This window comes from Sorex fumeus, unplaced genomic scaffold (assembly GCF_029834395.1).
Source record: "Sorex fumeus unplaced genomic scaffold, SorFum_2.1 ptg000043l, whole genome shotgun sequence".
In the NCBI taxonomy this organism is placed as follows: Eukaryota; Metazoa; Chordata; class Mammalia; order Eulipotyphla; family Soricidae; genus Sorex; species Sorex fumeus.
The window spans coordinates 30093929-30376433 of NW_026606100.1; the positions used below are offsets into that span (position 1 = coordinate 30093929).

Below are 282505 nucleotides of genomic sequence, written 5' to 3' on the forward strand. Positions count from 1 at the left end.
TTTACTGGCCCTTGATATAGGGCCAGGGTATAGGGGTGGGGCAGCCACCGACTGCTTCCAAAAATGGTCAGATGCAAAGTTTTATTTGCAAAGGTTAATTCTGACTGCCAGACCAAGGTGACTGAGAGCAAGGTTAATGCAAGGAGACCATTAGGAGGCTCTGCAGTTATAGAGGAGGTGGGGAAGGGTGGGAGTAAGGGGGAGAGAGACTGAGAATGTGAGAGAAGATTACCTCATGGAAGAAAGGTCTATGGTGTCTACCCAGTTGAGAGATAAGGAGTATAAAGTGAGTTGAGTGGAAAGTCGTATTGAAATGGCTTGGCTGACAATTGTGTGTGAAAGTGAGGATGAGAGAGAGAACAAAGATGTCAGCCCCCAAGATTTATGTCCCCATAGGCTGACTGGATGGCAGGGTCATCATGGGGATAAGAAGAGAGACTGACCAGTAAACATAAATTAGGTCTATGTACCTGAGTTTCCCCTGCCTAGAGTGATGTTCAGAGATAGAATCACAGGGTACTAGCATAGAGATATGGAATTGGGAGGTATGTCTTCCCATCCTCACTCTCCTACCTTCCAAATACTCATTTTACTGAGGATGGGCCAACGCAAGTCTATGTTGTCAAAGTACACTGCTTCTGTGTTACAAATACCACAATACACACTGAGACCAGGTGGCCCTACAGTAAGTAATTCACTGCTTAAGAGACATGCCCCTTGGGACTTGAGTGATAGTACAGTGGGCAGGACATTTGCCTTGCACGTGGTCGACCCAGGTTCAATCCCTGGCATCCCATATGGTCCCCCCCAAGCACCTCCAGGAGTAACTCCTGAGTGCAGAGCCAGGATTAACCCCTGAGCTTTGCTGGGTGTGACCCAAAAAGAAAAGAAAAAACTAAAGCGAGAGAGACATGTCCCTTTTCCAAGTTTTCAGTTCTGCAGAGCTGAAATGATGCAATTCAGAGAAAGGTTAACCCTATAGCACTTAATGAGTATCAACCAGGAAATGATGGCAAGTGTTCTGGTTAACAATATTGGGTTGCATTTTGCTAATGAGCTGACCAGGTAACTAGTGACTCTGCAGTGCTAAGAAGGCTGGAACAAGGCACCCTGCCCAGAAATAAACAACCAGACGTGGAAATGGTGTCCTGTAGAATGGTACCATGACTTCAGTGCTCAGAACTCCAGGGACTTATTCATCCAGGAATAGAGGTGGGGGCTCTGCTCAGATGCTAAATCATATTCAGCACCTGTAAGATTCTTGGAATTATCAATGGTCAAGAGTATTTTTAGGGACTATTGCACAGCAGGTAGGGCATTTGCCTTGCACATGGCCGACCTGGGCTCGATTCCATATGGTCCCCAGAGCACCGCCAGGAGTAATTCCTGAGTGCAGAGCCAGAAGTAACCCCTGTGCATCGCCGGGTGTGACCTAAAAAAAAAAAGGCACTTTTTAAACCTCTGTTTGAGCTAATAATGATAACTAAGTTGATAATAACAATTAAAAACAACTCTCATGTACCAAATCTATATCATGGGCCAAATTCCTTCCTTGGTGCTCTCCCTTAATTAAAAAAAGTTTTTTAGTGGCGAGAAAGGGACACTCCTTCACTGTTGGTGGGAATGTCCACTGGTTCAGCCCTTCTGGACAACAGTATGGACGATTCTCAAAAAATTAGAAATTGAGCTCCCATTTGACCCAGCAATACCACTCCTGGGAATATATCCCAGAGAAGCAAAAATGTATAGTCGAAGTGACATCTGCACTTGTTTGTTCATTGCAGCACTCTTTACAATAGCCAGAAACTGGAAGAAACCTGAATGCCCAAGAACAGATGACTGGTTAAAGAAACTTTGGTACATCTACACAATGGAGTACTATGTAGCTGTTAGAAAAGATGAAGTCATGAAATTTACATACAAGTGGTACAATATGGAAAGTATCATGCTAAGCGAAATGAGTCAGAAAGAGAGGGATAGACATAGAAAGATTGCATTCATCTGGGGGATATAAAGCAACAAAGTATGAGATTAATACCCAAGAATAGCTGAGATCAGCACCAGGAGGATTACTCCATAACTTAGAGGCCAGCCGGGTATCCTAGAGGAAAGGGCAGTTCGGATGGAGAGGGGAGCACCAAATAAAGGATGTTTGGAGGATCCTCCCAGGAGGGGAGATGCATGTCGAAAGTAGACTATGGACTGAACATGTTTGCCACTCAATGCCTCTTTTGCAGACCACAACACCCAAATGGAGAGAGAGAACACAGGGGATTGTCCTGCCACAGAGGCAGGGGGGGATGGGGGGATGGGGGTGGGAGGGATATTATCCATGGTGGTGAAAAACGGGCACTGGTGGAGGGATGGGTATCTGATCATTGTATAATTGAAACCCAAGCACAAAAAATTGTAAATCTACAACTGTAAAAAAATAAATAAATAAATAAATAAATTTTAATTTTCATCACAAATCACAAATCATCCTGTTATTCGTCGATTGCCTCGAGCAGGCCCCAGTAACGTCTCCTTCATCCTGGCCCTGAGGTTATATTCAAGGCTCTTTAGGAGAATGAGACCCATCATTGTTACTGGTATTTGGCATATTGGGTATGCCACAGGGAGTTTGCCAGACTCTGCCGTGTGGGCAGGCTACATTCGGTAGCCTGCCAGTTTGTCAAAGTAGGAATGAGATGTCATAATAAGATGTCGCGGCCACGCGGTTCCAGGAGCTGGTTTTTATAGTCTCAGAGTCTTGGCCACTGATGGGATTACACGGCGCCAGGGGGCTGGAGCGATGGCACAGCGGTAGGGCGTTTGCCTTGCATGCAGCCAACATGGCCGACCCGAGTTCGATTCCTCTGCCCCTCTCGGAGAGCCCAGCAAGCTACTGAGAGTATTTCGCCTGCACGGCAGAGCCTGGCAAGCTCCCCGTGACGTATTCGATATGCCAAACACAGTAACAACAAAGTCTCCAATGGAGACGTTACTGGGCCCGCTCGAGCAAATTGATGATCAACAGGAGGGCCTTTACTTACTTACTTTTAATTTTCATAATAACCCTTTTATTTATGTTTGTTTCTTTTGTTTGTTTGGGGGCCACATCTGGCCATAATCAGGGCTTACTCTTGACTCTGCACTCAGAGATCACTCACTTCTAGTGGGCTCAGGGAATCATATGGGGTACCAGGGATTGAACCCATGTTGCCTTATCTACGGTACTATCTCTCTGGCCCCCAAATAATCATTTTAACATGTCTCCACTATTTCTATTTTACAGATTAGATTAATGAAACCCAAACAAGTTTATGTATTTATCCAAAGACACACAGCAAATAAAGGATAGAGTTGTTATTCAAACTCACATCCACTTTCCTATAAAATATATGTATTGAGAAGAGGAAGGGAGGCTGTAGCAATAGCAGAGCAGGTAGGGCGTTTGCCTTGCGCGCAGCCAACCTGGGTTCAATTTCCAGCATCCCATGTGGTCCCCTGGGCACCGCCAGGAGTAATTCCTGAGTGCATTGTTGGGTGTGACCCTAAAAGCGGGAAAAAAACCCACAAAAAAAAAAACAAAGGAGAAGAGGAAGGGAAAGGGAATTTGGGATTCTGGTAGAGGGATCTTGGCTCAGGAGGGAGAACATGACGTAACATATTCAGCATATTTATACCACATGTCTATGCTTATTTATACATTTGGTTGTACCTTTATGTTTATTTATACATTCATATACATATTTTATATAGCACATTTATACAGAAAGTATAAGATAATATTGAGGTTATTGTAAAGTCAATACTAAATTTAAAATGAATCAAAATAAAGTATCTCAAATACCAAAACTATTAAAAACACAAAATAAAACACAAACATACCCACCCTCTTGGTCATCAGCTTCAAACACCTTAAACCTAAATCCTTAGGTAAGAAACAATCCAGGAGCAGGTTTAGACACAACATAAACATATCACATGTTCCTAAACAGAAACTTTATTGAAAGCCCAGTGTAAAAGAGGATAATATGTGTGGCTTCTGCTGTTCTGTACCTAAGAAAGAGAAAAATATATGCACTTATTTAGTTACACTTTACAAAATTAAGTAATAATTTCAGAAGTTTTTTTAAATGTTCATCTGTTAAAGAAGGAAGGAAACAAGACCAGAGAGATAGTACAGTGGCTAAGGCACTTGCTTTGCAAGCAGCCAACCTGAGTTCAATCCTGGCACCACCTATGGTCCCTCGAACACCGCCAGGAAAGATCCCTGAGCAGAGACAGGAGAATCATTTGAGCACTGTGATGTGTGGTCTCAAACACCATGACCCCAAGCCCCCCATAAAAAAAGAAAAGAATTAAAATAGAGATGGTAAGGTAGGTGGTAGGCATTAATGGAAAAAAGGCACTATCCCATTATTTTTGTAGAACTATTTTTTTTCTTTTTGGGTCATACCCAGTGATGCACAGGGGTTACTCCTGGCTTGTGCACTTAGGAATTACTCCTGGCAGTGCTCAGGGAACCATATGGGATGCTGGGAATTGAACCCGGGTTGGCCGCATTCAAAGAAAATGCCCTACCTGCTGTACTTTTACTCTATCCCCAGAAATAAATATTTTATGTAAGAATATAACTAAACGAGGTAAATAAGCAATCCCCTAACAGTCAAGAGTAAAAAGAAACAAATGAATTTATCTATTGAGTTGGTGTCATAACCGAATAGAGAGAAACTATTTCAAGTAATTTAAAAACTAGTAATTGGCTGTATACTCAATCCCTAGTGGGACATACACTAATAAAGCAAATAAGTAATGATATTGATGTTCTTGGAGAGTTTTGGTGTTGGGAAAAACAAACAAGCACAACCAGATGGAAGATCAATGAAGATGAGCACAATCCCAGTGGTCCAGGCTTTCCATTGGGCATATCAATAATAACTTTTGATACATTTTGCCTTAAAAAAAAAGAAAGCATCTCCTGACTTTGTCCTGACTGAAAAGGACAAGAACCTGGCCAACTCAATAGCAATAAACTCTGCTAATCCCCAGATTGTGTTCTTTAAAAACCACTTTGCCTTAAAAAAAGAAGAAGAAAAAATATGTGAGTGAAATGAAAGATGCTAAGCCTAAAACAGAGTACGTACAAGTATGGACATCTTGCCATAACACAAAGTGAAGGAGCTATTAACTGTGGGATCATGTCAAAAGGACTTAGGCACCACTTAGAAGCTTCCATTGACCAACAATGAGATAATTGAGCATCAATGAGAATAATAACTGTAATTGATTGAAACTCATCAAATATACTTAAATCCATGAGAATATAATTATACTTAAAAGAAAAACCTTATTGATTTTCTTTGGAAGATGCCAGGGAATCAACTCATTATTTGGGAAACTGATAAATAAGAGAAAGAATCAGCATTTCTTCTTCCTTTCTTACATGAATTATACCTCAGGAAAATCAAATAGTGGGTGAGGGGAAGTTGCTCCTTATAAAAATCTTCCAGCTAATGAATGAAAAGGAATGGATAGTATGATAATCTCACCATTTTGCAGCCCCTAATGGAATAATAGATCTCGGCAATGATCATCAATGGTGGTTAATTTCACAAAAAGAGAAACAACAGAACATTATGTGCCTCTCGATGAAAATACAAAAAGAAGTAAAAACAAATAACCCCATTAAGTAGTATTTCAAAAAACTCAAACCTGAATTTGATCAAGCCTCTAAATGTAACTACCATTTTACCAAAAATATTGTGAACAACGGAACTACAAGGACATAATCAGATTTCAGCTCTTGCCTGTCTAGTTTCCTCAGACTCTGAGAAATGAGTGCAAATAATCTAGCCTCTTCAAAAAATAAATTGCTAGGGGGTAAGGACAGAGAAATAGTACAGAGGAAAGCTTGCTTGCCTTGCATGGTCCAACCCTAGTTTGAATCCTTAGCAACTCATACGGTCCCCTGAGCACTGCCAGGAGTGACCCCTGAGTACAAAACCAGGAGTTAAAACTGAGCACTGCCAGATATGGCCCAACCCTCCCCCAGAAATAAAAATAAACAAACCAATTACATTTGAATGTAGTTATCACACCTTAACTTTCAGAAAACTGGTCTTTCTTCATTTTCTTAGCTTCTAAGTAGAAATTTTCAAGTTAAGAAATCTCTTTTGTCCTGTTCAGTTTGAAGAAACTGAACAGGACAAAATTCTGGCATCTGGGATCTCCCACAAAACATCTGGGTCACTCCCTTATCACTCTTCAGTGATGCCTACTAATCAATGAATTCCAAATATATGCACGTGCTTTGAAATCTGTACTTTACTGCCTTATTTTTCTACACAGGTCAGAACGAGAAAGCTCAAGTATTGAGACATATGCCTGGCAAGTACTATGCAGTCCTGAGTTCAATCCCTAGTACCCCCCTAGTACCCCTCCCCCCGACTCCTAGAGCACAGCCAGTGAGACCTGGAGGTCCTCCATTCACTGCACCTCCCAGTCTGAGCACAAGCCATAAGGGCTGGGCACTACCAATGGTAGCCATATAAAAGCTTCTTTTATTAAATAAGCCCTTGGGGTCAAGAGATAGTACAGGGGTTACCGCACTTAACCTGGATCCCACCTATCCTGGTTTGATCCCTGGGACCATGTTTCGTTTCCCCAAGAGCCATCAGGGGTCACTCTGATTGCATAGAGTCAGGAATAAAGCCTGAGGACTGCTGAGTATGGCCCCAAAGCAAAAATAATTAACTAAACTTTTAACAGAGAAGTAAAGACCACAATTAACTACCACAAGAGAAAGAAGTTAGAAGAACAAAAGAATTTGGGGAAGAAAAACAAAATTAAAAACAAAGTCCCAAACCCACTTTAATAACTCCAAAGAGGTCAAAGAAAGTCACAGCCAAGAAATAGAAAAAGGGTATAGCCTTTTAAGGTGCATTTAGAAACTAGTTGCTTAAACTATGAGTTTCAGCTTCATGTTGTATATTTGTTTCTTCCTGATTTTCAAAAAACTGGTAACTGTCTTCAAAACTGAATGTAGGGACTGAAGAAACACAAGAGGGTTAAGGCGCTGCTTTGTATGGGAGTTGACCCTGCTTCCATCTCCAGCACTGGATGTGGTCCCTCAAGCACTTTCCAGGTTTGATCCTAAGCAGAGCCAGGAGTAAGCCCTAAACACTGGTTTGTATTTATTTATTTGTGTGTGTGTGTGTGTGTGTGTGTGTTCCAAAAAAAACTGAACCTGGGATTTGGAGAGATAGCACAAGGGGGAGAACATTTTCCTTACACAAAGCCAACCCAGGTTCAATTCCCAGTATCCCATATGGTTCCCCCAGTCTGACTGAGCACTGCCAGGTGTGGCCCAACAACAACAACAACAACAACAACAACAACAACAAAATCTAAATGTATGGATTATGAAAATATTTTAAATAAATTTCTTGGGGCCAGAGATGTAAGGTGTTTCCCCTACCCCATATTCAATTTCTGGCATCCCATATGATTCTGAGCACCACCAGAAATGATTCATGAACGAGTGCAGAACCAGAAGTAAGACCTGAGAACCACCAGGTGTGGCTCCAAAACCAAAATAATGATAATTTTGCTATTTATTATCAGTTAATGCTTGGTATGCTTGCCTACTTGTATACCTATATACCTGGAGTCACACAAAAATTTCCCAAGAAAAAGGGAGCCATAAGTGCCAAACCTTTAAGAAGCCCTGGGCCAGAGAGTTTGCTCAAATGACTAGTGTGTAGATTTTGCATGCCTAAGGCCTGGGTTAGACCCCCAACCCTTGGCATTCCAAGCTGGGAGTAATTCTCTAAACACCAAAACAAAACAAAAGAATCTCTAATTTAGATAATAATAGTTCTAATCTGCAGGATATAAAAAAGTAGTATGAGACTAATAAATCCAAGTACAGAAGTATAGTAGAAACATGGGCCAGGAGGACTGGTCCATGATGGATGGTTGCCACAAGTTGGCCAGACAGGGAAGGAGGGTGTGGAGGGTAGTTAGGACAGAGAAGAGACCACTATGATAGTGATAGTTGGAAATCATCGCTCAGTGCTGGAAGGAAGTAAAGGGATATACATAAAAACCTTTTGGGCTTCTTCCCTCCCGTCCCCAGCAGCAAGGTGGCCGCCACCTCAGAGCTTATTGGAAAGCCAGGTATGAGCCTGCAGTGACAGGGCAACTGCAGTCTCATGGGAAGGGGGGTGGTACCGGTTCGTCCTTCACATCCTACCAAGGTCACAAGTTGCCCCCCACGAGCAGCTCTCCGGCACAGCCATGGCTCCAGAGCCACAGAAACCAATCTCATAATTATCTGGCTCTTGGAAGAAATCTCTCCAGACTTACCTAGTAAAATATCAGAAATTCAAAATTGCGCCGCCGCTATTGCGGCCGCACAACATCATATGGTTCTCATAACCAGCTATAAAAAAAAAAAACAAATTATTTCACAACACCTTTTCAGCAATTGTGATTGTTGGGTGTAAACTGTAAACAATAATGGTGCATCTTTTGTCGAAATAATGAATGTAACCAAAGTAGAGAGAGAGAGTGGAGCTGGAGGGATAGCACAGTGGGTAGGGCGTTTGCATTGCACGCGGCCGACCCGGGTTCGATTCCCAGCATCCCATATGGTCCCCTGAGCACCGCCAGGGGTAATTCCTGAGCTCAGAGCCAGGAGTGACCCCTGTGCATTGCCGGGTGTGACTCAAAAAGCAATAAATAAATAAATAAATAAAAACAACAACAACAAAGTAGAGAGTTAAGTAGAAATCATCTGCCTCACAGGCATTGGGAGGGGTGGGAGGTGAAAAATAAGTACTGGTGAAGGGAAAGGTGTTTGATCATTGTATGACCGAGACTTAATCTTGAAAGCTTTGTAACTTTTCCCACAGTGATTTAATAAATAAATATAAGAAAAGAGAAAAAAATGATTAGGAGTACCCAAATTGCTGGTAGAAAAATAAAGTTTCTCAAAAAAAAAAAAAAGGAAAGAGAGGAACAGACATAGAATGACTGCACTCATTTGTGGAGTATAAAATAACATAACATGAGGCTGACACCCAAGGACAGTAGATACAAGGGCCAGGAAGATTGCTCCATAGCTGGAAGCCTGCCTCATGAGCAGAGGGGTTAAGGCAGCTGGAATAGAGAAGGGAAAACTAAGAAAATGATGACTGGAGGAATCGGTCGGGATGGGAGATGTGTGCTGAAAGCAGATACAGGACCAAACATGATCACCTCTCAGTATCTGAATTGCAAACCATAATGCACAAAAGTAGAATGAGAATATAGGGGGATATTGTCTTCCATGGAAGGAGAGAGAAGGTGGGAAAGGGGGGGCACACCGGGGATATTAGTGGTGGCCAATGTGCACTGGTGGAGGGATGGGTGTTTGATCATTGTGTGATTGTAACCCAAACATGAAAGCTTGTAACTATCTCACGGTGATTCAATAAAATTTAAAATATATATATTCACAAGAAAAAAACCTTTTGGTACCTGTATTGCAAACCATAATGCTCAGACAGAAAAAGAGAGAAAGAGAGAAAGAGAGTCAGAAGGTGAGAGAGAGAGAGAGAGAGAGAAGAAAAGTATCAGCCATAGAGGAAGGCTGGAGATGAGTGGTGGCAGGAGGGAAACAGGAAATTGGTGGTGAGAAATGTACACTGGTGAAGGGACAGGTGTTGGAACATTGTATGACTGAAACTCAATCATGAACAACTTTGTAACTATGTATCTCACAGTGTTCCGATTTAAAAATAATAAGTTTAATCCCCTAGAAATTAATATATGTATATGTGATGCATGCATATATTAAATATATAGTATATTGAGTATTCATATAATAAAATTATATTATTATATATCAGAAGTGAAAATTCTTCATATAAACTTCTCAAGGTAAAGTTGAAAAAAGTATCTAAAAAAGTGTAATGAGTTCTTAGAGACGAAAATAAAAAAGAGAGAAAACTAGAACATAAATGCAGAAAACACATCTGACTGATAGAACTCTCTGAAGATGAAAAGAGTAAGAATAAAAGAGAGAGAAGAGAATCACATGCCATGGAGATGCCTCCTGATCACACTCCAGACTGTCTTTTTTTTTAATGTAGAAATACTGTTATTTATTCAGCCATTGAGTAAGCTGGTTTACTTGAACATGAACTCCATATTACTTTTTTAATTTTTTTAAATTGAGTATCTATGAGATAGACCATTACAAAACTGTTCACTATTGGGTTTCAGCCATACAATGATCTAGCACCCATCCCTCCACGAGTGTACATTTCCCACCACCAATGTCCCCTATTTCCCTGTCATCATCCCCCAACAACCCATCCCTTCACCCCCAGCCTCCCTCTATGGGATGCACTTTCCTTCTTGCTCTCTCTATGTCTCTTTTTCCTTTTGTGCATTATGGTTTGCAATACAGGTGCTAAGAGGTCATGGTGTTTGTTCAGGGCATTCATTATTTTTATCCTAAGGTAATACTGGAGTAGCTTTTCAATTAGGGGGCCACTTTATGGTGTGTATGTGTGACTGCTGAGGCTTCCAGAAGTACAGGGAAGTGGGGGGAGGTAGCCCATCCCAACTCTGAGAAAGCCTGGAGATTTCAGTCACTAAACCCACATACCCGAATTTTCAACAGATTATATCTTGGTGAGGTCCATCCTGAGATGGTGGAATCAGGCCAGGGATATGGTGGTGATTGTGGATTGTGGAAGAAAGTGGCTGCTAGGGGCTCTGCCAAGTTATCTTAACCAAGGCATCTCGGATGAGGGTTAAAGTAGAAGGCAACCAATCTCATGGGGAAAATAGATAGATAGATAGATAGATAGATAGATAGATAGATAGATATTGGCACACAAAGCTCAACCTTTAACAGCATGTTAGTAATCTCTAATCAAGGGCTTAGTGACTCCAGGGTGAAACACAGAAATCTTCACACACTTTCCTCTAAAGGAAACTTTTTTGGATCATTTTTAGCAGATTATTCATAACAAGCAATACAAACTAAATTATTTAGGTCCTGCTTTGGGGTCAGGCTTTGGGTGTTGGGGTGGAAACATTCAAAATATGGTAGTGGGAAGGTTTAATGGTGGTGGGATTGGTGTTAGAATACTAAATGTAATAAATTATTGTGAACAACTTTATAAAAATAAAATAAAATTTTAAAACATTTTAAGAGTGGGGCTGGAGTGTTAGCACAGCAGGTAGAGCATTTGCCTTGAATGTGGCTGACCTAGGTTCGATTCCCAGCATCCCATATTGTCCCCTAGGTGACACCTCCAGGAGTAATTCCTAAGTGCAGAGCCAGGAGTAAACCCTGTGCATCAATGGGTGTGATTCAAAAAGAAAAAAAAATTAAGAGTAGAGAAAAGACGGGCTGGAGAGAAGTACAGTAGGGCTCTTGCTTTGCAAATAGCCAACAGGAGTTTGACCTCTGGCACCCCATATGGCCTCCTGACTCCTTCCAGGAGTGATTCATGAGTGCAGAGTGATTCATGAGTACCTGAGTAACAAAAGAAGAAGGAAAAGAAGGTGGAAGAGCTGAGGGGAGGAGGAGAAGGAGGAAGAGGAGGAGGAAGAAAAGGAGGAGAAGGAGGAAACACAATTAAGATTAAGATACCACGTCCACCTTTTTCCCCCTGGGCAGCAAGATGGTGGCCGCCTCAGAGCTCTTTGGAAAGCCAGGTATGAGCTGGCGGTGATGGTGATGGGGCAATTGAAACCTCATGGGAAGGGAGGGGCGTTCCCAGCTCATCCTTCACTCCCTACCGAGGTCACGAGTTGCCCCCCCCATGAGCGGCTTTCCGGCACGGCCATGGCTTCAGAGGTACAAGAACTTAAAGCAGAGCCTGGCAGCTTGCGGCAGAAAAATGAATGGACTATGCATTAATCCACAGTACCATGCCTTCCCTGGAGGGAAGGGGTATCACTCCCTTCCATCTTTTTCCCCCTGGGCAGCAAGATGGCGGCCGCCTCGAAGCTTTTTGGAAAGCCAGGTATGAGCCCGCGGTGACAGGGCAACTGCAACCTCATAGGAAGGGGGGCAATACCGGCTCGTCCTTCACACCCTACCAAGGTCATGAGTTGCCCTCCACGAGTGGCTCTCCGGCACGGCCATGGCTCCAGAGCCATAGAAACCAATCTTGTAAATATTTGGCTCTTGGCAGAAATCCATCCAGGCTTAATAAGTAAAATATCAGAAATTCAAAATCGCGCATCTGCTATTGCAGCCACACAACATCATATGGATGGTTCTCATAATCGGGTGTAGAAAACAAATTATTTCTCAATGCCTTTTCAGTAGTTCTGATTGTTGGGTGTAAACTCTAAACAATAATGGTGCATCTTTTGTCAAAATAATGAATGTAATCAAAGTAGATAGAGAGTTAAGTAGAATTCATCTGCCTCACAGGCTTTGGAAGGGGTGGGGGGTATATTGGGGTTCTTGGTGGTGAAAAATAATTACTGGTGAAGGGAAAGGTGTTTGATCATTGCATGACCGAGACTTAAACCTGAAAGCTTTGTAACTTTTCCCACAGTGATTCAATAAATAAATTTTTTTAAAAAAGATTAAGATACCACAACCAAATATGCAAGCACTGCAGCCAAGTGTATGCAGTCCCTGCTAGTTCCAACAGGAAGAGATGGGTGAAAAAGGAAGTGGGAAAGTTATCAAAAACTTAATTTCAGGATGAGGGAGATAACTTGCCTTGCTGACACAAGGACCTGAATTTCATCTCCAGAACAACCAAACAGCCCTCTGGCGTGATCCTGGTGGCCCCTGGCACTGTAATCATTTCAGTACCTTGGGGTACCCCAGGCCTTCTGAACACTTCTTAAAAGGTTTCCCCAATTTTTAAAAATTCCATGAGCTTTCCTAAATTGAAGGACTTGAATTTCTAGTTTAAAGGACCTATCACGGGGGTATGGTGCCGCCAGCAGGTCAATCTGTACCTGTGAGGCAATTGCATCAGCAGCCTCATGGCGCCTTCAGACTTCCAGATACCCCAAAAATTGCTGCTGTGCCTTTGGCCAGACCCCAAAAACTTGGGGCAAAGTTTACCAAGAAAGTAAATGGCCAAAAGTTAGGTATGTGGGAAATACACCCACAAACCACCTCCAGCTCAGCTATATAATTGGAGGCAAGGCCTCTTTGGTTCCTGATTGAACTGCTTAATGGACATGATCCCAGAGACTCAGAAACGAATCTCAGAACCCAGTGGCTTTAGGTAGAAATGTGTCTGGTCTCTGCAGTAGGCTACCAGTGCTGGGCCAACCCAGGTGGGAATAGGTTTCGTGCCTTGGCCTACTCCCCCTGGCGGCCCAGTGGCCGCCATCCGTCTGAGGCCACTGGATAGTCACATTTGGGCCCCCAGTGACGAGACACACAAGGCCTCACGGGATGAGGGTGGAGCCGGGCTTGTCCTCCCCACCCCAACGAGACCCCAGGTCATCGCCCACGAATGGCCTCTCTGGCTCCTGATCAAGCTGCTTAACGGCCATGATCCCAGAGACTCAGAAACAAATCTCAAAACCCAGTGGCGTTTGGCAGAAATGCATCTGGACTCCACAGTATGTTACTGTCACCGGGCCACCCCAGGGAGGAAAGGGTGTTGTCCCTCCGCCTGCTCCCTCTTGGTGACTTGGTGGCTGTCATCCTCCAGAGGCCATTGGACAGTCAGGCTTGGGCCCTCAGTGACGAAACTTGTTGGGTCTCACGGGATGGGGGGGGAGGTGGAGCCGGGCCTGTCCTCCCCACCCTAACGAGATCCCAAGTCATCGCCCACAAATGGCCTCTCTGGCTCCTCATCAAGCTGCTCAACAGCCTTGATCCCAGAGACTCAGAAACAGATCTTGAAACCCAGCGGCTTTTGTCAGAAATGTGTCCGGACCCCGCAGTAGGTTACTGTCACTGGGCCACCCCAGGGGGGAATGGGTGCTGTCCCTCCGCCTGCTCCCCCTTGGCGACTTGGTGGCTGTCATCCTCCAGAGGCCATTGGACAGTCAGGCTTGGGCCCGCAGTGACGAAACTTGTTGGGTCTCACGGGATGGGTGGGGGGAGGTGGAGCCGGGCCTGTCTTCCCCACCCCAATGAGACCCCAAGTCATCGCCCACGAATGGCCTCTTTGGCTCCTCATCAAACTGCTCAACGGCCATGATCCCAGAGACTCAGGAGCAGATCTCTAAACCCAGTGACTTTTGGCAGAAATCCCTCCAGATTTAAGTGTTAAAATTTCAGAACTTCAAAACCACATGGCCCTACTGCAGCCACACGACATCATATGTTATTCATAACCAGCAATAGAACACAAATTGTCTATTGTTGCCTTTTCAGCAGATCTGAGTGTTGGGGTAAAATCTTAAATAATGGTGGGTCTGGTGTCGAAATAGTGAATGTGATCAAAGTAGAGAGAGAGAGTAATGTAGAAATCATCTGCCCCACAGGCAGGGGGAGGGTGTGGAATGGGGGTATACTGGGATTTTTGGTGGTGGAGAATGGGCACTGGTGTAGGTACGGGTGTTTCATTGTATGACTGAGACTTAGACCCAAAAGCTTTGTAACTGCTCTCACGGTGATTCAATAAATAAAATTATAAAAAATGGAAAAAGAAAAAAAAAGTAAGGTGGAGTTCATGCACAATTCAATCAGTTAATCAGTGGCTGAATAAATAGCAGTACTCCTACAAAAAAAAAATAAAGGACCTATCAAATATAACCATAATATATTTATAATTTCCCATGCCAAAGCCTATCACCCGAAAATTTTAGAATACTAAAGGAGGAATCTCCAAAATGAGTAAAAGAGAAGAAAGAAGGGATAAACAGGGACTGGAGCAATAGTACAGCGTGTAGGGCATTTGCCTTGCATGTGACCAATCCGATTTCAATTTCTGGCATCCCATATAGTCCTCCAAGCACCACCAGGACAAATTCCTGAATGCAGAGCCTGAAGTAACCCCTGAACATCACTGGGTGTGACAAAAAATGTGCCAAATTAATAAATAAAAATAAATCTTACCCAAAAAAGGGATAAACACAGCAATTTAAAAATTAAAAAGGGAGGGCTGGAGTTGATAGCACAGCCCGTAGAGCATTTGTCTTGCACGTGGCCAACCAGGTTGGATTTCCAGCATCCCATATGGTCCTCCAAGCACCACCAGGAGTGATTCCTGAGTGCAGATTCAAGAGTAAGCCCTTAGCAACACCCGGTGTGCCCCCCACCCCCAAAATTTTAAATGGCTGTAAATGTTTCCGTAGCAACAATAGGAGTTATTAGATAATGGAATAATATCTTCAATTTTATTTATTTATTTATTTATTTTTGCTTTTTGGGTCACACCCAGCGATGCATAGGGGTTACTCCTGGCTCTGTGCTCAGGAATCACCCCTGGCAATGCTCAGGGGACCATATTGGATGCTGGAAATTGAACCTGGGTCTACCGCGTGAAGGCAAACACCCCACCCGCTGTGCTATCGCTCCAGCCCCATATCTTCAAATTTTTAGGAAGAATAATTTAAAGTCTAGAATTCAATACCTAGCCGAAATATCAGTTGAGAGAATAAAATACAGCATTTCTCACAATTTAAAGTACCTAAAAATCAACAAACCACCTCCAGCACCATGTAAGCTCATCTACTGGCCTTGCTTCAGAGATTTATAAATAAATCTTAAAAGAGATCAACAAGCCGCCAAAAATCCCTTGGACACCCGTGCATGGCTGAGACATCAGGACACCCAGAGGGAGGCAGGCCAGCTCAGAGTCTGCCCAAACAGAGCCCTGGAAAGCACGAGCTCCCACATAGCAAAATCACCAGCATGCCTCTGGCCAGACTCCATTCTCTTGAACTGAGCTTCACCCAGAAGCTTCACCCAGAAATAAACCTGCTGAAAATTCAGGAATATGGATCTTTGTGACTGAAATCTCTAGGCTTTCTTAAAGTCAGAATGAGATATGTGCCCCCTACCTCCCTGCACTTCAGAAACCGAGCAGTCACATCCTCACCCCAAAGCCACTGCCAGTTAAACAATTGACTCCAACTGTACTCCACTCAGTTAAAACTTCTGGACTTCCTTAGACATCTCCAAACTCTACAACACTGATAATCCTGTAGTAGCACTCCATATTGGATGGGATGTAACCAAAGATAACCAATCTCGACTAACCAAACAATAACACAAAATTAAAAGCTTAACGTGTAACAACATCTTAGTAATTCCTCATACAAGAACTTAATGTCTCTATGGTGAGATACAACAATTTACACTAATTTTTAGAAATTTTTTATTATTCTGTTAGCAATTTATTGATGACAAGCAATATAAAATAAATTATTGTGTAACTGCTATAGGGGGCAGGCATGAAAGGTGATTGAAAAAATTGGAGACAAAGGGAAGATGGTAATGGTGGTGGGAATCATGTTGGAATATTAAATGCCTATAACAAATCATCAAGAACAATTTTGCAAACCACAGTGTTTATAGAAAGTGTAGGGGGAGAATTTACATAAGTAGGCCTTGCCTATTTTATGTAAACTCCAAAAATATATTAGCACAGGGGCTGGAGCGATAGCACAGCAGGTAGGGCATTTGCTTTGCACGTGGCCTACCCAGGTTCGATTCCCAGCATCCCATATGGTCCCCTCAGCTACCGCCAGGAGAAATTCCTGAGAGCAGAGCCAGAAGTAACTCCTGTGCATCACCAGGTGTGACCCAAAAAGCCAAAAATATATATATTAGCACAGAATTTCTTTAAAGGTTTTGTTAAAAACAGGTAAGGCATGATTACTACCATAATGAAATACAAATATAAAATAAAACTTGTAATGCAATATACTTTTTTTTAAAAAAGTTTCTAAAAATTCCCTTATGGGGCCAGAGAGTACAGCATGTAGGGCATTTAATTTGCAAATAGTCAGTTGGGTTTGGTCCCTGCACCTCCAGGGCAAGGCCAGGTGTGATCCATGCATACAAAACCAGATCCATGAATACAAACCCCCGAAAAAACAAACAAATTTCCCATGTGTCCTTTCTTTAAAATCACTTCTTAATTTTATATAAAATTTTATATGATTTATATAAATCATATAGCGATAGCACAGCGGTAGGGCGTTTGCCTTGCACGCAGCCAACATGGCCGAGCCGAGTTCAATTCCTCTGCCCCTCTCGGAGAGCCCGGCAAGCTACCGAGAGTATCTCGCCCGCACGGCAGAGCCTGGCAAGCTCCCCGTGACGTATTCGATATGCCAGACACAGTAACAACAAAGTCTCCAATGGAGACGTTACTGGGCCCGCTCGAGCAAATCGATGATCAATGGGAGGGCCTTTAATTTTTAATTAAAATATATAAAATTTAAAATTAAATTCAAATTTAATCATAAATTTTATATATAAAATATATATGAAATTTTATATTATTAAAAATATATTCTTCATCTAAAATGCATAAACAAGCATTTAGGAGATGGTTCAAAGGGGTGGAGTGCGTGTTTTGCACCGAGAAACTCTAGGTTCTATCTCCAGCATCACTGGAGATGGCTCTGTACTTGGAACAGCACCTCAAGGTGTAGCACCCCCCATCAATAAATAAACCAAAAAAAGAAGAATATTTGGAACCAAACAAGAGAGGTTATGGGAGTTACCATAAGGTAAAGGCCCTCCCGTTGATCGTCGATTTGCTTGAGCGGGCCCAGTAACGTCTCCATTGGAGACTTTGTTGTTACTGTGTTTGGCATATCGAATACTCTCGGTAGCTTGCTGGGCTCTCCGAGAGGGGCGGAGGAATCGAACTCGGGTTGGCCCTGTTGGCCGCTTGTAAGGCGAACGCCCTACCGCTGTGCTATCGCTCCAGCCCAGGGAGTTACCATAATGGGGAAGAAAAAATTCAAACTTATAGTCATGCAATATATTTATGGACTAGGAATTATTTGGTAAAGGGAAATGTGCTTGATATTTGCATGACTGAGACCTAAACCTGAAAGCTTTGTAACCTTTCCCATGGTGATTCAATAAATAGATAAAGATAAAGATAAGATAAAGGCCCTCCCGTTGATCGTCGATTTGCTCGAGCGGGCCCAGTAACGTCTCCATTGGAGACTTTGTTGTTACTGTGTCTGGCATATCGAATACTCTCGGTAGCTTGCCGGGCTCTCCGAGAGGGGCGGAGGAATCGAACTCGGGTCGGCCATGTTGGCCGCGTGCAAGGCAGACGCCCTACCCGCTGTGCTATCGCTCCAGCCCAATAAATAAATAAATTAATTAAAAAAAAAAAAACTTGAAAAAAAAAATAAAGAGTTTTATGTTTCTGTTGTGAATTTGGATATAACTTAGTAGTAACTAGATTTAAAGTTTAGCAAACAACAAAAAAATAGAAGCAATCATTTACTCCAGAAAAATTAAAAGCCATATGCATAAAATAATGAGTCACATGATCCAGTTTTAAAAATACATTAATATTTACATATTCATGTATAAATAAGTAAGGCCCTCCCGTTGTTCATCGATTTGCTCGAGCGGGCCCAGTAACGTCTCCATTGGAGACTTTGTTGTTACTGTGTCTGGCATATCGAATACGTCACGGGGAGCTTGCCAGGCTCTGCCGTGCGGGCGAGATACTCTCGGTAGCTTGCCGGGCTCTCCGAGAGGGGCGGAGGAATCGAACTCGGGTCGGCCATGTTGGCTGTGTGCAAGGCAAATGCCCTACCGCTGTGTAAACATAAAAACTTGATTTTATTTCAAATTGTGATATAAGAAGACTGAGAAAATAAAGAAAGATAAGGTGAGTTTAGATGTTTCTGTAAAGAATACAATCCTCTTAGAGAGAAAGAAGAAAAGTGCCTGTCACAGAGGCAGGCAAGGGCAGGGGAGGGACTGGGAGGGAAACTGGGGACATTGGCAGTGTCTCTACACTGGTGAAGAGACAGGTATTGGAACATTATATGACTGAAACCCAGTCATGAACAACGTTGCAACTGTGTATCTCACGATGACTCAGTTTTTAAAAATGCAAAAAAAATGTGTGGGAATCATCATATCAACCTTTATCTTCTTGGCTTCTGGCAAAAGTCAAAGGAATCATGGAGAATAAATGTGGACAAATGCCAAATAAATCATAGCAAAACCCTTCCCCAGCCCCCGCAAAAAATACAATCCTCTTTGTATTGAAAATTGATAGAAAATACTTCCCAGGACTGGGAAGAAGATGGCTCATGGGGCTAGAGCGCAAGTCTGGCATGCTTGGGGCTCCAGCATTAATCCCCAGTACTTCCTGGTCACTTAGTCATTTCTCGGTGTAGTCCTGGTATCCCCGAGATCCACTGGGCATGTAAAAAATTCTTCATTTCTTCCTTCCCCCCATCTCTTCCCTTTGCTATTGTTGTGATGAACCAAGAGATGACCATGCTCCATTGCAGTGTTCACATACTTGGTCTGGTTTCTTGCAGAGTCCACATACACTCTTGTTTTCCTTTTTAGCCATGGTGTTGGCATGCATTTGGTCGCAGCGTGCTAGAAACTGCAGATCTTCTTGTGGAATGAGGCTTCCCAAAAAAGCAGAACCATCAGGATCTTGCTCAGTATGTGGCATGCTGTTGGGGTTGCAATTCGCAGCCTCAGGCCTGCAAAGCAGGTGCTCTATCACAGAACTGCCCTGCCTCCAGTACACAACATCACAGTCACGGTCCTCCCGTTGTTCATCAATTTGCTCGAGCAGGCCCAGTAACGTCTCCATCATGAGACTTCTTGTTACTGTGTTTGGCATATCGAATCCGTCACGGGGAGCTTGCCAGTAAAATAAACAATTAAAATGACACTATAAAGAAGGAGCATGAGGGAACATGGGGACACTGTGAGGGAAATTGATACTGGTGGTGGGATTGGTGCTAGAATATTAGAGGCCTAAAACCCAACTCTCAGTAACTTTGTAAATCATAGTTCTTTAATTAGATTTTTAAAAATTTAAAAATAAAAAATGTTTTCACAAAAAACTGCTATAAATAATATTTCCATATAAATACGGCAGTAAATATTAGAAGACAGAGTTAAACAATTTTAAAAACAGTGACCTGCTTTAAAGATTTGAGAATTAGTAGGGAAATAGTTATAACTTGGTGATTTTTTAAATTTGAACTGTGTTAGTCAAGGTCATTGTCCTCTTGTCGTTCATCGATTTGCTCGAAAGGGCCCAGTAACGTTTCCATCGCAAGACCTGTCACTGTGTTTGGCATATCGAATACGTCACGGGTAGCTTGCCGTGCAGGCAAGATACTCTCGGTAGTTTGCCAGGCTCTCCGAGAGGGGCGGAAGAATTGAACCGGGTCGGTCTGGTCAGCCGCATGCAAGGCAAATGCCCTACCACTGTGCTATCACTCCAGCCCAACTGTGAAAGTAACTATTTTAAAATTTAAAAAGTCAAAGATACATCAAATATAGAATAATATAATGAATTCATACACGCTAATCATTCAGGGTTAGCCTTTATCAAAATTTTACCACATCTCGGGGTTGGAGCAATAGCACAGAAGGTAGGGCGTTTGCCTTGCACGTGGCCAACCCGGGTTCAATTCCCAGCATCCCATATGGTCCCCTGAGCACCGCCAGGAGTAATTCCTGAGTGCAGAGCAAGGAGTAACCCCTGTGCATTGACGGGTGTGACGCAAAAAAAATTTTTTTTACCACATCTGCTTTATGTATGCCCATTACATTTTAATTTTAAATGTTTAGTAATACATACAAATTAGTAATATGGCTATCCCTAAGGTACATGGCAGATAGAGGGGATGGCAGATAGTGATGAAAAAAGAATTATTTTCTCTTATTTTGATTTGGGTTTGGGTTTGGGGGCCATGCCCAGCCATGCTTAGGGGCTATTCCTCGCTCTGTGCTCAGGAATAACCATGAGCTGTGCTCAGGGGACCTTATGCAGTGCCAGGAATTGAACCTCAATTGACTACAAGCCAGATAGAGCAAGTTCCTTACCTCCCATATTGTCTCTCTGTCCCCTTAAACAGTTTTACTTTTATTTATCTCTTATAAATGGTTATGTCACATAAGTAACACTCATTAAATACTCACAGCAATTCAAGGTGGATCCTCGTGCCATCCCAGAGTTGGATCCTTTTGAAATTTTTTCAATAATCATGTGATCCTTTTTAATACTTGGGGCAGGGATAGGCCATACCCAATGATCAAAAGTATCCCTGGCTCAGTGCTCAAGGGTTTCTCCTAGAAGTGCTCAGAGCACCATGCAGTGACAGGGATTGTATCTGGGCCTCCTATATATAAAGTGTGCCTGTGCTTCGGTTCATTGACTATTTCTCTTGCCCTAAATGTTATGATAACGATGATGATAACAATGATGATGATGATGGTTTGGGGGCCACACCTGGAAGTGCTCCGAGTTTACTTCTGGGTCTTTGCTCAGGGATTGCTCCAGGTGAGGCTCATGGGATCATATGGTGTATACCAGGTATTGAATCCAGGTCAGCCATGTGCAAGACAAGTGTACTTCTATACTATCTCGCAAGCCCTTAATGCTCTTGTAACATAAAAAACATGTAGTTATTTGAATTTTTTTCTCCATATAAAACTTCCTCCAAGGTCAGAAAATGGCTTAATGGCCTAAAGTGATTGGCTGATAAGCAAGAGATTATGTCTTCAATCCAGACAAGGATGTGCTCACACCCCACTGTGTGATCCCCAGCGAGAAAAGACCCAGCTGGGGTTATGGCTTAATAGCAAAGCACACGTCTTGCATGTGTAATATCTGGATTTGATTCCACAGCACTGCAAAAATAAACAACTAAAAAGGTAAATTAAAAACCAGTTCCACACATGACTTTTGAGGGCCAGGCATATGTGGCTATGATATACCATTTGCCTTGTATGTATGAAGCCCTGGATTCAATCCTCAGCAGTGCACGTTTCCTAAACTATTGCTAAAAGCAACTCCTGAGCACTGATATGGGAGTATCTCCTGAGCACTGCCAGGTGTCATCCCCAAAACAAAAAAGATGAAGTCAGAAAAATGCTCAGTGGCTTCAAAAGCATCTCAAGCAAGTCTGAGGTCATGAGTTTATGTCCCATGCCACTGCGTGTAAAGGTGGTCCTGACCACCCCATAATCTGGGATCCCCAGTAAGGGTTGAGGGGAAGTCCTACTTCTCAATGATGCCTCAAAGGTAGAATGATTACACATTTCAGTGTTAATAATTATTATTCTAATTCACTCTCAAATTTGTCCCAGTTTAGATAAAAGTTTATGGTCATTCAATCTTGGGCCTAGTATCTCAGCCTTGTACCATGAGGGTTGCCCTCCCTAGATATCACAGGTCCTCTGCTCTGAACTTATCAAAATATGAATCTAGTTGGATCATTGACCTTCTTTATTCCTAGATTTCTGCACCTACTAAGGCAGCTTGGGAACCAGAGAGTCATCTTTCAACTGATTCCCAGTGAATTAGCTGTCAAATAAACTCAATTTTTTTCTAGTGATTTATTCTTGGACCAGTTTTCCCAGACCCATATATGTGCCTCTGATCTTTTTAACCTGCCTGCAGGACGTCACATGCTCCCTCTTCCAAATGTCATTTGTTTGCATAGGATCATTGTTCCGGCCTGTCAAGATCATTTCAAATCCCAGGTCTGTCATTCAACCTATTAAGGATCCTGTTCGCCTTTGTGTCACCCGGAAGTGTGATGAGTGGAACACTACATCTTCACCTGAGCCACTGAGAGGAATATAACATGACCAGGACTGAGTCACAAGCTCAAAAGCTACATTCCACTGGCAAGATATAAACCCTATAATCATCACACCCCTTCAGGTATGGTGAATCACCAGCTACGAATCCTCCGAGCACAGCCATCAGGAGCCCACATTGTTTTTACTATATCTGTGAGTATAATATGACTAACACTTCTTGCCTGTTGAAAACTAAATAGAGTATCTTCAGCATCCCTTAACCTTCTCATTCTGAATCCTTATCAACAAAAGAAGCAAGGTGAGAGCCAGAGAGAGATTACAGCTGATAGGATTCTTATCTTACACATGGTCAACCCAGATTCAAACCTCACATCCCATATAGTTTCCCAATACTTTCCAGGAGTTATCCCTGAGCACAGAACCCTGAGCACTGCTGGGCGTGCCCCCCCCCAAAAAAAAGGAAACAGGGCATTTTGGTATGTGTTCTTAGAGAACTCACGCTGGTTTCTGTCACAAGACAAACATTCTGCTTTCTCAGCATTGATACAGTCTGCATATAATAACCACTTCTAGAATTTTGCCAGAATTCAACAGCATTCTTGCCAATTTTTAATTTCCAAATCCACTGTCTGCTCCTTGCTGAGTATAAACAGTACTTATCAATTTCCATTTCCTAGTACTGACCCTACCTCCCTGATTCCCGAAACATGACTGAAGGCATGTTCCTGATCATTTGTGATTTTGACACCTATCTGGACCTTGACTTTTTATTATACCTTTTCCCCTACTACTTCTTATTTGAAGTCATTCTCCTCACTATCCAGAAAGAAGATAAAACAAAAAGGTAGCAGCTCTTGTCTCCTTTTGGTTAACATTGTACATGGCCTTCTTGCCCCAAAATTGTCATGGGTATTAAATATATTTTAATCATTCATTCATTCCTCTATCCATCAAAACACCCATTCATTTATATTTAATCATAATACATTACATACTCATTAAGATGCAAAGTGAGGTCAGCAAACTTCACAAATAAAGCAGGACAATATCTCACTATCATGAATGAATGACATATATGGATGAGGATGGAGTACACAAAGGGGGCAGTAGATGAGACCAGACACACCCCTTTTGTCTTCTTTGGGTATTTGTGAGTAATTAATCAAAGTAATAAGGCTGTGGTTGCAGTTCATTGGTATAGCACAAGCCTTGCATATATGAGACCCTGGATTCCAAACCTGGCACCCAAAATAAGTGAGAAGTCTCTTGTTGATTTACTCCGATTCTTTGTGCTGAGTATATAGATGTGTGCCCACATTATACCCTGAAAGGTCAGACCTCCACATGCTCCAGGGTATGGTGGCACTGTCTAGCACTTGTCCAATTCTCCTGAGTCCAATTCTTTGCTCTTTCCAAAGCTCCTGCTCCAGGAATCCCTCTTGAGTTGGGGAGGCAGTGGTGATGGCCTCCAACTGCCAGCTATAGTAGCCACAGCTCAAGGCTCTGTGCTAGCTGGTTATCCTACGTAATCCTAAGAAGCAGGAATCTAGAGAAAGCCACGTCTTACTCCACTGCACCCTCTGCCTCCACATATGATCTCCACCCTCTCACCCTCAACAGGCCCTGTCTGCAGACCCTGGCCTGCCTCAGACCCCAGACCCCCTGTTCCCTTTCTGTCCTTCTGTACCCTCCCCTTGAGGTTCTCTGTCATTATCTCTGAAACTGAAGCTTGTGCATCATCATTAATGGGCTAAACAGCAGGGTCAGCCAGGCAGGTAGCAGTAAACGCAGCAATTACGGCCGCGCCTCCATCCGAGCGCCTTCGCTCCCAATCCATCTCCCCTCATCACCAGGCAGTGCTGAGCCGGCCCTGCCTTCATTACATTAATCAGGTTAATTCCAAGTTAGAGTCCACATTCTAATCAAAAGGCAGTCAACAGGGGTAGGGTGCCAGGAGAAGAGGGAATAGCTGTCCTCCCCAGGAATGGGGCTTGACAGTAGGGCCCAGACCTGGCATCCTGACAGCCTGGTCTCTAGGTCCCCTCCACTCCTGGGGATGCTCCCATTTGTGTCTCCATCTTACTCCTGAAACCTCATTTGCCTCTGGATTCAAGCCAGGGTTGAGGCTCTGGGTAGGTTTTTGAAGCAATGGATAATTTCTTTCCTTGTCTCTAAACAGGCCAACCTCACCATCAAGTACTAGGGGCGAGGGAGTACACCAATGACTCGTGGAGAACACAGTGTTTATTGCAGCCTGCCTGAATGACAGGCGTACACAGTGGCCCTGCTGGTCACTTAAAGTGGAGGCCACAATACCAACAGGAAACTCAAATAGCTCTTTCAGAGGAAAGATAAACTAACAGACCAGTTTCCTCCACCACCAGTAATAACTCCATTGACCCCAACACACTGGCAGGTTCCTAGACTCCTGTCCTCGTTTTCTGCTAAGAACCTTCATCTGCTTTCATGGCTTCAAGTATCAGCACACTGGTAAAGTAGGTAAAGCCTTCTTCCCCCACCCCCAAACCTTTCCCTCCCTGGCTTCCTATGTTTGATGAGCAGTTCCATTTGGAAGACCCGCCAGCCACACTTAGGAAGCCAGAGCACATAGCAAAGATGCCTCTTGCCCAAATTTACTTCCTATGTCTTCCAAATTTACTTTCAGTGTCTTCCAAATTTACTTCCCATGTCTTTCTCAGTGAATTCTTCTCCATCTGGCTCAAGCCAGGAATCTTGGAAGTCACTGAAAAAATCTTCTTTTGGTGGCCTTTTATTTTCCACTGCGGCTGAAATAAATGATCACAAATGGTGTGGGGGTTTAATGCAACACAGACTCATTACCTTTTGGGGATAGAAGTTAGATGTTTAAAATGGGGCTCTCTGAGTGCAAATCGAGATGTAAGAAGATGTGGGACATTCCTTGCAGAGTCATAGGGGGTGAATGTATCCTGGCCTTTCCCAGCTCTTAGAGATCTCCTGTATTCCTTGTTTCCTGGTCCCTTTCTCCATCTTCCACACCAGCATCGAAGCATCTTCAAATCTATGTGTCTATGAGCTTTTTCATAAGAAAAACTCACAAGGAGGGTGGGGCAGAGAGATAGAAGAGCAGACAAGGCTCTTGATTTGCACAAAGTTGACCTGGGTTCATATATAGTCCCTCAAACACTGCTAGGGTGAGCCCTAAGAACAGAGTCAGGAGCAAGTCTGAGTACTGCTGGGTGTGTCTCAAAAATAAAACCAAGCAAAACCCTGCAACTACATTGGAATAATCCAGGATAATCTTTTGGAGCTGATTAATAACCTTAGTTCTACCTGCAGTTTCATCTACCCCTTATCGTATAACATAACAAATTCTTGGGATCAGGATATGGACTTTAAAGAGCCATTATTATCCCACCCACAGACCCCAATGCCCTATTGATCTTCAAGTCCTATTAATTCTAGGCTTCAAGATAATGCTTCCTTCTGTCAATTCCTCCATTCTCTGGAATGTCTAGACATCACAATCCTCTTCTGAGAGGCATCTCTATATCCAACCTCAACCTCTCTGATCCATTTCCCAAATAACTGCCAGAATATAGCAGGCAAGGCTTTATTTTTTCCTAACACATCTTTTCTCTCCACTCACTTCTGATTTCAGAGCAGCTAACCTAAAAGAGGAATGCATTAGCCTTGGGGGGCAGCCTTTGATTCCTAGGGAACTTCAGTCCATAGGTAAGTGCTTAGCTTCCTGTCTCTAGAGGACAATTCTGAGACACATTTCATGTGATTTCTGAGAAGTTCAAGGATTTAGCACCAGCTGCCTACAGCAGTCTCCAGTTTTCTTCTCTCCCACCCTCCCTACTCATTCACTGCTCACCCCAGGATCACCTTCCAAATAAACAGCCTTCACCCAAGTTCTCGCCTCAAGCTCTGATTGAGTGAAATCAAACTGGAACAAAAGAGTGATCTTTCCAAAATGAAAATCTGATGAAGGCATCATCCACATCCACAGCAGTCACTAAGCCCCGACCTCAGATTCAATCATGTGCTCTTAGTTGGTATTCAACGCTCCCTACCCCAGCTCCTGTCATCTCACTGCCTTCGTCAACATGGATCCATTCATCCACTACTCCAGCCAGCCCAGTTTCCACTATGAATTTTCACTTCTCCTGAATCTTCTCACGCTGAAAGCTCAGGGTTCTAGATCCTGCTCCCTGGGTACACTCAAATCAATGTCTCACAGCAGACTTCAAGCTCAACATGTCTAAAGCCAAACACGAACCCATGCAGGTTCTCTCTTTCCCAACCTTGCTCAACTGTCCTCTGTTATATCTTATTTTTTTATCATCTTCCCCTAATTCTTTCAATTTTCTCACGTACCAAGTCACATTCATATTCTTACCCAGAGCCATCTCCCTTTTGTGATCTCAACAATCTCAGAGTTGGCAGGGAATCTCCACCGTTTCTAAGGCATGATTTATGTCAGGTGGATTCCTTTCCTTTTGTCTCCTGGCTGTGTCTCTCTGGCTCCATACTCACAGCCAGCTGCCTTCTGGATGCTTCAATCTAATGTCCTGGCACAATTTGAACTCTTCATCATCCATATTCTCACCCCCCAACTTTCTCTTCTTAATGGAATCACTTGCCTGAGTGTTCATAAACCTTCAAGATTTTATGCCCTAGACCCTTCCGCAATGCCTAGCCATGTCGCCTCATCTATTCTCTTCCCTTTTCCCTCAGACCCTCACAAGTTAGGTCCTCTTGATTTTGTAATGGTCAGGATGAATTTTCCTTACCTTAAGACTTTCTTCTCCAGTCCATCCTCCACATACCAGAAAGGTCTTTCTAGCACACACTGCCAGCAGCTACTCTTCTCACTCCAAACCCCACAAGAAAAGATCCCATGTTAGCTTGACTGTAAAACCTTCCCATATGGGAGCTGGGAAGTGTCTACCCTCCTGGGCAGCCCTTTCCTCATGATCAACCCCTCTACCGCTCCCTCTAGTTGTTAGACCTCAACCACAGTCCATTGATTCCTTCTCAAGTTGAAAGCTTTCTTCTTACTTTGAATTTAGCCACCTCTTCCTGGAGGCTTTCCAGAACAGTGCCACCTCTGAAATCCAACCCACCTAGGGATGGATTATTCACCAGTTTTCCTCCTCTCTTAGACTATAACTCCTGGAGGTATGTGAGCCCCATTCATCATCTCGACCTACAACACTGTGTCTGGCTTTTACTAGGAGTTTGCTCAGTTTTTGCAGAACAAATGAACTCGGAGCTGTACAGAGGGTCACACACACAGCGCTATTCTAAGCGACAGAATGGCACACGTCACTGTGTTCGGGGCTGCCCAGACAGACACGATCATTGTCATTGACACTGTTGATTCCGTGGGCAAGGATCTCTACCAGTCAATCACACTCCTCTGTTTACACCACCAGCCAAATGCCAACCTTCACCCGCCCTTATACCTGTGTGTGCCCACGTATATGCACAGTCCCCAACACTACCACACGCTGCACACACACACTCCACTCACAGCCACAAAGCCACAGCCACAAACATGGCTCCAAACACCTCGAGGGCACACTCCATCTCCAATCGCGAGCAAATGCTGTTGGTTTTCATTAATCTGCAGACTCTGTGTTTGCCAGTCTCTCTGGCTCCCCCTCTCCCTCTGCCCCACTCTCTCGCTTTCTGCTCGGAGGCAGGTGAGCGCATCAATTTTCTCCTCGTCTGTGGCAGTTAAATTAAATGGAATCGGCCTGATTGCTGAAAATCAAAGGGAAGGCTGATAAAGCAATTAAATCCCTCTAATTCCTCGTCCTGAAAGGTGCAGCGGCTCTGAAGCTAATTAACTTCATAATGAAAATCCTTCTTCACCCTTTTAGGCTCTTCTCCCCGGGTCTCTTCTCCTCTCCTTCTCCCCTTCTGGGGAGAAGCTGGTGACTGGGGAAGAGCTGGATCAGCAGCATTAAAAGTCAGAACTCTGAAAGGGCCTCAAGGGGCTCTTTCTGGTATTCCCAAATCCAGTTCCCTTCCTCACCCACTCTGTACTCACCTGCCCTCCCTCCACACCCAGCTGCCTTCTTTCTGAACCCTCTGCCTGACATCTCTCCCCAGTCTGGTAATCTCTCCCTCCTCCAGAACACTAGCGGGTGGATAGTACAGCGGGTGGAGCACTCTGTCTATCCCCCCCTCCACACCGGTCACCCCAGCCCTGGCACCCACTCACTCCACCTCAACACTCTGCACTCTAGCACAATGCCCGCACAGCAGCCCTTTCCTACAGCAACTGCATCTCCCCCAACATTCAGGCCCACTTCTGCTACAAAACCAGCTCGACCCCACATCCAGCCATACCCCCACTCCAGCACCAGCCAACACACAGTCATGCATCCCCTCCAGCTTAGTCTCAGATGTACAGACTCATTCTGAGCACCTGTATGAACCCTGAGTGACACTAGGCTACAAGGATAAACCCCGAAGAGCAAGCCCTGCCTGAATGCATGCCGTCACCTAAAAGCGAACAGGTAAAAGACAATCACCTTATCAGCCAACAAGACCTTCTTGAAAAGAAGCCCTGCCAAAAGGGCCCCCAAAATTCTGGCAGACTGAGAAGGCTCCTAGGTGAGAGAGATTTGACTGACACAGTAAAAATTAGTTGGGGCAGGACTGAAGCAATAGCGCAGCGGGTGGGGCATTTGCCTTACACACGGCTGACCCGGGTTAGATTCCCAGCATCCCATATGGTTCCCCGAGCACCGCCAGGAGTAATTCCTAAGTGCATGAGCTAGGAGTAACCCCTGTGCTTCTCTGGGTGTGACCCCCAAAAAAATTAGTTGCGGCAGGGTGAAGAGATAGTACAGCGGGTGGAGCACTGCCTTGCACAGTCAACTCAGGTTTAATCCCTGGGACCACCTATGGTCCACCAAGCCCCGCCAGGAGTAAACCCTGAACACCACCAAGTATGTCCCCTAAAATAACAATTAGTTGGGGAGTCTTTGGGATGGCTCAGTGACATGAAGCATCTGTCTGCAAATGTGATGCTGAGATTTCAGTTCCTTGTACCGCCCTTGTCTACCAAGTGCAAACACTACAGCTCTGCTCTGCAGGACCCCAGGAGTCCGCAGGAGTGTGGGGTCTCTGGCACACAGAAGCCAGGTACAGCACCCCAACTTAAAACAGATGAGCTCAGGGGTCAGAGTGATAGTACAGTGGGTAGGGCACTTGACTTGTACACAACTGACCTGGAGTTTGATCTCTGGCACCCCACATGTACGCCCATACGTGTGACCCAAAAATCAAATTTAAAAAAATTAAATTAATAGATGAGTGAGCCTTCCCCCACAGTCCCTCCCAATGACAACAACAAAGGAAGGGGGAGGTGGGTAAAAGCAAAAGGAGTGGGGTTGACCAGATGGGAGAGGGAGATGGTGTCAGAGCCACACAGGCACGTCTCAGCAGTAGCGGTGATGGCGATGGGAGAGAAGGAGGCCCAAATAGGGAGAGGGAGTCGGTTTGGGGAAAGAACTGCAGGGCACCTGTGAGACTTGGCTGGAGATGACCTACTTACCTGGGCAGGGCTCATAGCATGGCAGGTTGGTTTGTTTTTGGAGTTTGGGAGCTATGCCCAACTGTGCTCAGGGCTTACTCATGGCTTTGCACTCAAGGATCACTCCTGGCAGTGCTTAAGGGACTAGATGCAGTGAGGGGAATAGAAACAGGTTGGCTGCATGCAGGGCAAATGCCTTACCCTCTATACCATATCTCCAGTCCTCTTTTATTTTTTTTCACTTTTTTTTCTTTTTTTAAAATTTTTATTAGTGAGGTACAGTTGTAGACTTACAAATTTTTGTGCTTGAATTTCAATTATACAATTTCAATTATACAATGATCAAATACCCATCCCTCCACCAGTGCCCATTTTCCACCACCACGGGTCCCACTATCCCTCCCACCCTCCAGCCCCCACCCCACCCTGCCTCTGTGGCAGGGAATTCCCTTTTGTTCTCTCTCTCCTTTCGGGTGTTGTGGTTTGCAAAAGAGGCATTGAGTGGCAATCATGTTTGGTCTATAGTCTACTTTCAGCATGCTTCTCTCATCCTGGGAATATCCTCCCAACACCCTTTATTTGGTGCTCCCTTCTCTATCTGAGATCTCTTTTCCCCTAGCATGTGTGGCTGGCCTCCAAGCCATGGAGCAAACTTCCTGGTACTAATCTCGGCCGGCCCCTTTTTAAATTTTATTTTATCATTGGAGGGAAGGGTGGGCCACACCCCGTAGTGCTCAGGGGCTACTTCTGGTTTGGCTATGCATTGCCTTTATCAAACCAGACAGGATGCATGTAAGTCAGGTATAGGGATGCATCGTACTTTCTGCACTATCTTCCAGGCCCTATGAGAGGTTTTGAAGACCCTAAGAAAGAATCTCTATTCTTTCCAATAATGGCAGGAGCTATGGAATGATTGACAGACAGAAGCAGGTTTTTTTTTTTTTTACTTTTCTTTGAGTACCTGAAGTCGAGTAGAAGACAGATACAGAAAACCTAGCTGTCTCACTTTGCCACTGTCAGTGGGCACATGACAGAGACAGGGGAACCACAGGAGATGTCCAGGCAAGCTTTCTAGAGGAAAACAGCATGTACTGGATGGCTTTCCAGAAGTCAAACACACCCAGACACAGCTCTAGAGCCAGGTTCGACCTCTTCCAACGCTGCAAGGCTGGAATGATAACCCTTTCCATCCTCCTTCCTATTCCATCTATCACTGCTCATCTATCAGCAATGCCCCGTGCTTGGTGACTGACACATGGACATGGACAACAGCTTCCCAGTTTACATCCCTGTGCCTGGACCCGTGATGCCCCTGTCCACTGGACTTTCCCAGTGGGTTGTTTTTGTCTCATATTCAATATGCGTCAAGTTGAGCTCCACTCTTGTGCATCTCCACCCCCATTCTGCTTCTCTTAAATCTCCCATCTTAGCAAGAGGCCCCACCAGCCACTACAGTGACCAAGTTTGTGGCCTAGGCTTCATTCTTTTTTTCTTTTGCCTTTTGGGTCACACCCAGCAATGCTCAGGGGTCACTCCTGGATCTGCACTCAGGAATTGCTCCCAGCGGTGCCTGAGGGACCATATGGGATGCCGGGGATCGAACCCGGGTCAGCCACGTGCAAGGAAAATGCCCTACCCTCTGTGCTATCGCTCTGGCCCTAGCTTCCTTCTTGCCTCTTCCATCCTCTCTCCATCCCGACTGATCTAGGATTCCATCTCCACCTCTCTTCATCTGCCTCCTTGTCCCTCTCCCAGCACACCGCCCCAGCCATAACCTTGAACATGCCCTCAGAACTCTGCCCTGGCTTCCTAACTGCTTTAAATCTCAACCACCTCTGACCTATCCTCCAGAACATTGCTCTAAAACTGACAATATGCTCCTCCATGGGCTCCTGTGGATTCCCTGTCCCACTGCTTCTAGAGCAAGCGCCAACCCCCTTGACCAGTAGAACCAGATAACCAGAAAACCATAGCAGACTCCTCACAGCTGACAAGCATCCCAGATTTCAGATTTATTTGGTTAACACCCCACCCCTGCCTAGAATGGTCCTCCCCAGCATTCACAAGATGCATTCATTTCCCCGGCACCTGAAATCTTCTCTAGACATGATTTTGTGTGTTTTCCTTTGGGCTTCCCTGTACATTCTGCACTGTAGCACTGTAGCACTGTCCTCCCGTTGTTCATTGATGTGCTCGAGCAGGCACCAGTAACGTAATTGTGAGACTTGATGTTACTGTTTTTGGCATATTGAATATGTCACGGGTAACTTGCCAGGCTTTGCCATGCGGGTGAGATACTCTCTGTAGCTTGCCGGGCTCTCAGAGAGGGGCGGGAGAATCGAACCTGGGTCGGCCACATGCAAGGCAAGTGCCCTACCCGCTGTGCTATTGCTCCAGCCCATACATTCTGCATGAAGTCAATATTCTTTTCATAGAAAATATCTTGAATGTAGCTGTTGTAATGCCTTCTGCACCTTGGGCCAGATAATTTAGTCTGCACCCACCCAGCACCCCTGGGAACTCCAGCATCCTTACCTGTGCACACATCTTGGAAAACTGATCCTCCAGGGCAGGGACTGGTAGCAAAGTGCTCAAATATGCCCCTGATTGTAGAATGAATAAATGAATGACCAAGTGGCCTAAAAAGAACTAGGCTCGGGGTTAGACTGAACACATCGTTTCTGAGGAGTAAAGGTATTGGAGTTCTTCATTTGTTTTCTGTTTGTTTGGTGGGCCACACCAGTGATGCTCAGGGGTTATTCCTGGCTCTCTATTTAGGAATTACTCCTGGTAGGCAGGGACTGTATAGGTTACCGGGGATTGAGCCCTGGTCATCTGCTTGCAAGACAAATGCTGTACCTGCTATACTATCACTCTGGTCCCCACTTGGGTCTTTAATTTAGGAGATTTGAAGAATAGCCTTGGGCCCTGTCAGACCTGAGCACCCACCACAGCCACAAGCCAGCACCCCTGTATCCTAGCCATGGTCAAAGAATTTTGCAAGTGAAAAGAACCCAGGGGGGGGAACTGAACCTCCTAGCCTCACCCCAGTCCCTGATCTGCACCTTTAGAGGCCTGGGAGGTTTGCCCAGAGGCACAGGGAGAGGAGAGAAAAGCACCTGCAGGGAACAGTAGGATGCTGGGAAGGCAAGAGGGACAGGCCTTGGGATAGTGGCCTTCTTAAAGACACAGCAGGAGGGACAGAGAAAACCAGCCAAGAGACACAAGGAGGGCAGATGGACCGCCAGGCCCCAAGCACCGCCTAGGAGCCTCCTCACACACAAAGCCAATACCAAGATGGGGAACAGAGTCCCAGGGAGGCAGGAGAACAGAGTGAATCCCCTCAGGTGCCACCCCCCATCCTGGGCAGGCTCCCACCACATTCCGGAGCCAGCCGGCCCAGCAGCTCCCAGCAGGGGGCAGATGAGGCTGAGCCGTGAGTGATGGCGCTGAAATGGGCCCAGATTCTCAGTGCTTGGAGCGGGTGGAGGAGGGGAAAAGGGGGCAGACTGGGACCCGCACTGGGGAAGGGAGAAGGGACGGCCTCTGAGCTCCCTCTGATTCAGGGGGAGCTGAGAGGAGGCCAGCTCAGGGCCTTGAAGAGGTCAGCACAGTACAGCAGGGATGAGGGGGTGTGTCTGTGCATGCATGTGTGTGCCCGCATGTGTGTGTGTGTCCTCACATGTGTGTGTGTGTCCACACATGTGTTTGTATGCAGGTGGCCCTTGGACCTGCCCAAAGCCTGAGTGTGTGCATACACCCTCCCTCAGCCAGGGACCTCCTTCAACACGAGGTGGTTGAGTGGACGCCTGGTGTGAACACAACTGTGCTCATGTGAACTGTCCACACACACACTCACGCCCTGTCACTGCCGGCACTCCCACCTGCCCGGGGTCCTGGGCCGGCCTAAGAGAGAGCCTGTCCCACCCAACCATAGTCACCAACACTCAGGCACCCTCCCTGCTGTCCAGCCCCCGAGTCAGCCCCCAGGCTTCCATGTGTGTAAGCAGCAGGCTGGCAGACCCACTGAGGCACACACACACAGATAGCCCAGATTGGCCTGAGCCACAGGGGTCAGCTCCAGGAGCTGGGAGAGGGGCCTCTGATTCTGAAGAGACAATCAGCCTAATAGCTCCGGGAGGCAGGACTGGGCCACCACCTCCGGGCATCCCGGGGGCCAGTGTGAGGGGCTGGGCTTCCTGGGACGGTTCCGACACCCCCACGGACTTGAGCCCCACATGCACATCGCAGATATCCACCCCCACCCTGCCGGGTCTGGTGCCCCTCGGTCCCCACAGTCACCCCGTCCCTGGCCCCCTCCCGTCAGCTCATTCTCTTTCCATCTGCATCCTTTCTCCTCCCCTCCTCCGACCCCCCCTCCCTGCCCCCCCAGCCTCGGTGATAAAAGAGCCAGATTGGAGCGGGTGCCACGCAGCTTCATTCCCCACCATATGGGCCCAAAAGCCAAATCGTCAGCTAAGCGATTAAATCAAGTATGTCGAACAAAATGTTATGAACTGACATTATGGGTATATAATTTTATGCCATTTGTTGCCATCTGTTTATCTAAACAGCCCCCGTTCCACACAGACATACAGACTCACACCTTCCCTCCTCCACCCCCACCCTCGGACCCCCTGCCCCCCACCCAGGCCAAGGGTCAGGGACTCAGAGACAACGTGGCTGGAAGTGGGAAAATGAGAGGACCTGGGGCTTGGGCAACTTGAAGGAATCAAGCAGAGGTTGTCTTCAAGGAGGGCTGGGCAGGTGGGGCTCAGCGGGGTGCGCTGGATTGGGAAGGGGTCAGGCGGGGGGGGGGCAGGAAGTGGGGAGTGTTGGGGAGTCAGGAGTCCTGGACAGGAAGAACATGCCAGGGGTCCCTGTGTGGGAGCCATGGAGCACGTCCAGGGGAGCCCTCTTGGCAAGCCTCCAGCCTGGCACGTGGCATGTGTGTGCGGGCGGGCGGGAGTGTGGCAGCTGTGCACATGAGTGACTGGGAGAGCCAGCGTGCCCCTGCCACCCGTTTGCCCCCCACGTCCCCCCTCCCAGTCTCTCAGAGACATGTGGGGAGGGATGGCTCTGCCTGGGACCCCGGGCACAGGATAGAGGGCCACAGGCTGAGGCTGAAGTTTTTCATGACCCCGCCAGAGGTGGGGCCACAGACAAGTGCCTCTTTGGAGGCAGAGGGGGACCCCCCATGTCCCTCCAGCCCTGTAAGCTTCAGAGTCTAGCATGGCCCCTCCAGAGTAGGCCTATGCCTCACCAACTTGAGTCTGAGCCTCATTCGCAGCCTCAGCCCTCTTGCCCTGTGTCCATCCATGGTCTCTCGGCCTGTCCCAGCCTGAGTATGACCTTTGCCGCCGTGTCCCAGTGTTCCCCTCACTTCCCTGTTAGTTTTGTCTCTCATCTATCAGTCTCCATCTGCCTCTGCCTCTGCCCTCTCACTCTCCTGGGCCTCAGGAAAATTCCACCACAGGGAGTGGGACTCACAGAGGGCTACAAACAGAGCGAGTGAAGAGACACGCCAGGACAGAGGGGGCAGAGCAAAACCTTCCACACCCACAACCCTGCAGGCAGGCAGGTGCTCCTGGGGCACTAGATGCCCTGGGCAGTTCAGGGAACTAAAAGAAGAATCTCAGGGTCAAGAATCGGGAGAGAGGCCAGAGTGATCGTACAGCATGTGGGGTGCTTGTTTTGCACACAGCTGGGGTGGATTCAATCCCTGGCACCCCATGAAGCCCCCTGAGTCCTCCAGGAGTGATCCCTGAATACAGAGCCAGGAGAAAGCTCTGAGCACAGCCATGTGTGACCTCACCAAAAAAATAAAGAAGTGAGAAAAGGCAGAGCAGGCTCACCCAGAGGGAGAAGAGGCAGGAAGACTCACTGAGTAACTTCTTGCAGGGTTTTTTCTAAAACACTGCCCCAAACACACACACACACACACACACACACACACACACACACACACACACATACACACTCTCTCTCTCTCACAGTCTCTCACACACTATACTCTCTCTCACATACATACTCTCACACATAAACAGTCACGCACATACCTCGCTTACACTCTCACACACCCATACTCTCACACAAATGCACTCACACTTACACACACACTCTTTGACACACATGCACTAACATACTGTCTCACACATACACTTATTCACACATATGCAGTCACACACTCACACACTCGCACATATACGCTCACACGCTGTCTCACATACATATACTCTCACACGCACACTCTCTCAGAACACAATCTCTCACACATACACACACATACACTCTCACACTCACTCTCTCACATTATCCCATATGCACTTACACACCTTCACACACATACTCACACACATGCACTCTCTCACACATACACATTCACACACATATACTCTCTCACACATACACACCCTTTCACACATATACTCTCACACGTATACTCGCACATACCCACACACACTCTCTCCCTCACTCAGACACTTACTCTTGCACATTCATACACACTCATCTCACACTCATAGACTCACACACACCTTGTCACACGCTCACTCATGCTTATACACGATAGACTCACACACACTCTCGCACATTCATACCATCACACACATACTCTCAGACACACTTTACCTCACCCTCTCCCACACTCTCACGTAAGTTACACTTTCACACACTCACTTTCACGTGTACGCACACTTTCACACACTCTCACACACTCTCTCTCATACACAGAGGGAGGTCACAGGCCCCTTCACACAGACATATCCTTCCCTCAGGGTCACTCTCACACATGTCCCGGTCATCAGAAACAGGGCTGCCAGCTGCCTGCGCCCCACGTCGACTAGTCCAGCCCTGACCCTTTTTCAGGGCTCTCCCCCAGGTGTGTGCACACGGGGTACCCCACGCCTGGGCTCACCCTCCACAGCAAGACACAGTGGGGTGCGGCCATCTGGCAGCCCTGCAGGTGTCTGTCCCTGTGACAAGAGATTGAGCCAAGGTGAGCCACGGGGGCCTAAGCCGGGCAGAAAGAAACACCCAGAAAGACTGAAGACGAGGCGGGAGCTGAGAGAGGCTGCAAGACAGCATCAGGTGAAGAACCAGAAAGAGCGAGAGACGCCCGTCAAAGGACAGAAAGAGAAAGACAAAGAGAAAAAAGCGCCGCCGAGACCCACGGGGAGCGCGGCCGGGCGCAGAGCGAGGGGCACGCGGGCGGGGCGCTGGCGCGCGGGCGGCGCGGCTGAGGGTGGAAAAGCTCATTTTGCTGGTAATTTACTCTCCTGCTTTTGGGCCGCTCCGCCTGCCGCTGCCGCCCGCCCGGGCTGCCTGTTCCAATATTAGATATAAACAAGTAAACTGTGTAATGGATCACATTAAGCAGGCCTTGCGTCTTGAGGCAGGATTTAATTTGCATGGCAGATTAGCTTGTCTTCCCAGCAAGGCACCCCGGGGCACCCCGAGCTGTAATAGGATCCCGCCTCTTAGAGCCCATTAAGGCAATTGAGAGCGCCTCCTAATCTCCCTCCCCGCCCTGCACCAGAAGCCCTCCTGCTGGACTGGGAGGGACTCTGCCCGCCGGACCCCAGCGTCCACCCACCTCTCAGGCCCCAGCTCGCCATGTAAGCGGTGACCCTGTATCTCAGAAGTGGCCTCCTTTCGACTTTCTGTCTCAGCCCCAACCTCGCAAACTTTCCCTCGACGCAACCCAACTGTGCCCCTTATTGCCCTGAACCCACTTTTTCCATTCCCCCAAATTCGTCTGAACCCCAGCACAGAGCTTCAACCCCCTGCTCTCTCTATTCCCCCTCACTGAGCCCCCAACCCCAGCATCCAGTCCTCCTGTACCTCCTGTTAGAGTTCAGTGGTTAGAGCGTTCCCACCTCTGCCCTCCATTCCCATCTGACAGCGGCGCCTGAGCTGTTCTGTCCCTCCCCGGGGCCGGGACAGGGCAGTGGGAACATCAGCCTTGGGTTCTGATTTGGTTTCAAGTGGAGACCGAGGTGTCTCTAACAAACCTCTCTGACGAGGTGCTTTAAAGTTTACACTTGTTAAAACATCCATCCTCCTGGGCTCCTTATAGGTGCCTTTTTATTAAAAAAAAAAATCTGCCTTATTTTATTTTCAGTTTCTTTTGTGATGCTGGGAACCAAACCAGGACCTCATATGCCCAAAGTATGTATATATATATATATATATATATATATATATATATATATATATGTGCTCTGCAGCTGAGCCACACCCCCCACCCTCTACCTGACCTTAGATACGAAGAAGCTGGGTCTAGAGAGATAAGACAAGGGTTAAGACACAAGTCTTGCACCCCAGTCGGAATCCCAGGCCACATAATCCCCCATCAAGCATCGCCAGGTGTCGCCCTGCGGGCTACGTCCCCACCGAGCTCCAGCAGGTGTGATGCTGATGACCTCAAGCATCACTGATGTGGCCCTGGGGGTCCCGGGCATTGCAGGACCCAGCAACTCCACATTCCCAGGTCCCTCGCCATCAACCATTCAGACTCCTTATCCAGCATGGTCATCACTGTACCCCCCAGATGCCCTGAGCACTGTCCAGAGGAGTAAAAAGGGAGAAAAAAAGCCCAACTTTTTTTTTCTTTGGGTCACACCTGGCGATGCACAGGGGTTACTCCTGGCTCTGCACTCAGGAATTACCCCTGGCGGTGCTCAGGGGACCATATGGGATGCTGGGAATCGAACCCGGGTCGGCCACGTGCAAGGCAAACGCCCTATCCGCTGTGCTATTGCTCCAGTCTCAAGCCCAACTTTTAAAAACTAAAAATAAATGAACCTGAGGAAGCTGAGTCTTGGGGAAGCGTGACTTGTTCAGACCTCTCAGGAAGGCCAGCGTTGGGCTCCTTGTATCCCCTTTCTGCAGTGGTGGGGTCAGTTCGGGCGCCCAGAGAGTAGCCTCAGGGCCCAGAACCCCACCCAGGTCTCTATCAAGACCAGGACAGCGATGCCCCTGCCTTGCACCCACACCGGGCCTCAGTTTCCCCGCTCATTTCCTGGAAGTGCCCTGTAGTGGGGTTTCTGACATCTTAACTGGAGGACAAGACAACCCAAGGCTGGTGACCTTGGGGACTGGAGAAATCAGGAGTGCAAGGGATGGTCAGCTGGATGGGCTCCACGTCAGAGCGCCCCACCACCACCACCACCAGGACCCCGCAGAGCTGGACTAGGGGCTCCCGAGGCTGCGAGCAGGGAGCCGGGGCCAGGCCGGTGAAGAAGGGTCAGTTCAGCTCTGCTCCGCTCACAAAGGGTCCTTGTTGTGGGTAATGGGACTCCCCTGGCAGCTTTATTTGCTGTCAGTGGCTTTTATTAAAGTCTCCGGTTTCAGACCCTCCAACCTCCACTCATTGTCTGGGTTCCCCCAGGCCCTGCCCCCAGCTCCTGGCTAGGTGGACTCTGGAGGGCCCCCTGCCCTCTCTCTCGGACCCAGGCCCCCCAGCCACCCGCCTTTCACCTCAACCTCCCAGCAAGAGGGCAGAGAGGGGAGGCTCTCGGGGGGCCGGCCTGGCACTCAGTATCCGGCAGAGCCTGACTCCCCACTCCACCCCCAGATGCTGTGAGCAGTGCCTGGGGTCAGGGCTGTGAGCGGGTCAGCCTGGGCAGAATTCAGAGTGGCACACACACACAAACCCATGGGCACCCATGTGTGTCCTGCGGGGGTGTGCCCCCAGCTGTGCGCTCACCACACACACAGACAGACACGCTCAGAATGTACAGTGTGGAGACTGGGGGAGAGAGGCTAGGAGTCCATGGAGACTTAGGGTCACCCTCCCGGCCCAGTCAAGTATCCTGTGAGTTCTCACTGGGGGAAGGGGCATGATGGGACCCGTCTCCCAATCCAGACTGTGCTCTGGGCATCAACTCCTGCTCCCCTCAGCGCCCAGCAACCTTCTCTCCCATGGCAACTAGGTAGGTCCTTCACCCTCGGGCAGCAGTGGATGAAGGGGCTCCTGAGACTCCCCACCCTGAAGTGGAAGCCAGGCTTTTAAGATCCTTGTTTATTTGTTTGTTTTTATTGTTGAGACACACCCCGCAGTGCTCAGGGGTTACTCCTGGTTCTGTACTCAGGAACCAATCCTGGCAATGGCTTCCCGGGGCTTGAACCCAGGTTAGCATCATGCAAGGCAAATAAATGCCTTACCTGCTGTACTGTCGCTAGACCCCCCCCTCCCACCCCACGAGCAGAGATTCTTTAAATCACCCGACCACAGAGATTGGGAGTGAACCTTGACCCCAGGAAAGCCTTGAAGCAGCAAAAGCCCAAGTGGCCATCAAGAGAGCCCAAAGACTGGAGGTAAAGGGGAAACAGAGGGAGGTCTCAGACCCCACTCCCACACAAAGGGCTACTCCAGGCCCAGCCCACCATTTGTGGAGGCAGAGGGACAGAGGATCATTCCTCCCCGCACCTTTTTCAGTGCGGGTCTTAGGTGGCAGAGTCTCAGGCTGAGGGTGTCTGTGCCTGTGTACATGGGTGTTGGGGTCCTTCTGAGCGTGCGTATCTGGGGTCAGGAGGAAGCCCCCTTTCAGGCCCGCCTGTGTCTCTTCAGGGGGGTCTGCTCTGGCAGACGCAGCTCCACGGGCCGCTGACACACTGTCTCCAGCCCCAGCTCAGATCTGTTCTGCCATGTTTGTCCTGTGCGTGTTTGAGCGTGGAAGACAGAGGGGGGTGTGGGGAGCCTGCAGCCCTCCCCGGGGTCTCCTGAGCTCCTGGCTCGGCCTGTGCCAGGCCATTTGGGGAGCGCCCGTGCTTTATGGTGCGCGGGTGAAAAATGGAAATGCTAATAAGTAGTCGTTAAGTTGTCTTGCAAAAATGTTAAATGATAAATTGGGTAACGTTATTGTTGAGATGAAATATGTAAAATAAATGAGTTATTTATTTCTAATAAATATTTTGTTTACGATATATTTGTAGGGGTGTTAATTATTTTCCCCCTCAATCGGGGCAACGTATAAATTCTAATAAAGTGCAGGCTGTGATGAAAGCAGCAGTGAGGGTGGCAGGTCTGCCAGACCGGGCTGCTACAGGACCACTGCCCGTCATGGATGCTTGTCACACCCCTGGTTCTGCTCCCAGCTGGCCCTACTCTGGGCTCCCCAAGGTGGTCTGCTGGCTTTCTTCCCTGTAAAATGGTAGGGACCGGAGAGATAAAACTGGGTAAGGCATTTGCCTTGCATATGGCCACCCCAAGTTCAATTCCCAGCACTGCAAGGCCTAGTGTGGGGCCCCGAGCCACACCAGAAGTGATGCCTGAGCGCAGATTCAGGAATAAGTCCTGAACACCACTGGATGTGGATTCAAAACAAGCCAAAAGGAAGGGAGGGAGGAAAGAAGGGAGGGAGGGAGGGAGGGAGGGAGGGAGGGAGGGAGGGAGGGAGGGGAAAGAAAAAAGGAAAAAAGGAGGAAAGGAGAGAGTCAAGGAGGAAAACTAATGCACTGGGGTCTCTGTGATGAGTTGGTTCTACCTGTGGGCTGTGTCTTCCTCCTCACCTAGCCACATGGTCCTGGGCATTCAGGGCACCACTGGCACCAGCTTCTAGGAGGTAGAAATAAACACACTCAAACAGAGGGGTGAGGAGATCTCAAGTCCTCAGATCTGTCCGCAGCCCTGGGCACTCACACCTGCAAGACCCCCTCAGTCATTCCTATGCTCCCCACTCAGTATAGGGTGCCCCTCCCCTGCCCCCATCCCAACCTATTTAATCCAAACTCCCTCTTTCCTTGGATACCTCCCTTGACCCGGCCTCTTTTTCCTCCCTGTGACTTCCCCTTTCCTGGGCAGAGACTCCCTCCATTGTCCATGGCCTCTCTGGAACCCAACCCGAGTCTGGTCCTCACAGAAGCCATTGGACCAGAAGTTCTCCCAGGCCCGGAGCTGGCCCTGAGCTGGCCCCCAGGCTCTAGTGTGTGGAGGGGATAGGGGTGAATACATTCCTCTTCAGAACAGGCTGCCTCCCCCTGGGGCGTTATCTCCTGCTGGACAATAAAACCGCTGAGGCAGGCCGGCCTGGTGGGCAGGCTGTGGGTCACTCTGTCCCTGCCGCTGGCGCTGTCCACCCCCCTCCACTGACCCCCACCCCCAGCACCCAGGGATGAGCTGTACTATGAGTTCTCAAGGGATCTCCCCACAGAGAATGCCTTTCCTCAGTGGCGCGGGGTGGGCGACTTACTGGGGTGCCACCCCCAGGGAGCTAAACAGAACAACTCAGGGGTTTCTTGTAGGTGTTTGGAAGTTGAGGCGAGAGAGCTGTGGCCCACAGTGATGGCTCCCAGCTGGAGTTCCCCAGAGTCTGGCCCTGCCCACCACCCATTTCAGCCTCTGTCTCAGGAAGTGACCCTTATGGGTGAGCTCTGTGTGCATATGTGTGTGTGAATGTGTGTTTGTGTGTGTACGTGTGTGTATATGAATATGTGTTAGTTATTGTATGTGTGTGTGAGTGTGTGAGTGTATGTATGAGTATGAGTGTGTACGTGTGTGAATATGTGAGTGTGCCTGTATGTGAGTGTGAGTGTGTGCATGTGAGCGTGAGTGAGCACATATATGTGAGCGAGTGTGTGTATGTGCAAGAGAAGCATCTTGTTGTAGAATAGTGAACTCCTCAGCATGAGACCAGGATGAAGCCAAATCATGAGACATGCAGACACCACACCATAGAAATGCGTGCCCACACTGCCCGTACTGACATGCAACTAGCTCACACAGTCCCAGCTCCACACAAGGCTCCTGTTACACGTCCAGGTGCAAATCCCAGTACCCACCATCACTGTCCCACAGGCACAAATGCCTCACAGCTATGTCTGCAGGATCTCTTCTTCCTGCCAAGGGCCACGAAGGCAGGGCCCAGCTGCTTGGCTCATCCTCCTAAGGGAGGGGGAATCAACACTAGAGAGAGGGTGCCCCCTGCAGGATGAAACAGGGGCACCCCCCCCATCACCACCTGCCTCTGGCCAGGCTCTCCACCCCTGCCCCAGCCCCTCACTTCATCCTACCCTGCCCCTACCGAGACACCCCACAAACCTTACACTTCCCCACCTCACTCTGGATAAGCCCCAATTGGACTGCATGACTCTGGGTTCTTCTCAAACTGTGTTAAATCTTTGATCATCATTTGTTTAAACTGTATAAATAATCCACCCGGTTTTAATAGGATTTTTCTATGAATCGGCAACAAAGCATGAAATGTGATATTTTCACCATGAGTAGTTGGGAAATTAGTCACCTCTGTCCGTGGCTCTCTGCTGGCTGGAGACCCCATTCTGTCTGGCCCCTTCCTCCCCTCCCCCTCAGAAAGCTATTCTGGGCACTTCAAATGCTTTTGTTTCTAGCTGTTGGGGTGCTGGAGGGATGTGGGGAGCCCATCCGAGGAGCTCTTGCTGGTCATCTCCAGGTGGGAGAGCACAGAGCAGGCTGCTGGCCCCCGTTTCCCAGTCGTTGCATCAGAAGTAGGGGTTTCCATTCCCTAAACACAGGGGGGCTCTGGGCAGACCGGGCTGGATGGGCTTAGGGAGAGTGGTTTGGGGCAGAGAGTGGGGGTCGCCTTCCATCCCCACCAGGCCGCCCAGAGCATCTCCACATTTGCCTCCTGCAGGGTGTTGTATGGGTGAGCAGGTACCACCCGGAGACATGGCAAAGGGCTCCTGAGGCTGAAGGACAGCCAACCCCACGGGAGATGCTGGGTCAGAGACCACAGTTGGGGTGCAGGAAGGGCTGGCTCTGGGGGGAGCAGGTGGAAGGGGACTCAGAGAAGCACTTCAGGAACAGAAGCCGGGATGGAAGAGTCCGAGATGGAGGACTCGGCTGTCTGAGCAGGGGCTCCTGGGTTGGGGCAAGATGGTGATGACTACTCAGATTCACCACAGCACCTTCCAGCCCCTTTCACGCCCCTCCCCCAGCATCTGCACCTCACCCCAGCACCCCCATGCCCACTCTCGCCTGGCTCTTGCCTGGCTCAGAACAGCCCACGGGCCCTGGAGAAACTGGCCTCTCCCACCCATCCCTCGGGCAGAGGCCTGATGGGGCTCAGTCTAGGGTCTGGTGTGGGGTCCCCTCCTGCACTGCCCCCACTGTCCACGTGCTCCAAGCTGAACAGGGTCTCCTCCTTTCTGCCCCCCTGCCCTGGCCCAAGATGAATAAAACTCAGGGGGTGGGGGGAGCTATTCATGGAGCCAGAGAATGTGTGAGCAGGCCGAGGCCCCCTCTCATTAGGGGACCCCCGTCAGGTGGCGCTCATTAACTTTGAGTTGTCTCTTGTTTTAAAACTCGAGTGAGGGGGGCAGGGTGGAGGGGCACATTGTCTGCCCGCTGCCCCAGAGAGATTAGGCACCCAGGGGGAGGGGGCAGGCAAAGGCCCTTTAATTAGTTACTTTCAAAGGTTCCCTGTCCCCTTTCTCTCTCGGGTCCCCTCCTGCCCCCAGCTGGGCCCAGCTTCGAGGGGGGCGGTCTTTTCTGCTTGGCAGAGCTGCCTGGTCACTCAGCTTAAATCCGCAGCCTTTGTTCCCGCCTGGACAATGGGCCCAGCACACAACCACAGAGGCCATGGCAGGAACTGGGCCTTCTGTAAGCGTGGAGTCAGCTGAGGGGGGCGCCCCGGGGCCCCAGGGGGTCACCCGGAGCTCCAGACAGGAACCTGGGCACCTCAGGCTCTTTCTGGGTCAGGACGAAGAGGAGGAGGATGAAGAGAACAAGTATCGGGGTGGGGGGGTGTGACAGCGAGCAGTTGGAACAGAGAAGGGACCTCTATAGCAATAATAGTTGGAAATATCACGCTGGAGAAGAGCTAAGTGCTAAAAAGAGGTAAAGGGATATACATGATAACCTTTCAGTATTTGTATTGCAGATCATAGTGTCCAAAAGGAGAGAGAGAGAGAGAGAGAAAGTTCCTGCTATAGAGGCAGACTGGAGGAGAGAGACAGGAGGGAAACCAGAGACATTGGTGGTGGGAAATGTGCACTGGTGAAGGGACAGGTGTTGGAACATTGTATGACTTGAAACACAATCATGAACAATTTTAACCGTGTGTCTCATGGTGATTCAATTTTTTAAAATACTAACTTTTTTTAAAAGGAGGAAGAGATACACACCCATGAACCCACACACACTCCTCTGGGCCTACAGACCTAGAATGACCTAGAAGAGGAAAAGGGTCTCCAAAAGGGAAAAGGGAACCTGTTTAGGGGACTATGTAGCTCAAGTACAAGGGTCCGCTTCCCTGCTCTGTGGCCAAGATAAAGTGGGTTGTACCAGATCAGAGTCCCAAACTAGACTCGGTGCTCCTTTCCAAGGAAGTCGTGTCTCAAGTCGTGTCTTCATCTTACTAATGGGGGGATAAGGCCTGACCCTCAGTGGTGACTCATTGCACCCAGCTGCGTCCCACAAAGTGCCCAGCACCCTAAAAGTCCACTTCGGGCTTTTGTAGTGCGATCCTATAACCAAGCCTGACCTGACCGTCCACCCCTCACTCACAGGCACATCTTGAGGTGCTAAGTTCCTTCCACGCACAGTGTGGGCCTTTTCATGTGGGAGACACAGAAGATATCAGGAGGGATGGGAAGGAGGGTCTCAAGTTGGGGAGACCATGAAACAGAGACAGAGCATAGGGAGTACCCAGGAGGGTGAACCACTGGACCTGGGGGGTGGGTAGCTTAACAGATCCTAGGGGGTGGTCTTGGTAGGGGGGGGTGTCGAGTTGAGAGGCTGAGTTGCAGGAAGAGTTGGTGATTTGCCTGGGTCAGCAGATTAATGGCACTAACGAAGTTTCCAGGAGCATGGTGAGTTGGGGGGTTGGGAGCACCCATGTGGAAAGGCACATGACCAGGGATTGATCAGGCTGAAGATGAAACAGAGAAAGCTTCCCAGCAGCCGAGGTAGGAAACGCCAAAACCAATTACTCCCCAGCCCCTCCAGCCTCCAGCTCCCTCCTCCAGGGAGGAGGGACAGACAGGGCTGTGACCTCTCTCTGGGGGTGCCCACACACACACACACACACACACACACACACACACACACACACACACACAGAGCAAGACCCATACGGGGTAGGGTGGGGGGCAGGGGAAGACCAAGATGTGACCGTGTGTGTGTGTGTGTGTGTGTGTGTGTGTGTGTGTATGTGAGTCTTCATGACCCAGCATGGCAAGCACTTGTGTCTCCAAAGGACCCAGGCCGCGGGCAGCAGAGATGAAAGGAGGACCCTCGGCTTTGATTCCCACTAGCGCAGCCGCTCCACGAACCAGCTAGTCTTAGGGTTCATTTAGTCGCATTCAGGATGACCACTTAGGCCCACCTTCGTCCACATGCCCACGAAGCCTCAGCTTCTGGCTAATGATAGTGTACCCCTGGGAAGGAAAGCCCCCCTTCCCCCGTTTCGGAAGTCATCAATTATGCACAGTATCCTTTTAAGACCCTCTGGTGTTTGTTGAGTGAATCCGTGTGATGGATTTGGGCAGCCCTCTCCAGCTTAAAGAATTCACAGAGGATATCAAAGAACCAGATCAAAGGGCAAGCAAACATCTCTTACAGGACCTAGAAAGGCCCTTAGTTAAAAATCAACAGTTAAGAGGTGATTAGACTTAAGATAAGGGCCCTTCAAACTCCTGAGACTGACCCAGCAGTCCTTCACTCTGGTCTTGAGGGAGGAAGGGGGGAGCAAGCATGGGCTCTTGCAGAGGGACAGTCCCCCCACCCCACAGAAGTGCACCCCCAGACTCCGCTCAGAATTCGCCTTGCACCATCTGGGAGCAGTGGCATTAGAGTTAGAACTATGTTGTATCCTAAAACTCACTTTTCCTTTAGATTGGGGAGAGAAGGAAAAGTCAGCTGCTGTTTCCAGAGTAAGTTCCATCCTATGGATGCATCTCAGCAATGGTTTTCTCTTTCCTCTGCCAGGCCACTAATGGGTGGCAGCCCCTTTTGGGGTGACTATAACCATTTCACACCAGGAACAGTTCTGCCCTACTGGGCCCCCAGTCCCGCTGAGTGGGTCAGGCCACCAAGGCTATTGATGGGGACATCTCTGCCTCTGGACCTGCCCCTCCTCCCTCTCACCCAGAAATTGCCTCACTGGTCACTGGGGTTCCTGACCCAAGGATGCCTTCCCCCTTCCTTGAGTCCCCCCCCATTCCTACCCTGGGTCCCGGCTGCCGTGTCTAAGAGGGGGACCAGCTCCTCTTGGGGCCTGCAGGCTTTTGTTAGGGTTATGTGAGCTGCAAGTGACAAGGGCCCTGAAACCCAACTCGACCTAACTCATAAAAGGGGTCACTGTCTCTTTAATTAAAGTTCCCTGTTCTGAGGTTAAAGACAAACCCGTTTGAAGGTGCAGGTGTGTGGAGGGGGGGCAGTGGAGAGGGGTGGAAGGGGTTGGAGGGAAATGGAATTCTATCCTGGGAAGGCAGCAAGGAGGGGCCGCACCAGGGCCAGACCGGCTGACCTGACCAGTAGAAAAATCTGATGGGGGTGCCCCTTGCAGGGAGGGTTGAGGGTTCCCGGAGGAGAAACTGCCGGGGGGTGTGTGGACCCAGCACCAGGTCCTGCCAGGCAGGTCTGTGAACTCAAAGGCTTGCCCTGGGCTCCCCAGCCCCTGTTATGTAGGGACCTCGGCTCTGTCCCCTCCCCTAACCCTTCTTCCCCACCCCAAAAGTTCTCCATTAAAAGAGGGCCCAGGGTCCCCCATCCCATCTCTACAGAGAAGCGACTTCATCACAGTTTAACATAAAAAGATCAGCTGGTATCGACCCGTAATTTGGACCCACGCCACGCTATTGGCAGGAAGACAGAATAAGTTAGGGCGGCCATGTTTCAAAAATTCTCGGTGTGCACTCAATCACGGCCCCGGGAAGGCGGGCGGGTGCGTAATAACCCAGCCGCACTCTCCATTTCCCCTGTAGATCAATGCTAATACCAGGAGGCCCCAGAAGATGGATGGAACCGACAGGAACCTTGAAATCCCCACACAGGGGCTGTTGCCTCCACCGATAAAGGATTTTGCTGCTGCTGGGGAGGGGACACAGAAGCCCTGGGGGCGAAGAGAAACAGTCTAGTGGGGGGCAAGGAGGTGGGGAAGGGTGGGCAGCTGCTCACACGCGCAGCGCGCACGCACGCACACACACACGTCGTCATTGACACCACAGTCACTCACTCAACCAATGACCAAGGTACACCTCAGAGTAGCTGCCAGGTGTGCTGAGCACTGGCACATACCACACAGTACCTGGCACACAACACCCTCTGCATGCCAGTGGCCTTGAAGCCACTCTTACGGGGCCTAGTACAAGTACACATGCATGCAGACATATGCATGCACATATATGAGCATGCAACCTGCCACCCAGTATCAGAGTCTTTGACTGAGACACCCCTGTGTGCTGAGGGGTAGACGTGCCCACCCGCTGGCACGGTGCATAAAAATCTGCACTTCCGCACACAGACACACATGCCTGCCTGTCTGCCTGCTTCTCCGTGCCATCTCGTCTTCAGGCTGCCTTCCGGTTCTGTTCTGAGCCTCGTGGGTTTAGGATCAGCTGGGGAATTGGCCAGAAAGGAAATCACTCTGACACAAGTATCTCAGACCCACAGCCCTGGAGACACACTCAGACAGTCCTCTGCCAACACACACACACACACACACACACACACACACACACACACACCTGCCCCAAGCCCCGTCATCTGCCTAGGAAGACCCTGAGTACCAGGGACAGCTTACTATGTGGACCTGGGCTAGTGAGACACTGGCTCTGAGTCTCTATCGGCTTTGTGGTCACACTCAACAGTGCCAAGGTTAGTCTAAGCTCAGTGCTCAAGGGTTCAGTACTCATGGTAGTGCTGGGGTGACCATTGCAGTGCCAGGGATCAGATCTAGGACCTTGCCCAGGTAGGGCAAGTACTCTACACCCGGGCCACATCCCCAACCCTAACATGAGATTTCGATGTTATTCTCCCCACCACCCACCCATATCCCCCAACCCTAAGACCTGAATTTCCTTTCCTTCTGCCGCAGAGACAAGCCCTTCAAAAAGACTCACATTCGCACACCCCAGAGAGTCCTGAGCCAGCACACGGACTTTTAAACTTTCAGTGATGCAGCCACGCTCATGCTGCCACACACAGGACAGCACAGATACCAGCTCAGCCTTCCCAGGGCCGGTGGCAGGGAGCTCCACAACCCTCACTGCTCACTCGGAGCAAAGAACTGGAGGTCAAACAGAGACAGAGCAGAGCTGTGTGAGGCAGAGGGTGCTGCGGGAAGGCAGGGAGGATACGGATGGGCTCCTGCAAAGGGAACCAAGAAAGAAGCACAGGACTGACTGCCCAGACCTCCTCCCTTCCTGCTCCCCCAGGCTTTGCCAGCCTGACTTTCCTCCTGGAGCGCAAACACAGGAACCATTTTCACAGCCTCACACTGACATCTTGTGGCCATCTCTGGGCCTGCAGGCATAGCCGGGTGGTCATCCTCAGCAGTGCGGGACCCACCACCCAGAAGATCCTGACCAGCACAGGGGGTCTTGGGTGCCCAATCCCATGCATGATAAGCAGCCAGTAAAAAGCACAAAAGAATTACATGTACCTTGAACAGGGACAGGCAGAAGAACAAGAGGCTTATTCTTTCAGGACCACTAGTTGACAAAAAAAAGGGGCAGGAGAAAAAGAAATGCTTATGGGGGTTCAGGTCTGTGTGGAGATATAACTCTGTCTTCCTGAACCTCCAGTTAGAGGTGGAGAAGCATATCCTTGACAGGGCTATGTGCTGCCTTGTGAGCAAGCAGGTGCAAACCTCTCCCCAGGGGCCCTCCACCTGCAGAGCGATACTCAGCCTACACAGAGAGTTGAACACTGGGCATCATGTAGGCCCCGCCATTGAGAGCCAAATCTTGTGGGTGAAAGAGATAATGCTCTGTCCCACGGAAGAGTCCTCCTGAAGAGGGCCATCAGGCACCTTGGGGATTCTAAGTCTTTCCAAGGGACACACAGTTTGGCACTTAGAAATGCTCAGCCAGTTCAGCTTTCCATGCATAGACTAGCAATGGAAATCTGAAGGGAATAAGAATTCCATGTCCATATCTGCAGCTGGAAAGAGAGTTGTGGAAGACAATGGAGGGAGGAGGATGCTCTGGAGCCAGAGGTCAGCTGAGGGCCGGGGTGAGGGGGGATCCCAGTTCCTCCCTGAGGTGGCCAGGCTCGAAGTCGAGGCCTGTGCCGAGAATTCCCTGGCCCGGTTCCTCCTGTGGGAGTCTCCTGCTGCTTCTCAAGCCAGATCTCAGCTACCTGGGGACAACAGGTGTCATACACATGCACGCACATGCACACACACACACACACACACGCACACACATACACACACACGCACACACACACATACTACAAAGGCTATGGATTCTCAGCCTAGTGCCAGGGAACCCGAGGGTGCGAGGCTGCTGAGTTTGTTATAAATTAGAGACTCATTAAGAGAAGGTAAGAAGGACTCAGTAACAGCTTTCGGGGTCCATCTTTTCGATTTCTTGTTCATTTTGTTTATTGCAATTGTTCTTGTCTCATAAGCTTATTGCAAAACCAATAAAAATGATCTATTCAGAGAGGGGAGCTGCTCTTTTGACGAGTCTGCTGCCTCCTGGGCCTGGGCCTGGGCCTGGCCCCCCTCCCTGCGGCTGCAGCCTCAGCCTGGTTGACCAGCTGTCTCCCGCCGCGGGGTCAGCAGAGGGTGCCAGATTCCTGTTCACCAGAAACTGTGTCCACCTGCCACGCAGCCACCCTGGGTGGGCCTCAGGCCTCCAACCTGGCCCCATCACTCCGATGACGGCTGGACCCCAGTCCTCCTGCTCACCTTTGATGGATATACCAGGCCTGCACTGGGACGTGTCAGAGCTGTGATTGGGAGTCAGGAGTCCAGGATGGGATCCGGAGCTGGGAATTTTGTGTGGATCCTTTTCCCCCCTGTGCCTCACTGAAGCTGTGCCTAGCGTTGTGGGTGGGGAGGAGGGTGCTATCCTGTTCTCAGGGCTGGTGGACAGAGCAGAAGAGGCCCCAGGAGTCCCAGAGCATCAGATCTCTGGTCTTGACCTTGAAGGCATTACTGAAGCCCCAGGTCCCTATTGTGTCCAGGAGTCTAGTGATAATTGTGGTCAAAGGCCAGAAACCCTAGTCTCCAGCGGACGGGCTGTCATGCCCATCTCTGTTCCACTGAAGACAGCAGTTCCGTCAGTGACCATGATATAGACTCTCAAAGCATTGGGAGCTCTCTTATGCTCCCGGCACTGGATTTCAGGGCCTTTGAAGAGGTCTTTTTTTTGGGGGGGAGGGGAGCTTCCTAGCAATGCTAAGGGGCTCTGGGGACATTCCCAGTAACACTAAGACAACCTGGATGAGTGGTTCCAAGCATCAGGCCAGTGATTTGGTACTTCCCAGTCTTAGCAGTGCTTAGATGGGAACCAGGGACAAACCCAGCAGTGCTCAAGGTACTCCAGAGTCACACTCAGCAATGCTGGGGTGGGGGTGGAGGTGTGGGGGGGGTGCCTTGCATGTGCAACCCCGCTGAGATATCTCCCCAGCTTCCCAGACAGTTTGGGGGAGTACAGAATTTTGCAGAGTTGAGGAAAAGCACCCTACTCTTTGAATAACCACACAGAATTTCAGAGTGTCCGAGTCAGGAGGGAAGCTGAGCTCACTGCCAGAGCCCTTCCCTGCCTCAGATACAGAATGAGGATCTGGGACAGGAAGAAACTTGGCCACAGTCCCAAAGCAAGTGGTCCAGCTGGATGGGAACCCAAGACGACAGCCCTGGCACCATGGCTCAGTCTTCCTTTGTCCCTCTTGTCTCCTTCCTCCTGTGCCAGTGTCTACAACCCACACCGTGAGGACCCAACCAGTTCTCCTGCTCGCCAACAATCAGCTTGTTTTTTCCTAAAGCAAATCCATTTCTCTGCTCAAAGCCAAGGCCTTGGCACTGCTCATGGCTCCAGAGCCTTGCAGGGAGGCCTGGAGAGTTTCCCCATAATTTCAGAGAAAGAGAGAGAGAAAGAGAGAGAGAGAGAGAGAGAGAGAGAGAGAGAGAGAGAGAGAGAGAGAGCACTTCAATTCATGCATTCATGCTTCCCTTGTTTGTTTTGTCCAGGGAGGCCAAGAGGTGCAGGATAAGAATGAATAGATGTTGCAGGAAGCAAACATCTCAAGGAACTAGCCCATCTTCAGAGAGAATCACATCAGCATTTTCCTGTGGTCTCTTTGTCTATGTTCAACCATCACTCCATAGAGCGGTTACTGTGTGTCAGGCACTGTTCTAACCACTTTGCCTGCTAAGTTATGGGTTTGATCTTGTTTCAGTATATCACATATGACTTCCTAACCCAGTGAGGCTGGACTTAGTGCCACTTTACAGAAAATGAGGCTAGAGAGAAGAAACTCCCGAGCAGAAAAGTGGACGTGGGTCCATTCAAAATCAGGTACTGGAATTCGGATCCTCCCGCCTATGCCTTCTTCTGGCAGAAGCCCTGCAGGAGGAGAGATAGGAAGGCTGAACCCGGAAAGGAAGGAAGCCTGAACAGCCAAAAGGGATGAGACATCCCTGGGGAGCAGAACTGCAAGCATCTCTCTTGTTCCCCACCATCCTCACCACACTTAGCTGGTGTCCAGTTCAATACTTCACAGAAGGGGCAACCACAGGAAGCATAAGCAGCCTGGAACGTGGGTCGGTCTCTACCCCGCCAGCCTGGTTTCAGAGAACCTTCTGCTGGATTCTGGAAGCCAGGGCTTGGCAAGAGGGGGCAGTGCCAAGCTCCCACCGGCCGGATGCTCACGCGGCCTCTCTTCCCCTCACGCCAGCACCCGTACTGACATCTCTGAGCGGGCCTTTGATTAAAGAGACAAGTGACTTTGCCCATTCTATTGATCAGAATAAATTACTAGGAACTAATTTATGGGCCTCCCCACCACCGATGACATGGTGGATTGTGCGCTATTGGTCAGTAAATTGGATTGTCAGGCTAGATTATTGGTTCGTATACAGTTATCTCTCATAGCGAGATCAGGCAGCGCAGGTAGAGCGAATCCTTTCTGGCTGCCAGATGCCAGGACGAGGGTCGGTGGGGAGGGGCAGGGAGGGGCGAGAAGGAGCGGGGAGGGGTGAGAGGCAAGGCCTCTGTGCAGGACGCTTATTAATTAGTGCGGCATCACAGCATTAAAAGAACATTAGCGTGGCCTCGTCTGCGACTGATGGGAAAATGACATTACAAGCCTCCTCCTGATTCTCCAGCTATGGCTCTGCTAGGGAGAGGCTGAGAGGGGGCTGATGTGCAGACTGGGGTGTGGGGGGATGGGGAAGATAAAGGAGAAGGGGCCAAGAGGAAGGGAAGGCAGAGGAGAGGCCATTGGCTGGGAGTTGCAAGCTGAGCAGGTCTGCTAAGTGGCAGAGCCGCTGAGCCCCACGCGGGGAAATGGAGCTGCCGTTCTGCCCCGTACATCACAGCCAACGATGAAAAGTTCTAGAGCTGGGATTTCTCAGGCAATTTGGCCAGTGATGCATGGGGCAGTAGATCCTCGCGCACTCTTCCGTGCTTCTGCCAAGCCAGCAATAACAAAAACTTATTTTTTGCCAGGGAAACGGATATGAGTCAGGCAACCCGTCAGGAGGAAGGCGGGGGGGGGGCTAGACCACGCCGCTGCGATTTGTCCCGCTCTGCTGTTTCCCCGAGCTCTAAAGACCTGCCAGGAGGTGACAAAGGCGAGACAATTTCGAGTTCACAGTCCTGTGTTCTCGAAGCATAGCAGCACGCCATGGAGGGGGCCTTTCGGGGGGCCGGGGGTTGCAAAGTCAGCGGTCCTGTTCCCCAAGCCTACTAAGGAGGAAAGATGAGCGAGCAAGAGAGAGAGCAGTTGAGGCCCCTTTCCTTCCCGGTTAAATTCCTAGGGGAGACAACCCCCACCTCTGAATTTCGGGCCAGGTCTCCCCAACTCACTGCCCACCCCCAGGAAAGGGGGAGAAGTGGCAACGTTGAGGATGAGAAACGCCAGGGGCCTTTCTGCCTTACGCTTGAACGGCCATGCCCCTGCGGCAGAGCCTGGGGTGATCTCTGGGAGAAGGCAGTGGGGGGAGCCAGTTCATTTGATCTTGTTGGTGTTTTTTTTTTTCACTCTTCCAGCTGAGGGGTGAGCCTTAAGGAGATTGCATCGTCCCTGAGGCCTGATGAGGAACACAGACAGCCTGTTCCCTGGCCGCAGGCCTCAAGAATGCTCAGTGCTCCATGATGCTCCCAGCCCTGCTAGTTCCTGCCATCACTCACCTGAAGCAGCCGCCAGTAAACCTGCACGGCAATACCTGCTGGCAGGGACCCGGGGCCTCCAGCTCGCTTGAGTTACCACCAAGAACAATAGCAAGGAAGTCTCCTTGGGGACACAAAGAAACCAGCAGCACCCCCACAGAACAGGGCCAGGAAGATCAGGGGCCTCGGAGAACTGTAGCACAACCCTGAGCTGAAAATATTCTGCACATCTCACAAGCAAAAGGGCAGAAAGTTCAAAGGCAAAAGGGCCCTTCCATCAGTCTCTGGAAGCTTTGGATACCTGGCCACTGTCACCAGGCTCCCCATGAGTGGAATAGCAGCCTGGACTGTCCCCACATGTGTGTCATCTTAATCACACTCCCTGTGGGCCCTCTGCTGACGAGAAATGAAATACAAATGAAATACAAAGGGGCCAGAGTCCCAAGTTCAAGAAAATTTACCAGGCCCAGCCTCACAGCACTGATTGTGCTTCGTCCTATCCCAGCTTCCAATCCTGCCACTTTGTGGAAACAAACCCATGAGTCCCCCCAGAGCACAGGAGGCCTCCAACATGAAAAAGTTTGCAAAGGCTAGAAAAAGAAAAAGTGGACCTGCTAGTGGGTCTATAAATTAGAGACTCATTAAGGAGAGGCGGGTAGGGCTTTGGGGGCCTGCGACTTTCGATTTCTTGTTGAGCTAGTTTATTGCTATTGTTTCTATTTCATACGTTTATTGCAAAACCAATAAAAATTATCTATTAAGAGCAGGAAACTCATCTTTTGACTTGTTGGTTGAGCTTTCCACAGAATTCCCTTTAGCTGGTCCAACATGTCGGCAGAGAGAAACAGGCCCGTGGAAGATAACCTCCAGGGGTGCCCCGAGCAGCTAGTAGGACTGCTCAGGACTGGGAGGAGATCTAGGACACCCTCAAAACAAGAATACCCTCCCTAGAGCCTGCCAAGAGCAGAACCTGTGACTTATGAATGGGGAGCCCTACTGCCTTGCATTCCCCCTACATTTTTAAGATGTTTCATTTGCTGAAAGCATTTTAAATTGGGTACTTTTCACCCAGAAGGGCTGATATTTGGATTAAAAAAACAAAGTTTCCCCTCAGGATAGTTGGTGTTCTTGCATGCAACCACACACATAAGGGAAGATCAGGGGCTGGGAAGATCAGGGGCTACAGCCCAGTGGTAGCATGTATGAGGCCCTGAATCCCCAGCACCACAAAACTATTAGAGGGGCCAGAGTGATAATACAGCAAGGAGGGTACTTTCCCTGCACAAGGCTGACCTGGGTCCAATCCCTGGCACCCTGTCCCCGAGTCTGCCTAGAATGATCCCAGAGCACTGCTGGGTGTATCCCAAAAACAAACAAGCAAACAAAAACTGTTGGATCTAAGGCATAGTACAGATTTTGAATCCCAACAGCCCATGGTCCCCTGAACAATACCAATGTGACACTGGAGGACCCCCAGCACTTTGAGGGTGGTCCAAGTATCCCTGGTACCACAGGACTGGAGTAGCATCTTTGAGTCCAAATGCTGACCCGCTGGCCCAGTTGGCTGAGAATCAGGGGCCCCTGGATCTCCTGAGCACTGCCTGGGAGGACCCTTTTCCCAAAAACACTGTTTCCAGTTGACAGGGTCTTCTTCTCAGGGGCTCCTGTGCTCCTGTCCCCCACACAGTGGCAACTGCTAACTTTGGAAGGACTGGAAAGGAGAGTCCTAGTCCTTCCATTTCTGGCACATAAGAATGCCTCCCGTGGGCCTAGAGCGATAGCACAATGGAGAGGGCATTTGCCTTGTACGTGGCCAACCCAGGTTCAATTCCCAGCATCCCACATGGTCCCCCGAACACCGCCAGGAGTGATTCCTGAGTGCAGAGCCAGGAGGAACCCCTGAGCATCGCCAGGTGTGACCCAAAAAAGAAAAAAAAAAGGAAGAAGAAGAAAAATGCCTCCCAAGTAGACTGGTAAAATTTCTCTTCCCAGAAGGGAGACTGGGGTCTTGACCCAGCTAGACAAGAAAGAGCTAACATTTGTTGTGCGCCTGTGCTTTGGGTGTCAGACTTTGTCTTTTTCCTTTAATACGCATGATTCCTGCAGTATGCCCATTTTCACCAAAATGGAAATTGAAGTTGGAAGATAGCAGAGATGTGCCTCAGGGCAGAGAATAATACAGCCCTTGTTCCAAGAACACCAGGCCCAGAAGAACCATAACCCACCCTCTAGTTCTGAAGAGAGAACTGGAGGGCCTCCGTGTTATTCTCCCAGGCCTGAGAGGACGCCCTGAGGGAGATTCACAGCCAACTGAGGGAAAAATCCACCCGACTGTGACTCAAGTTCAAACCTGCCTCCTGAGTAACCAACACCCCTAAATCTCCTGAAAGAGGAACCATGGGGTCTTTAATAATCACCCTGTCAGGTCACGGGATGGTGACTAATGGGCCTCAAGAAGGAGACGGTGAAAAACACTCTAGGAAATAAATTTGGGTGATTAAATTTCAAGGCAGTTCATGGAACAGCAAGCTGGGGCCTAAACGAAGCCATCAAGTTACCAGGAGAATCAAGATTTCAATCGAACCATGGCTACCCAGGAACCCAGCCCGAGTCTGGGCAAAATGTGAGCGGATTAGGAGAAGGTGCCCCTGGAAAACTTGAACAACTTTCCAACTCTGGCCATTCTTTTTGAAGGACCAATTAGTAAAGAGTCAGGGAAATTACTGTCTTTCCCTGACTGCTACATAACTCTTCGTCTTTAAGTTTGTCATTTTTGTTTTGCTTATTCATTTTAGGCCCACACCCAGTGATGTGCATGGCTTATTCCTAGTTCTGTGTTCAGGAATCACTCCTGGCGGTGCTTTGGGTACTGTATGGGGTCAGCCATGTGCAAGGCAAGCACCCTACTTACTATCTGATCACTCCAGCCCCAATTCCTAATCTTTAAGTTGAAAAAAAAATTTTAAAAAGAACTAGTGTATTTGTGCATTGCTTACTGGAGTAAGGGAGACAGGGAGGGCTGCCAAGAGACTCAGCACCTCCCTCAAATGGCCTAGGATTGGCTTACTAAACTAACAGAAGAGGCCCCGATTCTGCCAGTTATCTGCAATTTCAATTGAGCACTATGTTCCCAAATTGGGTCTCATCCCTAAATAATTATGGTCTGGTTTCATGGGCAAAGTCCCCCTCCCACTGAATGCCAGTCAAGTGCCAAGAGGCTTTGCAGGGTAAATCACTGGACCCTTAGGTCAGAGCCATGGTCTGATTCCCTGTCCACTCCTTAGAGTCTTCCGAAAACCACATTCACTGGTGGTATTTTTTTTGGTGTGTTTCTTTTTGAGCAAAGCCGAGATGGGAGACATTGGAGCCCCCAAAGGCCCCTGAGATGGATGAGCCCAAGTGGGACTGGGTTGGTCACTGCAGCTGTTCCCATCTCTCTCCTTCTCTCCATCCTTTTCTCTCTCGAGGTTTCACCTCTCTCTGCCCCGGCGCCGCCAGCTGCTTCCTGCAAATCCAGCTGAGACAGCTGCTGGCCTACCAGGCTCCATTTCCAGGGGCCCAGGAGCCCCCAGACACTCTTGGCTCAAATATGGACAAATCTCAGGCGTTCAGACAAGGCCAAGATTGTTCAAAAACAACTGCACCAGGAAACTGGGGGAGAAGCCAAAAAAGTAAATTACAAAAGCAGAGAAACAGACAGCTTCTAGGGCAGAGTTCTCCACCAAGACTCAAATCTGCTCCCTGGGAAGAGTGTTGGAAAAAGAAGTGAATAAGAAGAGGGAAGGAGGGACGAAAAACTGCTCTTCACTCTCCTAACTCTTTAAGGCTACAACCTAGCATTAGGGCTTCCTCTTCAGCGTCACCACCAGACCAATCCAGCACTTGGTTGTATCCAGATGCTGCCCCCTGCCCCCTGCCTGCTTCCTTGATCTGACACCCCAGATCTGGGCGACGCTGCCTGTCTGCTCTGCCCTTTGGTAGATACTCCAGATCAACCCTGGTAACGGATGGTTCTCCCCACAATTGCCTTCTTCTTACATAGGCTTCAACTTGCCCCTTCCAGACAACTCAAGAAAAGCCACCCTCCCCCAAGGTCACTTCTTCCTGCAAGTCAAGGAAACTTCCAGTTAAGCTCTTATTCTCAGGGGCTAAGAGATAGTATATAGGGTAGGGCATTTTCTTTGCACGTGGTTGACTTAGCTTCAATTCCTGGCACCCCACACAAACCCCAAAGCACTGCGAGGAGTAAAACCCAAGAACAAAGCCAGGAGTGAGGGCTGAACACAGTTGGTTGTGGCCCAAACTAGTCCCTTCCTCCCCTGCAAAGTGATCTTGGTCTCGGTTGGGCCTCTTGAGTGGGTGGCTGAGATGATGGAGGCGCAGCCTCTGTCCCAGGAGCCTGTCTCCTGGAACCTGATGGCCCTTGCTGCTGGTCCTCTTCCCTCAGGAATTCTGTCCCACCGAGTTCAGATGTCTACCTTGCCCATACAAAATTCTTCCAGTCCATCCCTGGAATGGACTTAAAGAGCACAAATGCTTATCCTGTTCTTTCACGCCTCAAGAAGGACACCTCTCATTCCAGAAGGACACCTCCCATTCCAGAAGGACATCTCTCATTCTTATGTCTAGTGATGGGCTCAGCAGAGTTCCACTTCCATATGTCACACAGCATAGCGGCAACTTCCATCTGGTTCATTCATTAGCACTGCAGTAGCCAATCTCCAACATACACTCAACAATGTCTGCCATGTTACCATTATTAGATAGTTGAGGTCTCTTAGTTCAACCAGGGACTTTGGGTTCAAGTCCTGGTTTGGTCACCTATTAGCCAATGGACAACCTCAGTACTGAACCAGAACTGCCTGCTTTCTGTGAAATGGGGGTGAGCTCCCTCTCATGGCTGATACAAGGAATTAAGGAAATTAGATTAGTAAACACTGAGCCTTTACCAGACAGGAAGACAGCTCTCATCTAGAGAAAGATAAATATGATAGACTGACAAACAGACACTCCCTTTCCCATGCAAAGTGGTAATCCATAATAATTCACCAATACTTTTCAGGATAGGAGTACCCTACCTCCCTGAACAGAACTCTCAATAGAAAGAAATATATCCACATTGTGCTTTTAGGCATCCTCTTTAAGGTCTGAATAATGTGCTTTCATTACCAGGACGAGGTTCTGTTTCTCATAGTACTAATATAAATTTTGTAATCCTTAGGCTTGGAACCTTCTCCAAGTAAGAACTGCCTTGAGGAAGCCTCCCAGGAGACAGAAGGCTCACCACCCCCAGGAAAATCCTGCCTGGAAGACACCCCAGGGTTTGCTGCCTTGCCCCCCCCCACATTGGAATTGCTGTGTACCAGGCACAGGGGTTCACGGAGAGTAGGTGTTTGGGGGCGCTGTGCTTTGTTGGCGTGTGGATGGGTGGCCAGTTGAGCAGGTCCCCGGAATGTGTGCCTTTTTTTGAGGCCAGGAGGAAGCAGTGGTGGCCTAGCAACAGGGGAATCTGCCTAGCAACAGGGGAATCTGCCTAGCAACAGGGGCAGGAGGAGGGCCTGCTAGAATCCTGCAGAATGGTGGAAAAGACAGCCGGAAAAGAAACCTCTCTGCATCTTGTCAAAGCTGGGTTCTGAGGCCAGAAAAAAAAATGCAGATCCACAGGGATCAGGAGAGAAATGAGGGAGGCAGGGCGGGAGTAGTCAACATAGTTGGAAATGGTACAAACCCAAACTGGAAAAGGTCCTTGGGTCACTCCCAAAGTGTGCTGGAGCAGAGCAGCAGCAGCCGAGTGGGGCCCGGGCGGACACACTTGGAGAGCACACTGCCTCTTCGGCTCCAGTTTGCAAGGGTCTAAGAAAAGACTTGACCCTATGCTCTGCATGCCCACCTCAGAATGCCACAAGTCACCCCCTCCCCCAAAGGATAAAGACCTAGGTGGACTTAAGATCACTCCAGAGGCAGATTGAGCAACCAGTAAGATCTCAGGGCTGACCCCAAGAGCACTGAGTCATGCACACTGATAAGATATCTCTTGCCAATGACCCTTGCAGTGCCGTTAACAGTATAGGCAGGATCAGGGAGCAACCTGAACACCCAATGACAGAGGAATGGATCAAGAGATTGTGGTCTCTGTACCCAACGAATGAAATCAGACTCCATTAGGTGAAAAGATGACATCTTGCCTCTTGCTACAACGTGTGTGCATAGAGTTGGAAGGAGTGGTAGGCTAAGGGACAAAAAGGGGGAGGGACAAATACTAGAGGACCCTTCTCATCTGTGTCTGAGAAGGAAACAAAGCAAGGGAATGGATGGTATCCAGTGATAACCAACGTTAGACTTGAGAACTACTACAGAACTGAGGCCACGGGATTCGAGGGAAGGGGTTGGGGGTGAGTAAAGAGGAGGTGGACTAAAGTGACCCCCCCCCCTTTGATGGCAGTAACTTTGTATTCCATAAACATTAACATTAGCACTCTTGTAACCATGTTGCTCCAAATACCATTTTCAAAAGTAACAGAAAAGAGCTCTGGGCTGAGCTGGCTGGAACCTTTTCCTCCTTCCCTCCTTTTCTCTCATCACAGGACAAGTGCTTGGACCTCCCCTTCTGTGAACTTTCCAGACCCTTCCCTGAAGAGAAGAAAACTTGTCATCAGCCTTTGACCTGATTCATAATTAAAACTGCTGAGTCTGAGCTGCCCCTAACAGCGAGGTGCTCCAAACCCCCAGCAAACTTTAACAAATAACCAGCCCGCTCAGGAGAGAGGCCGCTTTATTCACTAGACAAACTGACAATTAGCCGCTATTCAAATCCCCCTCTAGTCTTAGCATATTGGTTCGCCTTTGAAAGTGACTCGGCATGGGGTAGAATTTTTGGCCTTGAGTTTAGAACTACTGTGCATAAAATCAAAGCAAGGAAGCCAGCAGTTGCAAGAAAAGAGGCTATTTGGGGATTAGTGATTTCAGAGTTAGATTTCTAATAACGTGGTGAGTGGTGGGTTAGGAATGTCCTCTAGGAGCATCAGGCAGTCAACACCGTGGGACACGTCCTCACATTGAACTGGAAAGCAGTGAGTCCCTGCCCTCGAGGGCGGAAATACAAAATGGCATGAAATAACTACAACTCAGCAGCGCTGCATGGGGAACTGCCTTTTGGAACTGCTGCAGGCTGTCGCCAGCGCTGAGGATCTTGGGGTGACACGTGAAACCCCAAGTTTGGCTCAAAGTTTTCTCCCCCCTTACCCCCTCCCGCCCCCACAAAGCAGCAAAGACATTCACCTCCACATTAAAGACCCATTTATGGAACAAAGGGAGGAGAATTAGTAAGATGGGAGAAGGGAGGGGGGCAGGCATTCAAACTGCTCATTTTCCCCTAGGAAGCATAAGGCCCAGCCACTACGGTGGGTGAGCAAAGCAAATTGGTAATGGGTGATCCAGATTGCATCGCAGAGTCTTGCCTGCTTTCCAGGCATTTACTGAACTTTATAACTCTTTTGGGGGTAAGGCACAGCAACTCTGGATTTCTTATTGACCAGTGGGGGAGAGAGAAAGTGGAGCTGAGGGCCCAGGTCTGCTGCTTCCCACAATACTGTGCTGGATTTCATCAAGAGATTTTCAAATATGTATTCCTAAGGGGGGAGTAGAGGGGAGATGGAAAATTTTGATGTGAGCAGCAGCTGCAGGCACGTTCAGGACTGCAATGGCCCCACCTCAAAAGCACTAGAAACTCCAGGCTAGAGAAGGCAGAAGACAGAGGCGGCCAGATGGCCGCTCATCCTAGGCACTCTGAGAGTGGTTCTATCGATTACTTTCCATTCTTCTTCTTGCTGTTGTTCTTAAGTTTGACTCAGAAACAGTAAGGTGGATGATTCATAATACCTGGTTGCTGGATGTTTATATGGATCTGTGAAATCACTGGTCAGGTCCAATGTAAAGCCCCCTCACATCAGATGTGAACTCCCTGAAGTCCTCCTAGTCAATGCATCCACTCCCCACAAGTAGCTGTTACACTATCTGATCTTAAACTTCTGCCCATTTCTGAGTTTCACATAAATGAATCATAGAATATGTACTACTATTTTATGCTCAACATACAACCTGTGAGATTCTTCTATATCGTGGGTATCAACAGTTTATTCTTTTGTTGCTGCCTAGTATTTCATTAAATACAGATTCCACTGTTGTTCATGTATCCTACTGAAAGGACACCTGCATTCCCATTTTTGTCTAAAATACATAAAGCTAGGATTAGAAATATAGAACAAAGGCTAAGGTATTTGCCTTATATAAGCCTGGTTCAATCCCCCAAACACTGCCACAAGTGATCCCTATGTACAGATTCAGGAATAAACCCAAAGAAACAAGAGGTGTGGCCCCGAAGTAAAAAATTAATTAAAAAATAAAATACATAGGCAGTTATAAGCATTATTTTACATGTCTTTGGGTGGAAGCAAACACTCCTCTCTATTGGGTATATATAGATTCAAGAGTGCATTAATGGGTCACTTATTTATTAAAAGACAATAATAGGCTTTATTCAAGAGGAGATTAGATATAATATTTATCTCCCTCACTGTCGTTTTCCCAGAGTTTGTTACAAGATAAAGTACTCAATAAATGTCTTTATGAAGAAAACTGATGAAAATGTCCATTTTTCCGAAAATTATCATGGTTCCCCCGTTGTTCATCGATTTGCTCGAGCGGACCCAGTAACGTCTCCATCGTGAGACTTGTTGTTACTGTGTTTGGCATATTGAATACATCACGGGTAGCTTGCCAGGCTCTGCCATTCGGGCGAGATACTCTCAGTAGCTTGCCGGGCTCTCCGAGAGGGGCGGAGGAATCGAACTCGGGTCAGCCATATTGGCTGCGTGCAAGGCAAAAACGCCCTACCGCTGTGCTATCGCTCCAGCCCTCCCAAAATTAAACTGTATGCATTTTGTGCAGTTCTAAGAAAATTTGAATTGGGGGAAAAATTGAATGAAACAAAGTTAGATAGAGTACTAAATTCATTTGAATGACAGAGAAAATGTAAAAAAAAATTAATGAAAAAAGTGATATTTGTCTTGCCAGGAAGTAGGATCTACTACAAAGCTATTATAATTAAATCAATTTGGTGTGAACATGAAGAATAGATCAACAAATTAGTGGGAAAAATCAGAAAATGCAGAAGTAGTACAAATGTACATATGAGAATTTACTACTTGACACTGCTGATATTTCAATTTCATGAAAAAGGATGGATTATTTAATAAATGGTGCCAAGACAACTTCCATCTCAAAGAAAATAAAACTGGACCCCTATTTAATATCAAACACAAATATAAACTCCAGATAGATTAAAGACAAATGTAAAACATAAGACAATAATAGTCTTGAAAATTTAGGAGGCTGCATGATCAATATAGTGGCAGGGAGGCAGAGCTTTATGAAACAAGACAGGAATATGAAGCTATAAAAGAAAATATAGACATATTTTACTTTGTAACAATTTTAAAAAATATTTTGTACAGCAGTAGATAAAATAAATGAAGTCAATAGACAAACAATAGATTTTGGGGAAGATATTCATAATGTATAGGGCAGATAGATCATTTATAAACAAGTATAAACAAGAAGGCTTTGTAAATGAACAGAGGAAGACAAATAACCCAAGACAAATAGAAAAATGGAGAAAAGCAATTAGAAGGCACCCACAAAAGAGTATATTTAAGTGGTCAACATGCATAGGAAAAGAAGCTCAGAGTTATTAGCACCTAAAGAGGTGCAAATTAAAGTGCCATGAGATTTTATTTTATAACTTTCAAACAGAAAAATATAAAAAGGAGGGAAATTGTCATTCCTGGTAGGTACAACTTCACTTGTATCACTTGTCATCCCGTTGTTCATCAATTTGCTCTAGCGAGCACTAGTAACGTCTCCATTCGTCCCTGTCGCGTGCTAGTGTAACCCAATGGTGTCTGCTAACTCCAGGAACATGAAGAGCCTCAAACCGTTCGTTCAGGATTTTGATGAAGAACTCTGACCATCTTGTAGGTGGGCAGCCAGGCATTCTTTTGACGTCCCGTGGAATCCAGTCGGTAACAGCTCTAGTCCAGCGGTCTCTCTAAATCACATTACGTGTCCTGCCCATCTGATTTTCAATGCCTTGGCATCAAAACGAGATAGCATTCTTGATTCTTGATCGTCAATGGAGGTCAGAACTCCGAATTCCTTCTCTCACTTGAGTGGAACATGATACTCCAAGCATAACTCTTTTGATTCCTCTTTGGGTGATCCAAATAGAGTTTTCATCCTGTTTTCGTAGGGTCCAGGTCTCTGAGGCGTATATTAGTGCAGGAAGAACAGTGGAGTCAAAAAGATGTGCCCGGAGCCAGAGGTTCTTCGTCCTCTTAACAACTTCTTTGACGCTCTTAAAGGTGTTCTATGCTGCTCTCTTTCTTCTGCGCAGCTCAGGTGCCAGGTCGTTCATCATGTTGAGCTCTCGACCTAGGTACACATAACTGCTGCATTCGGAAATGTTCATTCTGTTGAGAGCAAATGGAACATCAGAAACTAGTCCGTTTCTCATGAATTCATTCATTCATTCCTGGTAGGTATGCAAATAAAATATTTTTTACATTATTGGTAGAAATGTGAATTTATACAAGACTCTTCAAGAGTAATGGGGCAAATTCTTTGGAAGTGAAAGGCTTATATTCCCTTTGACCCATCCTATAGACATGTAGACACAATATGTATGTGTTGGTGCATGTTAGGTGTGTTGTAATACTGCTTATTCATACTTTATATTCTTCTCCCACATACTCATCCAAGACCGAAAAAATAAAACAGACTAAAACTCGTTAGTAGGGATAAGTAGTATGCTAGTTGAAATCAGGAAATCAGGAAAAAGGCAAATTTCTTTTTTTTTTAATTTTATTGAATCACCATGAGATAGTTACAAGCTTTCACGTTTGGGTTACAATCACACAATAATCAAACACCCATCCCTCCACCAGTGCACTTTCCCCACCACCAATATCCCTGGTAGATTTCTAAGGTGTAAAATACTTCCACCATGCCCAATCTTGAGCTACCTGTCTGATATAACTTAATCAAATACTGGGGAAAGACAGAAATTATTGGCTTGAGAAGTCGGGGGGGGGCTCCTCCATGATGATAGTAGCTTAAATAAAGTAAAATGGCCATACCTTGGACAATTATCAAAAGCAATACTGTGGTGGGGCTGGAGTGATAGTACAGCAGGAAGGGCACTTGCCTTGCATGCAGCTGACCCAGGTTCAATCCCCAGGACCCTCACATAGCATCCCAAACCCCACCAGAAATGATCCATGGTATGAGTAAGTCATGAGCAAATCCAGGGGTAAGTCCTGAGTCCCATTAGCCCTTCAATCTATCTCTCTAGCCCATTTATTAATTTGATGGTGTCACTGGGATTTTTTTGAAGGGGAGCTCCCAAGCAGTGCCATGTTTGGGCCTGGCAATGTCAGGGGTCGTCATGTCCACACTGAGCAGTGTGTGCCAAGGTCGTCATGTCCACACTGAGCAGTGTGTGCCAACCCTTGAGCCTTCAGGGTGTGCCCTGACCCCCACCCCTTTCATTCTCTCCCACTCTCTTCTCCAGAGCTCTCCTGGCCTGGCCAACTATTCCTTAAGCATGACCCACATGGGTCATAAACATAAGCTTGGGGGAGAGAGGCAGCTGCTCTCCCAGGCCTCTCATTTCAGTCTTAGTCCCTTTTTTCACCAGCACACAGGCCAGACAGGTTGTCTAGTTATGTCCAAGTCAAGGATTAGCTAAAAACCTGTCAATCCTGGTTGATGGCACAGCCTTTGTCATCAGGAAGCTCTAGACTCTGATGGATTCTCTATCAGAGAAGCCTCTAAGCCAGTCAAAGCCCCTTATCAACCCCAGTCACTTCCCTGGCCCACCTCTTGCACTCTGCAATCTCCTCAGAGCCTACAGGCTACCTTTTAACTGCTCTCTGTTCTATGGTAGAGTCTTCTGGCTAAGATTGTCAGGAAACCAGCGCACATTCCTTGCTGCAGAGGCTTGAGTTATGACATCAGCCGTTCCAACACAACTTTAAGAATTTATGGTGCTCTCCTGGCTCCCCCAGCTCCCCTTGCTCCCACAGAACTTCAGGACTGGACCAAAGACCAAACCATCAGACCCACAGTCAGTCTGAGCAGAGCAGAGAGTGACCCCCAAACATGGAGCAACTTTGATCATAACTGCATTTTATATTTATCCAGTCACGGTCACGGTCCTCCTGTTATCGATTTGCTCGAGCGGGCCCAGTAATGTCTCCATCATGAGACTTGTTGTTACTGTGTTTGGCATATTGAATATGTCACGGTAGCTTGCCAGGCTTTGCCGTGCTGGCGAGATACTCTCGGTAGCTTGCTGGGCTTTCTGAGAGGGGCGGAGGAATTGAACACGGCTCGGCTGGGCCGGCTGCATGAAAGGCAAACGCCCTACCGCTGTGCTATCGTATGCAGGGCATTTACCTAAAGTTCTGTATCACACAGGAAGAATGACCCCAAAAGTCTATAGACTTAGGAAAAAGAGGTTTTATTAAAAGATCTAGAGCAATGTCAGTTCCAGGAAGGCCAGGAAAGCTGGAAAAGAAAAAAAAGTTTGAAATCTTCATCCTAAATTCAGGGTGGCAGCAGAGCTCAGAGGAATTCTAGGAAACTGCAGGCAAAAGCATAGGGGTTGTGGGACTTTGTCCCCAAGGTTAGCAGCAGCATCTCAGCAGCTAAAGAGGAGAAGTCAGAACACACAGTGCACATTCCCTGACAAGTTCGAACAGTTCACTGACTGAAGTCCCCTTATTTTTCATGTGGAGTTGTTTGTGGTGTTGGGAATCAAACCCAGGGCCTCACACATGGCAAGGAAGTGCTTTGCTACTGGCGGACAACCTGAACACTTAAAAAGAAAAGTCTTCATTGTTCTCCTGACTACAAAATTAATTCATACTCATTGTAAAAAAAAAGTTAAAAGTTATAGATATATAAGGACCTGGAGAAGGCTCATGGCAAACGCCACTGCCTTGCATTTCTGAAGCTGTGAAACCCATCACCATGTGCCATGCACACATGTCAAGTACGGTCCTGGCAGTTCTGCTGTCCAAGACCTGCAGAAGTGTGTGATCTCCAGCACATCCCAGCGAGGAATGTGCAAGCATCAAAACTAAAGCATGCAAGCACCATGGCCAAGTGTGTGAGCAGCCGAGAGGACAGGTGACCGCCAAAAAGCCCCAAAATCAAACATGTATGAGACTCTCACAAGAGTAACTGAGGGAAGGAAAGAAGTTATAGGAATATAAAAAGTACTGTAGCACTGTCCTCCTATTGTTCATTGATTTGCTCAAGTGGTCCCAGTATTGTCTCCGTTGTGAGACTTGTTGTTACTGTGTTTGGCATATCGAATACATCACAGGTAGTTTGCCAGGCTTTGCCGTGCGGGCAAGATACTCTTGGTAGCTTGCCAGGCTCTCCAAGAGGGGTGGAGGAATTGAACCTGGGCCGACCGGGTCAGCCGCATGCAAGGCTAACGCCCTACCCGCTGTGCTATTGCTCCAGCCCATAGAAATAGGAATATAAAAAGCAAAAATTTAAATTTATTTTGGTTTGGGGACCACATCAAGCGTTACTCAGGTATTACTCCTGGAGGTGTGCTCAGGGATCATTCCTGACAGTGCTCAGGGATGGCACAGATGGCATTGAATCCAGGTTGGTCACATGCCAAGGAAGTGCCCTATCTTCTATACAATTGCTCTGACCCACAAATTAAAATTTTACCCTTTAGAGCTAACCACCTTTTGTTAAAGTTTTGGTTTGGAACTCAGCAGTGCTCAAGAGCTAGTCCTGATTCTGGAAAGTCATATGCAGTACCAGACATTGAACCAGGCTCAACCATATGAAAGAAAAGTGCCTTAACCTTTGTACAATCCGTCTATCATGCCTCCTCCCATACCACTTTTAACTTTAGGTGGATTGATCCAGATTGCCTTTTTTGAATATATGTATATTTAATATATGGGCATATATGTTTATATATAAAGTTTAACAAAATTGTTGTCATAACATCACAGTGAGACTTAGGACATATCAGTCTGGAAATGGTTAGGGTGGCTACTACCCTGCCCACATGTTATTCAAATTAAAAGTGCTAAAGAGACATTGGAGAGAGGATTCAAGGAACTTGAGAATATACTCTGTATGCAGGAGACCCAGGATCAGGTCCAGGTACCACACGGTCCCCTGAAGCACTGTCAGGAGTAACCCCTAAAGACTAACAGCTGCCAAGCATGACCCCAAAACGAACTAAAGAGTACAATACTAGCACTAGGAGGGAAAAACAGTAAAACAAGCATATGGAGTGAAAAATACAACCTGGATTTGATACCCAGCATCACATACTGCCACCCGTGCCATCCCTGAGCACTGCCAGGAGTGATCCCTGAACACAGAGTCAGGAGTAATCCCTGAACACTGCTGGGTATGGTCCCAAAACCAATGGTTATTCTAATACTTCTATGTATTCATGTATATGCTTGTAAATATTTTACTTTATTAAGCTATACATTTATATGTTTATTATTCATACTTTAATAAGTACTATATATTATTTCCTTGCCTTTTTCCTTCTTTCTTGGTATTCTAAGCACATGCCTAGGTTGCAAATTAGGTAACTAACAATACATACAATACACATTTCTTGCAAATTGCTTTTTTCCCCTAGAAGACATATCTTGGGCATCTGTACATGTCAGTATCTAAACATTATTGTTACTGGCAGGTGTGGGCTGTTGTCCAGAGACAAACAGAATCCTTCAAATGCCAGTGCCTGTAGCCAAGGGATAGGATGTTGGAGGAATTTCATGGCTTTAATATATTAGCTTTACACCACTGACAAGGAAGTTTCAGGATTGAGTTCACAAGCAACTGTGTGCCTGCAAACCTTTGCAGAAAGAAAAGAGATTCAAGTAAGTAAACTGATTAATTTGTTCATGGCTAGTTCAACCCAGGAGCATAAAATATCCTTGTCATAATTAAGGATTAACGTAAATGAAAGAAAACTCATTGGTCCAAGTTTTTCTTTTATATCATTACTGAGAGGGCTTTTTCAGTCTGGGTCTATTTCTCAAATTGGTCATTTAAATTAATATTTAAATACAATCCTTCTGTAACTGACTTCTAATTTAAGGTATCAAAGACAGAGCATGATCTTCATGCCACCCACTCTTTGGTATCTCAAATCCTTTATGGCTTATGATATGATTATTGTAAAAATTCTACATTTAGATGAAAAGAATTTATATGAATACGCTTTGCATGCTAGAGTCCAGGGTTCACTTCCTTGTACCACATAATTTCCTGAGCATCACCAGGAGTGAACCCTGAGCAATGAGCTAGGAGTAGCCCAAACCCAGTGAGAAGGATTCCTGTACAAAACAAAAATTACCACAGAAAACTCAAGTACATGTTATTGTTTGAAATTAGCAGTGAGAGACAGGTTTCCAAATATTCTGAATGCTGAAATTCTGAAATTTGCCTGAATAAAATCCTCAATTAATTTTTTACTAAAAAATTATTAAAAATTATTTTAAAAATTCAAAAATACCAAACAGAATAAAGGTTATAAAGTTTAATGAATCCCTGATATCTCGTCTAAATTCTAATCCCAGAATAAGTTGTTGGAGAATGCCAGAAACTTTATGCATTTCCCTCCAATCATCTCTCCTATTCAGATAAAAGTATGTACCTAATCTGAAAAAGAAACACCAGACAAAAGTGGGATTTTACTCTATTTATAATGTCCCATGCTTGGTTTTTTTCACTTTTCCTTTTTTTTCAGTTCTTTGTTAAGCTTTATTCCCAAATATTCTTTCTTATCCAAAATTTAATTTTATTAAATAAAGCACCATAAACTACAAAGTTATTCATAGTTAGATTTTTGACATACAATGTTCCATCACCAGTCCTGCCACAAGTGTCAAATTCTGTCTACCAGTGTTCCCAAATTCCCACTTCTACTCTCCACCCTAGCCCCAGCTTGCCCTCTTGACAGACATCATTTAAATCTGGCATTAAAGTTTGGGTTTTTCGATGCCAGTGTTGTTGACGCTATGGTTTGGATATTCAGCTCTATCATCGCTTAACACCACCAATGTACCTGAGTTCCCTGAACCCCGGCCCCTGTTGCTTCTCATCCATCTCTTCTCCCCTCCCCTTCACTCTATTTCATTCCTTCTCCTTCCCGAATTCTGGGGCAAAGGGTGATCTAGGTAACACCCCCCTACCTTTTAAACCACTGCATTTCCTCATCCACTTACTCTAAATGGGGGCTGGAGCGATAGCACAGCGGGTAGGGCGTTCGCCTTCCAAGCGGCCAACATGGCCGACCCGAGTTCGATTCCTCCGCCCCTCTCGGAGAGCCCGGCAAGCTACCGAGAGTATTCGATATGCCAGACACAGTAACAACAAAGTCTCCAATGGAGACGTTACTGGGCCCGCTCGAGCAAATTGACAATCAACGGGAGGGCCTTTACCTTTACTTACTCTAAATACCAAACACAAATGATATCATACTGTTTGTCCTTCTCCGAGCTTATTTCATTGAGCAGATTTTTCTAGTTCCATCCACAATGCAACAAATTGCATGATTTCATCATTCCTGCGTAGTATTCCATTGTGTGTGTATACCACACCTTGATGACTCACTAATCTGTTGTTGAACACCTAGGTTAATTCCAAATCCTAGCTATCCTGAGTGCCACAATGAACAGTGATGTGCATATGTCATTTTGAATAAATGCTTTTGTCCTCAGGCGGTCACTTTTCTTTTTAATGTCCATGTGGTGTAATAAAGCTCTTCTGTCCTTTATCTAGCAATCCTCTACTGTTGGATACTTAAGTTGTTTTGTTTTTGTTTAAAATGTATTGTACTTTCATGATAGAGACAGACAGACAGACATAGAGACAGAGGAACAGAGAGACAGAAAGTACAGGGGTTAAGGTGCTTCCTTGCCTCAGCCAACTGTTTTGATCCCCAGTGCCACATATGGTTCCCCTAGCACTGCCAGGTGTGGTCTCTGAGTACAAAGTCAGAAATGAGCTCTGAGCACTACTGGATAATGCCCCACTCTCCCCCACCCCCCACCCCACATCCCAAAAAAAGAACAATGCTTATAAAATTTTCCATAGTCCTGGCTCTGTTTTCTATTTACCTTAAGAAATATAAAATTGGAATGCCAGGGGGCTGGAGCAATAGCACAGCAGGTAGGGGTTTGCCTTGACGCGGCCAACCTGGGTTCGATTCCCAGCATCCCATATGATTCCCTGAGCACCGCCACGAGTAATTCCTGAGTGCACAAGCCAGGAGTAACCCTTGTGCATTGCCGGGTGTGACCCAAAGAGAAAAAAAATGGAATGCCAAATTTCCAAGGTTCAACAACCCCATTTCTGATCTTCAAATTAAGAAAGGTGGTATTAACACTTTTTGCCAGACCTTTCCTTCTTACTTGCCTAAAAATATTTCCATATATCAAGAAAACACTTTATGAAAATAACAAAATAGGAGACTAACACCCAAGAGTGGCCGAGATTAGTACCAGGAATTTTGCTTGATGGCTTGGAGGCATGGAGGGGAAAAGGCAGCTCAGATAGAGAAGGTAGCACCAAATAAAGGGTATTGGGAGGATCCTCCCAGGATGGGAGAAGCATGCTGAAAGTAGACTATAGACCAAACATGATTGCCACTCAACGCCTCTTTTGCAAACCACAACACCCAAAAGGAGAGAGAGAACAAAGGGAGTGCCCTGCCACAGAGACAGGGTGGGATGGGGGGGATGAGGGGGTGGGAGGGATACTGGGACCCGTGGTGGTGGAAAACGGGCACTGGTAGAGGGATGAGTACTTGATCATTGTATAACTGAAATCTAAGCACAAAAATTTGTAAGTCTACAACTGTACCTCATGGTGTTTCACTAATAAAAATTAAAAAAGAAAAAAGAAAACACTTTATGAATCTGAAGACCCCTGTTCCACAGGTCCCTGTCCTGTTTGTTGTGGTCACCTTTGAGTATTTTCTTCAGCCACAGTTTTTAATTAGAAACAAAATGATGCAATATCTGTAGGTAGGCTGCAATAGTTCATGATTAATAAAGCAGTCTAAGATCGTTGGAACTTTCATTTCTAAAGCCAGCTAGTCCTGGATGAGTCACATATCACCTTGTACCTATAACATAAGGTCGGCAAAACTCATAATTTCCCAAGCCCTGAACAAAGGGCATCATTTTCCAAGTCCCATACAGATTGCTGGAGGAGGGAGAAGGGAGGGTCCTGCAATGAGAGGGCAGACTTCATGAGAGAATTCCATCCTGAAGCAAGTTTTGGGCACAAGAGCCTCATGGCTCAGTACATCTGTGGACACCTGTTGTTTTGTCATTTGTTCTGCTAATTTGGAAATACCCAGAATCCCCCAGGGCTGATCCCTTGACTTTCACACCTGTCCACATGTGAATTTTTCATTTATGATCTAAGCCAGCTGCACTCAGGGTCTCTAGAAAATCAGACAAGGCATTCCTCTGCTGTGCTCCATAAAACAAAAACAAAGTGTAATTTTTCTGCTTCCAATTGCCAGGGAAAGATTTGTTTCTGCTTTGGTCAGAACACAAAGTGAGAATTTTATGCTTGGGAGAGTTCACAAAAAGAACATTATGGTAAAGATCATCTGAAGTTCCAACACAGGAAACTCTGGATTCTGGGGGACTCTGGGAACCAAGAGGCTGTGTTTTCCACATGCTGAAACCTCAGAGGGAAGCCGACTGCAGGGGTAAAGAGAAGACCCAAAAGGCAACTCTGGTAAGTGGTAACACAGAGGAACTAATAGTTTTTTTTTTAACATAATGAATGTTCTCAGACTTGTTTAGTGGAATGCATTTTTCAACGCATGTTTCTAGTGCCTTGAGAGAGATGTGCTGGGGAAGGAAGGAAGGATAAAAAGGGCACTACTAAGACCTAAACCAAGACCAAATATGGAGGAATTACTCCTAAAATCTCAGGAGCGACTAGACAACCACTGCTCCTCCACCAACTACAACCTTTGCCTTCAATTTAGGGAATGAACCTTGCTCTGGGAAATCGAGGGATGTCTGAACTGGGTAGGACCAACTGGGAGAACTGCCACCACTATAGGATCTAGCCTATATGGAAGCATGTATCAGCCTAAAAATCCTACACAGTTGCTTCAATACTTTTAGTTCTAATCCTGAAAATAACATTAAGAATCATTTGCAAATATATAAATGTCTACCATTAAAACAATAAGCATGAGAGCTAGAGAGATAGTTCAATGGGTAGGACACTTATATTGCATGTGGCCAACCCTGGGTTCAATACCCAGCACCCCAAATGGTTCCCTGAGCCACCAGGAGTGATCCCTGAGTGCAGAGTCTGGACTAAGCATTGAGCACTACTATGTGTTCCCACCCAAAATAATAATAATAATAATCAGAATGAATCATTACTAAGCACCTAACTTGATGACAGACACTACTATAATTTACATGTTTTAACTGATTCTATACAAACAAATAGTACCATGATAGGTACTTTTATTACTGACACTTATCAAAGAAGGAAAACGAAGCCTAAGCAGCTTCCCAAAGAATACTAGAGCTAGGATTCAAAATCTTGCAATCTGACATCGCATTCATGCTTCTACCACTCTGCTACACTGCCTCATAAAATGAGCAGATCCTATCTTCAATCTGAGAAAAGATAAGCATAGTAAGTGAGTTTCGCACAAAGCCTTGTATGTAAGGGTTGAGTAAGAAGCAACCAGGTATCTTTAAGGATGTCAAGGAAGTTTTGACAAGAAGGACAAGATAGCAGACAAAAGCCCCGAAGCATGCCTCAGGCTGGTGTGTTGGAAACAGCTAATTTCTGCTGTTCTGTGAGCCGCACAGAGATGGCCTTGCACAGGCTGAGAGGGATGGCTCCTGGAGTTGCTGGTGCAGCCTGTTGAAGGGTTTAGTAATAGGTTAGCTTGCATTGAAATGTGTGTGGAGAGGAAGGGATCTTTGCTGTTGCTGGAAATGTCTTTGTCCTGTCTTTGTTTCCTGACAGTAATGAATCTGAGAGTTGCATGCTCAGATTTGCTCATTAGAAAGGTAGTTTTGGCTGCAGTGGACTGAAGAAGGGCAAGTCAAGGCCAAGGTACCAATTAGGGAGCTGTGCAGGGAACTTTACCAGGGATGATAAGGAGCTATATGTGGGTGAAGCAGAGTGGTGGTGGGGTGCGGGGGCGGGGGAGGAGAGAGGAGGTGGAGGCTTGTAAAGGATTTCTGAATATTTAAAAATTGTTTTAAAAGGACCTTTTATTTGGGGGCCTCTCCAGTGCTGCTCAGAGGCCAGAAAGACCATACTCGTGGTGAGTTATAACTAAGCTTAGAAGTAACGGTACCTGGAGGGATGCACAGTGCCAGGATGGAACTCAGGGCCTCACAAATTCAAGACATGCAATTCAGTCCTTTGAGCTGTCTCCCCAACCACAAAATATCTCTTTTCTTTCTTTTCTTTCTTTTCTTTCTTTCTTTCTTTCTTTCTTTCCTTCTCTTTCTTTCTTTCTTTCTTTCTCTCCTTTCCCTCCTTCCTTCCTTCCTTGCTTCCTTCCTTCCTTCCTTCCTTCCTTCCTTCCTTCCTTTCTTTCATTCTTTCTTGTTCACAACCTTCAATGCTCAGGGGTTACTCCTGACTCTGTACTCAGGACTTACTCCTGGTGGTGCCCAAGGGCACCATATGGGTTGCTGGGGATTGAACCTAGGTCAGCTGCATGCACTGTACTATCACTCCAGTCACTGTTTTCTCTTTAATTTTACAAATTTTCTTTAAAATTACAAGCAAGGGGTCGGAGCAATAGTACAGCGGGCAGGATATTTGCCTTGCACGCGGCCAACCTGGGTTCAATCCCTGGCATCCTATATGGTCCCCCAAGCACCGCCAGGAGTAACTCCTGAGTGTAGAGCCAGGAGTGACCCCTGAACATTGCTGGGTGTGACCCCCCCCAAAAAAAAAAGCAAAACAAAAAAAATTACACTGTAGCACTGTCCTCCAGTTGTTCATCGATTTGCTTGAGCAGGCACCAGTAACGCCTCACAACAAATTGTGAGACTTGTTACTGTTTTTGGCACATCGAATATGTGCCGTGCGGGCAAGATAGGGCAAGATACTATCGCTAGCTTGCCGGGCTCTCCGAGAGGGGCGAGAGGGGTGGAGGAATCGAACCCAGGTCATCCACGTGCAAGGCAGATACCCTACCCGCTGTACTATCGCTCCAGCCCAAAAGAAAATTACAAGCAAATTCATTTTAAAAAATACAAAGAGTTTAGAAAAAAGAGAAATAAAACAGGCAACTAACAAAAGAAGACTCTAGGGGCTGGAACAATAGCACAGCGGGTAGGGCATTTGCCTTGCATGCAGCCAACCTGGGTTCAATTCCCAGAAGCTCATATGGTCGCTTAAGTACTGCTAGCGGTAATTCCTGAGTGCATGAGCCAAGAGTAACCCCCGTTTTGGGTGTGACCCAAAAAGAAAAAAAAAGAAGACTCTAAATGGCCCCCAATATATGAAGACATATTTAATCTGTTATTATAAGAATGAAAAAAAAAGAATGCATGCTCACCCTTCAGTTTAGGGGGAAGAGGGGGAAAGGTGATGATATAAAATATTAAGGCAGACACAAATGATGGTATAAAATATTAAAGCAGACACCAGTACTCTCATATATTGCTGGTATGATATAAAATCATTCAATCATAATGGAAAACAACTTGGAATATAAGTAAGTAAGTAAGTAAGGCCCTCCCGTTGATCATCGATTTGCTCGAGCGGGCCCAGTAACGTCTCCATTGGAGACTTTGTTGTTACTGTGTCTGGCATATCGAATACTCTCAGTAGCTTGCTGGGCTCTCCGAGAGGGGCGGAGGAATCGAACTCGGGTCGGCCATGTTGGCCACTTGTAAGACGAACGCCCTACCCGCTGTGCTATCGCTCCAGCCCAATAATAAATTTAATATACAAATACCCTGTGATCCAATAATTTTACCCTTCTGATCCAGAGAAATTCTTGCATATACCTGGAAATGGAATGATAGTATAGTAGGGAGGGCATTTACTTCATGTGGCCAACCTGAGTTCAATCTGTGACATTCCCTGGAGCACCACCAGGAGTGATCTCTGAGTGCAGAGCCAGAAGAAAAACCTGAGCACTGCTGGGTATGGCTCCCAAAACAAAAAAGAAATTCTTGGATGTGGGCACAAAAATTATGTACATAGATGTCAATGATGGCATTGTTTGTAATGAACAACCTATGTGACAAGATGACCAGTATATATAAATAAAATGCATGTGCATGCAAATCTTTTAAGATAAATATGAACTAGGACTGGAGAGAAATACAATGGGTTAAGTACTTGCCTGGCGTGCAGCCAGCCCAGATTTCATTCCTGGCACCACATATCTCCCTTGAGCCTTGCAAGGAGTGACCCTTGAACTCTAGAGCCAGGAGTAAGCCCTGAGTACAGCTGAGTGTACCCCCCCACCAACCCTACACACACCTGCACTGTAGCACTGTCCTCCTGTTGTTCATGGATTTGCTCAAGCGGGCCCAGTAACATTGTGAGACTTTTTTTCTTTCTGAATTTGGGCTACATTCAAGGTAAGCAGGGTTTATTCCTGACTTTGTGCTCAGTAATTACTCCTGGCATGCTCAGGGAACCATACAGGATGCCAGGAATTGAACCCAGGTCAGTTTTGACCAAGTGTATTAATTCCTGTAGTAGCTCTCTAGCCCCATCCTATATTTTATTTATGACTATATGTATAGCACAGCGGGTAGGGCGTTCGCCTTACACGCGGCCAACATGGCCGACCCGAGTTCGATTCCTCCGCCCCTCTCGGAGAGCCCGGCAAGCTACCGAGAGTATCTCGCCCGCTCGGCAGAGCCTGGCAAGCTACCCGAGACACGTATTCGATATGCCAGACACAGTAACAACAAAGTCTCCAATGGAGACGTTACTGGGCCCGCTCGAGCAAATCGACGATCAACGGGAGGGCCTTTACCTTACCTTTACCCTTGTATTAAAAATAAGGCAAGTGCCCTACCCACTATACTCTCTCTTCGCCCAGCTTCTGTTGTGTGGTGCCACTGATACAGAAGAATAAAATATGAATTCAGACTTTAGCAATCATTTTCAAGTGATTTGACCATGGTCCACAGTAGGGTCACAGAAACACTTTTAAATTACTACCATATAAATTACGTATAAAAATGGAAGTTTTGCAAAGCAGCACATACCCCTACACTACATGATATGCACCAATATTCTCAATTCCATTCCTTCTTTCAAATTTTTCAATGTGGTCTGTGACCCATGACATCGATTTCAAAATCCTTTAGTGAGCTGCTGAGTGTAAAAAAAAAATGTAGTTAAGAGGCTAGAGAAAAATTCCAGAGTTTCTTTGCTTTCAGATGCCTTAGTAATATTTATGCTTCATCCTACTAGTAAACAATACCATTCTAGAAGAAACTGGAATGTATATGTAGTTTTTAAACCAATTATTTTAAATTTAAGTTCTAAGTTTTCAGTTAATTTTCATTTGGAAATTTGTCAATTTCCAAGTGAAACTGATTTTCCACTTATGAAAAGTTTTCTTTTAAAATAAATGTACTCAGATCTGTTTTTTGCAAACTTCTACTAATTACTCCCAGGAAGTTTAGGTTACATGACATCACATTACACTGCCTTTGGCTTTAAACCAAGCCAGTGCTTTCTTTCTAAGCATTTGGGTGGTTTTGAGCTCAGCAACCATTTGCAAAATGATTTGCACAGATCTTAAAGAGCTGGAGCTTACCCCTCATTGGATCATCAAGTGATTTTACTTTCTCTAAGTTTTCAAGCTTCTCTGTATCTGTTCATTATCCCCTTTCCTAGGTCACTTTCTCCCCTCCCCTAGACAGAGAGAGAGAGAGAGACAGAGAGAGAGAGAGAGACAGAGACAGAGAGAGACAGAGACAGAGACAGAGAGACAGAGAGACAGAGAGAGAGACAGAGAGAGAGAAAGAGAGAGATGGTGGGTGGGAGAGGGAGAGAGAGAGAGGAGAGAGAGGGAAGAAGACAGAGAGGAAGAGAGGGAGGGCACTATTTCTGCAAACCTTCTTTGTTTCTTGGCCTATTCCCCTAAGAAAGGCCTTGGGAGTTTACTCCAGAATGTAGCAATTTCCGAGTGAGTGAATGTAGGTCATTATTGTGGAGTCAGAAGTTACATTTAGAGTTCCCTGCTACTAGAAACATTAGCATTTATATGGACCTCATGCTCTTTTAGTACATGCCTACCAAGTTACATTTTGAACTACTCTGCCCAAGTTGTTTTCTCTTTGTGATCTGGGACTCTTGTCATCAGCTAGACAGTCACTTCTCTTTGCACATCCACCTTTTGACTCTCCCAAAAAACTTAATCTTTTGTTCTTGTCATTTTGTTTCTGCTGCTGTTTCCCACAAAGTCAGAGGCAGCTCTCCTATTGTCTTTTTACCACCCAGGATACTTCCTAAACCGGGGTACTAAACTGAACTAAACCCCCACAGAATTTACTCACAGGAGTAAATGCCACCCAGTTCCCCCATTCCTGCTTCCTTATCACCCTAGTCATCTTCATGCCCAGAAAGCTTCTCTAACAAGCCTTTTTAGGGACCAGAGCAATAGTACAGTGGGTGGGGTACTTGCCTTGCACATGGGTCCACCTGGGTTCGATCACCAGCATCCAATATGTCCCCCAAGATCAACCAGGAGCAATCCCTGAGTGCAGAGCCGGGAGTAAGCCCTGAGCACTGCCAGATCTGGCCCCAAAATAAAACAAAAGCAAAAACTCAAACTAGCCTTTAGTGTCCATCTAGTCTTAATTTCTCCAAATTATTTCCTCCATCTTCCCTGAAATTGTTGCGATCTTTAATTTAGTCCTGTCTACTTCTTTCATCATTTCTCTCTCCAGACCCACTTTAGTCTCTCTCTCTCTCCTCTTGCCTCCTCACATGCTAACACCAGAGAGAGGTCTTTAACATCTTTTGCGGAACATATGCTTCTGGGTCCTCTGTACAAATTAATGTTTTTAAAAAATCCTTACATTAACTGTGTATGTGCATGTGTATGCATATAGTGTAAATATATAAACTTACTCAAAAGAAAAGGAGTATGAAGACAAAACAGACTTTTAACACTATTTCCTGGAGTGGGTGGGAGGATTCTTAAGAAACATTCCCAGTAGTTTCTGGTTAGTATGTTGAGCGTATCTCACTGGGCAACCCAAATCTGTACCGTTATCACATACAGCCTAAACAAAGAAAAGCCTTGATGCTTATTGAGGATTTAGATAACTACTGCCCTGTTAAGAAGAGATTTTTTAAATTGTGTTTTCATTATGACTCCATCTCCCTTTATTGATCAAGGGATTTCTTGCCTCACTTAACTCTATAATCTGTTGCTCAGATTAAGAAAATGTGAAAACTATTGTTCGCTAGCATGAATACAGACTTAAAGTGATACTTTTAAAGGCTGGATGATTCAAATACTATAATCCAAGAAAAGCAAGTAATTGATCATGCAGAACATGTTTTTATGCATTACTCCTTTATGGGCTGAGCATGCAATGAAACAGAGCAGATTAAATGTTTGTGGATGTGCTGTTACAGAAGCATGAGCTTACCAGTGTAGGAACAACTAACAGAAAAAAAAGTGCTACTACAAGAGATAGAATAATAAGGAAATGAGCTTCAATAAACAAGTGTATCATCATTATTCACTCAACATATTTTGCGTATCTATTATGTTCTTTTTATGTAAGGAACAATGCTAGGTGCGGTAAGTTCTCAGTTATTAGGAGAAAGGAAGGGAAAGGAGCTGAACTTCAGGCCAGTCGAATAAGTCCAGCTACCGCAGCACTTAAATCTTTACTTTAAACTTTAAAGGCTAAATCCTTTTGCGATAAGATTTTGTTCCATTGATTAATTGACCAGGTCTGCCAATCTCTGTGTAGCCTTCTATGGGCATTTTAATTAACAGGTATGATTGCAATATCTGGCCTGTCTTTGGAACATTTTAGTGTTAAAGTGTTAAGAACGGTCTGAGGAGATAGCTTCAGGGGTAGTGCAGATGCTGAGCAGAAGAGAGGCACCTCCTGCTTGTAAATGCACCCCCAACATCCCACCAGGGTCAAAGACCACTGGGACTGGTCCTGACAATAATCAAGTGCTAAAGTGTGACAAAGGAAAGGTAACAGTAACTTGCTTGGTGCTTGGTAGAGACTCTGGACCCGGTGGTGCAGAAACACTATTCCCCAGGTAGTTGGTGACTATCCAGAAATGAATTACACCTGTTTTATAGCTATGGAAGCGGATCTCAGGTCGTAAGGAAAAGCCTGGCCTGCATTCTCCGATGCATAAGTCCTTTCCGAAGAAGGATGAGACCACCAGCAGATTCACAATACCAGACTTCTCTCGTTGGGCATCATTGAGAATTGACCCATTGGGTTTTACTCAAAACCCCGGGCGTAAAAGGCACCGAAACCACCTTTCTACAGTTGAGGAACGAAGTGTTTATGTGCAATAATATTTATTTCAATGTTGTTTTCTTTTTTGGGGCGGGGGGGGTCGGCAAAAGAGGGGGGATTCCAGCTCTGGACTTAAACCTCATAAATGGCCCTATCTAAACAGAAGGCCGTGCAGGCTTCGGAGGAAATGATGACAGCATTAGGGCACTTTAACCTTAAGACGATAAGGAGATGGACAGCTGCATGTGATGGACAGCAGCGGGGTACTGAGGCACAACTGGTGGTCGTTGTCACTGAGGCAGCTGCCGGGTTCGCATTCTCTCGTGCACATCTCGCCCCCAGGCCCTCGATCTGCCAGCCGGTACCAGGCGCCGCAGCGCCTGCAGCGCTTGCAGCGCCAGTCGGGTGGGCCCGCGCCTTCCCGCCCCCGCGCGCCCGCCAAGGCCAAAGCTGCCGGGACGCGGCAGTGCGCTCCCCGCGAGCGCACGTGATGGAGTGGCGCGGGAGGCGGGGGGGAGGCGGGAGGCGGGAGGCGGGGGGCGGAGTGCGGAGGGCTGTTTTCCTTTTCCCCGCCCCCTTCCCGAAACCCCGCCTCCCCCGAGAGGCCGCGGCTGCCTATTGCGCCACGGCCAGAAGGACCGCCAGGCTAGCCAATCCAAACGCGACGCTTCAGGCACGGCCCGCCCCCCGCTGGTCCTCAGGTTCCTTCCCGCTCACACCGGAGTCACTTCCGAAGAGAGAGAACCGCCATGAAGATAGAAGGGGGTGCCGCCCACCTCTGCTCCGACAGCCTCGCCGAATCCCAGCAGCAAGACGGCAACCACGCACCCAACTTCGCCGGCCACAGCTCATGCCGCCGTCGCCAGCGGCGCCGACATGACAAGGCGCTACATGTCCGCTAGGCCAGGTTTCCCCTCATCCCCAGCCCCGGGGTCGTCGCCCCCGCGCTGCCATCTGCGACCCGGTAGTACCGCTCCTGCTGCAGCGGGAAAGAGAACAGAGAGCCCGGGGGACAGGTACCGTGCAGAGGGCTGGAGAAGGGGCCGGGTCGCGGGGGCAAGGGTATGAGGGAGGACTGCGGACGGCCGCGCTCCCAGTTCCCGCCATCCTCCGCGAGCGTCCGCCTCGGGGTTCCGGGGCCTGGCAACCCCCCGCCCCGCCTTCGCGCGGGGGCTTCTGGGAGTTGGAGTTTCCTTGCCTGGAGTTGGGACGCTGGTCTCGGGCTAGTGACCGCAGCCTGGACGGCTACGGAGAACCCGCCTTAGGTAGAACGTGATTTTTGTCCTTTACGCCGGCTGGACCCTGGGCCCTAACTGCTCGGTGCACGTTTAGGTCGTTTTCTGTCCGTTGTCAAGGTCTTGTGCGATCTGAGTGGCTTCCTAGCGTAATCCAGCTCTTATGGGGGGCGGAGGGGGGGGGGGGAGAGGTGTGAAATTATGTAACAAGGTGAGCCGAGGCGAGCCCGTCCGCGAATTACTCTGTAGGAGTCCACATTACACGGTGATCCATATCTGAAAGACGGGAGATTCAGAAGATGATGTTTCCCCTTTAGGTATCTTTCCGCCTCTCCCGGAGGCCAGTTTTTGTTTTTGTTTTTTGAAAGATTCTGTGGGTGCTGTGTAATGAGATGGGGAGTTTCATTCAATGACATCCTCTGACAATAAAATATGTTTAAATTCTCTACCCACTTGGTACTGTCTTTTTTATTTTAAGGTTAAAAGCCTGTACATTGAACAGTAAAGTTGTCTTTTATATTGGGATATAGGTCCACAACCCCTTGTCTCGATCCTGAAAGCTTTAAGAACCAAAAGTTTTAATGGCTTGGCATCACATGTTACTTGGCAGCCAAACCTGGCTAGAACTCATATGGTCTTTATTCCATTGAGTGGGGTTTTTTTTTTAATTATTTATTTGTTTTTGGTTTGGGGGCCACATCCAGCAGTGCTCAGGGGGTTACTTGTGGCTCTGTGCTCAGGAATTACTCTTGCATGCTGGGGGTCCATATGTGGTACCCGAGATCAAACCCGGGTCCGCAGCATATACTGTCTCTCCAGCCCCAATCCCATTAAGTGTTAAGATTCCTAAATTTTTCTTGGAGAATTTGGGATTCAGTGTCAGACCTCAGTGGAGGCCTTACATACTACAGCCAAGTCACCCCTTTCTAGACCCCAGTATATTCCAAATTCTAAAACACAGTTCACCCCAGAAGAATCAGATAAGGGTTTGTGAACTGTTAAATTATTAATTAATCATAAGTAATTGGTATTTCCATGCTTAACAAATTTAGGGAACTGTTCTTTTTTGTGATTATTTTCCAGATTTCTTGTGTTTTACTCAAAACCAATTTCTCTCTGTTTTATCAATAAAAGGAGAGTGGACTCTACTATTAGGAAGCGCTATAGTGTTATGCTTAGTAATCTATAAACATTTTGTTTTTAGCTGCTTCTCATTCCTGTGTCTTTCCTAATTGAACACATCCTTTCCTCGTAGAACCTCTAGTGTTTTACCTTTTACTCTCTTGTGGAGTTAGTGTATGTCACGAAAACAAATGTATATTCTTTAGCTCGGCACTCATTTCATAACCAGTTAGCTTTCCTACCAGCTTTTCAGACAAACATTGCTAACTCTGAGTTAAGCCATTAAAGATCTGTGTAATTTTTATGTGCCCAGTTCAAGGGCATTGGATTGTTGGTTTTCTTTGAGTAGTCCAGCCTCATAGAGGCTAAATATTTATGATTACTTTGTTTATAATTTGTCTCTTTTGGTAAAGAATACATTTTAGCAAACTTGCCAGAAAATTATTTTTTGCTTTGTGCAGTTGACCAAAGCTTTAAATACATGAACAAATCAGAATACAATTTCTGGTAATATGATCCTATTTCATTTTGTGTTCATTTGTAGGTTGCTGAAATCTCTAAGAATTAGAATGATTTGGTTTTTAGTTTTTTCTCTTAACTTTTCTTGTGCTTCCCCAGACAGTGTGTTGTATTTGTCAATATTGTAAGAATTCTTTGCTTTTAAAATTTTAAGATTTTAAAACACTAGTTGTGAAGACTCACTCTTAATTTTTGCTGTTACATTGATTCTGATGTATACCGCTGATGGTTCACAGTAGGATGTGGTATAACACAAATTGGAGCATACTATATTATAAACAGAGGATAATATATGCTTAATACTGGATCCTTTCTTGCCTTTTCCCTGTCATAGTTTTGTTTTCTTTTGGGACCCCGCCGGGTGGTGCTCAGTGCTCACTCCTGGTAGTTCTGGGTGATCATTTGGGGTACCAGGGTTTGAACCCAGGTCTGCAGGATGGGAGGCATATACCTTACTTGCTGTACTATCTCCAGCTCACAGCACACCCTTTTTCAAGTGCCACCCCAGACCAGCAAATCACTATATTGCCATTCATCTACTTTAATTATGATCCTGATTACTACTTGTTTTTTTTATAAACTCCCTTCCATTTAACAAACATCTATTTAGTAGTATTTTGTACCATTCACCAAAGATATCAAAGAATAGGATCAGGTCTCCATCTTCAAGGTCTTTTACTATATCTTTTACTATATTGTAGCAGAAAACTTTTCAGTCCTAAAAGACACTGCAAATTCTTTAGATCCACATTCCAATCATCATTTTTTAGAGTACTATATATATTTATATAACTATATGGTATATAAATTTCAAGTTATGCTTTCATAAATACTCCTGCAGGAAGTGAATTTTTCTGATTTTCTTTGCAAAGCATTACCACCATTGTCAGACCAAATAATTAAACCAATTAGTGAAGTTCAACCTCTATAGATTCACTTAATCTGAGTTATTGAGAATTTAATACTTATGTGATACCATATTAGTTATGCTTTTATTTTCAGGAAGCAGTCAATTTTAGATTTCTTCAGACCAGCTTCAAAACAAGGTATGTGTACTATTAATGCATTTTTTGGTGGAATCTTCAGGGATTGGGAGATGGGTGAATTCAGTTTTCAATTCACTGAAAACTTACTAGTTTGATTAGACAGTGTACAGAATTAAAAATATGAAGATGCAGTGCTTTTTTTCCAGAGGTAAGTTCTAAACATTGTGAATAGCGTTCTTTTTTTTTTTTGTGGGTCACACCCGGCAATGCATAGGGGTTACTCCTGGCTCTGCACTCAGGAATTACTCCTGGCAGTGCTCGGGGGACCATATGGGATGCTGGGAATTGAACCCAGGTCGTCTGCATGCAAGGCAAACGCCCTACCCGCTGTGCTATGTCTCCAGCCCCTAGTTATGTTTTCTAACATTTAAAATAATCCAGTTAATAACTCCATTTAATACTGTTTTATTATAATTTTTTAATATAATAGTTTATTCCTGTCAGAATGCTTTATGAAATTAAGAATATTAACAAACTGCTCCAACTATTTTCTCCTTTCCCACTGACTTGTTTATCATTTTAAATTTGTGGTAACAATTTAAATAATACAAAAATGTGTTCTTTCTAATAACATGCAATTTGTATGTGTTTTTATTGGCTATTCAGACAGACACATGTTGGATTCTCCACAAAAATCAAACATCAAATATGGAGGAAGTGGCTTGTCCATCCCTGGGACAGAACAGTTTGAAAGAAAACATTCATCACCAAAAAAATCTAAACCCAAAAGGGTGTCATCAGAAAAAAGCCCTATTTTAGAGACTTTCATGAAAGGTGACAAAGAACACCATAAAGATCATGGTGTACATGAGTCACGTCGGCCTTGTGTGTCACTAGCCACGAAATACCCAAAGGCAGTTACAAAAGTCTATGTTTCTTCATACCACTCGCCAAAAGACATGAAAGCATTCAAGAAAAAACATCGATCTCCAGAGAGAAGAAAGTCTCTGTTTATTCACGAAAAGAGCAGAGAGAAGGACCGAGAGCGAAGCAAGACCAGTTCAGACTCCACAAAGCACACCACAGGCACTGATATCTTCAAGACCTCCAGAAGTCTGAGCAGCAGGGGCAGCCTATCCAGGCACCACCCAGGAGAAAGCCCCCTGGGAGCTAAGTTCCAGCTGTCACTAGCATCCTACTGCAGAGAAAGAGAACTAAAGAAGTTGAGAAAGGAGCAAATGGAGCAGAGAATCAACTCAGAAAATTCTTTTTCAGAAGCAAGTAATCTTTCCTTAAAATCCTCTAGCGTCGGAAGAAAATGTAAACCAGTGCAGGAGCAGAGTAAACAGAATGATGTCATCCCTGGAAAAAGTAATCTTTCAAATCTGGTATGTACTGGGGCTGGAGTGATAGCTCAGAGGGTAGGGCCTTTGCCTTACACGAGGCCGATACGGGTTCAATTCGCAGCATCCCATATGGTCCCGCAAGCACCACCAGGAGTAATTCCTGAGTGCATGAGCCAGGAGTAACCCCTGTGCATCACCAGGTGTGACCCAAAAAGAAAAAATCTTGTATGTACAATAATTACTGAATTAAGCTTTACCTCTGCTTTATTGTCTTTAGAATACTAAATGCAAAAACAATAACACAATTGGTATCTTTCGTTAAGGAAATACGGTCATATGCAGTTTTCGTTAGATTTCCTAGAACTCTGTCAAACTCAGTAGTGTTTCTTGCCCTTTTTTTTTTTCCACACCTGAGGCCAGAAAGATAATACAGTGAGTAAGTCTTTCATTAGTCTGACTGACTCAGGTTTGATCTCTGGCACCATTTAAGTTTTCCTGAACTCAAAAGCCAGAAGCATAGCCATGCCCTACCCACTGTGCTATCACTCCAGCCCCTAAACACTGAAAAATATTTAGAGGTCAAAAAACAAAATTAAAATAATAATTCGTAGCAGGAGCAAAGTTCATTATTAGAAAACACTGAAGCTTTTATTTTTTTTTAAGGAAAGTAAAGTGATTATTAAATTAGACTTTGCTGAAAATTAGGCTCCAGTCCTTAGGATAACTGGAGGAATTGAAAATCTATAATCTCAGCATAAGGCTTAGTGCCCTAGACTAGCTGCATCAGGTTCATCTGGGAACTTAGTAAAAATTTAAATACCTAGGCTGATTTTAAACCCACCAAAACAGAAACTGGATAGAGAGCCCAACAACGTTGATTAAAAGCCTTGAAAGATGACTCTGATGTGTTTTGAAGTTTGAAAGTATCTGGTTAACATTTCCCTATAAATCTTAGATAATTGAGTAATGGTCTTAGAAAACTTAATGATAGTGATGACATAGTAACTATCTATAACTCTGCATTTAGATTTCTGCATTAGATCTCTCTTTAGAGAGTAGGTCTTAGATTAGTATTAAAATTTTACCTTTCCCCTGGGAAGTCAAGGTTTCAAACTTCTGTATATACCGAAGCAAGTAAGCGGTCAAATATGAAGAAAATGTTATATTAAATGCTATGAGATTTTTAGGCTAGATAAACAAAAAAAAAAAGGATATTAAAAAAATGAGTGGAGATTGTTGCATTACACATATTGCTGGAAAATATTTGTAAATCTAAGGCACATTTACAAGGAGTTTAGTGCCTTTAGCAATAGATTTGCTAATGATAAATGGAGTTGAGTAACATTTGTTCATTTTTATAGGATTTCAGTGTTTGGTGCCTGTGATGTATTCGATATGCCAAACACAGTAACAACAAAGTCTCCAATGGAGACGTTACTGGGCCCGCTCGAGCAAATCGATGAACAACGGGAGGACAGGAACAGGGACAGTGTTTGGTGGTACTTATGCTTAGAAGCCTAGCATAATAAGAGTGCAGTGTGCTGTTATTAATCTTGAGTGACTAATATGAATATCGCACTAGGAGAACTATTTTAAGATGTTTTTATGATACAAATGCCCATTTTTCTTAAAATTTAAGAATTTAAGATAGTTTATTACAGACATTGTAATTTACCAAAATGTAGATGCTTGTTTTATTCGGTCTAGAAGTTTGTGTATAAATGAGTACACGTTTTCTATTGCCTCCAACTCCTGTATTTTTTTCATTTTACTAATAGGAAAATGGACATTTCTCAAGAAAAAGATCCTCATCTGATTCATGGGAACCTTCAGGTACAATCAATTTAATTAAAAAAAATTTTAATAAATTTGCATCTTAGTGGTACTGTTTTTAAAAGCAGTTTGTTTAAATATGCACTTTTCTTTTTATAGTTGAGTATCTCAAGTAAATTGCAGGTTTGGCAAAATTACGTTCAAAAGAAATAGTTCCTAAATTGAGTATTAAAACACATGGGGTTTTTGTTTGTTTGTTTGAGGGTAGGGTTTTGGGTGTTGTTTTGCTTTTGGAGGGGTTTTTTGTTTGATTTGTTTTTGGGGCCACGCTTGGTACTGCTCAGTGGTCACTTCTGGCTCTGCAATCATGATCTACTCCTGGCAGTGCTGGGGATGGGGCAGGGTGGGGAATGGAAACCATACAGGATCAGCTGTATCAAGGCTAGTACCCTACCTGCTGTACTATCACTTCTAGCCTACACATGGCTTGTTTTGATCCTCCTCTGCCTTACTGTGTTTCTCACACTAATGTTCCTTGTTCTACTGAATCTTTGGTTACATTAAGAAACATTGTCTTACATTCTTGAATTGAGGACTTTTTGAGTTTTAATTCAAAAGGGTGTTTCTTAGTACTTCAAAGATTTCTTTTTAACACAAAAACCTTTTTATTATAGTTTAAGTCACATGGTTATAGTAGTTTAATTATCAGATTTCAAGGACATCTTCATGACAGTCTGTACTTTTAGTATCAATTCATCTTTGTGATAGTTTGTATTGTTAGTATCAGTTGAGAAAGTACACAGTAACAGCTACAGGTTAATTAAATCTTTAAATTTTTTTAACTAAAACAGTATAAAATTCAAATACTGAAGATATTTATAATACAGAAAATAAAATGCCCTCAATAACTATTAGTAATCTGGTCTATTAGTTCTTTTTCTGCTATGAATACAAACACTGAAAAAGGTGGTTTTTTTTTTTTTTTTTTTTTTTTGCTTTTTGGCTCATACCCAGCGATGCTCAGGGGTTATTCCTGGCTCTGCACTCAGGAATTATTCCTGGCGGTGCTTGGGGGGCCATATGGGATGCCGGGGATTGAACCCAGGTCGGCCGCGTACAAGGCAAACGCCCTACCCACTGTGCTATCACTCCAGCCCCTAAACGCTGAAAAATATTTAGAGGTCAAAGATATAGTACAGTGAGTAAGGCACTTGGTTTTGCATGTGACCAACCCAGATTCAATTCTCGGGTACTGCATAGATCCCCTGAGAATTACCAGGAGTGATCCCTGAACAGAGTTAGGAAAAAGGTCTGAGCACAACTGGGTGTGGCCCAACAACCAAAAAAAAGGAGAAGGGAGGGAGGGAGGGAGGGAGGAGGGAGGAAGGAGGAAGGAAGGAAGGAAGGAAGGAAGGAAGGAAGGAAGGAAGGAAGGAAGGAAGGAAGGAAGGAAGGAAGGAAGGAAGGACGGACAAGAAAATAGATTTCACAAATTTCTGCAAATGTAGTAAGATACACTGGACATAGTAAGTGATGCCATTTATTGAACATCACTGTTGCTGTATACTATGCCTTGATCTCTTATTTTTTTTGTTTCTGTTCGTTTTGGGCCATACCCAGCAGTGCTCAGTGCTTATTCCTGACTCTGCTCAGCGGCCACCCCTGGCAATGCTTGAGGGACCATATATGAGAGATTGAACCAGGGTCAGCTGCATGCAAGGCAAGCACCTTAGCCCCTGTGATTATCTCTCTCCATCCCCATTCTATGTTTTTTCAACTCATTTGATCCACATATTCTTATAAGGCAGCTATTTTTAGAAACCAAAACAGTAGAAAAAGCAGTGAAAAAAGAGAGGCAGTTTTGACTCATTCTCTGGGTCTTACATAAAACCTTTATTTATTTATTTTGAGGTAGAGAGGTTCCCAAGTGATACTCATGGTACTCAGTGATTCTCAGCGTACCAGACCAGCCAGTTGAGTATTAAGGCTTGAAGATGTGATCCTATTTGGGCCCTGTGGTGCTACTTGGGCCCATAGTGCTATGCAGTACCCTTGCAGTCAAGTTAAATAGTTTTTAGTGTATTTTAGAGTTACACAGTATTTTGAAGACATGAACTTGAGATCTTTTTTATTTCATTTTTTGTTTTGGGGCCACACTGGCCCATACTAGGGTTTACTCCTTGCTCTGCACTTGGGATCACTCCTGGCAGTCCTGGGCCAACTGCCATGTATCTCTCCAGCCTGCACATCTACCCTATTTTGTAAGACCCTTCTCCTCAGGAAACTGAATAAACTTGGAATTATTTCTTCCAATTGGAAATGTCTATAGAAATATGGGGTGGAACATGTTTGTTAATTTTTTATTTTTAACTTCAGATTATTTATTGATCAAGCTGTCTAATTATTTAACTCTTAAGTTTTATTTTTGTTTTTAATTAAATGTCTTGGCATGAGGGAGGACAGTGGTGACTGGAGCTGCACCTAGTGATGCCAAGGGCTATTTATGGCTCTGCTCAGGACTGACACCTGGTGATGTTCCGTGATGTATGTGGTACCAGGATCAAAACAGGTCAAACACATTTGACCTCTATGGTATCTCACTGACCCCCATTTTTTTTTCCTAAAAATATGGAACGCTTCACGAATTTGCTTGTCATCCTTGCACAAGTGCCATGTTAATCTTCTCCATATCGGTCCAATTTTAATATATGTGCTGCCAAAGCTAGCACCTCACCCCCATTTTTAATCAAACTTAAGAAACGGGATGAATGTGCTGGAGTGATAGTACAGCAGGTAGGGCATTTGCCTTGCACGCAGCCGACCCAGGTTCGATTCCCAGCATCCCATATGGTCCCCTGAGCACTGCCAGGAGTAATTCCTGAGTGCAGAGCCAGGAGTCACCTCTGAGCATTGCCAGGTGTGACCCTTTAGCATTTTTAAATAGTGTCACACTCAGACTTTCTGGGAGTTGGAAACTTAGCGTATCATTTTTAGCACAGTTAAATTTTTAACACAGCTAAAGACTCTATGAATACATATGGAAGAATAAAACTAGGGAGAAATAACTTGGATGAAAATCGGTCTGCCTTCAACTTGTTATACACATACTAAAGTAAAATAGGGACCAGAGAGACAGTAAGGGAGTTACTGTAGCTTGCCTTGTACACTTCCAACCCTAGTTTGATCTCCTGCACTACATACGGTTTCTCAAACACCATCAGGAGTGCTCTCTGAACACTGCCAGACATGAACACACCCCTGCCTCCACCAAAGGAAAAAAAAATCTATGTAGAGATGTTATATTTCTGGAGCCATATAGTTCCATACTCAAAAAATTAGTGAGTGAAAGTACTTTTGTGATTCTTTTCTTAGTAAAAATTAGCAGGTTTTTTTTTTTTTAACTTGGGCTGGAGCGATAGCACAGCGGGTAGGGCGTTCGCCTTACAAGCGGCCAACATGGCCGACCCGAGTTCGATTCCTCCGCCCCTCTCGGAGAGCCCGGCAAGCTACCGAGAGTATTCGATATGCCAGACACAGTAACAACAAAGTCTCCAATGGAGACGTTACTGGGCCCGCTCGAGCAATTTGGGTGAGAGATATCTTGACTTCTATTTAGGTAGAAAACTTTTTTTATAGTTTTGGAATAACAAAGGGCAGTTTTCGTTAGCTTTAAATTTCTCGAGCACTAGTATTTTTGGGGGAAAGGCCACACTCAGCAGTACTTATGGGCTACTCTTGACCCTGAACTTAGGGAAAGTACTCCTGACTCTGTGCTCAGTGCCAGGATTCAAACCATTGTCACTGCTGCAGTTGCTTGCATGGTAAGTGTTTTCATCTCCACTGTCTCTCTGTCCTTGGACACCTGTATTTTTATCAGTTAATAAAGTGATCCATTAACTCTTTTTCGTCATTCCATATGTGAAGAATATCAGCCTAAACTTTTTAGAATTTAAACATCTTTTCAAAATGTTCTAGATATTTCATTGAATAGACTTTACTAGTAGAAAATAAGCTTTGTACTAATCTGGCAAAAATTCTGTTTTAGCAGGCTCTAAGAATAAATTTCCTGACAAAAGAAAAAGGAACTCTGTGGACTCAGACCTGAAAAGTACAAGAGAATCTGTAGTGCCCAAAGCAAAAGAGTCCTTCCTTGAGAAGCGTCCTGAAGGGCCACATCAGAAAGAGAAATTTATAAGACACATTGCACTAAAGACCCCTGGCGATGTACTGCGCTTAGAAGATATATCCAAGGAGCCAAGTGAAGAAGCTGATTGCTCCTCTGAAGTTGTGTCATCTACAAATTCTGGCCACCATTCTTCAAGGAATAGTGACCACGTCCATGTGGAAAGTACCAAAGAGACTAAGATACAGAAACCCCACTTAGCTTTACCTCAGGAAAAATCTGCAGTTAAAAAAGCTAGCAGCTTTCAGAAAAATAAAACTGCTAGCTCCTCTGTGACATCAAAGGACACAAAACTTCTACCTTTACTTTCCCCCGTTCCAAGTGCCGGTTCCCCTCGGGTACCACTGAGTGTTAAAAGCTGCACCCTGCCAGTTCCTAGGAAAGAGAAAGAGCGTTCCTCATCAAAAGAACATACCGGGCATTCTTCAGAGTCATCCAGACACAAGGAGCACAAAACAAAGACTCATAAGGCTGATTCTGGCGCATCTTCAGGGAAAAGTTCTGGAGAATCTTTGCATTCAGAGTATGGCACTTCTACAAAGTCTCCTTCTCCAGCTATGGAAGTTGTGCCATGTACCCCATCACACCCTCCAGCCTCATCGGATAAAGCCCCTTCAGATAGAGAGAGTTCAGGAAATTCCAATGCAGGTAGCAGTGCACTGAAAAGGAAGCTAAGGGGTGCTTTTGATAGTGATGAAGAAAGTTTAGGTTACAACCTAGACAGTGACGAAGAGGAGGAAACATTAAAATCACTGGATGAAATAATGGCTTTGAACTTCAGTCAAACTCTTGCAACCACAGGAAAGCCTCATACTCTTTCGAAAGGGCATAAGTCTCAACTATCAGACTACACAGTAAGTAGCTTTAATATTGATCTTACTTTAAGAGGAAAAGATGAATTAGTGAAAGAGAGGGATCAATTGTACTTTAAAATTTTACTTTAAAATTCAACTTTATGACCATTAATTGAACTGAAGCAGGTGTCATTCATGTTTTGAAGGTTTTGTCATCATTCCTGGATTTCCCACTCTTTAGTTCTGTTCCTGTAAATCAGTGGTCTCCAAACTTCTTTGATCACACACATTATGTCAGTAAAAAAAAAATTTTGAGCATGTGTCCCAATATAATATGTATGCTTAAAGATTATATACATGTACTGCTATCTTATTGTTTACTTTTTAAAGCCTATACAAAAACATAAGGGAAAGAAGTATTTTCCTATAGGAGTTATATAGAAGTTACTATAGACTAAGTTCTACTAGAGTTTCTATAGAAGTTTCATATAAATAGAAGTTCTATTATTTTCTTCCTGCACCCCAATGGATCACCTTGCACACCCCCTGCTTTGGAGACCACTGCTGTAAATGAAGGTAGAGTGTAGAAATGTTGTTAATTGTGGTGTGCAATTTCATTTATAAAGTGCTTCATTCTATCTTGGGGAATAAGCTGAATTAAGTTTTTATGGATGTTAAATTTGGTGGGAAAGGTGTTAATGTTCCGTGGTAACACCTAAAGATCTAAAGATCAGCAGTTTGATTCTGCTTAAAATAGAATTTAAAAATAATAAAGACTAGGAACTCATAGAGCCATTGGGTGTTTTCTGTTAGTTTCTAAGGCTAGCAGGGTTTTTGAGTAGTGTTTTTCCTCATCGATCATAAAACCAAGTTGCCTGCAGTACAAAATACTAGATTTAAAGCATGGTGGTGAAAATTCTTTTAGAAAGGTACCCTCATGGCCCAGGTTATTGAAATAAAAAATATTCTTTAGTATTCTGGATAACATAAAATATCCCAACTCTTCTACTAAGATGTTATAAGTATTTTAAAATTTTCTTCTTGTTTTAGGAAAGTACTCACAGCGGAACTTACACTAATTCCTTAGATCGTCTAGTGAAGGAAATGGAAGACACACAAAGGTTAGTTAGCATAATCACTACCTTGCTAAATTTAACATGTTTGTTTGTGTGGCTACTTTTAATTTGCTTTTTAAAATAAAGAATTAGGGGCTGGAGCAATAGCACAGCGGGTAGGGCGTATGCCTTGCACGCGGCGGACCTGGGTTCGATTCCCAGCATCCCATATGGTCCTCTGAGCACTGCCAGGGGTAATTCCTGAGCGCAGAGCCAGGAGTAACCCCTGTGCATCGCGAGTGTGACCCAAAAAGCAAAAATAAATAAATAAATAAAATGAAGAATTAGCTCACATTTTATGCTAGTAACAAAATTAATATAGTTCTCTTCTCAGCTGTGTTAGAAATATGGCATTCTTGTTCTAGGATTTGTTCAAAAGCTTGATCAGAAAATCAAGGTTTTAATCGGTACTGCATTACTAACAAAATTTTCTTTGTAATTATATACCTAGTATTTGATGACTGAAATTCTTGCTCAAATGTTATAGGTACAACTTTTGGAGTTTTTTTGGGGGGTGGGGGGAGGGCGGGTGTTGTTGTGATGCTGGAGATCAGACCTGGGCTGACTGTGTGCAGGGCAAGCACCCTACCCACTGTACTGTTTCTCCGGCCCCAGTTTTTCATTGTGATAAAATATAACATAAAGTTCATTCCTCTAGTCATATTTCTGAGAAGTTGGGGATCAAACCTAGAAGCTCAGACATGTAAGGCATGTGTTCTGCCACATGAACCACATCCTTGTTTCCACTTTTAGAGTCTAGTCTACTTTTTTTTTTTTTTTGGTGTGGAAATTGAACCCAGAACCTCAACATGAAGAACCGGTGCTCCACCACAGATCCACATCCTTGGCCCCTAATCATTTTAAATGTACAAATTCACTGGCATTACATTCACATTTGTTGTAAAGCATCACTACCATGCATCTCCAGATCTTTTACATCTTCCCAGTTGGAATTCCACACCCATTAAATAACAACCCATGATTCTCTTTTCCCCCTGACCTCTAGCACTCTCTTGTCTGTATGACGTACATAGGTATGTAGTATTCAGGGTATGTAGTATAAGTAGAATTCTGGGTATGTAGTATAAGTAGAAGTTACACAATGTATGTCCTTTTGGAGTCAGGAAGATGACTCAAAGGGCAAGAGCACTAGCTTTGCTTACGGGAATCCTGGGTTTGATCCCGTCTTCCACTATGTTCCCCCCAAGAACCTCTGGCAGTAACACCACCCTCCTCCCCCAGTACCAGTTTGGGATGGAATTCAAAAACAAAAGCAGTCCATATATTTCACTTAGCATAATGTTTTAAGGTTTATCCATGCTGTAGCATTTATATATATCTCTTCAGTTTCCCCACTTTCTCTCTTGGGGTATAAACTCACAAGCTAGATCATATGGTAATTCTATACATAATTTTTGTATGAACTGATGTATTGACTTTCATAGTAGTTGGTATTTCCTACCAGGGGCTTATACAGCTTTGGTTTTGCCACATCTTTATCAGCACTTGAAAATTTCTGGGTATCTAAACTATATATCTGTTTAGGGAGAAAAAAAAATCTACATTACAGGGCTGGAGAGATAGCACATTTGCCTTGCATGCAGCCAACCTGGGTTCGATTCCCAGCATCCCACATGGTCCCCTGAGCACCGCCAGGGGTAACTCCTGAGTACAGAGCCAAGAGTAACCCCCTGTGCATCGGCAGGTGTGAACCAAAAAGCAAAAAAAAAATCTACATTAGATCTAGGAGTTAATTTATCACTTGTGATTACATATTTTTTTAAATAGAGAAGAATTTCTGCCTGGAAAAAGATTTTGTTTTTGGTTTTTTGTTGTTGGTTGTTGTTTGTGGGTTTTGGTTTTTTGGGGTTTTTGGTGTTTGGTTTTATGGTGGGTGTTTGGGGGGTTTTGTTTTTGTTTTCTTTTGCTTTTGGAGCCACACCTGGTTATGCTCAAGGCTTACTCCTGCCTCTATACTCAAGAATCACTCCTGGTGGGATCATTCGGGATGGGAGATCTGTGCTGAAACTAGAGTAAGGACCAAATATGATGGCCTGTCAGTATCTGTATTGCAAACCGTGACGCCCCAAAGTAGAGACAGAGTAAGAAGGAAAATGCCTGCCACAGAGGCAGGGGGTAGATTGGGATGAGGGTGGCGGGAGGGATACTGGGGACGTTGGTGATGAAAAATGCACACTGGTGGAGGGATGGATGTTCGATCATTGTATGACTGAAACTCAATCATAAAAGCTTTGTATTCAACTAAAAAAATTTTTTTAATTTTTTTAATTAAAATGAATTTTTTTTTTTTTAAAAAAAGAATCACTCCTAGCAGTGCTTGGGAGAATGTATGGGATGCCAAGGGATTGAACCCAGGTTGACCACGTGCGAGACCAGTGCCCTACCCGCAGTACTATCTTATCTCTCCAGTCTCTACTTTTGTTTCATAAGTAAAATTTTATTTAAAAAACTTTAAAAATTCAAAGATTTATATACCCTGCATAGCCTAAGTTTTGAAAACAGCATAATCAGACATATTTCTGTATCAGTTAACTCTGAGAAAGCAGTTTAGAATTATTATTGATATTCTCTACACATACACATACACAGAAATAAAAAAAGGTTTAAGAATTGTAATGACCCCGTGGGAGTTTAGGTAACTAATTACAGATTACTTATGCTAATTAAAGGAAAAATATATATTATTATTTCAAAGAGTATCTTTAAAAGACAATTCAGAGAGGGCCGAAAGGGCAACAGGGGACATTGGTGTGAGGATAGTGAACCCTGGTAAAAGGATTGTACATCTGAAATTCAATCATGAGTAACTTGGTAACTTACTGTGATTTAATAAAGTAGAATAAAAAATACTGAGAGCTTCATTAAAGCTCGACAGGGCTGAGTTTGGTGTATATACATAGATAGATATGGATATAGATTTCAGACATTATTCAAATAGCAGACAAGGGCAGGGATATGGCTCAGTGGTAAAACATTTTCTTTGTGTAGGTGCTAGCTTGGATTAGATTCCTCCTGACATTTGGGGCTGGAGTTGGCAGGGGTGAAGTCCCAGAAGTTACAATTAGTAGATCAAAGTTTATTATAGGGATTGGGAATATGGATCAAATAGTAGAAAATAATCCTTGCATGTATGAGGCTCTGTCTGAGTCTGTCACCCAGTTCCATTACAGAGTTTGTCTTCAAGGAACTAGGTACGGCTTTTGGCTTGCACCCATCTGATTCAGATCCATGACACTACATATAGTCCCCAAGCCCTGCCAGGAGTGATCACAGAGCCAGAAGTAAGTCCTGAGCACTGCCAGGTGTGGCCCCAAAATAAAACAAATCTCCATTGTAAAATTCTTTATATATTTTGTAAATTTGGTGCTGGGTCTGTTACTATTATCATTAGATGTCACCCAAAAACCAAATAAATACTTTGTAAATTTATGTCATCTAAAGTTGCTTGCATTGCCAAAATAATGAGTTGATAATTGGTGAATAATAAATAATAAATAATAGAAAATAAATATTATACATAACAAATTACTCTCCCTGTAGTGGTGGAGCATTACTGTATTTAATGTTTATCTGCTGTTGTGTTAACCTTATCTCCTATAGGACTGGAGCCACGAATAAGAACCCTGGTTTAGAAACTTAACCTTGGAGCCAGGGAGAGATAGTATCTAAGGGTTGAGATGCTTGTCCTGTACGCGTAGCTGACCCTGCTTCAATCCACACCACTGTTTTTGGTTCCCTGAAGCACTGCCAAGAGTGATCATTTAGCCAGGAGTAAGCCCTGAGCATTGCCTGGTATTGACCAAAACCAAAATAAAGGGGAAAAAAATTTTTTTAAACAAAACAAAAAATTCTTAGGACTGGAGTGATAGGAGTAGAAAGCTTGCCTTGCATGTGGTGACCCAGGTTTGATTCCCAGCAACCGTTGTGATCCCTCGGGCCCTGCTAGGAGTGATCTGAGTGCAGAGCCAGGAGTAAGCCCTGATCACTGCCAACTCTGGTCCAAACCACCACCACCACCACCACCACCACCACCCACCAGATAATAATAATAGCACTGTAGCACTCTCCTCCCGTTGGTCATCGATTTGCTTGAGCGGGCACCAGTAACGTCTCACAACAAATTGTGAGACTCGCTGTTACTGTTTTTGGCATATCAAATATGTCATGGGTAGCTTGCCAGGCTCTGCCGTGTGGGTGAGATACTCGGTAGCTTGCCGGGCTGCCCGAGAGGGGCGGAGGTATCGAACCCAGGTCGGCCACATCCCTGGCAAACACCGTACCCACTGTGCTATCGCTCCACCCCAATTAATAATAATAATGTTTTAAATGGCTAATGGCTTAAAAAAATGTTGGGCCAGAGAGAGTGTAGAGAGGAGTTAAGGTACGTGCTCAGAATGCTGTCAACCCCAGTTTAATCTTGGTACCCTAAACACCTCTCCAATGGAGAGGTTACTGGGCCCGCTCGAGCAAATCGACGATCAACGGGAGGGCCTTTACCTTTTTTACCCTAAACACCTCTAGGTATGGCCCTTCCACCCCCAAGCACTGCTGCAGGAACTGTAGGAACTGATTTGGCACAGAGCCTCAGTCCATGTCAACCAGAATCCCTGGGAGGGAACTCCAGGCCGCCTAACGGCCCATCATCAAAAAAGAAAACCACTTAATCTTGGAGATCTGGGGAGCTCAACACAGACTGGAGCACATATGTTTTGCATTGCAGGAGACCCAGGTTCAATCCCCAATACCATATAGCCCTCAGAACAACACATAGAGCAACCCCCAGCATCACCAGATGTGTCCCCCAAAATAAAGTAAGACTTAATAGTGGTGGGCAGTGTAAGCAGGGACTCCAGAGCTAAACTGTGAATCCCATCAGCTCTTTGCTATGTGATTTTGAGCAAATTAGCATTTCTTTGATCTGTTTCTTGGATAAAATTAGTAATAGTAAGCTACTAGATGGGGTTATTCTGAAGGTTAGAAAAGTTGACACATGAAGTTCTTGGTGTAGTGCTAGTCATGTAGTACATACTCAGTGTTAGGTGTTGTAATGATGATGACAAAGATAATCACTATTGCTGCTAGCAAGTCTAATGTGCAGGATCAGATTGTCGGTCTACCAGGAGTCAAATGAGCTTTTTTTGTTTTTATTTTGTTTTGAGGCCAACCTGGCAGTGATCAGGGCTTACTCCTGGCTCTGTGCCCAGGGATCACTTCTGATGGAGGTTGGGAGACCATATGGGGTGCTAGGAATCATCCCAGATTGACCATGTGGAAAGCAAGCACCCTGCCTGCTGTACCATCACTCCAGCTCTTAATTGAACTTTTAAGGATTAGTAGAGGCAATTGGCAATGTTTATTTTTTCCCTTTTTTTAAATCACTTGGAGGTCATTCTTGAAGTCTGTGTGATTGAATACTGTTCTAGTGCCATACCAAGAGGTGGGTAGAAGCCTAATTCTGAAAGACTTTCTGTGTCTTAGTGAAGAATATGTATATCATGTGATGTGTTTGGGAGACAAAGTTTGTCATGTAACAGAGTACTTGAAGCTTTTCTTGATGCTGCTTTTAGATGTAAGCAAAGGATTTTGTTTTTGTTTTTTAAAGTAAGCCATTTAATATAACATTCTTTCCATTCTCAGGTTAGATGAACTGCAAAAGCAACTACAGGAAGACATTAGGCAGGGCCGAGGCATCAAATCTCCACTCAGAATTGGAGATCAAGACAGTACAGATGATGAGGATGGCCTTTTAGAAGAGCACAGGTACAGTATTTTTCACAGCATATATCTCAGCATGTTTACACACTGCTAGAGAGGACACTTGGTGTGCTTGCAGGCTGTTCCCGGTCAGGTGCTCTGGGAGTCCCGCAATGCTGGGGATTAAGTCTGGGGCTCCAGCATGCAGAGCATGTATTCCACTTTGAGCTATCACTCTGGTTATTAAGAAATACAGATTCACATTGAAAATATTGTGAATTTGATTACCACAGTAAATAAAACAATGGTGTATATAGGCATTCTATTTACGTTGTATCTTAGTCTGTAAAGTATTGCAATAGCATTATATATTTTTTTAAAAATGCATAGGGGCCAGAGATATAGTACTGGATTTAAGGGGCTTGCCTTGTGTACAGCTGACCCCAGTTCAATCCCCAGCACCACATTATCCACCCCCTGCAAATATCACTGGGTATGGCCCCAATCCCTTCTCCACGCCTGCCTCCCCCTAGCTCATCCTGTCCCCCAAAAGCAATGTATATTCCTGAAACACGATCTAACAAAATAAATGAACATGTATTTGGGGAGATGGTACAAATAGATTTGATCAACACAGGATTGCCAACAATTTTTAATTTTTTTAAAGCCCAATAGAATGTAAAAAAAGGTAAAGGTAAAGGCCCTCCCGTTGATCGTCGATTTGCTCGAGCGGGCCCAGTAACGTCTCCATTGGAGACTTTGTTGTTACTGTGTCTGGCATATCGAATACTCTCGGTAGCTTGCCGGGCTCTCCGAGAGGGGCGGAGGAATCGAACTCGGGTCGGCCATGTTGGCCGCGTGTAAGGCGAACACCCTACCCGCTGTGCTATCGCATAGAATGTAAAGTGCAATAAATAAGTTATGCATTTAATCTATGATAGGTTTTCTAATCAATTTCTGATGGATTTCAGAGATTAAGTCCAAGTCAAATCATTGGTCTTTTCTCTCTGGTTATTGTTTTTTTTTTTCACACACAAATTTAGTGACTTTGGACTATTAGCAAAAATGAGAGGATGTACCATTTCTTGCTAGCCTTCTAATCTTGGACCAGTGTGAGCTTTCAGAAAAATTTTCTTTGCACCTAACTTAAATACAAAACTATACATAGTAGAAGCCAAAGACATAGCTCAGTGGGCCTAAATGTTTGCTTTGCATGTAGGAGGCCTGGGTTTGAATCCCAACACTTAAGTGTGTGTCTCCAGGAAAAATTGCACAGTATGACTGCCTGGTATTTAATAATCTTTTCTTTTTTAAAGGGAATTTCTAAAGAAATTTTCAGTTACAATTGATGCTATTCCTGATCATCATCCAGGTGAAGAAATATTTAATTTTCTCAATTCTGGAAAAATTTTCAACCAGTATACCTTGGATTTAAGAGATTCTGGTTTTATTGGACAAAGTGCTGTAGAAAAGCTTATTCTTAAGTAAGTAGAAAAAGAGATGTTTCGCTTTTTTTATTAATAATATTGCTCTAAATGATTTCTGATGCAGTGATGGGGAATGCTAGTCTCAGACTAAGACCCACAAAATTATATGCTCTACATGACAGGGTAAATCCAAACTTTTTGTTGGCTGCCAGTGACCTATTTTCTTCTATTCTAGGACCCACGAGTGATGTTATAAATAACTAAATGACCTTTGGCAGAAAAAAAGATACCCTACCCTGTTCTAATGGGTTAATTTTCATTCTGATGTATTTAGTTTTCAGTGCTCTTTCATGTTAGAATTTATTTTGTTTTTAATATTTATTTGTAGAAAACAGCATAGGATAGTTTTCTTTTGTACACCATGTGCTTTAATTGGTTCAGATTAGGATCAATATACTATAAGAAACAGCTGTAAAAATAACAGATTCTTAAACAGAAAGTGTACCTGTTTTGTTAAAAAAGTTCACAGATAGGAAGCCCAAGACTAATGCAGTCCGTTTTCACTCTCCTTAGCTCCTCGTTGCTTCAGGTGTTCTAGAGCTCCCATCTTTGTATTCAGATTCTCAGAAATCTCACATTCCTACTTATTAGTTAGAATTTAGTATGACCATACCTACCTATAAGCCAAGTAATTAAAAAACAAAAAGTGATGTTTATTTCAGGCAGTCACTGTGCCCAGTTGAAAATAATGGTTCAGTTATCAAAAGGAAAGAATAGAAGTTTGGGGAGCTAGCAGTCTACCTCACTACCCAAACTGGTCTAATTTCTCCCAGTGCATCATATCTTAGATCCATAGAGATCACAGACACTCTAGTGCTGAGTTTTGTGAAAGAAAGTACATTCCCCAGATGACAAAAGCACTCTTTGAAGGCTTGATAGGCTAATTCTTAACACTGCCAGCGAATGTAGAGTTATCTAACAGAAACTTTGTACACAACCAATAGATTGGGTCAGTTAAATTACTCTGTCAATTAAATTATTTGTATGACTAAGCCATCGATGGGGTGGAACCTGCCTCTCTGACTGAGGATGGTCTGCTTATTCATTTGCTTCAGTTATGCCAGATTAGGTCAGATGTGTTAGTAGAAATCTCTTGCCATGAAAGTAACAATTATTTTGATTTTATCTTAAATTTTCAGGTCAGGAAAAACAGATCAGATTTTTTTGACAACACAAGGCTTTCTTACCTCTGCTTATCATTATGTCCAGTGTCCTATTCCTGTATTAAAGTGGCTGTTTCGGGTAAGAGAAATGTCGGGAGGATGCATGATAATGTTTTAGGCATGTGATGTCCCAATAGCACACTTCACCTTCCCACTTCTCCTTAGCAAACTCAATTTTATAGGCTGAGTCAGGAAGAGTAAACTTTCAAAATATCTTATTTGTGAATTATTAAAGAAAATGCAATCTAGCATATTGAATCTTTGGTTTCTCTGGGTTGGATAAGTTGAGACAAAAGGAGTCAATGTAGAGATGGTGGAGAAAATGCTGGGACTGGAGCAATAATACAACAGGTAGGGCATTAGCCTTGGATGTAACTAAACCTGGGTTCCATCTCCAAAATCCCACATGATCCCCTGAGCACCACCAGCAGTGATCCGTGAGCACTGCCCAGTGTAGCCCAAAAGGGAAAAGAAAAAAGAGCTAACACAGATTATCTGCCTGATAGTCAATGAAAGTTGTATCTGAGGTATTTCCTCAGACTTGTAAATCACTATTATAGTTTTAGAAGAGATTTTCTAACATTTTTCATGCCTGAGTTTGGTTTTATTTATTTTTACTTTACCCACCCACACATAGTTTTTTTGTTTGTATTTGGTATTGGGTGGGGAGTGGGAGAGGAGGGTTGCATACCGAGTGGTGCCCAGTTCTGTGCTCAAGGGTTTCTCCCTGTGGTGCACAGTGGACACAGCACAGTGCCAGGAACCAAACCCAGGCCTCCTGTATGCAAAGCATGTGCTCAGCCTATTGTGCTGTCTCTTCAGCCAGTGTCCTCCCGCCCCTTATCTTTACTCTTTCCTTCATTGTGTTCCCTGTGATGTCTGAGTCTGAACATGCTCATTTGTGGTGCTGGTCAGGGCTTGTACTCTAGTTGTGATGCTCACCAGCAATCACTATTGTGCTTACACTCTGACTTGTAAGAAGTCACACTTGCTGGCCATGGTGCTCACACAGCTTTAATTATGCTATTCAGTTGTGGTTGTGGGGTACCAGAGATCACATATTTCGTTGTGGCATTAGGGATCCCAAGTGGCATTGCCATCAGGATCCAATTTGGCACATGTGGAGTGGTGCCAGTGTTTTAACTCGACATCATGCCTGCAAGACAGGTGCCTTGCCACTGTGCTATCTCTGGGCCCTGTAACTTTGCTCTTATATATAGTAGTTGATGTAGTCCCTCGATAGAATGAGGACCTAAGTGAAAACCTGAAGAAAGTAATCAAGTAAACCTATACTGATACAGGAAGAACATTCTAAGCACACTAGATATGTTATGTGAACCAGGAAAAGAACATTTGCTTCTGGTGGTTAGGGCCTCACTTCTAGAAGCTTAGCAATTCTTTTTTTTTTTTTTTTTGGATCACACCGGTGATGCACAGGGGTTATTCCTGGCTCTTCACTCAGGAATTACTCCTGGAGGTGCTCTGGGGACCATATGGGATGCTGGGAATCGAACCTGGGTCAGCCACGTGCAAGGCAAACGCACTACCTGCTGTGCTATCGCTCCAGCCCCCAGGACCTTAGTAATTCTTGACAGTATTAATTCAACATTGCCACTTTATTGTAACTTCCTTGACTAAACCGCATTTCTAATAGTATTTCATGGGTTTTTGTTGGTTTTTGTTGTTGTTGTTGTGGTTGTTGTTTATTTATTTATTTATTGAGTTTTGGGCCAAAGGCAGCAGTGTTCCTGGCTCTGCACTCTTGGTATGACTCGAGGAACCATGTATGGTACTGGGAATCCCACGTCTGCCCCATGCAAGACAAGCTCCCAACCTGTTGTATTCACTCTGGCCCAATAGTATTCCTGTTTTGTTTTGTGTTTTGTTGTTGTTGTTTTGGGGCCACACTTGGTGATGCTCAGAGGTTACTCCTGGCTCTACACTCAGGAATCACTCTTCATAGTGCCCAGAGAAGCATATGGGATGCTAGGGATCAAATCTGGGTCAGTTGTGTGCAGCTTATCCACAGTACCATTGTTCCAGTCCAGTATTTCAGTTATTTCATTTGGTTTTTGGGCTACAGTCTGTTATGCTCAGGGCTTAGTTCTAGCTCTGTGCTCAGAAATCTCTCTTGATGAGGCTCAGGGGACCATACATGATACTGGGGATCAAACCTGGCGTGGCTGCATGCAAGGCAACTCCAGATCAGTGTTTTAGTTATTTTAAAGCAACTATCCTAATACTTTTGTCTCCCTGTAAATATTCTTTAGTTTCTTACTTCTCATCATTTTTTCTGAGTGACTCTGAACCTGTCATCGTTGTTTCTAAAGTGTTTTAGCACTTACCTACATAAATGAATATGTTCTTTTATTTTACTTTGAAGTGAGTATAGCTCACCCATTCCCCCCCAAAAAAAATTAAAAGCTGCTTTTTTTTTTCTTTTTGGGGGGAATGAGTACACTTCTGGTGATGTTTAGGTGTCACTCCTAGTGTTGCTCCGGGGACTGTATGTGGGGCAGGGAATTACACTGGCAACTGCATGCAAAGAAAGTGCTTTAACATTATAAACTTTTTAGATTGAAAAGAGCCCTCCTTCAGAATTATACTAGATTTAAGAACAACTCCATATATATCATGTTGAGTAGAGTGATTTAATCTTTCTGAGCGTATTTACTCCTATGTGTAATGTATGATTACTTCATAGGACTGTTGTGGGGCCAGAGAGCTAGTCCAGGGTATATGGCACTTGCCTTGTCCGTGGCTAACCTGGGTTTAAATGATCTCCCAATTCTCTCCAGGAATGATTCCCTAAATCCAGAGCTGGGAGTAAGCCCTTAGCACCACTGGGTGTGGCCCCAAAAACAAAAAAATAATTATAAGTCAGTGAAATGCACATAAAACACCTTTATGTATGCCTAAGCAAATTGCAAATGCTCGTGATTTCTTTCACTGTTCTTTTTTTTACTTTTAACAGATGATGTCAGTTCACACAGATTGTATTGTGTCTGTGCAGATTTTAAGTACATTGATGGAAATTACAATTAGAAATGGTGAGTAAATTTTCTGATTAACAATATATTATTGGTTGTGTGTATGTACTTGGATCTCCTACAGATCGCTAAAATGAGCATATTTAAAAATACTGCACTGCACTGCACTGTCCTCCCGTTGTTCATCTATTTGCTCAAGCAGGCCCAGTAACGTCTCCATTGTGAGACTTGTTGTTACTGTGTTTGGTATGTTGAATATGTCACAGGTAGTTTGCCAGGCTTTGCTGTGTGGGCAAGATAATTGTTTTTGCCACCTAAATCTTCAATGATGAAAGGAAACTCCAGAAATTAGTATCTGCAGGGCCAAGGATATAAATTAGTGATAGGAGCAATTGTCTTGCACGCGTAAGATCCTGGGTTTAATCCCCAGCATCCCATATGGTCCTGATTCCCACCAGGAGTAATTCCTGAGTGCAGAGCCAAGAGTAACCCATGAGCAGTGCTGAGTCTAACCCCCTTTCTCTCCCCCTCAAAATAAAGATTTCTTATGATGAAACAAGCATCAGGGGCCTTCTCCTTATAGAGGAGGTTTGAGAGTAGAGTATGAACTATGGCAGCTAGCGTCATAGTGATAAGCGTTTTAAAGACTTATTTTCCCTCTTTGACCAAGTAATGATTTAAGGAGTGTAGGTGAAACTGTAACCAAAGGATGCTTTATGCTTCCAGAGAAATTTCAAGGAAAAGTATTGGAAGCTGGGCTGGAGAGATTATACAGCAGGTAGGGAGTTTGCCTTGCATGTACCAACCAGGATTCACTCCCTGGCATGTCCTGTGAGCGCTGCCAGGAGAAATCTCTGAGCAGATCCAGGAATATACTCTGAGCACTTCTGGATGTGACCCAAAAACCAAAAAGGAAAAATAAAGTATTGAAAGCACTAAAAGCTTTTGGATTTGAGTCAGCCAGTCAGTGTTAAAATTGAAGATAAATTTCTTTTCCCAGAGTATGGTTGCACCAGAGTAGTTCTAGATAACGTTTCTAAATGGCAACATTCTTGAGATGTTCGTTTACTGAACTCACCTTTGAAGTGGTATTATGTGATGATGCCCATTTTGTAAAAGTTCTGAAATCTACATCATGTAAATAATTTCCGTGTCTCTTTTGTAAGAAATTTATGTTAATGAGGGAAAAATCAAGAGTTGTGTTTCATCTGTTTCACTTGTTTTGAAGACTGGAAGAGTGAGGCTATGTAGGAACTGAAGATGGTAAAATCTTGTTGTTTCAGCAGCAGTATTACTATTTGCATCATTTAAAATATATTGCTTTCTCCTGAGTTCTGGTACACCCCTTTATCCATTACTCTCAGGTATTTTGGGAAGGAATGTCATTTTCTTCACATTTATTTGAAAAACCCATCCCTATGATCATTCTTTTTATCCCTATTATGTAGCAGACCATTGCCAAATGTCCTTTCTATAAAATCATTGTGATTATGATAAAATGCAGGCTGTTACTTTGCAACTGTGAGTTTGTGGGCCCAGGGTTTGGTATAAAATATTTCCTTCTGTTAATTAGATAACTTCAGTGATTCACCAGTGTGGCCCTGGATCCCATCATTGGCTGACATAGCGGCTGTGTTTTTCAATATGGGAATTGATTTTAAGTCTTTGTTTCCTCTGGAGAATCTTCAGCCAGACTTTAATGAAGACAATCTAGTGTAAGTTTTCTTTTCAAAATTAACTCATAAAGATTATTTTAAATAATTTGCATATATTCTAATATTCATTTGATAATATGTTCAATATCCATTCTTGGTTTTTATTAAAGTTGAAATGGATCTTGAACTAATGTCTTCTTAATACCTGTCAGTCTATAACAAGTTAACAGGGAAATAAGCATTCTCATGTTTTGTTACTATAACCTTAGACCGTTTTGTTACTATAACAATGTTATGTTAAAAATAATGTCATAATTGGCTTTTTCTACTCTAGAGAAGTCTGCCTTCTCTCTTGAACATGTACTTATTCTTTTTCTCCCTTTACATCTAAATAAGTTGTGTATAATAGAAACTATCTTGCTTCACTTAATAATAATAATGTTATAGTCCCAGCCCCACATATAGTGCCCCTGAGCCCTGCCTGGGAGTGATTCCTTAATGCAAAGCCAGGCATAAGCCCTGTGCAATCCCTGTTGCATTTCCTGTTGTGGGCAGCCCCCCTAAAAAAAGAATAATGTAACAAAATATTGTTAATTAACATTGTTTTAAACTACTGACCAAAGAAATTAGACAAGAGGGTAAAGTAAGACAAAAATTACTGGCAGTGCCTCATAAAGTATTTTGATTTGCTTTACTCGTAGGACTACTTGTTAGATCTGTGGGGAAGAACTAACATACAGCTGATGAGAGATGAAACATCTGATGGTCAATTTTTTTTTCGTAGGTATTGGCTTATCAGCAAAGATGTTGTTTACTGTTGTGTAGGGTCTGATAGTTAAATGATCTTAAGCTAGTCATGTTTTGAGGATACCTAAAATTGTTAAGCAGATCCATCTGCTCTGATCCTGAAAGATGACTCTAAAGTAAATTGCATTGGACCGGAGTGATAGTACAGCCGGTAGAGCACTTGCCTTGCACACGGCCAACCCAGGTTCGATCTCTGGCATCCCATATGGTCCCCTGAGCACTCTTGAAGTGATCCCTGAGTGCGAGCCAGGAGTAACCCCTGAGAATCACCAGGTGTGGCCCCCCAAAAAAATACTAAAAATAAGTCAATTGGGTGAAGAAATCAGATTCTGGTCATTAAAGACTGACATATTACAACTGGATTAAGTAGAATTTGTTGTTGGGACATTTTGAAGACAGAGATTCAAATGTTAGAGGAAGTGATGGATTGACAAGGAAAGAAGGAACCACATGAAACAACTTAAAAATGTATTGATGTCTTAAAAAAGATAAATATTAGAAATGAATTCTTAAAAGATTCACTATTTACAAAAGTGATTTAGTGTTTATAGATAGAAGACTGTAGATAAGTTGGAAAGCAGTTACAAACAAGTAAGAGAATTTGGTATAGATGCTAGGATAAGGTTAATAAAGAAAAATCAGTGACTTTCCTTAAGATATAATAACTATCATTAAAACATAACCTGAAAAATATGAAATACTGGGGGTGTAGAGATGTACAGTGGATAGGGTTCTTGCCTTGCAAGTGGCCAACCTGGGTTCAATCCCTGGCATCCTGTATGGGCCCCCAAGCACTGCCAAGAGTAATTTCTGAGTGTAGGTCCAAGAGTAATCCCTGAGCATAAATCAGGTATGACCCCAAAACAAACCAAAAAAAACTAGGAATAAATATTTTTTTCTTTTGTTTGGTTTTGGGGCCACACCCACCAGTGCTCAGGGGTTACTTCCAGCTCTGTACTCAGGAATTAGTCCTGGCATGCTTAGGGGTTCATGTGGGGTGCTAGGGATTGAACTTGGATCAGCCTCATGCAAGGCAAACACCCTCCCCACTGTACTATTACTCCAGCCCCCCTCGGAATAAATTTAAATAGAATTGTGTATGTATATATAAATGTTACTAAGGCACATTTTTTAAGAGACTTTAATGGAGGAATTATGCTTTCAGTATAGAATATTTAATGTTATAAATATTTGAGTTCCTAAAGGTAAACACAAAATACCACAATTAGGGGGGTTTTTGGGGGGAGGAAGAGGAAATTGTGACTATGCAAGTGATTGTAAAGTTATGGGAAAAATAATGTCTCTGAAAATTACCTATTTTTTCTTTTCTTTTTTTCCCCCTTCTTTTCATTGTTGTCGTTGCTATGTCACACATGACTGTCTGTGGTCGTCTTAGAGAGTTTTTGGTCATTGTGTTTGCCAGGGGTCACTGTAGTGCTCATACATAGGCCCGCCAAGGCTTACGTATCTTCCTGCAGGGGCCACATTCTTTCAGTTGTATTGCTTGCACATGCCTGGCTGCAGCACCATCAGAAATCACTTTTAGTGCTGCAGATCACAGACAGCAGAGTTTCCAGGCTCAAAACTACAGAGCTGTGATGAACCTTTGCAGCAGCACTGGGGGTAGAACTCTCACTGGCCGGGCAGTGATTTCTGCTCCAGATCCTTGACACAGCAAAGTCTGAAGTATTCTGAGGCAGAACTAATGCAACAACTTATATTAAACCAACTACATATATGTACTTAAAGTGATTATTTTTTAAAATGAGAAAAAGAGGGGCTTAGAGAGATAGTACAGCGGTAAGGCATTTTGCCTTGCATGTGGCAATCAAGGTTCTATCCCTGACACCACATATTGTCCCATGAGCCTTACCAGGGCTGGAGCGATAGCACAGCAGGTAGGGCGTTTGCCTTGCAAGCGGCCAACATGGCCAACCCGAGTTTGATTCCTCTGTCCCTCTCAGAGAGCCTGGCAAGCTACTGAGAGTATTTCGCCCACACGGCAAAGCCTGGCAAGCTACACGTGATGTATTCGATATGCCAACCACAGTAACAGTTCTCACATTGGAGACGTTACCAGGCCCGCTCGAGCAAATCGATGAACGGGAGGACAGTGGCAGTGACAGTGAGCCTTACCAGGAGTGATCCCTAATCACAGAGCCAGGTGTAAGCCCTGAGCACTGCTGAGTGTGGCCAGAGAGAGAGATAGACAAGTTGTCTTTTTAGTGACTGGTACTGTTCTCTAGCTGAAAACCTGGATTAGGGTAAGAATATAGCATATCTATATCTCAGACTGATAGATTAAAGATTTAAATAAATACACTTAATCTCAATAGCAGAAGAAATTGGCCACAGAGAAATTTTTTAAAAGGCTAAGGATGTGCCTTAGTAGTAAAGTATATCCCTTGCATGTGTGTGTTATTTTATTACTTTATTACTTAATATTTAATGGACTCAAAAATGGGTTTTGGGGGCTCAGAGCAATTTTACAGTAGGTAGAACATTTGTCTTGTATGCAGCCAACCTGGGTTCAGTGTCCAGCACCCCATATGGTCCCCTGAGCATTGCCAGAGGTGATCCCTTAGCGCAGAGCTAGGAGTAACCCCTAAACACAACCAAGCTAGCACTCTATCCACTGCACTCTCTCCAGCTCCAATATTTCATATTTCTATTTTGTTTTGGTGCCACACCCAGCAGTGCTCAGGACTTAATCCTGACTTTATGCTCAGAGATCACTCCTGAGGGCTCCAGGATCATGGGGGTGTCTGCCAGGGATTGAACCGAGGTCTGCTGCTTGAAGGCAAACACCGTACCTGCTGTACTATCTCTGTGGCCCCAAATATTTCATGTTTCTAGAAGCCAGTTTCATGTGTCTTCTCTGTCAAATGACTTAGAATTTTTTTGTTTCTGTTTTTTTTATTTTTGGACAGTGAAGGAGACAAGCCACTCCCAGTAATATTAGTACTAGAGGTCTGTGCTGTGCAGGAGATCACACCCAAGGTCTTGCATGTGCCTTACCATTTGTACCATACTCCTGTACTCTAGTACTAGTTCTTTTTTATTACTGGGCAGTTTTTTATTTGGGGGAGAGGGGGCCAGGAAGTTCATACGTGTGGTACTCAGAGGCCACATCTGACTCAGAGCTCAGAGGTTACTCCCAGCAGTGTTCAGGGAACCATGGAGTTTCAGGGATTGAGCCTGGGATTCCCACATGCAAAGTATGCTCACCATCCCTTTGAGCTATCTCCCTGGTCCTGTGGCAGTTTCTTTAGGCCACTCAATGTGACTTTTAAGTATGAGTTTGGGGGCTAGAGTAATAGCACAGTAGGTAGGATACTTGGTCTTGTACGAGACCGACTCATGTTTGATCCCCAGCACCTCAGATGGCTCCCCCAAGCCCGACAGGAGTGGTGTCTGAGCACAGAGCCAGGTGCAGACCAAAAAACAACAACAGATTATGAGCTTTTTGTAATTAGAGCTACCTTCTGCATAGCTCTCTGATACCAGGAACAACAAGAATAGTGTCTTATAATAAGAGATTGTTCAAGGGAAAACTAAAGTATACTGACAGAAACCAGATTGTTTTTTGTGTACCTGAAGTGGGATATTGATTGATTTGGAACTCGTATAAAGGGGCTTTTGGGAAATGTTCTGTTTCTCGATTGATAGTGATTTCTCTAATACATTTATTAGAACTTAAAATGGAAACATTTCTAGGGCCTCTGAGTATATGGATTAAAGTGCTTGCCTTGCATGTGGCCAATCCCAGTTTGGTCCCTGGCCTCACATACAGTCCCACAAGCACTTCTGTGAGTGACTCCTGAGTATAGAGCCAGGAATAGCCCCTGGTCACTGTCAGGTTGTGGCCCTAGCTCTCCCTCTCATACATTTTTAACTGTATATAAATTATACATAAATATAGTAATTTCCTGATTATGAGCTGCCTAATTTCATATTGCTTTATTCATTTTTCAATAGTTCTGAAATGCAGATGACACTTGGGGAAAAAGAAATTGATGATTCATCTTATAAACCAGTTTTTTCAAGTCTTCCTGAAACCAATATTTTAAATGTGGTTAAGGTAGGAAAAACATTTTGTCTATCTTTAACACAAAGTTAGAACCATTTAGTTTCTTTTGTCTTATCAAGTGACATCCAGTCTCTGAAATTTATTGATAATCTTGTATTAAATCTTATTTTTATTTTTGTTTTATATGTGGCAGAAAAGGGAATTTTAGATTAGATTAGTTAGATTAGTTCTAGAGGGGCCAGAGTTAGTATAGTGGATAGGTGTTTGCCTGAACACAGTCAACCCTGCTTCAATCCCCGTTACCCCTTATGGCCCCCTGACCTCTTCCCAGGAGTGATCTCAGACTGCAATCCAGGATTAAGCCCTGAGCACAGCTAGGTGTGGCAAAAAATAATAATAGTTCTGAAATACCTTTACTAATTTTTTGAAACAGTTTTTTACACCTATAGTATTTCAGATTTAAGATGCATAAGGAGAAAAAAAATATCATTTCCAACATAACTTCATGATCAAGAGTTAGTAACGGTATGAAAATGTATTTACTAGCTAAATCAAAGCATTAATACTGAGCTATTAAGAAAGTCTTGGAAAAGAAAAACAGAAAAGGGCTAGTACAACAGGCAGGGCTCTTGCTTTGCGTGCATCTCACCCAGATTCAATTTCTGACACCTGACATGTTCCCCAGAGCCCAGAAGGAATGGTCATGATCCTTTAGCACAGAGTCAAGAGTAAGTCCCTAGAACAGCTGGGTTTGGCCCCAAAACCATTTTTTAAAAGTATTATTATATTATTTTTTGTCGAAAACTCTGTAATTTAAGGTCTTCAAGTAAAGCAAATATTCTGTTTGCATTCATATCAAAGTTTCTAGGCTTGTGTACATCTATACATCCGGAAGGTTACCAGGACCATGAAATAATGCTGCTGATTTTAATGGTCTTTAAAATGAGTTTGGAGAAACAGCTGAAACAGATTCCTCTAGTGGATTTTCAGAGCCTTCTTATAAATTTGATGAAAAACATCAGAGATTGGAATACAAAGGTAACATTACTTAAAATTTCAGTATTATTTTTTGTTCTGTTTTGTATTTGTTTTGTTTTAGTGGGAGACTACAACTTGCTGAGAGTGCTTGGGGAGTGAACCTAGGATCGCCACATGCAAACGTGTGTTTTAGTCCTCCACCAATGCAGCTTGCTCAGATAAGGACTGAATGTCCCTTTTCACATATTTTCTTCTTCGGAAATAATTTTTTTGGATATTTTGGTTAGTCATTTAGTGGTAACAAGCAATACGAAGTAAATTATTGTGGGACTGCTACAGGGGCAAGCTTGGGAAAATGAAGACATTGGTGGAGGGAAGATGACAGTGGGATTGGAATATTAAATACCTGTAACAAATGATCGTGAACAAACTTGTAGACCACAGTGTTTAAATAAAGTGGGGGGAGGGGAAACAAAGTGTTTTGGAGGGGCTGGTGAGATGGTACAACTGATCAGACACAGCTGACCTGGGTGCATCCTGGCACCCATTTTATGGCTACCTGAGCACCGCCAGGAGTAAGTCTTGAGCACAGCTGGGTATGGCCAGAAAAACATGAAGGAGAAAAAAAACCCACACAATAAAATTTTGGCTAAAACAGTATGAGTTAAACAACTTGCCGTGTATGCAGTACACCCTGGTGTGACCCTCTGAACCATATAGGATTCCTCCAAACACTGATAGGTGTGATTCCTGAGTACATAGCCAAGATCCCTGAGCACTGCTGAGTAGGGCCCCCAAACAAAATAGTAATAAAATATTATTGTTTCCATTAGGGCAAAAAGGGATTTTTATGATCTGGAGGATGTTTGATTCCACTGTTTGAAAAATCTTGCTTGCTTGTTTTTTTTTTCAGGTACCTGAGCTCTGTCTTGCTATAAATGAACTCTCTAGTCATCCCCACAATCTTCTGTGGTTGGTACAGCTGGTCCCTAACTGGACATCCCGTGGAAGGTATTGAAAGTGAGAATTAGACATTAAGAAAACTGTTGGCTAGAGCGATAGTACAGCGGGTAGGGTGTTTGCCTTGCATGCAGCCAACCTGGTTCAATTCCTGGCATCCCATATGGTCTCCTGAGCACTGCCCAGGATAATTCCTGAGTGCAGAGCCAGGAGCAACTCCTGAGCAGTACCAGGTGTGACCAGAGAGAGAGAGAGAGAGAGAGAAAGAGAGAGAGAGAGAGAGAGAGAGAGAGAGAGAGAGAGAGAGAGAATTGTTAACATGTAGGGCTGGTGCAATAGTACAGCAGGAAGGGTGTTTGCCTTTCATGTGACTGACCCAGGGTTCATCCTATATGATCCCAGCATTCTATATGATCCCAAGCACTGCCAGGAGTAATTCCTGAGTGCAGAGCCAGGAGTGACCCCTGAGAATGGCCAGGCGTGACCAATAAAAAATAAAGAAAACAGTTAACATTTATGAACTGCTCATTAAGTTTGAGAAAGATATAGATGGCCTCATTTTGATATTTAATATTTTATAATCTTGATTTTCCAGCTACCCGTGACGTATTCAATATGCCAAACACAGTAACAACAAGTCTCAAAATGGAGACGTTACTGGGCCCGCTCGAGCAAATTGATGAACAACAGGACAGTGACAGTGACAGTCTTGATTTTTTTTTTAATTTTTATTAGTTGAATCTTATCTTTTTAAAAATATTCCAAGGATAAGGCTGGAGCGATAGCACAGAGGGTAAGGCGTTTGCCTTGCATGCAGCCAACCCGGGTTCGATTCCCAACATCCATATGGTCCCCTGAGCACCGCCAGGAGTGGTTCCTGAGTGAGAGCCAGGAGTAACCCCTGTGCATCGCTAGGTGTGACCCAAAAAGCAAATAAATAAATAAATATTCCAGGGCTGGAGCAATGGCACAGCAGGCACGGCATTTTCCTTGCACGCAGCCAATCCGGGTTCTATTCCCAGCACCCCATATGGTTCTCCGAGCACTGCCAGGAGTAACCCCTGTGGGGTCACACCCGGTGACCCAAAAAGAAAATTTTTCCAAAGATAAAATAGTTTTTCTAGGAACCAGAACTATAGTATAGCAGTTAAGGTGCTTGCCTTGTATGCAGCTAACCAGGGTTTGGTCCCTGGCATCCCATGTAGTCCCAGAACCCAGACAAGAGTCGTCCCCGATACTGGTGATGGAATTGATGTTGGAAAACTGTACGCCTGAATTTGATTATGAATTACTATAAAATTGCTGCATTATGAATAGCTTGGTAAATAAAGGTATCTCAATTTAAAAAAAAAATTTTTAAGTTTTTCTATCAGTAAATCAACAGAAAAAAAGAGAAGGGTTCTTAATAATTTGTCTGAACGTCAGACAACTCTCAACTTTATATACATATTTTAAATGAAATTTTCTTGTCCTTGCCCGCACGGCAGAGCTTGGCAAGCTTCCCGTGGCGTATTCAATATGCCAAACACAAGTCTCTCAGTAACAAGTCTCACAATGTTACTGGGCCCACTCGAGCAAATCAATGAACAACAGGAGGACAGTGACGGTGATTAAAAGTCTATGTGTTTTAGGGGCTGGAGCGATAGCACAGCGGTAGGGCGTTTGCCTTGCGCGCAGCCAACACGGCCGATACAGGTTCGATTCCCAGCAACCCAGCATCCCATATGGTCCCCCGAGCACCGCCAGGAGTGATTCCTACGTGCATGAGCCAGGAGTAATCCCTGAGCATTGCCGGGTGTGACCCAAAAGCAAAAAAAAAAAAAAAAAAAAAAAGTCTATGTGTTTTAATAAGCTTTCTTTTGAAGCATTAGCTATCTTTCGAACTAAAAGAACTCTTTTGGGCTTAATTTGTTTTTCAAGCAATATTGAAAATTAATTCTCATTACTTTTAAATCCTAATTCCAGGCAACTGAGACAGTGCCTCAGTCTAGTGATTATTTCAAAGCTTTTGGATGAGAAACATGAAGAAATCCCCAATGCCAATAATCTTCAGGTATAAATAACTTTTTTGTTTTAATAAATGTGAGAGATAATGAGGAACATAGAAAATGCATAGAACCTAAGTCAAAAATTTAGGTTAGCTCTGATGCTGTTATAATCATAAATACATGAATGTGTGGTACTTAGCCAGTGTGATCCAGTTTTTAATCAGAGAAATGGAAATGAATTACACCCTTTGTCACACAGGATGACTGTGCACAATTAGACAAGTTAATATTTAAAAACTACCGGGAAAATTACAACATGGTATATAAATGTGATCATTTTCATCAAATGTATTTCCTTTATTGAAGTTTGCAATTTTTATCGCAAGATTAATATTATATAGTAATTACATCTTGTACATGCTTTAAAATTAGTCTTTAAACTTTAGGTTTAGGGGCTGGAGTGATAGCACAGTGGGTAGGGTTTGCCTTACACGCGGCCAACCTGGGTGCGAGTCCCAGCATCCCTTATGGTCCCCCGAGCACCGCCAGGAGTAATTCCTGAGTGCAAAGCCAGGACTAATCCCTGTGCATCGCCAGGTGTGACCAAAAAAGCAAAAAGAAAGGAAAGGAAAGGAAAAAAAAGCCCTGTTAAGCAGTTCAGACTTCTGCGTGAAGGAGAAATGCATGTCACCGGACTAGAAAGAATGCTGAAGGGACAAGAACTAGGGAAGACAGAGTGAACAAGAAGACACTCTGGGAAAAGTGGCTTAAAGAGAAGCTGTACTGCTCAGTATGATTCAGGGTCCCCTCTTTGTTGTTTCTAGATATCAGTCCTACATCACTACCTTGTGCAAATGAAGCCTTCCGATTTGCTAAAGAAAATGGTCTTGAAGAAAAGAACTGAACAACCAAATGGCACCATCGATGACAGTCTTCATATGGAACTAGAAAAACAGGTAACTGGGGCTAGAGCACTAGGAAAGAGAATGTGGAACATAACTGATGCCAGCTTCCTAACCAGAGGCTAAGACCATGGGCATTTCCGAATTTAGAAACTAGATACATTCTAGCAAGAGTGAGTATAAAGAATTATTTTTTTTTTTAAATAAACGGTGAAATTCTTCAGTAAACTTGAATTTGAGACGTGAAGTGAAAGGATGGTTGGAGCACATCCCGTTCTGGAGTAAACAGCACTGCAGCTTGCTGCACCTGATTTCTCTTAAGGGTCTCTCTCCTCACTCATATTTTCAAAATTAAATGATTTACTGAAGAGGAGGCTCTGGGGGGAAGTTGGCTGGTAGAAATTTAAACTGAGACCCTTTTTATAGGCCTTTTTTTTTTTTTGACAGCTGTGAAGTTATCAGAATAATTGATTTACTTGAGGGGCTGGAGAGATAGTCCAGTGAATAGGGTACTTTCCTTCCATGCATCTGACCCAGGTTCAATCCACTGTACCCCATATGCCCCCCCCCCTCCCCAAATCCTGCCAGGAGTGATCCTTAAGCAGAGAACTAGGAGTGAACCTTGAGTACCTCCGGGTTTGGCCAGAAAAGAAAAAAAAGAATGCAGTTGAGAGCCAGAGAGCTAGTATGAGGGGTTAACACTCTTGCCTTGCATCCCACGGACCTCGGTTTGAATTCCCAGCACCACTTACTGCCCAAGGGTCACTCCTGGACACACTCCTGGACATAGCTTCCGAATACTTGGCTGGAGGGCTCGACCCTCCTCATTCCTCCTTCCCCACAAAAAATGAAAAATGTGCTTGAATTAGAAATCAGAAATCCTAGGGGTTTTCTGCCTACCAGTTCAGCTAACTTTAGCAAATTTTTAACCCTTCCTAGCCAATTTTCATAGTCGAACAACTGGGATGACATTTCTACTAGCCTACTCATTGATCTCATTTTATTATTTTCTTTAACAGGCATATTACCTGACCTATGTTCTTCTTCATTTAGTTGGTGAAGTCAGTTGCTCTCATTCTTTTTCTTCTGGACAACGGGTAGGTTTTAATGTTTTGGGGGTTTTGGTTTGGTAAGAGTAACTAGTGATCATTTTAAATGAAGATTCTGGAGCTAGAGAGATAGTATAGTGTCCCACCTGGGTTTGATCCCCATCATCCCATATTGTCCCCCAAGCACCGCTAGGAATAATTTCTGAGTGTAGAACCAGGAGTAACATCACCAGTGTGGCTTCAAAACAAAAACAAAAGAAAAAAAGATTTTTTTGTATATTGCAGAAAACTCAACAGTTAACTTTGGATTTGCTATAGAAACTTAATGTACTCTAGATTGTTGTTTTCTTGCAACCATATTATTGACAGGATTTGTTTGTCTATAGATGATTCTCCTTTTTTGGCATGGAACTTAACCATAATAAGTTGGCAGCCACATGATCCATTAAGAAGATGTCCCAAATAGAACAGTTCTCATCTGGGTTCTTCCCATCTCTTCTTCTCTACCCCCATTTTTGTTTTGTTTTGTTTTTTTCCTCTTTAAAAAATTTTTCCTTCAGGGACCAGACAGCAGGCAGGGTGCTTGTCTTGTATTTGGTCTACCCAGGTTCGATCCCCAGCACACTGGGCCCACTCCCCCATATGGTTCCCCAAGCCCTGCTAGGAGAGATATCCTGAGTGCAAAGCCAGGAGGAAGCCCAGAGCACTTCCAAGTGTGTGTATGTTGGGGTAGGGGGGAGAGAAGAAGAAATATAAATACTTGCTCAGCAGGCTGAGCATAAGCTTTGTATGCAGGAGACTCAGGTTCAATCCCCAGCACCCCATATGGTCCCCCAAGCCCCACCAGGAATAACCCTGAGAGCAGAGCAAGGATTAAACACAGAGCACCCCCATCCTGAATTTTTAGGGGTAATTTTTATTAACGTGCCTTAATTCGTAGCAAAAACTTTTGTATGTTTTTTATGTTAACTAGCAATAAACCAATATGGTCTATTGTGGCAGTTGCTATTTTCTGATAATTACTGCTGTATGATATAGTTAACATCAGAAATTGCTAAAGAATGATAGATATTTTTTAATCATTTGTTAGTTGTTCAACTGCATAATCTTCTCTTTGTTCCTTTGTAATGCTTCAGAGTTGTTTTCATTCCTTGTGTTTGTTTTACATAGAAACATTTCGTGCTGCTCTGTGGGGCTTTGGAAAAGCATGTTAAGTGTGATATCAGGGAAGATGCGAGGCTCTTCTACAGAACTAAGGTGAGCACATTTTTCTTCTCTTTATTTACTTGTAAAGTTAGCTTAATCTTAATTACATTACTATTTTAAGACAAGTAGCATATAAGACTATCTGGGGGAAAAGTAAGTATACATGTGGGGCCAGAGCAGGTACAGCAAGTAAGGTGCTTGCCTTGCACAAGGCCAACCTGGATTTGATCCCTGGCATCCCATGTCATCCCCCGAGCACTGCCAGGAGTGATTCCTGAGTGCCCGGGTAAAATACCTCCCCAAAAAGTATATATATAAGATTAGAAGTCTGACTTTTTTCTTTGATAATAGAGTCAATTTCTCTCAAGTACTTCTAGGTAGATTGAAAGTGGAAAAAAAGAAAAATTGAAATTCAGAGCTGGAGAACACTTAAATGGTAGAATACAGACTGACTTGTGAGAGGCCCTGATTTTAGTTCTTAGCACTGCATGGACCCTGAAGCATCATTGCAGGTGACTCTTTGAGATTTTTATTTGTTTTTGGGCTCACAGTGCTCCCAGCTTGCTCCTTGCACTATGTTCAGGGATCACTCCTAGCAGTGCTAAAGGGATCTAATTTTCTGTACTTCCAATTCTTTTTTGGGGGGGATGGGGAGTGGAGAGTTGGTTGGTCTTTCCTTTTTTTTGGTCAGTGAACAACGGGAGGACAGTGCTACAGTGTTTGTTTGGGGGGGGGCGGTGAAGGTGTTGAGGGGATCCACAATAGCTATACTCAGGATCACTTCTGGAAGGGCTTGAGGTGTACCATAGTGGTTCTGAGGATTGAAACGAGGTTGGCTGCATGCAAGGCAAGCACTCTACCTCATATACTATCTCTCTGGCCCCCGTACTTAAAATTCTAAAACTCCTAGCACCTACGGAGAAAAGTTCTTTGAATACTAATAAATTTTTTTAGGTTTGCCCATTGTAAAAATTAAGATATTTTGGACAGCAGTATAGCAAGTAGGGTGTCTGCCTTGCATGAAGCCGATCAAGGTTATATCCCCAGCACCCCATATGGTTCCCCGCGCATGCCAGGAGTGATCCCTGAACACAGAGTCAGGAGCTGGCCCTAGCACCACTGGGTGTGACCAAGACAAATAAATAAGGTTTGGTATAATCTAAGTGAAATGGGTGAATATGAGTATGGAGGTAAGAAAACAACTTTCATGCTAATTAAAAATGACTTGACAGTTTTTCCTGAAACACTAACATTTTTGTTTTTTTGTTTTGGGGTCACACTCAGCAGTGCTCAGGGTTTACTCCTGGTTCTGTGCTTAGTCATTCATGGCGGGCTCACGGCGCCATATGAGGTGCTGGAGATCCAACATGGGTAGGCCACATCAAGACAAAACCCCACTTGCTGTACTATCTCTCCAGCCCCAACCATAAACACTTTTTAAGCATTTTATTCTATTTCAGTCTCATCCTTCTTTTTTTTGCGGGGGGGGGGGGGTCATACCTGGTGATGCTCAGGGGTTACTCCTGGCTTTGCACTCAGGAATCACTTCTGGCAGTGCTCAGGGGACCATATGGGATGCTGCAAATCGAACCCGGGTTGGCTGCGTGCAAGGCAAACGCCCTACCCGCTGTGCTATCACTCTAGCCCTCATCCATCCTTTTTTTTTTTATTGTAATGTACTGTCAATACTTTTGTGCCTCTGTTTGGATAATCACTTAATGTGAGGTTTCAGCTTTGTAACATCTTGTATTAATTTTCTATAAAGGTTAGTCATTTGAGCAATACCAATTTGGATTTAGTATTTGGATTTTAGGAGATTTAAGCTAAATATAAAAGTGAGCAACTAATGAAATTGTACCAAATTTCAGATTTTTAAATACATACAGGAGGGTCAGCTCTTACCTTAGAGTGGAAAGCATAGTCAGAAGCACATTCTTTTGAACCTTGATTAGAGTTACTAACCCACAGAACTTAATGGTAGTGGCTACTGCTAACAAGCGTGTTCAAAAGGGACTGCCCAAGGTTTTGGTTTCTTAAAACCAAGGACTGGACATAGACTGATACTGGGCTCCTCCTAACTTAGAGAGTGACATGGACATCTGTGGATTTGCTTTAGGGAATGGCTCTGCTGTAAGTTAAGTTGTGTAACTCCCCAAAAGCCTCAATTTAGAAAAGTGACAATTGTTGTAGAGAAACTGAATCTGCTAAACACTAAATGGGAACAACAGCAACAAAAAAGGCAATTTACCTGTAAATTTGAATTAACTATAAAATTCCTGACTTGTCCAGGATATTTTTATTTTTGTTTGGTTTGGTTTCTTTGGGATCCACACTCAGCAGTACTCAGGGGTTACTCCTGGCTCTTGGCTCAGGGATCATTCCCAGCAATGCTCAGGGGATCTTAGGGGGAATGCCAGAACTCTGGTCTGCCACTTGCAAGGCAAGTACACTACCCACAGCACTATTGCTCTGGCCTGTTTAGAGCTTTTTTTTTTTTTTCAGTGAAATAAATGGATTTTATTGGAGGATTTTTAAGGTGTGGAGGGGGATAGTGAGAGAGAGTAATGTACTTGAGAGAACACAGGCTTCTCCGAGGGCGGAGAGAGCCCCTACACACATTCTATCATTAGACACGAAAGCATGAAAGTACACATCTCAAGAGAGGAGATGCAGACGACGCATGTTCCGGGGCACCACATGTGCTCCGCCACATGGGTGTAAGCAGCACATGGGCTCAGGCAGCGTATGCTCCCGTTTAGAACATTTTTCTCAAGCAGTTATGGTCAAAATCTAATTGCATCTTTACGTGCTAAACTAACCTTTGAAAGTAAATTAGCAGGATGGCTTGTTTAGCCATTGCTGTCAGTCACCCTCAGACAAATAATAATAATAGCACTGTAGCACTATCGTCCCATTGTTCATCAATTTGCTCGAGCGGGCACCAGTAACGTCTCCATTGTGAGACTTGTTATTACTGTTTTTGCCATATCGAATACACCACAGGTAGCTTGCCACGCTCTGCCGTGGGGGCGGCATACTCTTGGTAGCTTGCTGGGCTCTCCGAGAGGGATGGAGGAATCGAACCCAGGTCAGCCGTGTGCAATGCAAACGTCCAACCCGCTGTGCTATTGCTCCAGTCCAATAATAATTTTTTTCCTTTTTTTTTCTTTTTTTTGCTTTTTGGGTCACCCCCGATGATGCACAAGGGTTACTCCTGGCTCTGCACTCAGGAGTTACTCCTGGCGGTGCTCAGGGGACCATATGGGATGCTGGGAATTGAACCCAGGTCGGGCGCGTGCAAGGCAAATGCCCTACCCGCTATGCTATCTCTCCAGCCCCAATAATATATTTTTTAAAAGAACTAATTGAGAGTATTTAGTAGCAAAGTTTGAGTTTTGCATGGAGACTTGCTAAATCTCCAAATGTAGAAATATATCAGACATTTAAAGAAGATTCAGGGCCGGAGCAATCTGACAGCATGTAGGGCATTTGCCTTACACGTCCAACCCAGGTTCTATTCCCAACATCCCATATATTGTCCACTCATGAGCAGCACCGCCAGGAGTGATTCCTGAGTGCAGAGCCAGGAGTAACCCTGAGCATTGCAGGGTGTCGCCAAAAAATGTTTAAAAAAAAAAAAGAAAGGATTCGTGGTACTTTACAAAAACCTAGAGGCAGTGAATTTTGGAAATAAATGAGAGGGCTGGAGCAATAGCACAGCGGATAGGGCATTTGCCTTGCACGCAGCCAACCCGGGTTCGATTCCCAGCATCCCATGTGGTCCCGCCGAGCACAAGGAGTGATTCCTGAGTGCAAAGCCAGGAGTACCCGAGCATTGCCGGGTGTGACCCAAAAAGTAAACAAACAAAAAAAAAAAGAATCAAAGCCATGCAATAGTTTCATTCTCTGTGTGCTCAAGAGTCAGCAAATTGGAAATGTGATTTGAAGGCTGGGAATATATTTCTTTAAATGTTCTTTAGTCACTTGTGAGAAAATGAATTCCTATTCAGTAGTTTAGATTATGGTAGTAAAGAAGTGTCGCTGATCTCTATGATTTGAAAGCCCCTTCGAAGATGAGAGTTTTATTTATCTTCTTGAAGAAAATCAAGTTGGGTGGTCCCTCTTAAAACTACTAGATTTTGTGTTAACCATTAAATAGATTTTTGTTGAGGATGCTTTGATTTGATCTGATCTTTCTTCCCAAACTTTTTGATATTTTTAAGGTTAAGGACTTGGTTGCTCGGATTCATGGAAAATGGCAGGAAATCATCCAGAATTGTCGACCTACTCAGGTATCTTTGTACAAAAAAATCGTCTAAAATGTTTTATTAAATGATATTTTCAAAGAGTTTGCTAAAACATATGAGAGAGCATTACCTTGTAGTGATTCTTGTGGTAAATTAAGAATTCCAGTTTGTATGGTTTGTGTGTATATATATATATTTTTTTTAACTGAATTTTCAGACGTGAGTGAGTCCATTTTAAAATGTCTTTTTTTGTGGGTTGGGGAGATAATACAGTGGGTAGGGCTCTTAGCTTGCATGCACCTGATTTCCAGCACCCCATATTATCCTCCAGAGCCCTCCTTGGAGTGATCCTTGGAATGAAGAGCCAGGAGTGAGCCCTGAGCACTGCTCGGTGTAGCCCCAAAATATGCAAGTCTTGTACTACATCAAGTGGAGGGTATTTAATTTGGGAGGGGGGGCGGGGGGTTGGGGTGGGCCATACCTCCAGTGCTCAGGGGCTACTCTCAGCTCAGTGATTGGGGCTTTTTAAAGAGGACCACATCCAGTAGTGTTGAGGGAGGGCTTCTCGCTGTGTGCTCAGTTTACTCCTGACAGTTCTATGGGAAACCAGGGATTTGAACCTGGGCCATCCCTATGCAATGCAGGCACCTTAACTCCTGTACTATCTCTCTTGCCCAAGGATCAATTATCTTAACAGCTTTGTTGAAATAAAATTTAAGTGTTATGTGTCTTTTAGTGTGTGCATAGAGTTGTGCAACCAACACCACATTGTAATTTTAGAACATGTTTTTGTCACTCAAAAAGGAATTCTATACCCATTGTCCATCTGACTCCCCAACCACCTGCACTCCCACCCTCACTTGTCGCCAAATCCAAGGCTAATACAGTTCAATTTCTTTTTGTCTGTATATATTTACCTAATTCTTGGTGTCTTTTATGACTGATTTCTTTAACCTAATACAAATGTCAAATGAATCCATGTTATAGCATATGCTCTTCCTGTTGCCAGATGATCCATTGTATGGATATGTCACCTTTTATTTATTCAACTTATTAAATGAGTGTTTGAGTTGTTCACAATTTCTGGCCATGAATAATGCTTCCATGAACATTTTATGTGCTAAGTTTTTGTGTGAACATGTTTTCAAAGTGAAAACATCTTGAGCATACACCTGATAATGAAATTGCTGGATTATGTTAAATTTTCTGAAGAGAGACCGAGCAATAATACAGTAGGTAGGACATTTGCCTTGCACACGGCCAACCCAGGTTCGATTCCTGGCATTCCATATGGTCCCCCTAGCACAGCCAGAAGTAATTCCTGAGTGTAGAGCTAGGAGTAACCCCTGAGCATCCCCGGGTATGACCCAAAAAGACAAGGGGGGGAAAAATCTGATGAACTACCAGATTGCTTTCCAGAGTGCCTGTTCCATTTTATATTCCCATGTAAATTCATGAATAATTTTTCCACATGCTTTCCAACATTTATTACCATATTTTTCCTTTTTTCATTGTACTAGAGCTCAGATTCAGGGCCTAATATATATACAGGGAAAGTGCTCTGCTACTTAGCCACATCCCTAACCCATTGTCCATTTTACTACAGCTATTGGAGGGTAGAAGTATAATCTAATCTGCATTTTCTTAATAATTAATAGTGTTGGGCCCGAGTGATAATATAGCAGGTAAGGCGTTTGCCTTGCTTGCGACCAACCTGAGTTCTAATCCCTGGCATCTCTATGGTCCCCCAAGCACCGCCAGGAGTAATTCCTGAGTGCAGAGCCAAGAGTAACCCCTGAGCACTGAGCATCACTGGGTGTAACCCAAAAAAGCAAAAAAAAAAAAAAATTGTGTTAAGCATTTTTTCATGTGCTTACTGGACATCTGTATAACATCTTTGAAGAAATGTTTATTCATATCCATTGTTTGTATTTTAATTGGGTTATCTTTATGTTTATATTGAATTTGTAAGAATTTACACATTCTTGGGTCCAGAGAGATCTTATATAGGTGCTAGGCACTTGGATGCAGCTGACCTTGCTTTGATTGTAGCACTGCCTGTGGTTCTCCATGCCAGGAATGATCCCTATGCACAGAGCCAGGAGTAAATCCTAAGCATTTAAGGGACTTACACAAAAACAAAAAAGGGCTGCAGGGATGGTACAGTGGGTAGGGCACCTGCCTTGCATGCAGCTGACCTGGACTCATTCCTCGGGTCTCATATTGTCTGCTGAGCCCACCAGGAGTGATCCTTGATTTCAGAGCTACCGTAAGCCCTGAAAACAGCTAAAACAAACAAAAAATATATCCTAAACATACCTTTCAGTAGATGTATAATATTAAAACATCTTTTTTCTTTGTATTCTCATGGTCTTGATGATAGTCATTTACAGAACAAAGTTTTTGCTTTTGAGCACTGTGAAGCAGTGTTCAAGGGATCAGGGCTTATGTTCACAATTTCTGGCCTAAGTGGTTCAATGCTGTGGTACTGCTTAAGCCAGGGATGCCAAGGATCATCCAGTGTCTCCCCATTGGTGTTCAGGGAGCCAGGTGATGCTGGGGTTCATTTCCGTGGCCCAAAACAGAGGGTGTTTATAGTTTATTTGTATTTGCTTGGTTTTATATGGGGGGCACGTGCCACCTGGTGTGCTCAAGGCTTATTCCTGGCTCTGTGCTCAAGGATCACTCTTGGTGGGGCTCAGGGGACTCTCTACATATGTATGGTGGCCGAGAACAAACCAGGTTGCTGATCTCTCTGGCCCTGATACTTTTAAGGGTTTGTTTGTTTGTTGTTGTTTTGGGTTTTTTGTTGTTGTTGTTTTTGTTTTTTTGCTTTTTGGGTCACACCTGGCTCTACACTCAGGAGTTAACTCCTGGCGGTGCTCAGGGGACCATATGGGATGCTGGGAATTGAACCTGGGTAGGCTGCTTGCAAGGTAAACACCCTACCTGCTGTGCTATCACTCCAGCCCCGATACTTTTAAGTTTTAATGTGTATAGGTATCTATTGGAAACTTTCTGAAATGTAGATTCTGGGTTTTATTATTGTTTGGTTTGGGGGGAGTCACACCCAGCAATGGCTCAGAGCTTAATCCTGGCTCTGCACTCAAGGATCACTCCTGGCAGGGCTTAGGGGACCATTTGGGGTGCAGAGTACCTTACCTGCTGTAGTAGCTCTCCATCCCTCAGAGATTGCTTGTATCTATACCAAAAATAACAGGAGCACTAACGAAAACTAGGAAAAGGAGTCTTAATTTTGATATTTTAACTTTCTCATTGTTGTTATTCTTCCTCAGATATGCACTTCCTCTTAGAGAGAGGTCTTTGAGAGTTCTTAGACTTAAGCTAATGGTTTATTATTGGTTTTGTTTCTTTCTTAGACTCGGGGGAGGGGGGCGGGTAGAAGAATGTTTTGTGGTTTAGAACCATTCCCAGTAGTGCTTAGGGGCTGTTCCTGATACTGTGCTGAGAAGTGAACCCTCGTGGTACTCAGGGGATCATATGTGATACAGGAAATTGAAGCTGGGTCAACCTGTTTGCAATGCAAGTACCTGATCTACTATACTTTCTCTGGCCCAGATTTTTTGGGTGTTTTTGGATCACACGTTGTGCTTAAGGCTTACCCCTGGCTATGTACTCAGCCCCAGCTATCCAGAAGATCCAAACCAGGGTCAGCAGCACTTTGTCTTACGTATTATTACTGAAGCCCTCTGGCCCTTATCAGTGTTTTTCTTTTTCTCTTCTTCTTTTTTTTTTTTTTTTTTTTTTGCCTTTTTTGGGTCACACCTGGCTATGCTCAGGTTACTCCTGGTGTTGCTCAGGACCATATGGGATGCCGGGGATTAAACCCAGGTCGGCTGCCTTCAAGGCTGCAAGGCAAATGCCCTACCCACTGTACTATCACTCTGGCCCCAGTGTTTAGCTTTCTAAACTCAGTAGACTTTGCTTTTTAGGCAGGCCATCTTAGTAAATATGGCATTTCAAGACAAAAGAATTTCATAATCGAAGCCAGCTATAATTTTAATCTTGCTAAATATGACCTCTTCTATCTGTGTGTGTGTTGATAAGGGAAATACTGCACTTATACTTTCTTTTTTAAATGTTTATGCTTTTCATTTAGACCACAACATGTGAAACTTTTGTTACCATAGGGTTTTCAGGGAAATATAACACGTTCCATTCTCATTAACAAAGCCTATTGATGATTAGTATCTTTTATAAGAATTAATTTATAGGGGCTGGAGCGATAGCACAATGGGTAGAGTGTTTGCCTTGCATGTGGCTATCCCTGGTTTGATTCCCAGCATCCCATCTGGTCCCCTGAGCACTGCCAGGAGTAATTCCTGAGTGCATGAGCCAGGAGTGACCCCTGTGCATCGCTGGGTGTGACCCAAAAAGAAAAAAAAAAAATTATAATCTGATGATTTTTCTGTGTTGCTTTTTAGGGGCAGCTTCATGACTTCTGGGTACCAGATTCTTAACAAGAGTTGCAGCCACAAAAATATGAACCAAGAGAAATTTGATAAAAACCTTCCCAAGGATTACTACAGAATCCAATGGAATGCTAAGAAAATGTGCGGGAAATGTGCCGTTTGAAATATCTAGTATGAAGCTGGTAATGAAGAAATTGCTGTTTCTGAAGAATATATGAAACACAATCTACTTAAGTAAACTGGCCTTTCAAAAGAGAATTCTTAATACAAGAAGGGAAGGGTATATGCAACTAATAGTTGCACGTCTAACAACCCCAACCAGTTCATTTCAAGCTAATTATATTTTTAGTTTTGGACGGTATTTGTGGCACTTGGATAATCACACAAAATATGTTAGAAAGGATTTGGACCAACTTTAGGACTTGGACATGGAAACTAAGACCAGGTTCCAATAGGGTTTAATTTTCCCTCTTGGCTCTTTTAGGACACAAAGGGAAAGCTTTAGTAGCAGAAAGGACAAATCTCTTTTAAAACTCCTATAAACCATAGGGGAGGTTTCAGTCTGTGCACTTTCCATCATTCAAGATTTTAATGTTAAGTTTTTAAAATACTCTTAAACAGGAGCTGGAAATATAGCACAACCGTTAAGGTGCTTGCCTTGCACCTGAGTAGACCTGAGTTTCATCCCCTGCACCACATATGGTCCCGGAGCCCCACCAAGAGTGAGTCCTGAACACAGCTGGGTGTGGCCCAAAAGACAAAGACAAAGAGAAAACATATATATATTTAAGTAGTTGAGAAACAGACGTTTGGTATTCTGTCCGCTCTCCTGAAGGGGAAAGATGGTGCCATGAAATAGTGGCTTTGTTTTTGTGCCAAAACATCCTAGTGCAGTTTGTTTTAGATTTCAAGTGCATACTCATTTAAAAAGCTGGTTAAATCATAGGTTCTTGACTAAATTCTAGCCCTTGTTAGCCATATTATCAAAATAAATCTTAAAGATCTGAGCAAGTCCAAAAACTTCCTTTCCTGAGTCAGTAACCCTGATAGAGACCTGAGGGGTGGTCATTCATTCTTTGGGAAAACACTGTGGGGGGTGGGGAGCGGGGGGAGGGAGTTTGTGTGCTTGCACACGCTTATTTCTAATGTTGCACTTGAAAACCACAGCTGCTCTAAGTTCTTAAAACACTGGAAAGCCATCCTTTGGTTTAAGTAGTTAGAAGTGCACATGCTGGAATTGGCCGAAGGGCCCTTTGAATCCTTTCATGTCGTGATAGTCTCTTACTAGCTAACTGAAAATGTCTTTTCCTTTGTTGCCTGAGTGTCCGTTTTAGGAGAGTTTGTTTCTAGAATATTAATGCCACCTTTTTTCTTTCTTTTTGACTTGGATGACATTGCTCTCCTGAGCACCTTAATGTCTCCCATTGGAGGAGGAGGGAAAGGGATTTGGACTTGATGTTTATTTTTTTAAAAATAACTCTACCTCTAAATTGAGGCCTAGGAGTAAAGCACCATCTCTTAAATGTACCCTTTAAAACAGTATCAGTAACTTGTGCCCATGTCAAGCTTCGAGCAGTTAGAGATTTCATAGGGAAAACCAAATAAATCCAGTTCCCGAGAACCCTAGCTGAATGAGGCTCCAAGAGCCAGACCAACAAAAGTTTTACTGCGTTGAGTTTACTGGTAAGATTATCTTGATACTACCTCTCAAGGGTATTGTTAGAAAATGCCACTTATGTTTAATAAGATAGATACAAGAGTTTATATTTGACTGAGGCTTGAAACTCTGCCATCTATCTGCCAACAGTGGGGGCTTTCACTTCCTGTAATTTAATACTCTGTAGATACATTATTTGTGTGTAATTTTATAAGTGTTCATATTTTTCTCATTTTGCATTGTGTAAAGTGTACAAAATCTCAAAGTATAAAATACTGCTTATATTGCTTGTAATTACAGTGTGTAAATATTTTCTAATCGTGTACATTGATGGGGGGACAGATGGATTATTCAGGTTTTTTTTTAAGTGACCCTTTTATATTGCAGCTCTAACAGATAACTGCCCATCAAACTTAAAACCACTTTGATACATTTTTATTTAGCAGTCCAATAAGAAAAGTCTCTATTTTTATCGTTCTCCATTAGAGAATACTTGATTTGTCCCTTTAACATAGTGGCCAAACTCTAGTTTGGGCCCTTGTACTTATGACTCTGGTAGATGTCTTCAGTCTCCAGGTCATGTTCCAGTCAGTATTTGCATTTGGGTTCTCATTTAAAAAAAAAAAAGTTGTAGTTCTCTTTCAGCACAACTAGCCCCTGATTTTCTTCTCCCAAATCAAGTATTATCATCCTCCTCCCTCTTGAGTCCCCAGGCTTTGTCTCCCTCCTGCTGTTGTTGCTCAGTGAATGGGATGATAGTGGGGGAGAAAATGTTCATTGCACATAGAATGTCAGGCCACTTTTGGGACTTGGCAGATAAAGCTTGCACTGAGTGGTGGTGTGTTTGGCAATATTCCTGTGCCAAAAATCACTAATTTCTGTCTTATTTTCTGGATGTGTATGTCAAACTTAGTACCCTTATTGCAAGCTGAAACTTAAGGTACTTATATGTGTTTATGCTTTTGTGTGTAATTGTTCGCCTTTTCTAAACTGCTTTTCTTGTTATCCAAGAATATAATATTAGTTATATCATGTTAAATGAAGAGGCTCTCCGTGCACAAAACACATCTATGTAGCCGTATACTAAACAGCGTTTGTACATGTCCTCTCTCCTGATGGCAGTGGCGCCTTCCATCCGATGGACAGTTGGCGTTTTTGTTTTCACTTCAAGGTGTAATAGCTCACTTCTTGACTTCACAAAATTCTCCCCAGATGCAAAAGATCGAATGGTGTGGTGTCATCCAGGCTCAGTTGGAGCATTTTTATTTCTTATTTTTGTCAAGGCAAGTGTAGTTGGTGGGGAGGGGCCAGTAACAATGTATGGAGTCTTTAAACGAAGTGTGATTTTTTTTTAATTTGAAAGAGCAAAATTTGGGGGCCAGGAAGATAAGAGCTGTAGTCTGAAGGCATGGGTTCACTGCCCAGACCATAAACCTCCTGAGCACTGCCAAGAGCTACCCCCAAGCACTGAACCCAAGTATAGCCCCTGCCAGGTGTGGCCCCAAAACAAAACAAAAGAGATGACCCGTTAACAAGGTACTGAGTCTGAGAATTGATGGAAGGACTGTCCTGCTTTGTCTCTAAGGAGGCAAGAGTAGTGTACAGGTGGCTGGGCATGTAGAGCAGTTAGCATGATCTGTGGTGGTTACTTTTTCCTCATTAACAGTGTTGTGTACCTCATTATCTCTGCATTTGCTTCCCTTGGTAGCCCTGCCGGCCAGTTAATCCACCAGCTGTTACGCAGTTTACAAGTAAATGCAGATTTCCTTTTCTTTTTTCCTTTTTTTTGAATATTTTATATTACATCTTGTTAAAGTCCTATGAATGTATATGTGTGATTAAAATGGCTTTTTCTCAGTTTGAACATGTGTTTGGTCGTATTTGTTTGGAAGTGGGCATGGTTAAGTATCTGAAATCTGTTTCATTCCCTTGCCTCATTCTCTAGTTTTTAAACTAGAATTTTTCTTCCTCTTCCTTTGGATTCATCAGTCTTTTAGCTTGATGTCTCCTGTTTCTGGAATGCATAAAGCCGTAATTGTGCACAGTTCACTTTTATATAACCCAATCAAGAATTGGCTAGATGGGGTCAGGCGCCATGGTGCAATGGGGAGGGTGCTTGCCTTGCGCACAGCCTACCCATTTAGATGCCCAGCACCCCTTAGGGTTCCCCAAGCTTGCCAGGAATGTCCCTGAGCACAGAGCCAAGAGTGAGCTCTAAATACTGCCAGGTGTCACCAGAAATTTTAAAAAGCTGTGTTTTGTAGTTAGAAATTTGGTAATCTCATTTCAATATTTGCTCATTCTCTGTGTTCATTAAATAACCATTGTGTACTTCTACATGCTTGGCACTCTTTTTTTAAATTTAGTAGGGATTTATTGATGAACAACAGAAAAGAGTTCTCAGAAATCTTACCTTCTGGTATCCAGATTAAAATATTCCTTGTCGGGGCTGGAGAGATAGCACAACGGGTAGGGCATTTGCCTTGCACGTGGCCAACCCGGGTTCAATTCCCGGCATCCCATATGGCCCCTGAGCACCGCCAGAAGTAACTCCTGAGTGCAGAGCCAGGAGTAACCCCTGTGCATCACCAGGTGTGACCCAAAAAGCAAATAGCACAGCGGTAGGGCGTTTGCCTTGCACGCAGCTAACATGGCCGACCCGAGTTCGATTCCTCTGCCCCTCTCGGAGAGCCCGGCAAGCTACCGAGAGTTTTTCGCTTGCACGGCAGAACCTGGCAAACTCCCCGTGACGTATTCGATATGCCAGACACAGTAACAACAAAGTCTCCAATGGAGACGTTACTGGGCCTGCTCGAGCAAATAAATAAATAAAAATAAAATATTTCTTGTCAAGGGAGCTGGAGAAAGAGAGAGCAGGGCTGCAAGATGGACCAAGAAGAGACTAGCAAGGGAAACATGTGCTTGAGAGAACCTAGGCCCTCCATAACATAAATTTCTTCTGGGATAAACTTCTTTGTAATAAACTGCTACTAAGATCAAAAATATATAAATAATAAAAAATAAAATATTCCTTGTCAGAGAGGCCTGGAAAGGAATCCTCTTGACCTAACTCTCACTCTAGAGCCTAAGACCAAGGAAGGGGAAAACAGAAGATGCAGATTCAGGGATCTGGACCACTTCCCAACTATCAGCTACAGCTCTGGAGAAAGAAGCTGGGAGAGACCTATGTGGACACTTCCTCACAGAAGAAACTTCTATGAGCTCATAGAAGGGCATGGTTGCTAAAGGCCTCAGTTCCAGAACTAGCACCCTCCCTCCTGATACTCTAGTTCCAAGGAACCGGTCTGTGGCCACTTCTCTCTGCTGGAGAAGTGGGAGAGAGACAGCCCAAGCCAAAGCAGAGATACTTCTGTAAATTCCTACTAGGAGACAGGTACTGGCCTTCTTGCCCACAGTCCTAACCTCAGTTCCTCTATTCACTGTACCGAACATTTGGATCTTTGGCAAGTCACTTAATCTCTCTGACCTTTAATTGCTTAATCTGTTATATGGGAAGAGTAATGAAAACTAAATGCAATATGCATGAAATACTTAAGCAAAGTTCCTATTGTACTGCAGAAACTCAGTAAATGTTCGCTGTCTCTTCTTAGATGACAAAATAATCTTAAAAGTTTTGATAGTGGGGGTGGGAGAGATAGTATGGTGGGTAGGATCCTTTTTTTGGACACAGCTGACCTGGATTCAACTCTCCGTACCTCATATGTCTTCCCTGACCCCTGCCAGGGCTGATCCCTCAGCTCAGAGCCAGGAGTAAGCCCAGGAGTACATACTACTTACTTACTCAGTACAGTACTGAGTGGCCCCAAAACAACAACAAAATAGCAGAAAATACAGTAATAATGAGATTCCATTAGCCCCCAAATAAAATTGATCTTAAGGCAGTTCTGAGCAAGCCTATCTTCTAAGTCCATATGTACTCCATTTCAGAGCTCCAGAAGCTTCTCTCTGTTTATAATTTTATTTAAAACCCATCTTGCAGGGCTGGAGTGATAGCGATGTGGGTAGGGCGTTTGCCTTGCACGTGGCTGAACCCGGTTCAATTTCCAGCATCCCATATGGTCCCCTGAGCACCGCCAGGAGTAATTCCTGAGTGCCTGAGCAGGACTAACCCCTGTGCATCACTGGATATGACCCAAAAAAAAAAAAAAAGCAAAAATAAATCTTGCTAAGCTGAGAAAGGGGTGGTGGGTGATTTTTTTTTTGGTGATTTTTCCAGCATTAATGGCCATGTCCTGACACTCCCTTTTCTTTGCTAACCATTTCCCAGGCTCGAGTCAAGAGAGGGCAAACCGGAAGGCCTAGCTTTAGGTCTGACTCCAAGACGGCTGACTGGGAGAAAAACTTAACAGGTAAAACAGGCTCCTGGGAGGCACAGTGGAGCAGTGACACTACAGCATTGTTGCACTGGGGACAGTCTCTCCTGAAGAAGCACATCAACTGTCTTCTGTGGCCAAGTAAAGATCATGCCACCTAAAGGGAAAGCTTCGGGTAAACCAGAGGTGGAGATGGCAGAGCAGGGACAGAACTGCTGCCTCAGTGAATAGGAAGCAGGACAACCTGACTAGGCCAGAGAGTTCTCTCGCCTCAGGAAGCCTCTGGTCAAGTTTCCTGAGCTCATACCTCAGCTCCCACTTCACCTTATGTCCCTACAACAGTGATTATGTGCCCTGTGCAAAGCTTGGAGCCCAAACACTGATGTAGAGTTGGACGAGGACACTTTGCACTGCCCTCAAGCATTTTCTTATAGTGGGGTTGGGGAGAATATAGCAGAAACAAAACCCGTTGCTTTTGTACTCTGGTCTGAAATAACTGGAAGGTTTTCAAATGAGATCCTCTCACAGCCACACCATGATGGAAGCAGCCGGGATACTGACTTTAAGGGTGAAGAGCAGCCTAGTGACTTGTGTCCCAGCATCTACGGTCACTGTTGGCTTAGGATTCCTTTCTTGGCTTGCACTTCAGGGCTCTTCCACTATCACAATTCCCATTTGTATTTGACCAGCTTTATTTGCAGAGATGGATATTGTTAATCGATGGGGGCTCTATTAAGTACTGTCACATCTGATTGTGAGTTTGAGATTTGGTTGAGCAGACCCCAGAGAGAAGTGGACTGAGGTCAGTCTGCATTATCAGAAGCACTGAAATATTGGCCAGCTATATAGTTTGGCACATGCCATACTGGAACTCTGACTGTGATTTCCAGTGTGATTTACAAATTTATTTCGTTCACTTGAAAATGCGTGATGGGGCTGGAGAGATAATAGCACAGCAAGTAGGGTGTTTGCCTTGCATGCGGCCGACCCAGGTTTGATTCCCAGCATCCCATATGGTCCCCTGAGCACCGCCAGGAGTGACTCCTGAGTGCAGAGCCAGGAGTAAGCCCTGTGCATTGCCGGGTGTGACCCAAAAAGAAAAAAAAATGCGCGAGGTGGTTCTGAGTCTGTCCATCAGAGCACTGTATATTGGGGAAAGGCAAGTACACCTCCCTACCCACTGTACTATCTCTCTGGCCCATCATCGGACCACTTCAGTGAAAAAAGCCCTGCTTTGTAGCCTACAGATGAGTGAGATGCTGAACCTACCACTATGTCACTTTGGCCTACTTGCTATCTCCTAAGGTACATTTTCGGTTCAATTGGATTATGGGGAGCTGCGCCCCTTAGCCCAGCTCCTCATATACTGCCCTTTCAGTTTAGTTCCTGCATGGGTCTGTGGACCTAGCAATCTCCCACCCATCTCTCTCTCTCTCTCTCTCTCTCTCTCTCTCTCTCTCTCTCTCTCTCTCTCTCTCTTCTCTCTCTCTCTCCTCTCTCCCGTCCCCCTCTCCCTCTCCTTCATCTTTATCTTTCTTTGCTAGTCTTCTCAACTGGGGCTCCTTACTCAAATCCATCTGCTTTCAGAATTTTCTTCTTGGGCTGGAGTGATAGTACATTGGGAAGGGCGTTTGCCTTGCACACAGCCGACCTTGGCTCAACCCCTGGCATCCCATGTGGTCCCCCAAGAACCTCCAGGAGTAATTTCTGAGTGCAGAGCCAGGAGTAACCCCTGAGCATCGCTGGGTGTGAACCAAAAGGAAAAAAATAATTTTCTTCTCTTGTCTTTTCCTGTTAGCTCATTTTTATCTTTCCCACTAGGAAGCATCCCATATCATCAAATCAAAATCACTGTCCTCTCTCATGCCCTATTCTTCTGATTTCCTTAGCATGAATCTATACACAAACTTAAGTACACATTTCTGCCTTTGTTATCATGCTATCATAATTGCTATCATAATGCCTTTAGACAAGCACATTGCCTAACCTCTTATTTTCCCATCTCTAAAATGGGGCTATGTAATTCCTCAGGATAGGATGAGATTATAATTTTTTAAACGACATTCTTTGTAAAAATGTGTGTACACTTTAAGCACTTCTCCCCCACCTACCTCCCATTCCACAATCACTCCACAATACACAGACATCCTATTTGCAGAGTGCTGGGGGAGGTGGAAGTGTAACGTGGGCCCTTCTGTCTAGCAATCTGCATGCAATGCAGCTCAAAATACAGAATTGTATGTGACGAGGTGCCAAACTGAGCTCTGGGGAATTCAGAAACAAGGGATAAATTGTCTCTCCCAGGATCCTTTGAGTTCGATTGTGACAACCAGTTGAATCCTATTCACCCACTCTCGAGTCACTGTTCATCCATCTGTTCCCCCATTCCCTGTCCCTCAGATCTCAGATTCATGTACATCAAAGAATCAGTTACCAAGCTGGAGAGGGAGTGCTGGAGAGAGGACACTTGCCTTGCATACTGCCTAGCTAGCTGTCACCTGGGTTCAAACCCCAGCACCACATATGGTCACCTAAGCACTGTCAGGGATCACTCCTAGAACAGAGCCAGGAAATAACCCCTGAGCACCATCAGGTTTGCCCAACATAGACACACACACACACACACACACACACACACACACACACACACACCCCAGTTCCCAAGAATCAGTGAGCCTCATTTTGGTTCCTCTCTTGAGCCCATATTGACATTCTCCTGGATGAGGTCAGATCATGACTAGACGTTGGGTTTGATTGTTGAAGGAAACTGCAGGGTTAGAGAGAGCATGAAGGACCATCCCATCTGAAGTCAAGGAGCTGGAGAGCTCATTCTAAGGCAACTTCTCCAGGCTGCTACTGGGGGAGGCAGCTGAACCTAGGGAGGACAGGAAGCCTCATTGCCTGGGAGGATTTCATGGAAGGATCTGGAATAAGAATGTTCACAATGAGCTGAATGGAAAGGCAGGTGCACTGAGTGACCCAGGACCTGAGGAACCTGGGACACCGCTAAGATTTGGTTGGACAGGTACAAATGCCACTAGCTTATTATCCATGAAGAATAAAAATAAAAAGAGCATTTTCTGTGTGCACTCGTGGTCACACTCTTATACCGGGTCTTCCACACATAGCTCCCCCTCTTCTACTCTCTTGACAAGAGTCTAAAAGACCCTGTTCTGTGGCAAAGCTATGCCAACACTTGGTCTTCACCTGCCGGGCCCTCCACTCCCTAACCAGGAGCTCCGGGTTAGGGCGATCCTGGGCACGGCAAAGCCCCCAGAGGGTAGCCGAAGTATCAAACTGCAATAGGCAAGTGTTGGGGTGTGTATGTGTGGGGGGGGGGGCGGGGGTAGTCAGGGCTAGCGGGAAGGGGGAAGGAGGCTTATACGTAAGTCCTGCCCCGGGACCCAGGCCCAGGAGAGGGCGGGCTGACAGATGGCCCGGGGCTGCCGAGCCTTGGCATCCACGCGTCTCCATTGTGCAGCGTGGAGGCAGAGGAGCGCAGAGCCCTTCCCCACGCCCCACCCTGTCAGCCCAGCTCCCGGGTCCCGCCTCCCAGGCCCCCGCCACACCCCCGGCTCCGCCTCCACCCCCCGCCCCGCTCCGGCCGCGGCCCCTTCCTCCTGCAGCGGGTGCCGTGGGGCCGCGGGGCCGCGCGTCACCGTCTCTATGGCCGGGGCTCGGAGCGCAAAGGTGAGCGGGGCGCGGGGCGCGGATGGCGCAGGGCCGCGGCGGGCTCCGACCTTCCCACCCCCTTTCCGCCCGGCGGGCGAGGTCAGGCCTCTCGCACCCGGCCCCGCGCCCGCATCCCGGCTCGGGAGGGGCGGGCGCGGGCAGGCCCCGGGCAGCGCGCGGCGCAGACCCCAGCCGCCGAGCCGCGGGGCGCCCCGTGCGCTCCGGGATCTGGGTCACATCCCCCCCCCTCGGCGGGATCCGGGATCGAAGGAGAGCGCGTCCTCGAGCCCGAGCCCGGAGAGCGCGGGCGGACCCGGAGGGTGCCCGCGCGAGGGGGCGAGGCCGGCAGGCCGGGAGAGGCCGGCGTCCTGCGGGGCGGCGGGAGATGGTGGACAGGTGCACCTCGGGGTGAAGGTCGAGAGCTTGCGGATCCGGCCTTGGCGGTGCCCGCTCTTCTCTTGCATCTGCCCTGGCTTTAAGCCTGGGGAGGTGATCAGAGTTCAAGGGGGCTGGTCCTGGGGAGGAACGGGGCGAGGGTGGGGGCGTGGGGGATGGGGGTGCGATTAGATTAAGCCTTGATGCCTAGCCGCCACTGGGATGGGGTGACAGTCCTACCCTTCCAGCTCCCCAAACTCGCCCTCCCTCACAACAGGTGACATGGGGCCTGGGAGCTCCTACCCGACCCCCATGGGTGACAGTGGTATGGGGAAAGAGGGGTGCCAAATTCCCTACTTCACGGGCTCCTGCCGCTTTCTGCGTGGCTTTGGTGCCCCTGACCTCCGCTCCCCTTTCCTTAGAGTCTCCCCCAGTCACTGCACAAACCAGGGTTTGGAGCTGGGACTCTCGGGAAGGAAGGTGGGGATCTGCTCTGGCCCTTAGCCCCAGTGGGCACTGGCAGCTGCTGATGGAGAGGCATTGCTCGCTCATCTCCACACAGATGTAACTGCCTGCAAAGACCATGTGACTCACATGTAGTTGGCCCTTCTGTGAGCGTGACTGTGTGCTCACAGCCCCTACACGCGTGTGTCCACAGGCCCCTCCAGTGCCCGGTTGGGTTGTGCGACCCTGCATTATTAGCATGTGTGTGGCAGAATGAATGGGCAGGTGAGTCCAACCTTCCGTGTGAATGGGTTTGATCGCACATGGTCGGCCGTGCCCACACAATCCTCCCCTGCATGTGAGTTCCCGGGTTTGTAGCCCTCCTGGGATCCGTGTGTTGCACCCCAGTGTGCCTGCACCCCACTCCCCAGACTTGCGTAAACCTGTGTGAGTGTGCCATGCGCTGCGCTCTGAGTGGCTCCTCTCACCTGGGTCTGTTCCTCCCGCCCAACCCTAGAGCTTCCTCCCCTACACACCCCGCTCAGCACTAAGCAAACAGGAGGCTGCAAAAGTAAACAGGTGTGCCTTCGGGGAGAGAGATGGGCCACAGGCCACTTACCAGTTGCCTCCCACTATCCCTGACCCCAAACCAGAAGCTGATGTCCTGTCTGTAGTCCGGCCACGGTCATGGCCCTCCCGTTGTTAATCGATTTGCTCGAGTGGGCCCAGTAACGTCTCCATCGTGAGACTTGTTACTGTGTTTGGCATATGGAATACGTCACGGGTAGCTTGCCAGGCTTTGCCGTGCCGGCGAGATACTCTCAGTAGCTTGCTGGACTCTCCAAGAGGGGCGGAGGAATCGAACCCGGCTTGGCCAGGCCGACTGTGCTCAAGGCAAACGCCCTACCGCTGTGCTATCGCTCCAGCCCGTCTGTAGTCCATTGACCCTATTTTTTTTTCTTTTTTGGGGGGGATGGAGAGAGAGTCACAACCATGGTGCTCAGGGGTTACTCCTGGCTCTGCACTCGGGGATAACCCCTACAGGTTCCCAGTAGACCATAGGGGATGCCGGGAATCGAACCTGAGTTGGCCACGTGCAAAGCAGCTTCTCCGGTCCCCAGGACCCCCTTCTTTACCCTCATACACCATTCTCACACACTTGGGGCTCTGCCTGCCCAGCAAAGGGATGACCTTTACTTATTAAACAGAGACTCCAAATGTCTGTTCCTCCTTGGGCCAGCTCCTGGTCCCTCCCTTCCCCTCAAGGCCATCTAGTTAATATTTGACCTGGAACGGAGGGGAGTGACCAGTGGCCTCTTTGGCGCTGTCTGTGGTAACGATGAGATTGGGTGGGTTGGGCTTCTTCCACACCTACCCCAGGAAGCCATCAGTAGCTCTCCTAGTGGCCAGCCTTTACTTTACTCTCACCCCATTCCCCAATGACTGGCCTGCAGGTGCTCCCAGGTGGGGGAAGCGCCTCCCAAAAGCTCAGGGACCCCACCTTCACTTTTTTTTTCTTTTTTGGGTCACACCCGGCAATGCACAGGGGCTACTCCTGGCTCATGCACTCAGGAATTACTCCTGGTGGTGCTCAGGGGACCATATGGGATGCTGGGAATCGAACCCGGGTTGGCCGTGTGCAAGGCAAATGCCCTACCTGCTGTGCTATCTCTCCAGCCCCCTCACCTTCACTTTTGTCTTTGCTCGTTTCTCCATGAACTGGTCTTGCACACTCGCAGTCTCCTGCAGAGACATGTTTCATCTGTGTAGTGGGGTGTGTGGATTGAGGGGTGGGGGTGCAGACACCCCTTCCCGATGCCTGAGAGTGCCTGTGTGCGGGGAGGGGCGGGCACGTGTTGGCTGCCTACTCGAAGGGTGCAGTACAGACTCACAGGGGCCGGGCGGAGATGTGCACCCCTAGAGAGGAATGCTGCCAGGGAGAAGTGTCTAATTAAAGAGAAATTCCAGAGGGAATGCTCTGGACTGGGAAGAGAAAAAAGCAATGGGAAAATGGGACAATAAACAAAGGCCCATTAAGTGTCTCTGCCCAGGCCTTCCTGCCCAAGGCAGGCCTGCAGGCAGCAGAGAGGGCTAGCTGTTTATTCCACCCCATGAGGGCTGTTCAGCTGTTCCCTGTTGAGTGGGGGAGTCTTTGAAGGAGAGTGATTCCTGCCCAACTTCCTGTATCCAGACAGAAAGAGTGGGCTGGTCCAACTGGGGGTGCTGTGGTGCTTCAGCAGCCCCTGAAGCCCAGCGAGAGAGCCATCTACCTGGGGCCAGAGAGAGTGCTCAGTGGGTAGGGAACTTGCCTTGCACACAGCCAACCTGTGTTGGATCTTGAGCATCCCCGTGTGGTCCTTGAGCTCTACCAGGTGTGATCCCTGAGCACAGAGCAGGGAGTAAGCCCTGAGAAACACCAAGTGGGCGACCAACCCCCCTACCCCCCAAAAAAAATCTACCTTCCACTCACACTTAGATTAAAGAGCTTTCTTTCCTATTTCCGCCCTCCCCTCCCCAGAGAACAGACCTCAGAACCAGGACAAGCTCTGCTGTGGGGGCCAGGTGACCTCAACAGTCACCTCCAGCCCAATCGATGACCCAGCTCCCGCCCAGCATGGAGCCTGGACTGGATGCCACGCAACTGTGTGGGACTCATCCCATGCTCTGATCGCTTTCCTGGAATCCCATGGCCACACTAACCTATGAGTCCTTGTCCCCCAAGTTCCAGGACCCTCCCTGGCCTCATGTCCCTTGACTTCCTGAGTAACCTCCCTGGACCTTGACCCCTGTGACTCTTTTCCCGTCTGTCCCCTTCCACTGGCTCCCCGTGGGATTCCTGTGGGTCTGGGCCTCCGCAGGAAGATGTGGCGGAGGCTCTGGCCCTTCTTTCTGAGCTTCCTCACGGCCACTGCAGTTCCCGGGCCCTCACTGCGGAGAACTTCCAGGGACCTCGATGTTACCCCACGCATGACTCTCTCCTATGAAGGTTAGACCCCGCCACCTTGAAAGGCTGTAGAGGCCCGTGGTGGGGGTGGGAGGGCAGCCCCAAAGCCATGCTTACAGCTCCAACCCTTTCCCTAGAGATCTCCGGAATTCCAAGTTTCAAGGGCCCAGCCCGAAACTACTCGACTCTACTGCTGGAGGAGGGCCCCGCGCGGCTGCTGGTGGGAGCCCGAGGGGCCCTGTTCTCTCTCAACGCCCAGAACATCGGAGATGGGGCGCACAAAGAGGTCAGAGTCCCGCTTCCTTCGGCTCCCCACCTCCTGGAAACCCCACTAGCCTTTCAGGGCCTGATGGTCAGCACATGCTGCTCTTCCCCGGATCGGGGGAGGTCCCCCTGTGATCCTCAGGAAACTCGCCACCCCCAATCCTGCCATTCCCTGGGGTCCTCTTGCCTGATTCATCAGGTGAGCTATGGTGAGAGTCAGCCTGACAGCCTCTCGCTTTCCCTCCCTCCAGATCCTCTGGGAGGTCTCCGCAGAGAAGCAAAGCCAATGTCATCTCAAAGGGAAAAACAACCAGGTATGTGGTCTGCTCTGTCCCCAGCTGCAATGTCAGGGTTGGTGGGGACATAGACAAAGGAACAGATCAACTGTGCATTGCAGCAGCTCAACAAACATTGCAAGTGTTGCCGGCAGGGCATCTAGTGACCTACCAGCTTGCCCTATGATGGCATTTTAATTCTTCTGGGCTTTCAAATAATAATCATGATAACAATAAGCAATTGCTCAGTGCCCACTTAGCTATTATCTGACCCTATCTAAAATAACCTGAAAGGATAACTCATTACAGGTACAGGTGTGTATGTGTGTGTGTGGGGGGGGGGGGGGGGGGGGGCTTGGGGTGGGTGAGGCCAAAGAAAGGGACAGGGTCCTCTCCTGGCATGCCTGGAAGCTTGTGGTCTCTGTTCAGGTCTCCGGTGAACCTCTCAAAGGTTTTTAAATACAGCAGTGGAATGATCTGGTTTACATTTTTTAAATATGTCTTGAAAAGTGGGTTGCTGGACTGTGCTGATAGGTAGAATATTTTTGGAAGGAAACTCCAGACAATGGGAACAGCAGTCCCTTTTGAAGCCAACAGGGATTAAAGAAAAACTCTTCTTGTTTGCAACATCTCCCTTTGTACCTTTTGAATCTATGTGTTTGCAATGCAAATGAAAGTATTTGTTAAGAGTGGAGGATGGGAAGCTGTCAGATGGTCACTTCTGTTGTCTGAAGAAGAGGTGACAGTAGTATTTGGATGATGGCTAAGGAGGTGGAGAGAAGCAGATCAAGTCAAGGGACATTTAGGACAAAGAATCATGGAGAAGAGAGTAAAGGACTGGGAAGGAGCATGGGTGTCTCCTGGCTTATAGACTGAGTAATAGGAGAGATGGGTGAAGGGAACTGGGAAAGACTAGAGGAACTGGCTGGGGAGGGAAGAGGCAGGCAGGGGAGTGGTGAGCATGCTTTCAGACAAGGTGAGGTGGACGTGTCTATGATGCATCAGGTGGAGAGAGGTCTGGGGTGCCTGTTTCTGGCGAGATGTGAAAGAAACTGAGGCCAGAGCGATAGTACGACAGGCAGAGCGTTCGCCTGCCTCTGGCTAACTGGGGTTCCATCTCCGGCATCCATACGGTCCCCCCAAGCACTGTCGGGAGTGATCCCTGAATGCAGAGCCAGGAGTATTGCTGGGTGAATGACCTAAAAAAGCAAAATAAGGACAAAAATAAGGGGCTGGAGGGATATTACAGCGGGTTGGGTTTGCCTTGCACGTGGCTGACCTGGGTTTAAATCCCAGCATCCCATACGGTCCCCTGAGCACCGCCAAGAGTAATTCCTGAGTGCAAAGCCTGGAGTAACTGATGTGCATCACTGGGTGTGACCCAAAAAGCAAAAACAAACAAAAACGAGATGTGAAAGAAGCATCTTAGGGTGCTGGAAGCCCTTAACTTGGGTACAGGAGACCAAAGGTGATGCCGGAGAAGCTGGCAGAGAGTATCAAGAGGGGCCATCTCCCTGGGAGGCCAGAAGAGAGGGCGTTTCCAGGGAATATTCTGTTCTGGGCAATGAGAAGGCCCCGCGGGATCCTGGAGAGAACTATTTATACTGTGGATGGGCACAGAGCGAAACTACAAAGTTAGAGTCATAGAAGAGGCCTTTAACTAGGCCAGGAACTGAGCATCCCCCATCTGCCCCACAGACCGAGTGCTTCAACCATGTGCGTTTCCTTCAGCGGTTCAATGATACCCACCTCTATGTATGCGGGACTCATGCCTTCCAGCCCTTCTGTGCCGTCATTGTGAGTCTCCCTGGCCTGGCCCTGGGGTTGCTCCAACCCCAGACCGCTGTGATCCCTGGTAGCACCCCCTGACTTCTGACCGCTCATTCCCCAGGATGCAGAAGACTTCACCATGCCAACCCACTTTGAGGAGGGAAGGGAGATGTGTCCTTATGACCCAGCCCATGGCTTCACCGGCCTCCTCATCGGTGAGTGTGCCCTCGACTCCATCCTGACCCTCACCCACCGTCACATGGGGCTTGGATCTGTTCACTCGGACATGCTCCCTGTGTGCCTTGTATGTGATCTGCGTCTTCCACCTGTTCTATCCCCCCTCCCATTCACCCGGCCCAGATGGAAGCTTCTACACAGCCACCCGTTATGAATTCCGGAGCATCCCTGACATTCGCCGAAGCCACCACCCATACACCCTGAAAACGGAGGAGGCGCCGATACACTGGCTCAATGGTTAGGAGGATGAGGCACAGGATGATGGGGGGTAGGGGACTATTTGGTTGGACATCCCACCCCCAGGCCCCCAGGTGAGCCTTGTCTTCCTGTGTGTGGAGTAAGGGGTGGAGACGGGGGGAGGATCCCCAGCCTCTTTCAGAAGCCCCCTGAACCACCTGACCCACAGATGCTGAGTTTGTGTTCTCCGTCCTGGTCCCGGAGAGCAAAACCAGTGCGGTGGGTGACGATGACAAGGTTTACTACTTCTTCATGGAGCGTGCTATGGATGAAGGCTATGTCAACTTTCCTCAGAGTCGCAGCAACCAACGCGTAAACCGTGTGGCCCGGGTGGCCCGCGTGTGCAAGGTGAGTCAAGTCCCGGCTGGGGCACCGTGCGAGAGATCGAACCTCCGACACTGACTCCCTGACCCCACCCATGCCTCTGCCTCCCCAGGGAGACCTGGGAGGGAAGAAGATTCTGCAGAAGAAGTGGACCACCTTCTTGAAGGCGCGCCTCATCTGCCACATTCCACAGTATGAGACGCTGCGCAGTGTCTGCAGCCTGGATGCTGATACTGCAGCCGGCACACGCTTCTATGCAGCCTTCACGCTAGTCACGCAGTGGTCAGTGTGGGGACAGAGGGGAGGCGGGAACTGGAGCGGCAGCCAGTGAAGATAACAGAATCCGCGGGGAGGGTTGGCAGCAGAATTTCAGGCATATCTGGCTCGCCAAGGGCCAGCAGCCAAAGCAGCCATCTGAGTCTCGGGACAGGTCCTGTGGTTGGCCAGGGCAGCGGTGGGCTCAAGATTTGGTAGGTTTGGGGGCTGGAGCAATAGCACATCGGGTAGGGCCTCGCATGCGGCCGACCTGGGTTCGATTCCCAGCATCCCATATGGTCCCCTGAGCTATCGCCAGGAGTAATTCCTGAGTGCAGAGCCAGGAGTAACCCCTGTGCATTGCCAGGTGTGACCCAAAAAGCCAAAAAAAAAAAAAAGATTTGGTAGGTTTGGAGCTGGAGCAATAGCACAACAGGTAGGGCGTTTGCCTTGCATGCGGCCGACCCGAGTTTGATTCCCAGCATTCCATATGGTCCCCTGAGCACCACCAGGGGTAATTCCTGAGTGCAGAGCCAGGAGTAACCCCTGTGCATCACCAGGTGTGACCCAAAAAGCAAAAAAAAAAAAAATTTGGTAGGTTGGCAGGGGGTGACTTTCACTCAGCGTGACTCTGCCCTTTCCCTGATGTCCCATCCCTAGGAAGACCCTGGAGGCCTCAGTGATTTGCCGCTACGACCTGGCTGACCTGCAGGCTGTTTTCACAGGCCCCTACCTGGAGTACCAGGATCGTGCTCGGCGCTGGGGCCTCTATGAGGGCGCAGTGCCAGAGCCCCGGCCTGGCTCGGTGAGTGACGGGGGCTGGGCTGGGGCAGGAGGGCCTGGCCATGGTGGAGCCCTGCGGGGGCTGGGCTGGGGCAGGAGGGCCTGGCCATGGTGGAGCCCTGCGGTTCACCACCCTGCCCCCTCCCCAGTGCATCACAGATTCCCTGCGCAGCCAAGGCTACAATTCATCACATGATTTGCCGACCACGGTCCTGGACTTTGTCAGGCTGCACCCAGTGATGGCGCGGCCGGTGCCGCCCACACGCGGACGGCCCCTCCTGCTCAAGCGCAATGTGCGTTACACACACCTCACAGGGACACCTGTCACCACGCCGGCAGGACCCACCTATGACCTGCTCTTCCTAAGCACAGGTGCTTTTAACCCTGAACTGAGAGGCTTCCAGGGACATGTGACATGAGTCTTTGACCCCTGCTCATCACTAGCCCCCACAGGCCCATGTTGATTCTTCAGTGAATACTCACCACTGCTTCTTGAGACTTTTGTCACCAACCACAGTGACACTTGACCCTACCTCTAATTCTGCTGAGCCCAGTAATTCCCGCTGATTAGCCAAAATCCCTGATGTCCCAAGCCAAGGGCCCATGGCTACTGGCCCAGCCCTGTCCCTGGTCAGTCACTGGGCTGCTGCAGGGAGCTGGAAGCCAGTGTCAGCTGTGGTGAGTCTGACTCTGCCCTTTCCACACCAGCTGACGGCTGGATCCACAAGGCCGTGGTTCTGGGCTCTGGGGTGCACATTATTGAAGAGACACAAGTCTTCAAGGAGGCCCAGTCGGTGGAGAATCTGGCTGTCTCTCCAATGCAGGTAACCCCTGACTTGGGACCCAGGGTGGCCTTGCCAGAAACAGAGGGAGGGTGTAGAGCTGTTTCTCTAGGGGGCAGGGGGGCTGATGACCAACGGTTCTCTCTGGCTCCCAGCACAGCCTCTACGTTGGGGGTTCTAGTGAAGTCGTGCAGCTACCGTTATCCTTCTGTTCCCGCTACCACTCCTGCTACGACTGCATTCTGGCCCGGGACCCCTACTGTGGCTGGGACCCCAATGCCCATGCCTGCAGAGCTACCACCGGACCCAATAAGACCCTAACTGACAGGTAGGAACTGACAGGAACAAGGGTCTTCTGTGTCCTGGGATGAATGGAATGGGGACTCAGGAGGGGGGCCAGGCTGGCACCAGCCCCTGCTGACCACCACTGGGGACCACAAAGCTCACATGCCCCGGGGGCAGAGAGATGGAACAGCGGGTGGGATGCTTGCTCTGCATGTGGTTGACCTTGGCTCAATCTCTGGCATCCCATATGGTCCCCTGAGCACCTCCAGGAGTGATTCCTGAGTGCAGAGCCAGGAATAAACCCTGAGAATTGCCAGGTGTGACCCCAAAACAAAAAAGTTCATATTCCCTTATTAGTCCTGATCTCTGCCTCCAGGTCAGAACTGATACAGGACATAGAGCGAGGAAACCGAGGCTGTGACGGCCACACAGACACAGGTAAGCGCATCCACCTGCACAGCCTGGCCTCTGCCATTCATTGCTGATAGTGTACAGGTACCAGAATGGCCTGTGTCTCTGCTTTCTGAGAGGGCAGCCCAGTCACGTCCAGTAGACAGTAACTACTCAACAAACATCTGGTGTTCAAATGAGTTATAAAGTTTAGGAACGTCTAGAGCTTCTAGAGTGTGTAGGTGAGGAAGGATAGAGGCAATCAAATGATCACGTCCATATTTTCGTTATTTTGTTTAAAAAGAATAATTATAATTATGGCAAGAGTTTATGAAGGTAACATGTTCTTCCCCAAGGAAGATAACTGAGCTATCTGAAAGAATAAATGTTAATCATGGCTAACATACTTGATACTATGATCAAACACACACATACCATCTCACTTAATCCTGCCAATCCTTAGAGAGGTGTCATTATTACCATTTCCTTAAGACTCCTTCCTGTCTTAGGCACAGACAGAATAAGTTAACTGCTCTATTAGCTGTCAGCAGCTTCTGATGTAAAGCTGACCCTAAATAATCTGACTTAATCTGACTGGAGTTTGCAGTTTTGATCACATAATTTTTTTTTTTTGTCCCACACCTGGTGGTGCTTAGGGGTTACTTCTGGCTCTGCACTCAGGAATTACTCCTGGCAATGGTCGGGAGACCATTTGGGATGCTGGGGATTGAACCTGGGTCGGCCACGTGCAAGGCAAGCACCCTACCGGCTGTATTATTGCTTCTGCCCCTTTGATCACTGTTATAATCTCTCGCCTGAGTTCATCAAACAAGTCCAGGGCTTGAAAAGGGGGCGGCACCTAAGCTGAGGGAACAACAAGCAGAGCAAAGGAGGCACTTTTAGCTAAAAGAGGCTGGAGAAGAAGGCAAGGACTCAAGCTGAGGCAGGGGAGGGGAATGACCAGCGGGTTTTTTTTTCCCCCAACTTAAAAAAAATTGGAGGGGAGGGCACACCTAGCTGTGCTCAGGGTTTACTCCTAGCTCTGCGTTCAGGGATAACTCCTGGCGGTTCTCAGAGGACCACACGGGATGCCGAATACCAAATACAGGTTGGTCACATGCAAGGTAAATGCACGACCTGTTATTCCATCTCCCCAGCAGATTAGTGTTTTTAAAAGGTCACCCCACTGCTACACAGTGAGACCAGATGAGAAACAGAGCAGGTCAGCATCTGGGGAAGGAGAGACATAAACAGGTCTGAGAAAATTTAGGAGGCAGAATCTAAGGATTAGATACAAAGCAGGTGGAAGAGGCAGACACAGGACTCCATTTTCTGCCTTACACAGTTCAGTAGCTGGTGGTGCCATTCACTATGATAATTCAAGGGGAAAAGGGCTGGTGCAACTAGGGAGGGAGACATTGGCTTTAGTTCCTGTGACTTGTCCAAGAGACCTCCTGTGGAGATGCCCGGCAGCACAGGGAAGAGACTGAAGTCTGGCACTCAGGAGAGAACTCTGTGACAGGGGGGCAGAGATTAGGAATCATTGGCAGATGGCAGGAATTAAATCCACAGGAAAGGATGAGCAGAGCTCGAGCAGGGAATGGGCCGGAGGCATTATCTGCTTCCTGAGAAAAGCCAACCTGAACCTTAAACGGGAGCACGAGCACAGAGGGCTTGTCCACTGTCACCGATTTCAGATTCAGAGCTCAGTTCTGGGAACTTGACAGTGAACCCCCTGGCTTGTCCCTTTCAATGCCCTCTCTGGGGCACTGACGGTGCCTCCTGTCCCCTCATCCCTCCAGAGCTGCCACCACCACTGAAGCTCCGCTCTGTGCTCCGAGGTGATGACGTCCTCCTGCCCTGTGACCAACCGTCCAACTTGGCCCGGGCCTTGTGGCTGCTCAATGGGACTGTGGTCATGAGAGATGGGCAGAACGGCTACCGTGTGGGAGTGGACGGGCTGCTGGTGATCGGCACGCAGGCCCAGCACAGTGGCAACTACAGCTGCTATGCTGAGGAAAACAGCCTCCGCACCCTGCTGGCCTCCTACAGTCTCTCAGTGCGGCAGGACACTCCTACCCCAGTTCCACAAACGGCTCCACACTCCAGTGGGAGATCGCTCTATGTAATGACCATTGCTGTGCTCGGTGGCCTCTGCCTTATCCTGACCGCCTGCCTCCTCTATATGGCCTATCTGCAGGAAAACAGAGGAGGTAATCGACGAAAATACTCCCTGGGTCAAGCACGCCGGGCAGGGGGCTCGGCTGTGCAGCTGCAGACGGTCTCAGGCCAGTGTCCAGGAGAGGAAGATGAGGGTGACGACGGGGAGGGGACTGGGGGCGTGGAAGGCAACTGCCTCCAGGTCATTCCTGGGGAGGGAGCCCCAGCGCCGCCGCCCCCGCCCCCGCCCCCACCACCCACTGAGCTGACTAATGGGCTGGTGGCGCTGCCCAGCCGGCTGCGCAGAATGAATGGCAACAGCTACATGCTGCTGAGGCAAAGCAACAACGGAGTGCCAGCGGGGCCCTGCTCCTTTGCTGAGGAACTCAGCCGCATCCTGGAAAAGAGGAAGCACACACAGCTCGTAGAGAACCTGGACGAGAGCTCTGTCTGAGCGCAACCTCCCGGGACAAAAAAAAAAAAAAAAAAAGATCAACCAACCAACCCTCTTCCAAGTCAGCCTACCTGCCCCAGGCTGGGCTGCCTACCCAGCAGTCATCCCCCGCCCCTTCTCCTGCCCCACTCCAAGCCCTTCCCCCGAATTTCTTGATGTTCCTGTAGGGCTAGACCAACGGATCCAGAAAGAGTCTGCACCCACCCTTACTTCTCAGTCTTCACGTTCTACGTGAACAGCCCAGGCCAAACGGTGCTCCTAGAGGTAGGTGCTCCCTCAGACTCTGCTGCTCTGCAGCGCCTGCCCCAGTTCCTAGTCCTCTGGCCTGAGCACTTGGGAGGAGAGAACCCCACTATCTTGCCCCTTTTTTCCTACTCATCCTTCCTCTCTCCCTATGCAGGGCTCTGCAGGTCCAGACAGCCTCAATGTCACCACTCTCTGTCTGTATGGCCCAATGTACTGGATGGTCCCCAAACCACAAAGACCTCTGCCAGCTACCTGAGCCCTACGTACATCCCCCTTTATATGTCTATCAGCCGGGCTGCAGGCCCCCCCAGGCCCCCCATTCTTATGTTTCATTCTTTCTCCTGGACTTTGGGTACCCTATTGCCACATCCCATCCTATCTAGTCCTTTAGACCCAGCCCACGTGGTGACCTCTTTGGCAGAGAGCCGCTTAGGAACAGGCCAGTGGAGGGAGGTCAGACAGCATCATCCCCCTCTTCCTCCCTTTATATGCAGCCCTCGTGAGTCAGCCTCCCCCAAGCCCCTCAGTAACCCGAGTAGCAAGACGAGCCCCCGGCATGCCCCTCCCTCACAGGCGTGCACACATTTCCTCTCACAAGCACCTTCTGAGCCTTGTGTCTGTCAGGTTTGGTCTGTGGACATTTCAGAGGGAGAGCCTTCTCCCATTTAGCGGTCCTCGCTGACACTCGAGGATGGGCGACCAACTCTGCACTCAATGAGCCAGCCTCCCTTTTGGGAACCAAGCATTTGCTACCCCTAACCAGAGCAGAGGGAGGAGAGATCTGACGTCTACCTGGCACATGAAGCCCGTTCTTGGAACTATGCAAAGGGCAGAGGCTGGGAGTTTGGATGCTTTGGCTCCCACCCCTGTCCTACCTCACCGGGGCACTTTCAGGGTCCAGGGGCCTCTGAAGTCTCCAGGCCCATGAGGGACAATCAAATCCTGACTGAGCCTCCCATTTCCCTTGGGTGAGGATGACTGTTATTTTTGTAGCTGAGGACGTGGCATCCCACGGATTTTTACTACCCTTCACCCCTTTTCTCCCCTACAATGAATGTATTTATTGTGAAAAAAACTACCCTTAGAAACACCCCCCACTCACCAGCCAGGTGGGCCGAACAGGCTCCTGCCAGCCTGGGGAGCCTGGGTTCTGCTCCTCCCAACCTTCCTCCTAACCCGTTGGTTAATAAAAACCCTTTTTCCCCACAGCGATGAGTGGTTTGCTTGGTCGGCACTGGCCTTCCTCTGGATTTCTGAACCATGAGGACATGGGACCACAGGGTTGGCTCCGCTTCCCATCAAACCTTTTCCTAAGGGAAATGGGATCCTCCACTTCCATCCTAGCTGACTTGGAGAGGACATAGGCCTTGCTTTGGGATCCTATTAGCAGGGTAACATTATAGCCAAGTTCAAAAATTCTTATAAAGGGGCCAGAGCAATAGTCTAGTGGGTAGGGCGCTTGCCTTGCACACAACCAACCTAGATCCAATCTCCAGCACCACCTATGGAACCCCGAGCTGACTAGAAGATCTCTTGAGTGCAGGGCCAGAAGTAAGCTCTGAGCACAGTCAGGTGTGGCCCCAAAACAACAAACTTCATATAAAGATTTCTAGTTATTTTTTTCTTTTTGGGTCACACCCGGCATTGCACAGGGGTTACTCCTGGCTCATGCACTCAGGAATTACTCCTGGCGGTGCTCGGGGGACCATATGGGATGCTGGGAATCGAACCTAGGTCGGCCGTGAGCAAAGCAAACATGCCCCGCCTGCTGTGCTACTGCTCCAGCTCTGATTTCTAGATTTTTACCTCTTGGCACTTTCTTCTCATCTGCCCCTCTTGGGTCCTGTCTCAGGGGAGCCAAGAACTGTCACCCCACAGACAGACAAGCTTGCTTCCAGGAACCTGGCCTGGCAAACACTCTCCCAGACAGCTCGATAGCAACCATTCTAATGGGCTCTGAGCACGTGTTTGGAGAATGACACATGGGGTGGAAGGAAGCATTAAGTGTGACCTTGAGGCCATTTATTGAATCTTTCTTGCCTCCTGGGGGTGAACACACACATGTGCCATGGGCCCTGCTCCACAGTGTTCACAGCCGACTCTAAGGAGCCGGCCCCACGGCTCAGAGCTGGTAGAAATGTGCCGGCAGAGACTTGGCCAGCCTCACCATGCCCCGAAGTTACCCATCCAGCTGGGAGACAGAGAACGCCTGTCAAATCCTCCAGGGGCCACCCCCAGATTTCGGGGGGCACAGAATGGATCAGAGTTCGGAGGCTCGGGGTCCCTGGCCTCAACGGTGAACAGTGGGAATCGCCAACGGGTGGAGGAGCCGGCCCGTCTCGGGGTGAGAGCACCCTTCTGCCGGAGTCCCATTTCACGGCCCCGGGGTGGGGGGCGGGGGTTCCCGGGGGCGCAGCCCGCCAGCCGCCGAGGCTTTGTTGGTGAAGGGGTGCCACTGGCCCTGGATGCTGGGGTTGTCGGTGTGGAAGGGCTTGCGGATGCGGATCACGTCCAGCCCCGAGCGGGTGGCCAGCTTCTGCACCAGGGCGCTGATCTCCTCCGGCGACTTGCAGTGCAGGCTCTCCTCGTGCACTGCCCCATTCACTGGCAGCACGGAGGCAAGGTGGGGGAGAGGAAAGGGGTGGGAAGGGTGGTCAGCGACGCCCTTATTCCCCCCATTCACCCCACCCGGGCCCCCCTTCCCCGCCCGGGCGCGCCCCCCAACTCACGGTACTCCGCCACCACTCTGGGCACACAGCACGGCCGCGGGTTCACGTACAGCACCACCCCGGGGTTTTGGCGGGCGAAGTCGATCGCGGCCTGTTCCACGAACTCCCTGCGGGGCCCGAGACGGCGTGAGGCTGGAGGGGGGAGTGGGGGAGGGGAGGGAAGGGCAAGGCGCCCGCATCATCCCGCGCACCGTCCCGCACACGCCTCACCTGGCGCCGCGGGACGAGGGTCCGTCGCGGCTGAGGGTGAAGCTGAGGCGCTGCAGCTGCTGCACGTAGCGCCCCAGCCCGTTGTGGAGGACGCTGGTCAGGAACCGGCTTGGGGTCCCCCGCGCCGTCATGGCTCCCGCTGACTCCCCGGTCCGGTCGCCCCTACCCCCGCCCCAACACACACACACACTCCGGGTCTCCGCGGCGCGACCCCGGCGGCGAGGGCGGGGCTGGAGCGGCGACTTCCGCTTCCGGGGGCGTGCGTGCCCGCTGGAGTTTTGCTTCCGAGGTCATGGTCGGTGGCGCGAGTCCGTGATCCACGTTACGGGGGAAAAGGGGTGAGACGAGACGTGGGTCACTTGGCGGTCGCTTGGCGGAGCCACGGCCAGGAGGGCGGGGAGACGCGCGTGGGCGGGCCGGAGAGAGCGCGCGCTCGTCGCGTCGGGGGTCCCACGGAGCGAATGGGGGGGCGCGTGGAGTTGGGGGGAGGGCACCGAGAGGATGCAGGTGGCGATGGGGGCGGGGGTGTGTGTGAGCACGCCGAGGTGGCCCGCCCAGGGACTGAGGGGAGGGCGATGGGGAAAACGGGAGGCTGGGGAGAGGAGCTGAGCTAGGAGGGAGCACGGCTGCAGGGCTCTAGAAGCTTCTAGATGGACTACGGGGGCCGTGTTGGCGAGCAAACGCCCCCCTAGCAAGAACTCTGTTGGGCGTGTGTGGATTGGGTCCACTGGGGGGCTGACCTCTTGGAGGCACCCCAGCGAGGCGCCCCCCACCCCCGTGATTCACGTGACCTCCTCCGTTTGACTAGGAATGTGGGTCCTCCTGCGCGGGGGGCACCCCCTCCGCGTCCTGCTGCCCCTGCGCTGCGAGTGGATGGGGCGCAGGGGCCTGCCCAGAAGCCTGGGCCCGGGCCCTCCTCGCCGACGCTACCGGAAGGAAGCCCTCCCGGCCCTGGATGGCCCCGCGCTGCCCGTCACGACCACCGAGATCCGCCAGTACTTGCGGGCCCACGGCATCCCCTTCCAGGACGGCCACAGCTGCCTGCGAGCGCCCAGCCCCTTCGTCGGGGACGCCCAGCATCAGGACCAGGCCGCGGCGCCCGCCTCCTCCAGCCTCTTCATCGACAAGACCACGGGCCGCTTCCTCTGCATGATCAGCCTCGCCGAGGGGAGCTGGGAGGACTTCCAGGCCAGTGTGGAGGGCCGCGGGGATGGGGCCAGAGAGGGGCTCCTGCTCGGCGAGTCCCCTGCCGCCCAGGACAGTGAGGAGGTCCTGAGGATTTGGGAGCGGGCCGTGCCCCTCTGGGACCTGCCTGAACAGGAGGAGGCCCAGCTGGCCCGTGTGATGTTTGGCCTCACCAAAGTGACAGATGACACGCTCAGGCGCTTCAGCGTGCGCTACCTGCGAGCAGCGCGCAGCCTCGTCTTCCCCTGGTTCTCCCCGGGAAGCATGAGACTACGGGGTCTGAAGCTCCTGGGAGCTGAGAGCCAGGGGGAGGCGGTGCGCTACGTGGAAACCACCATTCCACGGCCCGGTGCCTACCGCAACCTGTTTGGGTTGCCGCTAATTGGTCGTCGGGATGTGGAGCTGGTCCTTACCAGTGGTGAGCTGGATAGCCTAGCCCTGAGTCAGTCCACAGGCCTGCCCACCTTGGCCCTCCCCCGAGGCACCGCCTGCTTGCCCCCAGCCCTGCTCCCGTACCTCGAGCAGTTCCGAAGGATTGTGCTCTGGCTGGGGGATGACCTTCGGTCCTGGGAAGCTGCCAAACTGTTTGCCCGAAAACTAAACCCCAAGCGATGCTCATTGGTGCGCCCTGGAGACCAGCAGCCTCGTCCCCTGGAAGCCCTGAACCAAGGCTTAAATCTTACCCGCATCCTGCGCACGGCGCTGCCCGCTTGGCACAAGTCCATCGTGTCTTTCCGCCAGCTTCGCGAGGAGGTGCTAGGAGAACTGTCCAACGTGGAGCAGGCAGCGGGCATCCGCTGGAGTCGCTTCCCAGACCTCAACCGTCTCCTGAAGGGTCATCGAAAGGGCGAGCTGACAGTCTTCACAGGTAACCCTTCACAGGTAACCCTCGCTGCTGGGGTAGGATGCAGGGATCGGGTGATGAAAATGGTGGGTTGGGACCAAAGTAAACGTTGAAGCAATGTCCCCAGCCAACTTTAAAGCCCTGCCTGTGTCTGGGGCTCAAGGGTGAAACTTCTCTCCCTCACTTCAGTTTGTGTTTGATCCGCCTGCAGGGCCAACGGGCAGTGGAAAGACCACATTCATCAGTGAGTATGCCCTGGATTTGTGTACCCAGGGGGTGAACACGCTGTGGGGGAGCTTTGAGATCAGCAACGTGAGACTAGCTCGGGTCATGCTGACCCAGTTTGCTGTGGGGCGACTGGAAGAACAGCTGGACAAATACGATGAGTGGGCCGACCGCTTTGAGGACCTGCCCCTGTATTTCATGACTTTTCATGGACAGCAGAGCATCAGGTGAGATTCCCAGGCCTGGGATTTTCAAAGACGGAAGAGCAGGAGAATGGACCACCCCTAACCCCTCAGCCCCCAGCAGCTTTCAGGGTGCTGGAAACTTTTCTGTCCGTTCTAGTCTGGTGACTTGCTATTAACTCGTGGAATTATCCCCTGTTCCTCTTCCCAGGACAGTAATAGACACAATGCAACATGCAGTCTACGTTTATGACATTTGTCATGTGGTCATCGATAATCTGCAATTTATGATGGGTCACGAGCAGCTGTCTTCAGACAGGTGACGTCCTCCTCTTGTCTCACGGGAGCCCACTGTTAGGCACACACACTGCTCTCTTGTTCCCTGACCTGTGCTGGACACAGGCAACCTCTGATGTTCCTCGCTAGCCATATGCACACGCAGCGGGATCTGTGGACGGGGATCATCATACGTGTCCTTGCATAGAGGGAAGTTGTGTGGGTGCTGGCGGTGGGAGGATGGACTGACGCCAGAGTATGTACGGTTAGTGTCCTCTTCTGTCCAGTAACCTCTGCTTTGTTGGGGTGGGGGCAGGATTGCAGCTCAAGACTACATCGTGGGGGCCTTTCGGAAATTTGCGACAGACAATAACTGCCATGTGACACTGGTCATTCATCCCCGGAAGGAGGATGACGATAAGGAGCTGCAGACAGCATCCATATTTGGCTCAGCCAAAGTAAGTGACCTTTAGAAAATCCCACAGTTTGGAAAGAAGAGGGTACAGTGCAGTGTGATTAGGGACCAGACTTTCTACCACCTTAAATCTTGACGTCTGTCTGGAAGAGGCAGAAGGCAGCTGCCTCTAGAGCCGTGGAATATACACAAAGAATATATGCGCGAAGCATACAGAGGCTGATGGTAGTTAGTTCTTTGCCCTCCAAGGGTTCACATCATTTAGTAGAGTAAAGGAATTCCTGTACTGCTCATTGTGCTGAGAGCAGTAATAAGCAACAGAGTATTAGGGAGCAAAGAAGAAGGACGTGAGTTACCTGGGATACCTGGGGAGGCTTCCTGGAGGAGCTGCCAACAAAGGGAAGGCCTGAGTGTGCCAGATAATAGGGAAACAAATGGGGGCCCTCTTGGGGAAAGAGACCAGTCCTATCCTGAAGCTTCTATGGGGGTATATGTGCATGATATGCCAGGCCTGGGCAGACCACAGGGAATTCAAGGTGGGGAACACAAACCGTACCACAAAAGAACAAACTGGGGTCAAAACAGAAGTGGAAAGAGGGTGTTGCTCTGTAGGGATCAAGAATGGGCTCTGACCAATTCAATCAGCTTAATCAATGGCTGAATAAATAGCAGTATTCCTACGTTATATTTTTAAAAAAAAAGGGCTGTGAGGGCTGGAGCCATAGTATAGTGGGTAGGGTGCTTACCTTGCATGCTTCTGATTCGGGTGACTCGGGTTTGATCCACAGCATTCCATACAGTCCTCCAAGCACCACCAGGAGTGATTTCTGAGTGCAGAGCCAGGAGTAACCCCTGTGAACATCACCTGGTGTAACCCAAAAACAAACAAGCCAGAAATAAAGTGCTGATAATGTAGGCATATAATCAGACCTGAGTCAGAAGAAGCCGGGCTCAGTGGGGTGGTGTACTGTGGGAAAGAAACATTAGAAATAGAGTATTAGGCTGGTGGCAGGCTTCTTAAGGAGCTCACAGATTCAAGTGGCTCGGCATTGTGGGCAGTAGTTCAAAGAGCTTTAGGGATGGAAGAAGTACTTTTCCTTTCCCGCATTCTTATTTGGGCGAGGTGGGTTTGGGGCCATGGTACTCAGGAGCTATTCCTGGCTCTGCACTCAATAGTGGCCCCTGACCCCTGCTGCTACTCAGGGACTGTGGTGCCTGAGTTCAAACCAGGGTCTGCTACATGCAAGGCAGACCTTAATCTCTTGCACTACCTTTCAGGACCCCTCTTCGCACATTCTTGCTATTCCTTTCTATGTATTCAACCTTCCTTTCTGCTTCTATATGATCTCACTCCCTCCTTTGTCCCCATTCTCCAGGCAAGCCAGGAAGCGGACAATGTTCTGATCCTCCAGGACAGGAAACTGGTCACTGGGCCAGGGAAACGGTATCTACAAGTGTCCAAGAACCGCTTTGATGGAGACGTGGGTGTCTTCCCACTTGAGTTCAACAAGAGCTCTCTCACCTTCTCTATACCCCCAAAGAGCAAGGCCCGACTCAAGAAGATCAAGGATGACAATGGGCTGGTGACCAAAAAGCCCTCTGCTGGCAAAAAAGGTGCCGCGTCCCAGAACTCTGAGGCTGGCTCTAGCCCGGCTCCAAACCCCTACTAGCCAATCTCCTCCAGGCCTTCACGGTGAAGGCAGTGCAGAGCTGCACACTGATACGAGCCTGGCAGCCGAGGCTGGGGCATGGCCTTTGTCTTGGCTGATTTGGCCACTTCTGTTATGTGGCCCCGAGCTAGGACTCAGCGTAGGGCAGGTTCTGCAGTAGAAAATTCAATGACAGAATTTAATACTGTGTGCCAGGCATTGTTCTAATATCTTGGGAATACAACATTGGCAAGACCAGTGAGAACCTGCTGCCTTGGAACCTGCAGTCTTTGGTTCCATGGACATTTGTTCAAGCAAATGAAAACATTTAAGTTTCAGAGAGTAAAGAATGTTATCAAGAAAAACAGCCTTGCTCGTGGACCAAATTAGACTAAAGTCTGAAAAGATGTCCGAGCAGAGACTGTTTAAGCAGGAGCTAAGGAACTACATCTGGGCCACGTAGACATCAGATGAAAGAGATGCAGAGACTTCAGGAATTACAGAGGCCTGAGCTGGGAACAAGCAAGTTGAAGGCAGAAGGAGCAGGCACCCTGAGGCTGGAGGAGGATGGAGAACTTTCTGCCCAAACTAGGGGGCTAGAGAGAAGGTAGACCGGGTAGGGCACTTGCCTGGCACGAAGCCAACCCAGGTTGGACCCCGGCATCCCATATGATTCCTAATGCACCGTCAGGAGTAATTCCTTAGTGCAGAGCCAGGAGTAACCCGAGTATTGCCGGGTATGGCCCCCAAAATTAGGCTTTCAGACCCAGAGGGTGAGATGGTGCTACCAGGCTCCTCCGCTCCCTTCCCGGGAGCCTGCCTTATACTTAGCAATCCAACCCTTGGTGCTCGGCCCGGTGATAGCAGGGCCCCAAAGATGGGAGGCTGGGTTGAGAGCCATGGAAGGCAGTTGTCACACCAGAGTGCCTGCCGCTGGGCCCCCCGTTCATTGGATGCTGCCTCCATTGCCCAGCTGTGAGCAGTTAAGCGTTTATAAAGAGCCTTTTCCTGTTTTACTGAAGAAAAACATTTTCCATTGCCTTTGTCTCTGTGCTTTTTTTAATTTGTCCACCAGGTGTCTCCCCAGTCTGTAGCTGGATTTTTTTTCTCTCTGAATTGGGAATGTATGGGTCCCCCCTCCCCACCATCTCCAGAGTTTGACTGTATACTCCCAAGGAAGAGGAACCATTAAGAAGCCCGCGCGCGCACACACCCTATCTTGGCCTAGAGAAGTTGGAAATGTGCCCTTTTTTCCTTCTCCACCCCACGGGGGATGAGTTACTCCCTGCTCAGTGCTTAGGGGATCGCACGGTGTCTAGAGTCAAACTTCGGTCTGCTTCCGTGGCCCCAGCCCTTCAGGCTCACTCTGTGTTCAAGTATGTGTGAGAGAAGGGACTAAATGGGGACCTCACAAGCTGAGCCGCGTCCCAGCCTCTGTGAATGGGGGCTATACCTGGTGGTTGCGGGGTGGAGACCCTTTAAGCTGTCTGACCCAGCAGTACAGTGGTCGAGCTTTAAGCTGTTTTGCTCGGGAATGCAAGAGCCACCCCTTGCCAGGATAAAAGAGCCTAGATGCCAGGCATGTGCCGGAGCACATGCCTTTAAACCACATCCGCGTGGATGTACCTCTTTAACTATTTCCCCTGGGAAGCTAGCTGCCTGTGACCCCTGAGGGGTGCGGCCCTTCTCCTTAACACATGTCTTTCTTGTGATGTGAGCCACTTACAGGCCTCTTACAGCGTGTACTCGGGCTTAGCACATTCTTAACTAACCCCCATCCATTTTCCTCCTTGTCACTTTTAGACAAATTTGAACATCTGGAGTTCTCATTAAAACTACAGAACTTTGGGGCTGGAGAGATAGCAGAGCGGATAGGGCGTTTGCCTTACATGCGGCCGACCCGGGTTGGATTCCCAGCATCCCGTATGGTCCCCTGGGCACCGCCAGGAGTAACTCCTGTGCACCGCCAGGTGTGACCCAAAAAAGCAAAAAAAAAAAAAACCTACAGAACTTTAGGGGTCAGAGCGATACGCCAGCAGGTAGGGCCTTTGCCTTGCATGTTGCCAACCTGGCATCTGATATGGTTCCCTGAGCATTACTAGGTGTTATCCCTGAGTACAGAGCCAGGATATCCCTGGGTATCACTGGGTGTGGGTAAGGACTTGGCTTGCATGTAGCTGACCCGGGTTCAATCCCTGGCACCCCATTTGGTCCCGTGAGCACCACTGGGGTGTGACACAAAACTAAAATACAGAACTTTGAGCCCAAGAGACAACCCAACAAGGCTGAACACATGCTTTGCGTGTAGGAAGCTCAGGTTTGATCCCCCAGCACTTCAGGGTCCCATAAGCACTACGGGAAGCATGGGTTGGGAGTAACATCCCCCCACCCCCAAATGATGTAGAATGTTCAGGGTCCCACAGGCACCACAGGAAGCAACCTCGGAGCATGGAGCTGGGAGTAATCCTCCCCACCCCCACGTGATACAGAATGTTTTTTCCCCCCAAACCTTAAAATGTACACACACAGACCCCTCCAATTCTGGAGGTTAGCGTTCTTTTTTTAAACAAGCCCTGGAGGAGACTAAATCCAGAGACCCACTGAAAAATATTGCCAGATGCGGATAGACTGGATTCCTATGAGAGAAAGTCCCAGTTTCCCTTTTCTTTGCTAGCAAGAGTGGTGAGAGTGTGAGTCTGGGATGAAGCCTTTTGTAAAGGGTGGGGTGGGGTGGGGTGGGGTTCTGTGGAAGGGTAGGGGGTCTCTGGTGTGTTGTGTGAAAGCTCTGGCTACAGTTAGAGGGAGGGAGGGTTTCTCCTCCAGGGCCTCCCTTCTTGGGGGTCTCCCAGACTGGCTGGAGCCAGGCCTCCTAATCCTGCAGTAATCATTCCCAGCCGCTGGCTGGTCTAGGGCTCACCCAGAGTCTAAGAAACTCAGCAGCTATGCCTTCCAGATGTGTACCACCAGGTCAGTTTTACCTATCAGAACAGGGGCTCCCCATTTTGATTCCCCACGCAGGTCTGGTGTGTTCTCAAGATTCTATGAGTACTGCCCGTTTGTCTTACCCTACCCTGGAGCAAAGTACCTCAGACAAGAACCAGAGTGATAGTGACAAGGGGAAGTCAGCGCTCCCCCTGCCCCACCCCCTACACAAACACATTCCATTCCACACCTGTTTTAAACTCACCAAGATTAGTCCAGAGTGTATTCAAGAGCACTGGAGTCTGGAAAGTGGTCGTGCAGTCGACTGAGGCAAATGACCTGGACCAGTAGTCTGTGGGTGTGAATGGATGTCCCAAGTCCCCCTCATGGCCAGGGAGATAGGGAGGTAAGGCTCTACAGTGCATGCAGCTGGTCCTGGTTTGACCCAGGGCACCATATATACAATCCCCGAGCACTGCCAAGGGTCATTCCTGAATGCATAGCCAGAAATCCCCCCTGAAAAGCACTGTCACGCAAGAGCTCTCTGGGAGGACTGGGGAGATTGCTCCAAGGGCTGTTTTGCAGGTGGGAGACAAGGCTTCAGTCCCAGGCACCACATGGTCCCTGAGCCCAACAGTATGTGCATGTGTTGGGGTGTGTGTGTGTTGGGGGGGAGCTTCCTGAGCCTGGTGCGGCAGGGTGCTACTGGGTGCAGCCTCGTCTCAGGTGCCGTGTTACTCAGCAGCTCCCGAAGCACAGTGCTTTTGGAGGCACTGCTGCAGCCCGAGTGCTCGCTGCCCATATGGCCCGGATACCTGTAGACCTCACCATCTGCTGGCCCACGGACTGCCGGGATGTCACCCAGGGAGGGTGGCTGGGTGCCTCCCCTCCAGTACCGGCCAACTTCCTGTTTGCCTGTGGGTGGGACTTTACGAGTCTGAGGAGAGCCTGGCCCGTTGGGGAGGGTGCCTTCCCCGCCCCCCACCCGCAGGCCTGCTCACCTGGGCAGACACCCCTTCCAGGAGGGCGAGGTGCTGGTTCTGCGTGGGCAGCCCAACCTTGGGCGGGTGTCGAGGGGGGTGGGGTCTGTTTTGGTGAAACCTGAGCCGCCTTTGTCTGCTTTCAGGGGGTTTCCCTCCATTTGGGGAGTGGGCCCGGTCGGCGGCGCAGAACAGCCTGACTGCTAGCTGGGGGTGGGGTGGGAGGTGGGGGAGCGCAGCCCGTGGGTGCAGCTGTTCAGGACCCTGCTGCTCGCCCCTAACCCCGGTCTGGAGAGCTCAGCCGGGCAAACTGCAGGCAGAGGCCAGAGCGGCAGCCTCGGGCAACCGTCGAGCCTCCGCCGGGCTGGGTCCAGGGTTGGCTGTCTAGGGGGTGTGAGGCAGACCACTCCCCCCCGGGGTCGGGGGCGCGGCCTCCGCCGCACCGCCCCGCCCCGCTCCGCCAGGCCGGCCCGGCTGGCGGCTCGGAGCCCGGAGCCCGGAGCCGGCTGCCGAGCGGGCGGGTCTGCGGCGAGGAAGTGACCGCGCTGGAGGAGCAGCCGTGGGGGGGGACCCTGGAGCGGCGGCGCAGGTGGTGAGTGCCCGGGCGGCGACGGCGGCGACGGCGGCGGGGGGGAGCGGCCGCCTCCCGCACACCTTTGCTCCGGAGCTAACTTTTCAGGTTTGGGGAAGACCGGGGGGGAGGGGAGGTTTGGGTGAGGATCGGGGTCTCGGCGGAGTGGGGAGTGGGGGAGGAGAGCGCAGGCAAAGAAGCTGAACAGGGACCCCCACCCCCGCCCCACGAACACTCACACCGACGGGCTCACCCAGGCGCGCAGTGGGTGGCACGATCACACGTGCGCTCCACGGACCTGCCCAGTGACTGGGCCCCCCGAGGAGTCCCACCCCCCACCCCCCACCCCGAGCAGCGCCCCTAGCCCGCGCGCACCCCCAGCAGACGTGTCGCTCCACTTGTCGCCGACTTCACGGGGCTGGGAAGAGAGGCCGCCCCCCCACACCCCCCAGCTGGGGCGAGCCAGCCGGGTGGGCCGGCTCGGGAGGTTCCTGCTGCCCGGCCGCCCGCCCGCAGGTGAGGACCGAGACGTAAACAGGCGGCGAGCACGTGAGCGCCCCGCAGCCCCCTCCCCTGCGCCGAGCTGGGTGAGTCTGCTGGGTCCCACGTTGGGCTGGAGTCTGGTCTCCGCCCCCGGAGGCGATCAGCGCGCCCCAGACCTGCGCGCACAACGCCCCCTGGAGTCCCGGAGTCGGGCGGGAGCGGGGCTACCTGGCCCGCCGCTCCCCGGTACATTCCTGGTGTCTCCTGAAGGGATCCCAGGGGGCGCTCGAACCGTCGGTCGCGGAGAGCGGCGCCCCCCCCCCACCCCCGGTGCCGTCCCTTCGGCTCGCCGAGACGCTTCCCGAGCGCGCCCCGGGTCCCCTCCGACTCCCAACTCGGCTGCGTGCAGCGGCGGCGGGAGCTCCGCCCCGCAGCCCGCGGACCAGCAAACCCACGCGGAGTCCGCTTAGGAATGCACGCGCGGAAACATTCCCGCAGCGCCCCGAGCGGGCCTGCCTGCCGGCCCCAGCCCCCAAGGAGCGAGGGGGAGGGGGCCGCGGCCCGCCCCGCCCCCACCCCATACACACGCCGAGCCCAGATGCTGCCTGGGCCTGCGGGCAGGCTGCCAGGAAGAAGAGGCGGCCCCCGGTGCCCGGGAGGCTGGGATGAGGGCAGAGCCCAGGAAGGGGGTCTCCACCGAGGAGAGGGGGCTCCGTCTGTTCTTAAGAGGCCCGAGGGGTCTGGGGTGAGCCTGAGGGTGGCTGTGCTCTGTTTCCCTTTCCAAGGAAAATGCAAGAAAAACAACCCTTTCCATAGGGCTAAAAATAGAGCTGAGAGCTGGCCAGGGCTGTGGCCTGGAAGGGGGGGCCGGTGCTCCTTCCTGGGGCAGCGCCGAGCTCTGGCCGGCCTGGTCCCGGGAGGGGGCGGGCGGGAGGCGGCGGCGGCGGGCATCAGCTGACCGGGCCCAGGTCAGACCCTTCGGGGACCGTCTGGGTCACGGTGTTGGTGAAAGAGGCAGTGTGCGGAGCTGTGTGTGCCACTGGCTCAGCGGCGGCGGAAGATGCTTCTTAGCACAAGGAGGGTCTTGACGACCGTGACGATGCAAAGGGCTGCACGTGGCGAATGGCCATCCGCGACGGGGCGCGCGGGTGGGTGCCCCCCAAAGGCTCCTGCCAAGGCGCCTGCAGTCACGTGCTCGCCGCGCCCGGCCCGCGCGGGCCCCGATGTGGGAAAGGTCGTGTGGGTGTTCAGAAGAGCGTGTTGTTTGCGAGCGTGAGCTCTGTTTGTGACCCTGAGAAGACAGTGGGGTGTTGTCTTGCCGTGAGGCCGCTGTAGGTTGGGCTGTAGGTCTAGACCGGCTCGCCCCAGCGATTGTTCGGGTGCCAGGAACCGCCTCTCTCCGAGAAGTGCCCCCGCACCTCTCCGTACACGTCTCGGAGGGCAGGTTGGGGAGCCCAGGGGAGTGCCGTGGCAGGTGCGGGCTCACGGGGAAGGTCATGATGTTGGGTCAGTGGGCGTAGGGACCCCCAAGACCGGTGGTGGTGGTGGTGGGGGGGAACTGACGGTCTGTTCTCAGGACCGTCCGCCAGGTGGCGCCACCTCTGCACGCCCAGGCGGGCGGTTTCCAGCCCGCTGGGGCGGGGGGTGGCAGGCGCGCGCCGGCCCCCCAACTTGTGCTGGGGCGCTGGGCCCGGGGGGCTTGGGGGAGGCGGCGGGGCGGGGGGCAGCCGGCCCTCCGCCTCCTGCCGCGGACCCCGCAGCCGGGCCGTGCGTCCGGGGAGGAGACGGCCGCTCGGAGCGGCGGAGGGGGAAGGGCGGCCGCGGCGGCGGCGGCGCCGGCGCCGGCTTCTTTGTGCTCGAACAATGACCAGCTGCCTGCGGCCCCGGGGCCCGGGCCGGGCTCGAGGGGGACCCCGCGCCCCTCTGCGCCCCCGAGCCGGCCGCGCTGGCCCCCGCGGCGCCCGCCCCCGCGCCCCGCCGCGCAGTCAGTCCCGCTGCGTGCGCCCCGCCGCCGGCCACGCGTGACGCGGGGTGCGGCGCCCCGGGGGTGGGGGCGGGACGCCCCTCGGACCCCTCCCCCGCGCGGCGCCGCCCACTGGACGGGGCGGGGGCGCGGGGCCGGGGGCGCGGGAGGCGGGAGGCGGGGCCGGGGCGGCCGCGGGGCGAGTGGCCGCGCGCGCGCGGGCCGGAGCCGGGCGGCGCGGGGCTGCTGCGGAGCGCGCGGGGGGCGGCGGCGCGGGGCTGAGCATGGAGCGGCGCGGCCCAGGTGAGGGGGGCCCGGGCCCGGGGAGTGGGCCGGGGTGGGGGGCTCCCCGCTTCCTGCGGCCGAGTGGCAACTCCTGACCCCCGACTTGCGCCCGCTGGACCGGTTCTTTGGAGTTTGGCGGGGGGAGGGGGGACTTTCCCCAACTCTTGAGCTGCCCCCCCCCCAAGCAGGGCTGCGGGAGGGAGCTCGGAGCGCGGCCGCCGCGGCCCGGCCCCACCCGGGGCGGTGGCCGGGGTGCAGGGGGAGGCGGGGGGGTGGGAAAGCGCGGGGCGGGCGGGGGTCCCCCCTCGCACACCCGCAAACGCAGCTCTCAAAATGGAGCCGCGCGGCCCCTCCTTCCCGGCGCGCAGGCGGGCCCAGCCGGCCACCCCGCTCCGGCCCAGGCCCTGCCGCGGGCCGCCGATGGCCCAAGTGCCCGGCCCGGGCGGGAGGGGGGGGATGGTGGGGGCCCCGCGCCAAGCCAAGTCTTTGTCTCTTGTTTTTGGGCCCCCCCAATCTTTCTCCGGACCCTGTTTCCTCCCCCTCACTTTTCACTTTCCTACCTCCTGGAGATGCCAGCCTGGGAGCCCCCAAAGAAGCCCCTGCCTGCTCCCACTCTCTCCCGAATGCCGCCCGGGATGATCTGGGGAGTGGGGGGGGGGTGGACATGGTTCACTTTGCTCAGGGACTCCTATTGCTCCTGGCCAGGAGGCGGGGGCGTCCTCCACTTGCAGCCCCCAGATTCTGGCTCCTCCATCTGAGCCCCCCCCCCCCCCCCCCCCCCCCCCCCCCCCCCCCGCGAACTCAGTTCTCAGTCTTTTGAATTGGGAGGGGGGAAGTGGGGGATGGAGTTCATGAAACCCAAGGAAGGAAGAAGAGGGGACCGCCCAGGCAGTGGCGTCAGATAATGTGTCTCCTTCCCTCTCCCCACACTCCACCGAGTGACCAGAGACACGTACCCCTTCTCTGGTTGACCCTGAAGGCCGCAGGGGTGGGGGGTAGGGTGCCCCCAGCCCACCCCCTCACTCAGGTCCGCATTCGCACACCCTCTGGCACTCACCTGTTCCCAGGCTCACATCATGCACACGGGGTTCGCCTGTCATGGGATCTCGTTGTCATGGACTGGACACCTGCCTTTTCTCCTGTCCCGCACACACGTTCCCCAGAGGGACCCTCTGTTTAGACGCAGTTTCCCCCAGACAGGCAGAGATGCACCGGCCCTTTCCCAGTGTTCCCAGCCCTGAGAGGCAGTACCCTCTCCCTTCCCTGCCCACTGCTGGTCACTTGGCCCCCTGCTCTGCGTGATGGTTTCAGCAGATGCCTGCGTCCTGGGGTGCCTCGGGCCTGAGGAGGGAGAGGGAGCCTGCTGTTCCCTTCCAGGAAGCCACGGGTCTCGGGAGGTGGAGCCTCTTCCCCGGCTCGGGTTGAGTGAGATCTTGGAGCAGCTGCCTGAGCTGACAGGGTTTCTCCTCTCTTCCCCTCGGGTTACTCTAGGTTATTCTGGGCAACTCAAGCTCCCCGGCTTCCTGAGCGTTGGCAGTTGGCCTGTGTGGGCTCCTTCAAGCCAGACTGTTGGGTGTGGGGAAGCCGGGAGTTTTCTTGGAAAGAAGCTGGAGGCTGCTTATACTCTGGGAGTTGGGCTCCCCCAGAGCTCTGAGTTTGTTTGTTTGTTGGGGGGGCACCCCAGCCGTGTTCAGGGCTTACTCCTGGCTCTGCACTTAAGGATCACCCTGGCAGTGCTCAGGGAACCATTTGGGATGGGGTCAGACCAACCTTACAAGGGCCGTACCCAACCACACTAATACTCCAGCCCCTGAGTTTCTTTTTGTTGTCTGCTTTGGGGCCCCACCCAGCAGTGCTCAGGAGCTTCTTCCGGCCCGGTGCTGGGTAGGACGCCTGTGCTCACCCCCTTGAACTATCTCTTGGGCCCCAGAGCTCTGAGTTTCTTGTTTGGCCAGCTCCTCCCTTGCCGCCTCACTGTCTGGGAGAAACTGAGGCCTGGCTGGGGAAGCTGGGCACTGCCTGGCCTGGGCGCTTTGTTCCCTAATTACCCTCCGAGTGGCTGATTGCGTCCCTAAGGCCGCCTCTGCCCAGACTGCCCTCTAAGGAGGCCAGCCATCCCCGGGGACCAGAGGCCCAGGCCAGGAGCCAGGAGGGAGGGCTCCCTTGCTCAAGTCCTGTCATGGGAGAGGGGGCGGGGAGGGGGTGGGCACGTGGTTGGGCCTGGGGCCTGGGTCCCTGCTGCCAAGGGCCTGCTTAATCTCTATCCACACCACCTGTCAGTCCCTGTTTGGGAGACTCCTCAGCCCTGTTCACATCAATATTGGGCATGTTCTGGGGTCCAGTGCCTGGAGGAATAACGGGGAGAGGGGGGCATCCAGGCCTGGTAGTGGTGTCAGTGGGCAGTTTGGCCTGGGACAGCAGGGAAAGACGGGAGAGAGCCCGGTGGGTGGGGCACGGGTCCCACGTGGTCCCCTGAGCACCGCGAAAACCCAGGCCAGAAACCCCAAGGGAGGCTCCGGGAAGGGCCTGAGGGTCAGGACCTAGCCCGGGTGCAGGGAAGCTGACTCCGCTCTCCCGTCTGCCCGCAGGTTCCCCGGGAGGCCCGTGGCCAGGCCTGAGCCCCCGCCGCCATGGCCATCGTGCACACTCGGCCGCTGCCCCTGGAGCCCACCCCTGAGGCTGCCACAGCCCCCCACGCCCCAGCCATGGGCAGCGTGAGCAGCCTGATCTCCGGGCGGCCCTGCCCAGGGGGCACGGCGCCACCACGCCACCACGGCCCCCCAGGGCCCACCTTCTTCCGCCAGCAGGATGGGCTCCTGCGGGGCGGTTATGAAGCGCAGGAGCCTCTGTGCCCGGCTGTGCCCCCCAGGAAGGCTGTCCCCACCACCACCTTCACCTACATCAACGAGGACTTCCGGAGCGAGTCCCCCGCCAGCCCCAGCAGCGACATCGAAGACGCCCGAGAGCAACGGGCACGCAACGCCCACCTGCGCGGCCCCCCACCCAAGCTCGTCCCGGTCTCTGGGAAGCTGGAGAAGGTGAGGACGAAGCCGTTGCTCAGGGGCCGGGGAAGGAAGCTGGGTGCCCCGCACCCCCAAGAGAAGCTGGCGTCTGACTTTAGGGACCCCCATCTCCCAGAATCTGGCCGGCAGATTCTGCCCATCGGACCTCAGGGCGTCATTCCTCCTTTCTCTGGGTCTGTAAGTGGGGGTCACAGGCCAGTTGCCAAGTCAAACCTGGCCTGGAAGGTGTTGGGTGGCCCCGGCCTAGATGTCACCCACCCACATGCGCATGCCCGTGAGGCTCAGCCGCAACTCTGCACCGAGACCCTCACCATGGCCCCGTTTCCCTTTCTGTAGTGGGGGTCACACTCTTTCCATGGTTGCTGTTGTCATGATCAGAAACGCGCCTTTTTCTTGTCACGACCCAGCGCTGGGCCTCAGGGGGCCTGCAGGCAGTGGGAACGGTCGTCCCCAGGTTTGGGGGGGGTCCCCCTAGGAGTGGGAGGGCTGGGAGAGGGGAGAGGCCTTTGAATGATGGGCACCTTGTTTCAGAACATGGAGAAGATCCTGATCCGCCCCACGGCCTTCAAGCCTGTCGTGCCCAAACCGCGAGGGGCCCCGTCTCTGCCCGGCTTCCTGGGGCCTCGGGCCGCCGGACTGTCGGGGAGCCAGGGGAGCCTCACCCAGCTGTTCGGGGGGCCCGCCTCCTCCTCCTCTTCCTCTTCTTCCTCGGCTGCTGACAAACCCCTGGCCCTGAGCGGCTGGACCAGCGGCTGCCCATCGGGGACGCTCTCTGACTCCGGCCGGAACTCACTGTCCAGCCTGCCCACTTACAGCACCGGGGGCACCGAGCCAGCCACCCACTCCCCGGGTGGCCACCTGCCCTCCCATGGCCCTGGGCGGGGGGCACTGCCAGGGCCCACCCGAGGGGCCCCGACCGGGCCCTCCCACTCAGACAGTGGTCGATCTTCGTCCAGCAAGAGCACCGGCTCCCTGGGAGGCCGGGGACCCGGGGGGCTCTCAGGAGGGGCCCCTCGTGCCTCCCCCGACAGCAGTTCCTGTGGGGAGCGCTCCCCCCTCCCCCCGCCACCACCACCGCCACCTTCCAACGAGGCCCTGCTGCACTGTGTCCTGGAAGGGAAGCTCCGTGACCGCGAGGCGCAGCTCCAGCAGCTCCGGGACAGTCTGGACGAGAGTGAGGCTACCATGTGTCAGGTGGGGCGGCGGGCCGGGCTGGGGGCTGGAGCGGGCACAGAGGGCGGGGCGCAGCCTTTGCCTTCACAGGCTCCCTGGATGGACACGAAGCCAGCCCCAGGGCCCCCGCGCACTGCGGGTGTGGCCCAGAAACCAGCAGAAAAGCATCAGAGAGGGGCTGGAGCGATAGCACAGTGGGTAGGGCGTTTGCCTTGCGCGCGGCCGAGCCGGGTTCGATTCCCAGTATCCCATATGGTCCCCTGAGCACTGCCAGGAGTGATTCCTGAGTGCAGAGACAGGAGTTAACCCCTGTGCATCACTGGGTGTGACCCAAAAGGGGAAAAAAAAAAAGCATCAGAGAGTCAAGCCTGGCACATCCCTGTCCTGCTTTGTCCCCAAGCCTTCAGCTTACACAAACCGAGCTTCTGTATCCTAATGCAAAACCGGAGGGGCTTGTGCCCGGAGACGTTCTCCCAAAGGTTGAGTCAGGCCAAGGGGCCAAAGTACTTGGTCTCCTGCCTGGCGTTGTGCTGTTGGCATTGCTGTAGGGGCTGTTTCTGTTATCAGAAAGATTGTTGAGGCTAGAGCAATATAGTACGGTGGGTAGGGCACTCGGGCCAACCTGGGTTTCGCCCCCAAGCACCCCATTTGGTCCCCCCAGACCCTGCCAGGAGTGATCCTTGGGCACAGAGCCCAGAGTAAGCTCTGAGCACAGCCAAGTGCAGCCCCAAAACCAAAGAGCAAAAGTGGTTGTTGACTGGCAGCTAACTCAGTGGTCTGAAGCACATGCTTGGCAGGCAGGAGCCCTGGGTTCAGTTCATTCCCCGAAACCACGTGGTCCCCCCCACGCACTGAGCCAGGAGTAACCCCCATCCGTTACCAGGTGTGGCTCAAAAAACAAAACCCAAACGTAAAAAGCTGGGGCTGAGGGTGGAGTCATGGCTTAGCGACAGAGCCAAGTGCCCCCAGTGTGAGACCCTGGGTGCCATCTGCAGCACCATGCACGCTCACAGGTAGCTTTGTTAGCCTGGTTTGGTTTGGTTTGGTTTGGGGGGGACACACCCAGCAGTGCTCAGGGCGTGCTCTGGGCTCTGTGCTCAGGGATCACGTGATCGTGGGTGACGCCAGGGGCTCGAGCACAGGTTGGCTGTGTGCAAGGCAAGCCCCTGTTCTACCTCCCCGGACCCCTGTTAGCCTTGCCTCATGGGCTCTCCCTCCCTGAGGCAGGCCCATGGGCCACCAGAGCCGCCAGTGACTGGGGCGTTGGGGGCAGTTGGGGAGGTCAGGGCTGGGGCTGGCGGGCTGCCAGGACCTACCACTCTGCCTTTTGGCCCGCAGGTGTCCGAAGAGCGGCAGCGACCCTGGCCGCGGGAGCGCGAGGCCCTGCGGGAAGACGGTGCCGCCCAGACCCAGCGGGCCCAGCGGGCCCAGCAGCTGCTGCAGCTGCAGGTGTTCCAGCTGCAGCAGGAGAAGCGGCAGCTGCAGGATGACTTTGCGCAGCTGCTGCAGGAGCGGGAACAGCTGGAGCGACGCTGCGCCACCTTTGAGCGGGAGCAGCGGGAGCTCGGGCCTCGGCTGGAGGAGACCAAGTGGGAGGTGGGCCAGGCGGAGGGACAGGGGCGCGGTCCACCCCCCCACCCCCAGGGACTCCCGCCCGCCCCTTTGCTGTATGGGGATTCCCCCGGTCAGTCCTCTCTGGGTTGGGAGATGAGGGAGTCTCCTCTCTGGTCCGGTGCTCACATGCCCACCTGCTGCCTCCCAGCCAGTGACAGGTGCCAGGACGGTACCCTGGCCTCCAGCCAGGAGCCTGTGTCGTAGAGGAGCTTGTCTAGCAGTGGAGACTGCTAATATTTCTATTGCGTTTTCGTGTTTTTTTTTCTTTTGGGGGCGGGGGTCTTTTTGGATCACACCCAGCCATACTCAGAGGTTCCTCCTGGTTCTGCACTCAGGAATTACTCCTGGTGGTGCTCGGGGGACCATATGAAATGCCGGGAATCGAACCTGGGTCAGCTGCGTGCAAGGCAGACACCCTCCCCCGCTGTGCTCTCACTCCGGCCCCAGTTACCCCTGTTACAGAGATGAGTGGACGGACCCAGGAGGCCCGAGCCCCAGGTCACTCGCCAGCAGGGCTGAGCAATGAACCCACTTCCCCAGTGGTGCCACTCCTTCAGCCTGGCCCCTGGCAGGCCTGTGCCGTGCTTCCTGGTGATTGCGAAGACCTGCTCTGTAGAAGGATCTGGGTCTGTCTGCGCTCACCATTGACTAGCTGTCAGGCCTTGGGCGGGAGAGAGTGTACAGCAGGTAGGGCCCTGGCTTTGTGTACGGCCGACCCAGGTTTAATCTCTGGCGTCCCAATACGGTCCCCTGAGCACCGCCAGGAGTGATGCCAGAACATAAAAGCCACACCACTGAGCATCAGCAGGTGTGACCGCCCCCCCCCCCCCAAAGCAAAACAGAAATAAAGTGGGTAGCAGCGTGGGAACTCCAAATGCCCGGCCTGACGTCAGGGCCTTTGCACCCTCCTTTCCCACAGGTCTGCCAGAAGTCGGGCGAAATCTCCTTGCTGAAGCAGCAGCTGAAGGAGTCGCAGGCCGAGCTGGTGCAGAAGGGCAGTGAGCTGGTGGCCCTGCGGGTGGCGCTGCGGGAGGCCCGGGCAGCGCTGCGGGTCAGCGAGGGCCGGATGCGGGGCCTCCAGGAAGCGGCCCAGGCCCGGGAGCTGGAGCTGGAGGCCTGTTCCCAGGAGCTGCAGCGGCACCGCCAGGACGCCGAGCGGCTGCGGGAGAAGGCGGGGCAGCTGGACACCGAGGCGGCTGGCCTCCGGGAGCCGCCCGGGCCGTCATCGTCGTCATCCTCCTCCGGGGCCGCAGACCCCTTCCTGCTGGCCGAGAGCGACGAGGCCAAGGTGCAGCGGGTCGTGGCCGGGGTCGGGGGCAGCCTGCGGGCCCAGGTGGAGCGGCTGCGGGGAGAGCTGCAGAGGGAGCGGCGGCGGGGCGAGGAGCAGCGGGACAGCTTCGAGGGGGAGCGACTGGCCTGGCAGGCTGAGAAGGAGCAGGTGATCCGCTACCAGAAGCAACTGCAGCACAACTACATCCAGATGTACCGGCGCAACCGGCAGCTGGAGCAGGAGCTGCAGCAGCTCAGCCTGGAGCTGGAGGCCCGGGAGCTGGCGGAGCTGGGCCTGGCCGAGCCGGCGCCCTGCATCTGCCTGGAGGAGATCACTGCCACGGAAATCTAGGGTCGGCCGGCGCTGCAGGGAGCTTTGGGGTCCACCCAGGGCCCCAGGGCCCACCAGTGGTGCCACTATGGGATCCAGCCTTCTGCTTCTGCCAAGCGTGTGGGGCTACCCTGTGGCTTGAAGGAGCCAGAGCAGACCCCGTGAAGGTCCCCCGTGTTCACGGTCACCCAGAGCTACACCCCCGTGTCACAGCCCCGGCTGCTGCCAGTGCCACTACGCCACCCTGCGTCCCCCAGACACTGCCAGCCGGTCCGGCCAGAGGGCTGAGAAGAGGAAGGCTTCCTCACTGCCATGTTCTCTCCCCGCCCCCCGCCCCCCACCCCTATGCCCCCCAAAGCCAGAGAGAGCCAGACAGCGCCAGCTGCTCCAGATGTGCCTGCCCCATGCCCATGTTGGGGGCCAGGGCTGAATCGGGGGCTTCCCGAGCCCTGGCTTTCAGCCCGAAGGCCCTCCTCTGGGCTGAGGGGGCTGTAGTCAGACCAAAGGAAGAACTCAGAAATGTTTTATTGTGTTTGTGACTCAGTGCGCCCCCCCCCCATCCCCACACCCGGGTTTATGGCCTCGTTTTCACTTGTATATTTTTCACACTGTAAATTTCTTGTACAAACCCAAAGAAAAAAATTAAAAAATTTTTTTGTTTTTAAAAAAAAAAAATGGAAACAAAGTTTATGTCCTGGGTCAGGAGCGTGGGAACTTGCTAGAGTCTCATCCCCTCCCTCTTTATTTACAACTCTTTCAGCCCTGTCCCTCATAGAGGGCTTTGGGCAAGGATGGGAGATGCGGGAAGGACACACCCAGTAGGCAGTCTGGGGGCCTAGGGACCACATGACCCATCAAGGTCTAAAAAGCAAAAAAGGGGTAAGGGGTTGGGCGTTTGCCTTACATCAGGCCGACCTGGGTTCGATTCCCAGCATCCCATATGGTCCCCTGAGCACCGCCAGGAGTAGTTCCTGAGTGCAGAGCCAGGAGTAACCCGAGCATCGCCGGGTACGACCCAAAAAGCAAAAAATATAAAGCAAGAAAAGGGGCCAACCCAGGTCCTGTCGCCCACATCTCATATGGTCTCCGGCGCACCACCAGGAGTAATTCTTGAGTGCAGAGTCAGAAGTAACCCCTGAGACTCACCGATGTGAACCAAAAAGCAAAAAAATAAGGCAAGAAAAGCCTTCCCCACTCTCCCCCGTTTTTGCATCTACCATTAGGCAGCAGGCTAGAGGGGCCTGCCTGGGAGTCCATATCCCCTGGTACAGGAGGGGTGGGCAAAAGAGCTGGAGGCTCAGTCCTCGGCTGCTGGAGGATGGGGGCAGTGAGCAAACCTAGAGGTCATGTCCTCGGACATTGCCCTGCGAGGGCAGAACCCTATCGGGGATGGGGACGAAGGGAGTGGGAAGTCGGGGCCACCAGTGTGGTGCTTCGGGGGCAGGAGGATTCTGAGGGCCTTGCTGGATGCCTCAGTAGAGGAGTAAGGACAAGAGGAAATGAGCTGAGTGGGTGGGGTGGAGGCCAGGGAGGAGGCTGAGTGTCATCAGGGGTCAGTGGGCGGGGGCTGGTCAGCAGGGAGCCGCTGGCCAGGGAGGGCTGATGAGCCAGAGGGAAGGGCCTGTGGGCCAGGCCCGGGGACCCTGACCACCAGCTCCATGGGCTCACGGGCCTTGTTTCGATACGCCCGGCGGATGGTGTCCACGGCTCGCTGATGGGTCACCTGCTCCAGGCTCTCTCCGTCCACAGCCACGAGCTCGAAACCCGCCTGGAAAAACGAGTGTGCTGACCTCAGCCCACCCCCCCACACACAGTGTAACCTCTCACCTCCAGCCTGCGCTCTCCCTCCCTCTGGGTGAAGGGGTGGACAATGAGGGCTGTTGTGCCCGGAGCTGTTGGGGGCAGGGTGGGGCTCAGACAATGGCCCTTTGTCCCCAGGGCCTGAACAGACCGGCCACCCACAGGCCCAGGCTGGCAGGAGGGACCTTCTCCCTGGGACTGCTCCTCTCCGGCCCCACCCTCAGCGACCTGCCACTCTGACAGCCAGAGAGAGGAGCAGGGCCCACCCACCCCATCCCAAATACTGCAGGGACCCAGGCGGAGGTGAGGGGTAGGGGCCTGGGGGCGCCTCGCCCACCTGCAGGGTCCCACTGAGGAAGGCGGCCCCGCCGGGGAAGATCTTTTCTATCTTCACCATAGGCTGCACCCGGGACTCGATGCCCCCAGAAATGCTGATGCCTAGTGAGAGGGAGAGCACTGTTTGGGTGCACCCGCACCCCCAAAGCCGGAGCCTGGGGCCTCAACCCCCAGGCTCTGTCACCACTTGGTCCTCAACTCCCCCCCACACACATCCTCCAGACTACCAACCCCCAAATTTAGATTCCCCAGTGCCCAGATTCCTTTCCCAGGCCCAGACACCCTCGATATGCCCCCCCACCCCAAAATCCAAGCCCACCCACCTCCCCCCAACCCTAGCATTGCCCATGGCAGGCCCAGGGCCCCTGGACTCACCCAGAGATTGCTTGGTTTTGGACAGCGTGACTGTCCGCAGCTCCCCCCAGGAGGCTGCTGTGGCCACTTCTGCCGGCCCGACAGTCCCGTTCTCGGGGGGCAGCGCTGGGCTGACCCCTGCCTGGGCTGCCTGCCCGTCCAGAGGTCTGGGCAGAGCCGGCCTAGGCCTCCGTGGCTTGTGGTAGCGCCCGTGGGTCGTGCTGGGGCAGGGGGCGGCCGCAGGGGACGGGGACCGGCCGCGCCCTGGGGACTTGCCCCGGCCCCTGCTGCGGCTGCGGCTGCGGCTGCGGCTCTGGGCCGGGCCCTGGCTCCAGCTCTGCCGAGGGTCTTCCCGGGGCTCCGTCAGCAGCCAGTTGGGCCTCTGGGGCCGGGGCGCCACGGGGGGTGGCTGGGGAGGGGGGGTGCCGGTGCCTCGGCGTGGAGCAAAGGCGTCCACTGGCACGTCTCGGAGAGGGGGGATCCCTTTCGGAGGGTGGCGGGGGGCGGCAGCGGTCCCTGGGGACACCTGCAGGTCTTCCAGCCTCTCCCGCAGCTCCCCATTGCCTTCCTCCTCGGAGAAGCCATTCACCGGCAGCAGGTAGAAGCCGCCACGACTGTCTGGGGGAGGGGCCCGGTCAGGCAGCGCCCCCAGACCAACCCAGCCTGCCTTGAAGGCCCCAACCTTCCCGTCCACTAGGAGAGCGCCCAGCCCAGCCCCTGGGACCACGGTAGGGCCTGGGTGCTGCCTGCCCTGGGTGAGGCCAGTCTCCTGACACAGTGTCTTATTCACTGCAATAATTGCCAATTAGTTCAGTCTGGAGGGCCACTCTGCCATGCTTGGGGGACCCTATGGTGCCCGGGATGGAAGCTGGGGGGCCTCCTGCTCCACAGGGTGTGTGCTCCGCTCTCAAAATCTCTCTGGCTCCACTTTTAATTCAAAGCTGTGAGGAAGCTCTGTCCTCACCTGACCGGCCCCTTCTCAGAGGTGGTCACACAGAATGAGCATCCAGCACACAGAATGAGCATCCAGCATCCAGCAGGGCGCTTGCCCTGCACACGGATGACCTGGGTTCGATCCCCAGCACCCCACATGGTCCCCTGGGCACCACCAGGAGTGATCCCTGAGCACAGAGCCAGGAGGAACCCTGAGCACTGCTAGATGTGCACCCTGCATACTCCAGAAGAAAGAGATTACAGCAGAATTTAGAATTTCAACTCCTGTGAAAGAAATGACAGGTCCACGGGGCAGGGTGGCAACAACGGAACAAGGAGACGAAACTTGGAAGCCACAGGTCCCTGGGGCAGGGATGTGAGGCCTCCCTAAGCTCTGGGACTCGCACTGACCAGGCACAGGTGTGATGAGGTGCCGTTTGGGTGGGGTGTCCTGCCGGGCGGGCCGCAGGGCCAGAGGCCGAACTGGTAAGAGAGAGCCGGTCAGAGGCAGGGCCTCTTGGAGGGCCCTCAGCTGAGGGGCACCCTCTCCGCCAGATGTCCTGCCCCCCCCCCACTGCCCCCCGGGACAGACCTGCCCTGCTCCTGAGGGCCTCAAAGGCCTCCATCTCCACAGGCATCACCATGCTGTCGAAGCGGCCCAGGTCGGTGGGAGCCACCACGCTCCTGGAGGGGCGGGAGGAAAGGTGAGGGGGGGGCAGAGTTCCTCAGGGAGGAGCGTGTCTCCGTCCAGTCCCCTGCCCACCTGATGTCCCGCAGTAGCAGCAGCTTGATGGGCCTGTCCAGGATGGCCAGCAGTGGCCTCACCAGGTCCTCCACGCCACCCTCGTGCACGTACTGAGGAGAGGGGAGGCACAGCCCCTTGAGGGGGGCGTCTGGGGAGGCAGCCCCTGTGTTTAGGAAGGTTCTGCCCGTCCCCAGGTTTCTAGTGAAGACGCGAAACCTTTACCTGTGGCCTCCAGGGCTTCTCTGCTCCCCTCGGCCAGGCCCTGAGCAAGGCTTAAGGGGGGACCGAGGGCCTCTGCCCAGGCCACATCGAGAAGGGGGTGAGAGGGACCTGAGCCTCCGGCCCAGAAGCCTGTTTCCCTGTGGCCTCCTGCCCACTTTCCCCCGGTGCCCACTGCCCACCATGACGGAATTGGAGCCACCACCAGCTGTGGGCTGGCTACAGACCCACACATTAGACACTGGTCAGGGCCAGAACGGGCAAGCTGGAGAAGGCGGTGGCCCCGCAAAAGTGTCTCTAGTCGGTCCCCAGCGGGGTGGAGGTCCTTCTGCCTGGCACTACCCGGATGCCACCAGCCACACCCTACCAACAAACCGGGAAAGGGAACCCTGGGAGTCACCCTCGCAGAGGGCACACCGCCCCCTGGTGGTGGAGGGAGCCACTGCACCGCCTGCTGGAGGCCGACAGCCATAAATGTCTGAACCAAACTACAAACTGGGTGTGTGGCCCCAACCGCAGGCAGAGCCGCAGGGACTCACACATGCACCGACTACCACCCACACCCTGGTCAGAAATCTCTAACCGCACAGAACCTGTCACACACACTCACATTCTTCCACACCTGCTTTCAGCAACCACCGAGCGTCAGACCCTGTACCAGGCACGACAGTGAAGAGCCGTTCCAGATCCTCGGAAACTCATACTAGTGAGAATGAGGAGTAGAATGGTGTCCCCCAGTGAATTACAAGCCACTGACAGCCTCACAGAGTGAATCTCTGAGGAGGGTGGGACAATCAGAGGAGGCTTCATGGAGGTGTTGGCATTTACACTGATACTTTTGTGTTCTTGGTTTTTGAGTCACAGTTGGACTTTATGCAGTGTTGGAATCGAACTTGGGTTGGCTGTGTGCAAGAAAAGCCGCTGAGCTGCTAAACTATCTCTCTGGCTCCTTTATAGCTATTTCTGTTTTTGTTTGAGAGGGAACACATTTGAGAGTTCCCAAAGTTTAAGGGACTCTATGGGTATGAGAGGTGGGACCCGGCCAACCATGTAAAAGGAAAAACTCATGGGAGGAGGAGGTGTGGGGGGAGCCTTGGGTCACACCTGGCAGTGCTCAGGGGCTACTCCCAGCTCTGTGCTTGTAGGAACAGGCAGTACCGAGGAACCCGACCAGGCCTTCTGTGTGCAAAGCCAAGAGCTCCAGCCCTTGGAGCTGTCTCCCCGGCCCCTGCACTGCCTCCCAGGACAGACGCAGGGCCCAGCAAGAGGTTGGGACTCAAGGGCTCCAGGGGTGATTTGGAGCAGTGCGGCCCTGGTGGGTGTGTTAAGAGCCTGTGTGGGCTGCTCCAGCTGTGCCAATAATGTGAGAGGTGCCTCAGGGCTGGAACGATAGCATAGCGGGTAGGGCGTTTGCCTTGCACACAGCTGACCTGGGTTTGATTCCTGGCATCCCATATGGTCCCCTGAGCACCACCAGGAGTAACTCCTGAGTGCAAATTCAGGAGGAACCCCTGTGCATCGCTGGATGTGATCCAAAAAGCAAAAAAAAAAGAAAAAAGAAATGTGAGAGGCACCCTTTGAGTCGTTGAGTTTGCAATCAGTGTCCACCTATTGGGTGACTAGAGGAAGATGAAAATGTGACAACAGGATGGCTAAGGTGTGGGGGTGGGGGACGTTCAAGGCAAGGAGGGCCTTGAATGTGAGGACAAGGATAAGCCACTTGCCCTGAGTTTTGCCAGAGTGAAGGCTTAGAGAAGGGAAGAGGGGCACAGTGGGAGAGAGCAGAAACAGCTGGGTTCCATGGGGCTAGGGTGCTTGCTCTGTATGCAAACCCATCTGGGTTCAGTCTCCAGCACCCCAGATGGTCTCCCAAGCCCCGCCAGGAGTGAGCCCTGAGTGCAAAGACAGGAGTAAGTCCTGAGCACTGGTGAGTGTGATCCCAGACCCAACATTTTTTTTAAAGGCAGATGTGTCTCAAGGAGTGATTTATTAAACACTGGGCCAGGACTCCATTTCAGAGGGTCTGCTGTCTTGGCGTGGGGGGCGTGGGTTGGGCTTGGTGGGGGTGCCTGGCTCCCCAAGGTGCCAGAGGCCAACAGGACACGGTGGGAGGAGCAAGCGATGAGGACGTGGGAGAAATAGATGCAGGGCCCCACCTAGTGGCTAGAATCCAGCATTGCAGGCAGAGGCAGGCGGGCACACACAGCCCCGCCTAGCTCTCCAAGACTGAGCCCCCCATCCCCTCCACCCACCCCCTGCCTGCAGCTCTCCACAAACTAGGCCTTGGGTAAGAGATACAGGAATTAGGGACCGGAGCCATAGTACAGCGGGTAGGGAGTTTGCCTGCACGAGGCCAACCAGAATTCCATCCCATACAGTCACCCTTCCTGCCAGGAGTGACTCCTAAGTACAGAGCCAGGGTAACCCCTGAACACTTCCAGCTGTGACCCCAAAACAAAACCAAAACAAGAGATGCAGGAATCAGGGAGTCCCCAGGGGGTACACGGAGACACGTACACCCTCAAATATAGTCACACAGTTTGGTCACACAAACTCACCGACAATATCAGACACAACAGAGGCCCACCCTGACCAAGCTAGGGGGTTCAGGGAGCACAGATGATTCCCTGACACTCTCCGCTTGTCCGGTCACACAGGCTCACAGTCACCCATCACTAGAACCCGGGGGTGCTTGAGACAGAACAGGAGGAGGAGTTCCAGTCCCCCATCCACTCCCCAACATCTGGACTCCAAAAGTTTCACGTCTATCTCAGCTCCACCCCTGCCTTTGTGTGGAGTGAGGGGTGGGGGAGGAAGAGGGGTGGGAGGAGCATCAGGAGACACGGCTGGGGCTCAGAGGTGCTCAGACAACTGACTGCAAGGACTCCCCCTCCATCTCCTGCTGGGCATCTTCCCTCAGCAGCTGGGATATCACCTGGGGGAGGGAGGTGGCCACCCAGATAGCCGCATCTAAGGACCATGCCTCGGGGTGCTCTCCTCTTCGTAGTCTCCCAGCTAGGAATATTTGAGCTCTTCATTCTGTCTCCTTCCTTTACAGCTCAGTGTGTGAGTGTGTGTGTATGTGTGTGAGTGCAGGTGTGTGTGAGAGGACATGTGTGTGTATGTGTGAATGTGTGAGAATGCATGTAAGTATATGTGTGTGAGCACATGAGAGGGGATGCACATATGCACGTGTATGTGTATGTGTGAGACAGAGAGGGGGGGGGAGGGGAAAGAGGGAGAGGGAGAGAGACAGAGACAGAGAGAGAGAGAGAGAGAAAGAGAGGTCATTTGTGCTTTTGCAGACTCAGCCTCCAGTCAGGAGTGAGGGCGTCCACATTCCTGGTGACTGCCACGGGTGGGGCACCCGGAGGCTCACCCTGGAGCAGTGGCGGGTGACCGCCAGCACCTCGTCCTCCGTGAGCAGCCGCCGGGCCAGGTCCTGGATTAAGGGTCGGCGGCTCTCCCAGGCCTGCGCACGCTCATCAGCGTCGGGCAGTTGGCTGCAGGGGCTCGCAGGCCTGCCAGAGAGCAGTGCGCGGCCCCTCTCCCGGTCTGCAGGGCAGAGGCAAAGGGGTACAGAGGAACTGGGAGTCGTTGGGGGACGGTGACAGAGGCTTCCCCAGTCAGGGTCAGGCTGCAAAACAGCCCCCTAAGAAACCCTGATGGTCTCTCATAGTCTGTCCCCCTGTGGGGCTCCAAATCAGGCACCACCATCACCCCCAAATCTGTGTTTAGGAGTCCCAGTTCCCCATGCACCCTAGACTCTCTCTACAGCCCTCTTTTTCTTGGTAAACTGAGTATAGTTTGTTTTTTAACTTTTGGGGTCACACCTGGCGATGCTCAGGGGTTACTCCTGGCTCGGCACTCAGGAATTACTCCTGGCATTGCTCAGGGGACCATATGGGATGCCGGGGATTGAACCCGGGTCCCCTGCGTGCAAGGAAAACACTCTCCCCGCTGCTGTACTATTGCTCCAGCCCCATCCAGTTCTTTCTAACCACACCCTTCGCCTCTCTCTCTCTCTCTCTCTCTCTCTCTCTCTCCCTCTCTCTCTCTCTCTCTCTGTGACCCTCAGACTTGACTGACTCAGACACTGAGGCCCAGAGCCCCGGAGCTCTCCCAGACATGCACCCCACTTGCAGGTCCACAGGAAACCGGCCTCAGGACGGGGTCGGTGGATTACCACGTCTCAGTCTCCAGGTCACAGACTTCTGCACGGGGCCCACGCTCCCTGCTAGGGAGAAGAAAGAAGCTCAGTGCTGGGCCCGGCACCCCCATCTGAAAGGAGACTGGAGAGATGGCTGGGTGGGCGGGGAGCCAGAGCTGGCTAGACCCCCAGGCTGGCTCAGAGTGCTCAGGTTGAAGGCAGTGAGGCCTGGAGGTCGGGCTCAGGCCCGAGGCTTCACCCACAGGCCCTGGGAACCTGCCCAGGGAAGGTTTGGGGTCGACAGACAGGGTGGGGGCTGGAGCAATAGCACATTGGGTCGGGCGTTTGCCTTGCACGCGACTGATCTGGGTTCGATTCCCAGCATCCCAAATGGCCCCCCAAGCACCACTAGGAGTAATTCCTGAGTGCATGAGCCAGGAGTAACCCCTGTGCATTGCAGGGTATGACCCAAAAAGAACAAAAGAGAGATGGTGCGGTTACTCAGCAAACATATAGTGGCCTAAGCCTAAGGACAACACTTGGGGAGCACCTGCCTTCAGAGAAAAGAGGAGGGCGAGGTCGGAGAGGTGGCAGGCGATAGAGAGACCTGGTGGACTGTGGCAGGTGGCAGCTGAGGGAGGGCCTTGCCACTCTGACCGGAAGAGTGTGAGGGGACTGTCCTCAAGGGGCGGAGCTTGGGGTTTTGTCCTCTGCTTGTTTTTGCCATGCAATACCAATCTCTTCTGGAATCAGCACCCAGATTTCAAGGGGGACTCACCCCACCCCGTGTCTGGCAATGAATGGCCCAAGATCTCTGCACCGGGACACTGGGGTCTGCTGGGCAAGTGTCCTGCCTGGGGCTTGGGCTGGAAGGATTTGAGAAGAGGCTCTCGCTGCCCTACAGGACACTGGAGCCAGCCCAGGGGAGAGGAAGCCAAAGGTGAAGAAGGCCAGTGTTGAGAGGCTGTCACGCAGCAACACCACCTCATGGCAAGTTCTTTTCAAAGGTGATGCGAGGGCACTTGCCTTGCACACAGCTCACCCAGGTTTGACCCCCAGCGTCCATCCTTAACATCCCATATGGTTCCCTGAGCACTGCTAGGAATAATTCCTGAGTGCAAAGCCAGGAGTAACCTCTGAGTATCACTGGGTGTGGCCCCCAAACAAGCAAACAAAAATCCAAGGTGATTTGAGTTTCTGCCCCAGGCAAACCCAGGGGTCTGCTCATCCACTCAGCTGGTCTCTGAACCGGGAGAGGGGAGCGGTCCTGGTCACAAAGTCTGCTCAGGCCCTTCTGTCTGTCTTCTCACCTAGATGTGGCCTTGCTGAAGATGGCTTTAGGGCCAGAGAGACAGAACAGTAGTACTTGTCTTGCATGCAGTCAACTCAGGTTCAACCCCCGGCTTTCTCATATGGTCCCCCAAACCACTGCCAGTAGTAATTCCTGAGTACAGAGCCAGGAGTAACCCCTGAACAGCACTGGGTGTGGTCATCCCCTGCCCCCCGCCCCTGCCAAAAAAAAAATAAAAAGATGGCTTTAGAACTAGGTTTGTTCCATGGCACTCTGAGCACTGGCAGTGATGCCGAATACTCTGGGAAAGCAGTGTCATCTGCCACAGCACAAAGCTCCGGGTGACTCCCTCAGGTCTCTGTGCCCTTCCTGGGCCAGAAATGAACCGAGCTGCGCTGGGTCTTTCCTGTTCCTAAAGAAATAGATATGATGGGCCCGAGAGATAGTGCAGGGGCGAAGGCTCTTGCCTTGCACATGGATCACCCGGGTTCAATCCTTGTCACTGCATATGGTCCCTGGAACCCTCCAGGAGTGATCCTTGAGTGCAGAACAGAGCCAGGAGAATGCCCTGAGCACTACTGGGTGTGGCAAGAAGGAAGGAAGGAAGGAAGGAAGGAAGGAAGGAAGGAAGGAAGGGAGGGAAGGAAGGAAGGAAGGAAGGAAGGGAGGGAGGGAGGGAGGGAGGGAGGGAGGGAGGGAGGAAGGAAGGAAAAGAAAGAAATCAAGGAAGAAAGAGAGAAACCAAGGAAAAAAGGAAGGAAGGGAGGGAGGAAGGGACAGAAGGAATAGAGGTATTGGTAATCCCACTTCACGCACAAGAAGATTGAGGCTCTGTGGGGATACAACTGACTCAGAACCCTAAGAAGGGTTTGCAGGACTGAGCCTGGTACTTGCCTTTCTCCATGTCCAGACGAGGGCGCCACCTAGCGGGGCTCCGGCCATCCAGCGTCCAGGCCTCTCTGTGCCCGTCCCCTGCCAGCCGGCCCTGCCGCCCTCCCTTGAAGAAGAGGTTCATCAGCGTCTTGGAGCGCTGCAGGGCCCCTTTCTCCCCAGAGGACCCCAACTTCTCCTTCTTCCGCTGCTTCTTCTCCTCTGCAGACACGAGGGATCACCCGGGAGGGCTGGAGGGGTGGGCAGAAGGGAAGGAAGAAGGGGACAGGGGTGCGGGGAGGAGCAGAGAGAAAGGGGGCAGACAGGATCTGCATCCACGTGAGAGGACAGGGATGAGAACGGGGGGCTATGGATGGGGTGCTGCTTCCAACTTTCTGCCTCCATACCCCACAGTTGTGTGGAAACTCTTCACCAAGAAGCAGGTGTGCACACCTGTGTCTGTGCGTGCATATGTATGTATGCATGCATGGACACGTGTTCGTATGTGTACATACCGGTGTCTGCACGCACATGGATGTGTTTGCACGCACATGGATGTGTCTGCATGCACACGAACATGCACCTGCGTCTGCGCGTGTGTGCAGGACGGAGGGACTGGTTTGGAGCCTAATCTGACGGGACCTGGGACTAGGGCTGAGGGGGGGTGGGTTTGGGGCCTGGACCCCAAAACCAGAGCTGATTCTGGGTTCTGGGCTGGGGCTTGGTTGAGGCCGGGAGGAGGAGAGGGACGCGCCCGGGTCAGGCTGTGGGATGCAGGACGGAGATTTGGAGAGAGCAGTGACCGCCTTCCCCACCCCCCACCCCCCCACGTACCCCACAAAGTCAGGTGGCTCTGGGAGCGAGTGATGGGGGGCCGGGGCCGACTAAGCGCCAGCAGCAGAGCAGTCTTGGGGGACTCCGAGAGGGCGGAGTCCAGGCGGCGGGGAGCTGCGGGCGCCTCGGAGCGGATGGCCGTGTCCCTGAGGATGACAGTGGGGCGCACGCTGCACCAGGTCTCCACGCGGCCCCCCGGCTCCGGCTCTGTCTGCATGGCCGTGTCTGCCCGGCCCCAGCTGGGCTCCTCTGGGCCCAGGCACACGTCCATGCGGTCGGAGGGGAGGGAGCCCTCGGCTGAGCTGTAGGGGGCGCTGGAGGCGAACGAGGACACGCTGGAGCTGCTCTCAGAGGTGGGGGACAGCTGCTGCAGTGCCCCGTTGCTCACTGCGGACAGACAGACGGATGTGGGGAAGGGACAGTGCGTCGGGAGCCTTAGCTAGGCCCTGCCTGGCTAGCTTCTCCGCAACCCGATGGGCATGGAGTGGGCCACTCCAGGAGGCCCTGGTCCCGCCATCTGAGGTGAGTCACCTCTTCAGGAGCCCCCCGGGCCCAAACCTGCAGCTTCTCCAAAAGACCTTGCACCCCTGCAGTAACTGCCCTACCTGGGGGCCCGGCCTTTTCCCTGAGCGTCCCGGGCGGAGTACTTACGTCGGTCCAGCCAACAGTACTCAGAGACCATCTCCTTGTAGGCAGGGTAGCGGCCAGTCTCCTGGGAAGGGCACCGCAGGCACAGCAGGGAGGGGGCCATGTGGAAACAGGGAAATACAGTTGGAGAGACAGATCAACAGGCTGAGTGTAGCGTGGCAGGCCCACCCTGCACCACATAGTCCCCCCGGCACAGCTGGGGTTGACCCCGGAGCACTGGCCTAGGAGTAACTCCTGCACATCCCTGGGTAAGGCGTCAAAACAAAGCCCCTCAAAATGGGGAAACAGTGGACACAACCGCCCATGACATGGCCCTTTATGCCTCAGTCCTTTGTCCCCCTGTTCTGTTGGCCTGGGTTCTCTTCCTCCGTGGCCCCCCTCAGGAGAGAGTGGCCTGCCTGAGACCCTGTCCAGCTTGGAGTAATGGCCTCAATCTGCAAGTACCTAGTGTATGTGTTTGTCTGTCCCCAGGATCAGAGACCTCGTGTGTCCAGTGAGGTAGCCCTGGGGCTGGGCACAGGGAGGTCATGTACAGTGCTTAAGACTGCTGTGATAGGGGCTGGAGCAATAGCACAGAGAGTAGGGCATTTGCCTTGCACACGGCCGACCCGGGTTCGATTCCCAGCATCCCATATGGTCTCCTGAGCACTGCCAGGGGTAATTCCTGAGTGCAGAGCCAGGAATAACCTCTGTACATCGCTGGGTATAACCCAAAAAGCAATAAATAAATAAATAAATAAAAAGTCCAGAGGGGAGCCAACCCTTGCATGCAGCCAACCGGGGTTCACATCCCCGGCATCCAATGTGCCCTCCCAACCGGGCTAGTCCGGAGTAACTCCTGAGTTCTGCTGGGTGTGGCTCCAAACAACAGCAAAGACTGCTGGATGGATGGATGAAGGGATGTGTGGAAAAGAAGTGAGGCCAATGAAGAGGGAGGAAGGGGAGAAGAGGAGGAGGAGGAGGGACAGAGGTGGGGGTGTGGGTGGGGGTGGTGGTGAATGTGGTGTGAGGAATGAGCTGGAGAGCGAAGGAGGGTGTTCAGGGCCAGCACTGGGCATGAGGAGAGAGCAAGGAGCGGCCTGGGGAGCAGGGAAGGCCCCGCGGGCCCATGAGTCCTCCATGAATAATGGATCCAGCGCCTGCCCTGAAATCCAATCTCTGGCTCCAGCCCGGAGAATATCCATCCCCAAAGGCACAGCGCCCACCCCCCTTCTCCCTCCAAGCCCAGTTGGCCAGCACACATGAGAAGGGGCGTTGTCCGAGGGGGCCTGAGAGCCAGACACTCTGAGCCCCGGTTTGTCCCTCTGCCCGTGTGGAGCGGACGGGTTACCCTGCCCAGATGCAGGGAGAGGCTGGAAGCAGCAGGACGAGGGCTCCAGCGAGGGGCACCCTCTCACCCCCCTCCTGCTCCTGCCCACCTTGATGGTCAGCATGATGTGGGTCTGGCCTTTGAGCACCTCCACGGCCTGGCTGTGGCTGAGGTCATCGAACCTGACACCGTTGGCTGCCAGCACCTGGTCCCCCACCTTGATGCCATGCTCCTCGGCCAGCCCGCCATGGTCCACTCTGGAGTGACACAGGCAACACCTGGGAAGGGCCTCGCCGCCCTCCCCCACCCCCATTCGGCCTCTTCAAGACCGAGCAGTGCCCCTGGTTCCCGCAAGCAAACCCCAACTTCTCCAAGGGCCCCTCCACCGCCCCCCTGGGGTCTCACTGCAGAACTGTAGCTTCTAGTAGTGCCCCGCCCCCCCCAAGCCCTTCCCAGTCCTGGTGGGGGCTCACTTGGACACGTAGATGCCCAGGCCGAACTCCTTGCCTCCGCGGATGTTGAAGCCCAGGCAGAAGTCGTCGGAGGTAGTGTAGAGGTGCACGATGCGTCGCGCCCCATCCTCAGAGCTGCTGTCGGAGCGCGAGGAGCCGCATTTCTCCACCACCAGCCTCCGGTTCACCACGTCCACCCTGGGAGCACAGCCAGGGCCTCGCCTGCGTCCCCCCGGGCCCCCACAGCCCGCACAAAGACCACTGCACGGCCGGGGCTTCTATGGCACTATGGATTCTTCAAATCTGGGAAATGGTCCTCTCGCCAAACTTTTTTTGTTTGACTTTTTAATTTTTTTTGGCTTTTGGGGTCATACCTGGCGATGCTCAGGGGTTACTCCTGGCTCTGCACTCAGGAATTACTCCTGGCAGTGCTTGGGAGACCATATGGGATGCCGGGGATTGAACCCCAGGTCAGCCGCATTCAAGCAAATGCCCTCCCCACTGAACTATTGCTCTGGCCCATGTTTGGCTTTTTGGTTTGGTTTGGTTTGGTTTTGGGGTCACACTGAGTGCTGTTCAGGGCTTACTCCTGGCTATGTGCTCAGTTTATCACTCCTGGCAGGGCTTAGAGACCATATATGGTGCCAGGGATTGAACTGGGGTTGGCTGCATGCAAGGCCAAGGCAAGTGCCTACTCACTGTACTTTGTCTCTGGCTCTCCCTTCTTTTGTTTTCCTTCCTTCCTTCTTTCTTTCTTTCCTTCCTTCCTTTCTTTCTTTCATCATTCAGTTTCTTTTATTAAGAATCAGATGTATAGCAATTTATATCATTGGCTTTTTTTTTTTGGTGGGGGGACCACAGGGTGGTCAGGGATCATTCCTGACAGGCTCGGAGGAATCTATGGGATGCCTGGGATTAAACATGGATTGGCAGCATACAAGGGAAGCACCCTCCTTGCTGTACTATTATTCCTGCCCTCCTTCTCTTATTTTTTGAAGGGTGTCTCCCTCTTAGTGCTGGCTACACGCAATGGTGCTGGGGGGAGGGAAAAGGGACCTAGACTTGAACCCAGGCCTTTGCATCTACATCAGTTCCTTGGGCTACTTCTCTGTTCCCCACAGCTCTTTTTAATGAGCAGCTACTATGTCCCAGGTCCCATTTTGAATCCTCCCGTGGCCTGAGGGAGAGGCAGTCATTGTCCCTGAGCTCACAGCAGCCAGTCTGGGGACAGAAGCAGTGGACAGGGTCACCGGCATTGTGGCTCACACAGTTGTTGGGGGAGGCTCATGAGCTGTGTGGCCTTTTCTCCTTTCAGTCCGGACCTGGATCCCTGGGTTTCCAGGGCAGGTGCTGGGGAATGGCAGCCCTGGTGTCCTGGAGGGGACTGGGAGGGGCGCGGCCGCCTTCTCACCACGTGGTCTTCTCCTTGGAGAACTTGATGGCCGGCACGCGGCCCATGCGTCTCACCGTCATGTGCAGGCAGCTGCTCCCCGTCAGCGTCCTCACGGCGCTGCCCATGGTGGTGCTCTCCAGGCTCAGCCCGTTCACCTCTGTGATCTTGTCCCCCACACATAGGCCCGCGCGCTCTGCAGGGGCAGGGGGCGGGCATGGACCACCTGGGAGGGCGAGATATCCCCTACCTCCCACAGGTGCGCCTCCCTTTTCAGACCAGACTGAACCTCTTCCATCAGGCCAGGATGAACCTCCCCCCTCAGACCAGACCCCTTGGTGTCAAGGTGACTGGGAATTCCCACATAAGGCGCGGGGTCTCTGATCGAGGCGCCCCATACTGCACCAAGGAAGGAGGTGGGGGTCACGTCCTGAGCTCGCATCCCGCCCTGGGACCCGCGCACCTGCACTGCTCCCCTCCTCCACCTTGCTGACGAAGATGCCCAGGCCGTGCTCGGAGCCGCCGCGCACGCTGAAACCCAGCCTCCCGCCTGGGCTCTTCTCCACCCGGACGGCATGGATGACGTCGCTCTCGTCACTGTTGGCTGTGGGGTGCACAGAGGCAGAGCTCGAGGCCCGCTCTGGTCACAGGGGACCCTGGGTGTGCAAAGGCTGTCTTGCTGGCTTGGGCACAAGGTACCAGGGGCTAAAAGGGAGGGCAGCCAGTTTCGGAGTCCTCTTTGGGGGTTTAGGGGCCCTGGGCCAGGGCTGGTGTGTAGCCAGCAGGACAGGACTCCAGCCAGAGAACAGTGCTCTTCCTTCCTCATCACAGGGGTGCATCTGCAGTGTCCGAGGCTCAGTGAACTCTGCGTGATCAAAGGTGCGACTGGGTCAGGCTCCTAAAACCCAGCTATGTGGCCTTCAGAGGGACAGGAGATGTTCTGTGGGCCCCGCGAGGGAGTCTGGGTTCTTCAGCCTCCAGCACAAAAGCAAAGCAGCTCTGGCTTCAAACAGCCGAGTGGGTATTCTGGGAAAGGTGTCAGATGTTTTTGCTTGTGTTACTCAGAGCACAGCACAAAGCCCTTAGAGGGCAATCAGACGGAAGCAGATTCGGGAAGGGAAAACTGTAGAAAGCCCTGTTGATTGGAGCTGGGAACACGGCTCAGTGGGAGAGCCCTAACCTTGCGTGTATGAGGCCCTGGATTCGAGCCCTGACACCATGCAAAAACACAAACAAACATGGAGCTAGAATGATAGTACAGTGGGTCTGGCACTTGCCTTGCATGCAGCTAACCTGGGTTCAATCCCTGGCATCCCATATGGTCCCCCAAGAGTGCGCCCTGATTTCAGAGCCGGGGTGAGTGAGTCCTGAGCACCACTGCTTATTACCCCAAAATGAAACAAAACCACAAAAAAAAACCACTTTCAGATGGGGCTAGAGAGAAAAGCTTTATGGGCTGAGCTGATCAAGATGGTGCTGGAGGGTCCCCTAGATCCACAGCACGGCATGGCCCCCAAATAGCACTGCTGGGAATGACTTCTGAGCACCAAACTGGGGGAAAAACCCTCAAGCTACACAGGGTGTGGTCCCCAAATCAAACCCAAACTTTCAGCTGTCAGGCAGTGGAATGAGTTTTTCAGGACAGTAAGCTCTCCATCACTAGAGACGTGGAAACTGAGACTTGGTAAACCCTTGGCCAGGATGTGCTGAAAGGATTCCTGGGGCCCCTACCCTTGAGGCTTGGTGATTGTGAGGGAGGACCCCAGGAGGACACAGCAGAGAAACAGCATGAAGGCAGGCTGCAGCCAGGGCTGGGGAGGCCAGAGCAGGGGCGCCCTAGGTCTACAGCAGTCAGGAGAGGATTTGGGGATTACGATGGGGAAAACTGGCAGTGGAGAGGAGAAAGGGCAGATGCTGATGAGGAGCTGAGTGAGATGAGGTCTTCCAGGAAAGTGTGGGACCGAGTAGGCCTGGCATCCCGAAAAGAAGGTGAGCTTGTCTTGATGAGGCCACACGAGGACCAGGAGAGAGGACATCAGAGAGGGCATATAAAGCTAATATGTGCCTGGCCCAGGTTCGAGTCCCAGCACCATCTGGTCCCAGAGGAGGTCCTAGAGGCCCCCAGCATGACTATGGAGACTCCTAGTACTGTGGGGTGACTCTGGGTTACCCCAGCACCACATGTCTTGAGCAGCCTATTATCCTCAGGCTTTTGCAATAAACTCTCAGCCTATTTGTCTGAGAATTCCTAGGAAGGTGCCCAGGCCTCCTGGGCACCACTTGAGAAGCTCCTTAAAAAAATGAATGATGGGTGCACTGGTGGAGGGATGGGTGTTCCATCATTGTATCACTGAAACTCAAACATGAAAGCTTTGTAACTGTATCTCACAGTTACAAATTTTTCAATTAAAAAAAAGAATGGGGCTGGAGCGATAGCACAGTGGGTAGGGCGTTTGCCTTGCACGCAGCCAACATGGCCAACACAGGTTCAATTCCCAGCATCCCATATGGTCCCCCGAGCACCGCCAGGAGTGATTTCTGAGTGCATGAGCCAGGAGTAACCCCTGAGCATCACCGGGTGTGACCCAAAAAGCAAAAAAAAAAAAAGAATAAATAAAACTTCTAGCTGTTGAGAGGGAGATCTAACACACAGACACACAGACACATAGATACACAGACACAGATACACAGATACACAGACAGACAGACAGACAGACACACACATGCCATTGTGATCTCAAAGAAAGTACGTCTCAGTAAACGGCCAGGGAGGTTCAGGAAGAATTCCTCAAGGGCAGCCTGTGGGCAGGACAGGACAGAGGTGAGGGGAACCCTGGGTCTTCTGGTTGCTTTCTGCTCGTCAGGAGCTTTTGTTCTCCTTTCCTTCCATGGGGGATAGAAAATTGGGTTTTTGGGGCTGGAGTGATAGTACAGAGGGTAGCGTTGCATGCAGCCAATCCGGGTCTAATCCCCGGCATCCCCTGAGCACCACCAGAAGTGATTTCACAGAACCAGGAGTAACCCCCAAGCACTGACACAAAAACAACAACAACAACAACAACAACAAAAATTCCCCATAATTTTCCGAATCCAGGGAGGGCCATGCATATCTGAGCCCTGCCCTCTACCACTGAGCTACTTTTCTGGCTCTGAACATGAAATTTTGAGCCCAGGAGCCAGGAGACCCCTTTGGCTTCCACTGTCCACTCCTGGCCATTGTCCAGCTCTCCCATAGGCACAAGGCTAAAGTTTTAATCAAGGCTTTTCCTTGTCAAGTTTCAGGGTTTTTGTTTGTCTTGTGGTTTTGGTTGGGGGCCACCCCAGACTGTGCTCCAGGATCACTTCTGGCAATACTTAGGGGACCATACATGGTGCTGGGGATTGAACAGAAACTGACCGCAAGCAAAGCCTGTACCTTAGCCCCTGTACTATCTCTTTGGCCCCTGTTTGTCTTAGTTTTGGGTTCGGTTTTTGGGACCACAGTTGGCAGTGTTCGGGGACTGCTCCTGACCCAGTGCTTGGGGGACCATGCGGTGTTGGGCATTGGACAGTCCTCCTGCATGCTCGGCAAGCACTCCAGCTAGCTCTCTGGCCCCATGACTGAAAACTTCAACTCCTTTCTCTACTTCTAGAAGGAACTATACACTCCTTCCTTTGTGGGCTTCCACTGTTCACCTCTCTCCCGTCACCTCTGCTCACCGTAACTGGCCTCCTCGAGTCCATGATCCTGTGATCCTTGACCTGGACCTTACATGGCAGCGCTGTTCTCTCAGCCTTCCGGGAGAACCCCACCTAGGGGGGAACCCCCTCCATCACACTCCCAGAACTTTTTCAGTGTGGGAGGTCTTTAGGCTTCCTGCAGACTCTCCAAAGTTAGAAGCTTTCCACCCCTAAACCATGAACATTTGCACTTGTACAAACCATAGAGTTTCCTTAATCAAAATAATTTAAAGAGGCGCTGGAGCGATAGCACAGCAGGTAGGGCATTCGCCTTGCACGCAGCCAACATGGCCGACCCTGGTTCGATTCCCAGCATCTCATATGGTCCCCCGAGCACCACCAGTAGTAATTCCTGAGTGCATGAGCCAGGAATAACCCCTGAGCATTGCCAGGTGTGACCCAAAAAGAAAAAATAATTTAAAGAAAAAAAGGGGGCTGGAGACAGTACAGCAGGTAGGGCACTTGCCTTGCACATGCCCAACCTGGATTCTATCCCCAGCATCCCATATAATCCCCAAACACCGCCAGGAGTAATTCCTGAGTGCAGAGTAAGAAGGAGGCCCTAAGCATCGCCCAGTGTAGAGGGAAAAAAAAAAAAAAAAGAATCGCAATCTGTCTAACCAAGCAATTCTGGTGTATTCAAATCCGAGAACCCTTCTCTCCTAGCGCCCCAGAGCTGAAGCCAGCTTTCTTATTGGGTGATTTGTTTGTGACTTGCTGTTTTCTAACTTTTCTTTAGAAGGTAAGTTCAATCACCATAATTATCTTCTTTTGGGGGGCAGGAAGAGGAGGTTGTGGGGTCACACTCAGCAGTACCCAGTCAATACTCCTGGTTTTGTACTAGGAGGTCATCCCTAGTGGTGCCTGGGGGAGTGCTTGGTTCCAGAAATCAAACTGGAATCAACCTCATGCAAGGCAAGTCTCTTACCCACTATATTGTATCTCTAGTTACTAGACTTCTTCTCCTTCTCCTCTTTTTTCCCCCCACTTACAAATTGCAGTGTTTGGAGGGATATTGGAGACTCCGTGCTCAGAGATCACTCCCAGTGGTGCCGGGGGACCATGAGTTTCCAGGGATCAAACCCAGGCCTCTGGCATGTGAGGCCTGTTCTTGGTCCTTTGAACTATATCTTTGGTTCCTTCTTCTGCTGATTCTTTTTAAAAAATAGGGGACATCTTTAGTGATGTTCAGGTTTAATAGTATCAGGAATCAAATTCAAGGCCTCACACATACAAGACACATGACCTGTTAACTTGGACTATTTCCCCAGCCCCAGGACTTTCTTACTTTTTTCTTACAGGTCTTCCAAATATGTTTAACAATACTAGGTATTTGCTATGTAGTTTTGTTTTGTTTTGCAGGCGGAAGCATTTGGGGCACGACTAGCAGTGCTCAGAGCTTATTCCTGGTTCTGTGCTCAGGGATCATGCTAGGTAACTTTTGAATAAATAAGGAGGTAAGTGGGTAGATGAATGAATGAGTGAATGAATGATTGATACAAAGTGAAAGGGCGGGTTTGGATTAAAGTCATTGGAGCTTCTCCAGGTTCAGCTGAGTCTGAGGGGGGCTATGGGACTACGTGGCAGTAACATGTATGTCTTTGTTCTTCCCAGTGTTTCCCTCTCTTCTGGGGGACTTTTTTGTCTTGGAATGGGTCTCGATAGGAACCCAGGGAGAGATCCAGGCTGCAGTGAAGTAGGAGATGTTGAGAATCTCACACTTCCAGCCCAGATAGGCCAGGGGCCAGTTAGCCAGGGCCAGAGCCCAGATCTCCTGCTGTTAGTAGAAGCTACTCTCTCTGCCCGCTGCACCCCCGTCTAAGGGGAGTCTCAGGACCGCTAGACGAGGGTCTTTCATTTGTTCTTTGGCCATGGCTAGCAGTGCTAGGGAGGCAAGTCCAGGGTTCTGACCATCCAAAGCTTGTACCCCAGCTTCTCGAGCCAGCTCCCCACCATGAAGGCGGTTCTTTGGCAGTACAGAATCCACAGCTGCATCCGAGTTCCAGCTAAGGGGAGGAATAGAGCACAGATCTAAATAAAGGGGGCCCGACAAGGGCCATGCTGCTGGCTTCTCCTTCCCCCCCAGATCTCCTGGTCCCTCTGGGGATTTCTGCTCAATGACCAGAATGACAGTCGTGTGGCCTTAAGCAGTTCCTGCTGCTCCTCTTTAAGTCAGGCCAAGTAGGGTGAGGGAGCAGGGAACAGGCCAGGCCACTGGGTAGGAAATCCCACCTTGGAACAGAGCGTTCTGCCCCTGGGCCAAAATCTAGCCCAGGCATGAGGTGCTCAGCTGGTTCAGAGGAAGCGGGAGATGGACGGGGCTGACGGGTCCGGTATGGGAAGCAGCCAGGAAGGTTCCGATGGCTGAGCAGGGAGGAGCAGAAGATACTTATCTGCACCTGACCAGAAGGCCCAGCTCAGCCAACTCCCCCGCCCCCGCCCCCTCCATGCTGGCATTCAAGGTCAGACTTGCTCCAGGTTCTGCCTTTGTTGCCTCACACCTGTCACTGCAGTCGGGCTGACTCCTAGGAACCCACCCCTCCATCTCCTTCTTTCTGCCACTGGCTTTTGTTTTCCCACACCTAGCTCTCTCTCTCTCCTTGGTATCCTTTTCAAGTCCACCTATACTGCCATCTCTCTTTCTTTCTGTTTTTTGCACGTATCAGGGCAACTTGCAACTCAGCAGTGGGAGGTTGCTCCAAGGTATGTTTGGGGGTCCATGAGGTGCCAAAGTTCAAACCTGTTTTTATGTTTTTGCTTTTTGGGCCACACCCAGAAATGCTCAGTGATCACTCCTGGAGTAGCTCAGAGGACCATATATGATACTGGGGATCAAAGCCAGGTCAGCTGTGTGCAAGGCAAGTGCCTTGCCTGCTGTATGCTCTCTCCAACCCCCAAATATGCACCTCCTACATGCAAAGCATGTACTCCAGCCTTTTGACTATTTCCTCAGCCTCACTGGCATTTCTAGAAGGTGAAAGCTGAGCCTTATGTCTCTCTTGGTCTCCTTCTGCCGGGCCAGGGCCAATATGGAATAGGGGACTATGGGTTTGTAAATTAGATGGTATTAAGGAATGTCATAAAGTCAGCTCTTTCTCTCCTCCAGGGACCAGACTGCAGGCTCCCTCTGGGCCCTTCACTCTCCTCTTGGGAACATCTGCTCTAGAGCCCAAAGCCTTTTGTTCTGTCCGCCATGAGCTGGAGTGCAGGATTTGTGTGCAGGAGCCTCGGGTTTCATCCCTGGAACTGCATGGTCCCCCAATACCACCAGGGGTGGCCCTCAACCCTGAGCTGGGAGTCACTGGAATACCTGTCCGCCCCCAATAACAACCAAAAAGAACACATAGTTTTCCAGAGCCCACCCACCCCCATACCTAAAACTCCAGTGGGCTCCTGCCTGATGCCCACCGTTGACCCCCAGCCCACCCCCAGCCTCCACGCCCGGGCCCCACCTTCGATGGGGGAGTTGATGAGGATGACGCGCCCCATGGGCGAGGAGGCTCGGATTCCGCGCGGGGGCCCATTCAGCAGCCGCTGCTGCTTCCTCAGCAGGTATCGCGTTGCGGACCCAACCGAGTCACCAGGCAGGTGGCCGTGGGAGGACAGCGAGAGGGAGCTCAGAGAGCTGGAGCTCAGGTCTCCGGGGCTGGGGGGCTCGCCCACCACGAACCCCTGTGCCATGCTGTGGCACAGCGCCCCGGGGTCCCGAAGGAGCCCCTAGTCTTGGAGGGACGGCGCCACCAGGGCTCTGGGCTCCATAAGCCTTCTGTGCGTGTGTTGGCGGTGGTAGGGGGGTGTCTCAGTCACCGGAGCCCCCCACCACAGGCGGTTCAGACCTGCACAGAGAGAGCAGAGGTTGGGGAGGTGTGTGAGTGGGGTGATTCTGCCTGGCTCTCCAGAACTCCCATCCTCACCCGCGTGGAGCATTCTGCCCTGGCGGGCTCTAAGCACCCCGTCATCCACGCACCTGGTGGACTTTCGGGGCTATTTACGCCCGGACTGGGGGCACCTCTTCCCCTCTTTACCGCTCTCGGTAGAGGAGAGAGGAGAATAGAGGTGTCACGGGCTGGGATGCGGACAGTTCTACACCACCCTTCTCGGGGGTCAGGACCGAGGACAGATGCCGCCCAGGACCCCACACTCCCTGGCCCCCAGGGATTCCCTGGTTCCCGGCAGTTACCTGGGAGGACCTGAACCCCTCCCAGCACCCCACGCAAAACGTGGGCTCAATTCCCTCAGACTCGCCCTGGGACCCAAAACGCAGCACCGCGCGGCCCGACTCCATCCTCCCGGCCCGCACCCTGCACCTGTCACCTGGCTCCTGAGTGTGGTCCTCCTGGCCTCGCCCGCCAGCGGGGTGCGGACTGCAGCTGTCGGGGAACCAGCCCCGGCTCCCAGTTGGTGAACGGGGCCGGCCTGCGCTGCCTCGCGCTCCCATTGGCTAGGTGGCCTGCCAGTCACCGCCATGCTCCTCCTCCCTTGGGCCACCAGGCTTGCCGATTGCCCCCTGGAATGTGTGGCCTCGAATTCGAATTCGGAAGAGTCACCCCGCCCCAGAAAAGTATAACTGGGATCTCGGCTCGCCCTGCCTGTGCCCTGAGGGAGCCCCAGAAGCGCTATCTTCAGACCCGGATGATCCCAGGGCTCAGGGACTTGCCATCTCCCAAAGTCACCTCTGAGGTCTCTGGGGGACAGGGAGTTGCCCCTGGGCAGAAGCGAGGCTGGTGCACGGGGGATGACGGGGTGTGGGTGCAGGTGTGGTGGAGCCCGGTCAGAAAATGCAGCTCTGGCCACCCAGGGATGGAAAGAACGCAGAGGGGGCGTCTGGGACCTGCACCCGAGGGGTGGAAACTCCTTTCTCATTGACTCTCGTGTTGTTGTGTTTTATTTTGGGGCCACACCCAACGGTGCGCAGGGCTTACTCCTGACTCTACACTCAAACATCACTCCTGGTGCCAAACAGGTGTTTGTGGGACCACATGGAATGGCAAGGATCGAGCCGGGGTAGCTGCGTGCAGACAAGCGCCCAATCAGCTGGGCTATCGCTCTGACCCCTTCTTACCTACTCGTTGGATGCAGACGGAGGTGCCTTGAGTCTTCTGACCTCCATGAGTCCATGGCAGGGACTGGAACTAGGGTCTGTGGTCCAGGGGTAGGGATTGGGGGCTGGGGTATACAGAGATTGGAGTTAGGGGCGAAAGGGCCGGAGAAGAGGTAAAAGCTGGGGACATAGCAGGGGCACAGCAGGGGCACAGCAGGGAAGAATGGGGGTGTGAACGGTGAGGTGCTTATGGGAACTGGGGTAGGAGTCCAGGGGGCCAAGTAGGCAAGGCCAATGCCGAGGCAGCCAAGTAAACAAGCCGCACTGTAACCCGAGTCTGGGGGGTGGGGGTGGGGGGGCACCACCCGAGAACCGCCCCTCCTCGCTGCCCGCCCTTGCCCTGCAGCCTGAGACCCCTTGCAGCAGAGGCGGGGTGCCACCCGAGGTCAGCCAGGGAACCGTAAGCAAAGGGCACGGTGCCCGCGCCGCCGCCCCCTGCTCCCGGGGATGCGGCCGGCACCGGCACAGATCTGAGAGCTCCGATTGGCTCCGGGAAGCGGCGTCGGGGAGGGTCCCGGAGGCCGGAGCTGGGGGCGTGGCCTCGAGGAGCATCCCGCCCCCCAGGCTCGGCCAATCCGCGGGCACGCCGGGCGGACGCTCCCAGCGAGCCCCGCCCCCTTGCTGGCCGGAGCCCCTCGTGACGCTACGTGTTGGGCGGGAGCGGGGCTGCTGCGCAGAGAGGAAGGCGGGTCTGACAGTAGCGGAGGCCGGGAGCTCTGGAGCCCGGGATTGTTGGGGTGCGTGAGTGCTGGCCGTGCTGGGCGAGTCGGGAGCGTAGGGGTGGGGGTCAGGGGGAAGGAGGCTGCTTGAACTCTGCGGGTTCCGTGTCTCCGGCTCTAGGGCGGTCCTTGGGGCATTGATGGTGGGGGGATCAGGGTGGGGCTCGTGCGGTCATGCATTCTAATGCTGCCGCTGATAGATACGGAGACGCAGTGTGTGTGTGTGTGTGTTTGTGTTTGTGTAAGTGTAAGTAGCGGGTTTTGTGAGCCAGGGTATGCAGGGCGTGCCCACCCTGTTGTGTCTGTGGAGGGCATGTGTGATGTGTCTTTGTGTGTGGGTATGTGGGGAGGGGAGGGTGTGTCTGCAGGGAGGGAGGAAGTCTGGTTGGAGAGGATTAGTCATTCTGCAGGATTTTGCTCTACACAGCCAGATGGCAGCTCCGGCTTTTTCCTCTCTGCCTTGTAGAGGGGCATGTGTCCCTTCTGGAAGCTGGAAGCTCCTGGGGAGGTCGTTGGGGCCAGATGTCAGCTGGGAAACAGGGAGGTTGAGGGAGAAGAATGGGGGCTGGCGCATGCCCATGAGCGCACATCGTGGGCTGGCATGTGTCTTGTTAAAGATCTGGAAGATATATAAGCCCAGGGGTGGCCAGGGAGCTCTGGCTTTCCTCCAGCCAGGGACTAGGGTGTGGGTTGGCTTATACCATCTTAACAGCCTGGGGGAGTTGCAACTAGGTCTCAAGACTGCTGGGCCCAGAGCTGCCACCAGCATGGATGTGTCATGCACATCATATAGTTTGTGCAGATGGAGCAGGAGAGCAGTTGCTTGGGGTCATGGCTGCTCGTAGATCAACTGCACACCTAAGTGAAAAGCCATGCTGACCCGGTGTGTGTGTGTGTGTGTGTGTGTGTGTGTGTGTGTGTGTGTGTGTAAGGAGATCTATTTTCCTGTTGCTGTTCTCCCCTGCACTCTCCTCCCATAGCTGCTGCTGGACATGGGCTAGAAAGCAGCTCCTCCCCCGCCCCTTGCTTACCTATCTGGAGTCACCTTGAGCTCTGGAAGGGATTGGCAGTAGGCCCGGGGAACTGGCTCAGGCTCCCACGCAGAGCCTTGGACCCCCTGCTTGGAGGCCTCTGATCCTGATCCCTGCCCTGCAGAAAATGGGTGAGCTGCCCTTAGATATCAACATCCAGGAACCTCGCTGGGACCAGAGCACTTTCATGGGCAGAGCCCGGCACTTCTTCACTGTAACTGACCCCCGGAATCTGCTTCTGTCTGAGGCACAGCTGGAAGCGTCTCGGAACATCGTGCAGAACTACAGGTGACCCCCCTACCCCTGTGACCCTGGACCCTGGGTGCCACCTTCTTGCCACTCCAATGGACCTTCTGCCCCTGACTCCCCGGTTTGGAGGGTGGGTGACCCTCAGACCCCTTACCCCAGGTCCTGTCTGCAACACAGAACTGAAAAAAGGATTTTAAGGTGTCGGGCTTGAGGAGGTGTTGCTGATAGTGTGGGTGGGTCGGAAGCCCTTTTAAGGCAATGGCTTTCATCTGCTGTTTTGAGGACAGGGCTGGTGTGCAGGTGTGAAAGGTTGAAAACCACTGGTCTCCAGGATCTGGTTCTCTGCTGGGGATCCTTCTGGAGGCATTCAAATTTCCAAGGAGGGAGGAGCTGTGTTTCAAACCATCTTTATGCACGATCCAGCATTTGGGCAGTTTTACTTTTTTAAATTATTATTTTTTATTAGTGAAACACCATGAGGTACAGTTGTAGACTTACAAACTTTCGTGCTTGGGTTTCAGTCATACAGTGATCGAGTACCCATCCCTCCACCAGTGATCGGGCAGTTTTATATTTATTTATTTATTTATTGCTTTTTGGGTCACACCCAGCGATGCACAGGGGTTACTCCTGGCTCATGCACTCAGGAATCACTCCTGGCAGTGCTTGGGGATTTCTGGGAATTGAACCCGGGTCAGCCGCGTGTGAGGCAAATGCCGTACCTGCTGTGCCGTCGCTCCAGCCCCGATTGGGCAGTTTTAAGGGAATCAATCTCTCTTTCTCTCTCTCTCTCTCTCTCTCTCTCTCCCCCCCTCTCCCCTCTCCCCTCTCCTCTTTCCTCTCTGTGTTTGGGGTGCGGGGAGGCACACCTGGCCGTGCTTATTCCTGTTCTGAGTTCAGGGATCATTCCTGGTGGGGACGAGGAACCATATGTGGTACCGGGGATCAAACTTGGCTGTGTGCAAGGCAAGCACCCACTGTTTTATCTTTCCAGCCCAAAAGGACAATTCTCTTTAAGTGACCAGAAAGGAAGAAGTAGGGGCCCTCACTTCTAGGAAGCCTGGCCTCTTTCCTTTGAGACACAAGAAGCACCATTGTTCTGAGACCAGGGATCGAAGTTCCTGGTCCCCTATAACAATTTGCTGTAAGCTGGGTGTGTGGGGCTTGGGAGGACAGATTTGCCCCCTAAAATGCCTCCTGCCAACCTCTGCAGGGCCGGCGTGGTAAGCCCAGGGCTCACCGAGGACCAGCTCTGGCGGGCCAAGTACGTGTATGATTCTGCCTTCCATCCCGACACGGGGGAGAAGCTGGTCCTGATCGGCCGCATGTCGGCACAGGTGCCCATGAACATGACCATCACCGGCTGCATGCTCACCTTCTACAGGCACGTCCCCCCGGGTGCTCCCCCTATGTCAGGGCCAGTGGGCCCAGAGTGCTGCCATCCAGACCCCTCATCTCCTCGGCACTCAGGCCTCGGGTCTGCCCCCCTGAGTGGATCTGTGGGCCTGGAGAGGGGTCCCCAGCGCAGTTCCCAGTCTTCTGCTGGGTGCACCTTGAGGGTTTGAAAGTAACCTTGTGGACCTCCTGTTGGGGTGCAGGGATGGGGAACCCTGGCGAGGGGTGGAAGTAAGTGTGCATGTTCCCTCAGGAAGACCCCCACCGTGGTGTTCTGGCAGTGGGTGAATCAGTCATTCAACGCCATCGTCAACTACTCCAACCGCAGCGGCGACGCCCCCATCACCATGGGGTGAGTCTGGTTCCCTAGAGAGTGGCAGCAGGATGGGGACTCGTCTCCCCACCCCCAGTGCCCCTCCTGCTCCTGGAGGGAGGGCCCAGGCAGCCAGGCTCCTCTATCCCTGAGCCCCTCTTTCCTGAACTGAGTGTGGGGCCTCCTGTTTTGGGGGACCCGCTGCTCTTCTTCAAGGGAAGGGATTGGGGCCTCTGGACATGTGGACAATAAGGAGCTTGGGGGGTTCATTTCTGCTGTGAGGCCACAGTCCCATACCTCTTGTGTTGGGGTGTGGTGACCCAACCTGTCCCTGACAGAAGGATCCCCCCATGGGCCGCTCACTTCCCCCTTGGTCCTTCCATCCTCCGCAGGCAGTTGGGGACAGCGTATGTGAGTGCCACCACTGGGGCGGTGGCCACAGCTCTGGGACTCAAATCGCTCACCAAGGTAGGGGCCCCTTTCCCATGCGACCCCCAAGACCCTTTCCCCCTCACCTCCTTCCCTATCCCCCCCATCCACCCTCTACCCGGCCTGCGGCTCCCAGCTGTCTCTTTACCTGTGGCCCTCAGGGCCCCTCAGTGGCCTCCTTCCTCCACAGCACCTGCCTCCACTCGTGGGCAGGTTTGTCCCCTTTGCTGCTGTGGCTGCTGCCAACTGCATCAACATCCCCCTCATGAGGCAGAGGTGAGTGGCCCTGGGCACTGTGGGGGGACCAAGACCTAGCTCAGCTCTTCATGGAAAGAGGAACCTTGGAGATGAGGCCCGATCTAGGAGGCTTAGCTCACCCCACCCACCACGCATACCAGCCCACAGTGGGGACACTTCTCCATGCCCCACACCGTGTGCTGTGGGGTTGGGGGGCGGGTCATCACTGTCTAGGTAGGGGTCCTGGGCTGGGAGAAGTCGCCTTTAAATCTGAATCATTTGAGTGTGGGACAGAGAGATATCACAGGGGTTCAGGTGCTTGCCTTGCATGCAGCAAACCCTGGTTCTATCCCCAACACCAAAAATGGTCCCCTAAGCACCTCCAGGAGTGATCCCTGAGTAGAGTCAAGAGTGATGCTGAACACTGCTGGGCATAGTCCCTGAACAAAATAATAGAACATCTGAGGGGACCTCAGGAAAGAGCTGGCCAAGGAGGGGTTGGAGCAATAGCACAGCGGGTACGGTGTTTGCCTTGCACGTGGCTGACCCAGGTTCGATTCCCATCATCCCATATGGTCCCCGAGCACCGCCAGGAATGATTCCTGAGTGCAAAGCCAGGAATAGGACTTCCAGGGGGCACTTGGGGCACTTGGGGCCTGTGATGTGACTCCCATCCTCTCCCATTCCCAGGGAGCTGCAGGTGGGTATCCCGATAACAGATGAGTCTGGTCAGCGGCTGGGCCACTCGGTGACTGCGGCCCAGCAGGGAATCTTCCAGGTCGTCGTGTCGCGAATCTGCATGGCGATTCCAGCGATGGGTGAGGCCAGGTGGTGCCTGGGCACTGGGAGGCTCTAAGAGAAAGCAGGGAACCTTCTGGGGTTGAGGATTCCAGGAGCTGTGAAACTCTGCAGGGGAGAGGGGGTCTGTCCTTCCTTAAGGTTCTGACCCTGGGACTGGAGCTATAGTACAGCAGGTAGGGCGTTTGCCTTGCACGTGGCCGACCTGGGTTCGATTCCCAGCATCCCATATGGTCCCCCCGAGCACCACCAGGAGTAATTTCTGAATGCAGAGCCAGGAGTGACCCAAAAAGAAAAAAAAAAAAAAAAAAAGGTTCTGACCCTCTCTCCACTAATCCCTGCTCCCCTTCCGCCCCTCAGCTATCCCCCCTGTGATCATGAACACGCTGGAGAAGAAGGCCTTCCTGAAGGTAAGGCCGCCCTCACCTTCCCCGCCGGAATGCGACTGCGCGCCCTCTCTCCTGTGTGGCCTCCTGCCAACACACTGAGACTTGCCATCCATCTCCTCCCATTGCTGGGCAGGAATGAATCCCTGAGGGGAAAGGAGGGGTGTGGCTCAGCAGATTGGCACTCCCCCTGCAGGTGTGAGGACCTGGGTTTGATTCCCGACACCACCAGGACAACAAAAAACAAGAATCCAGGCTGGGTTGGTGGGGGGGGGGCTTTAAGAGCAGGGGGAGAGCCAGGAGGGGAGGAAGGAAATGGTTTCTGGTCAGGAAGTTTGTGACAGCCCCGGTCCCCTAGTCACAACATGCTCGTGTTGTCACCCTTCACCCTGTGACTACACAGGCTCACACATGCCCCAGCGGGCCAGAGAAACAGAGGGCAGAAATTTCCAGGCTGGCACATCTGTCAAGCTGAGGTCCCAGGCTTTCCTGAGCCCCAGCTTGGGACCCCAGTGGGAGGAGCAGAGTGGTGCAGTGAATGGTGGAACGGGTGCAGGGCAAGGGCTGTGTTTAGCAGGGGGCAGCAGGGATAGCTCAGTGGGCTGGAGCAGGGGCTTTGCATGCAGAAGCCCTGGTTTTGCGCCCCCTCCAAGAGCAGTCCTCAAGCACAGAGCCAGGAGTAGCCCCTGAGCACTGCTGGATGAGACAGGGAGCCAGCTTCCTGCCCACTGGGGATGGGTAATGACTTGCTGAAGAAAGCAGGCGAGGGAAGAGAAAGGGGTGAGGGGTGGAGTTGCCCCAGTTTGGGAGGCTGGAACAACTGGAGCCTGTGGGCAAGCAGGTCTGACTGGAGTGGGGGGAGGGGGAGGTCTGGATGTCCTGACTTGGTCGTTATGGATTTCAGAGAAGGGAAAGGGGCAGGTGAAATGGGGTAGGGGTCCCCGGGATACAGGCCAGGTTCCGTTCTTTCTCCTTACAGCGTCGTCCCTGGCTGGGGGCACCCCTGCAGGTGGGACTCGTGGGCTTCTGGTAAGTGCACGGGCAGTTCCTGGGTGGGCTCGGGTGGTGGTTTTCTTGCTTTTAGGATGTCTGTGTTCAGCCCGGAGATATGGTACCCGGGTAAGGCGTCAGTTTGACTCCCTGACATCGCATATGGTTGGTCACTCAAGCACAGAGCCAGGAATAGCGCCTGAGCTCCGCAGGGTGTGACCTAACACCCCCAAATAAAATGAAACAAATAAGATGTTTATGTTCATCACTCATTCACACACGCAGCAGTTGCGGGGGAGGGGTGTGACTGTCTGCAGGCATGCTGGGGCTGCCCTGGAGGGTCAAGGGCCCAGCTGAAGGGGCTCCAGTCTTTATAAATTGAAACCATGGAAATGCACTTTGGGGGACCAGTCAGGAGTTCCATGCACTTTTATTCTTGATCCTGCTGCTCATTGACTGGGGGGCTCCAGAACCCCGCTGAAGGCTCTCGCCTCTGTCTGATTCCAGTGTACCAGGGTGCGATTTCATCAATCTCCAATCCTAGGGCTCTCTCTGGAGATGGTGTAGGGTCCAGCAGGGAGATCAGCCTTAGGACAAAGCTTCACAAACCTTTCCAATGCTCTATCCCCCAGCCTGGTGTTTGCCACGCCCCTGTGCTGCGCCCTGTTTCCCCAGAAAAGGTAAGTGCTGCAGAAGGCTTGGCTGGAGGGCAGAAGAGATAGTATAGTGAGTAGGGCGCTTGCCTTGCGAACAGCCCACCTGGATGAGATTTCCGGCCTCCCATATGGTCCTGTGAGCTTTGCCAGGAGTGATTCCTGATTCCTGAGGGTAGAACCAGGTGCAGTCCCTGGACCTTTCAGGATGTGGCTCAAAAAAAAAAATCCAAAAGTCTTGATGGGAGGCTCTGGCCAGGGCTCACGGGAACCAACTGACCCGAGGGTCACTTGGTGCATTCCAGACAGAGGCCTGGCAGCATGCAGCGGGTCTGGAGGTGGAGGACTACCGAGGACAATTGGCAGTTAAAGGAGATTCTTTGGCCTGGGAGGAGGGCTGGCGCTCCCTTCGCCCACGCGGGGCAGGTCCTGGGCAGACTTAGCCTGCCCTGCGCTTCTCTTGCAGCTCCATCCACGTCAGCAGACTGGAGCCAGAGCTCAGAGCTCAGATCCATGAGCGGAACCCCAACATGGAAGTGGCTTACTACAACAAGGGGCTTTGAGGGAACGTGAGAGCCTGTCGCCCTGCCCGAGCTCCTGGGGCGACTGCTTGGTGGAACCTTGCATCCTTGCCACACGCTGTCTATCTGGGACTGGGCAGGGGTTTGCGGAAGGAGCAGCCTTTGAGACCAGCAATCCTTCGGCTGGGAGAGGTGCCCCATAAGCCTTTCTCTCTCCCCTGTGGTTTCAGGGAGCAGGGCCTGTACCCCTTTCTCTTGCTCCTGTATGTCTACCTAGATACGTACATGGTGTGCGTGTGTGTGTGTGTCCACATCATCCCGGAAGCCAGGGGAAGACACGCTGGCCCGGCCTGCCCTCTGGCTTCCCTTCCCAGCCTCCTGTCCCCTGCCAGCCAGGCAGGCTACAGGACTTTCCCTTCCTGAAACACACCAGCCACGTTGTCTCCGACAGCACTCCTCCACTTGGGAGAAGCCTCCGGATCTCAGGACAGAGACTGAGGGACACTCAGGGTCCTCCCTCACATCCCGCAAGAGGTTAAGGGTCGAGAACAAAGGAGTGTCCTGGGCTGCTTCTGCCATCCTCCCCTCCACCCCCCCTCCCCAACATCGCAATGTGGGCATCTTTAGGCACAGATTGAAGAGTTCTTGGCCAGCTCTGACTTCAGCACTTCAAATCAAAACACTCCCACTCTCGTCCCCAAACCCTGAAGCCCCAAAGGCTGAGCAGCAGTCCCTCTCCAGAGCTCGGGAACCTCTGACATAGCACCCCACTGTGGGAACGGTGCTTACCCGCCTGAGGCTTCTGGGGGGCGGGGTGGCCAAAATACCCACTGGAGGGCAGCTGGCCCCAGCTGTACAGTGTGAACACAGGGTGCTTGGTGTTCCGTCGACACTCCACAGAACCCCAAGCCTTGCTTGCTCTTGCTCTTTCTTGAGGTTTGGCCCTATTCCTACCTCCTCCACCCTTGAGAGAAGAAGGGGCCATTTAAAGAGGAAGTAGGCTTGGGTGTGTGCTGGCCGACCCCCCAAAGCAGCTGGCCGTGTACTCCACTCCGGAAAATCTGCCTAAGGGAAGGAGTGGCAAAGAGGCCCAGGACTCTAGCACTTTCCTGCTTCCCCAGCCCCGTGTCACTCGTGATACAAGTTAGGGCGCCATTGTCACTCAATAAACTGAAAGCAAGCTGCTTGATCCTGATTGCATGTTCTGAGTGCCCATGATGAGTGTCCTGCCCTGGGGCCTGCCTTTCTGGTCCTACAAAGTCTGGCTGGGGCCTCCGCTCCTGCTGTCTCTTCTGTTCGGGGCCTCCGGCCCCAGCAGAGGGCGCTCTGGGATTGGAGAATCAGTATACCTGCTCCCTGAGTCCTGGGGTTAGGTGTGGAGAGTGGCTTTCTTCTTAGCTGTGGATTACTGGTCACTTTGCTTCACTGTCACACAGCTCTGCACCAGCTCAGACTCTGGGCTTCTTGATTTCCTTTGGGCATTAGGTATGGGGTAGTAGCCTCTGGGACCAGGGAGGCCTCTGGAGAAAAGAAGGTAGAGAGCCAAGGTCTGCCCAGCTCCGTCAGAGAAGTCTGCAGGCCAGCACGTCCTCCCCATGTCCCTCCACGCCACCATTGAGACAGCACCTGAACCAGCCTGACAGAGGTCATTTGCCAGTAATACCCTATCCCTACCCCAGACTCTCCCATTTCCTCCCACATATGCAATTCCCATTGTTTCTTCTGGGAGGGAGTAATTGCGCCAGTGCTCAGTGCTTATCCTGCCTCTGTGCTCAGGGATGATGCCTGGCGATGTTCAGGGGAGCATTGTGATACTGGGGATTAAGTAGGGGTCGGATGTGTACAAGGAAAGACCCTTCACTCCTAGCCTACCCCACCCCCACCCTCTGGCGTTGTGGATCAAACCCAGGACCAAAGCATGCCCTTTCCTACAGAACTATTTATCTTCACAGTCACTCCTGTGGGGCTGACATCGTGTTTCTATTCTTAGCACAGGTTTTAAGACGTTGAGAACATTGCCAAAAGCTACACAGCTTGGCAGGTGCGGAGACTAGATTCTGGGCAATTCTGAATTTCTTCTTCACTTGCTGGCCACCAGGCAAATTTGAGGCTATTTTCCTAGTCCTGGTGACATTCCAGGGTATCTCCTTCTGGGGCATAATTTGTTTACCAGTCAGCAAAACTGGCTCCTAAGAGAGTACACACAGACCTTTTACTAAAGTCACTGAGAGTTGCTAGGCTAAAGGGTTTTGTAGATCAAGTCTAAAAGTAAGTAAAGTAAAGTAAAGGCCCTCCCGTTGATCATCGATTTGCTCGAGCGGGCCCAGTAACGTCTCCATTGGAGACTTTGTTGTTACTGTGTCTGGCATATCGAATACTCTCGGTAGCTTGCCGGGCTCTCTGAGAGGGGCGGAGGAATCGAACTCGGGTCGGCCATGTTGGCTGCGTGCAAGGCAAACGCGCCAAGTCTAAGCAAAGATTTCCATTCTAGTGAAGTAGGACATTTGGATCATTCATTTCAGTTACATCCTGTTCTGCCAATCAGAACCAGCACTCCCACCCAGTCCTAAGGAACTGCCCTGAACCTTTGCAGTTAACTGCTTTGGCCTTGAAACCATGAGCCAGAGAGAGTACAAAGGATGAGTACTTGCCTTTCATATGGCCAACCCAGGTTTGGTCCCCAGCACCACATATGACCTGAGCTCTGCCAGGTGTGGCTCAAAAACAGAAAAAAGAAAAGTGGCATTGTGTTACACTTCGGAAATGGGGAGGCATTGTGCTTTTATTAGAAAATCTTGGGGTTGAAGAGATAGTACAGCAGGGAGGGCATTTGCCTTGCACATGGCGGGCCTTGTATCCCATCTGGTCTGCTGAGCACCGCCACGAGTGATTCCTGAGTGCCAGTAGTACCCCTGAGCATCGCCAAGTGTTGCCCAAGATAAAAATCTTTATAAAACTATGAGACATGAAGTGCAGGAATGTCTGTGAAATGATCATCCAGAATTATTTTACAACAATTATCTGTGGTAACACTGACCCCAGAGTGGGAGTTAGAAAGACACCTCTGTCAGCTTCCTAATTCCATGGCAGGTTTTCCAAGTAGAGGAAGAAAAGGTAGCTTTCGGCTAACTTCAGAGGCTTTCTAGGGCCAAATCCGACATTTTCCAAAGTGCCTCCTCATACTTGGAACTTCCCCCAGAAAACAGTAACTGTGCGGATCACCTGCTCTGCTCTTGGTCCCCTTCTTTCTCTAGTGCTTCTAGATCCTTCTCTGCTAGCTTTCCGCTGACTCTGTCCCAGAGTCCCTGCCTGGCCAAGACCAAGATAAAATAAACTTGCTTTTCCCCTCCCACGCTCTAAGGAGAAATATGGCTTGAGCCAGGCCATACATGGAAAAGGCATGAGGATGGCTAAGGACTGCTGGTTAGTCAGCTCAGCTCCTGCCCTGTGGGTTCGTGACCATCGTACCAGCCTTGCCTGGTCGGGTCTGGCGCGCCCCCAGGCAGAGGCAAGGCCCGGTTCCTCCCACGCAAGTGTGTCGGGTCAATCTCAAACCCGCCCCGCCCCGAGCCTCTGTCGGTCCTACGTAAGCCACGCCCCTGAGGGCTCCAGCCAGTCAGAAGCAGAGTCCCGCCCCCGCTGCGCCAACCTGTCAATCAAAGCTAGACCCGGCTGCTCCGCCTCCCCGTTTCCCGAGCAACCGCTTTTGCTCCGCGGCCGTGGGTCCAGTTTCCCTTCCCTGGACCCGAGCCTGGGACCCACGTAGCAGATCCGCCTCCAGGGTGACCGCGGATGTAAAGCGCTACAACGGCCGAATCCCACCCCTGCTTTCTAGTTTCGAAGGCCACCAGCCTCCCCGCTCCCGCAGATCTTTCTCCCGGAAGTCCGCGAGGTTTTCGAGGAATCACGCGAGGCCTTTTCCCCTAGGTCCAAACTACAAGTTCTGCAAGGTGGCTAGCTCTGTAGCCCAGCAGCTTGCCCCCCACCCTCCCCCGACCGCGCGCTCTGCCTCTACATTCCACGGCTCAGGTTTGCTGGCCTCCAGGTGAGCTTGGCTCAGTGCCTGGCATTGGGTGGAAGCCAGCTGTTGTGTAAACAGTCTCTCTGCCTGCTGGGACGCAGTCTTCCCATGTCTTGAGGTCAGCTCTGGTCTTGAGGCGGCTGGCCAGCCCCTTGCAAGGAATCGTGGAAGAATATTTATTTTTCTTGTTTGGAGGTCACACCAGAGATACTCCCGGGTTACTCTGGACTCTGTGCTGGGGGTGGGGGTCACTCCCAGTATGGAGGGGAAGGGGGCATGTGGCACTAGGCACTAGGGACCAAGTGTAGAGGTAGAGGAATCTTACTGAGTTGAAGCATTCCCCAAAAGAATTTCCCGGGCTTCTCCCTTTTCTCTCTTCCTTTATGCACAGGTCTTTTTCATTTTGATAGTGCCAGCCTACGCAGCCCCAGCGTCAGGCCTCGGATTCTTTTTTTTTTTTTAAATTTATTTATTTATTTATTGAATCACTGTGGGAAAGGTTACAAAGCTTTCAGGTTTAGGTCTCAGTCATGCAAATATCAAACACATTTCCCTTTACCAATACTTATTTTTTACCATGAAGAACCCCAATAAAACCCCACCCCCCACCCCTCCCCTGTGAGGCAGATGAATTCTAGTTAACACTCTATCTGCTTTGATTAGATTCATTGTTTCAATAAAAGATTCACCACTATTATTTAGAGTTTACCCCCCCCCCAAATCAGACATGCTGAAAAAGCATTGTGAAGTGATTTGCTTTCTACAGCTGTAATTATTATTACAACAATAATTAAATGTTGGTTTTGGATTTCTGCTATTTTACCTATTGACCCTGGAAGTATTTCTACTGAAAGTCAGATAGTTAAGAAATTGGTTTCTGTGTTCTGGAGTCGTGGCCGTGCTGGAGAGCCGCTCGTGGGGGCAACTTGTGGCCTCGGTAGGGCGTGAAGGGCGGACCGAAACGCCCCCCTTCCCATGAGGTTTTAGTCGCCCCCACACTCCCGGCTCATACCTGCTGTCCACAAGGCTCCCATGTGGCCGCCATCTTTCTTTCCAGAGAGGAGAGGGCGAATGGGGCAACACCCTTTCCCCTCTGGGCAGAAATGATAGACCTCGGATTCTTTAAGTCAGTTTCTCCTTCCGAGCTGCTCAAACCAGGAAGGTTTTGCAACTGAATTAAGGACCAGGACATGTAAGTGAAACACTGCATAGTTTGGCTTCCGTAGAGCCCATTCTCCCCATCTCCCGTGCCTGGTAAAAAAGCAACCGTTGTTAGGACCTGAGGGGGAAAGGCATTTGCCTTGAATGCCTCATACCAGGGTTTGATCCCTGGCACCACATATGATCCTCTGAGCTCCACCAGGAGTGACCCCTGAGTCCAGAGCCAGGAGCAAACCCTGGATACAGCTGGGTGTGACCCCAAAACCAAAAAAAAAAAAACCCAGTAGGGCGATTTTGTAGAAAGCACAGGAAGCTTCTTCAGGAGTTTCCTTACAGAGTGAATATTTGCTATGTTGATCTATGAACTGATGGGGGGGATGGGGACCTGAGTAGCTGGTAAACTGTTGGCTCTGAGCTGGGGGTTGCTCCTGTAATAGAATCTTGACTGACCACATGCAAGGCAAGCTCTTTAACCCCTGTACTCTCTATCTGTAAATTAAATATTCACCACTGATTTTATTTTCCTCTGACTGAAGATCTTCCCTTTTCTATCCCCTACAAAAGCTCAATGGATTGGGCGGGGGGTGTTGTTAAAAAAATCTTTATTTGAAGGCAAAAGCCAAAAATAAAGAGAGACTAAAAAAAAGGGGCTGGAGAGATAGCACATGGGGTAGGGCGTTTGCCTTGCATGCGGCCGACCCGGGTTCAATTCCCAGCATCCCATAACGGTCCCTCCAGCACCACCAGGAGTAATTCCTGAGTGAAGAGCCAGGAATAACCCCTGTGCATCACTGGGTGTGAACCACAGAGCAAAAAAAATAAAATAAAAGAGAGACTGAAGGCAAAAGCAGAAAATCCACAAATGGTTAACAGCATGTATGCATATATCCTAAATCCCACACTGGTCAACAAGTCACTTGTCAGTGGGCTTTTATCTCCCAGAAGAAGTTCTTCTGTCTTGGGGTTTTGTTTTTTGTGTGTGTTTTTGGTTTTATTTTTTGTGTGTGTGGGGGGTGGAGGCACACCTGACAGTTCTGGAAGACCATATGGCGTTCTGGGGATCGAACCTAGGTCAGCCGCACGCAAGGCAAGCACTCTACCCACAGTACTACCTCTCCGGCTGTAGTTTGGGTTTTAACTGAAGTTCAAGCTTTAACAGAGAATGATCATGGCTAGCCTTAGTAAACAGGAGAATACACTGAAGGATTCTGTAGAAGCCTTCAGAACCAGAAGGAATCTGTAGAAGCTTCCGGAACTAGAAAAGAAGCAAACCATGGGCCTTAAAAGGTGAGGTTGAGCAGTTTAGAAGCCTCGGCAGCTGGAATTACAGCAGTAGTTCTCTTCAAGGCAACAATTAAACTATTCCAGTCTCTAATCTCCCCATTTAAGTTTCTTTTTTTTTCTTTTTGGGGTACACCCTGCTGTGCTCAGAGGTTACTTTAGGCTCTGTGCTCAGGAATTATTCCTGGTGGGTTTGGGGGACCATATGGGATGCCAGGGATCAAACCTAGGTTGATCGTGTGCAAGGCAGGCACCTTATCTGCTGTACTATCACTCCAGCCCCTCCGTTCAAGTTTCAAAAATTAGTTCCTCTTAGATCATTTGTTGTTTGGTTGGTTTTCATTGTCGGTTGGGCCATATTCAGTAGAGCAAGGAAACTACAAGGTGGCAGTGGCAGGGGATCAAATCAAGACTTCTGCTACAAAGAGCTAGAGCCATCTCCAGGCACTGAATCTGTGGTTTACCCCTAGGTGGTAGCCAGGAGTCAGGGTCCAGTTGCAAGGCCATTAGATAATCAGAAGTTCTCATCCAACCCTATGACTGGGGCTGTCCTCAAAGAAGGGAAATTATTAGATATCACCCCAGATTGATATTTATTGCATCATTTATTCTTTTTTTTTCTTTCCTTGTTTTCAGCAGTACTCAGGGGCTACTCCCAGCTCTTTGCTCAGAGATCACTGCTGGCAATGCTCAGAGGACCATATGCTTTACATATCAAACCAGGGTCAGCAGGATATACCACCAGCACCTTAACCCCATATGGTCCCCTGAGCCCCACCAGGAGTGATCCCTGAGCATAGAGCTGGGAGGAGTATGCCCTGAGCATCGCAATGGGTATGGCCCCCAAACAAAGTATATTTATTAAATTGTCAAACCTGAGTGCTTAATGGGAACTGTGAGATATCTCTTTGACTTAGGATACCGTGAAAGATTACTGGGAAAGGAAGAGCTTCATGAATGTAAAATGTTTGAGGGGATGCACTGGAGAGATAGTACAAGGACTAAGTACTTGCACGTGGCAGACCCCATTTCATCCCTGGCACCACATATGGTGCCCCAAGCATTGCCAGGGGTGATCCCTGAGCACAGAGCCAGTAGTGAGCCCTGAGCACAGTCAGGAATGGTTCAACCCACCCCCACCAAAAAAGTGTTGGGGGTCAAAGAGAGAGCTCAATGAGCTGAGCACATGTGTTGTATGCTGGAGGAACCTTGATCTGTGATAATGCATATGGTCCTGTGAGCACCACACAGGATTATCCCCTCAGCACTGCTGCCCACCACCGCCATACAAAAAAGTTCAAAGATTCCTGCCCTAAATCACTGTATCGCTGTCATCCCGTTGTTCATTGATTTACTCGAGCGGGCGCCAGTAACATGTCTATTCCTCCCAGCTCTGAGATTTTAGCAGCCTCTCCTTACTTGTCTTTCCCAACGATTGGAGGCTCTTTCAGGGTCAGGGGAATGAGACCTGTTATTGCTACTGTTTTTGGCATATCGAATACGCCACGGGGAGCTTGTGAGGCTCTGCCTGTGCTCTCGGTACTCTCGGTAGCTTGCCCAGCTCTCTGAGAGGTAAGTAAATGGGGAAAAAAGAATAAGGGGATATCACTTGTATTTGGGCCTTAGACCTGCTCTCTGTAAACTCACCAGCATTTTTTTCCTACTATGCCTTAGCAGAAAATTCTCTCTCTCTCTCTCTCTCTCTCTCTCTCTCTCTTAGGGGAGCACACCAGTGGTGCTCAGGTCAGGGGGTACTCCGGGCAGTGCTGGGGGGACCATACGGGATGCCACGTGCAAGGCAGTCGCCCTAACTGCCCTACTGTCACTCCAGCTTCCAGAAATTTTTCTCTTATTTGCATTTTGGGAATTGACTGGTCTGTGATCCGGGTTGCTCTCATAACCCGAGAAGAGTTCCCTAGGGACAGGGGTTTCCAGGCTGCTAACCTAGAAACCTGAGCTGCACTGGCCGACCAGCTAAGAAGGCTAGGAGCACAATAGAGAATGGGGATGTGGGCAGTGGGGTGGGGGGTCTCCTAGTTTGGCGGGGCTCCCCCAGGAGCCTGGCTTCCTGGGGAGACTCCTCTCCGGAGGACAGGGCCAGCGGAAGGGGCTGGACGAGCCACTGACAACCTGCGGTCCATAAGCCTCTCCCCCGCGCCCCCCACCCCCGTCCCAGGGAAGAGAGCGGCGGGGCCCCTCGCTGGGTTCCGCTCGTCGCTTCCGCCCCGCCGCAGGCGCCCTCAGGTGACTGGCGGGCGCCGGGCCGGCGCGAAGGCGGCGGGAGCCGCGGGTCCCCAGCTCCCTGGCTCATACATTAAAGATGCGGAGGCGCCGGGGCTGCGGTGCCACAAACATGAAGACAAATTTTTAATCCTGCGCCAGAAGATGCCGGGAGATGGGGGGCGCGGGAGAAAAATGAATTAGGTTTTTATTATGTGTTTTATTATGCTGTAATTGAACAGGATTAGGTGAGAATACAATATATTTCTGATGCGGCTGGCGGGGGGCGGGAGGGGCTGCCGGGGAGCTCGAGGACGTTGGGGGGTTCCCAGGGGAGGGCAGACGAGCGGCGCCGAAGGGGCTAGGTGGGCCCCATCTCTCTCCGCTGCCCGCACCCGGGCGGTCGGGACCGGGTTGGGGGCCTGGGGGAGGGGCGAGAGGGGGGATTGGGTTAGCGACGGGACCCGCCAGCACCGGCTGGAGGAGGGGACGGGCTTGAGATTGAAGATCTGCGGGGTGGGGGTTGGGTCGGGGGGGGGGGGAGGCTCACAAGCCCATCTCACAAGGGAAATCGAGTCACCGAGGTGGAAAGGGACGCTGCTCTGAAAAGACAAAGCTCCCTGGAATCTTTGGGGTCCGCGAGGCGCCCGGTTTGTCTCAGGCCACTAAGCTGCGGGGGTCACGTCGATGCTGCTGAGACGCGCAGACGTTCGGCGGATCCTGCAGCGTCTCGGTTCCGCGCTCCTCGCGGGGTCCCCTGGGCACGCGGACACTCTTACTCTCTTGCCTCCCCCCACCCCCAGTTCACAGAAATACCCGGGTCTCCCTCATCCCCCCCCCACAACCACCCACCATCCAGCTGAGCCCCAGGGGCCCTGCTCCGGGAAAGGGGCCCCTGGAGCCGCCCGACCGTGTGCGGGTCCCGCGCCGCCCCCTCCCCGCCCGCCGCGCGCTGCGCCCCGGCCCGGGCGCCTCATTAAGGGCGGCCGCCAGCTCCGCGTCTCACCTGCGCGGCGGCCCTCGCGCTCGCCGGGGACCCGCTCCTGGCGGTGATGAAGAGGCCCATTAGCCGCTTCTACCTTTAGGGCGGACCGGGCGGCTCTCCCCACCTCCCAATTAGGACATTAGAAACCGTCAACTAAGATTAATAGTTGCCCGGCTCCGGGGCAGGGAGACGAGCCCAGATCGCGCTGCCGCTCGCGCCGCGCGGGCCAACCCGACACCGGCCGAGCGCACCACCTGCCGCCGCCCAGCCTCTCTCCGCCGCCCGGGCCGCACCCCGCACCCCCACCCGCCCCCGAGGCTGTCAGGTGAGCCCCGCGATGGGGTCGGCAGGGCCGGAGGCCCCCACCCCTCTTCCCGGCTTCGTCTCCCACCTGGGCGAGCCGCTGGACAAGGCAGGGGCTTAGCAAGCGACGTAGGAAGATGCACCCCTTCCAGGGGACCTCCACCCCCACCCACCACCCCCAGCTTTCCCACGGACTTGATGGATGGAGTCCATCCAGACCACTCATGTTACAGGGTGGAACCGGTTGTTGATCTCCTTCCAGGAGAGGTTCCTGGACCTCCTCCTTCCTCAAAGCCAATTCCTTCTCTTCCTGCTCTTTCCTCCTGGCCATCTTTTCCAGCATACCTGCCCTATTGTGCGGTGACCTTTATTTGTGGGGAGACTTCAAGGATGTGTGCCTCCAGCCCAGAGCAGCAGAGCGTGTCTCAGGGTGAAGAGTCCTTTCGCTCACCCCAGTAACAGTGTTCAAACAGTGAGCAGGCAACAGGCTGGTTGCCTGGTTTTTTGTTTTTAGTATGTTTGTTTGTTTGTGGGCCACACCCCATGATGCTCAAGATTACTCCTGACTCTACTACACCCAAACATCACTCCTGGCAGTGCTCTGGGGACCATATGGTGCTGGGGATTGAACCCAGGTCAGCTGCGTGCAAGGCAAGTGCTTTACTTGCTGCATGATCTCTCCCTATGTTTGATTTTTATTCGAAATATTTGCTTTCTGTGCAAGCTCCCCCCAACTCCCCCTTCTCGCTCCTCATAGCACCTGCATCTTCAACTCCCTAAAAGAACTGTAACTTTCTATTTCCCTGATGAAGAGTTCATTGCTTCTCTCCCCATTCCCCCCCCCCCCCCCCCCCCCCCGCCTCCCCAGGCCTTGAGCCTCTGCAGATCAGGTGGGAACTGAGCGTGCAGTCTTATTTCCACTGATAGCTTCTGTCAGTGGGAGAGCTCAGGTGTCTGAGATCTTCCACCTCCTGGTCTCAGGCCTGGAGGGGCAGCGTGACTTTACCTGAGGTCCCTAGTCTGCTGGAAGCAAAGCTAGGAAGAAAGCAATACTGCGATCCAGTATGCTATTTCCCCACATGCTAAAGGTCTCACCATCTGCTATCACCCCCGCTGACCCCTCCGCAGGAAACTCCACACCAAGGTTCAGCAGAGCCCAGATTCGAACCCTTTTAACCTGTAAGCTGTCTCTCTAGCCCCGAATCCTGAGACTGCTGAGCTTTGAGGCATGAGTCGGGAGGTGTTGGTTCCTGTACTATGTCAACAGTGATGATTCTCTTTGGGAGGAGTGCACACTTGGCAGTTCTCAGTGGTTACTCAGAAATTACTCCCTGGGCAGTGCCCAGGGGACACTGGAATCGAACCCTGGTCAGCTGCGTGTTAGGCAAGTGTTCCAGCTCCAAAGAGCATCAGTTCTTCCCATTAAGTCTCCAGTCTAGTTGTTCTTCCTCGGGGCTAAAGCCAGAGGAGCACTCTTCAGCTCAGGAGGGAAGTGAGTCTTCTCTGTTCTGCGTCTCTCCAATCACCCCAACCCACACCCTCACCCCCATTAAGGGCAAATCAAGAACTGGGGTCAGGAAATGCAGGGAAGTAAAGAGCAAGTGGCAAGATTAAAGGGGCCTGAGCTTTTTGGCCACTTCTTCACACCCCTCTAGAACCCTCTGCTACTCGAGGGGGGAGCGAAGGGGGGCTGGGCGCGGGAGGGGGCAAGATCGATCCTTCAGCTGGGTTATGATGACCGCAGGCTTTCACCTTGCAGATAATGGGGTGAGCGGCGGTAAACTCTCCCCAACCGAACGGGCTCCCCCGGCCTTAATGAGATAATCAATACTTGTTCTCGGCTTAATTTCCATCTAATTGCTCTTTAACGACGCCGGATAATGGGCCGCCTCCTGCGAGGCGTGAGCTGGCTGGGAATCCGACCCGCCTCGGACTCCCGCCCCTCCTCCCCCGGGCGGGGTGCCCTCGCGCAGGTGGGATGGGGGCGCACCCCGCTCGGCTCGCGGCCCGCCTCCTCGGCCCGGCTGCCACCTGCCGGCCTGGAGCTCCATCCCCGCCAGGGGCGCTGTGGGCCTCGGATACGGGAATCCCAGCCCAGCCGCGGGGGTTCTGGGCACCTCTTACTCCGCCCTCCCTGCCTGACCAGACAGGACTCAGAACCTTCGGGCTCCTGGACAGGCCCCTTCCTCCCAGCCCTTCTCCCCCGAGAAGGCCCGAGGCATTGAGTAAATTGCTGGGTTTCTGCAGCAAAGCCGGACGCCCAGCCTATCTCCCTGCGAGGGAGCCGGGCCACCTCGCTTGGTTTCGACACCCAGGCAGAAACTGAAGAGGGGCAAGGAAGGGGTGGTGGCACCCCGCGACAGAGGATCGAGGCCGCGCCTTACCTGCCTGCCGTCCTATCTTCTCTTCCTTATATTTCTTCTTCCCACCTTTCCCTGGTAGTGATTATGTGATGACCAGGGATGACACGCATGCCCAGTTGTGATGCTCGCACATTTGTGCTCGCACACTCTTTGGGGAGGCCTCGTGCTCAGAGTTGAGGTTCATCAGCTCTGGCCTGGAGCTCACCAGGGATTGCGCTTTCTAGCCATTTGGGTGGCGGTGCTAGGCGAAGTTCGTAATCCTTTCTTGTGGTGTTGACACACACCTGACTGGGATGTCCAGAAAGCTGGCTGGGGTAAGGGCTCCTAGAGATCACAGGAACTCCTAAAATCCCTGTGTGCCTCAGGGATCACAGCGGAGCCAGTCAGGCTCCAATCACAGCTGCCAGGATGGCAAGAAGCACATGTGGGCCCCTGGGGATTTGAACTTGTGACCCTATGCTTGTAAGCTTCTGTGCTGAGTCTGTACCTCCCAATTTATATAAAAGTCAAATAAAGTGGTAGTATGGAGTTAGAAGCGGTTACCTACAGGGAAAAGATGGGTCCATTATTGGGAGGAAGCATGATGAAAATTTCTTTTTATTTATGCGTGACTTTTAAAAATCTCTTTTTGCTGTTGTTGCTATAATGACTGGTTTGTGTGTGGGGAGCACACACAACTTGGTCACAATGCTTGTCACTTAGCTGTGGTCCTCACAGGGGGTGCATGGGGACACTCTGGGAATTGAATTTTCAATCTCATGCTTGCAAGATGGGTGCTTTTGCCATTGAACCATCCCTGGGTCCCCTGATGGGAGTTTCTGTAGGTATTTGCAAAGTTTTATTTCATTTTTTGCAGGGGATATTGGGCAACACCTGGAGGTGCTCAGGGGCTTTTGCTGACTCTGTGCTCAGAAGTGACCCTTGATGGTGCTCAGGGGACCATATGTGGTACTGGGGATTAGAACCACAGATACAAGTGCCTTAACTCCTGAATTATTTCTCTGGACCCATGTACTATTTCTTGATCAGGATGATGAATTCATGAGTATTCATTTTGTAATAACTCATGAATATATAACTATTTCACATCCTTTTCTGCTTGTCAGACTTCAACATGAATGAAAAAAAAGAAATGCAGGAGAAAAAAACAAAAAATGTAGAAAGAATCTAAACAAATTTATCAATTCCAAATGTGGCTAATTTCCATGAACTTCACATAGTTTGTGTTTACTGGAAAAATTCAGAACCCGACCAAAAAATCCAAAGGCCTTAAAATTTAAGTTAAAATTCACTTCTGGAGCTGGAGAGATAGCTCAATGGGCTGGAGTGCACACTTTACATATAGGAGTCCTGGGTTCAATCCCTGGCACCATATGGTCCAGTGAGCACTGCCTGGAGTGATCCCTGAGCACGGGTTGGGAGAAATATCCTAGGACCACTGGGCATTACCCAAAACAACAAAAAGATTTTCTTCATATATATGTTGTTGTTGTTTTGTTTTTTGGGCAACACCAGGCAGTGTTCAGGTCTTACTCCTAGCTCTGCACTCAGGAATTACTCCTGGCAGTTCTTGGGAACCGTACGGGGTGTTGGGGATTGAAGCTGGGTCAGCCATGTGGTAGGCAAATGCCCTACCTTCTGTACCATTGTTCCATCCCTCTTCTTATATTTTGTGTTGAGGCCATACTCAGTTCTCAGGTGCTACTCTCAGTGAAGTGCTCAGGGGTTGATCCTGGCAGTGTCAGGGCTCAAACCTGGGCCTCATGCATGCTCTCAAACCCTTTGAGCTATTTTCTGCATCCCTTTCAGTATATCTTAGAATTCAACTTGCTTTATACCAGGTATTCCAGAAGGCTAGTCTTTTGGGCATCCTCATTTTGATTTAGTCACATCATTTGTATTGTCTTATAATGCATAGCTTCCCATCCTGGCTGAACCAACTTTTTACATTCCTTCTTTACCAATAAAAATAACCTCTACTTTTTATTATGAAAAATAATCTTAAAAATAAACAAATAGTGAACATTACATTCAACCATTTGCTTCACTCCAAATTCTCTTAGGCTGTTTATTAATGATAAGCATTTACACTTTGATAAATATTTACAGTTGTGGTCAGTATCCATGTACTTTTTCTTTTTTCTTCACATTGTTTACCTACAAATTTACTTTGGCTAAATTCACCTAATTGTCATGGTACCTAGCCTTAGGTTGTTTTGTCTTAATTGTCTATATCTGGCTTTCTTTGACTTAACTGTTTCTAATGTTCAGGGGAAGAGCAATTCCTCTGTAGCATCCCTAATGAGTCAGTCTGATTATTTGTTTCACTTCTGCTTCTTCCTTCAAGTTACAGCCCCACTATTTTTACCAGCTGTATCAAAATAGGATGCATATTAGACACAGGTTAGAGTATGTGGGTCCTCCCAAGTAATTTATTACCAAAAGACACACTTTTTGCCTTGCTTCATCTTAAGTTGTTCATTTGTACTTCTTGTTTCATTGTCATATTCCAGTCATTTCCCTCAGTGCGTGTTTGTGTATGTGTGTGTGTGTGTGTGTGTGTGTATTTAAAGGGCAGTACGTAGGCAATGCTCAGAGATCATGTGTTGCTAGAATAGACCTCAGGCCTCTTGCATGCAAGGCATGAGCTTAGACTGCGGCTCTATGTTTCAGTTATTTCATGGGTAGGAATCTGCCAGAAATCTGAGCTACAAGATTCACAATGGAAAGCAAACTTCTCTTTCTCATTTCTTCTTCAATACAAGCATCTAAAAGAAAAGGTGGGGGCGGGAAAGAGGCAGAATCATCTGCTTTTCAACATTTCTACTTCACCTTCTTGTGAATCTAGTCTCTCGTGAAGATATGAAGGATACCAGCATCTGGCTTCTCTCCTTGCATCACTCACATGATATTGATCAAACTCCTTTACTGTGGTTCTGGACAGCCTGTTTAAACTGAAGCAACATTTTCAAAGAATGAATATACAAAAATATGCCAGTAGAACTTCTTGTGGATCCTTAGTGGATAAAGCTCCAGATGATGAGGATCCCAGAATGTATCTAGACCTTAAATGATATCTTATGGAAGCAACTTTCTTCTAAAAGAATTTTGACAATATGTGGTGCTTCCTGGAACAGCATCTTTACTTAATAAAAGCAGATCTTGGCCAGAGAGACAGTATAGCAAGTAAGGTGTTTGCTTGCACACAGGCGACCTGGTTCAATCCCTGTTATGTGTGGTCCCCCCAGTACCACCAAGAGTGTTTCCCTAAGTGCAGAGCCAGGAATAAGCTCTGAGTACTTAGGTGTGGTCCCCTAAAATAAAAAATAATAATAAAAGTAGATCTTGGCTGGAGAGATAGCTCAAATAGGTGAATGCATGCTTTGCATGCGGGAGGCCAGGGTGCGAACCCAGAGCTAAGAGAGGTGTGAACAGCCTCGTGCATCCTCGGTGTGGCCCAAAACCGAAACAAAAATAAATCAAAGCACATCTGTAGTCATAATGTCGACATTGTTGCTTATTCATTCGTGCACGGTCATGGTCTCGTCACTAACAGCAAGCCCACCAGAGGGCGCTCGTTCCTTGTCTAACTCAGCTTTTTCCATCAGCGACTCTGAAAATCCAGGTTAAACTTGACTTTCACATTCAAGCTTTCACATTTAATCCACAAATATTTACCGAGAATTCACTGTGCGGCTAGGCGCAGGGCTAGATCCACACGATACACGCACGAGTTGGGCACGATTTATAACACCAGAAGCTTAAGTACTGCAAAGACTGAAAGTAAACAACGGCTACACTCAAGTGATGAGTTCCTAGGTGTGCGGAGCTTCTTTCAACACTGACTCCAAGCATTAGAAATAGCCAGTGACAATTCGTTGCGTTCCTGGACGGCGGCCTCTCTTGAGTCCAGTAAACCATCTGTCTTCCAAGGTCTTTCTATAACTCGGAGCCAGAGACTGCTCACCTGGGGTGGCTCCTTTAAGGCAGCTCAGCTCATTTCAAGTCCCTCTCTCCCTCTCTTTCCCCGGAGCTTCCCGCGGTTCTCTGACGACTCACTTGGGCCCCACGCCCACACTTGGCGCTGGCCCCAAAGACAAGGATGGCCCACGCCTCTCCGCCAGAGCGAGCTCCGCCTCCTCTCTTTCCGCCTTCAAACCCGCGGGCTTTTCCTGTTCCGAATCCCCAGACTTCCTGTTCTGATTATCGCGACAGTTGCAAGACCTCGCGTGAGGTGTGCTGGCCGGTCCCTCTCGAGTGCCCCGGCGCGGGCTTGACCGTGCCGGCCACCTTTGCCAGCCTCTCGCCAGCAGTGGCTCGGACGCGGCGGGGGGAACCCTACAATGAGAGGGGCTTAGCCGGGCTCAATTTGGGCGGGAGGGAGGTTTCTGGGCCTGGTCCGGGGAAGAGAGGAGGGGGCCCACTTCACTCTGCCGGGACCACGCGCACCCGAGGCTGCCACGGCCACCACCGCGACCCCGGCGGTCTGGAGGCCGAGGCCCCGCCCCCGACTTCCGGTGGGTCCCGAGAGGCTCCAATCCTAGCGGAGCGGCCCGGCGCGAGCCCCCCGGTGGGCGGAGCATGGCTCAGTACTGCCCCCTGTCGGCTTCAAAGCAGCGCGCTCGCTGCCCTTCGCCGTCCGTACCGCGGTGCAGCTCTCGGGAAACGCTCGGGACCCGCTAGGCGGAGCCTGGCGGACCCTCAGTCGAGTGGGCGGGTCTCCAGGAACGCTCTCCTCCCCACTTCCAGCCCAAAGTGCCACGGTGGCGCTGGTGGCCGCGAGACCGGATGCCTCGGGCACTGCCGGCCTAGCAAACCCTAACCTATAATCCCAACCCCGAGCGACGCCCGCAAAAAGGAAGCCGCCCCCCCATCACCACCATCCCCCACCCCACCCCACCCCATCCCCGCCTCTCCCTGCAGCCGCTGCTCGGCCGGGAACCTCTAATTACCTCGCTCATCCGTGGGTTGAGGCACCTGCCGGATATGGGGAGAGGGGAGGAGGCCAGCTGTGGGGAGACAGATGGGAGCACAGCGTCTCTGGTCGGCGCCTTGGTGGGGGAAGTTGGATGCACAAACCTGCAATCGCCCCCGGGGAGCCGTGGGTTTGCGGGGAGGCGACGTCGGTTGACTCTGCGCTCCCCTCCCTCCCCCAGGGAGAGCGATCTCGCCGGGACTCCTCCCTCCCTTTGCAGACCCTTAGGAGCGCCAGGTCGCTGGGGACAAGGCCTAGCTCTTTAAGGCAGCTCTCCGAGCCTCCCAGGGACCCCCGCCGCCCCGCGCCTCCCACCGAAGCCGCGTGCTCCTCCCCTCCGAGCTCCCAGCTGGGGTGTTCGGTTACAGCACCTCGGCTTTCACTGGGGCCCGGGCCGGGGGGGTGGGAGGCGGGGGGGACAGGTCCGCGAGGTCCTGTGCGGCCACAGAAAATTGGCAGTCTTGAGAAGTAGGGGAAAGAGAGGGCGTGTAGTTGGCAGGGGTGGGGGTACGGTTCGAGGGGCGGGGAGAGGGGTGGGCGGAGGAGCTGCTCTCCGAGTCCAAGTCCTCGAGGCAGAGACGGGGTGGCGGCGGGCGGCCCCGCTCGCCTTCCACTCCCCGCTTCTGCTGCTCGGACATCCAGACTCGTTGGCAAGGCTTAGTGCTGGACACTAGGTGAGCACCCTGGGTCTGAGGCGTCACCCCTACCTCCCTGCGCCCTGGGAACAGCCTCAAGTCTGCTTCTGCACCTATTCCCAGGCACCTCGAGGGCAGGGAGCGTCAGATTGAGAGGGTGTGTGGCGGTGGTGGTTCTGGGGGGAGGTGCTCAACGTATGTTCTGCGCATGACCGAGCTTTATCACCCTCTCCTCTCCCCTCTCCCTACCCGACCCCTCAGGAACATCTCCGACCAATTGCCACCCGGCATAACGGGATGCCCCCTCGAGGGCCTTCCGTGGCGAGGGTCTTCCTGAGGCCAGGACAGCAGGGGAGGGAGCAGCACTAAGGTCCGGCTCTGGTGCCCAGGAGCCGCGAGGTCGCTTCTGACCCTCTGACCTGGCTTCCCTCCCCGGCAGAGTGCCACCAGCTCGCTGATGCCCCGAGTGCTCGCAGGGCTTCCAGCTAACCATGCCGCCGCCGCCCGCGCCTGCCTCGGCGCTGCCCCTGCTACTGCTGCTGCTGCTGCTGCTGGCCTCCCCGACCAGCGCGCGGCCGTCCCCCGGCCCAGAGTACCTGCGGCGCGGCTGGCTGCGGCTGCTGGCGGAGGGCGAGGGCTGCGCGTCCTGCCGGCCCGAGGAGTGCGCCGCGCCCCGGGGCTGCCTGGCCGGCCGGGTGCGCGACGCGTGCGGCTGCTGCTGGGAATGCGCCAACCTCGAGGGCCAGCTCTGCGACCTGGACCCCACCACCCACTTCTACGGGCACTGCGGCGAGCAGCTGGAGTGCCGGCTGGACGCGGGCGGCGACCTGAGCCGCGGAGAGGTGCCCGAGCCGCTGTGCGCCTGCCGCTCGCAGCGCCCGCTCTGCGGCTCCGACGGCCGCACCTACCCGCAGATCTGCCGCCTGCAGGAGGCGGCCCGCGGGCGGCCCGACGCCAACCTCACGGTGGCGCACCCCGGGCCCTGTGAATCGGGTATGCACCGCCCCGGGGCGGGTTTGGGGACACCTTTCCGCTTGCGCTTTGGGGTTCTTGGAGGAGGCAGTGCTCCCCGCGACGGTATCGACGTCTGGCCAGCGAAGCTAAAAAAATTAGAGGAGGACAGACGGAGAGGGTAGTGGAGCCGCCTTGAAGGTGCGAGTCCCCAGCTTTGTCGGCAAGCGGCGACCGCCAAGGCACGTGGAAGCTCCACCCGGCTGGCAGAGAGCGCGCCTTTGAGGGGTGGGCGCGGCGCCAGTGCTCGGCCTCAAGGCTTAGAGGGGGAAGAGACTCCCACACTTGCCCTGAGCCGCTGGAGCCCAGGCAGGGAAATCGGGCACCAGTTAAAGACAATCTCGCCCTGCAAGCTGCAGTCTCCCCCGCGTCTCCCACTGCTGGCCCCTGTCCTCTTCTGCGCGAGACGGTGGGGTGGGGGCATTAGCCAAGGAGGGGCTTCCAGGTCCCCCACCCCAGGGAGCTGCGGGCTGCTCAGTCTTCTAGTCTCTTCCGCCACTAGGAACTTTCACTTCCTGAGCCCCGGTGGGATGTCCGATTTGGCTGCACGGCGAGGAAAACAAACACTCGGCGGGGTTCCCCACACTTTCTCCCCGCCCCAACTTCCCTGGGCTTTCTGCCTGCTGCCCAGGTCGGGTTTCAGGTTCGGTCTTTGCCACGTGGAAGGCTCCAGAGGGTGGGGAGGGGGAAGGGCGGCTGGCTCTGGGGGCCTTTGGGAACTGGCTTGTAAAGGCGAGGTGGGAGGAAGGAGGTGTGGGTTACCCGCCAGGCAGGATGTGCAGGTGTGGAGCGGGCTGGGGTGCCGAGTGAGGACAGGGGGGGGCAGTTAGGGACAGTGTGAGCTCGGAGAGGGTATTTGCACAGCCCATTTGCAGGTCTCCCTTCATCTGTGGACCACCGCGCTTCAGGTTGTGTTTAGGACAGTGTATTTACCCCACTATCCAAGACACCTTCCGCGCGGTTCTAATACGAGGCAAGGGTGTGTGCCCTGTTCTCAGGATTCTTCTTGCCTTCTGCCCCCCACCCCCCGCCACCCACCAGAACCTCAGATCGTGTCACCCCCATATGACATTTGGAATGTGACCGGGCAAGATGTGATATTCGGCTGTGAGGTGTTTGCCTACCCCATGGCCTCCATCGAGTGGAGGAAAGATGGTCTGGACAACCAGCTGCCTGGGGATGACCCCCATGTCTCCGTGCAGGTAGGGGCGGGAAGCAGAGCATGGGAAGCCCAGCCTCCTCCCTCAAGAGAGACTCTGTTGACTCCTCTTCTGGTTCCAGTTTAGGGGGGGACCCCAGAGGTTTGAGGTGACAGGATGGCTGCAGATCCAGGCTGTGCGTCCCAGTGATGAGGGTACCTACCGCTGCCTGGCCCGCAATACCCTGGGCCAGGTTGAGGCTCCCGCCAGCCTGACAGTGCTCACCCCAGGTAAGGGGCGCCCCCTAGGAAGGTCGGGCTGGGGGGGTGGGTGTTGACCTTGGAGTGGATGTGCCTCTCCCCCCAGTCTGGGGCAGGCGGGCACTGCCAGTCCCGATCCTTCCTTCTCTCCTTTGCCCACGCGTATTTGCAGACCAGCTGAACTCCACGAGCCTCTCCCGGTTCCTCCGCCCACACCTGCTTCCTGGGGAGGCGGCTGAGAGTGAAGAGGGCGAAGATTACTACTAGGTCAGTGCCCTGGCCCATAGGCTGGGTGAGTGGCCCCAGTGTCCACCCTTGCTCTTGGAAAAGCCTGGAATGGGGAAGCAGGGACCCTTCCCATGTCACCTTAATGCCCTAAGTAAGGGAGCTCTTGGAGGTGGTGGTTGGGAGACAGAAGCTGAGGATGAGGAGAGAAAGGCAGAGTCAGTGGTGGGGTGTTAAGTGGCCCTTCATGGGATGCTTTGGCCAGCAGTGCCCAAAAACTAGCAGACCAGTGACTTGAAGGTCACAGCTGCTGCAGGTGCCTAGCTGGTGGGGAGCTGGGGGATCAACTGCAGAGTAGAGTCCCCATTTCTCTGTAGCCCTCCCTCGGGTTGCCCTGAGTTCTGTCCTCACTCAGCCAGCTCTGCTAACTGCCCTTCCCATAGCTCGGAGAACCCCCCCCAATTTTGCCCACCTTCAGTGTACCTGTCTTTAAAACTCACCTTCTAGAAATTTCCCCTCTCCTCTGAGTCCCCATTTTTCTTATCTCCCCAGGAGAGCCGAGCAGTGTGGCCAGATGGGTGTGGTGGGATCACCTTGGATCATTTCCCCTGCCCTGGGGGGAGCACCTGGAGCAGCTCCCCTCTCTGACGCTGGGAGTGTCTGGGACAGTGCCTCACCTGGAACTAGGCACAGCAGCACCCAATAAAGATCTCTGGATAAACAGATGGAAGGATGCTCACCGTTCATAGCACACGGTTCATACGGGCAGGCAAGCGTGGGAAGACTGTTCCAGCCTCTCTGCTTCCAGGAGTCACTGGTCCTGCTCTTAGCACACGCCCACCAGGTGGACAGACTGGGAAGCTCCCAGACTACTCCTACCTGTCTGGAAATACATCCGCCATCCTCTGTTCACCTCACTCCGGTCCTCTCCCCAGGAAGAGTGGGGGACTTGTCCAGGAGGAGCCCTAATATAAGCATGCGCTGGATGGAGGAGGGTTAGTTGTTTCCTTGCACACTCACCCTAGGATTCCCCCTAGTAATCCACCCAATTTTTCTCCTCTGGAACCCAAGTCTTGGATAGAGAGTCAGCTTCCTCCTCTGGGAGGGCTGGATGTCCCACACAAAGCTGCACTGTTCTGCCCCCCCCTCCCCCCCCAGCCTCCGATCAGAGTAAGGTACAGTGCCTCGTGACTGAAGGAGAAAGTTGTTGAAAGCTGAAGCGCCCAGACCCAGCGTCCAAGTGTGTGGGTGGGATGGAAGTTGGCACCGCCTGGCAGACATGGACTGTTGGCTGAGTGTCTGAGCCTGTCCCCTGCATCAGCTGCGCCAGCCACTCTGTTAGAAGGGGCATGGCCAGGAACTGCCCCCCCACCCTGCACCCGGGGATAAGGTTGAGGATAGTCTTCCCCAGGGGTTCTGACTACAGTCCCACATTCCCAGCTGCACCCCACTTCTCAAGTCTGGGATTTGTTTGTTGGGCCACACTTGGCTGTACTCAGGACTTACTCCTGGCTCTGTGCTCAGGGATCACTTTTGGTGGCATTTCAGTGACCGTAAGTGGTGTTGGGGATCGAACCCAGGTTGACTGCAGGCGAGGCAGGCACCTTCCCCACTGTACCACCCCTTTGCCCTCTTGCAGGGTGGACTCTTGGGGCGAATTTCCAGAAGCAGAAATAGAGGTGTGCAGGTGTTGTGGCAATGTAGGGTAAAGGGTCCTGCTCTGGCCTGAAAAGGGCGAGGTAGGTCTGACCCCCCTTCTCCCTTTGCACTTGGCATTTTTCAGGGGGTTGTTCCCGGTGGCCACTCAGCTGGGGGCGCCCCCTACCTACCGGCACCCACCTGCGGTTCAGAGGCTTCACCGGGTTCCAGAACATTCTACGCCCCCGGGTCCCGTCGTGACTCTTGGACGGTGCAGGCCAGCTGTGTAGGATGTCCGGGTGCCGCCTCCGCCGAGCCTCAGTTTCCCCTTTCTCCGCAGCCCCCCCCACCCCGCCGCTTCAGGCCCCGCAGCCTGCAGAGGGGGAGCGGGTGCCGCGCCCTCCCCCTCCCCTCCGCTCCCGCCGATGGCTTTAATAACATCGCTGGAAAGTGACACGCGATTTATTATTAAAGTAATGCGGGGACGGGAAAGGTTTAATAAACGCGCTGAGATGCCGAGGATTATTCACCGCAAATAAATGAGAGCGCGGGCGGCGTTTTAATAAATAATTTCCCGCCGCTCCCGCGGGAGGAGAGGGGAGGAGGAGGGGGGTCTGCGCGGCTGCCGGAACCCGCGGCCGCGCCTCCCCCCAAGCCTCCCCAAGCCTGCCTGGCGCTTCTCAGCCGCTCGAACCCGCACCCGACGCCACGAGGCTTTTCCGGGGAACTGATCGGGGGTGGCCCCCACCACCAGCGGGGCAGGTCCGGTTCCCTCTCCTATCCTTCCACCCCGGGATTGTAAACGGTTTCCTGAAGGCTAGCCAGCGCGCGCTCTTCCTTCCGACCCGGGTAGGAAGGGTTAACCCGGACCGGCCCCACCCGGGGTGGACGGAACCCCAGCACCCGCCGGCTCAGTCTTGCACCGAGTGGCTCGCCACGACGGTGCGTCTGTCTGGTCCTTACGCGGGGCAGGTGTGCGGCGCACAGCGTAAAGGGAACCACAGTCGTGTGTGGCTGGATGCGCAGGAGCCGCGTGTGTGCGGAAGAGCCAGGGCCCCCCCCCCCCACCCCCCCCGGCGACCGTCTCTGGGGAGCGGCTTTACTCCTGGTGGTTGGTGCTCCAAGGGTCCATATGCGTGCCGGCGATCTAAGCTGGGTTGACTGCATGCAAGGCAAACGCTCCCACCGCTGGACTATCGCTCCAGCCCCTGTTTTTGTTTGTTTGTTTGTTTGCTTTTTGGGTCAAACCCAGCCGATGCTCAGGGGTTACTCCTGGCTCTGCATTCAGGAATCACTCCTGGCGGTGCTTGGGGGACCATATGGGATGCTGGGAATCGAACCCGGGCCGGCCGCGTGCAAGGCAAACGCGCCCTACCCGCTGTGCTATTGCTCCAGCCCCTCCAGCCCCTGTTTTTTTTTTTTATTGTATATGGGACTGCTGTGAGCGCTGAGCCTACTTGGAACCCCAAGGGGGGCCGCCAGCCCCCTCGATGGGAGACCTGGAGCCAGAGAGGATGGTCCTAATTCCTGGGAGAGTCGAGATCCATTGCAGACTTTGGGGAGCCAGGACACTTTAACCGCTGGGGCGGGGAAGGAGAGTTGGGGGCTGATCGCTCAAGGTTCTCCGGGCTCCGCCAAGTTTCGCGCCGGGGGCCGAGAGAGACGACCCCTTTGGTGACACTGAGGAGTGCAGGGAGTGGCGGTAGAGTGCCACCTGGTGGATAGTTCGGGTTGTGTCTGTTAGGCCTGGGCCAAGCGCCCTAGGACAGTTACATAAACTGTTAAATTGGAATAAAATTAGTTACCGGGAGAAAAAAAAAAGGTTTTCTGAGTCACTTATGTGTATGATCGAGCTCGTGTAAATGTGGCTTATATGTGACACCTCTGTGTGACGTCCATATATATTGCATTATGTGTCATTGTTTCAACAAACTTCCCTTTTTATTAAAAAAAATGGAGGGGGGATTGGACCACACCTGGCAATGTTGAGGCTTACTCTTCGCTCTTCACTCAGAAGTTACTCCTGGCAGGGTTCAGGGGTCCATATAGGGTGACAGGAATCTAACCTGGGTTGGCAAGATGCAAGGCAAATGCCCTACCTGTTGTACTACCGCTCCAGCCCCTATTTCTTTTTCCTTTTTGGGTCACACCTGGCTATGTACAGGGGTTACTCCTGGCTCTGCACTCAGGAATTACTTCTGGTGGTGCTCAGGGGACCATACGGGATGCTGGGAATCGAACACGGGTTGGCTGCGTGCAAGGCAAATGCTCTACCTGCTGTGCTATTGCTCCAGCCCCCCAATCCCTATTTTTAAAAATTTATTTATTTATTTTGGCTTTGGGACCATATCTAGCAGTGCTCAGGGCTTATTCCTGTGCTCTGTGCCCAGGGATCTCTCCTGGCAGGCTGGAGGAACTGTATGTGATCCTAGGGTTCAAACCTGGGTTGATAGTGTGCAAGGCATGCCCCCAACTGGGGTACCATTGCACTGTTCCTAAATTTCCCTTTCTAAAATATGTTTTGCCAGGGTGCTGGAGAGATAGAGATAGTACAGAGGATATCCACCAGGGCTCTCCTGGGTAGAGTTCTGGGGCAGTCATATGATAGCAGGGATCAAACTCAGGGCATCAGGCATGTATTATGCTTGTCTAACCTATTGAAATACCTCCCTCACCCAACAAAATTTTGTTTTTGTTTTTGGGCCACACCTGGCAGTGCTCAGTGGTTGCCCCTGGCTCTTCTCTTAGGAATTACTCTTGCTAGTGCTCAGGGGACCATATGGGATGCAGACATTGACCCTGAATTGGCCACACGAGAGCCTTACCATCTGTACTATCACTTTGGCTCTCCAACAAAATTGTTGTTGTTTGTGTTGTTGCTTTGGACCACACCTTGTGATGTTCAGGGGCTTACTCCTGGCTCTGCTCTCAGATGGGCTAGGTGAATCATATGTGATGCCCAGCGTTGAACCCGGGTTGGCAGCCTGCAAGGCAAACACCCAACATGCTATACTATCACCCTGGTCCCACAATACATATTTATAATGTATCAATGTTGTAGGTGGGGCTGGGGCACACACCAGAGATAAACATGCCTCTCACCTCCTGGCTTACACTGTTCTATGAATTGCCTGTGAATATATTCATCCTTCCAGAAGTTTTGCGTGTGTGTGTGTGTGTGTGTGTGTGTGTGTGTGTGTGTGTGTGTGTTTACTGGGTGATGTGGGCATGTCTGTGTGTAGGAATGAGAGGGAGAGAATTTCCTCTGGTAGGCTTGGAGATTCCCTGGCTATGGGCTCAAAAACTCTAGCCCTGTCACTGGGCTTCTGTTTAAAGTCTTCAGGGATGGGGCTGGAGAGATAGCACAGTGGGTAGGGCGTTTGCCTTGCACGCGGCCAATCCGGGTTCGATTCCCAGCATCCCATATGGTCCCCTGAGCACCGCCAGGAGTAACTACTGAGTGCAGAGCCAGGAGTAACCCCTGTGCATCTCCAGGTGTGACCCAAAAAGCAAAACAAATAAATAAAGTCTTCAGGAAAAGAGGTTAGAAACAGGTCAATGCCTTTCAGCTATTTCCTCAGTTTTCTCTGTGACTTGGTTCTTATTTTTCCTTTTGTGTTTGGGTCCCATGGTGGGGGGAACAGGCGGTGCTACTCTTGACTCAGTGCTCAGGCCTCCTGCATGCAAAGCATACGTGCTCAAACTGTTGAGTTCTTTTCCTCACTTCCACCCCAGGCTGGATTTCCTATGTTTCCCACCTCCTTGCTGGACTTTTTGTTTGGTTTTTGTTCTTGGGACTGTTCCTAGTGGTGCTTAGGGGCCACTCCTGGCCCAGTGCTCAGGGGCCACTTCCAATGATTCTGGGGGTTATGGGGGCCGTGTATGCTGTTGGGCAACACACTTGGGGCTCTTGCACTCAGCCTTTTTTTGGGTCACACCCAGCGGCGCACAGGATTATTCCTGGCTCATGCACTCAGGAATTACTCCTGGCGGTGCTCGGGGGACAATATGGGATGTTGGGAATCGAACCTGGGCCGGCTGTGTGCAAGGCAAACGCCCTACCCTCTGTGCTATTGCTCCAGCCCCTCACTTCAGCCTTTTGAACCGTCTCCCTGCCCCCCTAGCTAGGACTTATTATTGCCATTGCCCATATACAAGTCCGTGTTGGAGCCGTGTTAGCCCGCCATCAAACCTCATCCTGACCTTTCAGTGGACTCCATCTTGGAAGGAACGAGGAACTCAAGGGGCTTGGCTGGGGCACAGAGTTGCCTGGGGGGAAAGCCAGGTTCTCGATGGGCAGGGGTGGAGATGGAGAGGGGAGTGAGGACACCAGTGATATTGCGTCCTGCCTCCCCTACCCCACCTCAGTTCACTGGCTGAGCCTCACAGCTCCTTCCTGGCACCCAACTTCACCCTTCAACCTCCAGCTTCCCCTCTTCCACCCCTACCAGTGTGAACTGGTAGCACAAGTGGTTAGAATGTGGGTACAGTGGTGGCAGAGGTCTCTGAAGGGCCAGAATGGTCTTTGGTGGCCAGTACTGGGGCTCTGAGATCTCAGCCAGCTGGGAGGAGGTGAGTGTTGGCCATACAGGTTTGCATCTGTCCTACTGCCTCTTGGGTGCAGCCTTGGTTGAGCCTTGTAGCTTCCTTCTTCTGTTTCATTCTTGGCAAATGGGACAAAACTGAACGGTGGGGGGATCTGAGGTCGCTTAAGTAACATCTGCAGCGTATTCAACAAGTGAATGGTTTTTCCATCCCTCTGTCTAGGCAGCTGTGCCTCAAGGAGCTGCTGTGGGGTACCTAGTGCAGAGAGCTTAAATGTTGGCTGTTGGATGAAGGGGGGTTGGGGAGGTGGGGTGGGTGATGAGGGCTTTGGCACCCACCTGGAGGAGAATGGGAGAGTGAGAGGGATTAGCTCAGGGCGGGGACAGGAAGGGTGGAGCTCCCAGAGAGTGGGGCCAGCAACACCCTCACCCCGGCCCTCCTCAGGGGGCCCCTGTCAGATCCCAGCACTTTGGGCTTGCAGGAGGGGCGTCTCCCAAACTCACCTCCATCCATCTCTTTTATCTGGGCTGCTGAAGGGCCAAAGCTCCAGTGGGGCCTGTGATGGGGAACAGATACAGACCAGGCGGAAGCTGCCGGAACTGCGCGGGGCCCGGGCTGCCGACCAGGCCCGGGGTCAGTGAAGACAGATAAAGCTCAGAGCAGCTGGGGACTCCGGAGACCCGTGGGGGGCAGCAGGGGCCGAGGCCGCCTGTGTCCCGGGAGGAGGGAAGGCCGGAAGCTTTGAAGGGGAGCAGGGTCCATCAAGGAACTTCAAATGGTCAGTCGTAGTCTCTAATGATGGGGAGGAGAGGGGGCAGCTTCCCGCCACATGTGGCTGCTTCAAGGTGGGGCGCCAGCCAGGCAGGGAGAAGCTGGCCGAGGGCTGAGCCCCCAGGCCTGGCCAGCGAGGCAGGGCTGCTGGGCGCTGCGTTACCTTTTAAGGCGGAGACAGGGAAAAGGGCTGGTAAGCGATTCTGTGATTTTAGTTCCTGTTTTAATTAACTTTGAAGGGCTCGGGGCCTCCCTGAGCACCAGGGAGAGGAGCAGAGCAGACGTTTATTTTCCTCTTTTCCCTTTTAAAGACAATTTTATTAAATCACTTTGTTTTCATTCTGGCTTGAACATGGGGCATTTAAATGGAAAAGTAATTATTTCACCTCGTTTGCTTATGGAGAGAGAAGAGTCAGGAAAGGGAGGTATGCCAGCCAGAGGGAGAGGTAGGCAGACTCGGGTGGGCACCTGGGAACACATCAGAGGCACAGCCCCCGTGATGCACGCGCCTGCAGTGCACGCCCACATTCAATGCACGCCCCACACAGTGCACACCCCACACACCCCACAATGCACACACCCACACACCCCACAATGCACACCCCACACAGTGCACACCCCACACACCCACAATGCACACACCCACACATCCCACAATGCACACCCCACACAGTGCACACCCCACACACCCCACAATGCACACCCCCACACAATGCATGCCCCCACGCTCCACAATGCGCATCTCACATAATGTTGCTTCCCACACCCAACAATGCACACCCCCACATCATGCACACCCCACAACTCAAAGCCAGGCACAACATATACCCACAAAAACATCTACCCACAATGCATACCCACAGACCCCACAATGTGAACACCTGCAACACACATCCACAGTAACACATACCCCACACCCCATAATGCATACCTACACACAATTCATACAACACACACCCACACACAATGCACACCCACACAACACACAGTGCATACATCCCAATGCACGCACACCCACAATGCATACACCTACAACACACACCCACAGCAATGCACACCCCACACATCCCACAATACACACCCACATCCAATACACATGCCACAATGTGTACACCCTCAATGCATAGCCCTGTACAATGTGCACACAATACATACCCACACAGCCTCCACACCCCACAATTTGTATGCCTGCAATGCACACCCCCACACAATGCATACCCCACACTACCCACACAATGTGCACACACATGTATACATGCACACACAGGCATACACATCACGTGTACAGAACCCCCTCACGTGACCTTCAACCTTACACCAGCATCAATATCACACACAACCTCTCTCTGGCACTCAAGAGACCCTCAGGATGACATACCTGTCTATACCCTTCCTTCTCTAGGCATCCTATGCTTGCAAAAGGGCACCCCCATGCTCTGGGAGACCCTGCAGACCAGGGCTCCCTGGCCGAGACTCCTGACACCACTGTATGTGACAGTGCAAATCCCTTTGCGACCACTGGTGCCCCCTTGCTGCAACCTCTCCCCTCTAACTCCTCCCCTTGCATGGGACAGAGGTCTGCGTCTTTTTTTTTTCTTTTTGGGTCACACCCAGCAGTGCACAGGGGTTACTCCTGGCTCTGCACTCAGGAGTTACTCCTGGCGGTGCTCAGGGGGAACATATGGGATGCTGGGAATCGAACCCGGGTTGACTGCGTGCTAGGCAAACACCCTACCAACTGTGCTATTGCTCCAGCCCCAAGGTCTGTGTCCTTCCACCACCACAGGCATGCATGCTCCACCACAGGGCGCATCCCCACACAGAGGCACCCCGGACAGGGATGGGGGGTTCCCTGGGGAGGGGGGTTGTCCTGGAGAAAGTGGAGGAAGTCCCCCAGATCACTCCATGAGCCCCTGCTGTGTTCTGCAGTGATTGTGTTCTGCTCACCTGCTGTCCCCTGGACACAAGATCACTGTGACCTTGACGCGGCCTGGTGCCCCATCCCACCCCAGGTCCCCGGAGCCAACAGGTTCCCTCCTCCAGCCCGGGCTTGGGGCTCAGGTGTGACTCTGCCCTCCGGCCCACTGGGTCTGGCCGGGGCTGGTGCCGGAGGGGTTAAATCCAGCAGTGCACCCCTCCACTCCCACCCTGGCTGGTACTTGGAGGGCCGTTCCAGAGCCGAGCTGTACCTGTACTTTGTCTTCATCTGTCACCCCTCCTGACAGTCAGATACATCTTGTGGGGGGGGCGTGGGGGCGGGGAGCAATAATTAACCTCTCCTGCCTCCCCCCAATGCTGGAAGCCTGGGCATGGTAGCAGCCAGGGCTGCGGAGGGAAGGGGGAGGGGAGGCTGGAGAGGGGAGCGGGAGAGGAGGGAGATGCAGGGAGCAGAGAAGAAAGCCCGCCATTCTCCTGCCCCCACCCCCTTCCTCTTCCTGGGGAAGGGGGGCAGTGGGGCTTGGAGCCAGGCAGTGCTCTCCCATGGCTGACCTGGGGGTGGGCTTTGGGGGGACACTGGCCTGCAGAGGGATATCTTTCAGGTACTGCATCACACAGTGATGTGGGAGAGGGTCCTGGGGGAGCTGGGGGTTGTGGGGGGACCCCCGTGCTGGGGGATGACAGTTTGGCACTGCTGAGTTGAAGCTCTCATTCAATAAAGCGGGCCCAGGGTTGTGGGGCCCCTGGAGAAGGCGGTGACCCCAGTGCCTTGGGGTTCTGGACCAGTGGGGACTCCAGACTTGGGTGGGGCCGGAGGGTGTGTCTGCGCAGTAGAGGAAGCCCCTGGCACCTCGGGGGTGGGTGGGGGACTCAGAGCTTGAAGAGACAAGCCTGTCTCAGGCGCAGTCCTTGCCAGTCGGGGGCAGCCGAGGAGGAGCTGTGGAGGCGCCGGCAGGAGGGGGTGGGGGTGCAGAGAGAGGAGCCCTGCCTGTCCCCGGGACGCAGGAGAGGCGGAGCCTCGCCCGCCCCATCTCTTTGAGAAGCTGTTAGTCAGACCTGTCAGCCGCGGTGTCTGAGCAAGGGGCCCGTCAGCGCAGTGGCTGAGGAGCCGCCGGAGGCAGAGGCCGGGCTGGCGGGTCTGAGCGGCCGCGCAGAGGAACTCTGCTCCCGCGTCTGCGAGGGGCTGCGTGGCGGTGAACGGGACCAACGGGAACACTGCGGGTGGGGCTGCCCGGTGACCTAATCCCGGCCGAGGAACCGGGGCAGGCCGGCTCCCCTCTCACGCTCTCATACTCTCGCTCACACACACGCCCATACACGACACACTCATGTACCCACTCACACTCTCACGCTCATACACTCACACATACACATGCCCATACACTCCACACTCAAATGTACTCTACACACTCAGATACACACTCACACTCTCATCACTCACACATACACATACCCATACACTATACACTCACACACTCTGCACAGTCATGTACACACTCTCATACTCACACACACACACTCCCATACACTACACACACATACACTCTACACACTCATATACACATTAACACACTCTCATACTCACACTCACATACACACTCTCATACTCACACTCACATGCACACTCTCATACTCACACTCACACACTCATACACGTACACACTCAAATGTACTCTACACACTCAGATACACACTCACATTCTCATACTCACACACACTCTCATATGCATACATCCACATCCACACTACACACTATGCATACTCACACACTCTCATACACTCACACATACACATTAGCACACATACGCATACACTCACATACACTCTACATACTCTCATAAACACACTCACACAAAGACCTTCTAAACACTAATACACGTACTCTCAATACACTCACACACTTATACCCACTCACATACATACACACTCACACTCTCATACACATACACTCACACACATACACAGTTTCATACACTCATACAGAAACATACTCATACACATACACACTCCATAAACTTTACACATTCATACATACACACTCATACACATATTCACACATATACATACTCACATATACTCTACACACTCTCATATACACACACTATCACACACATACTCATACATGCTCATACACACATATATATAATCACACTCTCATACACTCATACACACACTTGTATGCTCATACACATACTCACAAAATACGAACTCATGCACACACCCTCACAAACACTCTCACATTCATGCACAAATACACCATATACTTGATACTCACACACATACTCTCATTACACTCATCACACACTCATGTGCTTACACTTACACACTCACATACAGACCTGCTCACCACACCTTCACACTCCCCACATCTTTGCTTGTCCGTGCTTCCTTCCACTCCCAATCATCTCGCTGATGAGCAGTGTTTGGGGGCACCTAGGGCACCCCAACAGAAAAAGACTGACTACAGATTTTGGTCACAAGAAAAAGAAGCCAGCCGAGTCGAGCTGAGGAGGAGTCCACTAATGCCCAAAGTTAGCCCCAAAGGAAGAGGGGCTGGGAGGGTGTAAAGGGGAGAAAGAACCAGAATCTCCCTGCTTCAGGGAACTCCTAGTGAGGAGAGGAAGGAACTGATGGCCCTGAGTGCCCCACACCCCAGCTGTCAGGCCCTATCTTGGGGGAGAAGCCCTGTGAGTCCTGGCTACTGTCTGTCTGTCTGCCTGTCTGTCCCTAAACAGCTCTGTGACAGAGAGGAATTCTTTCCGCGCTACTCTCTTCACCTGGAGCATGGGGAAAAGCAGGAGCCTAGAGCAATCTTCCCAACTCCTCCCATCCCAGCCGCTCACACCCACTCCCTCTTGCAGGAGAAAACTCCAGGACCAGACCCAGAGTTGGGTCAGTGAGGCCCCGAGTTCTAACACCTGCACCACATAAAACAAGGAGGAGAAAACGTGCAGAGAACTCCCTAGTCTTTATCTTTTATTTTGTTTTCTCTTTTGTTTGGTTTTGGATCTCACTGACAATGCTCAGGGGCATCGATCCTGGTGGGGTGTTCAGGGGACCATATAGGATGCCGGAGAAGGAACCTGGTCGGCCATGTGCAAGGCAAGCACCCTCCCCACTGTACTATTTCTCCAGCCTCTCTCTCTCTCTCTGTCTGTCTTTCTGTCTGTCTCTCTTTGTTTTTGGGTCACATCTGGCAGTGTTCAGGGCTTACTCCTGCCTCTGCACTCAGGGATCATTCCTGGGGAGCACAGGGGATCATATGGGCTATCTGCTGTCCTATTGCTCTCGTCCTCTCCTTAACATCTTCCTCCCTTCCTTCCTCTCTCCCTCCCTCCTTTCCTTTCTCTTTCCTTCCCTCCTTCATTTATTCCCTTCCTTCCTTCCTCCCTCCCTCCCTCCCTTCCTCCCTCCCTCCCTCCCTCCCTCCCTCCCTCCCTCCCTTCCTCTCTCCCTCCCTCCTTTCCTTTCTCCTTCCTTCCTTCCTTCCTTCCTTCCTTCCTTCCTTCCTTCCTTCCTTCCTTCCTTCCTTCCTTCCTTCCTTCCTTCCCTTGCAGTGCCAAGGCAGGACCTCAGTGCCTTACAAGTACAAGTCAAGTGCTCTACCACCGAGTCACACCCCAGCTCCTTCCTAATTCATCTTTAAAAATGTCTTTTTATGTTCTTCACTTAAAAATTGTGCTTTGGATACTAGAGCAATAGTACAGTGGATAGAACACTTACTTTGCATGCTGCAACCTGGGTTTGATCCCTGGCACCCCATATGGTCCCCCGAGCACCACCAGGAATGATTTCTGAGCAAAGGACCTGGAGAAATCCCTGAGCACCACCAGTGTGGTCCCTCAACAAACAAACAAACAAAAATGTAATAGTATATGCTTCTACGAATTAAAAGTGGTTCACAATAGTCAGAATCTGGAAATAACTTGTGTGCCTAAGAACAGATGATTGATTAAAGAAACTATGATTCGTCTACATAATGGAATACTACACAGCATCTAGGAAAAATGGAGTTATGAAATTCGCTTACAAATGGATGGACATGAAGAGTATCATGCTGAGTGAAAATGAGTCAGAAGGAGAGGGGCAATCATAGAATGATTGCACTCACTTGTGGATATAAAAAAAAAGACATTGTATGAGACTAATACCCAAGGATAATAGAAACAAGGGCCAGGAGGATTGGTCTACAATTGGAAACTTGCTTCAGGAGGTGGGAAAAAAGGAAGTTGGGATGGAAAAAGGACCACTATGATAATGATGGTTGGAAGTAATCACCCTGGATAAGAACTGTGTGCTAAAAATAGGTAAAGGTACAAATGTGATAACCTCTCAGTATCTGTACTGCAAATCTTAAAAGGAGAGAAGGAGAGAGAGAGAGAGAGAGAGAGAGAGAGAGAGAGAGAGAGAGAGAGAGAAAGTGCTTGCCATAGAGACAGGCTAGGGGGTGGGTGGTGGGAGAAAAACTGGGAACATTGGTGGTGGGAAATGTTCACTGGTGGAGGGATAGGTGTTAGAATAGTGTATGACTGAAACCCGATCATGAACAGCTTTGTTACTGTGTATCTCATGGTGATTCAATAAAAAAAAAAGAGAGAAAGAAATATTATTTCTAAGGGCCAGAGCAATAGTACACCAGATAGGACTTTTATTTCTTTAAAATAAATAAATAAAAACAATTTAAAGATGGCCTCCAAGAATTCAGAAGTATATAGTGTGAGAAGAAAAAGCCTTTGCCCCCCTTCTTCGAATCCCGTGTCTCAGTTGCCATGTCAACAGGTTATTGTGTCTTTCCTTGGTCTTTCTCATGTTTGCCTCATACCATGATTTTATTTTATTGTGATTTTTGTTTTGGGGATATACCTGGTGGTGCTTGGGGACCATGTGATGATGGGGATTGATTTAGGGCTCCCACATACAAGCCATGTGTTTCACTTCTGTGAACTGTCTCTCTTGCCTTATAATAAGTTTTAGAACAAAAATTTAGGGGTCTGGAGCCATAGTACAGTGAGTAGGGCATTTTCCTTGAAGGTGGCTGACCCAGGTTTAATCCCTGACATCCCATATGGTCCCCTGAGCACTGTTAGGAGTGACCATGGACACAGAATCAGGAGTAACCTCTGAGCATTGCTGAGTGCGTGTGGCCCCCAAACAAAAACAAACAAAAACTGAACAAGGCCCACAATTATTTAGGGGCCAGAAAGATAGTATAGTGGGTAGGGTGCACAGCTGGATTGATCTCTGGCACCACATATAATCCCCCAAGCCCTGCTAGGTATAACCCCTGAGCGCAACACTTAAGTACAAGCTCGTTGGAGTCTACAGACCAAGACATAAAGTACAATTTTACAATAAATAAAACAATGATTTAGATGGAACATCTCACAAGACTGTTTTGCCAGCATGCAGCTCTGCACAGGGGCCCCTGTTTCTTTGGGGCCCCTCCCATGTTTCCAAGTGTCGCCTCTTGCCCACAGAGCCTGGCGACCCTCTGGGATATGCATGAGAGGTTATGAGATTCAGACTTCGACAAGCTCAAACCTGAATTTGCACTGTGCACTGGGTCGGAACTCTGGCTTCTCTTTCAAGTTTAAACTCACACTTCCAAGCAAGCACACCCTGACTCTTGGGACAGGGTGGCTGAGTCAGAGCTGTGGCCTGGAGCTGTGACTCGGTGGGAGGACACCTGTTTTGTATGTGTGAGGCTGCAAGTTTGGTCCCTGTCCCCAGGCCAGCTTGCCCAGTGCAGTCCCTGGTACTGCCAGTGTAATGAGCAGAGGCATAAGCTTGGGACCCAGACACCTCAACAGGGTCACAATAAGGGAAAGTGGGAAAGCATTTTCTTAAGTGTGTATGTATTTGTTGGGGGAACCACACGTGGCAGGGCTTGGTCTTGGGAATCTGGGCTCTGGCCCAGAAAGCATGTGCTCCAGTCCTTTGAGGCAACTCCCTGGCTCCAATAACATGTGCAAGTTTGGCCACACTCAGAGATGTCCAAGCTCTGCTCTTAGGGGTCATTCTTGGTGGTGCTCAAGACACCATATGAGGTGCCAGGGATTCTAACCAGCGCCAACTGCCTACAAAGAGGTCCTGCAACTCTTGGGCCCTCTCTCTCTGGTCCAATATGAGTCTAAAGGCTAACCTGTTGGTTATTTCCAGGTAGATGTCAGAAACTCGTCAAACTCATTAAGTCCAGCCCAGACTCCTACTTCCTCTTCTACCCAACTGCTCTGCTCCTGGCCTTGGGTTGGTGCATGGCCCATACTCACCACTGCCCGAGGACCACACTCTGGGACATTTTTTAAAATTTTTGGGTCACACCTGGCGTTGCACAGTGGTTATACCTGGTTCTGCACTCAAGAATTACTCCTGGCAGTACTTAGGGGACCATATGGGATGCTGGGAATTGAACCCGGGTTGACCGTGTGCAAGTCAAATGCCCTACCCACTGTGCTATTGCTCCAGCCCCCTCTGGGCCATTTCTGATCAACATATCAGTGTATCCAGATCTTCCCAGTGTATGTCTATTGTTATGAAAACATGAGGGTCTTTTTTTTTTCAGCCTGAAAGGTGTTCTGGGATGGGCAATAGATGCCTTTTGGCCAGACTGTCCCTCTTTGTCTCCAGTTCCTGTACACTCATCCCTGAGTCCCACCAAGTCCCTTCATAATCCCCTCTGTTCCTTTCCATGGCAGACTCAGAGCCGCCACCCCACAGCCCTGGCCACAGGCTCCTGACCCCTGCTGCCTCTCTCTTCCTTCCGACTGACCCACCACTCTGATACAACTCCTGTCTTCTCAGATCTGCTGTTTGGGAGGTGGCAAAGAGCCACATCCAGTGGTGCTCAGGGGCCACTCTAGTCATCCTCCATGGGGTACCGTGTGGGCCAGGGGGCAAACCTGTGCCTTCTGCTTATACAATGTGAGCTTAGCCCAGGGGACTGACCCTGGCCCTCCCACCACATCTGTATGCAAAAGACCAAGGCCATCGAATAACTGACAGCGAGAAAGGGCTCCTTGAGATTCCAAGGAAGCCCGGGAGAGGACAGGGCTGCTCAGAATGTAGATCTGGGGGTGACCCTTGAGAGAACCCCTCCCTGGGTCACAGTCACCCCTTCACACCTCCCCTCTTCGCACCTTCCCTCCCTGCCTTGTCCTCAAGAATTCCAGGCTGTTTCTCTCCACCTTGGCTCTGGGGCTGGGGCCTCCCACCACACCTTTTCATGTCTTCTGGCATTTTTCACATCTAGTAGCACCTGGCGGGCTCTTCTCCAGCTGCTGCCTGCCCTGTGCCCCCTGCCCGCCCTGAGCCGTGTCTCTGCATTATCAAAGGCTGGGGATTGCCCCCTCGAATCTACAGTGGGGGACAGAGGGTCCACCCTGCGCATCTGTGTGTGCACGTGCGTGTGTGTGTGTGTGTGTGTGTGTGTGTGTGTGTGTGGCTGTTAGAGTCCAGCCTCAGCTCAGTCAAGCCACACTCTGGAGGAATTGATCTAGGGACCCCTCAGGGCCAGCCTCCTTAGAGCTGGCTGTTCTGCTTCTATTTCTCTCGCTCCCCACCCCCACCTCATCTGCATGTCTTGGATCCACCCCTGGAGCTCTCCCCCCACCCAACCTGAGGGCACCTGCAGCCTCTCCACTCTCTTCCCTGGTGCCCCCCCCCTCCACTCACTCAGAGGTTGCCAAATGGATGGTGAGCTTGGATGGGTCCTGGTGGCCAAACTCCAAACAGAGAGAGAGGCATCCTGGCCCCCCGCCAGCGTTCTGTCCATGGTAATTTGGCAGGAACGTACCAGCTGCATATATCTGCACATCTGTTTATGCCTCTGGCTTGTTATTTATTCTCTGCCTTTCCTAGGCAGCCACGCCAGAGCTCACCTCAACTCTTCCAAAGTTAGATTAACTGGGAGAGAAGGCTGGGACATGCAGTCCCCACGATTGCTGATGCTCATGGAAGGGTCTGCCTTTTCTGGCAGCTGCTGGTACTTTATAGAGGGACACAGAGGTGGGGGGGGGGGATGGGAAGGTCAGGGAGCGATGAGCCAGGGCCCGGGTCCATAGGGAATACCCCAATTTGACTCTGCAGGAGGTGTTTGAAACAGGTCCCTCTGTCCTGCTAGACCCCAGAGTGCCTCATCTGTGTGTTCTCTGAGTCAGCCTGGGGATAGAGCCTCCAGCCATCAGCGGGTAGCAAAGTGCTCAAATAAATGTAGTGGAGGGACCCCTGATAAAGTACCAGGAACCGGTTTTAAAAGGAGAAGGGGTGAGAAGAGAAAGAAGGCAGAAAGGAGGCAGGAGGAAGGGAGGAGGGAACGGAGGGTAGGAAGGTGTTAAGGAATGGGACACAGATTCTTTGAGGAGGAAAGAGGGAGAGAGGCACCTGGACAGTCGCAAATGGCACAGGCGCTATCCGTGGTCCTGACCAATCCTCATCCTCCGTCCTGCACTTCGCTGTGAAGGAGGCTGAGGCTGGCTGATTCTGGCGGAAGAAAAAAGAGCTAGACCTCATCTGGGGAGAACTGAACTCACAGGTTCAAGACCTTCCACTACTACCATCATTTTTCCTTCTGCTCCAGTGACTTCTTGTTCGTCCAGTCAATATTCCTCGAAGGGCAGAGAGGAGTGGACTCAGAGAAACCTAAACAGGACTTCTGGGTAATAGTGCAGGCACCTGAGTGTTGGGGGCCCTTGGAGGCATGATGGAAAGTTGGGGGGGCTATGGTCAACTACGGTGTGGTGGTCTACCCCAACCAGTGTTTCTCTCTCTCTCTTTCTGAAATATAGATGGTGCAGTGGGTAGAGCATTTTCCTTGCACAGAACTTACCTAGGTTTCATACCCCTGAGATCCACCAGGAGTGATCCCTGAGTGCAGAGCCTTGAGTAAGCCCCGAGCACCTCCAGGTATGGCCCCAAGTCAAAAGATAAAATAAAATAAAGTAGCCAGACCTGTCGCCTCTTTGCTCCCCCTCATTCTCCTGCTCCTTTGCAGGACTCCAACCCCCGCATCACTTCCCCTCCTCCAAACAATTACATGTAACAAGCTGTTCACAGGTAGGCCTGGCGCAGATGGGTGTTTAATCAGCTGGAGGGGGAGCACTCGGGTGTCCCAGCCTAATCCAATTCCCAGCAGCTCACCCGCGGAAATGTTCACCCCCCGAGAGATGACAGTGGGGCCCCACTCTGAGTGGATTCTAAAGAGCTGTCAGCGGAGCAGTGACTGTGCCAGCTGAGACAGACATCAGGTTGTGTGGAGGGCACGTGGCCCTGGCGTGCTTCCAGACTCCTTGTCCTACCAGCTACTTTGGGGCCCTTTTCTTTCTACTCCTCCTCCCTCTCCTCCTCCTCTTCTTCCTCCTCTTCCTTCTCCTCTTTGTCCTCCTTACTTTTCCTTCTCTTCTTCCTCTTTCCTTTTATCCTCCTGTTCCTCTTCCTTTCCTTCTGTTCTTTTTTCTCCTTCTTGTTTTCCTCTTCTTTCTCCTCCTTCCTTCTGCTTCTTCCATCACTTCCTCTTTCTCTTCCTCCTTTCTTTGATTTATTATTATTATTATTATTATTATTTGAGAATTACTGCTCCCAGACCTTGGGGCCAGGCCTGTGGACGAAGATAGGAAGGGACAACCTTGACCGGTCTGGCTCAGAGAGCAGATACACGTCCTCCTCTTTGGGGGGTTTTCCCATCCAATGAGGGCTACAAGGCTTCCACCCTCTGGACTATATATAATTTGCTCTGAGTTCTAACTTTCAAGGTCTCTGCCACCTTTGTTCCAGGATCTCTGTTGAGAAGTGAGAAGTTGGGGGCTGGAATGATAGCACAGCAGTAGGGCGTTTGCCTTGCACGTGGCAGACCCGGGTTCAATTCCCAGCATCCCATATGGTCCCCTGAGCACCGCCAGGAGTAATTCTTGAGTGCGGAGCCAGAAGTAACCCCTGTGCATTGCTGGGTGTGACCCAAACAAAATCAGAAAGAGAGATGAGAAGTTGCCTCCTCGTGAAGGCCCAGGAGAATGTGGATCAAAAGCAGAGCTTGGGCTCGAAGTTGAGACCAAAGGACTTTCCTTCTGGCCAGATGATGCCTGGAGGGCGCTGGGGACCCTTCGTGTTGGCTTCTCCCCAATGAAGCCTCCTCTACTGGTCTCTAGGGGCTTTCCTCCAGTCAGGGCAGCTGCTTCTTCTCTTTGGTTGGATCCCCTGCTGGCACTGCCCAGAACAATCTGGACAATGCTGCCCTATTGATTACAAATCCAAGGGTTCTCCTTGAGGCGAGAGAGCTTTGGAGACATCACCTCAGAGGCAAAGGATAGTGGCCGAAGTGGTGCACCCCTAATTTGTGATCCTTATCTCTCTATTAGCAGTTTGCTTGGGCTCAGGTCTATTTGCTTGGGCTCAGGTCTATCAGTCCTGGCTAGGATGATATGTTAATTGAGCTACCTGCTACATTTTTCTCACCCACTGCAGTGCTCCAAGGCTCATTGACTCCCTTGGGATACTCACAATTCCCCGAGCCTGTGTTAAACTTCTCCTCTGTGCTGCACTTCCCCTGAATTGTTTCCCAGTGTATCACTGTTCCCCGCTCTCTAGAGGGTCCTCTCTTCTATATCTAGCCTGTGGTATTGTGGATAAAGGTTGTTGACTATTGTCTGGAGATCTATCTGCAACCTATTCCTCGTCTATGGCTGGCCAGGGGACACCTATCGCCCTGAACACACCAGGGACCCATGTCATGGTGGGATGACTCTGAGTGAGACAGGGGGTGTACACGTGGCAGTACTTAAGGCTTACTCCTGGCTCTGTGCTCAGGGATCAGTACTACCAGGGATTGAACCTAGACTGACTGTGTGCAAGATAAGCACTCTGCCCCGGTACTGTTGCTCGCGCCCCTCGTGGGCTTCTGGAAGCCTCTTTGCTGTTTCTTCATGTGTTCTTGTGGGAACCTGGGGACATTTGCTTGCATCTCATGCCTGGTTTTCTGCCGCCCATGTCCTCTTGTTCTCCCTGGGGTGGTGGGTCTTCTGCCTCATCCCCGAGCTCCAGCTCACCTGATGAGGGTATGGGAGAAAGAGCACAGAGGGGTGAGGGGGAGCTGCCTGGGGAGAGGCTGAGGGAAAGGGGAGCGTGTCTGTCCCCACCCCCTTCCTCATCCCTCTCTGTTCCCAGGCTCCCTGGCCCATTCTTGGCTCAGTTCCCTTCAGCCCAGTCTCCACAAGTCCTCAGCTCTCAGCACACTTGCCTGCCTTCCAGCTTCCCTGGGGGCTCCCAACTCAGAGGCTTTGCCTGGACCTGCTTTCCAGGGATTCAGCTGAAAACATTTGGTCCTGGAAGAGGATCCAGAAGGTGAGGTCTGGGTGTTTCTCTGAAGGAAAGGCCAGTATTTACAGCTCACAGGCGCTGCCATGCTCAGGACCCAGTGCGTATACAGGGCTTAGAGAACATTTAGAACCTGGGTGATAGGGCTGGAGCAGATGGGGGACAAGATCCGATAAGAAATGAAGAATCAGGCTGGAGAGATAGTATAGCTGGTGCCTTGCAGGTGGCCAACCTGGGTTCCATCCCTGGCACCCCATATGGTCCATCAGGAGTGATTCCTAAGCATAGAGCCAGGAGGGAGCCCTGAGCACTGCCAGGTATGCCCTGACCCTCCCACTCCACAAAACAAAACAAAACAAAACAAATGAGAAATCACTGGAATCAAATAGATAGTACAGAGGGGATGGAACTTGCCTTGCATGTGGCTAATCCTGGTTTGAATCCCTGGTACCACATATAATCCTATGAGCATGACCAGGCATCACTCTTGAACACAGAGCTGGAAATACCCCAGGAGTAACACCAGCTATGGCCCCAAACCCCAAAAACAAACAAATGAAATGAAAAACTGCAGACTGGAGCCCTAGTACAGAAGGTAAGATCCTTCTGTATGATAACTCTGCTTCAGTCCTGGCATTATGCATGGTCCCCTGAGCAATTGTGGTCATTGAGCACGGAACCAGAAGTAAGCTCTGAGCATAGAAGGATGTGTCCCCAAACAAAATGAAGAAGAGGAAGAGGAGGTAGAGGAGGAGATGAAGTCGAAAAAAATCAAGAGGATAGAAGAATAACACAGGGGCTTAGAATGCCATCTTGCAAGTGTAAGGTAGTGAGTTCAAACCCTAGTGCCCCACATGTGCCAAGCATGATGCTGGCACTTCTAAAGTTTGAGCCCGTCAGCTCTGCTGCTGGTGAGCCCAGCGCCACAAACAACTTCCTGCTGTACTGCAGCCAAGGAGATGTGAGCACTGCCACAAAAGAGGTGCAACTCCCAGTGAGCCCCACAGCTCAAAGACCTGCTAGCACCATGGCCAGGAGGTGTGGCTTGCTGAGTACATGTGGAGCACCACAGCTACCCCTGGGAGGACTTCAAACAAGATGAGCAGGAGCACTGCAGCTAGAGTGCTACGTGAGCCCCAACTCACCAACAGCAACACAGGGAAGAGAAGAGGGGGGAAAGAAAGTAAAATCAGGGGCCGGAGCGATAGCACGGCAGGTAGGGCGCTTGCTTGCAGGACCCAGATTCAATCCTTGGCATCCCATATATTCTCCCCAAGCACCGCCAAGAGTAATTCCTGAGCATTGCTGAGTGTGGTCGAAACGGAAATAAAATAAAAATAAAAAAATAAAAACAAATAGGTAAAATCAATGTTTGTTGGTCCCAGAGGAAAAGCGGCAGAGCACATATCTCACACTGCCTAGCTGTGAATTCAGATCCTGTGTCCCACAGGACTGGTGTAATCTTCAGTGTCAGGAGCAGTTTCTGTCCACACCACAGTCAGTTGTGTATAAGTACCACTCAAAGAGATAGGACTCCCTGACACCCCCAGCAAACACCTTGTGTGAGCACATGAGCAGGAAGTGCTCTGTGAGCACATGTGTGTGGCAGCGTAGCTCAGGAGCTCTGCAGCCATGTGTGCGGGCAACATGTGTGGGTCCTGAGCCTGACGCATGACTCCCAGCCAGCACCACAGCGGAGCCCCTGAGCATCATGGCCAGGTGTCCCTCATAGCATCAACAACCATAATAAAGGGAAGGGGATAGAAGGGAGTAAAAAAGAATTTATTTTGCTACAACGATTTTTTAAAATTAAATCAATGAATAGTTTTTGGCTTTAAGGCCATGCCTGGCTATAGTCAGGGTTTATTCCTGGTTCTGCACTCAGGGCTCATTCTTGGCAGGCTGAGGTGTGTGTGAGGGACCATACAGAATGCTGGGGATTGAATTTGGGTCAGCTACATTTTTATTTATTTATTTATTTATTTGCTTTTTGAGTCACACCTGGCGATGCACAGGGGTTACTCCTGGCTCTGCACTCAGGAATTACTCCTGGCGGTATTCAGGGGACCATATGGGATGCTGGGAATTGAACCCAGGTCGGCCGCGTGCAAGGCAAAGGCCCTACTTGCTGTGCTATCACTCCAGCCCCTGGGTCAGCTACATGTAAGGCAAGTGCCTCACCTGCTGTGCTATTGCTCTGCCCCCAGTTTTTCTTTTTCTATCTTCTTTCCTTTTTTTAAAAAAAAGGAAACTCAACTTTATGGGAGTGATGTCAGGGATCCAACTGGCACGCATGCAAGGCATACCTTCTACTGTTGGGCCACAAAGCCTGGCCTGAACTCAGGCCTGGGTAAGGACTCACCTGGTTAGGCCAGGCCCACAGACAATCTTTCTGAAATCCAACTGATCAGGGACTTGAACTATATCTCCAAGATCTCCTTTACAATAGGATTTAGGGTCTGGATCCCTGGTGGAAGTTGTGTGTTTGCTCCAAAGTGACCACTGCCGTCTCTTCCTCGGGTATGTGAGAAATACCATGGGACCAGGTGATATTCAAGAAGAAAACAGCTCATGACTCACATCCTCGGGTTCTTGGTGACGGTCCCGGTAGTCTCTCAGCAGGGCTGACCCACCTGGCAGATGTGGCCAGAGCTGGGTCCCTCTTTCCTTCACCAAGGGAGGTGAGAAGGAGCTGTGCCACCCGGCCTTGGTCAGAGGAAGGACACAAGGGGGTTCCTGAGGTTTGGGGTGATGATCTGAATCCTCACCCAACCTCTGAGGACACCCTGCCCTTGCTTCCTTCCCCCCAAATCCAGAGCCTCAGTCAGTTCAGGGGAGGGGGTGGCCCCAGTGACTGTGGGGCTTCCTTAGGAAGGTGCTGGGCAGGAGCTGGGAACTGACAGGGTAATTATTGCTCCTAATTGCAGGGCCAACCCAGGCCGAGAGCCGCCTCTCCAAAGCAGAGGGCATTACTATTTGCATAGCAATTAATTACTTTGGGAGCTACGGAATTTAATTACCCACTAGTCCACAGGAGCCAATAATTAAATTACTCTCGGAAACAGGGTATTTATTTCCCCGTTAGGCTGAGCAGGTAGCTTCTACCTTAGAGAGTGAGCTGGTGGTGACCCCTACACTTGGGGCTGGCGCTCCGGTGGTGTGGGCAGGAAGAGGAAGCGTCTCAGTGCCGGGGATGAAGGTTCCGTCCCAACGCCCGAACAGAAGCAGACCCTCTGGGATACTGGGGCTCTTGGCACATCCAGGCCTGGGGCTGGCCCAGTAGCAGGCACGCTCATCCAGTGCAGTGACTGCCCAGTGCAGTCACCTGTCACTCAGTTGAGGAGGGGAGGAAGCCACTGTGGCATTTGGACTGGGGCATTTGGGCAGTGTTTTGCCTGATTTTGTGTCAGTGTCAAATGAGTTTTCCGGAGCTGGAGAGGGAGCTCATGCCTTTCACAAAGGAGGCCAGGGTTCGATTGCCAGCAACACATGAATCCCAGGACACCACCATGAGGGACCCCTGGGTACAGAGTCAGAAGTAGTCTCCAAGCACTATTGGAAGTGATCCCCACAAAAAAAGCCCAAGATATGTTTTCAGTATTATGTACTTTGATCCCAAGCTGAGATTCTGAACCTTACAATCTCGTTTTCTTGCCTTTGTTTTTTGTTTTGGGGTCTCAGGGCTTACTTCTGATTTTGAACTCAAGGATCACTCCTCCTGGAGGGCTTGGGGAACCATATGGGTGTCGGGGATAGAACCCAGGTTTACTGTATGCAAGGCAAATGCCCTATCTGCTGTACTATCACTTTGGCACCTTCTTTGCCTTTTCCTTTCTTTCTTTCCTTTCTTTCCTTCTTCCTTCCTTCCTTCCTTCCTTCCTTCCTTTCTTTCTTTCTTTCTTTCTTTCTTTCTTTCTTTCTTTTTCTTTTTGGGTCATACCTGGCGATGCACAGGGGTTACTCCTGGCTCTGCACTCAGGAGTTACTCCTAGCAGTGCTCAGGGGACCATATGGGATGATGGGAATCGAACACTGGGTCGACCGCGTGCAAGGCAAACGCCCTACCCACTGTGCTATCTCTCCAGCCCCCTCTATTCTTTCTTTCTTCCTTCCTTCCTTCCTTCCTTTCTTTCTTCCTTCCTTCCTTCCTTCCTTCCTTCCTTCCTTCCTTTCTTCCTTCCTTCCTTCCTTCCTTCCTTTCTTTCTTTCTTCCTTTCTTTTGGAAATCACTTTTGGGGGCTCTCAACAGTGCTGGGGGTCCACTCTCAGCTCTGTGGGCCTGGTCTGCCTGGTGGAGGCAGTGATACTTGGCAGGGAGGGACACTTGGGAAGCCATCAGCGCCAGGGATCAGACTCAGGGTTCAGAGCACACTGAGAGGAATCCCAGTCCCTTGAGCCTCTCCCTGGCTGCAAAATCTTCTTTCAAGAGGAGAAAGCCAAGCCAAGGTTGGGGTTGGGGCAGGGCTGAGAGCCCAGTGGGGTTCCGCCCCCCCACCTCCCCTCCCAATGAATCTGTTTGGGACACTTTTGCTAAGGATTTTTTTTAAGACCCTGAAAGTTGAATACTCTTTTCCTTAAAACAGTCACATTAAAATGTTCTATTTTCTGAGACATGAGAACATAAGAGATCCATATCTTGGGGGTTTCTGGAATCTTCCAAAAAGAAACAAATACCTTGGAGCAGAGTTGTTTAAGGTGCAGCCTTATATCTTCATGGGAAACAGGAAGGTGAGATATTAAGGGTGGGTGTTGGGTGCCCAGCTACTAAGCCCCCTGGTCCGGTCCCCCAGACCTGGGTGAACCTGGAGCTTGGGGGTGTCTGTCCCCACATTGCTCTCCCTCGGGGCTCCTGCAGTGACCAGCAGAGGCCCTGGCCGGTGGCCGGGTGTGGAGGTCTGTGAAGGTGGCTTGACTTTTGCTTTTCACTGTCAGTGCGTGGCGGGTGAGTCTGGCTCCAGTGCAATTCCGGGGTCAGAGCAGGCTTGATGGGGTGTGTGTGGGGTTGCCCAATCTTCCGAGGAAGGACAGAAGGGACATAGCTCCCTCCCGTGGCTCTTCACACCCACCCCCGGGGGAGGGTCTCTGGCAACTGAAGTGGGTCCTGGGCATGCTGTCCTCCAGTTCCCCCCTCCCGTCCCCTAGGTGATACCGTGGAGCCCCCGCAGCCTGAGCCAGGCTTCCTCTGGGCCTGCTGCCTGGGGAGGATCCCGCAGGCCGTGGCCCTCTGAAACTGCCTCCCGAAGCCCGGAGCTGAGTCCTGCCCCCCACCCTGCAGCTTAGCCTGGGGTCTCCCCAGGTGGGATCCTACAGGCGCTTCTAATGAAGTTCTCTCCGAGTCTGTGCGGGGCACCCACCACCCCAGGAAAGAGCGGGGCCGGCCCTCAGCCCAGACTGCTGACAGCCGCAATCCATCTCCATCACAGTAATGGCGTCCCCATTAATCGGCCATAAACTAATAAAGCAAGCACTTTCCACCCCTCACCCCTCCCCAACTTCATTAAGTCTTTAGTACATTAATATGTCTTACTTAGTGTCAGCTAAGCCTCTCTCCGTTTGGGGTGGAGCGTGGTGGGGTGGGCGTCTTGCCCGGTGGGTGGGTGAACGCGACCCCTCTGCTGGCCTGGGCAGAGGGGCTGCTGACTCAGGCCACCCCACCCACACCCTCTCCCTCCTCCACCACCCACAGGCCCCAGAAGGGGGCCCACGGGGCAGAGAGGGGAGCAAGAGCATGGGGGGGCAGGGAAAGGAGGGAGGGAGAGGAAGATGAGGGAGGAGGAGGGTGGCATAGGATGAGGAGGAAGGAGGAAGGGAGGAAGGAAGGGAGGAAAGAAGGAAGGAAGGAAGGAAGGAAGGAAGGAAGGAAGGAAGGAAGGAAGGGACGTGGGAGGGAGGGAGGGAGGGACAGGATGGGGGAGGAGTTGTACACCTCCAAATTAAATTTGTGATTCAGGCATCAGATGGGCCGACAGCCAGAGATTAATTCGACTGATCCAGTTATAAAGAGCGGGAGGCCGGGTAATCAATCTTGCAGCTGTCAGGCCGACAGGCAGGAGTATTAACCTGGCGAGACGGCACATACCGAGGACTTTTTCATTTCATTCACCCCAACCACGTCCCTGACCACCTCTGGCCCATCGCTCCAAATAATAATAATTGTGGCTGTTAACGATGACAGAGGCAGGAGCCCCGCACACCGCTGCCGGGAGGCAGAGCGCTGACGCTTCTTGGGGCGGCCGGGCCGGGAAGGGCTGCCAGCAAACCCTCAGATGGCCGCCAAGGGGCTGGGAGGGGGCTCTGGGATGGACAGTGCCCTCCAGCCTCCGGTCTCCTGAGGGATGAGTTGGTCCCAGCCAGCTGGCTCAGCCCCTGTTTCTGGCAGCTTGGGCCAAGGCAGTGGGCTCCAGAGGGTCACCCAGACCCCACTTGGGCCCGGGTCCCTGAGCTGAGTGCTGACAGCCGTGCTGGGGGCGGTGGGGGCCTAGCCCTGGGCTGGGCATCTGCTCTTTCTGGAACGTCACTGCCTCGCCTGCTCACGGGTCTGAGTCTGACAGTGTCAGTCCACACCTGGGGGAGGGGGACGTCTCCCTGCAGAGACTTGTGGAAACACTGTCCCCTGGGCAGAGAAGGGGTGCGGGGGTAGGCGGGGGGACGACATGCAGTCTTCAAATTGACGTTTGTCTCAGCTCCAGCTAATTTTCACATCCTTCAAACTCTGATATCTTTCTTCCTCCTTGCTCCGGGGGAAAGGATGGGGAAGACGAGGAAGACGGAACTCTGTGTGTGTGTGTGGTGTGTGTGTGTGTGTGTGTGTGTGTGTGTGTGTGTGTGTGTGTGATGGGGCTATTCTTTGGGCCTGAGGACTGAGTCTGCCCTTAGGAGTTGTGGCATCCTGGGCCTGGGAAGGGGGAGACAGTCCTCTCTTCCTTTTTGGGTAAGAAACAGACGTGGGACTAGTTAGGAGACCATGTTCCCCCTGCCCTCAGTGCTCTGACCATCTCTGATTCTGGCTACTGTCACTGACCATTCCTGCAGAGGACACAGCAGCCCTCCAGGTGATGTGCCGAGTGGTCCCAATATTACTGAGCTTTTCATATTACCTAGGATTTCACTGCTCACTAAAAAACTCTATGAGTTATGTTCTGTTTGACCCCATTTCACAGATGAAAACTTGAGGCTCAGGGGATCTAGGATAGCTCAGTGGCAAAGAGCAACTGACTTCCCAGCTGAGGCCTGTGGCTGTGAGTCCAGCCCCTGCCACTGTGCCCCAGGCCCAAGTGCCACCCTAGCGGCTCTGCTATTGGGCCCTCAGCGGACAGTGGTAGCTCCCCGGCCAGCCCAAATGTGCTCAAACATGACTTGAGTGTGACCCTGAGAGCACTGTGCAAGGGGTTCAACCAAGGGTAAGGCGCTGGGTCTGTCATCCCAACAAGGGAGGGGCAGGAAGAGAAGATATTGAGGTTCAGAGACGTTGTGATACTTGTTTAAGCTCACACAGCCAGGAAATAGACCAATCCCGACCCCTCCCTCAGAGCCTCAGCCCAGGCTAACTTTCCCTAAGATCCCCAGGTGTTACCTGTCCCCCACCCACATGCACTGAGGTTCCCTCCAGCTGGGTGAGATAGGGTGGAGTATTGGGGGGAGGGGACTGTGTCAGAGAAAACCCATGGGGGTGGGGAAGGGAAGATTAGGAGTAACCTGGGAGGCTCCTTGGTGTCGTGCCCTGGAGTAACCGAGGGAGCTGGTTGTCCCCTCTGGGCCCCTGAACCTCCTGGGAAAGGAGCGAGAGAGCCCTGCCCAGACCCTGTCCTCCCGGGAAGGACCAGCTGGAGGGGTGCCACGCTGGGTGCGTGTGGTTGAAATCGGGGTGAACCTTGACTTGGCTGGATCTAGAGAGAAAGCTTTCCCTGCCACCTCCTGACCCCAGCTGAGGCTGGGCGGAGCAGGAGCTGGGGTAGCAGCCTGGCTGGGCCCCCAGGACTTGGCTGCTGGAGCGGGGCCAGTCCCTCTCCCAGGCTCCCTGGGACCCATTTCAAGTGGCTGCTTCCAGGCCAGCCGGCCGGCGGGGGAGGGGAGCGGGAACAGGGAGCCTGTTTCCAAGCAGAGGGTCAAGGGTCTCCCTTCCGGAGCCCCTGCTCTTCCGCTCGGGCAGCCGGGTGCTCCCTCAGCTCCCACTCCTCGGCCCAAGCCCAGGCCCTGTGGGGGCACCGAGGGTCCCGGAGCTCTGGATGTCCCTCCTGACCCATTGCTGGGAGATTTTCCTGCTGGGGGTGGGTGTGGAGGATCCCTAGCAGAGACCCCCAAGTCTGAAGGTTTTGATCACTGAGCAGCTGGAGATCTGACCCGGGTGGTCGTGCTCTCCACTCTGCCCCGCCCCCATCTGCCTTAGTCACCCACCTTTCATTCACTCATTCATTTGCGAATTCATTTCTTCATTCAGTCCTTTGTGTCACATTCTGACCTGGAGCCTGAGATCCAGCCTTTTGGGGGTCTCTGTGGCAGGGGATGGGAAAAGGGGGTGTTTTCTGAATCTAGTGCTCTCCCTGCCTCAAGACCCCCTAAGGACTATCTTTTCATGATCACTCAGTGATTCCTCGAACTTTCTCGACTCCATGGCTGTCTGAAGGCCACGGAGGGCAGGCCCAGGATTCCTGCTGCTGCTTCTGCTTTCTGGTGGGGTGAGGTGGGGTGGGAGAGAAGAGGTCTTTTTTGTTCTTTATTTGTTTGTTTGGGGGCCATACCTGGTAGTGCTCAGAGGTTACTCTTGGCTCTGCACTCAGGAATTACTCCTGGTGAAGCTCAGGGAACAATATGGGATGCCAGGGATCGAACTTGGGTCGGCAGTGTGTAAGGTAGGCAACCAACCCACTATACTATTTCTCCAGCCCCAGATCTTTGTTATTGTTTTTTGGGCCACACCCCATGGTGTTCAGTTTACTCCTGCCTCTGTGCTCAGGAACCACTCTTGGCGAGGCTTGGGGACTCTATGGGGTACTGGGGATCGATCCCAGATCAGCCTCTTGCAAGGCAAATGCTTTGTCCACTGTACTATCGCTCTGGCCCCAAGAGAGAAATCTTTTAAAACAGATCATGTAAGACACATGTTTCCAAAACGGGCCATCTCTCTGTGTGTCTGTTTCTCCTTCTGTAAAGTAAGGGCAGGTTCCTGAGGTGACCAAAGGGGCGCTCACCACTTCTGGAGCACTGTGGATGGAGCCAGAACAGGGAGGGGGCATTCCCGGGGATAGGGCCATCCACCCTCTGAAGCAAACGCAAGCAGTAGCGCCCTTCGCCCTGCCTCGGATTCCCTCTCCCAGGGGCTCTGGACAGATAGGGAGCATTTGTGTGCCGGACGGGCTCTGCGGGCAGCCATGATTTAGGAAAGGAGGTGGCTGGACGGCAGCCAGGCTGTGTGTATATGCATGTGTGCATCCTTGTGTGTGTGTGTGTGTGTGTGTGTGTGTGTGCACATGCGCGCGTGTGTGTGTGTTGGCTCAGTTGCTGGCATTCAAATACTTTACTGATTAATCTCTGCCTTTGAGCACCCAGCCCTGGTCTCCGGGAAACTCGGGGCCTGAGCTGGTGTCCAATGGGCCTGAGGGGGCAGAATCAAGCCCCCAAAGATGAATTTCCCTGTCCCCGCAGCCCCCTCCAGAAGGGGAAGGTGGCTTCATTATGTTTAATGGGATTATTGGTGGTGGTGGGGGGGACAGTAGTCACGGGGCATTAGCTGCTAATTGGGTCCATAATAAAGTTAATAAAGCTCTTATGGTCTTTGCCATTAAGTGTAATTAAGGGGGTGCTCTGTGGCGGGGGGGTGGTGTTGGCGAGGAACGGGCACTGAGCTCTCACTGGTGGAAGGAGCCAGGAGTTGAGCAGGTGCTGGGGAAGCTGGTAGTCATGCCAGCCGGGACAGTGCTGGTTCCCGGGGCCCAACCCCTCTCGGCGTGCCAGCAGGGTCCCTGGGGTGGAAAGGGTGAGGTGGATGGAGGAAGTGACCAGCCCTAGGCCTGACCCCAGTCTTGAGGAGGCTCAGACGAAGAGGAGAGGGCGTCTCGGGACAGACTGTGGGTCTCAGAGCCAGCCCGGGAAGGAGCAGAGCCTCTCAGCTTGTCTCCTCTTCTGGGAAACGACCCTAACAGTGATGTGCTGGGGAAGGTTCCAGAAGTTGAAGTGCTGGGAGGAAACAGGAGTGTCCGTGCTGTTCTTTTTTAAAAGCTTTATTTTTTTTTTATTTGAAAAAAGTTGTTTTTTCCTTCTTCATATTGGGGAATCTGATGAGGCCCTCACACGTGCAAGGCCTCGTCATACCCTCAGCAGTTTATTAGATTTGGGGGCCACATCTACAGGTTTTCAGGGCTTATTCCTGGCTCAGTCTTCATGAGGAGCCCCTAACAGGAGCACAGGGGACAGTGTACAGTGCCAGGGGTTGAATTGAAGTTAGCAGCATATATATATATATATATATATATATATATATATATATATATATACATATGCTTGGGGGGGTGGAGAGAACCTTGCCTGGTAGTGCTCAGGGCTTTCTCTTGCCTCTGGGCTCAGGAATCACTCCTTACAGTGCTCACACGGGGGTGCCAGGGATTGAACCCGAGTCAGCCGCATTCAAGGCAAATGCTTTAACCTATGTACCATTTCTCTGGCCCAAAGATTGATTTTTTAAATTTTTTAAAATTTTTTTGTGGGGCTTGAGCGATAGCACAGCGGGTAGGGTGTTTGCCTTGCACGGGACTGACCAGGTTCAATCCCTGACATCCCATATGTTTCCCCAAGCACCGCCAGGAATAATTCCTGAGTGCATAGCCAGGAGTAACCCCTGAGCATCGCTCGGTCAGACCTAAAAAGCAAAAAAAAAAAAAAAAAAGTTTTGCAATTGTCTTTTAATTAAAAAATAAATCTTGTGGAGGGGCAGAGGTTAAAGGGGTTAAAGCACTTGACTTGAATGCAGCTGACCCCATCTAATCCCTGGCATGGTGTATGGTCCCTCGAGACTTGGGGCTGATCCCTGAGCACAGAGTTAGGGATACCTAATTTTTGGTCAGCTATGATCCCCAAACCAACCAACCAACAAATCCCCAAAACCGATAAAAGACGTTCTTTTCTCAGTAAACCCAGGGACATGACTCAAAGGGCTGAAGCATACACTTGCATGAGGGAGCCTGAGGTTTGCACTTCAGTGTCACATAATTCCTGAACACCAGCGGTGTCGCCCCCACACCGAAAAAAACAAAAGCATTGGTCTCTGGAGTGTTTGCGTGCCAGGACATGTAGTTCTGCTGCATTTTTGTATGACCAGTCAGTATTCTCTAGTTTGGATGTACCATGATTTATTTAAACAATTACCCATTAACACGCACTTAAGTTGATTCTAGTATATGACATTTAAACAATAGGCTGTCTGTATAATCTTTGTGGACTTGTCTGCTTCTATAAGCTAGGTTTCCGGCAAATGAATAGTTAGTTGGGTCCCGGGGTATATCCATTTTATTTATTTTTGTACGTAGAGCTGATCTGTTGAATGCTGAAAGGTAAACTATGTCCAAAGGAAAAGGAAAGTGCTCAAGTACAGAAGGCTCCACCTCAGAACCTGTCTCCCTCCCAGCCTGCCCTCAGCCTTTCCTCCCCCAGGCTGGAGAGTTCTATGAAAGGCACATTCAAAGCTCATGGTTTGCAAGCTGTCCCGTCCACCTGGGGCGAGGAGGGTCTCCCCTGCACTCTGTTCTTCCCCCCCCCCTTTTTGGGTCACACCCGGCAATGCACAGGGGTTACTCCTGGCTCATGCACTCAGGAATTACTCCTGGCGGTGCTTGGGGGACCACAGGGGATGCTGGGAATCGAACCTGGGTGGGCCGCGTGCAAGGCAAACGCCCTACCCGTGGTCCTACACTCTGTTCTGCGCCCCTTTCTCTCTTCACCTTGAGAGCCTGCTTGTCCTCCTAGAGCCAGCATGTCTTCACCATCTCTGGGTGAGTACAGGCATATATAACCCGCCTTCCTCTCTGACAAGGAAAGTCATGAGAGCGCCCCTGAGCATGAGGTGGGCCAGGCCCTGACCAATGCTGACAAGCTCTCCTGGGTGGGCACAGGGTGACTGCACCCCTCCACCCTCTGTCCTCACCTGCCAGAGGGGCTGCCCCCCACCCCCCCTCCAGGACCTATCTGTGGCATTGGGCTGCCTTCCCAGCATCTGTCCTGCCGGCAGCTCCTGGGATGGGGTTTTCAGGGAGAGTGCAGCTTTCCCCAGGTTGGCAGGAAGGGAAAGGCGAGCCCCCCCCCCCCCATCCCCCAAAGCCTCCAGGTACACGGTTGTCAGAGGAGAGGGAGGGTTAGAGTTGGGGTCAGGGGTTAATGCTGATGGGGCTACTAGAACCTGCACAGAGCAAACAAAACAAACTAGGGGGAGGGAGGGGCAGGGTGTGTGTGTTGGTGGGGGGGGGGGACATTTCCCTGGACAAGCTGCTGCCATGGGTTCTGGGCTGTTTGGGCACCGTGACCAGCTCTGGGCTCTGAGGCCTGGGCCAGGCCAGGGGCAGCTGCCTCCTTGGCTCAGGCCACCCCAGTTCTGCCAGGGTGGGCCTGCCAAGGCCCCTTGGGTGGGTAATCCCCCGGGAGCCCTGTCGGGGAGGCTTTGTGAGGTATTAGGGGTGAGCCAGGCGGCGGGCCCTGGAGCCATGGAGGGCTTTTAGAACATTCCTGGGCATTAGGCTCTTGGGGCCCAGCCCAGCCTGGTCCTCACCCCGCTGGGCCCTAGGGCCTGCTCTGCCAGGCCCCTCCTGGCCTAATTACAGGTGTCCATGTCAGGGTCAGCAGTGAGGTTAATTTGGGGTTTGTCCTGGGGCTGCCAGGGCTCATTAATGGAGTCCCAAGGAGTCCTGGGGATTAGGGACTGAGGGGACGGCTGTCTGCTGGGGAGTGACAGGCTTGAGAGCATCTCGAGACGGGCAGTTCTGCAGCGCCTCTGACCCAGCAGGTGCTCAGACACCCAGACACATGTGCTGGAACCCCAAAGATGACACCCCACCATGAGTCTCAGGCAGACGCAGGCATCTCAGATGAGCTGCTCTGACTTAGCTGCTTCCCACCGAGCTGAGGGTGTGTGTGGGGGGGAGACTGGGAGCTGAGGGGGTATGTGTGAGGGAGACTGGCGGGGAGAGGAATCAGACACTCACGTAGTCGGCCCCACCCCCATGCACCCTGAGGGTGGGAGGGTGGTGACTCCTCCTCTCCTCTTCTTTCAGCGCCCCCTCCCCTCCCAGGACTGGAATTCTGAAGCTTTGGCCCGTGGGTAGGAGGAAGAAGCCTGAGAGCTGAGAGCAGATGACTGGCCGGGAGGGGAGGAAGGGGGTGCTTCCTCCCTGTCCCCCAGCCCCCACAGTGTCCCTGCCCCCAGCTGTCGACCCAGTTCCCCAAAGTACCCCCACCCCACACTGAGCCCCAGGAAAGCGCTTAGGGATGCAGGAGGCCTGGCCACCCTGTTTAGGGGTCTCCAGAGAGGAGGAGGAGGAGGAGAAAGAGGAGGAGGAGGAGAAAGAGGAAGAGGAGGAGGAGGAAGAAGAGGAGGAGGAGAAGGAGGAGGAAGACGACAAGGAGGAGGAGGAGGAGGAGGACCAACTGTCAGGAGCATGGCTGGGAGGGGCTGGCAGGGGAAACCGCTTAACCCCAAAACCGCTGCTGGTCTCTGGAAGGCCACGCTGATGGGGACCAGCTGGAAGGGCTGGGAGGAGTGTGGGAATTCTTCCTGCACAGTGGAGAAGGGTCCTGGGGGCCTTCTCCCCCAGCCTGTCTCCAGCCCCCAGTCCTTCACTCTGAGAGGTGGAGGCAGGACCTGGCTCTATGCCCAGTGGGCACTTTCCCCAGCATGAACCCTTGCCCCCATGTTACCCCACTGGCGCCTGCTGGTGGTGGCAGCTTGGAGGGTCAGGGGCTGGGCATAGAGACCCAGGGCTTTACTCTGGCAGAGTAAGAATTCCCAAAGACACCTCTTTCCATGGAGCCTCTGCCAAGGGTACCCCATTCGCTAGTGTTGAGAGAGGCAAAGTGACCCCCAGAGGGAATCCTGCCAGGATGCCACCCGTTCATGTCCCCTGTTCCTCAGTCAGGTGCCCCAGGACCACGCTGCCACCTGTGGCCGCCACCACCTTCATCCTGGCCTCCCCATCCCTTCCCTGGGCTCCTGGGCTCCCGGGCTCCCCCATGCTACCTCCAGGACCCCCCACATACTCCAGGCCCATAATTGAATATAAAGGCCCAGAAGCCAGTGCACACAATGGCATTAATCACCAGCAACCTGGCAGCCTCCTGCCATAGATCTTTCTCACACGTAAAATAGCTCATGTTAATCATTGCTGCTGATTTATGGTCTTCTCCGCCTTGTACATAAATTATTCACCAGGGCTCTCGTGCCGAGGAAACCTGTAATGAGGACCTTCCTCCTTCCTTTTCCCTGCGAGCTTCCGAGGGGGATCCTCAGACCTCTCCCGGTGGGTGGGTGCACATGGTGGGACCCAGGCCCGGAACCCAGCTTAGAGGAGCCTGGGCAGGGATTTGGGGGGGGGTCCCTGTAGGTCCTGACAGGATAGGTAAAGCAGGATGAAGGCTGCTGGGTTGGCTCCTGGGCTTCTTAAAGCTGGGGATTGACCTGATACCCTGTGACTTAGAAACAGCCCAGCGCCACAACAGAATCTTATCAAAACTCCAATTCACCAGATTGTTTCAGATCTATAACTACTGGACCATGTGGCCACATATGTGGCTGCACGACATCTCAAATTTTCACCGTACTGTCAGCCCAGGAGGAACATTGCAAAGCAAATCAGATGGGAAAGTTGCATAAAAGCCCACCAAGCTCAGTGAGTTGAAACAGTAACACAGAAGGCTCAACTGGCACTAACCAGCACAGCAGATCCTCAGACAATAACTTGAGCAATGTCCCTATGAGATAGAACAACAAATGGACTCCTATTGATATAATATTTGATAATTCCATTTGCCTTTGTGTTGTTACAAGCAATGTGGAATAAATTTGAATGTGCCTTCAAGGGGGCAGGTTGTGGTGGTGGGTGGGAGACTGGTGACATTGGTGGAGGGAAGAGCACACCGGGTGTGGGATTGGTGTTGGAACACTTAATGCTTGAAACAACCTTATTATGAACAACCTGGTAAATTTATGGGGTTATAATAAAAATTAAAGGGGAAAAAGCTGGGGGTTGAGAATGGAGCTCATAGAGCCCTTCATGGCTCTACCCCTAGAGCCTCCACCATTAGTTCTCCCCGACTGGAGCGATTTCCTGGCCCAGAAAACAGGATGTAGACAGGTGGGGGGGGGGGTTGTGTCCCCCCCCTTCTCTGCTCAACATCTGAGAACCCAAGGCCACAGAAGGAGGTGGCAGTAGTTCTGTTAGTGACCACCAGAGGGCAGACCTAAAGCTTGGAGGCTGCTTGAGGAGGCTTAGAGGGCAGCCTGGGGTGAGGGGACGTGCCTTAGGGAAGGTGGGCTTCCCGCCGGAGAGGGGCAGCTATGTCTGGAGCTGAACGGGTCCTGTCCACCAGTAGAACCAAAGGGCAGAGACCCCTGGGATCCACGGCAAGGATGACTTTAGAGGGACATGCTCAGGAGGAGATGTGGGGGGATCTGGAGATGGAGGTGGGCAGAGAGGTGGGGCAGGAGAGGAGATGGACAGCTGATTCCTCACTGGCCTTTGCCCCCAGGCCCTTCAAAGGCTGCCAGACCATTGGGGCTCTCCCTGCCAAGGCCTGAGTCCTTCCCGGTCTCTGATTCTCGGCTGAGACTCTCTGGAGCTGCCGATGAAAGCTACTGGGTCACATGGTTCTGTGGGGGTCCAGCATCAGGAGCCCTCCCTGAACCTCAGTTTCTCCCTCCTACACAGACCCCCTGAGGGAACGTCTTCCCTTCCCAGGCAGACTGATCCTCAGGGCTTCACTGCAGCCTCCCAGGGCCCCCAGCCTGGCACTGTCCCCATCCCTCAAGCTTCTCCATGTGCGCCGAGAAGATGGGTTTTTGTCCCTTTGGTTTGGGGTCACCCCCATCTCTGCTCAGGGATTACTCCCGGTGGGGCTCAAGGTGTGCCAGGGATCGAGGAGATCACCTGTGTGCAAGACAACTATCCTATCTGCTATGCTCTTGCTGTCATCTTTTTTTTCCCCCTTGGCTTACACCTGGTGATGCACAGGGGGTTACCCCTGGCTCATGCACTCAGGAATTACTCCTGGTGATGCTCAGTGGCCATATGGGATGCTGGAAATAGAACCCGGGTCGGCCGCGTGCAAGGCAAACACCCTACCCGCAGTACTATCCCTCCAGCCCCTCTTGCTGTCATTTTACACGCCCACAGAGACAGGCCTGGGCACTGCCAGGATGGGGTGCCCGTGCATGACATTGCCAGCTCGTTGCCAACGCTTCTCTGACTGGAGAGGCAGGGCACTGGCCCTTTAAATACCCGAACCCTGAGGGTGGAGCTGGCAGACCTTCTCCAGGAGCCCCAGCTCCCTCCCCTAGAGCCCTAGAAAAAAAAAACACCCGGAACTGCCATCCCTGGGTAATCCTGTCCGGACTGGAACCCTCCCCCTGGCTCCCTGCAGGATTTAGCTGGGATCCCAACAGGTCAGTATGTCCGGTCAAGAGAGAGCCTGGCACAGTCTCTGCATGAGTCTCTGCATGGGCTCTGCCCCCAGCACCACCTGGTCTCCTGAGAGAACCCCAAGGCTGTCTGCAGCATGCTGGGTGTGCCACCCCCAAATAAAGACGTGCCCAAGAACAGAGATCCACGTCCCTCCCCAAATGACGCTGGCCTGCAGACCCAGGCAGGGCCCAGGTGGGGAACTGACCAGCTCCTAAGTCCACACAGGAGGCCCCCTGGGTGTCTGCAGAGGCCAGAGGAGACCCAACGCTGCTCCCTGGGGTGGTTGAAAAGCAGGCCAAGGGGCAGGAGGGGTCCCGCCCTGGGGGTTTCCTCTCTGCAGCCCACCTGGCCCCCTCCCACTACCCTCCCCTCAGCTTCCCCGGCCCCCCGCTGCTGTCTTCATGTCTGTCTTCACTTCTGCTCTGGGGCTGCCCCAGCCCAGCTTGTTTATCCTTCCAAGGGGTCCGAGAGGGTGTTTCAGCCCCAATTATGCACTGACCACAGTCACCACAGACACCAAAACAAAGGTCCTGGGCGTCAGAGGTGGGGGAGGCTCAGACTGGCTGGTGCCGGGGGGCTGATAAAGGGGGATCCGCTTGGGCTTGGAGGTGATGAGAGCTGCTCCCCGTGATAAGACCCCAGGGAGTCGGGCTCCTGGGTCCCTGCCCGGAGACCAGGAATCCGAGAGCAGCCTGGCCAGCTCCGGCTGCCCTGTGGTCTCCTGAAGCAGAGGCTGGAGAGGTGATGCCGGCCTCAGTTCCCCGCCCCAACCCGACCTGGGCGAGCCCATGAGGTCTCTGGCCCCTGTCAGATCTGAGGAGGGAAGCCGAGGCGGGAATTCCAGCTCCTGTCCTCTTGGGATCTCCATGTGACCTGGATTGTTGTCCTGTGCCTGTTTGCCATCCCTGTTATTTATTTATTTGGCTTCTGGACCACTCCCGGTGAAGCTCAGTGGTTACTCCTGGCTCTGCACCCAGGGATTACCCCTGGCAGGGCTCAGGGGACCATATGGGATGCTGGGGATCAAACCCAGTGAGTCACGTGCAAGGCAAGTGCCCTACCCGTTGTACTACTGCTGCAGTCCCATCTCTGTTAGCAGAAAATGCTTCCAGTTTAGCTAGACACTAAGGTGAACTTCCCCTGCCCCCGCCCCACAGCCATTCCCCACCCACTGGCCCCCTGAGGTGTGTTGAGTGAAATTTCCCAGGAAGCAATGGTAAGCATAGGGCTGGTGGGGGCCAGTGATAGGACACAGAGAAGGGAGCCACGACTGATGGGTGGGCCCTGGCTTCTCTGTAGGAGCAGCCCGGCCAGCTCCGGCTCCCCTGTGGTCTCCTGAAGCAGAGGCTGGAGAGGTGATGCCGGCCTCAGTTCCCCGCCCCAACCCGACCTGGGATGCTGAAGTGATGATACTGCCCCCGGGTGCTGGAAAAATCCAGCGGAGTTGCCTGGGGTACAGTGGGCTGTTCTTTTCTTTCTCTCTCTCTCTCTCTCTCTTTCTTTCTTTCTTTCTTTCTCTCTTTCTTTCTCTCTCTCTTTCTTTCTTTCTTTCTTTCTTTCTTTCTTTCTTTCTTTCTTTCTTTTTTTCTCTCTTTCTCTTTCTTTCTTTCTTTCTTTCTGTGGCTTTTTAGATCATACCTTGTGATATTCAGGGGTTACTCTTGACTATGCGCTCAGGAATCACTACTGGCAGTACTCTGGGAACCACATGGGATGCCGGGGATTGAACCCCAGTTGGTCGTGTGCAAGGCAAACATCCTAGCTGTGATACTATCATTCAGGCTCCTTCCTTCCTTCCTTCCTTCCTTCCTTCCTTCCTTCCTTCCTTCCTTCCTTCTTTCCTTCCTTCTCAGCAGTGTTCAGCACTCCTTTTTTTTTTTATAGTCCAGGAGTCTTTTTATTTTTAAACAAACACTTCTCATGCCATGAATTCATAAGGAATGGGCTCCTGCAGCTCAGGCTCCTTTCCACTGGTGCTGGGTGGAGCGGGCTGGCGCTTCAGTTGAACCCAAGTTCCTTTCTCTTTGGCTTCCTTCTTTAATGATCATTTTCCTTCACCCATTTCAGGAAGCTGTCTCGACTTTTCGAGTGCTTAATATGCGGACTTTAATTTTCCTGGCAAGAATCTTGCCCTTGACTTGTTTGTTAACAACAATGCCAACAGCATGCTGGGTAACATTGTAGATAGACTCTTCCAGTTTTGCCATGATAACATTTGTGGGGCATTCCTTTTTGGGTTTTTTTTTTTGGCTTTTTGGGTTACATCTGGCAATGCACAGGAGTTTACTTCTGGCTCTGCACTGAGGAATTACCCCTGGCAGTGCTCAGAGGACCATATGGGATGCTGGGAATCGAACCCAGGTTGGCCACGTGCAAGGCAAATGTCCTACCCGCTGTGCTATTGCTCCAGCCCCGGGCATTCTTTTTTGGACAGTGCCCATTCCCTTTATGTCTACGATATCACTTTTCTTGTATATATGCATGTATGTGGCCAAAGGAACAACTCCATGTTTTCTGAAAGGTCCGGAGAACATATAGTGGATGCCCCTCCACTTTCCCTTTGTGTTGGTCATTTTTGTGATTTACTGTGTGCTGGCGGTTCCGGCCGAAAGGCTCAGGGCTTACTCCTGGTTCTGCACTCAGGCATCACTCTTGGCAGGCCTCTAGGGACCATGTGATGTGCCGGGATTCGAATCCAGGTCCACTGCAAAAAGGCAAGTGCCCAATTGTGCTATCGCTCTGGTCCAGTTCTAGCTTCTTACCCCCAAGTCTGCAATGAGGATAGCAAAGGGCCCCTAGGTGCCCCCACTTGCTTCCTGCTTCCTCTCTCCAGCCCCCTGACCACTTCCCTTTCATGGTTTTGACGGTTACATCTCCATTCCAGGCCTGTGGGCTGAAGCAGCAGCCTGCACAACCAAGGAAGCTGAGGCATCCAGAGGCTTTGGAGGTTATTCCAAGTCACCCCACTAGGAAGCACAGAAATGGATTCCGATGCAAACCCTGCTGTTTGCTCCTGACCGAGGGGCACAGAGGTCTTTTCTATTGATCTCAGATAGCCCTGGTTGGGTGGCAGCTATGAAGTGGCAGGGGGAAAGAGAAGATGTCCAGACATCTGGCTTCCAGTCCCCATTCAGAGCCCCAGACCCCCGTGCGGTGAGGCCAAGGTTGACTTGGAACTTGGACCCAGGTGCAGAGCAGTGAATGGGAGCACATGTGTAGGGGGGAGCGAGAAGTCTGCAGGGGTGTGTGTCTGCGATTGAGCAGGGGGAGGTGTGCCAAGGGGGTAAGGCTTCCTGGAACTGACAGAGAGAAGATGGGGCCTCCATATTGGCATCTTAAATCGGTATGCCTGGTATCAGACATATTTGGATTCCAAGGCCTGGATCTGCACTTCTTCAAGTGCAACATGGGAAAGAGTGCCCTGGGATCTTACTAAGGTGCAGATTGGGGTCCAGTTGTTCTGAAGAGAGAGTCTGAGGAATTGAGAATAAGTCTGCCCACAAGAGGCTGGATTCCAAGACAAAGGCCAGAGTCGGGGTCCTGAAGCCAATCCAGGTGATATTTGACCTGAGGTGCCTGTGACTAGAGCTCAGCCATGCACTCTACCCCCTTTAATCTCTCCCACAAGGCCCCCTAGAATGATGAACATCTTATCGGGAGCAGAGATATTCCGATCCTGACAAGGAGCTGGAACTTGAATTTGGTTCCCCTGGGCAATGAGTACACACTGAAGTCATTTTTTTTCTTTTTTGGTCACAACTGGCGATGCACAGGGGTTACTTCTGGCTCTGCATTCAGGAATTACCCCTGGCGGTGCTCCGGGAACCATATGGGATGCTGGAAATCGAACCTGGGTCAGCCACATGCAAGGCAAATGCCTTACCCGCTGTGCTATTGCCCCAGCCCCACACTGAAGTAATATTTATTATTTATTTGCTTTTGGGGTCATACCTGGCAATGCACAGGGGTTGCTCCTGGCTCATACACTCAGGAATTAATCGTGGCGATGCTTGGGGGACCATATGGGATGCTGGGAATCAAATCTGGGTTGGCCACGTGCAAGGCAAATGCCCTACCTGCTGTGCGATCACTCCAACCCCACAGAGGACCCCTTTTACATCACTTTTTTTCATTATTGTTGTGGGACCAGATTTGGCATGGGAATCGGGGATTAATTTTTTTAATTTAAACAAAATTTTTAAATTTTTAAAAATTATTTTGACTTTTGAGCCTTACCCAGAAGGTCTCAGGGGATCAGGCAGTGTCAGGCATTGAACCTGAGGCTCCATTGTACAAGCACATGTTCCAGCCCTTTGAGGCATCTCCGTGGCCTGAAGGATTTTTAAGAAAGAATAGTTTAGGGGCTGGAGAGATGGCACAGTGGGTAAGGGGCCTTGCACATGTCTGACTGGGTTCAATCCCCAGCATCCCATATGGTCTCCCAAGCACTGCCAGGAATAATTCCTGAGTGCAGAGCCAGGAGTGACCCCTGAGTATTGCTGAGTGTGACCCAAGCACTGTGTCACTCTCATTCTGTTGTTCATCAATTTACTCGAGCGGGTGTGAGTAACATCTTCATTCATCCCAGCCCTGAGATTTTAGCAGCCTCTCCTTACTCATCTTCCCCAACAATCGGAGGCTCTTTCAGGATCAGGGGAATGAGACCTGTTATAGTTACTGGTTTTGGCATATCAAATATGCCACGAGGAGCTTGCCAGTCTCTGCCCGTGTGGGTGGAATACTCTCGGTAGCTTGCCAGGCTCATATGTATATATATGAGCGCCCAGAATGGAAACAGCCTGGCACAGAGTCCGACCCAAGCACTATAAAAACAAAATAATGGGGGTATGGTGTCGCCAGCAGGTCAATCTGTACCTGTGAGGCAAGTGCATCAGCAGCCTGATGGTGACTTCAGATTTCCAGATACCCCCAAATTGCTGCTGCGCCTTTGGCAAGACCCAAAAATCTTGGGGTAAAGTTTACCAAGAAAGTAAACAGCCAAAAGTTAAGTATATGGGAGACACACCCACAAACCACCCCGGCTCAGCTATATAATTGGAGGCATGGCATCTCTGATAGAACTCCTTAACGGCCATGATCCTAGAGACTCAGAAACAAATCTCAAAACCCAATGGCTTTTGGCAGAAATGTGTCCGGTACCTGCAGTAGGTTACCGGTGCTGGGCCAACCCAGGTGGGAATAGGTTTCGTTTCCCCGGCGGCCCAGTGGCCATCATCCTCAAGAGGCCACTGGACTGAGAGGTTTGGGCCTGCAGTGAGGAGACATGTGGGGCCTCACAGGATGGGAGTGGAGCTGGCCCTTTCCTCCCCACCCCAAAGAGACCCCGAGTCGCCGCCCACGAATGGCTCTCTGGCTCCTGATCAAGCTGCTTAACGGCCATGATCCCAGAGACTCAGGAACAAATCTCGAAACCCAGCAGCTTTTGGCAGAAATGCATCCGGACCCTGCAGTAGGTTACTATTGCCAGGCCACCCCAGGGGGGAAAGGGTGTTATCCCTCCGCCTGCTCCCCCCTAGGCGACCTGGTGGCCACCATCCTCCACAGGCCATTGGGCAGTCAGGTTTGGGCCTGCAGTGCCGAGACACATAGGGCCTCACTGGATGGGGGTGGAGCCGGCCCTTTCCTCCAAGTCCCAATGAGACCCCGAGTCACCGCCCATGAATGGCCTTTCTGGATCCTGATCAAGCTGCTTAATGGCCATGATCCTAGAGACTCAGGAGCAAATCTCAGAACCCAGCAGGTCTTGGCAGAAATTCCTCCAGATTTAAGTGTTAAAATTTTGGAATTTCAAAATCGTGTGGCCTCTATTGCAGCCACGTGACATCATATGTTATTCATAACCAGCAATAGAAAACTGTCTACTGTTGCCTTTTCAGCAGATCTGAGTGTTGGGGTAAAATCCCAAATAATAATGATGGGTCTGGTGTTAAAATATTGAATGTTATCAAAGTAGAGAGATAGTAATATGGAAATCATCTGACCCACAGGTAGGGGGAGGGTGTGGGATGGAGGTATACTGGGGTTTTTGGGGTGGAGAATGGGCACTGGTGAAGGTACGGGTGTTTCATTGTATGATCGAGACTTAAACCCTAAAGCTTTGTAACTGCTCTTATGGTGATTCAATAAATAATGTTATAAAAATTGGAAAAAAAAGTAAGGTGGAGTTCATGCCCAATTCAATTAGGTAATTAGTAGCTGAATAAATAGCAGTACTCCTACATAATAAAATAAATAAAATAAAATAAAAGGTAGTTTGTTTGGAACTATTTTAGAATGGCTATTTATTCTTTTTTTTGTGTGTGTGGGGAAGAGGGATGAACATACCTGGAAGTGCTCAGGGCTTACTCCTGATTCTACGCTCAGAGATCATTCCCCCTGCAGGGCTCCAGGGACCATATGGGGTGCCAGGAATTGAACCTGGGTCAGCCACATGCAAGGCAAGCATCCAACCCACTATATTATTGTTTTAGCCCCTAGAATAGTTATTCTTGTGGCCCCAGAGGAGATGGGTTAAAGGATGGAACCAAATGAACCTGAGGTCACTGTGCTAGAAATTGGGACTGAGTCAGGGGATCTGATGCCAAGGGCCTGCCCTTAGCCTGGGTAATAACATTGCCAACATCATCTCTGCCTTAAGCTTCAGTGAAATCTTGTGCCCTGAATCAGCCTCCAAAGTGAGTTCTTCCAAGAGCAAATGCTAGACCAGGGCTAAGGTTCATATCCAGAAACACTGAGGCAGAAAACAGACAATAACCTCGGGAAAAAAAATGCTGCAACAGAGTTGGGCATGAGGCCTCAAAAGAATGGAGGTGGAGGGATTGGAAAGAAAGTACAGGGGTTAAGGCCTTTGCCTTACATGTGGCCAAGCCCAGTTTGATCCCTGGCACCACTTATGGTTCCCGGAGCACTGCCAGGGGTCACTGCTGAGCACAGAGCTAGGAATAGCCCGAGTGCCACCAAGTGTGTCCTCAAAATCCCTACAAAGAACTGAGGGGAAATCTGTTTGCCTCTTGAGATCTGAGCACACCCGGGCAAATCTTTATCTGTTCTGAGCCCATTTCCTTGTCTGTCATGAGCAGCTACTGCTCAGGGTTTAACGAGGATCAAATGAGGACAAGGTCCAGGCAGGATCCTGTCCGCTGCAGAGGGCTGCCAGGAGGAAGGGTCAGTGTGCGGCAGCCTCGACGGGATTTGTCCTGAACTGCTGGGACCGCAGCCAGGAGTCCCGGGGCCTGGGCCTGTCTCAGACGACAAAGCGCAAGTCAAACAAGAGAACAGTCAACTTGCCACTCTCTCCTTTCCATTAACCTTTTGGGATCGTTCTGCAGCTCTGGCTCAGGCCCCAGCCTTCGTTCCTTCCCTCTGTAAAAGGAGGGATTCTGGCCAGTCTGGAAAGCTCCCCACCTTCACATTCCCAGGGTGGAATGGAGGGCAAATCCTCGCAGCTGGGATAGAGAAGGGATCACTAAGTCAATGATGGTTGGAAGGATCATTCGGGAAGGGGATGTGTGCTGAGAGTAGATAAAGGACCACACGTGATAGCCTCCCAGTATCTGTATTGCAAACCTCAATGCCCGAAAGTAGAGAGAGAGTATGGGGGAAATTGTCTGCCATAGAGGCAGGGGGAGGGGTGGAATGGGGGAGGGACACTGGGGACTTTGGTAGTGGAAAAAGGGCACTAGTGGAGGGATAGGTGTTTGATCATTGAATGACTGAAACTCAAGCATGAAAGCTTTGTAATCGTATCTCACGGTGATTTAATTTAAAAAAAAAATCCCCATGATATTGATCAAAGAGGAATCACCACGGCAGAGGGACTTTCTCTCTCAACCATCAATGGGAAAAAAAAAAAACCTCGGGTTTCCAATGTGCATGGATGTGTGTGCATGTACATGTGCATGTGTGTGCATGTGTGCACACGTGCATGTATGTTCACATGTGTGCATGTGTGCATGCATATTTGTCATCTCAGTGCCACGCTCTTCATTCCTTCAGTCCAGGCACTTTACCTGAAATTCGTTTCCCATTTCAAAGGCCCTGGCTGTGCTCCGGCTGTGGGAGGCCAGGACGGATGAAGCGTCTTTCCGAGCTCATGACTCTCCCCAGGTCCCTGCAGTTGTTCACTTTCTGCAGGGTTTCTGGACCTTTATCCAACCATGGCAAGCTTCCAACTTTGTTCTCTCCCTATAGCCCCTCTGTTCTACTGATTGACCCCTAGTCTGGTGCCATGGCCCCTTTTAAGTGGCCTCCCTTTTCACCTGAGTCCCCTTTGTAATACCCTAAGGACCCTATGACCCATGAGAGGGAAATGCTGTTTTACAGGGGACCCATTTTTTTTTTTGCATTTTGGGTTACAGCTGTTGATGCACAGGGGTTACTCCTGGCTTATGCACACAGGAATTACTTCTGGCAGTGCTTGGGGGACCATATGGGATGCTGAGAATCAAACCCTGGTCGGCCGCATGCAAGGTAAACACCCGACCTGCTGTACTATCACTCTACCCCCTCAGGGGACCCTTTTTATATCACTTTTTTTCATTGTTGTGGGACCACATTTGGAAGTACATGGGGGTCGGGTATCAGAGTCCCTTTGGGCAATACTGAAAGCCACTTGGATCAACCTGGGAGTGCCAGGGACAGAACCCAGAGTACCTGTATGGAATGTTCTACTTGAACCCATATACCATCCCCAAATCACTTCTTATACATTTACATACTTGCATGTATTATACATAAAGATCCCATTTGGTGGTTGTGTTTTAACATTTACACACAAGTATTTCTGTTGGGTAGTTTGGTGTGGTTTGGGGAACACACCCGGCAGTGCTCAGAGCTTGCTCCTGACTCTGTGCTCAGGGATCATTCCTGGCAGTACTTGGGGGACCGTGTACAGTGCTAGGAATCAAACTAGGGTTGGCCGCTTGTACAGCCAGCCCCTTCCCTGCGGTACTCTCTCTCCTTTTCCAAAATACGTGTATTCTTATCTTTCTAAAATTTGCTTTTCTAGTTAAAAATTAGACTTTGGACAAAAACATGACTCAGAGAATTTTTTGAATCAATACATATAGATCTGCCTCTTCTTCTTTTTTTGTTTTTAGGCCACACCTGGCTTTGCTTGGCAGCTACTCCCAGCTCTGTGCTCAGTGTCACACCAGAGATGTTTGGAGCAACGTGCAGGTGCTATGCTCAGCACTTTGAGTTATCTCTCCAGTGCAAACTCATTGTTATTTGTGGAGGGGAAAGCTGGCCATACTCAGTGGTGCTCAGGGCTTACTTCTGAGTCTGAGCTCAGGGATAACTCCTGGCAGGGCTTGGGGGACCATGTGTGATGCCAGGGATCTAACCCGGGTTGACTGGATGCAAGGCAAGGCCTCACATGCTGTAGTTTTTCCCTGGCCCCTGGTCTCATTTTTTTTTTTACTGCTGCTTGCAAATATTACTGGCATGAGATGTACAGTTTATTTCTCCACACACACCAGCAGACTCTTCTGGTACTTCTAATCGTTCATCGTTGTAAGTGTGCTCAGTGAACTCTCTGACCTGTGGTTTGGTGGGCAGACGCAAATACTTTGTTAGAACAATGGACATCTAGAAATAGAGATGCTAAGACAAATATGGGCACTGTTAATTTTAATAGAAACTGCCGGAGTACTAGCCAAGAAGACCAGATCAATTTCTGGGGCTTCCGAGGACTCACTTTCCTACACTCTCTCCAACATCGGAGACTATCCATTTGCTAATTTTTTTGCCAATGGATCAAATTAAAACAAATGGAATGTTTGTTTTCCTCTGCATTTTTATAATCGGGATTGCACTGACCTAATCTTAAACATATTTTTCTAGGCTATTGAACATTTTGGATATCGCACACACACACATATACATAAGCAACCATACTTTTGGTTTGCTTTGGGGCCGCACCTGGTGGTGGTCAGGGGTTATTTCCAGCTTGGTTACAGCTGTCAGTGCTAGAAGGACCATATAGTCCTTGGGATCAAACCTGGGCCTCTCAGATATAATGTGCTCTAGTCTTTCGAGCTATCTCCCTGGTTCCTTGCATATTTTGTATTTCTACTAATTAATTGGGCTGGAGCGATAGCACAGCGGGTAGGGTGTTTTCCTTGAACGCAGCCAACATGGCCGACCCGAGTTTGATTCCTCCGCCCCTCTCGGAGACCCCGGCAGGCTACCGAGAGTATCTTGCCCACATGGCAAAGCCTGGCAAGCTACCCATGATGTATTCGATATGCCAAAACACAGTAACAAGTGTCACAATGGAGACGTTTACTGGGCCCGCTCGAGCAAATCGATGAACAATGGGAAGACAGTGACAGTGACTAATTAATTAATTAATTGATTGATTTTTATTTTTATTTATTTATTTTTAAAAATTTGGGGGACACACACCTGGATCTGCTCAGGAATAACTTTTTGTGTGTGTTTTTTTTTTTAATTTTTATTAGTGAGACACCATGAGGTACAGTTGTAGACTTACAAATTTTTTGCTTGTGTTTCAATCATACAATGATCAAATACCCATCCCTCCACCAGTGCCCATTTCCTACCACCACGGATCCCAGTATCCTTCCCAACCCCAATCCCCCCCACCCCACCCTGCCTCTGTGGCAGGGCATTCCCTTTTGTTCTCTCTCTCCTTTTGGGTGTTGTGGTTTGCAAAAGAGGCATTGAGTGGCAATCATGTTTGGTATATAGTCTACTTTCAGCATACTTCTCCCATCCTGGGAGGATCCTCCCAACACCCTTTATTTGGTGCTCCCTTCTCTATCTGAGCTCCCTTTTCCCCTAGCATGTGTGGCTGGCCTCCAAACCATGGAGCAAAATTCCTGGTACTAATCTCGGCCATTTTTGGGTGTTAGTCTCCTATTTTGTTACTTTATGTTTCAGGAATCACTTTGAATGGTGTCAGGGATCAAGCCTGAGTCAGTCATGTACAAGACAAGTGCCTGGCCCACTGTACTATCTCTCTGGCCCCTGTATTCCTATTTCTAATAAGTGCCTGCTTGCTTCTGTGCCTTCAGGTTTCTGTGTCAGGCGAGAGTCTTGGTTGAGCATTTGGCCCCTCATGTGCAAGGATGCTCAGCTGTGTGTCCTTGTGACTCAGACTGGGAGACGGAAGTTTTAGTTTTTGTGATAGGAGCACACGTGCACTTTCCTGCCCTCCTGTCTGCCGACAGGGAAGCAAACTTGCTCTTAAAGGTGGGAGTAAATATTATTGGGGACAAAGTCAGGACAAGGCCGACCTCATCGTGTCTCCTGGGAAAGCATCCTTCTCTCTGCTCCTCCCCCTGCTCGTTGCTCCCCCTCTCCCTACCTCATGTCTCTCCCCTCCCCTCCTCTCTCTACTCCTCATCTCTCCCTTCCCCCTCCCTGCCCTTCCCTTCGGGAGGAAGCTCATCTGAGCTCAGCCTGTGCTGACATGGCCATTTGGGCCCATTAGCTGCCTCCTAATGAGTGACTGCCTTCTCCGCCCCTTCCCCCACCCCAGCTGGGAGGGAGGGATCAATTAGTTTCGGTGCACACACATGTATGCGCACGCATGCACGCACACACGCACACACACACTCACACACACACATGTCCTCATGGAAACATACACAAGTCCTTTCCTCTTGACCAATAATAAAACAGGCCTTTCTGCAGCTCAACTTTCCACGATGTTCCCTAGCATCCTGGGAATCTTGAATCAGAGACTACTGCCAGCCCTCCTTAACCCACTCTCCCAGGATCCCCATGAGTCCTGCCCAACTGAGGCTCAGATCCTTCTGTCAGAAGGCAAGGTGGGGGCCGGAGTGATAGTACAGTGGGTAAGGTACTACCCAACTTGGGTTTGATCCCCAGCATCCCATAGAGTAACCTAAGCACCGCCAGGAGTTATTCCTGAGTACAGTCAAGAGTAACCCCTGAGCATTGCTGGGTGACCCCAAAACAAAAACAAACAGAAAAAAAGGCAAGGTAGGAGTGGACTCAAGTCCTTAGGTTCCTTGTGTACTACCTTTCTGACGTCAGAGCAATGGGGTGTTCAGGGCTGGAGAGGTGGTTCCAAGGGCTGAGCGCCTGCTTTGCTTGCAGGAGGCCTGGGTTGAATCCCTGGCACTGTGTGATCCTGAGCTCCACTAGGAATGATGCCTAAGCACAGAGTCAGTAGTGGCCCTGAATGCTGTGGGTGTGGCCCTCCCCAAAACAAAATAAATGGGATGTTCCACAAGTGCCAATTCTGTGCTTAGCAAGACACGCGGGGCTTCCAAAGTGGTAAGTCTAGAATCCGGCGGCGCAGGGGCTTAAAGCAGATGCCTTGCGAGTGTGAGGCTGTGAGGTGCATTCCTGGAGCCTCCTACATGTGCTGAGTGACATCTAGGGGGCTCTGGTGCCTGGGACTCCCAGCACCCAATAGGGTGTGATCCCTGGCACCTCACCACTGAATGACTGTGTGATCCTCAGCAAACACCACAGTCCAGAGGCGTGCAGGGATGATAAGAAGAGGGAAGGCAGAGAGAGGCGCAGCTCATCCACTAAGGGCTGTGGGTCAGTGCCCCAGAGAAGACCAGGGAATGAGACTGAGCTCCAAGGGGGCTTTCTTCACCATTGATGAGTCAGTCCAAACTCTGTTTCTTCCCTCAGTCCTGACTGTGGAACCTCAGATGCCAGTTCCCTCCCTATGGACCATATAATGGCAGGGGGACAGGAGGCCCCTACCTAGCCCTGGTCCATTCTCAGATTCTGGGGAAGGGCTGAAATGTGGCTGATAGGAGGCCAGGGGCAGGTCCTGCCTGTCTGCCTGCTGCTCCAGAGCCTCTGTATGGACACCCCGACACTGTGGTGGGTAGGTGGGTGAGGGTCTCCCGTGCTCCCACAGCCAAGCCTGAGCAACCCACATGTCCAAGGGTCCTCCGTCTCCCATTCTGTTGCAAAGAGCAGTTGAAAGCAGGTTCGGGGGAACCTTCTGCAAATTTCCCCATATAGGGGCACAGGAAACTTTCTCTGGGGCAAGAGACCTCCCAGAATCCCTGCTTGTACCCAGAACCTTCCTTACTCTTGTTCAGCCCCCAGCCGAGAAGCTGGAGATGAAGGTCCAGGTTGGAGTTTCTGTTTGTTTGTATTTTGTTTTGGTCATGTCCAGCAGTGCTTAGGGGTTACTTCCAGCTCTGTGTTTGGGGGGTCGCTCCTAGCAGTGCTAGGAAAAACATATGGTGCTGGGGATTGAATCCCAGTCCTCCTGCACATAAAGAATCTCTCTGACCCAGAAATGGGGATCTTATCTAAAGGTAAACCTGGTCAGGGCACTCTGGGGTGGGGGGAAGGTCACATCCCAGTGCCCACCCAAACAGAGCCCCGGCATTCAATTACTCCCACTCTGCATGATCACTGCCATGTCTCCGGCCTGACTCCACTGACTCAGGACCAAGCCTCACCCAGAAATTAAGCTCCTGAAAATTTGGGTATGCGGGCCTTTTATTTTTTTTTTCTTTTTGGGTCACACCCAGTGATGCTCAGGGGTTACTCCTTGGCTCTGCACTCAGAAATTACTCCTGGCAGTGCTTGGAGGACCAGATGGGATACTGGGAATTGAACCTGGGTTGGCCACGTACAACACTCTACCTGCTGTACTATAGCTTTGGCCCTGAGTATGCGGGTCTTTGTGACTGAAATCTCCTGTTTTTTGGGGGTCACCATGGGCTACCTCTCCCCCACCCCCCTACACTTCCAGAAGTCCAGGTAATTGTGTCCACACCCCAAAGCTGCCACCCAGTTAAAAATTTAATTCCAGTTGTATCAACCAGTTAAAAAGTTCTGGGCTTCCTGGAGCATGTTGGCTGCTTTTGCGCTGTGTGACATCTCCAAACTCTGCAATATGATAGTCCAGTAGTAGAACACACACCACATTGTATGGAATGTAACATAGAAGGCAACCAATCTCAACTAACCAAACAGTGACACAGAAGGCTTAACTTGTAACATTTTAGTAACCCCTCATATGCAGATTTAATGTCTCTATGGTGAGATACAACAATCTACACAAACTTTATTCTAAGGAAATATATTTTGATCATTCTGTTAGCAATTTATTGTTAAGAAAGATAAAGGGGCTGGAGGGATAGCACAGCGGGTAGGGCGTTTTCCTTGCACCTCGGCCAAACTGGGTTTGATTCCCAGCATCCCATATGGTCCCCCGAGCACCGCCAGGAGTAATTCCTGAGTGCAGAGCCAGGAGTAACCCCTGTGCATCGCTAGGTGTGACCCAAAAAGCAAAAAATATATATATAAAATATTGTGTGCCTGTTATAGTGCAGGCTTGTGGGGTAGTTGGGAAAATTGGAGATAATGGTGGAGGGAAGGTGACAATGGTAGTGGGATTGGTGTTGAAATATTGAATGCCTATAACAGATCATCAAGAACAAGTTTGCAAGCCACAGTGTTTATATAAAATGTAGGAGAAAAAATTTATATAAGTAGGCCTTACCTATTTCATGTAAAGTCCAAACTATATTAGCACAGATTTTCTTTAAAAGTTTTATTAATGATAGGCAAGGCATGATTGTTACCATAATGAGATCCAAATACAAAATAAAATTTAATGCAATATAAAAAAAATCCTGACTATCTTGAGATAGCAAAAAGTTAAATTTATAGGTTCACTGAATGGTGTATGGTTTGGGAAACAATTCACATAATACTTGGTCCTTTTTAATATCTATTTTCAACTCCTAACTAAAGAATCCCTGAGGACTTAAGGACTCAATTTAAAGACAGTAGCTTTAAAGTTAACTGCAGAGATTTTCTTTTATAGCTGCTCAAGGAAATTGCATGTATTTGGAACTTCTGGAAAGAGAAAATTTGAAAATCTCTATAATAAAGAAAGGTAAGCCTGGAAACCTCGGACCCCCTCAACCCCATCCTGTCCCTGGCTGGGAGGTGTTGGGAGGCTCATCTGCTGATGTGGATCCTGTAGTGACCTCAGTCCCTCATGGGCACCCTGCCCTCGCCATATGCGAGACTTAGTCCTGCAAGTCCTCCCCTCACTGAAGTGTCCTAAGGGGATGTCCCTGGTTCTGATCTCATAGAACTCAGTCTGCTCACATGAGAAAGGAGGCAAGGGGCCTGGGCCAGAGGAAGTGGGAAACTTAGGAGCCTGCTCAGGAAAACTGGGACTGGCGGCCGAACTCGTCCACTTAGTACTCGATGGCTTGATGTTCAGTGTATCTTCATCTGTCAAAGGAGGGAACCAGATCTCCTTCCCCAGGACAGGAGCCACCATTCATCTCTAACTTCTCGTGCACATGGGACATGGCTGGGACACTTGCAAAAAAGCTGCGGGGGTGGGGGTAGGGCTTTAGTTCCAGGGATGGAGACAAGCAAAGAAGGGAGAGGACCTTGACTTCTCCCTGAATTCTCCTTTGTACTGGTTTGATTTTGCACATATGCATATTTTTCTCTTATGTCAAAAGAGGAAGGGATAAAAAAAAGTTGTCTCGTCTATGTTGGAACCCTGTATGACTGAAATATAATCATGAATAGCTTTGTTAGGATTTATCTCACCGTGATTTAATAAAAATTTTTAAAAAAAGAGAGAGAAATGGGGCTGGAGAGATAGCACAGCAGGTAGGGCGTTTGCCTTGCACGCGGCCACCCGGGTTCGATTCCCAGCATCCCATATGGTCCCCTGAGCACCGCCAGGAGTAACTCCTGAGTGCAGAGCCAGGAGTAACCCCTGAGCATCGCCGGGTGTGACCCCCCCCAAAAAAAGAGGAAGGAAAGCTAGTGACCACTTCCCTCCCAGTTTGCCTCCTGCTGCTGGATGGAGGGCAGCCCTAACTGCAGCTGTTGAAGGAGTGACAAGCTCCCCTCCTGCGGTGACTCCTGCATCTAGTGTGAGAGCAATTAGTCAAGCAATTGTTGCATGAATGTTAGGTATGATTAGCATCTGGGTAATGATATATTTCTGTCTGCAATTACATATGGGAGATTGTTTGTCCTGAGTAGGAGTAAGTGCATATCCCCAGAGTAATTATGCAAATGTAGGGGTGGCACAGTAGCTCTGCTGCTTGGGTTTGAATTCAGAACCCATGATTTGCTGGAGATAAGATCACGAGCAAATTACTTAATCGTTCTGTGCCTCAATCTTCATATCTTTAAAATGGGACAAATGAATGTAGCTAGAATACTGTGTAAGTTAAGATGAGGTAAGTCATGTGAAACTCCTGGTACCTAGTGTTTGACAAACTTTGTGTGTTATTTTGTGTATCCGTGTATACTTGTGTTTCTCATATTTGGTGGTGGTGGTGGTGAGTGCACCCAACAGTGCTCAGGGGATACTCCTAACTCTGTGCTCAAGGGCCACTGCTTGCAGTTCTGGGGGGACCATATGCTATGCTGCGCACTGAATTGGGTCAGCTAAATGTAAGGCAAGTTTCCTAACCCCTGCACTCCCACCTTTATTTCTTTCAACAGGGACGCCATCCATAGGGGTTGGGGCAGGTAATGGGGGGAGGTACGACCACTCCAGGTAACACTCGTTCTGGTGACACCAGTTAGGTGCTTGGTTCTGCAATGCAGTGAGGCTCAGCTAATTGTTCCCAGGGACACCAGAGCCACATTGCCTGTGCTCAGTGGACCAAGCAGTACCAGCCATCAGGTATGATCCACCCCGTGCAGCCGTATCCCAGATTCCTTTCTCATCATTTTAAACAGAGGGCATTCAGGGTCAAGGACATAGCTCAATGGCAGAGCACTGGCCTTGTGTGAAGCCCTGGGTTGGATTCCTAACACCGCAAATAAACGGAAAAGGAGGAACTTGCTGTTCTTTTCCATCAAGGAAGGCGACAGCTGGATAGGTCTGTCTACAGATACCTATTGGGTTTATTTTTTTAAGAGACCAGTGTAAGGGTCCCATCCTCAAAGGAACCTCTGGAGGAAAGGGGGTGATTCATCTGGCTTTCATCCCCTTCAGGGGTCCAGGCCAGGAGGGTCTTAAGAGTCACCAATGGAATGGGGACAAGGAGGTCCCCCTCTGAGTTCAGGCTGGCAGGAAACCCCAGCAAGTTGGGGTTAAGGGGAGCTTTGCCTGGAACGGTCCCAGAGGCTCTGCAGGACTGGCCTGACACCCCACCTCCAAAGGGCATCTCCCCACACCTAGTCCCTCCCAGCCCCTTCCCCTGCTGCCTTCCCGGAGTCAGGTGAGAAGCTGCTCCCCCAAAGCCAGACAAGGGAGGAGGGGAACAGGGGAGATACCAGCTACCGGGCGAGTTGAGCAGGTTTGGGACAGGGTGGGCGGGGCCTGGCTTAGGGGCGGGGCCTGAGCTGACCGCGCCTGGCGCTGGGTACCCAGGCAGGTGGGGGAGAGAAGAAGGAAGCCAGTCTGCTGGGAGACAGGGACGCTGAGCCAGGGGTGGGGGTGGGGGGGTGGGGGTAGACCCTGAAGAAATCAGAGGTCCTGACTCTGAAACTGGGACTGTGGTGGCCAAGGGTTTGCGGGGACCACAGTGGAGTGCGCTCTACTTACTGGATCTACTTTGGGAGCTTGAGCTCCCAGGAAATCGCACAGACATGGGGATTTGAGTCTGTTGGCACAAGTCACACGCGTCCCCAGTGACACACGAGCACACGCATAACTAAGAGGCACAGACCATCCCGAGGACAGTGTCAGAAACCCGTGGGGGAGGCGGGGCTTTCTTCCCATCACTTTTCAAGAAACCAGAAGCTGGGGGCGTAGTGTGGCCAAGATCCACATTAGGGGGGTCTCCAAGGAGAGATCTTTAGGGTTTTCCCTTCTGAAAAGTCATCTTTAACTGGTGTTCTTCTGCCTTGCTCCCCAGGGTCACCAGGTAGGTGCTACCCAGAGTGGTGATCTGACCCTGAGGGTGGGACTCAGACACTCCCATTATGAACTCTACACCGCCCTCCCCCCCAACCACCACAACACATTAGAAGGAGCTGCAGGAGGAGGGCTTTTGCGACAGGGAGAGTCTGGAGGGGAGGGGCAATTGGACAAGCATCTCACACCCAGACTGTGCCCAGGAGCACATACTTCCCACACACCCTCACCCCCAAAACACCAGGAGCAGCAAGACAGAGAGAGGCAGAGAGGAGAGGGCAAATTGGGGAAGGGGAGTGATGTGGGCACATGTGAGGGGTATGTAGGGGACAGTCTTAAGGTTTGAATTTTTGTTTGTTTTGTTTTGGGGTCATATGGTGATGCTTAGGGGTTACTCCTGGATCTGCCCACAGGAATGACTCCTGGCAGTGCTCAGGGGGCCATAGGGAATGCCAGGGATCCAACCCGGGTTAGCCATATGTAAGGTAAGTGCCCTGTGCAATGTACCATTGCCAGCTCCCATTGCATTGTTTGATATACAGTGTTGGTTCCCTTCAACTTGTTCTGTAATTTTTGCACAGGGCATTTGGGATTTCCTGGCCACCATTCTGTATGTTTATTTTATTTTACTGTTTTAGAGGTCTGGAGTGATAGCACAGGGAGTAGGGCGTTCGCCTTGCACGTGGCCAACTTGGGTTAGTTTCTTCCACCCCTCTTGGAGAGCCCGGCAAGGTACCGAGAGTATCTCGCCTGCATGGCAAAGCCTGGCAAGCTACCTGTGATGTATTCACTATGCCAAACACAGTAACAACAATTCTCACAATGGTGACATTACTGGGCCCACTCGAGGAAATCTATGAACAATGGGAGGACAGTGACAGTGACAGTTTTGGGGTTGTACCTGGTGGTACTCAGGCCTTACCTTGGCTCTGAACTTAGGGATCACCTCTGGTGGGCTTGGGTGACCATATGTGGTGCCAAGGATTGAGCCTTGGTTGGATTTGTACAAGGGAAGTGTTCTATGACCCTACTATCTCTTCAGCCCCTAGGCTCGAATTTGACTAACTAAACATTCAATTTTTGGATTATAACAAGCATCCAAGAAGTATATGCATTGTGCCCTTTTGGTTTATAGTATCTATAGGCATCAAATTCAATCAATTTCTACAGACCAGGCATATCTATAAATAGTATCCCGATAGAAAAGTGGAATCTCATCAGTACTCCAGGAATCTTTATATACTCCTTTCTGGCAAATAGCTATTATGAATTCTTTCTTATTTTGGGGGGGGCCATACACAGCTGTGCTCAGGGGTTACCCCTGATTCTGTGCTCAAGGATTATTCCTGGTGCTACTCGGGGGACCATATTGGATGCCAGGAATTGAACCCATGTAGGCTTCGCGCAAGGCAAGTGCCCTCCCCCTATACTATCACTCTGGTCCCACTATTATGAATTTATTTTGGTTTGTGTTTCTAGTTCATGCAAATGGGCTCATAGAGTATATTCAACTTGATCTCACTTCTTTCACTGAGCATTATGCTCTGATCTGGTGTGTGCGGCTGTGCAGATACAATCTTGGCTCCTACTTGACAATGGAGGTATTCGCGTACCTTCTGTGGCCATCATTTAAACCACCATGTTGCTCACTTGAAAATTGTACCTGTTATATGTTAATTATAGCTCGACAAACCTGGGGAAGAGTGTGTTCCAAAGGCACAAAACTACAAGAGCACTTGCACGGGGAGAGCCCACCCCTTCCGGTTCCGGCCCCACCACAGGCTCCTACACACGTCCACTTGGCCACTTGCTCAGGTACCCTGCACATTCTCCCGCACTCACACACGTTTATGTGTGTATCTCCGTACTTTAAACAACCATGCAGGCGAGCGCTCGCGCACGCGCGCGCACACACACACACGCACACACACACACACACACATCCTCATGACAGATGCCCTAGGCTGTAGATAGCTCCATGCTTGGCATGTGGGAGACCCAGGTTAGATCCTGGGCACTGCATATGGTTCCCTGAGCAGTCCCAGAAAACAACTTCTGAGCGCCACCAGATATGAGCCCCCAAACAGGACAGATACATTGTATCAGCACCTTCTTTTCACTCACAAATACCCCCTCGCCCCATGACCCCTCCCCTGCTCCTGATGCCTGTTGGTTCCCCTCTGGCCCCCTGGCCACCCCCAGCCTTTGTGGCTCAGGCTTTAAACAGACAGGAATGTGATCAACTCGACAGCTGAAAACTGTCCTGAGCGCCAAGCTGTACTTTGTTGAGAAACCCGAGCCCCTTATTGGAGGAACCCAAGTCTGTGTGCCTGGCGGCTGCGGTGGGGAAAATTAGGTGGCGGGTGATCCTCCCAGGGCGCCAGTGGCCACTGGGTTGTTTCCATTATGAAAATGATGAAAGGGCTGGGCAGTGAAGGCAGGGCTGTGAGTGAGCGGGCTGCCACCTTTGACCCTGGGAGGTCACGGCTCCTCCCAACAAGTGCTCGTAGAAAAGGGGGCGCCCAGACCCAGCCCAAGCTGTCCAGCACCCCAGCTGACTGCCAGACTCCCAAGGAGGAGGGAGCACCCAATGCCTGTATGATGCTGGGGCACATGTAAAGAGAAGAGAGGAGAGGAAGCAAGGGGTGGGGGAAGGAGTGGGGGGCACACTCGGAGGGGGAGGGCTAGAATGGGGAGCAGTGTTCTGACTTTTGCCTTTCCCTCTGACCTCCTCCTCTCTCTCCCTCTCTTCCGCCCTTGGGCCCTCAAACAAGGCTATACTCCCCCTTCTCATGTTTAAGCCCGGGTTGGCTTGTTTTTCTAATCACCGGGAACTACCACAAACAGGGCTTAGCAGAAACAACAAACACAGGCTGAACTACAAAGTCAACAGGGCTCCCAGGAAGCTGGAGAGTGGACAGAAAGGAGAGTGTTGGGGAGGGGGGAGCACCCGCCCTTGCCCAGCTCAGCATCTATAGCTGGAGCTAAGCTCACTGAGGTTGGCCACAGGCAGGGAACACACAGGGAGGTTGGGGAGGGGTGGGTGGAGGGAAGGTTGCCTGGGCCGGGACCTCCCTGATGGGTGCGTCCAGGTGAGTGGGCCTCCTCTGTCCACCTCCTCTCTGCTCCTTCGCCTGCCAGTGAACTTCCCAGGACTACTGGCCGCTTTCTTCTACAGACACCTTGGTTCTTGAAGGCCCACCCTGCCCAGCCCCCAGGAGAAAAGCACGTTTCTCTCTGATTCTGGCAGCCCCAACCTGCCTGGGTCCCTTAGTCACTCCCTTGGCTCCCCCAGTGGCCCTTATT

General features: G+C 50.5%; 8 protein-coding genes and 1 non-coding gene across 16 annotated transcripts; 6 read left to right on the plus strand and 3 right to left on the minus strand.

Moving 5' to 3' along the window:
- The first annotated feature begins 81682 nt into the window (after positions 1-81682).
- Positions 81683-128880, plus strand: SLF2 (SMC5-SMC6 complex localization factor 2). 3 transcript variants are annotated; one of them, XM_056120498.1, is made up of 20 exons: positions 81683-82161; positions 85024-85067; positions 85674-86395; positions 88132-88186; positions 92172-93163; positions 94154-94224; positions 99877-99999; positions 101250-101417; positions 102560-102662; positions 105558-105633; positions 107147-107288; positions 112014-112116; positions 112927-113103; positions 113957-114054; positions 115969-116056; positions 116816-116947; positions 117913-117990; positions 119113-119199; positions 123372-123440; positions 127841-128880. In XM_056120498.1, exons 1-20 carry the CDS (start codon positions 82022-82024, stop codon positions 127874-127876), a joined length of 3504 nt encoding a protein of 1167 aa, XP_055976473.1. In that variant the 5' UTR covers positions 81683-82021; the 3' UTR covers positions 127877-128880. The 3 variants fall into 3 exon arrangements, with proteins under 3 accessions (XP_055976473.1, XP_055976474.1, XP_055976475.1); XM_056120499.1 differs by having other exon boundaries at positions 92175-93163; positions 127841-128875; XM_056120500.1 differs by lacking the exons at positions 81683-82161; positions 85024-85067; positions 85674-86395; positions 88132-88186; positions 92172-93163 and adding an exon at positions 93631-93679 and having other exon boundaries at positions 127841-128875.
- LOC130030014 (U6 spliceosomal RNA) lies at positions 90749-90855 on the minus strand. The gene has a single exon (XR_008793445.1). It is a non-coding gene; the product is annotated as a U6 spliceosomal RNA (small nuclear RNA).
- An 8536-nt stretch (positions 128881-137416) lies between the features above and the next one.
- Positions 137417-150924, plus strand: SEMA4G (semaphorin 4G). Of its 2 annotated transcripts, XR_008793355.1 has the most exons (16): positions 137417-137509; positions 140829-141296; positions 141392-141540; positions 141770-141832; positions 143492-143590; positions 143685-143778; positions 143924-144037; positions 144207-144385; positions 144474-144643; positions 145277-145421; positions 145549-145771; positions 146108-146223; positions 146337-146509; positions 146843-146904; positions 148659-149734; positions 149871-150924. XR_008793355.1 is itself a non-coding variant. In XM_056120391.1 (15 exons), exons 2-15 carry the CDS (start codon positions 141173-141175, stop codon positions 149468-149470), a joined length of 2523 nt encoding a protein of 840 aa, XP_055976366.1. In that variant the 5' UTR covers positions 137417-137509; positions 140829-141172; the 3' UTR covers positions 149471-150924. The 2 variants fall into 2 exon arrangements, 1 of the variants encoding a protein (XP_055976366.1); XM_056120391.1 differs by having other exon boundaries at positions 148659-150924.
- Positions 150925-151720: 796 nt separating this feature from the next.
- On the minus strand, positions 151721-152825 carry MRPL43 (mitochondrial ribosomal protein L43). Its single transcript, XM_056120393.1, has 3 exons — positions 152656-152825; positions 152446-152552; positions 151721-152320 (listed from the first exon to the last, which is right to left on the minus strand). Exons 1-3 carry the CDS (start codon positions 152784-152786, stop codon positions 152091-152093), a joined length of 468 nt encoding a protein of 155 aa, XP_055976368.1. The 5' UTR covers positions 152787-152825; the 3' UTR covers positions 151721-152090.
- A 114-nt stretch (positions 152826-152939) lies between these two features.
- Positions 152940-158466, plus strand: TWNK (twinkle mtDNA helicase). Its single transcript, XM_056120392.1, has 6 exons — positions 152940-152993; positions 153464-154708; positions 154896-155136; positions 155303-155410; positions 155684-155825; positions 157159-158466. Exons 2-6 carry the CDS (start codon positions 153466-153468, stop codon positions 157450-157452), a joined length of 2028 nt encoding a protein of 675 aa, XP_055976367.1. The 5' UTR covers positions 152940-152993; positions 153464-153465; the 3' UTR covers positions 157453-158466.
- A 3336-nt stretch (positions 158467-161802) lies between these two features.
- LZTS2 (leucine zipper tumor suppressor 2) lies at positions 161803-172283 on the plus strand. 5 transcript variants are annotated; one of them, XM_056120452.1, is made up of 5 exons: positions 161803-161925; positions 167224-167673; positions 168190-168852; positions 170170-170427; positions 171365-172283. In XM_056120452.1, exons 2-5 carry the CDS (start codon positions 167266-167268, stop codon positions 172064-172066), a joined length of 2031 nt encoding a protein of 676 aa, XP_055976427.1. In that variant the 5' UTR covers positions 161803-161925; positions 167224-167265; the 3' UTR covers positions 172067-172283. The 5 variants fall into 5 exon arrangements, with proteins under 5 accessions (XP_055976427.1, XP_055976428.1, XP_055976425.1 ...); XM_056120453.1 differs by lacking the exon at positions 161803-161925 and adding an exon at positions 163254-163355; XM_056120450.1 differs by lacking the exon at positions 161803-161925 and adding an exon at positions 163456-163621.
- Positions 172284-173565: 1282 nt separating this feature from the next.
- Positions 173566-194777, minus strand: PDZD7 (PDZ domain containing 7). Its single transcript, XM_056120860.1, has 16 exons — positions 194549-194777; positions 187840-187980; positions 187398-187572; positions 186008-186184; positions 185644-185791; positions 184229-184289; positions 183578-183964; positions 182764-182965; positions 180619-180662; positions 179812-179987; positions 176232-176323; positions 176061-176152; positions 175880-175951; positions 174557-175153; positions 174183-174283; positions 173566-173813 (listed from the first exon to the last, which is right to left on the minus strand). Exons 1-16 carry the CDS (start codon positions 194775-194777, stop codon positions 173592-173594), a joined length of 2916 nt encoding a protein of 971 aa, XP_055976835.1. The 3' UTR covers positions 173566-173591.
- A 2071-nt stretch (positions 194778-196848) lies between these two features.
- SFXN3 (sideroflexin 3) lies at positions 196849-204964 on the plus strand. Its single transcript, XM_056120497.1, has 11 exons — positions 196849-196934; positions 198072-198235; positions 199410-199584; positions 199849-199943; positions 200297-200372; positions 200524-200609; positions 201261-201388; positions 201729-201778; positions 202734-202783; positions 203377-203424; positions 203864-204964. Exons 2-11 carry the CDS (start codon positions 198075-198077, stop codon positions 203958-203960), a joined length of 966 nt encoding a protein of 321 aa, XP_055976472.1. The 5' UTR covers positions 196849-196934; positions 198072-198074; the 3' UTR covers positions 203961-204964.
- A 17365-nt stretch (positions 204965-222329) lies between these two features.
- Positions 222330-224539, plus strand: KAZALD1 (Kazal type serine peptidase inhibitor domain 1). Its single transcript, XM_056120991.1, has 4 exons — positions 222330-222855; positions 223915-224075; positions 224155-224302; positions 224445-224539. The coding sequence occupies exons 1-4, from the start codon at positions 222354-222356 to the stop codon at positions 224537-224539; spliced, it is 906 nt and encodes a 301-aa protein (XP_055976966.1). The 5' UTR covers positions 222330-222353.
- Positions 224540-282505: the final 57966 nt, after the last annotated feature.

Bases quoted from the DNA above. Each gene is read 5' to 3' on its own strand.
- PDZD7 (XM_056120860.1), bottom strand. From the start codon at position 194,777: ATGGCACAGGGGTTCGTGGTGGGCGAGCCCCCCAGCCCCGGAGACCTG. The intron at 176,324-179,811 runs GTGAGCCTCCGG...CCCTCTCCTCAG, and splicing joins TCACCCGCCACTGCTCCAGG to TACGTGCACGAGGGTGGCGT. The intron at 175,952-176,060 runs GTCTGTCCCGGG...CTCTCTTACCAG, and splicing joins GGCCCTCAGGAGCAGGGCAG to TTCGGCCTCTGGCCCTGCGG.
- SEMA4G (XM_056120391.1), top strand. From the start codon at position 141,173: ATGTGGCGGAGGCTCTGGCCCTTCTTTCTGAGCTTCCTCACGGCCACT. The intron at 144,038-144,206 runs GTTAGGAGGATG...CCTGACCCACAG, and splicing joins GCCGATACACTGGCTCAATG to ATGCTGAGTTTGTGTTCTCC. The intron at 146,905-148,658 runs GTAAGCGCATCC...TCATCCCTCCAG, and splicing joins TGACGGCCACACAGACACAG to AGCTGCCACCACCACTGAAG.
- SFXN3 (XM_056120497.1), top strand. From the start codon at position 198,075: ATGGGTGAGCTGCCCTTAGATATCAACATCCAGGAACCTCGCTGGGAC. The intron at 199,944-200,296 runs GTGAGTCTGGTT...CATCCTCCGCAG, and splicing joins GACGCCCCCATCACCATGGG to GCAGTTGGGGACAGCGTATG. The intron at 200,610-201,260 runs GTGAGTGGCCCT...TCCCATTCCCAG, and splicing joins ATCCCCCTCATGAGGCAGAG to GGAGCTGCAGGTGGGTATCC.
- TWNK (XM_056120392.1), top strand. From the start codon at position 153,466: ATGTGGGTCCTCCTGCGCGGGGGGCACCCCCTCCGCGTCCTGCTGCCC. The intron at 154,709-154,895 runs GTAACCCTTCAC...ATCCGCCTGCAG, and splicing joins CGAGCTGACAGTCTTCACAG to GGCCAACGGGCAGTGGAAAG. The intron at 155,411-155,683 runs GTGACGTCCTCC...GGGTGGGGGCAG, and splicing joins GAGCAGCTGTCTTCAGACAG to GATTGCAGCTCAAGACTACA.
- SLF2 (XM_056120498.1), top strand. From the start codon at position 82,022: ATGACAAGGCGCTACATGTCCGCTAGGCCAGGTTTCCCCTCATCCCCA. The intron at 94,225-99,876 runs GTTAGTTAGCAT...TTCCATTCTCAG, and splicing joins GAAATGGAAGACACACAAAG to GTTAGATGAACTGCAAAAGC. The intron at 101,418-102,559 runs GTAAGTAGAAAA...TTAAATTTTCAG, and splicing joins GTAGAAAAGCTTATTCTTAA to GTCAGGAAAAACAGATCAGA.
- KAZALD1 (XM_056120991.1), top strand. From the start codon at position 222,354: ATGCCGCCGCCGCCCGCGCCTGCCTCGGCGCTGCCCCTGCTACTGCTG. The intron at 224,076-224,154 runs GTAGGGGCGGGA...TTCTGGTTCCAG, and splicing joins ACCCCCATGTCTCCGTGCAG to TTTAGGGGGGGACCCCAGAG. The intron at 224,303-224,444 runs GTAAGGGGCGCC...GCGTATTTGCAG, and splicing joins CCTGACAGTGCTCACCCCAG to ACCAGCTGAACTCCACGAGC.
- LZTS2 (XM_056120452.1), top strand. From the start codon at position 167,266: ATGGCCATCGTGCACACTCGGCCGCTGCCCCTGGAGCCCACCCCTGAG. The intron at 167,674-168,189 runs GTGAGGACGAAG...ACCTTGTTTCAG, and splicing joins TCTCTGGGAAGCTGGAGAAG to AACATGGAGAAGATCCTGAT. The intron at 170,428-171,364 runs GTGGGCCAGGCG...CCTTTCCCACAG, and splicing joins TGGAGGAGACCAAGTGGGAG to GTCTGCCAGAAGTCGGGCGA.
- MRPL43 (XM_056120393.1), bottom strand. From the start codon at position 152,786: ATGACGGCGCGGGGGACCCCAAGCCGGTTCCTGACCAGCGTCCTCCAC. The intron at 152,553-152,655 runs GTGAGGCGTGTG...CGGGCCCCGCAG, and splicing joins CCCTCGTCCCGCGGCGCCAG to GGAGTTCGTGGAACAGGCCG. The intron at 152,321-152,445 runs GTGAGTTGGGGG...CCGTGCTGCCAG, and splicing joins CAGAGTGGTGGCGGAGTACC to TGAATGGGGCAGTGCACGAG.